This window comes from Manis pentadactyla, chromosome 7, assembly GCF_030020395.1.
Source record: "Manis pentadactyla isolate mManPen7 chromosome 7, mManPen7.hap1, whole genome shotgun sequence".
Classification (NCBI taxonomy): domain Eukaryota; kingdom Metazoa; phylum Chordata; class Mammalia; order Pholidota; family Manidae; genus Manis; species Manis pentadactyla.
Genome location: NC_080025.1, coordinates 100,120,346 through 100,408,703, shown reverse-complemented (window position 1 = coordinate 100,408,703; position 288,358 = coordinate 100,120,346). Strand labels below are relative to the sequence as shown.

Here is a 288,358-nt window from a genome sequence, read left to right as displayed (position 1 = left end):
CTAATTTTAGGGATAAATATACAGTAGTCTAATTTTACTTTTTTTTTTTCCAATGGTATTTGTGATGATCAAAGTAAGAGCTATTACTGAAAGTTTCTTTGGGGACTTGAGTGATTGAAAATAGTATACCTAAAATGCCAGCTTTCCCACTTAGTTTGCCTCAGTTGTGATCTTCCAGGCAGGTTCTACATCCATCTTTCAGAGAGAGAAGACAAATGGTGTTTTCAGATGTCCTTTTAGCTTTGACTAACAATTACACTTGTATTTTAAGTGAGCTGATAGAGAAAATATATTGCTCATGTTCACCATTGAGTTTTAAGAAAACTTAAAATTAATGTCATGTTTTCCCCCCTGTTAAAACAAACCTCTGAGATTTCACCCTCAGGATTTGACAGTTAACAATTAACAAGAGTTTAAAGAATGCTCTTACCACCATTTCCCTGGGAGAACTTTGTAAGCTTTACATGTAAATGCAAACAAAAATTTTAAGGCTTTTGATCTTGCAGATTTGATGAAATCTCCAAATCTCCAGAGCAAATTTAAGGATTATAGGCTACAACAAGTACACATATGAAAGCATGACAAATTAACAGTAAATATATAGTATTGATCCCAAACAGGAATATGATGGATTTATTTCTTATGACGACATTCTAGTCTGAAAATATAAATGTCACTGGGATGGGTGGGAGTGGAAGCTGGCAAAAGTCTTCCTGTTGACTTTATTCATATTCATTTGTATGCAAAAGAAACAGCTCACTGAAAGGCTTCATTTACTTTAATCCTTTTTCTTTCTTACTTCTTTCAAACTTGTTCTAAGCAGAGTGAAATTCAATTCTGATCAGACCTGGGTCACCAGGGAGTTGATACCCTTTGGGCCTTTTTGTTTCTCTTGTGTCAAGATCTGAGTGAGGGGGTATTTAGCTGTGGGAGCATAGGAAGCCTCTTGCTAAGCAGGACAATGACCAGGCTTGTGGAATTACCATAGCTTCACATAGTAATTGTCATTCTGAGAGGTGATCTATGCATTCCCTCTCCCATTTGGTATAAGTGGTAGCAAGTTGACCTGGTCATCCCAGGTTCAAGTGTCATTGACTGGCTGATGTTAGACAAGACATGAATCTACCTGACATTTCACTCAACAAGCATCTTAGATGTATTATATAAATCAGTCCTTCTTTTTCCTTTGCTTTGCTTACAATTTAGCAACAGTAGCATGCAGGGACACATCACCATGTTTGCATCTGGTAGTGACTCTAGGAAGAAAAAAAAGGTCTCCCACAGTCTTATGTAGACATTTCACATTCCACATTCCACAACTGTTAAGAGAAGTTGATTGAATCATAGCAGGTACTAAAATGATCAGAAATGGATGCCAGTTTTTCAAAAGGAGAGAAACAGAAAAATGAACCTGATTCTTTTTCGCTAGAGGATATTGTTGCTTTCTTTCCTTGCGTGTTTTAAATACTGAGAAAAATGAAACTTAGTGAAGAGGTAGTTCCTTTCTGGAGTTCCCCATAGAATTGACACAAATCTGCGTATGTGAAACTTGAGAAATTTCTTTAATTTCAATATGAAAACTTCATAAAAAGGAGCGTATTTTGTTTATATGCCTAATGCATACTTTTGTTGACTTCTATAAGCCTTGATGTCTAAACTGAAGCAAAGACTTGCCCAGCCTCAGTGTTAGGTATTAAAAATGACTAAAAATGTGGAAAATGAGATTTATAAGAATATTATGGTAAGGCAGCTGAGAATAATATCTGGGAAGAGGCCAGAAGTAGAGAAAAGGAAATTCTCAGTGAGATGGTGATCGTGCTCTTTGGCTTGGGCCTACATGAGATGGCTATAGAATTGGAGAGACTTGGATTCAAGCTCCATACTCTTCTAGTGACATGACTGACAACACTCACAGAGCAAAATAGAATTCACATATATATTTAAAAACTTTTTCCCAGCCACACATGTATCTTCTTTAATTTCCAAAATTGTACATATAAAGTCTCCAATGTTGATTTACACAGGAAACAGTTTCTGAAAGAAAATTTCTTGTACATTGTAAAAATTATCATCCACAGTATTCTACAGGGTCTAATTCCACATGATACCAGATTGGAGAAAGGTCACAAGATAAAAAGTTTCAACATAGAATTTCTCAGTTGAGAGTTGTTGGCTTGATTTTCTTTTTAACCTTGGCTAACTTCATAGTTCAAAATTCTCAGCAATTCACCAATTGAACTCTGGAAACTTTAGAGGAATCTATTATAAATATTGAAATTAGAGAATAGAGATAGAAAATACCTAAGTTAGCAGTCAAAATTGAACACATAATGATTTATAACTAAGTAATGAGCCTCATGTTAATGCATTGCATATAGGATGAGGCTTATTACTTTAACATCACCCTAAGGATTTAGGCCAGAAGTGGCCTCTCTTCATTCCAGTCTTTTAGTCTGATGGGGAAAAACTGTTTTCTGGGTAAAGAACTTCTCATGCCAGCTTCCTTTGATACTGGCAGAACTGAAGTCATGAGCTTGAGGTCCTTGGCTTTCTATTGCACAGATAAAGACATGTGAATACTTAGGAAATACTCAGGCCACGACCCAGGAATTATAAAGTCCTGTTCAGGGCAGGGGAACAGAATAAAACTATCACTTACCTACCAGGCTTAATTTTTAGCATATAGAGGATCTCTGTTAAGACTAATTCAAGAAACCCAGTGAATAAAGAGTGAATGAACAGCAATATAAACAAAGTTAGAATACAAATTATTAGTAACAGTTTCTGAGCACTATCTTATTGTGGTCAATTGTATTATTTTTCCAGTAATTTCTATTATAAGAGAACATTTTCCTATAAGCAGAAATGCTATATGCCAGAACCTCGTTTAAGACACACTGTATGTTTCCAATAGCTCTTGTTCTTTTCCCTCTGACATGAGAATGAGATGACCCAGGGCATGTACCAGATAGGACACTGCCTCAACCTTGAAGAGCACAGGGGCAAAGCCACAACCAATCCAGAGCTCACATAAAAAGTGAGCAATACAATCTTTTCTCTAAAAGTCTCAAGAATTTTTTTGAGTTGCTATTGCTGAATAACATAGTAAAAGTTGACTGATATACTTTTCAAAAATAAAATGATTTGAATGTTTATGTAAAGTACCTTTGTAATCTTGAGTACTCATTCATTCACAAATTATATTGAGTCTCTTCTGTGTTCCATGTACTTGCTAGGTTGAAGATTCCAGTGGGGAAGCTTTCAGTGGGAGAGAGATACAGGAGATTAAAAAAAAACCCACACACAATTAAAATAATAATGGCTGTAATAATTTCATGAAGGAGATAAACAGAGCTCTGTGATGGATAATAACTAGAGATGGAGATTGAAGGAATCTACTTCATAAAGAATGGCAATGATAGATATCTTTAAGAAGGTGACATTTAAACAAAAACCTGAAGAAAGGAGAAGCTGGCTATATGAAGAACATTCTAGGTCAGGGAACAAATGCAAAGGCTCTGTGTCTTTCTTCATCTTCCAGCTTGACCAGTGTTAAAAAAAATAATAGTAGAATTTTGAGATATAGTGCTGTAAGTCACTTCAAGAGTTAAGCTTGAGTTTAATCCATCAGAAATGCATGGGATTGCATTGCCTTCCTTAAAGAAAGCAGAATATAAAAAGCATCTTCTTATTGGGTTATGGTGTGCTAGGCATAGGAGTAGAAGCTATAATGTTGGCAAATGCACAAACCAGAGTAAAGGGTAGTTTTATTTTCTCTTTCTGAGCAGTACTCCAACCAGCTTTACTGTTAGCCATTTCCTAGTTAGAAATTTCTTGTCCTCTTATGAGTACTCTGAAGCAGGCCTCCCAGAGTTCAAAATTTTATAACTGAAGAAATAGTTATGGAATATCAACAGTGTTCAAAGCTGTCCTGCCAGCGTGGACCTACACTTTCAGGGATTGGCTCTGAAATGTTTTGAGAGGAATGGGCCATTACTGCAGTGGTGTTCTGTCAGATAGTAATAATTTACTCATGTCCCACAAATGTTCCATGCTTCCAATGGAATCATGTTCATTCTGCACCTGGACCAAAGCTGGAGAGCTGCCTGGATACCTAACCTAAGTTCCACATTCTAGGTTCCTCTTATGCTCATACTAACAGATCAGTGAGGACACAGAGGACTCTAACAGCTACCTGTCAAGGCGAAGAGATCCATAGAACAAGCAATTACGTTCACTTCAATTCAGATGACTTCTCCAAACCATCACTCCCCACCTTTTCCTCACCCCTGAGGCAAAAAGTGCAAGTAAACAATTCATGACTTGGTGATTTAAACTCTAAATTCTGCATTTCTGTAATTCCTAACTCGACAAGTACATTTAGAAATCAAAATTCAAAGCTGTGTTGGGAAGACAGCCAATTCTTTGCCCATTGCACCTGGTCCCTTAAAAGATAATTCATATGCAAGGCAAAGAAGGCATGGGAGTGTTCTCTCTAAAAGGAGAAAAATGCTTTTATCTTTTAAAGACATAATCTACAGGCAGCAGCTGACAATTTATATCTGTAATTCCCCAATTAGATGTAGTAGTTAAACTATTTTATCTGGTTTTTGCGGTGATAAAAACACACTTCTGTATAGCTCCCATATAACAACAACATAAAGCAGAAATAGAATAGACAGATAAAATTGCATAATGCTCTCATAATGGTGATTTGAGAAACAATTGCTACATTTCATTTAGAACAGGGAGAATGCCTGCAGTCTTCTGAGAAAAACTCACTTTAGTCTAATTAGGGATGCAGATAAATTCCCCTAGCCATTCTGATTTTTTTTTTAAGGACACCACAGAAATAAAAATTATTAGATTACACTATGAAAAGTTATATTCTTTTTTTTTTTTGAGAGGGCATCTCTCATATTTATTGATCAAATGGTTGTTAACAACAGTAAAATTCTGTATAGGGGACTCAATGCTCAATGCACAATCATTAATCCACCCCAAGCCTAATTCTCATCAGTCTCCGATATTCTGAAGCATAACAAACAAGTTCTTACATGGTGAACAAATTCTTACATAGTGAATAAGTTCTTACATGGTGAACAGTACAAGGGCAGTCATCACAAAAACTTTCGGTTTTGATCACGCATTATGAACTATAAACAATCAGGTCAAATATGAATATTAGTTTGATTTTATACTTGATTTATATGTGAATCCCACATTTCTCCCTTATTGTTATTATTATTATTATTATTATTTTAAATAAAATGCTGAAGTGGTAGGTAGATGCAAGATAAAGGTAGAAAACATAGTTTAGTGTTGTAAGAGAGCACATGTAGATGATCAGGTGTGTGCCTATAGACTAAGTATTAATCCAAGCTAGACAAGGGCAACAAAACATCCACGGATGCAGAAGATTTCTCTCAAAACAGGGGGGGTGAGGTTCTAAGCCTCACCTCTGTTGATCCCCAATTTGTCACCTGATGGCCCCCCTGCGACTGTGCCTGTCTTAGGGTGTTCCTCCCTTGAGGAATCTTACCCGTCTCTGGCTAACCAGCCGTTTTCCGAGGCCATACAGGGAAATGTAAAGTTGGTAAGTGAGAGAGAAGCAATATTGTTTGAAAAGGTTAGCTTTTTACTTCTTTGCAGATTTATGCCCTGTGGCTTTTATGCCCAGCATTTGTCTTGAGGTATCTTTACCACTTGGAAGAATTATGATACTCGGTAAATTCGATCTGAGGCATGCCATTCTGATTTTTTTAAAGTTATTTTATAAATGAATTCAGGGCACAATTAAAAAATATAGTTAGGATTAAACTAAATAACAATTTCTTCCTCTTTACAAAGTGGATGTAAAAAGGGAATAGTTGGTAAGCCATTTCTCTAGCTAAAATACTAGTTGCAACGAACTCATCAACATTCGGATGAAGGGTGTTCAAACTGAAAAACTGAGAATACCAAGGTAAGTGTGTTGGGAATAAAACTGCGAATTAAGCCAGCTTCAAATTGGTTGTCATATAACAGTATAAATCCTCAAATAAAAGTTCTGTGTGTAATTCATACAAAATCCAGGACATTTAAAAAATATGTGTGAGGCTTGAGTGACTTTGAAAGATAGTATTGAAAAACAAATTTGGGACGTTCTGAGTGTCTAATTACAAGCAATATTTTCATTGTTTTATTTACTTATAATTATAACATTAATGTGCTCACTTTATATTTGTTTATATTTTTTAGCTAGAACCCAGAAGAACTTAGCATATGCCCTTCTTTGGACCATCTATTTAATAAGATAACTTATTCTTAAATTAACTATCTTACTGTATTATCTTTCATAATATAAACACCCTTCCATTAGGTCTTTGAGGAAGTTTATATGATCAAGTGAAGTATTAATATTTAATTTCTTTTCAGTAGTAATGATACAGAGTAGAACATCATAAAGGAATTTTGAGTAAAAATAATCAATTTTTAAAAATCCCTTCACTTTTACTAACCAACCCTATGTTGAGTAAGTAAAGTAAGATCTTTATTTCTTAAACAGTTTAAAATTCACAAATCAGGTGTGTTCATGAACGTTATTTGAAAAACTTACTGGTGAAACATGTCAAACAACCTGAAATCTGTGAGAAATTTCCTTTTCTATGGGTTATGAATCAATTGTTTTTATTTGAGTCAAGGTTATGCATGGACATAGTTAAAAAAATTAAATAGTTCTGCAAGCCTTACTTTGATAAATAGCAGGTCTGTCTTTCACTTCCCACCACCTTAATTCCATTTCCTAATTACTAGAGGAAACTACTTTTGACTCTTTTGGCTGTTTCTTTTGGTATTTACCTCTAGGTTACTAAATATTCTTATACTAATACTTCTTGACTTTTTATTTTTTGGCACTATCTATTGATAGCCCCCTGTGAAAAGTAAGAATTTTTCTTTCTATCACTATATTCTCATTCCTGCCTGGTACATTTCTAGTTTTCCCATTTTCCTCACATAATTGTATTGTAATTCTGTTTAATATTCAGTGCTTACATTATTTAATACTACACAAATGCTATTCACAGTTGAACCATGTAGTATACTATACTATTTTTTCTTCCTGTACTGTTAAAAAAAATAATTTACTTAAATAATGCTTTTGTTTTTCATTTAATTTTCTGTGTACTTATAGTCAACTTATCCTTCGATCTTTCCCAGGTTGTACAGTTTAGTGCATTCAAACATTTCAGCAATTCTATTAAATTGTTTTGGAGACTGCTGCTCTTTTGGCCTTCCGATTTGTTCTAGTTTGGGTTGTATGCTGTCTATGCTTGCTGTATAGCTCATTATTCTAGGATCTTTCTTCACCATCCTGCAGGGCAAGGCAAACTTTTACTGTAAAGAACCAGGTAATAAATATTTTGGGTTTCTCAGGCCACTTGGTCTTGGACACATTTACTCAACTTTACCATTACAGCACAAAAGCAACCATAGACAATACAGGTATGAGAGTGATTGTGTTCCAATAAAATTTATTTATGGACACTGAAGTTTGAATTTCATATATTTTTCATGTGTCATGATACATTATTATTTTGATTTTTAAAAACCACTTAAAAATGTAAAATCCATTCTTAGCTCATGTGCCATATTAAAAAAGGTGTCAGAATGGATTTGGCCTATGGGCTATAGTTTGCTGATCCTTGTTTCAGGATTTCTCTTTGCTTCTCTTTTGTATTGGATACCCTGGTTTCCTGGGTTTCATTTCTTTCTTTTTCCTATTTCACATTCTAATTTTTATAGATCATATCTTCTAACAGCATCTTGAGAAGTTTTGAGATCTTGAATTACTGAAATCCATTATTCTACCTTCACATTTAATTGTCTAAAATATTAAAAATTTTGAAGGCATTTCTCCATTGTTTGCTAACTTCCATTATTGTTACTGAGAAGTCTGATACCACTGTAATTCTTAATCTTGTATGTGTTGCTTTGTTAAAATCTGGAATCTTTTCTTTGTGCTAGTGTTCTGACATTTCATAATGATATTTTTTATAAAGGTGTGGGTCCATTTTTACCCATTGTGATAGGTACTTCATGGATTTTTTCATTCTGGAAACCTATGCCCTCCAGTGCTGAGAAGTTTCTTGAATTATTTCTTCAATGATTTCTTCCAATCTCTTTTTGGAACTCATGTTAAGAGATTTTAGACTTCCTGGATTGATCCTTTTCCATTTTTCATCTTTTTCCACTTTGGAAAAATCTATTTGTCTTTTTGCTTTCCTTTCTTGGAGATAATCTCAACTGTTCCATAGATTTTTAATTTTTAGTTTCCAAGATCTCTTTCTTATTCTCCATTTTTTTTTAAAGCATCCTGTGCTTCTTTCATGGACACAGTAAATTCTCACATCTTTCTGAGGTGTGATAAGAGTAGATACCTTGCTTGTGTTTTGGAAGTTTCTTCTCTATACATAGTCTCTATTTCTTCCAACTTGCTTTTTCTTTATTTGCTTTGATAGTGAATTTCATATTAAAAAAATTTTTTCATATGTCTTGACTGTTGGTGATTAAGTATGGTGAGATTAAAAAGCTGATTGGAAGCTCTGAGCATTTGAGCTTGTTGACTTTAAGTTTTATTGTAGGTTGATCTCTGTGGGGTGTTTATAGGAGAACACCCCCATATCAGGTCCTTTACGCTGGTCATCTTAGCTGGTTATATTCCCTAAAAAAGAATCATATAATTTCTTCATAGAAGATATAAATCTGGTTGTCAAATTCTAGGAGTAAAATAAAGCAGGAGGGCTGGGGATTTTGAAGTTCAGTATACAATTTTTCATTTAATTTCTCTATTTTCAGTATGACACTTCTATCTTACTTATGCCTGGATTTCTATAGTCCAGAGTCCCTCTGTTTTACCATCTCCAGAGAATAAACCTCCTGCCTCTCAGTGAGACCGGGAAGGGGCAATTGTCCGGCTGCATGGAAGTGAGGCAGGAATAGCTCTACATTCACCTCCTCAATTTTATAGCAACTTGTGATGTCAATTCCTGGGCCTTTTGGGACTGCTTTGAAGAAAATTAGTTTGCTCTGAGCTATCCTCACTGCTAGTTTATGATTCAGCTTTTTTTGGAATCTTACTGATTGCTACCTGCTTTCTAGCTTCCAAAATTTTGTGACTTCATCCCCTCTCCCATTGTTTTCCTGTGGGTTTGACTTAAAAACTCATTAGTGGGTTTGTGGGAGGGAGTAGAAAGAATGAAAGTATTCAATTTATCATTTGAAACTGGACCAATTTTTTGTGTGAATGTCTCCCCTTATGAAAATATATTAACTTCCTTATGTATTTTAGCCAGATATCATTTGATTTATAAAACATATGTGAGGCATAGGGTGTGAAGAAACAGGTCAATTCTCAGGTGGTAATAATGAGTGGTTGTATATACTTCTGACAGTTGCTTGGAGTTCTGTGTTCTAAGTTTTTACTTATCTTAAATGTGCAGCAGTGGAAATCTACAGAAGCTGTTCTAAAGTATGCTATGTGTTATATTGTTATGAAGATAGTCTGTATTTTTTAGTACTACGTTTGGCTAGTATGGACAAAACCCTTAAATAACAGTGGCTTAAATAATATATGAATGTATTTCTTTCTTATGTAAATGAGTCCAGAAGGCAATAAAGATAAAATAGAGGAGAAACAAAGAGGAAGAAAGTAATGTTTGAGGAGGGGGTGAAGAGGACCTCCAGATAAGGGAGCAAAGGAAACTGTGATGTGATGAAGAAAGCCCTGGACAGACAGTCTGGAGACAAGGTGCTATTCTTTGTCTTATAATTAATTATGTTTACTTAGGTCAGTCCCTTTCCTCTTCATGGGTTGTTTCTTTATCAGTATGTTGAAGACCATCTAGTAGTGAATGCAAAGACAGGAATGCCCTGGGAAGTAGTTCCATAGCTGTATCTTTATAAACTGAGGATCTGTGGTATCTATTTAATTTAAGAACATGGGCTAAATTCTCAGTACTTCAAACACGACTGTGTTTTGACTTAGTTATAATTAGCTGAATAACCTTGGAGAAGTTCTTTTAAGTATTCTTGGGCTCATTTTGCTAATTCATAAAATGGGCTATTAGTCTAGACTCATAGTTCCCAAACTGTGAGCTCAGGTACCTTGGGGTGCTGCACTGAGCTCACAGGGGGGTTGCAGAATATCTTAAATTTTAAAGGGAAATACAGTGATACTTGACATCTTTCAGATACCAGGCAATATACTAGCTTGAGATAGTTCACACATTAGCTCATGCTACATTTCCTTTGATGTCATATCTTGTAGAGCTGGGGTTTTGTCCATTGTTGTGATAAAAAGCAAGTATTATGTGAAAACCAGTGTAGAACAGGAAAGGAGGGTAGTGTGTCCAATTTGATTTAAAGGTTTGAGATGTACAGTGCCAAACAGGCACACATGTCTCATTAGGAAGTAATTGTGGTTGTTTAATAATTAAAGAAAGATATGATTATCTTTTAATTGTATTTAACAAAAGAGCTACTGAGTTGTTAGGACATAAATATTTATTAAGTGTTTGGGTCTAATTACTTAATAAATGGGACTGTTATTTCTTGTTTTTGTCCTAGGGGTACCATGAAAAAGATTAAGACACTGATAGTGCTATATGAACTGGGAAAGTTTGAGTACCTCTGAATTAGATAATTTTTAAGGTGTTCCCAAATTGCCTGATTCTATGACATCTTCCAGGCCTAGAACCGTCCTTAACATATGGTTAATAGGTTAATGTTCTGGGACCTAAATACTTGTAGGGATGAGAAAGCTAAGAGTGTGACTCAGAGGGGCACAAGGCTGCCATGTACTCTTAAGAATAAAGACAACTTGGTTCTAAGCACTTTTACACAGGAGTGTGTGGACAATCTGTCCCCAGACCACTCTTGGGTCACAGTTTGTGTTACCTTAGAGGAGGGAGTATGTGCTATAAATATTTTCCTTCCCATTTTCAAATTTAAAGTAGCTTACTGGCTCTTCAGAATATGTACCTCTTGCTGAGGGAGCTACTTTGTTGGGTCATGACATAGATTCTCCCCTGGGGAGCTGAATCGAGATTTGTTCCTGGCAAACTAAACTGGAACTTGGAATACATTTTCATAAGGAACAATGTTATAAATATTTTGATACAGCTTAACCAGTCCAATTTTTAGCATTTATCAAATGTGCTAAATTTTTGTGATATTCAAATAATATTTGTGATATTCAGATTTTGACATCCTGCAGATAAAACACCCAAGTGACTGACGATTATCTTGGAGATACTTGTAAACAAACTCATTGCATCATCAGAAGCTTTCTTATGGGACCTTTCCAAACTCTATTAATAAAAGTGGCCAAATACTCCAGAGCAAACAACCAACCAAAACTCTAGGAAAATCGAACAAGCTTTAATGTTCAGATATGCTGACTTATTAGAAAAATGAGTGTCTATGTCAAGAAAGCTCTGAATGGTTTAATGAAAATATTAGCAATAATGAGTTGTTAAGTTGCTGCAAGTTTAAGGATTCCTCTGAATTGGTTTCTCAATCATGCAGGAAATCATCCTGAATGTGGAAGCTGCCCTCTTGTATCTATCAGTTTAATCAAAGGAGAAACAAGAAAATTAGGTGTCCTCCAGATTATCCAAATAATGTCCAGCAGATTTGGATGGTGCAACCCTAAAGAGACACAAATGCAGGCCAAATGCTTTCAACATGACCATCCTGCTGTTTTTGATTCTGGGTTGGAACTTTGGATGTTATAAATGAAACATCTTTTCTCAGCTGAATCTATGTGGCCAAGAGTAATTTTTGTTATACACAAATAGGGCTCAGTTGATGTTTTTCACTTCTAACTATTTTAGTTTTTTCCTGAGATGTCTGTGTTTTTCTGATACTTATAGTAAACCTGGTATTTTCTTACACTAAAGAGACTGATATGAAAGTTTTGATGTTTCTACAAATATCTTATTACACATGTAACAGGTTTATATACTCTTACTGAATGGACATTTTTTAGGAGAAATATGTTATAGTGAAAATAAAAAGCACTACATTTAAAAGATCTGTTCTTTATGGTCTACTCTACTACATACTAGCTATGATCTTTATCAAGTCATTTAACTTTCCTGTGCCTCAGTTTCTTTACCCAAAAATCATTAGAAATTGCTGCATGTAGAACATATCCCATCTTCCAGTTCTCAAAATTTCACATTCCTAATTCTCTGGGATTCAATATCAAGCCAGATATTCATATATTTTACTCCCTGGGTATGTGCTTTCTCAACCCTTTTCTTCTTAGTTTGTTCCAGAAATGACTTGCTTAGATTTAGAATGCCATCTGAAGTGCTACCAGTTAAATAAAGGCCATGTATAGGCATGATGGGATTGAAAAAGGTGAAATGTGTGACTAGGGTAGCAATCCTTCTGAATATATCCCTGACACTGTCTTTCCACATTCAGCTGCATGTAATTAATAACAAGACCAAGTTTTTCTGAACTGGAGAATAAATTACATACTCAGCAATTTGCATGGGTAAATGTTCCTGATGCTGCTATCCCTGTCTCCCCACCTTCTTTGACCTTTATGTTCCTAACTGCCTGTCACTGTTAACCTTAGTAACAACCTCATAGCCTTAATATTTTGACAACATGTAAGAATTAATGTTTTGGGAGAAAATCAGTGGATTCCAAAAGCCTGAAAATTTTCCAGGCATATTACAGGCTGGAACCAATTGCACAGAGTTACTGGCTTACTGGTTCTTAAAAGAGAGTGCTGCAGAATAAGGGGCAAGAAGTAGTCTTATCTTGGGGTACTGCATAATCCAGAAAAAATATGTCTTAGTTTCTAACAAAGCAATAAATATGTGTAAGGAATGAGTTCTAAGTAACACACAAACATGCTTTATGCTAAAAGAAAATACAGTGATGCCTGATGAAACTAAGAGTAATGTTTAAAAAGCGGCTCATTCTCTACAAATATTATGAATTGGGTTCTGCCAGTATCAGTAAAAACTTGGGTTACATATCCCAGGAGCCCCAAATATGAGAGTTTCAGTTATTTTGGGATTAATCAAGTTCATACCATCAAATGTGCAGTCTTTTCACTGTGTATGTTTTCTCAGCAAGTTGGCTTCTTGGCTTACCCAGTGGATTTTACCTGTTTTTCCTCATTCTCTACTGTGTCCGTAGAGAGTGCTTTCTGTGGCAGCAGGCTGGATAAATCATCAATTGCATGCTGATGAGCTGGTTTGCCTTCTTTTGCCAGATTACATCTGGACAGCCTTTGAGTTTGGAAAAGGAGAGGATGGTATATGCCATTATTTCTGACTTTCCTTCCTTTTCTTTTATCTGGGACTTTTTTCCACTCCCAAACTCTCATCTGTTATTTCCTTAACTTAGGATATTTCCTTTCCTTCATTTTTTCTGCCAGGAACATAACTGATGATCTTATTTTCTTGCTTGTTTTTACTGATTTTACTTTAATAAATAAGTACACAGGCTTATAAAAATTTTAAGAGAGTTCAAAAGTAAAATAGACAGTCCATTCATTGACATTCTGAGCCAAGAACCAATATTTACAATTTTCATATAAGATGGTAACAAGGAGAAAAAGATATATATGTGAGTATTATCCAAAGTTATCTTGAGAAACATAGTCCAGAACCTTTGCTATGCAAACATGCATTGTAAATCTCCAAGAACAGGATATTGTATGCTGCATTTCCCAAGTTTATTAGATGATGAACGCTTGTTTCCAAAGGATTTTCAATAGACTAATGTTCCTAGGAGCATACTCTTGGAAACGTTATATGTTCCATTTTCCTACAACTTATTTATAATTAAAGTTTATATATGATTTGGTAACTAATTGTAGTTTCAAAGAACCACAGAATTTGTATCTTTTTAATAGTGATCTTTGTGGGGAAGTTTGGCCTGAGAGTAGATGAGGATTTATTGTAATTTGAATGTGTTAAAATTTTTTTACATCTAGGAACCTTAAAATATCTACTTAGATAGGAGACCTTCTTGCTTCAATTTTATTTTCATGTTTACTTTAAGAAAAGTGTAGAAATTGATGTTGCTGGAATTCAAATTTTTTTCCTAATCTTATTTATTTACTATTTTATGTACAACAGGAAGAAGTAACTGAAGCCATGGGTACAAATAACTGAATTTTACCTGCCAATACGAACCTTCTGATTTGTCAATATTTCAGAATATTGCTGTTGGGGTTCAACATGTCACATTAAGCGTACAGTGAAGCCTCCTTTCTCTCCCCAGATATGTTCTGTTTCATGAGTATGCCCCAGTCAAGGTCCTAGTCATCAACTTAAACCCACAAGGTCAGTTGGTCATCTTGTGATTACAACAGCAGCTTTACTGCTTATAATTGTCCTACAACTGTGGCAGGTCAATGGAAAAACGTTCTTTAAACACCATAAGCATCTGATTGTGCAATACCTAAATGAGTGTCATTGATTATTCACACTGCTGGCTGGTCAAAGCTGAGGAAGTAATTAGGGCTTTTTGTGTGGATTATCCACTGAGAAAAGGTCAAATAACTACAAACAGTGCCAGCAGAGAGGAGCCACCAAGGACCACAGCATCCGTGATCAGTTAAGAAATGCTAAAGCAAGGCTTAATAATGATGTGCTTATGCCAGGTTCTACAGAGTGTGATCCTTCTGTCATAGAAATCCGATGAAGCATGAATGATGGCTACTTTTTCTCTGGAAGCTCTGCTTCAGGTCCCTGATGCCCATCAAACAGATTTGTCAGGGAAACTAGACTGAGAAGAATTTAAAAAGCAGCTTCCCCACTCCTTCCCTTCAATCAAGAATAAAGGACTTTCGCTAGCAACCATTCTTGGTATCTCCCCTTTTGAAACATCATAGTAATGTTGTTTTCATATTTTTAAATAAAATATCCCATCAAATGGTCTGTGCTATGGGGACTTGAAACCACTCATTTGATGGTTTAAATTAGGATGCTGTCAAATCCTCTTTGAGCCACGATTTACTATTCTATAATAATATAATTATGAAAACATGTTTCAGTTTGCTGAAGTGCTTTTCATATTTAACAAGCTTAGATATTTCTTCTACATTCACCTAGTCACACTTGGGACTAACCACCATCCTCAATAATAATTGAAATCTTAAGGTTAAATCTTCACTGTTTTAGTTTAAATTATTGTTTCCTATTAAACTTAAGATATTCTGGAAAAGCCAGCAATTTAGCCATTTTTCACCTTAGTATAAATAATGCATCTGAAAATCAGGTTTGATAAGGCAGTAGGGAAATGGTATTCAGGGAGTAAAGTAAGTGGTTGGAAGTGCCCAAAACAAAACATTCTTGTATTACTTCCTAACTGCTTGGAATTATATTAGTATAGTGTGAAAAATACCGGGTAGTTATTATGAACACTAAATTTGTAAGGGTTCAAATCCTGATTTTACACTGTGTACATTGTGAGCCTTGGTTGGGGGCAGGGGAACAAAATTGAAAAAAATAGTCTTTTATCAGAAACGAATGAAATAACAGGTATGAGATAAACTAGCCAAGAAAATAGTATCTCTGGAAATCACTGTATCCTTGTAGGATGCAGACCTGCCTGGGTCTCCGAGGAAATAGGAGTTGTGACCAATAATCCTCACATGGGGACAGTCTCTTGGACCAAAGTGCTGGACTTAGCATTGAATTCTAAAGGTTTCCCCTGCTCATCCTTAACCCACTTGTTTTAAGTCTGAGCTCCCAGAACCTATGAGATTGAGGTCACATTTGATTATGGCTTAAAGAGGATCCACTTTCTAAATCCAGACAGAAGAGACTTCAAACCTAATGGTGAAATTTCAGGCAGTTATAACAAACCAAAAGGAAGTATTTTGGAGCAGTTGCCCCTAATTGAATCCCCCAGTTGACCACCCTCTTTTTTTCCCATTCTTGGTCCTTGTCCCAGACTTGAAGTCTCCTAAGTTAGCAGAAGAATTGTAATGAGAGTGAAATGAGATAAAACATTATAAAGTACCTATATTGTGCCTAGCACACACGTATGCAGTGCCTAGCAAGGTTCACCAACAGTATAGAGACATAAGAAGCCTAGGAGAGAGAGGAAAATGTGCTGTTAAAATATTAACATATTTGCTTCTGAAGTAGTATTTTTAAAATTCTGCAAGTTCTAAATGATAGAGTTGTGAGAGTTGTCTGCTATTCTGCACTAATTCCCTTCTATTGATCATTTAAATAAGGGATTATCTTGTCTTCCGCTATTAGACTGAGGATTAGTTGTTGAAAAAGCAATGATGGAGTACACAGTGGATCTGAAAGTTAGAATGTCCAAGAAACATTGCAATGACATGTGTATTTTGTAAGAAAGGAATTTTCACTCTTAAACAATACAGAAAAAATGGAAGCAATGTGGCTTAAATGGTGAGAAAGGTAAAAATTCATAATTTAGATTGCCATTATCTTTAAGGATATATTAAAGGTCAAATGTAAAGATTCTTTTGTTTATAGACAAGATAAAAAAGTTTTACATTTCCTATTTGCATTACTGTATTTATGAGGAGAATACTATCTAGACAAAGCCAAGACACAAGCAAGCAGTTCTGGAGGCAGAGTTTGTTTCTAACTTTATGGGGCTCCAGCAGTGGGGACTTAGTAAAGTGATTTTCTCTACCTTCATACCTATTACTGTTTCTGTGGGCTGACAGAACAGGTGAGTGCCTGGGGGAGCAGTAACAGAATAAGTAAGTAGTGGCAAGACCGCTGGGGGAAGAAGGAAAAGGCTCAAGTTTTCATTTCAGCCTCATTTATATTAGGCTTCTAGACCTATAAACATTTAAGGGGAGAAAGATTTTTATTTTTTTATTAATGTATCATTGATATACAATCTTATTTTTTTTGGTATATTTAATCTACAATTACATGAGAAACATTATGTTTACTAGACTCCCCCAAACACCAAGTCCCCCCCACAAACCCCATAACAGTCACTGTCCATCAGCATAGTAAGATGCTGTAGAATCACTACTTATCTTCTCTGTGTTGCACAGCCCTCCCATGTCCCCTCCACACTATACATGCTAATCATAATGCTCCCGTTCTTTACCCCCACACCCCTTATCCCTCCCTTTCCACCCATCCTCCCCAGTCCCTTTCCCTTTGGTAACTGTTGTTCATTCTTGGGTTCTGTGTTTCTGCGGTTGTTTTGTTCCTTCAGTTTTTCCTTTGTTCTTATACTCCACAGAGGAGTGAAATCATTTGGTATTTGTCGTTCTCTACCTGGCTTATTTCACTGAGCATAACACCCTCTAGCTCCATCCATGTTGTTCCAAATGGTAGGATTTGTTGTCTTCTTATGGCTGAATAATATTCTATTGTGTATATGTACCGCATCTTCTTTATCCATTCATCTACTGATGGACACTTAGGTTGCTTCCATTTCTTGGCTATTGTAAATAGTGCTGCGATAAACATAGGGGTGCATCTGACTTTTTCAAACTGGGCTCCTGCATTCTTAGGGTAAATTCCTAGAAGTGGAATTCCTGGGTCAAATGGTATTTATATTTTGAGCTTTTTGAGGAACCTCCGTATTGCTTTCCACAATGGTTGAACTAATTTACATTCCCACCAGCAGTGTAGGAGGGCTCCCCTTTCTCCACAACCTCGCCAACATTTGTTGTTTGTCTTTTGGATGGTGGCCATCCTTACTGGTGTGAGGTGATATCTCATTGTGGTTTTAATTTGCATTTCTCTAATGACTAGTGATGTAGAGCATCTTTTGATGTGTCTGTTGGCCATCTGAATTTCTTCTTTGGAGAACTGTCTGTTCAGCTCCTCTGCCCATTTTTTAATTGGATTATTTGCTTCTTGTTTGTTGAGGTGCATGAGCTCTTTATATATTTTGGATGTCAATGCTTTATCAGATCTATCATTTATGAATATATTCTCCCATTTTAGGGTAGCTTTTTGTTCTATTGATGGTGTCCTTTGCTGTACAGAAGCTTTTCAGCTTAATATAGTCCCACTTGTTCATTTTTGCCTTTGTTTCCCTTTCCCAGGGAGATATGTTCATGAAGAAGTCGCTCATGTTTATGTCCAAGAGATTTTTGCCTATGTTTTTTTCTAAGACTTTTATGGTTTCATGACTTACATTCAGGTCTTTGATCCATTTCGAATTTACTTCTGTGTATGGGGTTAGACAGTGACCCAGTTTCATTCTCTTACATGTAGCTGTCCAGTTTTGCCAGCACCATCTGTTGAAGAGACTGTCATTTCCCCATTGTATGTCCATGGCCCCTTTGTCGAATATTAGTTGACCATATATGTTTGGGTTAATGTCTGGAGTCTCTATTCTGTTCCACTGGTCTGTGGCTCTGTTTTTGTGCAGGTACCAAATTGTCTTGATTACTGTGGCTTTGTAGTAGAGCTTGAAGTTGGGGAGCGAGTTCCCCCCTACTTAATTCTTCCTTCTCAGGACTGCTTTGGCTATTTGGGGTCTTTGGCAGCTCCATATGAATTTTTGAACTATTTGTTCCAGTTCATTGATGAATGCTGTTGGTAATTTGATAGGGATTGCATCAAATCTGTATATTGCTTTGGGCAGGATGGCCATTTTGACGATATTAATTCTTCCTAGCCGGGAGCATGGGATGAGTTTCCATTTGTTAGTGTCCTCTTTAATTTCTCTTAAGAGTGTCTTATAGTTTTCAGGGTATAGGTCTTTTACTTCCTTGGTTAGGTTTATTCCTAGGTATTTTATTCTATTTGACGCAATTGTGAATGGAATTGTTTTCCTGATTTCTCTTTCTATTAGTTCATTGTTAGTGTATAGGAAAGTCACAGATTTCTGTGTGTTAATTTTGTATCCTGCAACTTTGCTGAATTCCAATATTAGTTCTAGTAGTTTTGCAGTGAAGTCTTTAGGGTTTTTTATATACAATATCATGTCATCTGAAAATAGTGACAGTTTAAGTTCTTCTTTACCAATCTGGGGTCCTTGTATTTCTTTGTTTTGTGTAACTGCGTGGCTAGGACCTCCAGTACTATGTTGAATAACAGTGGGGAGAGTGGGCATCCCTGTCTTGTAACCGATCTCAGAGGAAAAGCTTTCAGCTTCTCGTTGTTCAGTATGATATTAGCTGTGGGTTTATCATATATGGCCTTTATTATGTTGTGGTACTTGCCCTCTATGCCCATTTTGTTGAGAGTTTTTATCATGAATGGATGTTGAATTTTGTCGAATGTTTTTCAGCATCTATGGAGATGATCATGTGCTTTTTGTCCTTTTTTAAAATTTATGTGGTGGATGATGTTGATGGATTTTCGAATGTTGTACCATCCTTGCATCCCTGGGATGAATCCCACTTGGTCATGGTGTCTGATTCTTTTGATGTATTTTTGAATTCAGTTTGTTAATATTTTGTTGAGTATTTCTGCATCTACGTTCATCAGGGATATTGGTCTGTAATTTTCTTTTTTGGTGGGGTCTTTGCCTGGTTTTGCTATTAGGGTGATGTTGGCTTCATATAATGAGTTTGGGAGTATTTCCTCCTCTTCTATTTTTTGGAAAGCTTTAAGGAGAATGGGTATTATATCTTCTCTGTATGTCTGATAAAATTCCGAGGTAAATCCATCTGTTCCAGGGTTTTGTTCTTGGGTATTTTTTTGATTACCGATTCAATTTCTTTGCTGGTAATTGGTTTGTTTAGATTTTCTGTTTCTTCCTTGGTCAGTCTTGGAATGTTGTATTTTTCTAGGAAGTTGTCCATTTCTTTTAGGTTTTCCAGCTTGGTAGCATATAGGTTTTCATAGTATTCTCTAATAATTCTTTGTATTTCTGTGGGGTCCGTTGTGATTTTTCCTTTCTTGTTTCTGATTCTGTTGATGTGTGTTGATTCTCTTTTTCTCTTAATAAGTCTGGCTAGAGGCTTATCTATTTTGTTTATTTTCTCTAAGAACTAGCTCTTGGTTTTATTGATTTTTTCTAATGTTTTATTCTTCTCAGTTTTATTTATTTCTTCTCTGATCTTTGGTATATCCCTCCTTCTGCTGACTTTAGGCCTCATTTGTTCTTCTTTTTCCAATTTAGATAATTGTGATGTTCGACTATTCATTTGTGATTGTTTTTCCTTCTTTAAATATGTCTGGATTGCTATATGCTTTTCTCTTAAGACTGCCTTTGCCTTGTCCCACAGAAGTTGGGGCTTTGTGTTGTTGTTGTCATTTGTTTCCATATATTGCTTGATCTCTATTTTAATTCTGTCATTGTTCCATTGATTATTTAGGAGCATATTGTTAAGCCTCCATGTGTTTGTGTGCCTTTTTGCTTTCTTTGTACAATTTATTTCTAGTTTTATACCTTTGTGGTCTGAAAAGTTGGTTTGTAGAATTTCAATCTTTTTGAATTTACTGAGGCTCTTTTTGTGGCCTAGTATGTGGTCTATTCTGGAGAATGTTCCATGTGCACTTGAGAAGAATGTGTATGCTGTTGCTTTTGGATGTAGAGTTCTATAGATGTCTATTAGGTCCATCTCTTCTAGTGTGTTGTTCAGTGCCTCTGTGTCCTTACTTATTTTCTGTCTGGTGGATCTGTCCTTTGGAGTGAGTGGTGTGTTGAAGTCTCCCAAAATGAATGCATTGCATTCTATTTCCTCCTTTAATTCTGTTAGTATTTGTTTCACATATGCTGGTGCTTCTGTGTTGGGTGCTTATATATAAGTATAATGGTTATATCCTCTTGTTGGACTGACCCCCTTATCATTATGTAATGTCCTTCTTTATCTCTTGTTACTTTCTTTGTTGTGAAGTCCATTTTGTCTGATACTAGTACTGCAACACCTGCTTTTTTCTCCTTGTTGTTTACAAGAAATATCTTTTTCCATCCCTTGACTTTTAGTCTGTGCATGTCTTTGGGTTTGAGGTGAGTCTCTTGTAAGCAGCATATGGATGGGTCTTGCTTTTTTATCCATTCTATTACTCTGTTTCTTTTGATTGGTGCATTCAATCCGTGTACATTTAGGGTGATTATTGAAAGATATATACTTATTGCCATTGCAGGCTTTAGATTCATGGCTGCCAAAGGTTCAAGGTTAGATTCTTTAATGTCTTCCTGTCTTACTTAACTCGCTTATTGAGCTATTATAAACACTGTCTGATGATTCTTTATTTCTCTCCTTTCTTATTCCTCCTCCTCCATTCTTTATATGTTGGTTGTTTTATTCTGTGCTCTTTTGTGTTTCCTTTGACTGCTTTTATGGGTAGTTGATTTTATTTTTTGCCTTTAGTTAGTATTTGGTTGGTCTGCTTTCTTTGCTGTGATTTTATTTTCTCTGGTGACATCTATTTAGCCTTAGGAGTGCTTCCATCTAGAGCATTCCCTTTAAAATATCCTGTAGAGATGGTTTGTGGGAGGCAAATTCCCTCAACTTTTGCTTGTCTAGGAATTGTTTAATCCATTCTTCATATTTAAATTATAATCGTGCTGGATATCATATTCTTTGTTCAACGCCCTTCTGTTTCATTGCATTAAATATATCATGCCATTCTCTTCTGGCCTGTAAGATTTTTGTTGAGAAGTCTGATGATATAGCCTGATGGGTTTTCCTTTGTAGGTGACCTTTTTCTTCTCTCCTCCTGCCTTTAAAATTCTGTCCTTGTCCTTGAGCTTTGCTATTTTAATTATTATGTGTCTTGGTGTTGTCCTCTTTGTGTCCCTTCTGTTCGGTTTTTGTGTATTTCTGTGGTCTGAGCGACTATTTCTTCCCCCAGTTTGGGGAAGTTTTCAGCAATTATTTCTTTAAATACACTTGCTGTCCCTTTTTCTCTCTCCTCTTCTTATGGTACCCCTATAATCAGGATATCATTTCTTGTGGATTGGTCACACAATTCTCTTAGTATTGTTTCATTCCTGGAGATCCTTTTATCTCTCTCTGCGTCAGCTTCTATGCATTCCTGTTCTCTGGTTTCTATTCTATGAATGGCCTCTTGCATCTCATCCATTCTGCTTTTAAATCCTTCCAGAGATTGCTTTATTTCTGTAGTCTCCCTCCCTACTTTTTCCATTAGCTCTTGCATATTTCTCTGCAGCTCCATCAGCATGGTTATCACCTTTATTTTGAATTCTTTTTCAGGGAGATTGGTTAGGTCTATCTCTCCAAGCTCCTCCTCAGGGTTTGTCCCTGTGATTTTGGTCTGGATCAAATTCTTTTGCCTTTTCATCACAATAGAGGTAGTTGTGGGAGCCAGCACGTGTGTCGGCTGGGAGAATGTCCCTTCTTGCTAGTTTGTGGCCTTCCTCTCCTGGAAGAACAGCGACCCCTAGCAGCTTGTTCTGGGCAGCTGCACGCCGATGGGGTCTCTGATTCTTGCCCAGCTGCTGTGGAGTAAGCTCCCTGGTTGCTGTGGGTGTGGCTGCTTTCAGGCTGCTGCTCCACTATGGTAGAGCTGCTTTGGAGGGGGGACGGGCGGGAGGCTGTTTATCACCATGAGGGGCCTCAGAGCTTCGCTGCCACCCAGGGGGTTAGGGCACCCGGAGTTCCCCAGGATTCCCAGCTGCTGGGCTATGTGTCCCAGGACACTTCTGTCCAGCTGTGGGGTCCCTGTCCTTTTAAGACTTTCAAAAAGCACTCACTTTTCTTTGTCCCAGGGGCACCGGCTACGGGGACCCCCTCGCAGGTTTTACTGTTCCGTTTCCCTGGTATCCAGCATACCACGCACTGTGTGTCTGCGCTCCCAGTACGGATGACTAGGGCTGGGTATTTAGCAGTCCTGGGCTCCCTCTCCCTCCCTGCTCCGACTCCTCTCCTCCTGCCAGGAGCTAGCCTGAGGGGCGCTTGGGTCCTGCCGGGCCGCAGCTTGTATCTTACCCCCTTCATGAGGCGCTGGGTTCTCGCAGGTGTAGATGTAGCCTGGCTGTTGTCCTGTATCTTCTGGTCTCTCTTTTAGGGATGGTTGTATTTGTTGTATTTTCAAAAATATGTATGGTTTTAGGAAGAGATTTATGTTGCTCTACTCACTTTGCCATCTTGGCTCCTTCCCTTTTCATTCTTTTTTATACCTGAACAACATTCTCTTTATGGGTACACCACATTTTTTTTTTACCCATTTATTATTGATGAACATTTGTGTTGTTTCCACTTTTGGACTATTATGAATAGTGCTGCTACAAAATATTTGTGTAAAGTTTTCATGGACCAGTATTTTCATTTCTCTTGAGTATATGCCTGAAGTAGAATTACTGGGTCATATGAAAAGTCAATCTGTAACATTTTGAAAAACTACCAAAACATTGCCCAAAGTGGTTGCACCATTGTATTATTGCCAGCCTAGTATGTGTGAAGTGATATCACTGCGGTCTTGATTTGCATTTCCTTGATAGCTAATGATGTTGTTTATCTGTTCATGTGGACTGCTTTTTGGCTTTTTGTAGAAATGAAAGGGACAGGTTTATTTTCAGTGTTTGTCTACACAGTTGCCTGTGTTGATCTAATGATTTCAGGGTCAACTTCTTTGTCCTTTTACTGTCCAGAAGATAGCTGCTGTGGCTCTAGCAACCACATCCATGTTCAGGACAGAAAGAAAGAGGACAGGTAAAGATTTTATCTTGTGAGGTCTTGTCTTTTTATTAAAGAAAAGATCCTTTCCTAGTAGATTCACCCTATGTCTCATTGGCAACACTTCAGCCAATCCCTGAGGAAGGGCAAGGAGGTTCCTATAAATGATTCAGACAATTTCAGCTCATTCCTTGGGGCTGAAGCATGGGCCTAACCTTCCTAAAATCAAGGGATCTCTGCCAACAACCTGAACACAAGTTATAGTTTTGTTGCCAGAAAAGAGAGAAATATCTATAGCTTGGATAAGGCTCAGTGTCTGGCCCATGTGCCAATGGACCTAAAAGTGGCTACACCAAAATTGGGGATGGAGAGACTTCTGGAAATTTAGTGCCACAAGATCCACAGAACTTTGCTGCATTAAGCTAGAAGGGTGTCCCTGGCTAATCTTGTGCTTTAGTGCCTCCATTTCAGAGTCCTATATGGTTCTTTCCCTTCTTACTGTGAACTAGAGACATAATATTTTTAGCCAGTACAGCCTCCACTGCCTTGGGTGATCTACTATCCCTTTGTATTCTCTCTACTGCCAGAACCTCATAAGGATCCAAGAAAAAAAAAAAGCTAATATCTGTCAGCTTCTTATTGTGTGCCAGGCTTGTGCTGAGCACTTTATATTCTTTATCTCATTTAATCCTCCTAAAAGCCCTTTGAAGTAGGTTATTTAGTATCATCCTTATGTTATAGGTGAGAAATTATAAGTTGACCCTCCTAGCCTGAAGCCACAAATACCCAGAAACTGTAGGCTGCTCCAATTCCCCAGGTAGTATCTGCCAGGGCACCATTTTGTGCTTCCATTTCCAATAAGCTCAATTTCTGTGTCTGTCACTTTTATAGTACCTCTCATATTGTCTTGGAAAAGGCTATGGGTCACACCACTACCACTAGTAAGTGAGAAAGCCAAATTTTGACTTTAGGGTCTGTGGTCTAAAGAAATTCATTTGGCTGTATAATTTCTCCAAATAGAAAGTGAGTAATATGGAGGTGGAGAGGGTTGATTGAAATATCTATCGCGTGGTGTTAATCCTTATAGACAGCATATGTATATTTAACAAGGGCTTTCTGAAGCCATAGTGCCCCAATTTAATGCTAATAGGAGAGTCTTCATATTCTGAGGAATGCTTGTGGGACAACTGTGGGGGGCTGTCTCTAATAACAGCCGCATGAGGTTTCAAAGAAATGTTGATGATCATTCATTTCCTAAATATCTTCTTTGTCTGAAGCTTTTGAACTTATCAGAACAGTGCCTCTAGAGAGGAATAAAGACCTGGAGTCTCATGTTAGATTGAAAACCCTGCCTCTTACAAGTGGCATAAAATGAAACACACCTTTTTGAATGTTATTTTTTGTCCTCGTTTTGTTTCTTGGCTATTTTTGTGGAAGCTGAAAAGCTTTTTCTGAATAGTAAGTGACCTTGACAAAAACTGGCTTTACCATGCAGGTGTTTTAAAGTTACAGCAGTTATATGGACATACGTGATTAATATTTTTTTCACACCCAATTCTCTGCTGTTTATTTTAACTTGTGTAACTTGCTTGCAATAGCTTGTACTGGCTCTGACTGCCAGTGGAACTTTCTGTAGTATTTTTTTTTCTAATGGCAGCCTTCATTCATACAAAATAATTCATGGTCTGAGCCAAGTAAGTACACTGAAAACTAAAAGAACTGTTGTTTATTTAAGGTTGAACTGAAGGAAGACTCCAGGGTACTGTTCTTCCAATGCCAAGCAATGAACCAATCTAAACACTGTCATCATCATATATAAACATCATTTAGTGAGTGCTCTTGTTATACATAAGGAATATGGAAGAATTCTTTTTTCCTTTTCTGTATTCACAGAATCTAAAAGCACAGGAGGTTTTCCCAGATCAAATCATGGACTTGTTTTTCCTGGTTTATTGATTTAGGAATAAACAAGTAAACTATTTTTTAGAGACAATGTTCTTAGCATTTAATCTTTTGTTGAAATAGCATTCTTATTCCATCAGGTTCAAGTACTGTGGCAACTTTTTGTTAATGAGTAGGTTGGGATGAGGTAAGGTGGGGGACAGTTCTTTCTATATAATCTCAAATTAGACCTTTGTTCACAGATTAATTTTCTTTATGGAGGAAATACATTTGAATTTCCCACATATATTTAAACAACTTTTGTTACAAATGCAAACTATAGCACACAATTTAGAATAAAAATTTCCATTTTGTATGCTTATACATCCAACTATGCAAAAACTGGTTCACTACCTAACAAAACAAACAAAACCTGCCTTTGTCAAAGGACCTATTGGAACTTGCCTATTAAAAGCATTGTGTTATTATTGCCAAGAATCTGAATTGGACTAGACATGCATGCTACACTAGCTGTGAGTCATCTCAGTGATAAAGATGTATAGCAGAAATTCATAATTATACATAAAGAGCTTTATACATAAAGAACTTTAATTTAAAGAAATTTTTCCTCCAAATATTCTCAAAACTAATAAATAGGCCTACAGCATAAGCAGTATTACTAAAGAGGTAGTAAATGAGGAGAGATGATGTATATATTCTTTCACAGGAAGCTAACCACTCAGAAAGTAAAATATACTCATGTATTTTAATCAGCCACTTGGTGATTGCTGGTTACAATGTGTACCTCTGGAGAGAGGCCTCTGGTAGGAGTCTCTAGGACAAGAAGCTGTTAAACTGACAGCATTTAAATCACAGGTTCAAATCCCTTTATTCTCTGAAATTGTTCTAAAATTGCAGTGATTATTGTCCAACTCTATGAATATGCTGAAAACCTGGAATTGTACATTTTAAATGGGTGAGTTGTATGATATGTTAATTGTATCTATCTGTTTAAAAACCTTCCTTCATTTTCACAAAATGGAAGTCACTACTTTTTGTTGGTGTCCCCTATTCTCTTCTCCTCAGATCTTTGCTTATTTTGCTGCTGTGCAATGTTGCAATTTTGTATCAACTGGTTTCACCTTGGAAGTTGATAATGTGCTAGTTGGCTATTTGGGACACACATATATATTTTTATTTTCATCATTTCTTAGCATCATCTTCATCATTTCTTGAAAATGTGTTTTAAACACATTTAAAACAATGTGTTTAATTCTCTCATTTCTTCAGCTTACACTCATTAATATGGAGCTATTTTAAAATAATGTTCTGATGCAGTGGTTCTCAAGTGAGGGAGACACTGGGTGATATCTGAAGATATTTTTGATTGTCACAATTTATGTGTATGGGTGCTACTGGCATTAAATGGGTATATGTCAGGGCTACTGCTCACCATGCCACAGTGCACAGGACAGCCTTCTGCAACAAAGAATTATCTGGCCCCAAATGTGCAGAGGTTAAGAAACCCTACTGTAGGGAAATAGGGAGATATGCAGTGAACTGGTACTATCTGTCCTGTTGATAAACTGAGGCCTCTTTCCTAATTCTGTCATGAAGTAGCTTTGTTGTCCAAAAAACTAAGCTCCGTGTCCTTGTTTAACAACAGTTTTTATGTTGGAATCATAGCTGATATTTCCATGCCCACAAGTGAGTAAAAAACGTTAACAAGTGAATGAATTGATTCTCGCCTATTAACCTAGCCATATGTCTTCTGCTTGTAGAGAGAAAAATGTCTTTCTACCCCACTGTTCTATTCTCCAATTTTAGGTATCTTCTTACATTTGTAAATTACTTTGAATATAACTCTATTATCTATTACCTCATGTTACCCACACAGATATCCTGTGGAAGAAACAGAATGGAAACGATCCTTCTTTCTAGTATTAGGAAATTGAGAACCAGAGAGGTGGTGACTTTCCCAGACCATGTTTCATGTTATTAATATAAGTTGGCACTACAGCGCAGGATCCTTTCCATTGAGTCACATAGGCAGTGTTAGTAATTAGGGATGGGCTTTGGTTTCATGCAGACTGAGGGTTTTTATCAACTTCTAGCTTCTTTAGCTCTGTGACCTACAGTGAGTCAAATAACTTGTCTAAGGCTTATATTCCCTTTTGGGCAAAATGGGGACTTTTCTTAACAATAAAACTTTCTTACAGTGTTGTTGCCGGGGAAGAAAGAAACAATGCATGTAAAATAACTAGTGTTTGGCACATTGTAAATGTTCAGTAAAAGTTTGCAGTTCTCTTGTTTCTGAAGACAGACATGCCCTTACTGTATCTGGCTGTTAAATAGCGTCAAGTCAGTAATTGTTTAAAGGTCTTAGTTTTGTCAACTCTAAAATAAGGGGATTGGATGAAATTATTTGAAATTCCCTTATAGCCTCAAAACTCTATGATTCTTTGTTGCTCAGTGACTGAGAGGAGACAAATTTAAAAAAACACCTAAAAATGTTTTTCGTTTTATCATAGGTGAAATTGCTGAGGAAACAGTGGAATTCTCTTATATATCACGATTGCTTTTTCTATTCATGTTTTTAGGTCATGTTCACTTTTAGGACTATACTTGGACTCTGTTTTCAGTGAGTTCTTATTCTGTTATATACAGAAAGAACTTTTAAAATACTCATTCAAAAAATGAATGAAAAGTAGCAAATATGAAAACCCTCTCAGTATCATGAAATGTATTATGGAGCAATATCTGCCTCTATTTCACTTCCAACAGTTTTCTTGTGGGAATCTAAATGAGAGAAAAGAGCACATACTTCCACCAAATATACTCAAAGGTCATTATCGGAGTGTGGATACTTGTACTTAGTTAAGCTCTATGACATTTTAGAAATTTAACCAAAAAAATGCTTTCACTTAGCAAAATATGGATCAGACAAATTGGGAAGATTATTTTTCACCTACTTTTAGAAAAAGTACAAGATATGTGGATGATACATTCCTCTTTTCTTCTCAAAGACATTTCCTTCTGTTTTGTCCACTTCAACTCCTGCCCAAGCTCCATTACACCACCCCACCAGTTCCATGTTCTCTCTCCTTTGAGCTCCCTCCTTTTGGGCCAGTTTCCCCCTAGTTCCCAAGATGCCAGATATCCTTTGATGCCTTTGCTTACCTTGACTCTTTGCAGGGGGCTCTCTTCCCCATAGTGAAACCTAAAGGCATGTCACTCTTCAGGGCCACAATATCTCTATTTTGTGAAAGCCAAGTAGAATTTTGGTGTAACTTAAAGTTTTCACACGCCAGCTTTTATCTTTAACATGGATCACATTTTTTGAGCAAATTAATCCTCACAACAGCATCCCTAGGCAATGGTGCAATTGGTATTTGCATCTTAGCCCTGGGGAAACCGAAATCTAGACTGAGCATATGACTCTCCTAAGGTTACACAATCAAGAAGTGTTAGAGCTAGAAGCCAAAAAGTTTGATAGAGTCCATACTCCTAACAATTACTCTATGCTGATGACTCTTCTGTAATAACTTTTATGGAGTCCTTTCTTTAGTCTGGCATTATATTGTATACTTGAATGCAGTTTCTCATTTAACTGTTAAAGCTACTCTATGTTATTTTTTTTTCATATCAAATATTGTATTTTTAACAAATTGGGATCATACCATTCATACAGGATTTTTTAAATCTTTCAGGTATAATTTATACACCACAATATTAGTCCTTTTAAAGTGCACAATTCAGTGGTCTTAGTGTATTCACAAAATTGTGTAACCATCACCATTACCTAATTCCAGGATATTTTCATTAATCTGAAGAAGTCCCATACCCATTAGCAAATAGACCCCATTCTCCCTCACTTTGAATCCCCAGAAAACACTAGTCTACATTTGCCTATTCTGAAAATTTCCTAAAAATGGAATCATACAATGTGTGGCCCTTTGTGTCTGGCTTCTTTCACTTAGCATGTTTTCCAGATTCACTCATGGTGAAGCATGCATCAGCTCCTCATTCCTTTTCATGAGTGGATAGTATACCATTGTAAGGATATACCACATTAATTTGTCCATTCATCTGTGCATTCATCAGTTAATGAATGCCTTATTTTCTTAGGGTTTGTTTTTTACATGGATATCTTTTTGTGGTTGTTGAAATCTAAACATTTGAATAATATAATGAGATTACTCTGGAAGTCTTTGTTGGTGTTGTTACTTCTGATTGTTCTTCTTTGTCTAGTGACTTTCTGAACTAATTCTGTAAAGTTTGTAGTCTTCGATGTGTGTGGCTACTGAAGTGTCTAAGCAGTTTAGTGGTCTATTTCTTTGTCTGGAACCAGTAAGTGTCTGGAACAGTAAGTCTCCCAATCTTTGTTGAGGGGCTTTGTGTGCATGAAGGAGTGTCTTTTTAACACTCAAACAGTTGAAAGGTAGTTTATAACTCTGCCTTAGCCTTCACATCCTGCATAGAGCCTCAAGGTTAGTTGGAGGCAAAAGCCTAGGCTTGCTCTTGTCTTACTGAGCATGCATACAGCCCTGGTCATATGCACAGCCATATGCTTGCACATGGCCTTCTAGATTCCTAGAAATGTATTGGAGCTTTTCAGAGCCCCCTATGGTCATCTCACTCCCTAGATTTTCCTTTTAAACTTTTTTGGTTAGTCTATTTTTTGCCTTATCTGCCCTATAAGGCAGCTACTGATGTTTAGCAATTGTCTCTTATTATTCTTGACAAATGCCCCTGGGAAAAGGCTATTTACAATGGGAAACCTTTGGCTTAAATCAAATAAAGATAGCCTTGTGAGTGGGATCTTTCAGGGAATCACCAGACGGGTCAAATAATGACATTTCTCTGGGAATGGGCTTTGATGGAGCATCAACCTTGTTCTGCTTGGGTCAACATTCCTTAGTTGATTCTGATGATTTTGCCAGTTTTCTCACTGCCTTTATGGGAGGGAGGATTTTTGGAGGTCTTTACTCTGCCATTTTCTCTGATCACCCACACAGTTTTATATATTAACTTTTTGTTATATATGAGCATTTGACTATGAGTATTTTTAAAGCTCTTTAAGTTAGAAAATAAGATAAAATCAGCTACATGTAGCAGAAAAGCTAACTAACAACTGGGATATTTATCTTACATAACTAAGAAGTCTGAAAAAAGGGAGGGAAAACTCAATGAAATAGTCAAGCAATCAGGTTCTTTTTTTCCCCTTGGAAAATACTTTTGAGAATTTCCTCAGAATGCTGACTTTATATCTTTGTGCTTGTTGCTCATGATGGCAAGATGACTCTGGCTACACATGGTCACACAAGCAAAATTCAGAAAGGCAGAGGGTAGGGGGTGGGTAGTGAGAGAGACTCCTCATATGCCACTATGTGCTATTACTATCAATACTAATGAACAATGTCCTTCTCTGTAAAATGAGGCTGTGATACCAGTAACCCTGTGTTGCCTCAGTATTGCATTGTGTCTGCATTATAACATGTTAGAGTGATCTAATGGCTTACATCTTCTTTACTCTTCAAGAAAGTAAGCTTGCTGAGAATGTGTCTTACTTACCTTAGTGTCCCTAGTACAGGGTGAGATGCCTAGCACCTACTAGGTATTCATGATATATTTGAGGAATGAGTGAATAGACAGCTTTCATCATTATGGCAAATGACATAGTGCATTTGACAGTGTCATGCAGCATAAGTGTTATACAAATGTAATACATGGTTAATAATGATCATCTGTTTGATTCTGTTTAATTGGCTTAATCTTTCCTTTTCCTGGTGACGTGCATTTTTACAGTGGTTTCTTGAATTACTGTCTTTGCTTGTGCTGCCCAACCAAAGGCAGATTCTTTTCTGAGTGTTTCTTGGGAGAGAGAAGACACTTTTGTCTTGAAAATCTACACCCAATTTAAAAGGCATCTCTAATCTAATTTTTAAAAATCTTAAGCCTCCTAGTTGTAAGTGCCAGTAATGTTACATCTTTATCTATAGAATAAGCATGATGAATAAAGTGCAAATGTATTTCTAGAGAGCTGGAAGAGCCTCAGATGACAGGCAAGTAGATCAGAAAAAAGTGTTGTTAATGATACCCCCAGATGCTTTAAGAAGGGTGCAAAAGATCAATAGATCTAAGGAACACTAATCCCTCTTGAAAGTGCAAGCATCCTAGATTTTATTTGTTTAAGATTGACACATTGAGTTATATTTTTGAGGATCTAATGGAAGAGAATCACATTATCTCTCAGGAAAGAAATCCTCTCAACCGTACTGGCCAAACATCATCTGTTAATCCTTTTTACCAATGGAATAGTTGATATATTCTTGTAAACTTTCCAGAGGCAATTTTTCCACTATTAGGCCTGAGCTTGAAATAGTTGGAGAATGAAAAGAAAATTCAACAGCTTTTTTTGCATCTAAGGAATACAAGTGAGTCTCATTTTAATAAAACCCTAGAGTACATTATCACCTGGCAGGTAAAACATACTCAATAAATGCTCTTTGGATAAATGGATGAAAATCTAAATTTGTGAAATAGATCAATAAAGATGTGATCATTTACACTCCCAGAAGATTTATCTGCTCATTTGCTTCAGAGTGCTGACTTTAAATATGGATGTTTTACACTAGTATTAAGGAATAAGAAGGTGAGATCTTTCTTTTGAAGTAACTTAGTCCTTTTTTCCATCTGTAGGGACATAGCTACCACCTCAGTGGCCTATCACTTTACCTATCATATGTATGATGAAAGAGAAAGCTTATAGTTCCTTCATTTTCATAAGTACCAATATCTAATTTTTTAAATGTAAAAACCTGCTGGACCACCATGATTTATAGATTTAAAATGTGCTGTAATGTATTATGACTTAGCATACATAGCTTTCCTCCAACATCTGTATCCTGATTTGTAGTCTAATAAACCTTCTTGCTGCAGATGGCATGTGCATAGTTGTTCTGAGGTGTAATACATCAACACAGCATTTCTAAACATAGAGCAATAATGTATTCAATTAAGGGAGGAAATAAAACATCCAGCCATTTCTTACAATAAATCTTTTACCAAGCTTCCCATATCACATGTTTGCTGAGGAAATAATACATGTCATTCAGACTAAGGGTTATTGTAGACTGCTGAGGGAAACATGAAATTTTGGAGGTTTCAGCAGTCCTGTGAAACCGTGAAACATGGAAAGTGTAAAATTAGAAAAGGATGTAATATGTGACTAATGATACCTCTTGGGATACCTTTGGAAACCATATTTACTGTTATGATCACTAGGTTCATTTAAGCAACAGGAGTTGAAAAGCAATACCCTAGTAAGTGAAAAACACCTCTGGGTTCATTAGATGTGGTCATAATTTAAGCTCTAAAGGCTTTTTCCTTCATGTCATTCTTCATATTTCGGGAAATGTGGTACTTGAGCTCCTAATAAAAGTGGTCTACAACATGACCATATAATCTACAGTTCCTGGAAAGCACATTTACACCTCTACACTTGTAGCTAAAGCTGGGACTGAACAGAAACTTAATTCACCCCAGATGTCACTCAAAAGAAAGTTCTGGAGAAAGGCTTCCATTCTTAGAATGTTCTAGCCACTGACTATGTCCCAGGCAATTGTATGAATATGCAGCCCAGGTCCTTCTTGCCTAAAGTTTCAGAAACTCTTTTCACATACTATGCTATACTGTACATATACAAAATTAACTGAGTCCCATAAAGTAAATCTCCAACAATGACTATTTTGACATTATGTAGACAGATAATTCCATGTCTTTCTGTCTTAAGCATCTTAGCAAGAAATTTTGATCTTCTAGTTTGGGTAAGACATCATTCCATAATGCTCTGAAGAAACTTAGAGTCAGTTTATTTGAAAAATGAAAAATGTATGGATATGTTTTGGGCTACTGATCTCCAGAATAGCATTTGATGGATCAGTGTAATCAGACAGTCCATTTCTATCTAGTGATATACTAATAATGCTTTTCCTTCCTCAGTTTTGGGTTTCCCTGACCATTTCTTCCTTTCCTTAATGATGGACTAGTTGATATGGAATCAGTTTCCTCCCATTCCTGGTGGTACGCCTGACTGGAACAGCTTTATAGCTGAAAAAAGATCAATACATAAAACAGGATTCTCTGCAGTGTGCAGAAATCAAGTCAGGCAAGAATTCAGTCCCACTCTAACCTATTTATAGTTTTTAGTTCTACCACTTAAACTCATGTATTTCTTGAGTTTCTTTTAGAGTCACCTTCTTTCCACGGGACCCACCAAGTGCACAATTTTTCAGGAGGCCCTTTTGCTACTGTGGTTTTTTAGTTATAGTTCAGGGAAGGCCACTGAAGGCACACTGTGCCTTATGAATGTTGGAACTTTCTCTAGAGGAAAATCATTTGCTGCTATGTCAAGTCACATACAGAAGCCAGACTACCTATGTTAAGTTGGTGTAACCGCTCATAAAAATTGTTCTTTAGTAAGGATATCCTCAGGATTTATTCAGGGAACAATGTAAAAATGGCCATGTGAAAACTAGTTTTGTACTTTTGCAAAACTGCCATTAAATACATTGTTCATGTAATAATTAATTAGAGATTTATTCACCTGACAAATCCCTCCTAAAATGTGTCTCCTGAAACCTACTGTGTGTTCCTTTATTAAAAATTGAGATGTATACAACCCATTGAATTTGTAGCTTTGGCAACAAAGATTAAAGACAAATTCCATGCTTAATCATATTGATAATTCTATTCTAGTTTTCTGATACACATTTTCTTTCCCCTTCCTCTTTCGTGGTCTGTGAAATTGTACTGGTGGTCTCTGAACACCTAAATCTGGATGCAAAAGTGTGTATTGTGTATTGTGTATTGTGTGTGTATGTATACTCACTACATTTTTCTGGAGAAAGAGCCCAAAGTTTTCATGAGATTCTCAAAGGGATGCGTTACCCAGAAAAAATTAAGGACCATAATACTATATGGTGTTTTATATCTTTTATCTCATCTTTAACTGTTCTGTGTGTATAACAAATATATTTCAATTATAAACAATCTACATCCTTTTTTTGTGTGGGGAGAGAGGGTAGGAAAAGCTAGATGGCAATAAAAATCATATAAACTTAAATACAACAGCATATTTGGTTATCAAGTACTCAGTTTGTTAGTAAGTATGACTTCAGAGGGCATTTTTTTTGTTCTGTCTGTGTTTTTAGAAACAATGGGCTGGAAAGAATAACCCAAAATGGTATACATCTGTTTGAAAATGTAATCTCATATCTTTTCTCTTTATTTTTCTCCTGTTTTAAAAACAAACAAACAACTATCCAGACAGATCTAGCGAGACAGCCCCCTATGTAAAGGGCTCCTACATACTACAGGGAGATAACAATATACATAGAAAATTCCTTCACCATGGGACATTGATACATATTGATCTTTGGACTGAAAAAGTCCACTGTGTTGTACATGTTAATCTGGGATTTTTAGAACAACCCCACAGGAATTAGTTTGCTAATTTGAAAACTACGTAAGTCCAATAAAATGAAAACTTGTTCAGAGAAAAAGTCTTGATGAGAAAAAAATCTCAGGAGGTCAAATAGTTACACCAGACCATTGGAGGAGCAGATATATTTCCCCCTAGAACAAAATAACTTCCATCTTGATTTTTCCAAAATAATTTTTTATGAACATATTGTGAATTATACAGGACACCAACCCTGCTGCTTTGGGAGCAAAGAGACAGAGCTGACAGATGTAGTTATTTGCCAGGAACAACCATGTGAATTTATAAATATTTTACAAGTGCAACTTTCAGAAGACTGACTTTTACTGCCATATTAATGCAACTTGCAAATTTATAGTCTGAGCATTTGTGGGATATGAATGTCCAGTATTCGAGGCTAATGCCAAGAACATGGTTTATGTTTCGAAATTCTTTTTTTTCTGAACACAGATGTCTTGGCTGTTAAGGTCTGCATTATAATTCAGTTGCATATGAGGTGCAAGGCTACATAATACATCAATTCTCACTCACAATGACTGGACTCATAAATGCACTCATTACAACATACTCCATGTGATAAAATAATACACAAAACATAAAAATATCTCTAAAGAATAGAGAATTAGCAATAGTAGAAGCAGTAATGGCATGATTCCATGCCTCTGGCCAAACCCATAATATGTGACCTAAAGTTATATTAATTATGTGCCATAATATAAAGAAAACTGGAATTATATGGCTTGGGAAATAATATTTTAGTATATACTAGATCAACATGTGTTGTCGTATGCGTTAAAGGTACATTCCTAAAAAGACTTCAGTTACTCTACTCATCTCAATGGGGGATCACGGAGAAAGGGGCATCACTGCAACTCTTTCTTTGTATAAATCTATAAGTTGTTTTTCCCACTGATCATGCCCAAGGTGAACCGATCTTGCAGATGTGGAGGAAGAGCAGATTTCTCTATACTTAAGCAAACAAGGCCTGGAATGAAGTTTTAAAGTGACCAGCCTTGGTCACATGTCAGAGGGTCCTCTTTCAGGATGTTATGATTAGGCAGAATCATTGGCCATTCATGAAAGGCAGCACAATTGCCCAACCTTTCTGTCTTCCACTAAGTAGCTCTGTTCTCTTAAACACATCACTTCATTTCTCAAGCTCTTATTTCTTCTGTAAAACATTCTTATTGTACCAAGTGATTGCAAAATCCTTTCCAGTGATGATGATTTTTTTCTAGTGCTTGTGTGCCAACATATGTAGATATTGACAAACAATATATTATAATTTGCAACAATGTTTATCAAAGTGCACACTTTCATTCCCTGAAAGCCTCAGATGGCAAAATGCTTCACTGTTTTGCATCCTGGTGTCCACCATTTCTTGCTCTGTATTGAAACCATGTATTATCCCTGAAAGAGTTACTTGGAAGTCTAACCTTAATGGAGAATCTTGTGTTTTTACAAAAATGTGTAGTTAGAACAATGAGTAAGGTTCTTCTGAATTAACAAAGCTAAATAAATATAAACAAACAATCCCTGTTTATTCCAAAGCTTAATCTAACTAGAGGCCCCCAACATGATTAATCAGCAGCAAGCAGTGAACTGCCCTTATTAGCTGATCTTCACAGCCTGTGAAAGACGACACATCCAAATCCTGTGCAGTAATTATTTTAGAAAATACTTTGTTAGCAGGTTTTAAAGACAACCTTAGCCTTAAGAATAAGATCCTGTCAAGAGCAAATCCTTCTTTTTTCATTTGCTTCTAACCTCAGGGATAGAAGTAGTCAAATGCTTGTTATGGTTATTTAGGAAAAATTCAGCTTTAAAATTACTGAATCAGTTTCCTTAATCTTACTATCTTAGACCATAGCAATAATAACAACAAAAAAAACCCAAGTAGGAGGATAGCACTCCATGATCTGGATAGTCTCATATGTATATAACCCTTGTTTGTTTGTTTGTTTTCCTTTTCTTACTTTTCTTTTTATCTCTATCCTTACATTTTGTTTCTATCTTCATATGAAGGATAAAACCTAAAAATAATTAGATATTCCTACTGTTCTAACATAGCCACATGGTCACAGGATAAATGGAACATGACCATACAAAGTGACTAAAATGACATCCTTATTGCAGGCTCAATTTACTTAATTTTTTGTCTTCCAGCTGTTAATACAAGGGTCACTCACTCTGAAAAATTAATGGATGATATAAATTTAGAATTAAAAAAGCATAAGATATATATATTTCTTCACCCAATGTGTGGCCAACTTGTGGAATTTACTACCCTGGGAGGTCATAGATTTAGTCAATGGGTGAATTAGAAAGGACTAGATAATTTTATGACCAGTCATAATACTGTAGTTATGAACACTAAGAAAAAGGTAATAGACTCTCATGCCTCAGGACACCAGCTGATCATCTTAGAAGCTTTGCAGGAGTTTTCTTACTTCCTTAGGATGCTTTGAGCAAGCGGCTCAATTCAAATTGACATTTACCTCTTTTTGGAAGTATTGATGACTGCTGTGAACAGGATATCGCATTTAGGTCACATTGTTTTTTGGTTTTGGCAATGAAAACCGCAACTGCTAAAACAATACCAAAGAACAATGGAAAAACAAAATAATTTATTCTTTCATTCAGAGAATATTTATTGAGGGCCTATCATGAAGCTTTCATGCTTCTGGGTGTTTGGGATACAACAATGAGAAAAATAGAGAAAAATCCCTGCTTTTCTGAAATTTATATTATAATGGGGGGAGATAATAAACCAAACAAGTAAGTGAGTTATATAGTACATTAGAGTGTTTTAAGTATGTAGAAAAATAGTAGGAAGGGAAAAAGAAAGGGTTTGAATTTAAAAAGGGTGGTCAGCAAGGGCATCACCAAGAGGTCACATCTGAGAGGCATGGAAACACATGAGGGAGGAGTGTTCCAGACAGACCAAAGAGCAAGTAGAAAGTCCTGAGGTCTGTTGAAAGTTATCTATTAATTAAAATATATTTGTGATTAATTGGAGGACTCAGGGAAATAAGATAATCTGATTAATTTGTTGTTGTTTAAAATGCTACAACCCTTTTTATTTGTACCCTCCTTGCTGAAAAAACATTTTCTAAAAATATGAGATAAATTTTCTGCCTTAGTATTGTAGAACAATACACACCGGTCAATACTCTACCTGCCTTGGATTGAGGATGAAAATTCTGATTGTCTATTACTGTAGCATGTAAAACTATTAATACATGAACTGAATCTGTATAGATTTCCAGCTGGATTCTCGTTTTTGCTTTAAAAATCAAATTCTATGTGTCAATTTTATTGTCATTTGATTTAGTCTCCTTAATTTGCCCTTTGCTTTAATCTTTCCACTTTCTTTTAAAAACTTTTCTATGAAATCTTACCCTGGTTTACAGGTTCCTTTATCTTTTCTGTTCTTGTTGCAGGAAGAATTCTTTTATCCATTGAATTTTTCTGGGAAAAAAAACATACCCAAACTAAGTGTAGTAAATAGCATCTATTATTTTGCATGGTTCTTTGGGGGCTGGGGAGTCTTTGGACTGGTTTGGTGTGGCTGGATGTAGTTTAGGATAGCCTCCCTCATGTGACTGGGGGTTGCTCTGTGTCAGCTGGGATGATAGCCATATAGCTCTCATCATCCAGCAGGCTAGCCCAGGCTCCTTCACACTGTGGCGGAATGATTCCAAACAGCAACAGCGGGAAAGTCCCAATTTATATCATGCTTGCCATTTATATCATTTATATCAAGCCTCTGTTTATGCCATTGTGCTTGCCATTGTGCTATTGGCTAAAGCAGGTCATACGGTCAAGCTCCGAGTTGAGGGACAGAAAAATAGATTCCACCTCTTGATGACTAAGCTGTAAAGTCATATGGCAAAATGGCTTGCATTCAGGGATGGGAGGAAAATGTGGCCAGTTTTTACAGTTTGCCAATTTGCCTTCTGGCCAAAAATCTCACATTTTTCCTACTTGTAAACTTTGTTCATTCATATCACAGGACTACCACACCCCCATAATTTTATCCTAAGGCATCAGGATTGAAGTCCAGGATCTTGTGATATGTCCATTATGGGTGAAGCTCCCTGAATGCAGCTTCTCAGGTGCAGTTCCTCTTGAAGTTGTCTGGTCTCACATCTTACATAAAATAGACAGGGATAGGGTGCTGCCACAAACACACCCATGTGAAGTCCCAACCTTCTTCACTCTTGTATCCTTCATCATATTGCCAAGGACAGTGGCTCTGTGCTTGTGCTCTGATACCTGGCTCAAGTACTGATCTGCCTCTTCTTCCTCAATGGCCCTTTGAAGTGTACAGTGAGAGCAACTTAAAAAAATTAGGAAGTACAATTTCAGGAAGAACTGTGATATTTCTGTTTACAATTAATAAATATTAATTTCAGACAGTGTATTATTTCCCCCCAGGAATTACCAACACAAATCCCTTTCTGTTCAATATAAAAGACAAGTTAAAACTTGGGGCCCAAAGATGAGGATTTGGGGCCCAAATACTAACACATACTGGTTAGATCAGGGAAGAAAAAATTACAATTCAAATGAATGAAACTGGCAAGATTTTTGTCAAAGTTTATCATTCTGATAATCTAGAATACAAAGGTTACTTATTAAAATCGGTAAGTTAACATAGTTTCTAATGTGGAAAGTTAACACCTTCTTAGGATCCCTGAAAGAATATAACTGCTATTTTGGGTGGACTATCCTGTTGTACTTTCAGCTTCAATCACTAGGGAACAAAGCTCTCACCCCTGGAGCACTTTCTACACTAAATTTCTTGAGGAAATAACAGTCAGAATAATAAAGTTCTGCGAACATCTAAAAAAAAAATTGTCTGCAGCAAATCTGAAGTTTAGCCTTTTGCTAGGTTCCTTCTACTCAAGGTGCAAGTAGCATTTCATGATTAGGGTCCAGTTCTTCTTCCTAGAATTGACCCCTGGCTTATTGTCTTTTGAGGTTCTTCTCAGAGGAAGGAGGTTTATTGCCCTTTGGGCTCTTTCCTTCTTCCTCTGAGACACTTTTTACAATAAAAAAATTGCTCATGTTTGTAGTTGGGTTGCTTTCTTAGATTGCTTATTGCATGTAGAAAATTGGGGGCCCAGAGAAATCCTTTCATTTTGAATTATTTCCATTTTAGTTTAAGCTGGCTGATATTTTATTAATGCAACTCTCTTAAAAACTTGTAGGCTTCCTGTGAATCTAATTCGAGCCTACCGTGTGCCTTTAAGGCCATGTCACCAACTCCTTTTGAGAAGGTCACTTTCAACGTTGGGCTGTATGTTAGGCTGCTGTGATACAACACCCTTAAGATTCTATGCATTGCCTTACTCAGTTTTTAATAAAGGGTCGTTAAGTCACACCCTTGATTTGGATCTTTCCCCTGACATCAGTTCTTACTTTGAGAATCCCTTAATGAGTAGAGAAAGCAGAGATATGGAACAATTTATTTTTCAGGCTCTCAAGTCATGGCTCCTTTATAACATCTGTGAATTCTGCAGGAGAACTGCATACTTATCTCTTTAGTCCATCTCTCTTTTACTGTACTTACCTTATGTAAATAAAAACAAACCCAGTATTCTTTCAGCATTTTGCCTGGGAATCTCCTTAGCCAAATCTACAAATTCATTAGGTAAGTTTTCTGTCTTCCAGATCATCATAGACAACAGTTTTGCCATTGTTTCATTTTTATATAACACAGATTGTCATCTCTCCAGGATGCTGTTGCAGGTTCTTCATCCATTTCTTAGTCTCTTATAATAATTTATTCATCATTTTCCCAGATGTGGCTAACATTTTTTTTTTTTTGCCACTTTTCTAGTCTCTGTCTACCACCTGGTCCCAGAGCTAATGTTACATATTTTAAGTTGTTACAGCAGCACTCCAGTTCTATTACCACTTTCTATATCAGTTAACTTTTGCTACATAGCAAATTGCCCAAAGCTTTGGATTAAAACAACAATATATTTGTCACATTTTTGTGGGTTGGCTGGGTGTTTTTTTCTCATCAAAACTGGCTCAACTGGAGCTAGCAGGTCTAGGATGGCTCTACGTATGCCTGGTGGTAGCTCTGTGTCTGCTGGAGTTACAGCCACACGTCTGTCATCATCAGTGGGTTAGCCCAGGCTCATCCACATGATACAAAGTTATAGTGCACAGGGGTGCATACAGAAATGGGAGGAATTGGGGGGCCACCATTTGCAATCTATCACATTCCTTCTCTTGTTACTTCAATTTCTCTCATTTTCTTTTTCATTCTAGTAATGAGAGGACTTGGTTTAGTTAATAGCTTGATCAGCTGTCTTATCAATCATTGACTTTTTTATGCTACCTAGATCAAGATTGTGAAAATTTACTAAAACCATGCATAATAGTTGTTCAATACTTAATTGAACAATGTTTCTTTGGATCTTCTTGGCAAGTTTAACTCTTCCCAGTTTCTATTGGAGAATTCTATACTCAAAAATGTTCAGTTATTCCTATTTGAGATGTAGTTGACAGAAGCTGTCATACTTGGGGGACATGATTTACCACTCATGAGCTTTTATATGCCTTTCTTTAGAGAACTGACATTTTCCATGAATCTTACTTTGCACTTAGGAAGATAAATATTGTATACAATTACAAATTTATTGAAGGATTGAATATTATAGTGTTAGGTGAGATGAAACTTAAAAAAAAATTCTGCTTTCTCTGCCTCTGGATTAGTGGTTCCAAAAGAGGAGGTAGTTTGAGAGAGATCAGATTTGGGAGTGGGAAATGGAATTACATTTTGAGAAAAGCATCTACTTAAGGCTTCTGCATTTGTAAATCTATCAAAGGAGTCACTTATTTCTCTCATAAATCTGTAATGATGGCAGAGTTGCACATAATGGTTTGTAATTTCCTTTGGTCAGCAAAGAGAAAAATGAAAGAAGTAAACAAGCACATGAACATAGTAATGTCCACCCAATATTTCTTAATAGCCCATGAGATGGCAAACCTAAATGATCTTGCTTGCTGAAAATCATGACAGTATTTGAGAGGATGAGTTTCAAGTCGTAAAAGGAACACAAATAATGAGATGATTTTTTCTGCCCTACATAATCTGAAATGTTAGCCACAATTCCCTGCAGCTGGTGAGCCTTCTGCCTTCCCACAGACTTATATAGAATAATCAGTCTTTTCCTATTCTTAGCCCACTTCCTATTCTAATTGCATAAAAAACTTATTAACATGTTTATAAGCTAAAAGCTTAAGCTAAAATTTTGACTTTGCTTCACCAAATTTCTCAAATTCATATCTTGTCCTTTCAAGATAATTTTTAATCCTCCTTTCTTAACATTGAAGAGTTTATGTTAGGCTAAGTAAACTTTATTTAAAAGTATCTTTTTAAAAAATAGCAGCAGACTCATCAACAGGGGGAAGGGACTAATGGTTACCAAGGGGAAGCGGTTGGAGGGAGGAGGAAGGGGTTTAAGGGTCACAATAATTCACAATCACAATATAGGTTGGTCATAGGGACAATAGTACAGCATGGAGAATACAGTTGATGATTCTGTAACATCTTACTACACTGATGGACCATGGCCTCACTGAGTACTTGATAATATGGGTAAATGTTAACCACTGTGTTGTGTCTTTGAAACCATCATGAGATTGTATATCAATGATAGTTTAATAAAAAAAAAGAAAAAAATGTCTGTTTTAAACCACGATGCACTTTTATATACAAGTTATTAAGAATGATCTGTAAAAATACCAACCACCTAAAGAAATTATTTTGTGAAGTGGTTACTGGAACTAATGTGTAATGAACACACTACCTTCATCTTAACACAGCAATCTTATAAAAGAGGTTAATTTTTTTTAACTCTAAGAGAAAGCATTTACATAACATAAAGAATTATCTCTTTATGTTTTTATAAAAAATTTTTTATAAATTTTTTATAAAAAATTTTTTATAAAAATTTTTTTATAAATTTTTTATTTAAAAAAATTATCTCTTATTTTAAGTAGTCAGACATCAGGTTTTTAATGAGTCTGAGGATTTTTGTATCATTTTAATCTGGGAGGGCTAGAACTGCTCCAGGCCTACTCTGCAGTTTGTATTCAACAAATATTTATTAAGAGTGCCAGACATTTGCACTCAACATTAACTTATGATCCATAAGACAATCTTGTTGCGTATTACCACAGCCAGTTTTCAGACAAGGAGGTAGAGCTAGGAAACATAAAAAAACTTATGCCCAAAGCATGAAGATAGTCAGAGTGGAACCAGAATTTGAATAGTACTCTCCTAAATCCATTAGCTGTATTCTTCACCCTTTATTGCAGCTCTAGCGGAAGTTTTTCAGAGTGCTTTTTGGTCCATCCTGGAAACTACCTATAGTTTTCTTAGGGGACCTTTACACCAGGTTGACTTTAGGAGATGACAGCACAATAAATGAACTTCTAAGAATTACAGTGTTCCAGAGACTTACTCTCTTACATACTAGGCTTTGGATGATTCATTCTCATTGCATTGGAACTACATGTTGCGTGATAGCAAACAAGTGTTTTCTTCTTGACACTGTTTTATTCTGGTTATTTAAAGTGTGATGTGATAATGAAGATTAACTTGTAGTAATACTGAACATAAGGCACTTTACAAGGTCAGTGGTATATTCAGTGCTGTTGCCAACGATGCCAAAAGCAGGACTGTATCACAGGCTATGTATTCAAAAGACATTTCCTGGTATTATGGTTTAGTGTAAGGGTTTCTAAGATATTGGAGAGATTTTTATTTTTGAGGAATAAGTTAAATAGCTCTTAATTGTGAGGGATCAAATTTTAGAGAATAAATATTTTATGAAGAGCTCTACAAAAATAAAGAATGCTTGATCACAGAAATATTGAATACTAAGAAGAAATAGATAGATACTTTAGGTGCACTGCAAAATTACTTAACGTGTTAAAGCCATTCAACTATATTTAATTTGCAGACTTTTAAACTATGGTTAAGGTTGAATTCTATATTCTCAAACCAAAAACTTTTGTTTTGATAGGAAACTCTCTTTAGTCCATATGTCCCCCAAAATGTTTCTTCTATGTATTTTTGGATATGTCTTTCTCAAGAACTGAAAAGGGTCTGAAATTATATCCACGCCACAAGTTACAAGCCACAAGTCAGCCTGCCATAGTTTCATGGGTGCTGGCAAGAGACATGATACTCAAGAGTCAGAAACCAAGAACAGTTTAGTATAGCACCAGCAGTAGCCAGAGTGTCAGCATTTTGTGCCAGTTCCCTGAGCCTCAACTCCTACTGTGAAAAAGATCAGGTGATATCTGCACATGCAATGAGGAGTATTTTAGGTGTAGAACTCTGAATTTAGGGAACCCAAGTTGTTTATAGTAGACAATAATTGTGTCTGCCTTTTCCTCCAGAAAGAGATGGTCTCTCTCCCAGGGCTGAAAGCAAACCTACTCTTTGTTCCAGAGCAAGATATTATCTGTAGCTCCTGCATGTTTGCTACACATACATTTTAGAAAAGATAGTTTGAAACAAAGGAAGCCATTGCTTCTGCCTGTAAGAATGCAGAAATGTGAGAAACCCATGGAGAATTATCTTCTAATAATCAGTTTCTGGAGTCTCAAGAAACTTCAGTCATGTAATCAATTTGATAAAAATGATAGAAATAGAAGTTATGACCTCTGATTTGAGGGGTTCTCTCTCAAATTAACTACACATTACTGATTATTTTACCATTATAATTTCACTTCTTTGACTCAAGCTTTAGATCTACAAAGGAGCCCTTTATATAATTACAAATACTGCTGGAAGTATTAAAATTAGAGAGATGTGATCTTGAGGCCTGGTTTTGCCACCGACTATTACAATGGCTCTCAGTTTCTCTGTTTACTAAATATTAAAACTAGAAAACAATGGATGAATACTATAAAAATTTTGAGGAAAAATGCCTAACAAACTAAAATTCTCTACCTATTTAAACTGGGGATAAGTGTGTTTCCTGAGAGGAGGCCTCAAGAGAGTTACTGTCCCTGCTTTTTAAAAAAATATGGAAGAATGTTCAATGAAAATTAATAAGGAAAATAAGAAAGAAGAAGGTGTGAAATAAAAAAGAAAGGGAACTAATACGGGAGGGAGACAAGGAATTCCCAGAATGATGACAAAGGGAAGCTCCACAACAATAGGTATCCAGGTATCCAGAAGCATAGAAAACAGTCTAGATTGTCATGGAAGAATAGAGATGTCCTTAGGGAAGACTCCAAGAAACAAATTAAACAGACAGATCACATGAGGTGTTTGACCACAATGAGCATTTTCAGCTCTCATGGAAAGTATGAGAATGAGTTGATGATAGGTATATAGAAAGTCAAGCAACCAAAAAAAGTATAAACTCCTAGGAAATAAAAAGTACAAGAGACACAATTATACTGCATGACTGATCTGTAAATCTTAGTCATAGTTTCATAATTATGTGAACTTTGATTATGGAGTTAACCTAAAAGTATGCTATAGTTATGTTGGGAAGATAGAGAAGGAAAAATATGTGCATTTTTGGGTGTGTGTTGTGTGTGGGATGTATTAAGAGAGATAATTCCTCATCTTCCATAGAAGGAAGTAAATAAACAATATTTAAAATTCAAAAACCAAGAAGTAAGCATATTATTTGTAAAATGGATGTGAACACCAAAAGAAGCAGCTAAAAGAATTGAAAAGTGGTTACCACAGGGAACGGAAATAGAGGTTGGGAAAGGGTGGGCTAGGACTGCTTTTTGTCATGTTTTACTTTTTTAAATGATGTGCATGTACTACTTTGATCAAATCAAAATTAAGTTTAAAATGTAATGCATTAATTGGCCCATTGCCAGTTAAATGTTTAGCAGAGATTAGTTGAAGTTAGAAATGGGATGGAGTCTAGTGGAATAAAGGTCGCACATACCAGAGAGCAGAAGGTGATGCTATTAAGAGAAGTGAGATTTATATTTTTGCCTCCTTTACATTTTTTTCCTAGGGTCAGCCTTTGTTACATCTTTGATCTCATATCACAAACTTTTTTAGTTAGAGAATTAATCACATTTAGAAGTTGTACTAACTTGTATGGGACACTGAATTCTATACAGCAAGTCACTTCTCCAGCACACTAAATAGTCTCCTCTCAGCCTGAGCAAGTTAATGCATCTTTGCTGAGTGTGTAATTCAGTATCCAGTGGTATTTTGACTTATTGGAGGAATATTGCTGCATGCTTATTGAATACATGCATGGGTGGGAGATGGAGGAGAGAAGGCTTCTATCTGTAGGTCTGTAGAATTTAAATTACCAGTCCCTGGGGTAGAGATGATGTCCAATTCAACATTCTGAATTGCATCTAGCAATTGTTATTGCTCAATAAATATTATGGTAATAATACTTGGAGGGCTGGGTTCCTTGCAGCTAGACAAAACTCTCTCCAGTAGTGTGGAAATTAGCTCAAACTGCTGTCATATTTCTAGCTGACTCTCAAGTGTTTAGCCTATGTTAGGCTGTTCATCATGAGGTGCTTCTATTGCTTCGCTTCTCAGGACAGTTCAGGTCATGTGGGTCTCACAGCTTTGTAATAGCTGTAGCTTCTGCTTTATGGATTATATGAAGTTTTTGTAATCTGTACTAAACAAGTTGGGCATGTGGATGGCAGGAAAGAAAGGAATGGTATAAGAAAAACATACTTTACTGATCTATCAAATTCCCACAACCTCTGTTCTGTTTATTCATTAAAGAATCTGATATACACAAAACGCAGGGCGAGGCACTGTGGGACTACAAAGCCACAAAGACACAACCCCACATCTCAAAGAGCTTACAGTTTCCATGGAGAGACAAGAGTTATGAATATTTTTTATAGTATCAGCAGAATGCTCTAAAAGAGCATTGTCTCTAGAGTTAGAGGACCTGGATTTTAATTCCCCACTTCCTAATTGCATGCCTTTAAATGAATTCATCTTGGTGAGTCCTCTGTAAGATGGAATAATAATGATGATGATTAAATGACTTAATGCTTGCTTAGTAAAGTGTCTGGCACATACCAAGGCCTTAATAATAATAATAATAATAATAATAATAATTTTAAGTTTTATTATAAACAAGTAAAATGCCATTGGAGTAAGGTGGAAGGAGTTCCTACTGATGGTATTGACATGAAGTTAACTAAGAAAGTGGCAATTGAGCTGAGCACTAGAAGACGAATAGGAAGAAGGAACAAAAGGAAGGGGATAGTATTTGAGCATTTCAGACTCAAGGAATGGTGTGAACAATGCAGAGACATAGACAATTTTAACTTATTTAGGGATCAGATGTGCTGGGTGGATTTGTAGTGAGAGGTAATGCTGGAAAGTGAAATGAATTCAAATTGGGATGTTCCTGGAATGCCATAGGAAAGGAATTCAAATTTTGTGCTGTTGGTAGAGGGACAAGTTACGAAGCTATTAGTTGTTACCTAGTTGAGAGTAGATGAGGAAGGCACTAGTGAATTTCTCTGTGAACACCAGGGATGTGGAGAAAACAGTAGATACGACAAGGTGCCTGAGAGGATAGTGTCACCATTAACTAATGTTCCTAAAAGGAAGGTCTGGTTTCCAAGAAAGTTTTACAAAAACTTCCGTTTTAGAAACTGGTGATTGTTTTTTAGTTCTCAAGCTTATTAAAATTATTTTCTCAAGAAAAACTTCTTCAATCAGTGATTATATTAAAGCTAGAGCTTTGTGTAGCTTCAGGGGCAATAGCATATGAATAATGTGACTTTCAAGTGACTTTCTATGTGCCATGACAGATGTCATATAATATGTAGTGAATTATATTATATGCTTTCAGCACAAACATCCATTAGCATTATTAACATGCCAGGCACTCTCCACAACCCCTCAATATCCCCTCACACCTTAGCAGCATCTTAGTATCTAGGGTATGATTACTGAAAATTTAGCAGGAAGAATATCTCTTTACATTTGTGTTTATTTAGCTTCATGTTTTCTAGAATTACCTCATGCATATTTAAAGAATGTGTTACTGGCTTATCTATAAGGCATGTAGCAAGAGCTGTTATTGAACATTCATACAAAGATAAATTTGGTTGAAAAGCCAGCAGACTGAATTTAAGACAAGATCTCCCTTTTGGATGGGAGTGCTCTTCTTTTTCTCATCCACAGATTCACCCTGGGATGTATCCTTGACTTCAGTGGGTATTGTATGTGCCGCAGACTGGGAGGGAAATAACAATTCACTTGCCATTCTTTTTGATAGTCATTATTAAGGTCCCAGTTAGGATGATGTCTGTTAACACCATCAGTGGTGACCTTGAACTCTGAAAGTTACAGGGAGTTGAGCTGGTCAGGAGTTTGGATGAAGGGGCTTAATAAAGCTGAGTGGTACCATTCCTATTGAGAAGCATATGCCTGCATCTTGAATCAGTTCTCCAAGATTAAATGAGCTTAAATAAAAATCAGATATTTTCCCACTAGCTTACAGATCATCATACTTTTTTACCCCCTGATATTTCTAAAGTCAGTGAGAAAACATCAGGCATATCTTGATAATTGTCAAGTATCTTTTTTATTATTTCCCTGCTGGGCCCTTCAAACACTAGAGTTACTGCAGTGTTGGTCATTCATTAATTCAACATTTTTGGTCTTCTTTCTCTGTGACAGGCACTGTGCTTGGTGGTGTGTACCAGGTGCTGAGGATACAGAGGTAAACAAGGTCTCTGTTCTCATGCAACTTACTACTGGGGAAGGCAAAACATAAATAAATTATTTCAAATAATAATAGACTATGAAAAAAATAAAACAAGGTAAAAGACAGTGTGTGGATGAGAGGCTGCTAGATAGGGGAGTTCAGAAATGGCATATCCGAGGAGGCAGCATATGAGCAGAGACCTGAATGAAAAGAAGGAGCCAGTCATATGAGGATCTGGGGAAATATAAAATTTAGCCTGGTAACAAGAGCAGTAGTATATTCTTGGTTAAGAGGTACAGCCTCACTGATTTAAGTAACTCGTTACTGGGTGAGGATGGATAGTGAGCTTTGCAGTTGATATGGGTTTAAAAGCATAAAAAATGACAAACTTGTTTCCATGCCCTTAGGAAAAGTAAGGTATAGTGAGCAAAAAAATTGCTAGTTGACTCCCCAAATCCCTCTTCCCATTCTTAGCATGGCTTATATTTGGGCTGTAATATGAGAGAGAAATAAACCACAATCTTGTTTAATTTGCCAATATGTTGGATGCTGTTATGCAGCTAAATCTATATGTTAATGTAAGTTAAAATAATTCGTGGGATAACAGTAAGACAAAGAAGTTCTGAGGAAAGGAAAAAAAACACATAATCCCACTTTTTAAATAAAACTATCTTAAAATCTGTATATTATCTTCTGAGCTTCATCCACATAGATTTTTTTTGCTATCATTAATGTACAATTACATGAACATTATGGTTACTAGACTCCTCCTATTATCAAGTTCCCACCACATACCCCATTAGAGGCACTGTCCATCAGCATAGTAAGATACTATAGAATCACTACTTGTCTTTTCTGTGCTATACTGCCTTCCCTGTTTCCCCCCGATACATTATATGTGCTAATCATAATGCCCTTTTTCCCCCCTTTTCCATCCCTTTGCACCCATCCTCCCCAGTCCCTTTCCCTTTGGTAACTGTTAGTCCATTCTTTGGGTTCTGTGAGTCTGCTGCTGTTTTGTTCCTTCAGTTTTTGCTCTGTTCTTATACTCCACAAAGGAGTGAAATCATTTGACACTTGTCTTTCTCCACCTGGCTTATTTCACTGAGCATAATACCTTCTAGCTCCATCCATGTTGTTGCAAATCGTAGGATTTGTTTTCTTCTTATGGCTGAATAATATTTCATTGTGTTTATGTACCACATCTTCTTTATCCATTCATCTACTGAAGGATACTTAGGTTGCTTCCATTTTTTTGGCTATTGTAAATAGTGCTGTGATACACATAGGGGTGCATATGTCTTTTTCAAACTGGGCTCCTGCATTCTTAGCATAAATTCCTAGGAGTGGAATTCCTGGGTCAAATGGTATTTCTATTTTGAATTTTTTGAGGAACCTCCATATTGCTTTCCACAGTGGTTGAACTAATTTACATTCCCACCAGCAGTGTAGGAGGGTTTCCCTTTCTCCACAACCTCGCCAACATTTGTTGTTTGTCTTTTGGATGGTAGCCATCCTTACTGGTGTGAGGTGATATCTCACTGTGATTTTAATTTGCATTTCTCTGATGATTAGTGATGTGGAGCATCTTTTCATGTGCCTGTTGGCCATCTGGATTTCTTCTTTGGAGAACTGACTGTTCAGATCCTCTGCCCATTTTTTAATTGGCTTATTTACTTTTTTGTTTCTTGTGGTGCATGAGCTCTTTGTGTATTTGGGGTGTCAACCCCTTATTGGATATGTCATTTATGAATATATTCCACCATATTGTAGGATGCCTTTTTGTTCTGCTGATGGTGTTCTTTGCTGTACAGAAGCTTTTTAGTTTTATATACTCCCACTTGTTCATTTTTGCTTTTGTTTCCCTTGCCCGTGGAGATATATTGATGAAGAAGTCACTCATGTTTATCTCCAAGAGGTTTTTGCCTATGTTTTTTTCTAAGAGTTTTATGGTTTCATGACTTACATTCAAGTCTTTGATCCATTTCAAATTTACTTTTGTGTATGGGGTTGGACAATGATCCAGTTTCATTGTCTTACGTGTAGCTGTCCAGTTTTGCCAACACCAGCTGTTGAAGAGGCTGTCATTTCCCCACTGTATATCCATGGCTCCTTTATCATATATTAACTGACCATATATGTTTGGGTTAATATCAGGACTCTCTATTCCATTCCACTGATCTATGGCTCTGTTCTTGTGCCAGTACCAAATTGTTTTGATTACTGTGGCTTTGTAGTAGAGCTTGAAGTTGGGAAGTGAGATCCTCCCCCCACTTTATTCTTCCTTCTCCGATTGCTTTGGCTATTCAGGATCTTTTGTGGTTCCATATGAATTATAAAATTATTTTTTCCAGTTCATTGAGGAATGCTGTTGGTATTTTGATAGGGATTGCATTGAATCTGTAGACTGCTTTAGGCCTAATGGCCATTTTGAGAATATTAATTATTCCTAGCCAGGATCATGGGATGAGTTTCCATTTGTTAGTGTCCTCTTTAATTTCTCTTAAGAGTGTCTTGTAGTTTTCAGGGTATAGGTCTTGCACTTACTTGGTTAGGTTTATTCCTAGGTATTTAATTCTTTTTGATGCAATTGTGAATGGAATTGTTTTCCTGATTTCTCTTTCTGCTAGTTCATCATTAGTGTATAGGAAAGCGACAGATTTATGTCTATTAATTTTGTAACCTGTAACTTTGTTGAATTCCGATATTAGTTCTATACTTTTGGAGTGGAGTCTTTAGGATTTTTATATACAATATCGTGTCATCTGCGAACAGTGACAGTTTGACTTCTTCTTTACCAATCTGGATGCCTTGTATTTCCTTTTTCTGTCTGATTGCCATGGCTAGGACCTCCAGTACCACGTTGAATAACAGTGGGGAGAGTGGGCATCCTGGTCTTGTTCCCGATCTTAGAGGAAAAGCTTTCAGCTTCTCACTGTCCAGTATGATGTTGGCTGTGGGTTTGTCATATATGGTCTTTATTATGTTGAGGTACTTGCCCTCTATAACCATTTTGGTGAGAGTTTTTATCATGAACGGATATTGAATTTTGTCGATGCTTTTTCAATGTCTATGGAGATGATCATGTGGTTTTTGTCTTCCTTTTTGTTGATGTGGTGGATGATGTTGATGGATTTTTGAATGTTGTACCATCCTTGCATCCCTGAGATGAATCCCACTTGATCATGGTGTATGATCCTCTTGATGTATTTTTGAATTCAGTTTGCTAATATTTTGTTGAGTATTTTTGCATCTATGTTCTTCAGGGATACTGGTCTGTAATTGTCTTTTTTTGTGGGGTCTTTGCCTGATTTTGGTAATAGAGTGATGCTGGCTTCATAGAATGAGTTTGGAAGTATTCTCTTCTCTTCTATTTTTTGGAAAACTTTAAGGGGCATGGTTATTATATCTTCTCTATATGTCTGATAAAATTCAATGATGAATCCATCTCTCCTCAGGGGTGTTGTTCTTGGGTAGTTTTTTGATTACCACTTCAATTTCATTGCTGGTAATTGGTCTGTTTAGATTTTCAATTTCTTCCTTGGTCAGTCTTGGAAGGTTGTATTTTTCTAGGAAGTTGTCCATTTCTTCTAGGTTTTCCAGCTTGTTAGCATATAGGTTTTCATAGTGTTCTCTAATAATTCTATTTCTGCTGTGTCTGTCTTGATTTTTCCTTTCTCATTTCTGATTCTGTTGATATGTGTTGATTCTCTTTTTCTCTTAATAAGTCTGGCTAGGGTTTTATCTATTTTGTTTATTTTTTCAAAGAACCAGCTCTTATTTTCATTGAATTTTTCTATTTTATTCTTCTCAATTTTATTTATTTCCTCTGTGATCTTTATTATGTCCCTCCTTCTGCTGACTTTGGGCCTCATTTGCTCTTCTTTTTCCAGTTTCAATAATTGTGACTTTAGACTGTTCATTTGGGGTTGTTCTTCATTCTTTAAATTGGCCTGGATTGCTATTTTATTTCCTCTTAGTACTGCCTTTGCTGTGTCCCTCAGAAGTTGGGTCTTTGTGCTGTTGCTGTCATTTGTCCCCATATATTGCTTGATCTCTCTTTTAATATGGTCATTGATCCACTGATTATTTAGGGGCATGTTGTTAAGCCTCCATATGTTTGTGAGCCTTTTTGTTTTCTTTGTACAATTTATTTCTAGTTTTATACCTTTGTGGTCTGAAAAGTTGGTTGGTAGAATTTCAATCTTTTTGAATTTACTGAGGCTCTTTTTGTGGCCTAATATGTTGTCTATTCTGGAAAATGTTCCATGTGCAGTTGAGAAGAATGTGTATCCTGTTGCTTTTGGGTGTAGAGTTCTGTAGATGTCTGTTAGGTCCATGTGTTCTAGTGTGTTGTTCAGTGCCTCTGTGTCCTTACTTATTTTTTGTCTGGTGGATCTGTCCTTTGGAGTGAGTGGTGTGTTGAAGTCTCCTAGAATGAATGCATTGCATTCTATTTCCCCCTTTAATTCTGTTAGTATTTGTTTCACATATGCTGGTGCTCCTGTATTGGGTGCATGTATATTTGTAATGGTTATATTCTCTTGTTGGACTGACCCCTTAATCATTCTGTAATGTCCTTCTTTATCTCTTGTTATTTTCTTTGTTTTGAAGTCTATTTTGTCTGATACAAGTATTGCAACACCTGCTTTTTTCTCCCTATTGTTTGCATGAAATATCTTTTTCCATTCCTTGTCTTTGTATGTCTTTGGGTTTGAGGTGAGTCTCTTGTAAGCAGCATATAGATGGGTCTTGCTTTTTTATCCATTCTATTACTCTGTGTTTTTTGATTGGTTCATTCAGTCCATTTACATTTAGGGTGATTATTGAAAGATATGTACTTTTGCCCTTGCAAGCTTTATATTCATGCTTACCAAAGGTTCAAGGGTAGTTTCTTTACTATCTAACCATCTAACTTAACTTGCTTATTAAGCTATTATAAACACAGTCTGATGATTCTTTATTTCTCTCCCTTCTTATTCTTCTTCCTCCATTCTTTATATATTAGGTGTGTTATTCTGTACCCTTTTGGTTTTCCTTTGACTGCTTTTGTGAACAGTCTTTGATTTTATTTTTTGCCTTTAGTTAGTATTTGGTTGGTCTGCTTTCTTTGCTGTGATTTTATTTTCTCTGGTGACATCTATTTAGCCTTAGGAGTGCTTCCATCTGGAGCATTCCCTTTAAAATATCCTGTAGAGATGGTTTGTGGGAGGCAAATTTCCTCAACTTTTGCTTGTCTGGGAATTGTTTAATCCCTCCTTCATATTTAAATGATAGTCATGCTGGATACAATATTCTTGGTTAGAAGCTCTTTTGTTTTATTGCATTAAATATATCATGCCATTCTCTTCTGGCCTGTAAGATTTCTGTTGAGAAGTCTGATGATAGCCTGGTGGGTTTTCCTTTGTAGGTGATCTTTTTTCTCTCTCTGGGTGCCTTTAATACTCTGTCCTTGTCTTTGATCTTTGGCATTTTAATTATTATATGTCATGGTGTTGTCCTTCTTGGGTCCCTTGTGTTGGGAGACCTTTGGGCTTCCATGGTCCGAGAGACTATTTCCTACCCCAGTTTGGGGAAGTTTTCAGCAATTATTTCTTCAAGGACACTTTCTATCCCTTTTTCTCTCTCTTCTTTTCTGGTAGCCCTATAATGCACATATTGTTCCAATTGGATTGGTCAAACAGTTTTCTTAATATTCTTTCATTCCTGGAAATCTTTTTTTTTCTCTCTCTGCCTCAGCTTGTCTGTATTCCTGTTCACTGATTTCTATTCCATTAACAGTCTCTTGCACCTCATCCAGTCTGCTCTTAAGTCCTTCCAGAGATTGTTTCATTTCTGTAATCTCCCTTAGTTCTTGTATATTGGCTTCATCCCTTAGTTCTTGTATATTTCTCTGCAGGTCCATCAGCGTGTTTATGACCTTTATTTTGAAATATTTTTCAGGAGGATTGGTTATATCTGTCTCCCCAGGCCCTCTCTCTCTAGGGTTGTCTGGGTGATTCTTGACTGGACCAGATTATTCTGCCTTTTCATGGTAATAGAGGTAGTTGTAGGCAGATAGCACACATGTCATCTGGGAGAACAAAGTTCCTTCCTGCTTGTTGGTCACCTTGCCCTTCTCTGCTGCCTGTGTCGGTTACCCATATACCAGGAGCAGCCTCTGGGTCAATCCCGAGCTGCCATGGGTGGGACAGCCCTCGGGGTAGTCCAGAGCCCTGCGGAGAGTGGCAGGTATGCCAGGTGTGATCTCCTGTGAGAACACCACCCCTTCCTGCCTTGCCCCAGCTTCCTCTGTCTGTGCCAGGCAGCTGTGAGCTGGTAGCAGCCTCTTGGTCTGGCCCAGGTAGCTGTGTGCTGGGAGGAGACTCAGGGAAGTTGCTGGGGGTGGGGCCACTCTCCGGATGCTCCACCACTGTGGTGGGGCTGTGCTGCCTCAGGGGAATGAATGGCAGGCTGCATGAGCGCTTGAAAGCTGCATTGCCACCCAGGAGGTTAGGGCACCTGAAGTTCCTTAGGATTTGCAGCCTGCTGGGCTGTGTGTGCTGGGATGATTCTGTCCAGCTGGTAAGCCCCTGTCCCTTTAAGACTTTCAAAAAGCACTCACTTTTCTTTTGTCCCAGAGGAGCTGGCTGTGGGGTCCCACTCGGAGATTTTACTTTTCTGTTTCTCTAATATCCAGTACACCATCCAATGTGTGTCTGTACTCCCAGTGCAGATTACTAGGGCTGGTTATTTAGCAGTCCTGTGCTTCCACTCCCTCCCCACTCTGATTCTTTTCCTCCTGCCGGTGAGCTGGGGTGGGGGGAGTGCTTGGTCCTTTCAGGTTGTGGCTTTGTATCTCTCTCTGCCTCAGCTTTGATCTGGTCCAGTCAAGAATCACCTTTTTGTGAGATACTGAGTTCTTGCAGATGTAGATGTAGCCTGGCTGTTGTACTGTATCTTCTGGTCTCTGTGTTAGGTATAGTTGTATTTGTTGTATTTTCAAAAATATATATGGTTTTGTGAGGAGATTTCTGCTGCCCTACTGATGCAGCCATCGTGGCTCCTCCTCTTTTTTTTTAAAATATATTTTTGAATTCAATTTGCTAATATTTTGTTGAGTATTTTTGCATCTATGTTCATCAGGGATATTGGTCTGTAGTTTTCTTTTTTTGTGGTGTCTTTGCCTTGTTTTGGTATTAGAGTGATGTTGGCCTCGTATAATGAGTTTGGGAGTATTCCCTCCTCTTCTACTTTTTGGAAAACTTTAAGGAGGATGGGTATTAGGTCTTCACTAAATGTTTGATAAAATTCAGCAGTGAAACCATCTGTTCCAGATATTTTGTTCTTAGGTATTTTTTTGATTATCAATTCAATTTTCTTGCTTGTAATATTGGTCTGTTTAGATTTTCTGTTTCTTCCTGGGTCAGCCTTGGAAGGTTGTATTTTTCTAGAATGTTGTCTATTTCTTCTAGGTTATCCAGTTGGTTACCATATAATTTTTCATAATATTCTCTCATGATTCCTTGTATTTCTGTGTTGTCCGTACTGATTTTTCCTTTCTCATTTCTGATTCTGTTTATGTATGTAGACTCTCTTTTTTTCTTGATAAGTCTAGCTAGGGGTTTATCTATTTTGTTTATTTTCTCAAAGAACCAGCTCCTGCTTTCATTGATTCTTTCTGTTGTTTAATTCTTCTCGATTTTATTTATTTCTGCTCTTATCTTTATTATGTCCCTCCTGCTACTGACTTTGAGCCTCATTTGTTCTTCCTTTTCTAGTTTTGTTAATTGTGAGTTTAGACTGTTCATATGGGATTGTTCTTCTTTCCTGAGGTAGGCATGTATTGCAATATACTTCCCTCTTAGCATGGCCTTTGCTGTGTCCCACAGATTTTGTGGTGTTGAATTATTGTTGTCATTTGTCCCCATATATTGCTTGATCTCTGTTTATATTTGGTCATTGATCCATTGATTATTTAGGACCATGTTATTAAGCCTCCATGTGTTTGTGGGCTTTTTCATTTTCTTTGTGTGATTTATTTCTAGTTTCATACCTTTGTGATCTGAGAAGGTGATTGGTGCAATTTCAATCTTTTTGAATTTTCTGAGGCTCTTTTTGTGGCCTAGTATATGATCTATTCTTGAAAATGTTCCATGTGCACTTGAGAAGAATGTGTATCCTGCTGCTTTTGGGTGTAGAGTTCTGTAGATGTCTGTTAGGTCCATGTGTTCTAGTGTGTTGTTCAGTGCCTCTGTGTCCTTACTTATTTTTTGTCTGGTGGATCTGTCCTTTGGAGTGAGTGGTGTGTTGAAGTCTCCTAAAATGAATGCATTGCATTCTATTTCCCCCTTTAATTCTGTTAGTATTTGTTTCACATATGTAGGTGATCCTGTGTTGGGTGCATATATATTTATAATAGTTATATCCTCTTGTTGGACTGACCCCTTTATCATTATGTAATGTCCTTGTCTTTTGTGATTTTCTTTGTTTTGAAGTCTATTTTGTCTGAAACATGTACTGCAACTCCTGCTTTTTTTCTCCCTATTAGTTGCATGAAATATCTTTTTCCATCCCTTTACTTTCAGTCTGTTTGTTTTGGGTTTGAAGTGAGTCTCTTGTAGGCAGGATATAGATGGGTCTTGTTTTTTTTTTATCCATTCAGTGACTCTATGTCTTTTGATTGGTGCATTCAGACCATTTACATTTAGGATGATTATCGATACATATGTACTTTTTGCCATTGCAGGCTTTATATTCGTGGTTACCAAAGGTTCAAGGGTAATTCCCTTACTATCTAACAGTCTAATTTAGCTCACTTCATATGCTATCACATACATAACCTAGAGGTTCTTTTTTTTTTTCCTCCTTTTTCTTCTTCCTCCATTCTTTATATGTTAGGTATCATATTCTGTACTCTTTGTCTATCCCTTGGTTGACATCTATTTAGCCTTAAGAATACTTACATCTATAGCAGTCCCTCCCAAACGCACTGCAGAGGTGGTTTGTGGGAGGTAAATTCTCTAAGCTTTTGCTTATCTGAAAATTGTTTAATCCCTCCTTCAAATTTAAATGATAACCTGGCTGGGTAGAGTATTCTTGGTTCTAGGCCCTTCTGTTTCATTGCATTAAGTATATTATGCCACTCCTTCTGGCCTGTAAGGTTTCTGTTGAGAAATCTGATGACAGCCTGATGGGTTTTCCTTTGTATGTGATCTTTTTTCTCTCTCTAGCTGCTTTTAAAAGTCTGTCTTTATGCCTGCCATGGGATGGAGTGCCTGAAGCTCCTCAAAGTTCCCAACCTGCTGGGCAGAGTGTGCCAAACAACCTTGTCCACCTATTCCTTCTCCCGTGCAGCGAGCTCCGTGCAAACCCCGCTCCTTCAGCAGCCCTCTCACTGCTAGGAAACCTCTCAGACTGCCTGCCTTTGTTTTGTCCCAGAGCGGCCAGATGTCTGTCCTCCACAAATGGTCGAAGTCTCAGTCTCTCAAGCACTCCATCTGTCCCAGCTCCCCAACCCCATCAACCTCCAGAGCACCACAGAATGTAGGTTTGTGCTCCAAAGCTTTCCTTCAGGGCTGGGTGTTCAGCAGTCTTAAGCTTCCACCCTCTCCCCTTCCATTTCTCTTCCTCCCGCCAGTCAGCTGAGGTGGGGAAAGGCTTGGGTCCTGCCATATCAAGTCTTTCGTATGTTACCCTGTTTCATGAGGTCTGCTCTGTTCTGTTCATGAGGTCTGTATGCAGTCTGGTACAGCCTCCTTTCCTGTTGCTGTTTTAGGGCTAGTTGTATTAACTGTATTTTCACACTATATGGTGTTTTGGTAGGAATTCTCTGTCTCACCTCTCATGCCATCATCTTGAAGAATTTTTCCAAATAGATATTGTTATGTAATTGTACCATTTGACATTTTTAGATTTAATCTTATATGTTACATATTCTTCTATGTTTTAACACAATTGTTAGTTATTTTTAGCAGCTTTATACCACTATAGTGTTGCAGTACTATAATTTACAAATCCATTCAAGGGATACATTTTTAAAAGTTAGGTTATTATTAATCTGATTGTTGATTTTTTGATGAATCTCTTTGGGTCTACAAGTGACTCTTAAATGCTTAGCTTGAACCTAAAATGTATACTTGGTAGGGGTTAAGTATAATAAACAATCAATAAATGTTAGCTGGTGTTATTATTGTTGTTATTAACTAATTGTTGTTGGTATAAACTCCACTGTCTATTCCTAGAGACGGGAAGGTAAAGAACAAGATCTTTTTTGAAATGGCAGCTGGGGCAAGTTGGAGGACAATGATACAAACAACCTTTAATGAGCTATAACTAATCAACACTCATAGGCCATTTGTAAGACATCCAGTTGTTGGTTGTAAGGTTGTGAGTTGTGGTTATTCTTTAGATATTTTGGGCTGGAATGCCAACTCATTCTTTTCCTCATCTTAGTCTCCTTTTCCTTTACTCTGATGGCTTTACTGCATCTTGGACATTCAGTGTTTTCACTGTGTGATTTCAGAGTCATTTGTGAGCTTGCTTAGTGTTTTGGATTTCCAATAGAATTCCTAATAGAATTCAATTACTAAGAGAGCAATCCATAGAACGGCTTTTTAATTTCTCAGAAATATTGTTTTAGTTAAAGTATAACATGACATTGAGTGAAGATAGTAGGGTTTCCATGTTGGTGGGTTCTTGATGGTAAAATAATCAATTAATTTGGGGGTACTTCTGATAAAAAGATTTTAGAATATTAAAATTAATTTTATTAAAGTTGTAAAGAAGTGCAAAGAGCATCAAAAGTCAGGAAAAAGAACTAATAAAACCTAGCCAAACCCTAGAGCAAGAGCCACCCAGTTTTCGTAGAAACTGCCCGAAGCTAACACGCCTGCCCTAAGTTAGATAACCAGAGGTGGGCAGTAGCCTCGGGACATAACCCGTGATAAATCACAAAGACATGCTTGTGAGAGCTAGAGATTACAGGAAGCGGTTAGGCAACCGGGGCGTTCTCGTTTCAACTCCATTGGTTAAAATATAGAATATATAGAATGTGTTTTAAAATTATTGGTTGTAGAAATGTGTGGGCTTCGGTGCAACGGCTGTAAAAAAAACCCTATATAATCCCTACCTAAAGTTGCTTGGGGGTCGGCAGCTTAGACTCGGCCTGCGTGTCAGGGGAGGTGCTGTCGGCCCCAGTTAGCTGGCTGAATAAAGACTTTGCTTGGACTTACATCTCCGTGTCCGTGTGGTTTGTTCTCTGGGGAAACCCCGGAGTCCTGGACCCTAACAAAGTGATATTTTAATTAAACTTGTGAATAAATAATCTAATCACATTATTTCAAAGACCAGAAAGTATACAAAAGAATAGCGATAACTCTCCCCTAACATCCTCATCTGCCCTGTCTCCCCACTCCCCTTGAAGCTAACTATGGTTCATAACTTCTGCCTTTCAGAGTTTTCTGCTGTGTGTGTATATATACATATATGAAAATATAAATGGAGATTCTTATTTTCCGTCTTTTTTTCATACTCTTCTGTATCTTAAGAAGCGTCTTTTGAAGAAATGGATTTCAGTATATTTTCAACACATAAAGTTTAATAAATGATAGTACTTTCTGGTAATATTACAGGTATGATTAAATTTCAGGGGCATATTCAGAGTCTAGGATTTGGAATTATTTTCTTCTTTGGAAATTTCACATAATGTAGCTTATGGTGCTAAATACAAAAAGAACATACTCAAATGGTCAGGATACAGTTGGAAAATGTGTCAGATTCCCAAGTTTAGGTTTTCCTAGTTGTGCAGCACTAATTGCCCAAGTTTATATGTCACTAAGACAAGAACATTGTTGCTGGTACCCTGTAAAGGATGTCACATTTCAGATTTGTACTTTGTCATTTATGAAGTCTAATATAAACAGATAAGATCTAAAACCGTTTATTTCAAGAGCATAAAGGACTGATAATATGACATTTCTTTTGGTTGTAACAGAAACCCCAACTCAAAGAGGCTTAATGATAAATAAAATTTCTTAGTTCATATAATCTTAAGTCCAGTGGTATACTAGGCTTGTGGATTGATGGATATAATAGTTCAAGTCACCAAGGACCCATGTTCTTTCTGTCTTTGCTCTCTTCTATAAATGATATCTACTTTATTTTTAGGTTGACTTTTCTTATATGTGTACTTACAGTAGGATTTGGAATCATTTACTTTTCAAAGATGGAGTGGTGTGGAGTTGGGAGAGACCAGCAAGGAATATTGAATATCAAGGAACTCTGGGGAACTACCCGTCAGTTGGGACTCAGGAAAGAACCCCCATGAATGTGCTGGTGGATTTTACAATTAAAGGACAAATAGCAATTTATATTGTGCTTATTTACAGACTATAGTATATCTTGTTCAAGGTCAGTAGTTCTCAAATGAAGCTGCATATTGGAATCACTGGGGAGATTAAAATAAAAAATACTGATGCCCGTGTCCAATTCCAAGAGATTCTGATTCATTTGTCCAGGGATGGAGCCCAGATATTAGAATTTTTGAAATGTTCTTCAGTGGATTCTAATGAGCAGCCAGGATTGAAAATGATTTTCTGGTAATGAGAGAATTCCTGTACTCTCAGGAAGAATAAAACAGAGAACTCAAACATAGGATTAAGTCTTATTTTAATTCCTAATGAAATAATATTGGCAGATGATAAAACTGGTTGTCAGACATCCCAAAAGCTAAAAATAGGCCACTGTTCTAATGAAAATTCAGTCAGAATCAGACAGAATACACATTTTTGGTGATAAAAATAAGTAGCTAGAAATACCTATACCACTCACCATCCTTTCTTTACTAATTAAGAGCATATTTGCTAATCTGTACATTCTAATTCTTCCAATTCTTGAATCCATTCCTTCCCCACTGATTCCATTGCTCTGATCTTAAATCAGAACATCACAATATTTCACCTGTGTCACAGTTCATCTAAACTGGACTTGGTATTTCTTCCCTCCACTTGTTCCTTCACAAAGCTTCCAGATGAACTATCTTTTAGTAAAGCTATTATCATATCAATCATATTACCTTTTTGCTGAAAAAAATCTCAAACTCTTTAGTTTGGCCTTCTAATGCCTCTATGATAAGGTCCAAATCAACCTTTTTTTTGGTCTTATCTCACATTTTACTCTTTCATTTACTTCATTGTTTAGTCCAGTTGGATTAGTCACTATATCATAAACACACTCTGCCTATTTACCCACCCTGCCTGTAACACCCGGCTTAAACTTACTTTTTCATATAATATTTTCTGGCAACTCATCTGAAAGAAATATTTTATTTTTCAGAGCTTTAATTCAGTTTATCTTGTGGCACATATCTTGTTCTACTGTGCAATATGGTGATGTGTGTGTACATAACTTACCTTAATAGACTGACATCTTTGCATCCTCCTCTTTGCTTATATTCGTTGAATGGAACTCTCCAGTTTTCTTCTCCTTATGGAATTTAGACTAGTCCTGCATGTTTCTTTGGTTCCAGGCCACTTGAAAGAGTTTAATAGGAAATGACTGATGATAAAAATGTCTTATGTCTCAGCTGGTGGCTTGGTAATGTTTCCTATTTTCTGACTAGTTCTGTAGGACTATTTATTGAGTACCTATTTTGTGCCAGGCATACAAATATAATCTATAATTACCACAACAGTCATCTCATCCTCATTTTTCAGATGAGTAAACTGGTATTCAGGGTAGTGACTTGTCCAAGTTCCTTCATAAATTGACAGAGCTGAAATTCCAGACTTGCTCTGTCTGTCCAAAGCCATACAGGACAGGGTTAAAGCTAAAAATAGAGATGGAGGCTAGATACCAAGCTACTGATTTTTTTTCAGTTCTTCTAGACAAGGTCAGGTTCCCATCTGCTCATTCATATATCATATATTCTGACTCTATTCCCAATCCTACTAGGAAAGTTTCTTCTCATCCAGATGCACACTTAAACAAAGAAAAGCCAAATCTGCATTAGATACCTTGAATCCAGCCCAATCCACTCCTGCAGAAACCATCAGAAACCATTAGGATTTAATACCAGGGACTGAGAAGCATCAAAACGAGAGAATACAGATCTGTTAATAAGAGGTAAAATTTCATGGGGTAAACAAGATTGGTATGAAAGCTCAGCCTCTATATTCAATCTCTTTTTGCTTCTTACATATTCATAAGACAGAGAGGTTGTACCTACATGACCTCAAACTTTCGATTTCAAAGTGAATTTGAATTTATTATCTGGATATTCCCAAAATAACCAGATTTGTATTTAGCCTTCAAGATATTTACCTAACGTTTTCAATTCTCATCCAGAGACAACCTTGTAGAAAACTATGAACATCGGCTGAGTAAATACAATTGCAGTCTTGTAGACTTAGACCTAGAGGATTAAATTTAATGGGAATTTGACAACCTACTTCTAAGGCTGTTACTAGAACAGGGTTATTATTTAGTTCAACAGAGAGAAGGACATCCATTTTTCTTACTCAAAGGTGTCCCTGTACTATAAATGCCTATCCTTAGTCACTCTTGTGAAGGCCAAGTGTGAAAATAAGAGGTAATAGCATCAGAGAAAGAGCCTCTTTTAAAACATTTGAGTGAGAACTACAGGTATGATTTGATTTGACAGCCTAAGGGACATTAGGAGAGACAGTTCTGGCCATCAGATTTTTTTGGTAGAGCAGAGATGTAACTGTAACCCTCCTATGGGTTTCATCTAATTTCTGGGTACTCTATAGTGGAACTGTCACAGTTGGGGTCAGGACTCAGCCTTCCAGCATTAGAACTGCTCTACTCCAGAGGTACTTTTTTGTTTCTCAAGTAATAATAGACAGCTAGACACAGTGGCTACCCAGGTACCACAGATATTTTTATGATGAGATGTGAAACTAAAGATAAAGCATTTCCCAGAATCTCTAAAAATACAGGAACCATATAGCTTCCAGTGTGCTATGACTTTTAGTAGTGTATACCTGTATTAGTCTCTGTAACTGTTTGCTAATGAGTCCCAATTGACACATATATAGAAAAGATAACAAATTGTTCATAAATGTGACTTTTATCCTAAGTCAGAGAAAATATTAGGTGATGGGAATAGTAGGCTGATATTTGATGCTTATCAGGTTCTTGTTATTCAAATCCTCATTTTCAAAGTGTAGGCTTTACTTTTTACTTTCCCAGTTAGCCTCAGAGTATAGATCAGTGGCTAGATAATGTTACCACACGTAGAAAGTTTAAGTTCCATTCCTAGAACATGATGGAATTACTGTTGAGCAACTTTCATTTAACCCACACACAGTAATACTTAAGTGGCATTTTTTTTAAGAAAATCAGCACAGCATAGATACTGCATTCAAAAGTTCTCATTAAAAACAAATAATTAAAAACAATTTTCAATGAAAAACACTCTGTAACTAAGCCTTTTCAAAGGCTGAAGCTTCGGTTGCTTTTATGCATTTTATAGAACTACTACATAATTAAATTCCCGAAACAAGCACTGTGCAATTCAATTTTTAAAATTATGTATTTTTATTTGAAATGTTTCTGAATACCACCTATAGAAATTATACTCTCAACATAAGTAAGGCAAAATTAAACCATTTTGGCAGTCAGGAATAACTTTAGAGACTTCTACATGATTAATAAGTGAAATAGTGCCCTCTGACTTGAGAGTCTCAATAAGGGGATGAATATGTGTACTACACTGGAAAAAGTTTAGTGAATGGATGGTGAGATCTAAAAAGCACATTGAGGCAGACTGGCATGAATTTGAATATTGGAAAAAACCTAGGGAAGTTCCTCAAGGCTGGACTACCATAGATACTGCCTTTGTAAATATGATGTTGTCAAAATGCATTCATTATTTAAGCTTGGATTAAATATAAAGATGATGGTCTCAGTAGTTTTTGTTGAGCGAGTATGTGATATACGAAGAAAACTATTTAACAATTATATACAAAAAGGAAATTAAAGTCATAGGCATTAAAATATTTTCTACAAATAGTGCTATTAACTGAAATATTTGGTAGTATGATTAAATATGCTGGTTCTATGGATTATTTAGAAATCTCTTGTTCAGTTTATCTATTTTATAGGCTCGTGTATTAATTTTCAATTGTTGCTGTAACAAGTTACCACAAACTACGGACTTGAAACAACACAAATGTATTATCTGGAAATCCTAAGTCAGAATAGCTTTCATTGGGTGAAAATTACGGTGTCAGTAAGGGCTGCATTCTTTCTGGAGGCTCCAGAGAGGAGAATCCTTTTCCTTGCCTTTTTTACCTTCTAGAGGCCAACTGTATTCTTTGGCTTGTGGCGCCTTCTTCTATCTTCAAAGTCAAGAGCAAAGCATCTTAAAATCTCTATGCTTCTGTTGCCATATTTCTCTCTACTACTCTTTCTGCCTCTGTTACATGGACTCTAGCGATTACATTAGGCCCACCTGGATAATTCAGGATCATCTCCCTATTTCAAGGTCCTGAATTTAATCACCTCTACAAAGTCCCTTTTGCCACATAAGGTAACATATCCATAGGTTCTGGGGATTAAGATATAGACATCTTTGGGGGCAGGTCATTATTCTGCCTACTACTGTGCAGTAGAGAAGATTATTGCTTCAAGTTTTCATTCCTTCCCCATAAATAGGATTATATATCCTCTGTAGTAATTTTAGTGTGTTGCACTGTGGTTAACAAGTATTTTCCTATACCTTGGCTCTGGGATCAACCATGAGATGTACTTTGGTCAATGAGATTTTAGCAGTTGTGATGCTATCAGAAACTTGAAAACTGGGCATGCTCACTATTTACAATAGCCAAGATATGGAAGCAACCTAAGTGTCCATCAGTAGATGAATGGATAAAGAAGATGTGGTACATATACATGATGGAATACTATTCAGCCATAAGAAAGAAACAAATCCTACCATTTGCAACAACATGGAAGGGAAGGAGCTAGAGGGTATTATGCTCAGTGAAATAAGTCAGGCAGAGAAAGACAAGTACCAAATGATTTCCCTCATTTGTGGAGTATAACAATGAAGCAAAACTGAAGAAACAAACAGCAGCAGACTCACAGACTCCAAGAAGGGACTAGTAGTTACCAAAGGGGAGGGGCGGGAAAGGGTGGGTGAAGAGGGAGGGAGAAGGGGATTGAGGGGTATTATGATTGGTACACATGGTGTGGGGGGATCATGGGGAAGACAGTGTAGCACAGAGAAGGCAAATAGTGACTCTGTGGCATCTTACTACACTGATGGGCAGTGACTGCAATGGGGTATGTGGGGGACACAATAATATGGGTGAATGTTATAACCACATTGCTTTTTCATGTGAAACCTTCATAAGAGTGTTTATCAATAATACCTTAATAAAAAAAAAAACCTGGGCATTCTCTATTTCACCTTTGTGACCGGGATCAGAACACACCCAAGACAAGAGTCATGCGGGGTAGAGATGAATTGCCCTTAGATAATTTTCATGCTTCATTTTTGTGGCAACAACTAAAAGATACAGTAGAGTTTTTGGATTTGCTCTTTTCTGATCTTATTCTTCACCTAAAGTTATTTTACTGCTAGATGACATTTATTCATCACATATTCAACAATTATTTAGCTACTAAGTGCCAGGTATTATGCAAAGTTCTGTGCAAACAGTTGGAAGCTAAACCTCTCCAGTCCATTCATATGGAGCTCATAGACATTCCCAAGGGATGAGAAGGTCATAGGAAAGAGAATTTGAGGTCATTCTCTGGTTGAGTTGGATTAATATTTGCCTTTTCTTAATCACATATTTAATTATTGTATGTCAAGTTTCCTGCTTTGGTCCTGTTGGAACTGAGTCACCCTATGAGCAATTATCAATAGACCATATTCACAATATTGAAAAAAATCTTATTGTTATATGGTTTTTAAAAATGTTTGCTTCATTTTCAAAAAGCAAATGCCATAGCTTCAGTCTTGTATCTGTATCTTCTAAAACATGTTATATAAGCAAGTTTATTTCAGGTGGGGAAATAAAATGAAATAATTTTAATATAAGAGCTAGAGTTCTTACTTAATTCTTAAGATTAAGGCATCAGCACAAAATCTAAGATATTATTTTGATCCATTGCTTTTTTGGTGTGCCTAGATCATTAAGAAACACATACTTTGATGTGTTTATTAAACTTATTGTGGCAATCATTTTACATTATGTATGTATATTAAATCATAGGTTGTACACCTTAAACCTACATAATGTTATATGTCAATTACATCTCAGTAAAGTTGGAAAAATAAATAAATTTTAAAAATAATAAAGAAGTACACGCCTCACCTTCTTGTAGGAAGATGAGGACAAATATACTTAATTTGTTTTTGTCACTACGGCTAAGGTTGTTTATACCTAAGTAGACCTACCCAGTGGTTTTCCAGATCAGTTTTTTTTCAATGAAAGCTGATAGATGATAAAAGGACAATTAATAGGGAGTGTGGTTGGGAAGAAATGGGAGAATTTATGAGTATAATAATAGACAGTGCAAATTATAGGCAAATATACAAGGTAGTGCTTAAAAGTCCTGTAAAAGTGTTTTTATTTTTCTTCCTGTTTTCTTAGTAGTGTAGTGGGACTCTAGAAAAAGAGGAAAATTTGGTTGAGTATTTTAAATTTTATTTCATTTTAGTCTTATTGGTCTTAGAGCTTAGTCATTTATAAAACATTACTGTTTAATATTGACAACTTTGAAAGTCACTGAAAAAAATTAAATGGCAATTTAATGTTAACAGCTGCTTATGGTTATCAAATCCATCAAAGCCCTTCATGAATATATTAGGCACAAACCCATTGAATTACTGCTGCTGAAGACAGCTTGGTATTTTTAAATTGCCTAGTGAGAATAGATGCACTATAATAGGAGGAAGGATTGTGATTACAATTTACTACTTTGTCTTTACATATAGAAAGCTAGACCTTTTTCTAATTATTTAATGTTCTAAAACCTTTGCATCTTAGCTATAAAATGGTCCTTAAAAGTGTACTAGAAAATTACATTTCCTCTAAATTCATAGCTTTTTAAATAGCTAGAATAACAACAAAAATTCCTCAACAAAAATATTTAATATGACTAAGTGTAGAGAAAATTGAGTAAATAGTTAAATTTTTATTCACAGCCCAAATGGTAGTCCTCCAAAGTTTAATTAATAAGGCAGCCATGTGCTTCAGTTTCATTCCTATATAAGACTATCTTCTCATTAAATGTTGGTAAGGATATTGTGAGAACCACAGCTATCCTAAAGAAAAGCAAGGCACACAGCATAAAATATGCCCGTGAACTTGCCCAGTCCTGAAACAATTCCTTGGAAGGTCCATGTGCCTTCTCTCAAGATGTTTTAAATTCCAAAATACTGTCTCAGTTATCTTTTATCCAACACACAATGTGCTTAGTCCAGGTGTTAGAAGACCTGATTTTTTTATTTATTTAGGTATCATTAATCTACAATTACATGAAGGACATTATGTTTATTAGGCTCCCTCCTTCACCAAGTACCCCCACATCCCCGTTCACAGTCACTGTCCGTCAACATAGTAAGATGCTGTAAAATCACTACTTGTCATCAAGTTCACAGTCACTGTCCTTCAACATAGTAAGATGCTGTAGAATCACTACTTGTCTTCTCTGTGTTGCACAGCCCTCCCCGTGCCCCCCCAACACTATGCATGCTAATCATAATGCCCCCTTTCTTTTCTTCCCACCCTTATCCCTCCCTTCCCACCCATCCTCCCCAGTCCCTTTCCCCTTGGTAACTATTAGGCCATTCTTGGATTCTGTGCTTCTGCTGCTGTTTTGTTCCTTCAGTTTTCTTTTGTTCTTATACTCCACATATGAGTGAGATCATTTGGTACTTGTCTTTCTCCGCCTGGCTTATTTCACTGAGCATAATACCCTCTAGCTCCATCCATGTTGTTGCTAATGGTAGGATTTGTTTTTTTCTTAGGGCTGTGTAATATTCCATTGTGTATATGTACCACATCTTCTTTATCCAATCATCTACTGATGGACATTTAGGTTGCTTCCATATCTTGGCTATTGTAAATAGTGCAGCGATAAACATAGGGGTGCATCTGTCTTTTTCAAACCGGTGTGCTGCATTCTTAGGGTAAATTCCTAGAAGTGGAATTCCTGGGTCAAATGGTATTTCTATTTTGAGCATTTTGAGGAACCTCCATACTGCTTTCCATAATGGTTGAACTAATTTACATTCCCACCAGCAGTGTAGGAGGGTTCCCCTTTCTCCACAACCTCGCCAACATTTGTTGTTGTTTGTCTTTTGGATGGTAGCCATCCTTACTGGTGTGAGATGATATCTCATTGTGGTTTTAATTTGCATTTCTCTGATGACAAGCGATGTGGAGCATCTTTTCATGTGTCTGTTGGCCATCTGAATTTCTTCTTTAGAGAACTGTAGAAGACCTCTGATTTTTAAACCAATCTAGACTGAGGTGCAAAGGGAGATAATTACCCATCCACTTCTAATTGGTACTATTTCATGGATTGCAAGTCAGGGTCATCCTTGGGAGTTGGATTGACTGTGGAGGATTAATTACATCAGTGACCTTGCACATCACCTTTTAGGTTAAGCTCAAGGATAATTTTCCTCCAGGTTGCCAAATTGGCCCTCTAAGGTAGAAAGCAAAGATTTTGATGAAAAGAATTGAGGGAGAGAATAAAAATTCTTGTCTCTTTATGCACCTGCTTACAGTTCTAGATAATTCCACAAAACTACATGGAAAGTAGGGGACTCTGCATTCAATTTTATATAGTATTAAAGAATGAGCATTTTCTTGGCATGCTCCTAGTGCACAAACTCTGGGAACCAAGGCTGATTAGTAGAAGGCAAGACAGAGACTTAGATCCATCTGTTCTCTGGAGATCCACCTAGAACATACCAGACTATAAATGAAGACTATAACAGTAAGGGAATCAGAGTCCAAGAGTTCTAGAAGTAATCAAAACAAATGTCTCTTTACTAAAAGTAGACATTACTTTCAAGACTAATTAGTCTTGCTTAATGTAAGACCACTAAAAGTAGTATTTTACTAATTGTAGAAGACTTGGTCTCAGAACCCGGAAGGAGATAGTCAGTTACTAGCACCAGGATATTATATCAGAGCCAGATTATCATCAGGACTGATTTGCAATGGTGAGGTCTCTCTGAGCATTAGGAGTCTGGATAGGGGATATCAATTTTCGCTGAAGCGAGATAAAGGGAGTCAGCTAGACAGAGAACCAGGTAGCCTCTGACAAGTCTAGTCTAGAATGGGATTGATAGTTCTCTTGCCTTATTCCCAATTTGTGGAACCCTAAAGACATACAGCATCTTGTTAAGAACTCAAATCCAGTCTATATTAAATTGCTTATTATTCTTATATTAAAATGATTGGCCAGAGCAGCAAAGTGCCTGAGCATATTTTTGTGTGTAAGCAAATGAGATGGAAAGCAAAAGAGAATGTGTTTCCTTATCTTGCTAAGTTTATAAATTATACTAATAGGAATAATAATGATTATGACCTAAAAACTCAAAAGGCAAGTTAATGAGCACCATCTATCAGAACCTCTTTGTTCTGGTGAGGTTCTGTGTGACATCTTTCAAGGGTTAATGAGTTCATATGAATTCCAGTGAGAATGTAATTCTTTTTCCTGCTGCCTGCCACACAATGATAAGTTAGTATCTACCAGCCCTAGAAAATTCAAATGAACAGAGGAATAGGAATTCAGAAGATAAAAACAAATCTTCATTTCTAAAAACTTAAAAAGAGTCCTTAACTTGATGACTTGAAGGACACAATAGGTTTAAAAAGTTTTACAAATGTGTTAGGCTGCAAAATAAATGCAAAATTTCAATTGCTTCTTTTACCTAATCTACTTCTATAATAGTAGAAGTTTATGCCTGGTGGCTCTGCAATCTGTCAACCTGTATTCCCTGAAGTTCCCTTTTCTGTCTGTTACTGATTGAGGTGGGCCACAAAAGAGATCCTTGTATGAAATTTTCATTAACTAAAGCAACAGTCATTTTGTACTCACATACGTAGTTTATCTACAGGCTTACCTCATTGGCACAAGGCAGCAGTCATACCTGAAATTGCTGTCTCTTCTGTTAAAAACTCCTTTCAACAGTCTGACTCCTGAGTCAGATGTGTGTTTAACTATGTAAGGAAGGACTCTGGCTTCTGCAGGACATCCGTACCATCAAGGTCAGAGGCAACGAGAGCTAACTTTGGTTTTAGATTGTCCTCATCAACTATAGCTTTGCTTCTGCATTACAGCTTGTCATGAATCTCCTTCACTTTTCCTTCCTGACTCCCTGCCTTACGAACTTTAAGCTCCCACAGCAGATGCAAATATAACAGCTTTACAGAGACAGTTTAACCATCGTCCACAATTGTGTAGAATCAAATCTCTTTTAACAAATTCCTTTATAATAGATCTCTATCTCCATTCTATGTCTCTGATTAGACCTTGATGGAGATCAGGACAGTGATAGTTACAAAATGAAGAGGTCTCTCGACACCCTCCCAACCCTGCCCCCAAAGACCACTGGCAGGAAGCAGGTTGAGAAAACTATAGAAATGAAAACAGGGATTATCTTTTGTGGAAAAGGAAGGATGACTCAGAGGGCAGAACTGCAACCCATTAAGTTATTCCAGGTGAATAAATAGAACTGTGTTCTAATCAAAGAATTTTCCACATTTTCCTCACTGGATTTCAGAACTGCTATGAACCAGTGATCTCTGTGTATTTCTTATTGTCTCCATGCGTTTTGAATAGGAATGTCTACAGTGTTTATCTTGTGAATGTCCCACCACTGTATGTTATGTGGAGAGCAGGTAACTTGTCTTTTTTACTTGGTATGTCTTTAGATTGAGAGAACTGTACTACAGGAGCTGTATTTAAGGAGTATTGTCCACATCTGGATTTGATTTAGATGATGGGATTTTGGACCTTGAGCTGATGCTTTGAGGTGATGAGCCTTTGTGGGTGGCTTTGGGAGAGGATGGGTGTACTCTGCATGTGGCTGGGATGTGAATCATTGGGGGCCAGACGCCTGACTATGCTAGCCAGCTTACGATATAGCCTGAGTGATTCTCATTTCCTGGTATTCACAGCCTTGTATAGTCCCTTCCCTCTATATACCAGGCTTGATCTGTGTGACCAAAAGAATATGGCAGCAGTAAAGTTATGCCGCTTCTGAAATTAAGCCATATAAAGACATTGCTCTACCTGTTGGATCATGTGTTCTGGGGAAGCCAGTTGCCACATCAAGAGGACACGCAAGCAGCCCTGTGGAGAAGTCCATGTAAATGAGGAACTGAGGCCTTTTGCCAACAGTCAAAGGGGAATGGAGAACTCTAGCCAACAGTACTGTGGGTAAGCCTTCTTCAAGGCTAATCCTCTAGTTATGGTCGTATTCAGATGATGCAACCTAATCTATAGCTTGACTCTAACCTCATGAATGCCTCTGAGCCAAAGCTATCCAGCTTAATTGCTCATGGATTCCTGACCAACAGAAATTGTGTGAGATACCAAGTGTTTGTTGTAAGCTAAGTTGTGTTATGCAGCAACAAATAACTAATACAATGCCTGAGTACAAATACAATTTTTCTTCCACTTGCCTATGAAAGCCAAACAAAAGGAAGACAAGAGAGGCAGAGAAAAGTAAACTTTTTTAGTTCAGTTTTTCTTCAATATTCATTTAGATTCTTTTAAACCTAGGCTTGTGAGCAAATATTTATTCAGATAAGCTAAATTTGAAAAAAGTAAGGAAGATGGGATAGCTTTAGTTATATATATGAATCTTTTTGAACTGGAGAATCTACTTTTGAAAAGACAAATCATGAGATTTTCCCAAAGACTAGTCTCTTCTTTGCAGAATGGTAGGGAAGCTGCTACCTCTTTCAGGTTGAGATTTACAGTTTCATTTATTATCCTTTCATATGTAATATGACTAGTTTAAAGAATGTAAAGTATGATTTGATTTCCTTCCTAGTTTTGTTATGGAAACATTTGGAAACAAGAGAAATAATATTTCTTCTAGCCTCTTTATTTCTCTGTCTTAAAATCAATTTTAACAATAAACCATAAAAATGATGAGTATACAAAGCATTGCCCAAGTGAATCCATCATGAACCTGTGTCTGAGAATGGTTTCCTAAATAGGGGAAATGTGTTTCATACAAAAAGTCCATTTTCTGTTATTGCCTTTTTTATTTGGACTACTAGATGCTATATACTTTAAGGCAATTTTAATAGTTTCCTGTCTCTTACTAACAAGAATGACTTGACATAATCAGCAGTGTAGACACTGTCCATTTGATCCACTCTAGAAAGCTGTCTATTTGATACAAGACTAAATCACCTCAATTCCTTTGTGGAATGACTAGAGTATAAATAAATAAATGAGACACAAGAATAAAAAAAATCTGGTCAGTTCTATCAGAAGGAAACAAAGGATAGGAACATTTGGAGGCCTGGTTTAATGAATAATGTGACAAGACAAAGAGTTATATGTAATAACTGTAAAGGGAGGAAGAATCATCACTAACATAAAATGTCCATGAAATAATTTCTTCTTTCTTTATGAAGGAAGATAATTTTATAGTTTAAGAATAATTCTCAATTCTTTGTAGTTGGAAGTCCTTTGTTGTAAAATGACTCTTTATTCACTTTTACTTCTACCAAAAAGAACTCTGATCTTCAGAACTCTTCCTATAACAACTCATCACATAGCCTCAGTGATACTCATTTCTGAGTAGGAATTTCAGATTCCATTTTAGGGAGTGGATTTGTTTGGGGGGTGTCTTTTTTATTGTTATTTTGCCTGTTTTACTTCAATTGTAAAGTTTTTGTTTTAGTTTTTGTTTTGAGAGGACTCCAAAATATTCTAATTTTTCCTTTTACAATTAGTGTTTGGTGTATCTTAGGGAATGATACAAAAATGTCATTGCTTTTGACTATATAATGTTTTACTGAGTTTTTTTTTGTATGAAATATTAATGGAGTCATTATTCTATGTCAGGTTTAGTGTTTCTGGTGGGGATGAAAAATAAGTTACGACAAATTTTTTGCCCTACAGGAGCTGGAAAGAAGTAAATTGATTTTCAAAGTCAATTCTCAGTTTGTCTAGCATCTGAACCACTTAGCGGGCTTGTTTAGAATGCCACCCTAAACAGATGAGTTAGAAATTCTGGGAGTGGGATTTGAGAATCTGCGTTGCAATAGGTTCTCTTTGTAATTCTAATGCAGACTAAAGTTTAAGGACCACTGATTTAGTAAGGGCTCTGGAGTAATAAACAATTTACCCTGCCAATGGAGCCATAATGCAATCTCTAAAATACAGTAGTAGCGCCTAGGAAGGAGCTTTGCCATGGAGTGCCTATCTGAAGGAAATTTTTTTTTTTCTACACACACACTTTAAAAGTACCAGAACGTGGTTCTTTGGATTTTAGAGAAAAATCTTTAAGATTTACAGATTAAACGATAAGGTTGGTGTGAACAGATTTTATAATTCAATTTTTTTCTAACGCTTATAGATGGGCAGTGGTATCTATGTCTAGATAGCTTTCTATTTTTTTTGTGTGTGTGACCCAAAAGGATACTGACTATAACTCCCCACTCCTCGTTCGTAGTGGGGGAAGTCACCCCAAGAAACCGTAGTGCTATAAGAGTAAGAGCCAATCAAAGCTCTGTGGAGCGGCTTCAGGCTGGGTTCTCAGAGATTGGCGGAAGATGGGGCTTTGTTACCTTCATTCAATCAAACAAAGAAGGCCGTAATAGTTTGGAGCGGTCGAAAATTCCTCGTGCGTTACCAGGAAAGGTGTTAAACCTCGGCGGGGGTTACCGCTGGCCATAAGATCCCTTGAGTGGAAAATCTGGGAGCACTACCGATACGTTACTTCCCGGGATCCTGGAGAAATGGCCCGCAGTTGTGGTGACACCAGTAATCAAAATGGCGTCAAAGCGCTTCAGGCGCCGGATCAGGTGGTGCAGTCCCAGTCCGCTCCCTTCCCACCAGACGCTCCTCCTCTCGCTCCTTGACGAAGAGATGGGCGTGGCCTGCCCGGAGGCTCCTTTCGGGGGCCCGGAAAACCGAAGGACACACATGCGCAGTTGGGCCCCTCAGGCCCTTCGCCGGCCGCCTCCCGGCTGGTCGGCCCGCCCCGATCTGCCGGGCGGGGCTGGGCCGAGAGTCCAGCAGCTGCTCGCTGGCGTTTCAGAGACTTCCTCGTTGTGAGCCCAGGCCCGGCAGTGTCCGGACTCGTACCCTCGCTATCCTTACCGGGACCTCTAGCCTGAGTCTAGGTCGCAGCTGCAACCCCAGCCCGTCGGTTCCACTCTCAGCACAGGTCCTTTCCCGCACGCCCCGCGCTCCCTAGCATGCCCAACCCCAGCAGCACCTCCTCTCCCTACCCCCTCCCTGAGGAAATTAGGAACCTGTTGGCAGGTAAAGAGCGGGAAGGGGGCTGGTAACGCGGCTGGGCGGGGGCGAGGGGACGGCGAGCCGGTGGGGACAGAAGCATTCAGTCTCTACCCTCCCTCCCTGCACTCTCCATGTCTTCTGGCCAGTAGGAGCGGAACTGGGAGTGGGGAAGAGTGAGAAAGGGAGTGGGCGTGTGTCTTGAAATTTGGTACGAGGTTGGTGGGGAGACCTTTCTTGGTGGGCCACACTAACGGGATAAGGATAGTTGTTTGCATTGCGTGCGAGAGAGAAAAGGAGGAAGGGAGAAGAGAGAGTAGGGCGGTGATGGGGGGAGGAGAGAGAATGATGCATGTGAAAGAGCTGGGAAAGGATCAGAAGTCAAAGATGCAGTTCTTTGGTAGCCTGGCCAATGGAGGAGGAGAAGGGTACAAAGATGTCTGAGCTACAGGTATTAAGGGTCAGGGGTTATAGAATGGAAGGGTGTGTCGTTTCTAAAACTCCCATTTTTCTTGGACATTTATTTCACTCATATTTAGGTTTTCAAAGAGGGCCTGATTCTCAAATGGCCACTTGTCTTAAGCCTGAGTAACTAACTAAAACAAAAAAGGAAGGATATGTTAAGTCCAACTTCCTGTGTCATATGATGAAAACACTTCCTTTGCACCCAGATCTTCCCCTTTTAAATTTTAAATTACCACATATAGGAACTTGTTTTCGGAGTTAAAGATGGGTTCCTCAAGGCTGTTATGAATCCACTACTAGTTCATTAATGTACTAAATATGAAGATGTTTATTTTCACTGTCAAGGTAGAAAGTATATCTTTTTAGGGTAGCACAGACCTCACCTATCCTGATGCTCTGGAATTCTTACCATTATTCACTCTGTCATGAGTACATCAGAATTCTGGAAACTGAATTTTGATAATTTTATTTTAGTTGTCTCTTAAGTATTTATCTTTCAAAATTGGTCATGAATAATGATAAAAAGTGCCTATTTTAAATGCCTGTTACAACTTGCTTATTTTAACTCTTAAAAAGCAGTATCTAAAATGTAACTTTAAAGAGTAAGTTACTGTTACAGCAGTGTGATACCAAATCTCTTAATACACTGTTACACTACTTTGATAGTGAGCAACATGAATATGATAGAGAAAATAAAACCAATAGGGTATGAATGCATACTTATGTTTATGTGAACATGATTACAGTGTGATGAATGCATTTGTAGTGGGATAGTTTTACTATTTTTACTCAAAGAAATGCATGTTTTCATTAATGGGTATCAATAAGGGGAATAAAGAACTGTAAAGATGACTTAAGGCAGCTTATATTCCATTTTAGAGTTTCACATTGAGTACTGACTTTGTTTCACTATAGTTAACATCTGTACATTGTTAATGGTCCAGTGCTAAAATCACTTTAGATTATTTAGTAACCAGATCAGTACTCCATTACTCCAGAAATAGGTGTCCATTTTCAGGATATTCTAGTTCTGAATTTTTGAATTTAAGAAATAGAGACCTCTGGGTATATGCTTTTAAAGCTTGACAGTTGCACAGTAGACAGTTTGCTGTTTGGATCCATATCATATATTTGCAGATGGTATGAGACCCCTTTTCTCTTATGCCCGTAGATTACATGTATGCCATGTGGCCCTTATTTCTGTAATTTAACTGAAAGCTCAGACTTAAATAATATTTAAATTATCTTCCAGTGCTAACTTCCTTTATACTTTAGAGATCTCTCTTTATGCTGATAATATAATTACATAATGTCTGAAATTATTTAAAAAGTCATTGACATTTTCAATATTTCATATTAAGGCAAATCACATATTAAAACACATGAAGTATTTAATAACAAATATTAAAACACGAAACATTTGGAGATTACAAATTTGGCTTACACTTTATTTTCAGAGGGTTTTCAAGAGGTATGGATATGAGGAAATATGTATATTTTAAATAAATGAAACAAGTGAATCAGTGTTTTTTAGTTTTTAACTTATTCAAAGAAAGTTAACATTTTGTTTGACTGTAATTAAAATCTTTTTTGAGGTAGGAAAGGTTTCAGGAATAAATGTTCTCAGCAGTTCTTTTTTCACATTTTTCATCCAAAAAATTATGTTAGGATTGTGTATGATGATTTTCATAATTCAAGATTGTTAGGTAATAGCACATAGTTAGATTTAAAGTCATTAAAACTACCAGCAAGTGTTGGTATTCGTTTGCATTTTAGAGATTGCTGGAGAACCTAGTATTTTCTTTGAAACTAAGAAGGAGATACTGGTAGTGGCAGTTGTAGCTCACAGTTGACCATTCTTAGAATGCATGGCCCATGCTAGAATTGCAAGGTTGAGACGATAAGGAACTAAACTTCTCAGGTGTTTAAAATCCCTTGCTTTCAGAAGAAAAGACTACAAAGTCAAAAGATAATGCTTATCAAAAATGTTGCTTGGACATGCTTAGACATTTCCCTTTGTGTTCCATATGCCTGTTATACAAATCATTATATGTTATACATGTTAAATGTTTGACCTTTCAACTACTTGATAGAAGTAGGTGCTCAAGTGTAGTCTTACCAATTTATATTATTTTCTTTATTTTTATTTCTGGTTGTAGCAGTTTTAGGCTTCCCTTTAAATATTTGTTACCCCTCTCCTCTTCATTTCTTCCCCTTAAAAAAATCATATAAAAATGTAAAAACCCATAGAGATTATCATTCTTAACTCACATTTAATGAAACTCTTGAAAAAGTGGCTATATAGTTTTGAATAGTAGTTTGTATTTCTGTGGAGTCAGTTTATTAAATCTGAAAACCTATACTTTTTATAAAAGTGCTGAATTACTCTGTTTCATGGAAAAAAAAGATTTACACAGTTTTTTGTTGCTGTTAAAAGCAAGTTTCTAACTGCTGTTTAGGCACTACAGGGCAATCTTTAATTTTTTTCGGAACAGTGGAAAGAATAGGTTTAGCCTGGATAATTAGAATCAAAGGATAATCCCAAATCTTGTCCATTTAATATTCTCCCACATCCAAATATTTTGACTAGGACTAACGGCAAGAATAACCTTGATTTATGTTTTTTTCCCAGGCAGGCAAGAAAGTGAGAGGAAGTAGAACCATTGGCCCTCCCACCCATTTCATTTGTTTAATCGTCCTTTGAATACTGGAGTGCTAGTGGTTTGCAATCAGATATTCTCATTCATTTGTTTTAAACATTCATTTGTTTTAAAAAGGAAAGCTGTTGAGAAGATTTTAGTTTCTTTTTATTAAATTAGAAAATGAACCAACGTTAAAAGAAGACAGTAGTGGTTGACAGTACTCTGAAAAATCCAAACCAAACCAAATTAAACAAAGTAGCTACATGGGTTCTGCAAAGCGACTTTGTGATTTTGTTCACAGCACAGTCTTGATTAGAAATATTACCTTTTCCCTTATTGAGGATTTCCAGACATATTTTTTTTCTTTACCTTAACACATTATAATCAATAATCCCTTCAGGGGCACTATGTAAAGAATGCAAGCCAGCTGAAGTAGAGGCAGAAGTCTTTCAACCCTGAAACTAGTGCAGTTTGATTTCCACCTTTCCAAAGTTCTGTTATAATTTGGTCAACATTTTGGTTTTATTTTTCCTGTAAGAATCATTTATGGTTTTTCTAGTGTCCCATAACTTCTTTCTGGGGCACTGGCTGAGTATGTAATGGGAAGAGTGCCACCTACTGAGTCACCAATAGTCACCTACTTCTTTGGTACCTGGATTTTCCTACACAGCAAGAGAAAACCTGCCCTGTTTTGTCAGTAATAACTAATGAACATCAAGTTGATATGAGAACATTTTATCTCAAAATGAAGTCAGTCTATGACACTTCTAAGGTTTTCTTTTCCAGAACAGGAATATGTGTTTTTAAGCCAAGAGACCAGAAATTTATAGTTTCTTATATGGGTCAAATAACATAGATATATTAAGATGTGATGTTAGGAAGATTATTTGCTTTATCTTAAGCATATAATATCCTTTTTCTTGGGAGGGGATCTTTTGCTGGCTTGTTTTTCACATGACTTTTCTTTAAAAGTATTTTAATCTCAGATTACTAAATAAGGCTCTTGATAGTAGGCACAGTTTTTATGGTTAATCTAAATTATCACTCTTTTAAAAATGAATCTAAATATACTAAAAAATGGGAAGTATATAAAAAATTTCCAAGTGGGTTTATCTCTATTATTATCAGCATGAATGTTTTACTAGAAGGAAGATAGAAAACAACAGAGTAGGAAAAGCCTCTGGTGATTTGAAACACAGTTCAGTTGTTCCTCATAAGATTAAGTGTCATATATGGGTGATAAAAGTGGCATAGGCTAGTTTTCATATACTCATTATTCACTTAGTTTGTCTTTTTCAATTAAAGCCAAATCTGTCTTTTTCATTCCACTGAGTTTACATTTCTTTTTCAATCACATATTGAACACGTTACAATAGATGTTGCCTAACAGTGAATATAGTGTAAATCTCTCTCAGGCTGTGTTACTCACTGTAACTTTTTGAAAATGTGTGGTAAAAAGATTTTGATTACTTTAAGTTATTATTTATCAAGAGTCATCTTTTAGAGATAAAAAATGTTCACCCCCATACTTGAACAGTCCAAGTTTCCAAAGCCAGTTTTGACAAATTTGTCCAGATGATTGGGTTGTAAGACTTGGGTATGGCTTACTCTTTGTACTCAGAGAACTCCTTGTGTTTGTTCATGTCTCTTATTCCATGTTTGAAAAGCCCACAGTTCAGCCATAACCTGTATAAATGCTAGGAAATCAAGAGAAAGACATTGATCAGAGCAATCAATAACTTTTCAATTAGCCATTTTTCAACTTTGGGCATTGGGCTCCATTGAGCTATTTGTGCCCAGTTTTAATTGATTTTTGTTTTCACCAGTGGGTGTTTGGTCAGAACATAACCCCTTTAGCAGAGAAGAAAAGCTTGTCTTTTTGTTCCAATGCCAGCTTAACGTTTGGCTGGGATCCTTACCACATTAAGTTGGGTCATAGCACCTCAGTGAATACAAAGTGAAACCTGGCCCAGTTCATAGAAAAAGATGTGGAATTAAGTAGTAAAGCCATTTGGGGTGTGGTGTGATTCGTTTTACACTTGTTTTATTGATCTGGGGCTGAGCAAATGGTAGTGGATTCAGGACAATTCCTATCCCCCCTCCTATACAATTCAGGCCATCACAGAGGCTGTGTGTGTGTGTGTGCATGCATGCCTCCTCAGGGAGGTGTAGAGTGGTTGGGGGACAAGGCAGAGGACAGCAGGTGTTACTTCATGGCTTGCTGACGACTTCCAGCTTGGAAGTTGGATTCCAGGGTGTTGGTGGAGGATGGTGCTTGGCAAGTGGTCAAACCTTGGCTCTCATCTAGTAAGAACCTGTGCTATGTCCTGAGTTTTGGAAAGCTGATAATTTTTATATCATTTGCAGGAATGTAAAACTGTTCTAACCTTACGATCACACCTTTTCGTTGATCGATATGAAAGTTGATAAAAGTTAGCCTGCATATGTGTGTGTGTGTGTGTGTGTGTGTAACATACCTGTCCTAGCCACTCAGGCTCTAGGGGAAGCTATCATTTGCAGGAATGTAAAACTGTTCTAATCTTACGATCACACCTTTTCGTTGATCGATATGGAAGTTGATAAAAGTTAGCCTGCATATGTGTGTGTGTGTGTGTGTGTGTGTGTGTGTGTGTGTGTGTGTGTGTGTGTGTGACATACCTGTCCTAGCCACTCAGGACTCTAGGGGAAGCTGGCAGGTTTTCTAGGGGGTCTGTATATATAGAAAAAGAAAAAGGAAAATTGGGATACCATTCAGTCATGTAGTATGTGCTGTTTGCTTCTTAGAGGTTTGCTGGATATTGAGAGGTTTATAACTTAAGCTGCTTGAGGATTGTTAAACCAAGAAATGATGTCATCTTTTAATTTTGTTTTCAGACCTTAACATTTATCTGCAGAGTAATTGTATATCTGATCTTTTCAGTGGCCCTCTCCCCCAGATCTTAACAGTTGTACGGGAGATAGGTTTACTCCAGACAGTGTTAAGGTGTAACAGGAGCAAAAACACCACATTTGCAGTCTTTGGGAACATTTTTTCTTCCGTGTTGACTTGGAGCAGAGGCTGTAAGTGATGGGGCTAATTCTGAGGTTATGTGCTGGTGGCACTGACCTGCGAGTCTCCATGGCTGCGGGCGGGGCGGCGCTAGAGTTAGTCCGGACGCAGCGTTGGGGGCACCCCGAAATGCGCTTTCTCCACGCGGCCGGTGCATCCCAGCGCTCCTGTCCTGTGTAGGGGAGATGGCGCGTGAGTGGAGACGCCTCCCTGAGGAAGAGGAATTCTAACTCACCAGGCCTGGAGGCGAGTGAGGAGGCAGGCTAACCTTTCCTTGTAATCGCATTAACGCTGTTCCCCGATATACAGGCAGTCTGGAGTCGGTGAAATCTACATATTAACCACGGGGCACGACCCCAAATGGAAGGTGGAAAGGGCTAATGCGCTCGCTAGTTTAGCGTTTGCAGGGCTATTTAGAGTACAACGAAAAGCTGCAGATAACTTTTCCATCCAGCCAGAGGAGCGCTTGATTCGCCCAGGACTCTTATGCTTGATTTTGAAATACTACCCTGGCTCTGAGCTACAAAGCCGCAGATCCAGTCCCATTTGTCTGGCGAGAGCGCTGCCCCGCACCCAGTGCGCCCTGCTAACAGCCCCGGTGAAGGCAGCCGTGGGGTTGAACACGCCAAGTATCCAGTGTTGCAGACTTCAGAGCTGTAGCATCTCCCAGTAGAGCCCGAATAACTTCAGCACTCCCTGTGTCTTTGCGCTGGAGGAACAGGGTCCATGCTGTACCCAGGGACCCAGCCGAAGGCCGCTGGCACGTCCCCAGGGTCTTCTGTGCCTGGGAGAGGCTGGCTTCGTTCCATTGGAAAATAAATGGGCACAGTGCGGATTTTAAGAAATACCCCAGATTTCAGAAACGTAATAAATTGAGTCCGTGGGCTCCAACCAAGGTTATTATAGCAGAAAGCCCCAACACTTTAAAGTTCTTATATTTGTTAAAAAAGAATCAGTAACTATTCTTTCCACTTCTCCTTTGAGAGAGAGTCTTTAAAAAATAAGTGTTTATTAAATCTTTTGAGTTGCCTTAAATCTGTTTTCTGGAAAGTTTAGGAATCAATACATTAAGACTACTCTAAAAATATAGATCTTTTCTCTTGCCCAATCTGTCTCTCTTCCCCATCAAAAAACAAACAGATTTTTTCTGCAGTCTCACATGCTTTCAATAAGTATTTCCTAATAAGATAGCATAGATCAGAATTAAAAAGAAATTGGGAGTATTAAGAAACAGCACTGTGGGTTTTATGTTTTCTGAGTTTTTATGGAACTGTTATGACCTTTTAAAGAAATAACTCCTAGGCTATAATCATTCTGTTATTGCTTGCCAAGATAGAAATAGATGCCGATTGTTTAAACTTGGATTGTATAATGAAAATGTAAACTAGGCAATTAAATACTCGTGGATGAGGGAATTAAAGACAAAACACTGAGTGAAAGTAGCATTAAACAGACTATTCACCAGTCGTTGTACTAGGGATTCTCCTAAGTATTGAGTTGGGTTGGAAGAAAGAATCAGCAGTAGAGATGCTACCCTTTCTCTATTCCACTTTCTAGTAGATTTATTATAACCATCCCCAAGAAGCCAGTGAGAGTTTCCATTTCAGCTGATATCTGTGCATCCAAAGGTTGTGTGCTCTTCTGGGTACAAAATTTAAAGAATTTAGGTGAGAGTGTTTTTTTTACAATTTTCATCGCTTTAGAAGTTTGGGTCTAATTTGTACTGGTGCTGGGTGGTCTCTATATCCCCTTCTTCAAAATATGGACAGCTCAAGGAAAGAGAAACTGTGACATTTTACTTTCATTTCGTTTTAATATTTATTTTTAACAGTCATTAATGGACTTCAAATAAAAAAGCTATTTAAAAAAATCATTCTGAGATTAAATTTTAATTCTTTCACTTGTCAAATAGTTTAGTGAAAAATTACCTTTATACAAATTTATTATGAATGTATAGAATAAGAGGTTAATCAACTTTGCTCATTGGATCAAGATACTTTTGTAATGAAGTCTGTAAAATTGATTACAACATTCTATTTCAAGTACTAGGTTATAAATTGTTAATTACAAGTACAGTTGAAAGCCTTTATTATACTGTTTTGAATTAACTATAAGCAATATTATTGTATGTTTTGATATCTTTTTATTAGTGTGAGTTAGGAGACAAAGTAGTTAAATAAAATAAACTAAAACATCTCTTAATAGGAATTATGGTTTACAGTAATACCTACCTTAACATTTTTTAATGGTATCCATTGTATTAAATATCTCAAAGTGAGATTTGAAATTCTGAATATAAAAGTAATTTAAAATTGTACAATATTTTATGAACAATATGAATGGTGCTGTTATAAAATCAAACCAGCAAGGATTTATGGGAATTTTATAGTAGAGAGAACTAGAAAGCAGAATAATTTCAAAGTTTACTAAATTTTTAAAAAGGAGGCTATGTGAGAATGTTATATGAGGCCATAGAAATCTCTTGGTTACTCTATTTTTAATTAGTGGATGAATCTACTTTTGCCATTTCTTCCTTTATTTAAAGAAATGTTTCCAGATGGTAATACCAAGCAGGAAACAAGAGCACACAAAACCACATAACTCATTGTCTTTCTTAAGGGTGGCTGGCCAGAGTGGGTGGAGCAGGTAGGAAGGAGGAGTGTTTGATTTGAGAATCTTGGCTAGAAAAAGGGATTTTTTTCCCCCTTTAAACCATTTGACATTTCATATACCCGAAAATGGTTTACACTGGGAAAAAACAGGCCTTTGCAAGAGACATTAGCTTATATTGGTTTAATACTGTGAATGCTCTGTTCATATAGGAACTTACAAAATACTATAAAATGATAGTAACACATGCATCAAAGCTCTGTGCTTGCTTTTTATATGAGAGAATTTGTTTTATGGGGCACCATAGTTTATTAAAACTTGTGTGCTTCTTCCTGGTCTAACGATGCCAAACATCCAAATAGCATTTGCTGTGCTAAGCATAAGTAGAGCATACAAATTTTATTAGCTAAGTGGTGAACAGATTTGTCCAACTTAAATTGAAACATACCTAAAATGTTCTGCTCTGGACTGATAAATAACTGTAACAGATTGTACAGATATTAACATTTATGGGTAGAAACAATCATTGTCCCATTTATCATCGCAAAAAAATGATTCTTCCCTATAATTTGTATCCTGTTTCTTGTATTTCATGGTTTAGATGTTGAAACATTTGTAGCAGACATACTGAGAGGAGAAAATTTATCGAAGAAAGCAAAGGAAAAGAGAGAATCCCTTATTAAGAAGATAAAAGATGTAAAGTCTATGTAAGTCACTTGTTTGCTTTTTATTATGAATTTTTTACTTAAAAGCAACTTCGTAATTAACATTTTAATAAAGAATTATTGTCATATTAAATATTTTGTTTAATTGGTGTTAAATATTTTTAAATGATAAAATGTATTTCCTCTATAATAGTTTTAGAAAACAAATATGCTTATCATAATACCCTTTTTTGTGAAGGTTCTTGATTGTATATATTTTTTTCTGAGCAGTCTAGCAAAATCCAACTGTTTACTTTGATAATTTGAGCATATATTTGGTTTAAATAATAAGACATAGCAGGGCAGAATTTTAATCTAAGTATGGAAAATATCTCCAGATACTGAAATGAATAAAGGTAACATAAATTGTAGGTATTAAACATGTATCCTGATTTTACTACTGTAATTTAGGTCTTTAAAAATATTTTTATTGTAAATCCATAAGCCTTTTGGAATTGTCATTTCAGGATAGGAAATAGTTTTTCCTCTTACTGAATATTTATAATATAGCTTTTAAAATATATTTGAATTATTGCCACTTATTAGAACTTGTTTGAATTTGTCAACCCTCATTTAAAAATATAATGCTTTTGCTTTATATTGCAGCTATCTTCAGGAATTTCAAGATAAAGGTAAATTTTCAAGTTAGTCAAACTTGAAATTTTTATTTTCTTGTGGAGATTTTCAATAGGATAATCTAACACATAATAAAATTTGATAGTTGGAATCAGAACTTAAATTCTACAGTTATATTTAGACTTTCAGGGTGAGAGTGCTAGCTCCCCCTACTGAGAAAAAAATTAAAAAGCATATCCAGAAACTACTTTGCACAATCTTCTGATGCAGAAACCTTTTTGCAGTTCACATTCTTTAGGTTTTATTTTCCTTAGAGTACATTATGGCATAAATTTGTTAAGAATTTTGCTGATACATGTGGAGTAATTCGCTGAAGCACATGTAAGATAACTCAACACCATTTAACACTGCAGAGATTATTTTCTAGTAGTGATGGGAACAGTAGGGCCTGTGGCTGGGTGCTTATAGGTAATTTCTAAAGAATAATTATCTCAAAAACAGTATCAATTTTTTGTTTGAGAACATTACTAAAATCTTTTTCAAACACTGGTTTTTATTATCCTTGTGATTATTTTGATATGAATAAATGGATGCCATATAAATTTTCCAAGAAGGAAATTCATCTTAGTTTTTTCTGAAAAACATAATTGCTGGTAACCTGGTCATCTTCCTTTAGATTTGAGAGACAGCTGCTTAGTGTACTGAAAACAAAAGCAGACAGGCTTAGGAAATTCCTACCGTTTCATGTCTTCGGTGATGTAAGGGATACTGCGTATGGCCCTTACTTCCATGATGCTAATTCACAGGTCATGACCTAAAGCCTCTGGATGCTGGTATGAGGGTCATTTAACTTATATGGAGCTGGGATCTTGGTTTGGGGAAAAACGGTATGGTATCTTCTAATTGGGGTTAGCAGATACCACACAGTAATTCATATCTCTTGGTGAACTGATAAGTGAGAGAGTAATGACATTTTCAATAAACCAAGTACTTAACCAGACAAACCTAAAATCAAACAGTTAAAATCATGCAGTTTCTTTTCCCATTAAGTAATCAAGATTGTTGTGATTGGAGGAAATGAGAAGGGATTTTTCTCCATATTAAGTTTTTCAACACTATTAAATAAAGAGCAGAACAGGACACTCCTTCTCCTTCAAACACCCACTTCTTTGTACTCTACAATTAATCCTAAACTATGGGGCTAATCATCTTGCATTTTGCTTAGTTGAATATAGAAATAACAAATTTATGCATTTTTATTATGATGGCTTTTATACATTGCATTGTTTATTGAGGAATATTAGATATTAGATTCAGCCCCTTTTAAAAGGCATGTTTTGTTTCAGTGATTATTGATTGAACTCTCTTTGTGACATAATTATTTGTACATTAAAAAATTTTAAGCTAAGATGGCATGATGATATGAAATCATTGTATAATTACATATGATTCAGTAATAGGGTAGGAACATTTCCTTTGGTATTCTGATTTAAGACGTGTTTAGATGTGTGGATATTAAAATTAAATTGCTGTGATATCAATTTGATAGAAATTGAAAAATGAGCCCAGAATAAGAGTTCAAATAACACAAAATTCAGAGATTCCCCATAATCATTTTCCTCTGAATAAGTCTTTTGTAGTTCAACACTGCTGTAGTGTTAACTAAACACCAAGAGTGCCTGCTCAAAAGTAGGCTTGTGGATAAATCAGATGTACACATTAGAGAAATGTGGGAAGCTAAATAATTTTATGCATTGTACCCTCAAAGTATATTAGCTTTGTTCTAAAAAGAGTATTCCTGTAGTTTGCTAGGAATTCCAAAGGCAAGTTAGTACAGACTTAATCCTTGCAGAGTAATTATTCAAGATAAAATCCTTTTTTAAAAATGGGAATTTGTTAATTATCAGATCTCTAGATTGAGCAAATTCATTCATTAAGTATGTTTTGATAGTGCTGCCTTTCTTTTTTTTCTTTAATTTTCCCCATGGAGTTTTGGATTGTCTTCATTCAAGGAGACCTGGGCAGAATTCCTTTTGGCTATTTTCCTGTTTTCTCTCTCTCTCTCTTAGGTCAATATGGGGTCACAGCTAAGCGAACAGAGGCTGTTTTCCTCCTTTTTACCTTTATACTCCTATTTGTTTCACCTACTTTATTTTATATGGCAGTTAAGTACCATTTTAATATCATTGTTGGGGGGGAAAGGACCAGGTAGAATGTTCTTAAAATGAATTAATTCAGATTTGTTCATTTCTAATAAGTGAGTTACTAGTTTCTCTAATGTACACAGATGTCTGTCATCCTTTCTTACCTCCCACATCTGTCTCCTCTTCTTACACTGTAGATTCAACCCTTCCATCCTGAGATTTAATATTATAGGATTTGCAGTTCAAAGTATTATGATTCTTAAAATTACTGAATTGATAAAATTGAAATACTAAGCTGCATAGATCTTAGAAGATTTAAGGTTTTTTTTCCTGTTTTTGGTGATAGTTTGTATTGGTAAAAATTTGTTTTATTATAGTGGCTCTTAGATACTACAGCTTGTCCATTAAGTTAATTTTCTACTTGCTATTTATATTCATTTCCATAGCAAGCTGTTGTCTTAAAACTTCTCTTATTATTTCTTTAATTTATTAAGATCCTCATTTTATCTCTTCATATACTGAAATCTAGATTCTCCATTAAGGAGGTCTGACAAATTGTGACTTTAGAATGCATTATCTGTTGGTTTTCTAAAGTCCTTAATTTTACTTGTACATAGGAACGATTGAATCTAAGCAACTAGACCTATCTTGCTTAGTCTAGTCCCTGTTCATTTGAAATAATCAAGTCTATCAGGAATAGAGTGTTCTTTCTTATATTTTTCAAATATTGTATATGACAGAATAACTAACCTAGCTTCCTTGTCTTAGTTGCAATATAGCCTACTGATACAAAGTATACTCCTGAATATAGGCTTCATAAACTAGAATTATGCTCATTTTAGAATTATTTTAGAATAAAATTATGATTATTTTAGAATTTGTTCTTTGTTACATAACAAGATCATAGGTCTCTTAAATGTGACTTGAAATAATTACTTTTTAATGAAATGTATTACTGATTGGACTGTTTCTTATTGAGTATAAGATAAATTTTTCTAACTGATTGGACTGTTTCTTATTGAGTATAAGATAACTTTTTCTAATATATATTAAGTACTGTTCATGATAAAGTTTTACTTGTAGTTGTACCTTGCTCTTAAACTAGTCTTCTTTTATTCCAGTGATGATTTAGGTATGATTGTTTTCTTTATAGAATGATTAAGATAATCTGAAGATACTTATGAGTGACACATAGTAGGTGTTCAGTACATGTTTTATTAACGTATGCTATCAATTCAGCTTCATTTATCAAGAGGATTTAAGTAAATCTTGATTTATAATTGTTTCCAAATATTTTTTGAGGAAATTATAAGTTGGTAATGAAAGGGCATACATATTAACATGAGACAAATATTTCTAGAGAGTGTTTTTCAAATTGTAAAATACTAGTGTCTACAACTTTAAAAAATGTGAATATATTGCTTTCAATTCCCTTTAGATGCCATAACTAAAAAGCTCCTACTTTCTCTTTAAAAATATTTTCCTCTAATTAAAAAAAAATTGTGTACTTGAAACCAATATAAGATTGTATATCAATGACACTTCAATAACAAAAAAGAATAAAGAAAAAATTTAAAAACTTAAAAAAATTATTTAATAGATTTTGTCCCTAAGACTCCATGGATATTATTAACTATACATGAATTTACTTAGAAAGCAATTTCCTTTGACCTGATTTCTATTATTGCTTATTAGTGGACTAAACTACTTTTTAAAATAAAAAAGACCGTTACAGGTAAGAAGGGACCCAAATTAGTTTGCTCTGATGGGATCTTTAAGGACAGCCCAAAAATGGTAAGTTTGGATGACATTTAATTTTTTTTCCTTTACCCATTGTAACATATTGTATGTTCTGTTGAAAGTTAGCTCCCCATTGACATCTGAGCAAATAACTTGCAGCTCATCCTCTATCCCTCATCTCTGGCCTTGTACACATGTGTTAAGCATGTCTGAGATTATGGGGCCTTATAGTAGTAATAGCCTATTTCAGAGGTAGTGCTTAAGAAATGGTATCCTTATTTTAAAGCTCTGCCTCATTTGCATGCTATAAATAAGCCTTCCTTTTGTAGAAGAGTATGAAGAGAATATTATTTGTGGTGACCTAAATCTTTCAAAGTTTTGAGAATTAACTTACAGGTTCCTTTAGGAAATGACAAGTTAAATGCTTAATTCTGTTAGTTTAGCTGTATATTATTAATAGAGAAATTGGTTTGGACAAGTGAACTGAGTAGAGAATTAGAAATTAATTTGTTTCACTCAGGTAATTCCCTCCACCCCCTCCAAGTTTGTCTTTCATGCTTTATAAGAGAGAATGGTTATCATCTAAGTTTTAGGTATATTATTCAGTTTAATGCTTACCTGATTGTGTTTAAAGTAGGACTGTATTTGACAAAACAAGCAGTAAATTGGTTAAATCACTTTCAATGGTGTAAGAGATCATGACTATTCAGTTGCTGTTGGGCTCCATCTCCAGGCATTTACGACAGTGTTAATTGGTGATTATAAAAGGAAGGGATAATAGTGATTTGAACCCAACTGCCATAAATTTAAAAATGTTTTTCAGAGAAATATGCTGCTGTGGTAAGATTAAGCTTTGATTTTGCTGTGATATTTAAGTTGCCACTGAAATGATAGGAAAGGAAATCTTGGCTCATTGTCTGTTAGACTATTAACTTTGTATCATTAATTAAACTTTGAAAGTTGTGGAATAAATCAAATGGTTTTCTAGGGAAACAAGAAACAGTATTAATGAGCAACAATCCCTTAATTATCCTTGTGAGTACATAACAGGGACACATTTATGTCTTTTCTTTGCGCAATAACTTTTGCAAAGAAGTATTTTTAAACTGATCATTAATTTTATGACTACAGAAATGAGATGCAAAATTTATGCTGTTGTCATTGGCACAGGCTCAAGGCACCACTGACATTATGTGATTGTAATAGAATGGCTGCCAGCTAATGATTCTGTAGACATTTCATTTGAGCATGCTTTTATTTTAGATGTCTGATTAGGCTGTAATGCTTTCAATTATGTCTGTAAATTGTATTGGATACGTTTACCTGATGCCCATTGTGGCTTTGGAGTTCAGTTTTCTATTACATAAGCACAAGTTGAACATTTACCTTTTAATTTATAGAAGTCTTTGCAGGTATAGCTGCAAAATAGCCTCTGTGGGGAAAAATCCTTTGTACTACTCAACAGCGACCCCTGTGGTCATTTAATGCTCCTTATAGCACAGCAGCTTTATTGCATTGGGAAAAGAAAGTAGGGAAGGGGAAAAGGGTTGGATCATCACTGCAACAGCAGTAAATAGAATAAGACCATTTTGAAAAATAATGTGTCCTTTAAACTTAATGCAGGTTAAAAAGGGAATAACCCTGTACAGATACCACAGATATTCTTATTTTTCACTTTCTGAGTTAATTTAAAGAAAGCTTAGAAAGGAGGGAAGAAATGAAGTCACTTAGCAGTATTGAATTTATTTTATCTTAGGTAAATATAAATATTGCACTAGTTAAAAAAGCATTTGAAATAAGCTGCTGTTCCTAGAATGGGAAATTGACTATTTTACTTTAATATATAATCCAAAATGGTTTAAAAAAAACCCACAGGATCTAACTCATCAGTGACCAATCTGTGTAGAATATTATTAATTCATATTTAAATAGTACTGAGTTTATAGCTTTACTACTGATTTCTTTGCTGTGTGCTCATAAATATATATATGTATAAATAATAATTGGTGTTTGCATGTATGTATGTATGTGTATATATATACATACAAATATAGAATGAATATTATCAAAGGATAGCAAACTAATAGTTACTTTCAAAATTTATTAAGTTTTAATTTTTTTCTGTTTATTCCCACAGAGTTTAATAGACTTAGGCCTGAATATCTGATGAATTTTTTTCAAAATTCTTTCCATATATTCATTGGTTTTATTGTTGTATTTTAATATTCAGAATAGTGTAAAATAGAAAGTGCTACATTATGGTAACATATTTGAAGTATCCTAATACTTTTTTTCACAGAGGATTTTTATTTATAGTTCGTGTTATGAAATATCCTTAGAAAATTCATACCACAAAAATTCTTACTTTAGTAAGAATTTAAGGATACTCTAAGTAACTAAAGCAATTGAGAATTTTGTAATCTTTACTACTATATATTCCATGAGCTGTCATTCCATGTTCAAACATATTTTTACTAGTGCTTTACATGGTTCTCTCTTACATATTTGAAAGCAGAGCACTCTTCTTTCCTAAAAGGAAACATTGTAAAGAATCACAGAGTGCTCTGAAAAGTACTTGAATATCTCAAAAGAAAAAAATGAGATCTGAAGAATGAGTGGTATTTCTATGCGTTCCTTGGGATTTTAATTGGGGAATAAACATCAGCATGTATGATGCACCTAGTGGTAGGATCACCAAGAACGATAAGATAGTCATCTCTATTTTGCTCTGATTGTCTTGATGGGAGATATCCCTACTTTTGCTTTCAGAATAAGGATGATGAATGCTTGTAAAAAATCAAAAATATAAGGAAATAGAGATGAATATTGATGTTTTTAAATTCGTTTGACAGTGATATCTTGAAGGAGGCTATTTCCTTTTGGAGAGACTAAGTATCTTTAATCTGGATCTGCCCCCCAACTATGATCTAAAAGTAACCTTATATAGGTATTCTAGGGTTCTTCTGGAGAATTTCACCATGCATTTTGTTCAATCCCTAATATGGCTGGTTTTCTCTTGAATTGTTAACAGATAATTGGTATAGTATTAAGCATACATTTTTCTTCGTTGTTGAATATATGTGAAAAAGTGAGTGCTTATATATAACTGGGCTAGCAAATATCTGATTCACTCTTTAGGAAACAAATTTCTACATGAGTATGTGGGAAAAACCCAAACTATAAGATTTTATTGTGTAGAGTAAATGACTTCAAAACCAACCAACCAATCTAGTATTTGGAAATCATGTAGAAAATTTGCTACATTAAAAAGATGGTAATATTACTGAATGAAAACTGAAAGTGTAAATCACTTTGTTTGAATTTAAAAGGTATATATGAGTTTTAAAACAGTTTCTCCTGTAAAGGATTCCTGCTCTTAAAAATCAGTTGAGTATTTTTAATCTGTTCCAGTGTAATTCTTAATGGAAATATAAAATGTTCATATGTTTTTTGAATTGTCAAAATTGTCAATTTCTCATTATAATTTTCCAAATTATTGAGTAGGTAAATGGAATTAACTTGAACTGTTTTCTCTGTTGGGCTTTCCATGTATTTTTCTTGTTATTATTTTGGTGTTGTTTTTCTGTTTTTGGATACACGCTCTGTTTATCCCTGTTTTTACTTCTTGTATTCACCTTTGTAGAGCCCATCATAATTTTGTAACTTGTAAACTTTTGTTCCAGAAAGAAGCACTTGAATACTGACCTTCAAAAACTCTTACTTTATCTAAATTACAGTGGATATACACTAAAATAGGACCTGTTTTATTACTTAGTTCAAAAAATTTTCATGTTTTTCCATGACAGTGGCTGAATTTAACAGTAAAATTTACCTCTTTTGACAAAGAGGCATTTTGAAAGATGGCTAAATTATATCTTTTCTCTGATTCTTTTATAGGTGATACAGAAGAGGGGGACGAATATGATGACCCTTTTGCTGGGCCTCCAGACACTATTTCATTAGCCTCAGAAAGATATGATAAAGATGATGAAGCCCTCTCTGATGGTATGTGACATTTTCCCATTAGAATATACCACTTGACAGTGGAACACGAAACGATGCAGTGTATAGAGATGGTGGTCTTGTCAGAAAGCAGATACATGTGGAGGCTTCAGTTAACTTACCTTTATCAGAACCTTTTAAGGAACAGAAGAGCTCTCCCTAGTGGTTTTTCTAAGTATGTAGTTCCTTCTTTCCCGAGGAAATTTTCTTTACTAGAATTTTTAGATGAGTGCTGGGATCATCCTATGAATACTATTAGTAAGTTTGTTAGTTAATTTAATATTATCAGAATCTTGCTTAATTTTATTGTACTGCTTAATGACTTGTATTATTTATTTTATAAATAATGAAAAAGACATATTCCTGAACATTTTATATAAAATGAGTTCATAAAATATTAAATTAATCATTCTTATATTGCCATCTCACATTGAGACAAGTTTTCATCAAATGCTTTTTTAATACACATTTTCATTTTTCTGATTGTCACCTAAAAGTACCCCACATTATGAAGTAATATTATAGTGTTTTGTATTAATTGAATTAGTAATGAAGTTAATTGTTTATTTCTTAGTAATTTTTAAAAACTTGCCAAAGTTCTTAAACTTGTTTTTAGTATAGCATGTGCTTTCTCTGTTATAGCCAGTTGAGCACATCTACATTACAGAGACCTTATAAAGGTGCTATAGAGTTATAAATTAAGAATGTGTATCAATAAATTAGCCATGGATATTAATTTTTGGTACTCAGAGTTTCACATAGACACAGAAATAAATAATGCCTTCTGCCACTATATGGTGATCAAACTGTGTAGTTCCATCTCTAAATACAATTGCTGAATGAAAATATGCTTCCTGCAACAGAGCACTCCACATTTTATGTTATCCAGATTATTCCCTTTGGAAACATAAATTGCTTTTATGAGGTATAAAATTATGTCTATTGCAGAACAGGGATAAGTCAAGTACATTTGTAAGTGATAAACATTCTAACCACTGATTCAGAACAACACAATTTTTTTTTATATTCAGAACTTTGTACAATGTGTAGCAATAATAATAATATCCATTTTCTGTCGAATTTTGGCAAATAGTTAATTTCTAAAGGAATGGGTTTCTTTCTCCCATATTCCCTATATATTTTTTAAACAGATGCACATTTCTCTTCAGTCACACTTATTGTCTGAGACAGCATTACCCTTTCTAACCTGATCTTCAAAAGCATTTCTACTAGAAAATGTTTTATAATTGATGAAATAATATTTTCAGGCAAAACAATGAATTATTATTTTAGTTGAACTATTTTTCAGACACATTACAGTCATTTGTTTTATTTATCTGTAAAATGTTGGTAGAAATGAGTATGTGTATGTGTGTATATATATATATATATATATATATACACAAAGAAAATACTCAAGAAAATATATATATACACATATAGAAATACACACATACAGAATATATTCATAGAATATATACACAGTTTCTCAAAATAGCACAAATATGTGATATACAATGGAGCATTATGTGTACTCTTAAAAGAATTGCAATCTAAGAAAGCTACCAATTAAATATTTGAGAACCAGTAATTTGTTAGAGAAAGTGAACTGTTATTAAATTATTGTGCATTTACATGATTATTGTGTTTTCTTTCTTTTGAGTAAATATTATGTTTGCTTTTATAACCAAATATAAAGGAAATGCATTAATAGCATGAAAAATTTTATTATTAAAAGGTTATTTTATCAATGTCTGAGTATTTAATAAATTACTTTTATGTATAACATTAAATTTTTTGTTAAATATTGGCACATTTTTATTAGGTTTATGTGAGCAATTCTTAAGCAGATTGAAAATTCAACTTTTAGTATTATTCTTTTTTTGTATATAAATAATGTCATTTTTGATAGTTTTACATTTTCTTCTAAGAATATTATAAATTCATTTTAAAACTTGGACTTTTAATTTCCATTCTAAAATATCACCTAGTCATATCAGTTTCTCTCCCTGAAACTTAGAACTTGTATATGTTCTCTTTCCCTTGCTGAATACATTTTCCTTTATTATGGAACCTCAGTCTAATAATATATTAATTATAAAGTGATAATGCATTTAACAATAAGTAAACTAAATTAGCACAGGTCACCAAAAGGCCTTTTGTCAAATCAGATTGTTGTTTTGTCCTTTTGACTTTTACCTTATGGTAGGCACTAAGTATCTGAACTTGGATTATAAACGATAAACATGATACGTATTTTTCCTGATGCTAATGTAATTTTCAAGGTACTGAAAAGGTCAAACCTGCACATCTTTGTGTGCATTCTAAGTCTGTCTTTTCCTTTAATATTTCTTTTTCTCTGTTCCTCTGGTTCAAAAGTTCACTCAGTTCCCGAATGGCTACCTAATTTTCCAGTTATTCCCTCAAGCCATATGTGTTTTGGTTTCTTTATGGTTTATTAGGTACTGTAGGAAAGTAGCATAAGTTATATCTTCTAATGAAATGCAAGCACACTTCAGTGATGCTTTGACTTGATTGCTGGTAGCAATTAAATCACAGCCAAGGAGAATGATGCATAATCTCACAAGGTCCAGACACCCTATAGAAATTAGAAAGGGCATGAAAACAGAAACAAAAACAAAGTCTCCAAGCCCTGCCAGACACACTGTTCTCAGCCTGCCTTTTTTTTTTATTGGCCAACTGCCTGACTGATAGCAAAATCATAACTTGCTGCACGCTAGCAGGCAGAGTTCACTTGTAGGTTATTGTGAGCTGATAAAGGGTTAGATGGAGTTTGATTTTTGCATTGGACCTTGGTACACGAGATTAATGGAATTTCAATGAGAGACTAGAGTAGCCACAGCTTTGTCAGAGAAACAGATGGAGATTCTATAGTCATGTCTACTCATTAATACTACTTGCCTGAAAGGTGTGCGGCTTCTTTATACAAAAGAGTTGATATAATTGATTTTTGAATGGTGCATTGAAGAAAAGTATCTTATTGATGACTAGAACTGTAACATAGATAGTGATAGATTTTTGTATAGATTGTAGCATAAAAATGTTGCACTTTGTAATTTTTTCTTCTCTCTCTTTGGAAACTCTTTTTATTTTTGTTTTTTGAGGGAAATACATTTTAAGACCAACAGCAGAAAAGGAGAAAATAACACACTAAGTTACCTTTTAATTGAAAGTCTGTATTTTATTTATATATGATTGTATTTTATTTATATATACTGATAGTTTCATTTTGATATGGTAATATTAATTTAAAAATCATACTTATTGGAAATTTCATTTTATTAGCTTTGTATTTTATTTTTTCTGGAAAATTTAAAACAAATCATAATGTTTTCTAGACTATAAGAGATATGTATTAGAAATTTTGTGCTATTGTGTGGCTGGATACTTTGAAGTACTAATATAAATGGTGCATGTCAGTAGTCAGATAAAATCACTGATAAGGAAACTTAAAACCTGAAAGAATATCCCTTATTGTACATATGTTACAAAGTTTGTTTTGGCACTAAGTGGTGGGTTCAGGGTAGTTTTTAGACACTAAATAATGACTTGGGTTTCCATCTTTCTATTCTGAAATAATTTTTCATTCATTTTCATTATTTGTGAAAGAAAGCTTCTAACCATATAGTACTGTGGAAAGTCCCTGAGGTAAGGTGAAAGGATTCAGTGAGCCAGAAGGCATATATCGGCTCTGCCCATTGATGATAGGCAGAAGGATCCCAGTAGACATTTGTTACAAATCTGATTCAGTCCTAGACCATAGTCACTTTGTGGATAAGAATCTGGAACCTCTAGGGTGTAAATATAGGAAGGCTAAAATGAAGCTAAAGATACAAAATGGTCATTTATTATCCTGGTATCTTCTTACTAAGAATTCCCAAGTAACATAGCTTCCTGAAAACTGTGGGCATTGCAGAGACATAGTTTTATATGAAAAAATACTGGTTTAGGAATGGAACTGTTTTTTAAAGCTTCGGGATTAAGAAAAAAACTAGGAGGTTTTGATCATAATTGATAATAGTAAGTAATGATTCTATTTGAGTATACTTTTCTTTAAGAAAATCCAGTGTATGAAAATTTGGGTTTATAAAACATATAAATCACTTATTCCAAAGGATTGCTTTAAAAAAGATTATCTCTAGGATGCTTATAAATAGTGGATTCTCACAATGTATCCAAAACAAACTTAGATATAAGCCTACCCATGTACACACACATACATTTAATGTGTAAACACATTATACATCAAACTTTTGAGGAAGTTTTTTTTGTGTAAAATTAGGTGTAGCACTAATCAGTTCTTGTAAAACAAAGCAATAGATGCTTTACTTTTCTCTGGTTCTGGTGGAATATGAAATAATGTTTAAACCAAGGGAAAAGAAAGTTCTTTCAGTAACTTACCACTTAGTGTAAATTCTTCTCTGTCATATTATCATGTGGTTTTTGATACTGAAAATAATATTTTTTGTATTTATTATAATTTAGATTAGTTTGCAACTTGTACTTATCTTTGTGTATGTGGCATATATTATTGTTGCACTTTTTTCTTTTTTTAACTTTCTTGGATTATTTCAGTATGTCAATTGCTAGCTGGTATGTGTTATAGCAATGTAAGAACAACGATTATATCAGCCCTTTTGTAAAGTGTGTAGCATAGCTTCAAAGCTTCACTTTGGTAAAAGTGAGGAGTTACAGTTTGGGCAAATGATAAAAAGGAGTAAACATACTTTTTATCCCTCAAGATATATATTGTGTGATTGGAGATATAGAAATCATGGATGTGAAGTATTTTTATGATACAAAGGTGTATATGAATAAATACATAAAAAGGAGCCATTCAGAGTCATCTTTCTGAGTTTTGTGCCATTGAATGGGAAAATACATCAGAATAAAACAAAGTGGGCTAGATAAGAAAGATTGCAAAGGTAATAAAACTAAACATTATGAAAAATAATTTATCTTTAATACAGTAAATTAGCAGTTATTTACACAGTATATGAAGGGAGCAAGAAACCTTGGCAGGACAAAAGGGAATTCAAAGATGAATTAAAAAAAGTTCTTATTTTTAAGAGATATGTAATCTAGCTGGAAAGAGAAGACAATCACCTAAAATAAGGCAATTAGCAATCTAAGTTCTAGGAAGGCAGATTCCAAAAATAGTTAACTAGTATGGGTTGCAATACTCAAATTGATTTGGTCTATACCAGGGCAGATAACTGATTTCATTGTTTTTCCTCCATAATTTGTTGAGTGAGTCAGTTATGTGATTTGGTATCATGTTGAATAAACCAAAGCATAAACTTCATGCCTACATTCTGAGAGGTTGTGGAGTAAATTGTGGAGGGAGAGCCTTTTATTAAGTGAGTTCTGTGTGGTTCCGAGATTTGCTGGAGAGAAAGTAGGAAAAGATGTTGAAAAGAACATTTGGAATGGGATTCCAAAGACCAGGTTTTCATACTGATTGTTAATTTTGGTGTCAGGGTCAGTTACTTAGCCTCTCTGTATTTCATTTTCTGTTTTGTGAGATTAAGAGATCGGACCAGGTCATTGCTTGGAAGTTCCCTAGAGGTCTAGATGCTTGGGTCCACATTTCAGAATTAGTAAATTTAATGGTGGCATTGAAGTGATTTGCCCAGATAAGGTAGTGAGGTGATGCTGATAGGAAAGAGTGGAAGGGGCCTTGGAGGTAAGTGCATGGTGGGTAGTAGAGGCTGAATACCAAGTTAAATTAAGGAGTTGACTTTTGCTTTGGTAGTCATTAAGAAGTTCCTGAAGCAATGTACCATGTGGTGAATGCATATTTGTGGGAGACTGTTCTGGCAGTTAATTGTAGTGTGAATTAAGGCAAAGAGACCATCTAGTGGAGGAAGCAAACTAAATGCTTTGTTATATTATTTTATTTTTAATCTTGACAGCCGCTCTGTGAGGTGAACATTATCACTGTTTCACAACTGGGGAAACTCAGGGATAGAGAAGTTAAATGATTTGCCCAAGATCACATTGTTACTAAGTGGTAGAACTGAAATTTGAATTCATGTCAGTCTGACTCCTAGGATCATGCTCTGCTCTCAGAACCACTGTATTTTGCCTCTTCCCCAGCTAGGATGCTGTTGCTTTTAGTTCAGGGGGTATTGATGATAGCCAGGATTAGAGTAGTGGACAATACATGGGAAAGGAAGGGATTTTTAGCTCCTTCTACCTGAAGTATGGTCTCCAGACCAGAGCATCAGTACCACTTAGCAACTTCTTAGAAATGCTGACTCTCTGGCCCCACCCAAGACCTGCTGAATCTGAATTATTATTTTAATAAGACCTCCAGGTACACATTACAGCTTGAGAATCTCTGTTCTAGGGGATTTATCATATTGGCCTGTGAGGCTGAAAAGAAGGATGAGCCAGACCCAGCAATTGGGCTTGGGCTGCAAGTGCAGGTGTGTGAGCAGGTATGGCACTAGGCAATACTTCGAAGTAGACAGAAAATATCCTTTGTGTGTCCATGTACCTTCACTTCCAGCACTCCTCTGTAGTTCCTCTGCACCCCAAAGCTGTGGCTTCCTTGGCTGCACAGGCCCCTTCCCGAGACTGCTGTCTGTGGTAACCGTCTTATTTTGAACCTGTTTCCAGAGCATATTCCCTCTCAGATCAGACTCTCAGTTAAGTACATTGGAAAGGCTCTGACTCTTAGGAATTATTTGCATGTTAATAGGGGTAATGCCTTAACCCAAGGGAGTTCAAGCTCCAATCTCAGACCTTTAGGTATCAGCACCAGGCCAGTGGTAAAGATGTTTTTGGCTGTTGCACAGCACCATGTATCATAAGATTTAGACACATAACAGCTTATCTTTCTTGCTGTGCATATGTGGATTTGGCCCACAGTCTCTGAGCTTGGAGAAGTCACAATGTATGTAGCTTCCTGTTTTCAGTTGTATCCTTTTTGAAGTTGAGCCAAACGGTGAATATTTAAAGTTCAAAAATTGGAAAGCAAAGGTTCTTTAAGACAGCAGACTGGCCAATTCAATTTTAGAGGAAAGCATACTAGCCTGGCACAGGATTCCAAAGAGTTTCCTTCCTTTAAGATAAATACCTTAGAAGTGGCTGTGCTTGTGGTTGGGGTAGCATCTTCAAGGAAGGAAAAGGGATTAAATAATCTTTAATTACTATTTATTGAGAAATCTGCTATTGGACCAGATTCTTTCGTGAACATTGTTTCCTTTAATTGACTTCAAATGACCCTATGAGGTAGGCATTTTCCCATTTTGCTGTTGTAAAAACTGAGACTCAGAAAGATTTAGTGTTTTGACTACAGCATCCAACTCATAAGTAGCAAACTTCAACTCCTTTGGTCCTTCTGTGCTACTTAAAAAATTAGATTAGTGTTTCCTTCTGATTATAAGAGGCACACATATGGTTAAAAATAAAAAAGAACAAAGGTTGTGTAATAAAAAGTAAAAGGCTTCTTTTCCTGTCTACCCTCACCCCTAAGTCTACTCCCCAGGGGGCAGCCAGTTGTTACAGTTCCTTCTGTAGTTACCACAACAACTTTAGATACTATACTTCTGTAGTACAGAAGTGTACTTGTTGAGTCAATTTTGAACAGTATCTGTTGACCCTCTTTATGATGGATAATTCTTCAAACCTCCTCTCGCACTTCTGCCTCTGAATTTGTTTTATTTTTCATTCTTTTTATGTTTGTTTTTGATTTAAATAACATTCATCTAATTTTGTGATGTCATGCCAACCTCAGACAGTGCCTATTGACTTTTTGTTATAAAATACGAGGAAATTAGTGCACCCAGCCTTTCTTTCATCTCTCTGTCCACTCTTCAATTCCAATTTTGATAATTAAATTATTTTTGCACGATTAATGTTGATGTTTATATTGGATTCTCCAACTCTAAGTTGACTGTGCTTTGTCTATAAGTTGGACTTTTCATTCATGTTATTTGTTTTCCTCAAATGTCTGGAGAGCCTTGGTTATTGATTCATGTTTATGAGTGAAGGACCCAGTTGAATCGTGTAAGTAGCTTGTGTGGGGGGGGATTCCTTTGCTTTTGCTTGTCTGTTATCCTGCCGGCCTTTTCCTTTGACAGGGGAGGGCCTGGGGTTGGGGGAGACGTGTTGAGATAAAGTGGACAGTTCTACAGGCAGCTTGCCTACAAGCTCTTAGTGAGGAGCAAATATTCCATTAAAAGGAGTTGTCCTGGACTGGGACTCCCACAGTTGTCAGAATAAGTAGGACATTCTCAGAGGAAAGTCAGATGCTTTTATTTCATTTTTAGTTACACGTTTTTAACTCTCCTGTCCTTTTTTGGTTTTGGGGTGGGGCCAGTCTGGAACTATGTGATGCTCTGCCCAGCTTCTCCCTCAGTTTCAGTATGCTCACTGGGAGCCCTCCACAGGGAGCTTGTGTACTTTGTTTAGAGAGTGGGAAAGTTCAGGATTTAATCTGAACACAGATGCCTTTACTTTCAGCTGTTTTAGCAGATGGACCCAGTGGCTCCAGCTGCTTTAGTGAGTGATCCCCTTCACCATCCTGCGACTCTGCATGCAGCATATCTGAGGCTCGTGGGAAAACTCACACGTCCTCTTCTTGGTGTCCTCTTGGGCTCTGTCCTCTACTGTGTCTTCATCACTCTGGCCTTATCTTCCTTGCAGTTGCTAGGAATTACTCAAAAATTTTGACCCACTGAAGATACTCTTTCTTTATTGCCAATGTTTTTTTTTTTTTTTAGGAGAGCAAGGTACAGTGAAAGGACAGAGCTCTCGGCTCACGCCAGGAGGGGACAAGAGAGTCCCTATTGCCAATGTTTTTAAGGTTTTATTCTTACAAAACAAAAAAGAATTTCAGGGGAACTTTTTTTTTTTATTAAGGTATGTTTGATATACACTCTTATGAAGGTTTCACAAGAATACATTCACCCTTATTATCAAGTCCCCACCCATACCCCATTGCAGTCACTGTCCATCAGTGTAGTAAGATGCCACAGAGTCCCTATTTGTCTTCTCTGAGCTATACTGTCTTCCCTGTGACCGCCCCCCCCACACACCATGCGCACCAATCATGATACCCCACAATCCCCTTCTCCTTCCCTACTAACCTGCCTTATCCCACCCCTCCCCTTTGGTAACCACTAGTCCCTTCTTGGAGTCTGTGAGGCTGCTGCTGTTTAGTTCCTTCAGTTTATGTCATTGTTATACTCCACAAATGAGGGAAATCATTTGGTATTCGTCTTTCTCTGTGTGACTTATTTCACTGAGCATAATACCCTCTAGCTCCATCCATGTTGTTGCAAATGATAGAATTTGTTTGTTTCTTATGGCTGAATACTATTCCATTGTGTATATGTATCACATCTTCTTTATCCATTCATCTACTGATGGACACTTAGGTTGCTTCCATATCTTGGCTATTGTAAATAGTACTGCGATAAACAAAGGGGTGCATATGTCTTTTTGAATCTGAGAAGTTGTTTTCTTTGGGTAAATTCCTAGGAGTGGAATTCCCGGGTCAAATGGTATTTCTATTTTTAGTTTTTTGAGGAACCTCCATACTGCTTTCCACATGGTTGAACTAATTTATATTCCCACCAGCAGTGTAGGAAGGTTCCCCTTTCTCCACATCATCGCCAACATTTGTTGTTGTTTGTCTTTTGGATGTTGGCCATCCTAACTGGTGCGAGGTAATATCTGCTGTGGTTTTAATTTGCATTTCTCTGATGATTAGGGATGTGGATCATCTTTTCATGTGCCTGTTGGCCATCTGAATTTCTTCTTTGGAGAAGTGTCTGTTCAGCTCCTCAGCCCATTTTTTACTTGGATTATTTGCTTTTTTGTTTGTTGAGGTGCATGAGCTCTTTGTATACTTTGGATGTCAACTCCTTATTGCATATGTCATTTATGAATATGTTCTACCATATTGTAGGATGCCTTTTTGTTCTACTGATGGTATTCTTTGCTGTATAGAAGCTTTTTAGTTTGATGTAGTCCCAGTTGTTCATTTTTGCTTTTGTTTCCCTTGCCTGTGGAGATAGGTTCATGAAGAAGTTGCTCATGTTTATATTCAAGAGAATTTTGCCTATATTTTCTTCTCAGAGTTTTATGGTTTCTTGACTAACATTCAGGTCTTTGATCCATTTTGAGTTTACTTTTGTGTATGGGGTTAGACAATAATCCAGTTCCATTGTCTTACATGTAGCTGTCCAGTTTTGCTAACACCAGCTGTTGAAGAGGTTGTCATTTCCCCATTGTATATCCATGGCTCCTTTATCGTATATTAATTGACCTTATATACTTGGGTTAGTATCTGGATTCTCTATTCCATTCCACTGGTCTGTGGGTCTCTTCTTGTGCCAGTACCAAATTGTCTTGATTACTGTGGCTTTGTAGTAGAGCTTGAAGTTGGGGAGTGTAATGCCACCCCCCCCCCCCACTTTATTTTTCCTTTTCAGGATTGCTTTGGCTATTCAGGGTCTTTTATGGTTCCATATGAATTTTATAACTATTTGCTCTAGTTTGTTGAAGAATGCTATTGGTATTTTGATAGGGATTGCATTGAATCTGTAGATTGCTTTGGGCAGGATGGCCATTTTGACAATATTAATTCTTCCTATCCATGAGCATGGGATGTGTTTCCATTTATTGGTTTCTTCTTTAATTTCTCTCATGAGTGTCTTGTAGTTCTCAGAGTATAGGTCTTTCACTTCCTTGGTTAGGTTTATTCCTAGGTATTTCATTCTTTTTGATGCAATTGTAAATGGAATTGTTTGCCTGATTTCTCTTTCTGCTAGTTCATCGTTAGTTTATAGGAATGCAACAGGTACCTGTGTATTAATTTTGTATCCCACAACTTTGCTGAATTCAGATATTTGATCTAGTAATTTTGGAGTGGATTCTTTAAGGTTTCTTTATGAACTAGCAGAAAGAGAAATCAGGAAAACAATTCCTGCAAGCAGGGACAGTTTAACTTCTTCTTTGCCATCTGGATGCCTTTTATTTCTTTGTGTTGTCTGAATTCCCATAGCTAGGACCTCCAGTACTAAGTTGAATAGAAGTGGGGAAATGGGCATTCTTGTCTTTTTCCCGATCTTAGAGGAAAAGCTTTCAGTTTCTCGCTGTTCAGTATGATGTTGGCTGTGGGTTTTTCATATATGCCCTTTATTATGTTGAGGTACTTGCCTTCTATACCCATTTTGTTGAGATTTTTTTATCATGAATGGATGTTGAATTTTTTCGAATGCTTTTTCAGCTTCTATGGATATGATCATGTGGTTTTTGCCCTTTTTGTTGATGTGGTGGATGATGTTGATTAAAAGAGGAACTTTTAGGAGGAAAGGTCAGTGCCCAGTCTATGTTCCTTTTTAAATGGCACCAAGAGGCTGCTTTGTCCTAAAACATTGTCTCAGCTGATCTGTTGGAATCGTTCCTGGGGGAAGAACTATGCTCCCTGGCTGCAGGTCAAAGGTAGTCCAAATAAGTGCCAATCAAGCCTTAGAGATAGTCACTTAGAGTTAGTGCCAGCTTTCTAGAAAAACTTAATGCTATAAGCAAGAGAAAAGAATTGCAGTCTTATTGTGGATATAAGATATGCATATCTAATAGTTGGAAATCTTATCAACTTTGTTCCAACACAGAAATGTGTGGGGAACTGACACTAAATATTCTAGGGGGTCAGGAAAAGAAGATACTATTGCAAACTGGTGTGGGTGAATGTTTTGTGGAAGAAATTGTAGTTTGAATGCGACCTTAACAAGGAAGGATAGAATTTTATTATTTATTTATTTATTTATTTATTTATTTATTTATTTATTTATTTATTGGTATCATTAATCTACAATTACAGAAAGAACATTATGTTCACTAGGTTCCCCCCTTCACCAAGTCCCCCCACATACCCCTTCACAGTCACTGTCCATCTGCGTAGTAAGATGCTGTAAAATCACTAGTTTTCTTCTCTGTGTTGCACAGCCCTCCCCGTGCCCCCCATGCACTATACATGCTAATCGTAATGCCCCCTTTCTTTTTCCCCACCCTTATCCCTCCCTTCCCACCCATCCTCCCCAGTCCCTTTCCCTTTGGTAACTGTTAGTCCATTCTTGGGTTCTGTGATTCTGCTGCTGTTCTGTTCCTTCAGTTTTCCTTTGTTCTTATACTCCACATATGAGTGAAATCATTTGGTACTTGTCCTTCTCCTCCTGGCTTATTTCACTGAGCATAATACCCTCTAGCTCCATCCATGTTCTTGCGAATGGTAGGATCTGTTTTTTTCTTATGGCTGCGTAATATTCCATTGTGTATATGTACCACATCTTCTTTATCCATTCATCTACTGATGGACATTTAGGTTGCTTCCATATCTTGGCTATTGTAAACAGTGCAGCGATAAACATAGGGGTGCATCTGTCTTTTTCAAACTGGAGTGCTGCATTCTTAGGGTAAATTCCTAGAAGTGGAATTCCTGGGTCAAATGGTATTTCTATTTTGAGCATTCTGAGGAACCTCCATACTGCTTTCCACAATGGTTGAACTAGTTTACATTCCCACCAGCAGTGTAAGAGGGTTCCCCTTTCTCCATAACCTCGCCAACATTTGTTGTTGTTTGTCTTTTCGATGATGGCGATCCTTACTGGTGTGAGGTGATATCTCATTGTGGTTTTAGTTTGCATTTCTCTGATGATTAGTGATGTGGAGCATCTTTTCATGTGCCTGTTGGCCATCTGGATTTCTTCTTTAGAGAACTGTCTATATTCAGCTCCTCTGCCCATTTTTTAATTGGATTATTTGCCTTTTGTTTGTTGAGGTGTGTGAGCTCTTTATATATTTTGGATGTCAATCCTTTATCGGATCTGTCATTTATGAATATATTCTCCCATACTGTAGGATACCTTTTTGTTCTATTGATGGTGTCCTTTGATGTACAGAAGCTTTTTAGCTTGATATAGTCCCACTTGTTCATTTTTGCCTGTTTCCCTTGCCCAGGGAGATATGTTCATGAAGAAGTCACTCATGTTTATGTCCAAGAGATTTTTGCCTATGTTTTTTTCTAAGAGTTTTATGGTTTCATGACTTACATTCAGGTCTTTGATCCATTTGGAGTTTACTTTTGTGTATGGGGTTAGACAGTGATCCAGTTTCATTCTCTTACATGTAGCTGTCCAGTTTTGCCAGCACCTTCTGTCATTTCCCCATTGTATGTCCATGGCTCCTTTATCGTATATTAATTGGCCATATATGTTTGGGTTAATGTCTGAAGTCTCTATTCTGTTCCACTGGTCTGTGGCTCTGTTTTTGTGCCAGTACCAAATGTCTTGATTACTGTGGCTTTGTAGTAGAGCTTGAAGTTGGGGAGTAAGATCTCCCCCCACTTTATTTTTCCTTCTCAGGATTGCTTTGGCTATTCGGGGTCTTTGACGGTTCTATATGAATTTTTGAACTATTTGTTCCAGTTCATTGAAGAATGCTGTTGGTAATTTGATAGGGATTTCGTCGAATCTGTATATTGCTTTGGGCAGGATGGCCATTTTGACGATATTAATTCTTCCTAGCCAGGAGCATGGGATGAGTTTCCATTTGTTAGTGACCTCTTTAATTTCTCTTAAGAATGTCTTGTAGTTTTCAGTGTATAGGTCTTTCACTTCCTTGGTTAGGTTTATTCCTAGGTATTTTATTCTTTTTGATGCTATTGTGAATGGAATTGTTTTCCTGATTTCTCTTTCTATTAGTTCATTGTTAGTGTATAGGAAAGCTACAGATTTCTGTGTGTTAATTTTGTATCCTGCAACTTTGCTGTATTCCGATATCAGTTCTAGTAGTTTTGGAGTGGAGTCTTCAGGGTTTTTTATGTACAATATCATGTCATCTGCAAATAGTGACAGTTTGACTTCTTCTTTACCAATCTGGATCTCTTGTACTTTGTTTTGTCTGATTGCCGTGGCTGGGACCTCCAGTACCACGTTGAATAACAGTGGGGAGAGTGGGGATGGATTTTCGAATGTTGTACCAGCCTTGCATCTCTGGGATGAATCCCACTTGGTCATGGTGTATGATCCTCTCGATGTATTTTTGAATTCGGTTTGCTGGTATTTTGTTGAGTATTTTTGCATCTATGTTCATCAGGGATATTGGTCTGTAGTTTTCTTTTTTTGGTGCTGTCTTTGCCTGGTTTTGGTATTAGGGTGATGTTGGCTTCATAGAATGAGTTTGGGAGTATTCCCTCCTCTTCTATTTTTTGGAAAACTTTAAGGAGAATGGGTATTATGTCTTCCCTGTATGTCTGATAAAATTCCGAGATAAATCCATCTGGCCCGGGGGTTTTGTTCTTTGGTAGTTTTTTGATTACTGCTTCAATTTCATTGCTGGTAATTGGTCTGTTTAGATTTTCTGTTTCTTTCTGGGTCAGTCTTGGAAGGTTGTATTTTTCTAGGAAGTTGTCCATTTCTCCTAGGTTTTCCAGCTTGTTAGCATATAGGTTTTCATAGTATTCTCTAATAATTCTTTGTATTTCTGTGGGGTCCATCATTATTTTTCCTTTCTCGTTTCTGATTCTGTTGATGTGTGTTGACTTTCTTTTTCTCTTAGTATGTCTGAGTAGAGGCTTATCTATTTTGTTTATTTTCTCGAAGAACCAGCTCTTGGTTTCACTGTTTTTTTCTATTGTTTTATTCTTCTCAATTTTATTTATTTCTTCTCTGATCTTTATTATGTCCCTCCATCTGCTGACCTTAGGCCTCATTTGTTCTTCTTTTTCCAATTTTGATAATTGTGACATTTGACTATTCATTTGGGATTGTTCTTCCTTCTTTAAATATGCCTGGATTGCTATATACTTTCCTCTTAAGACTGCTTTTGCTGCATCCCACAGAAGTTGGGGCTTTGTGTTGTTGTTGTCATTTATTTCCATATATTGCTGGATCTCCATTTTAATTTGGTCGTTGATCCATTGACTATTTAGAAACGTGTTGTTAAGCCTCCTTGTGTTTGTGAGCCTCTTTGCTTTCTTTGTACAGTTTATTTCTAGTTTTATACCTTTGTGGTCTGAAAAGTTGGCTGGTAGGATTTCAAACTTTTTGAATTTACTGAGGCTCTTTATGTGGCCTAGTATGTGGTCTATTCTGGAGAATGTTCCATGTGCATTTGAGAAGAATGTGTATCCTGTTGCTTTTGGATGTAGAGTTCTATAGATGTCTATTAGGTCCATCTGTTCTAGTGTGTTGTTCAGTGCCTCTGTGTCCTTACTTATTTTCTGTCTGGTGGATCTGTCCTTTGGGGTGAGTGGTGTGTTAAAGTCTCCCAAAATGAATGCATTGCATTCTGTTTCCTCCTTTAATTCTGTTAGTATTTTTTTCACATATATTGGTGCTCCTGTATTGGGTGCATATATGTTTATAATGCTTATATCCTCTTGTTGGACTGAGCCCTTTATCATTATGTAATGTCCTTCTTTATCTCTTGTTACTTTCTTTATTTTGAAGTCTATTTTGTCTGATACTAGTATTGCAACACCTGCTTTTTTCTCTCTGTTGTTTGCACGAAATATCTTTCTCCATCCCTTGACTTTTAATCCGTGCATGTCTTTGGGTTTGAGGTGAGTCTCTTATAAGCAGCATATAGATGGGTCTTGCTTTTTTATCCATTCTATTACTCTGTGTCTTTTGATTGGTGCATTCAGTCCATTTACATTTAGGGTGATTATTGAAAAATATATACTTATTGCCATTGCAGGCTTTAGATTCGTGGTTACCGAAGGTTCAGGACTAGCTTCTTTACTACCTTACTGTCTGACCTCTCTCACTTATTGAGCTGTTATAAGCATAGTCTGATGATTATTTCTTTCCCTTCTTTTTCCTCCTCCTCCATTCTTCATATGTTGGGTGTTTTGTTCTGTGCTCCTTTTAAGAGTGCTCCCATCTAGAGCAGTTCCTCTAAGATACCCTGTAGAGGTGGTTTGTGGGAGGCAAATTCCCTCAACTTTTGCTTGTCTGGGAATTGTTTAATCCCTCCTTCATATTTAAATGATAATCGTGCTGGATACAGTATCCTTGGTTCAAGGCCCTTCTGTTTCATTGCATTAAATATATCATGCCATTCTCTTCTGGCCTGTAAGGTTTCTGTTGAGAAGTCTGATGATAGCCTGACGGGTTTTCCTTTTTAGGTGATCTTTTTTCTGTCTCTGGCTGCCTTTAATAGTCTGTCCTTGTCCTTGATCTTTGCCATTTTAATTATTATGTGTCTTGGTGTTGTCCTCTTTGGATCCTGTCTCTCGGGAGTTCTGTGTGCCTCCATAGTCTGAGCAAGTATTTCTTCCCCAATTTGGGGAAGTTCTCAGCAATTATTTCTTCAAGGACACTTTCTATCCCTTTTTCTCTCTCTTCTTCCTCTGGTACCCCTATAATGCAGATATTGTTCCTTTTGGATTGGTCACACAGTTCTCTTAATATTGTTTCATTCCTGGAGATCCTTTTATCTGTCTCTGCATCCGCTTCTATTCGTTCTTGTTCTCTGGTTTCTATTCCATCAATGGCCTCTTGCATCTTATCCATTCTGCTTATAAATCCTTCCAGAGTTTTTTTCACTTCTGTAATCTCTCTCCAGACGTCTGTAATCTCCCTCTGCATGTCTGTAATCTCCCTCCAGACTTCATCCCTTAGCTCTTGCATATTTCTCTGCAGCTCTATCAGCATGCTTATGATTTTTATTTTGAATTCTTTTTCATGGAGACTGGTTAGGTCTGCCTCTGCAGATCCTTTCTCAGGTGTAACTATCTTGGACTGGACCAGATTTTTTTGCCTTTTCATGGTGATAGCAGTGGCTGTAGGCAGGTTATGGGTGTGTCAGCTGGGAGAAGAAAGTCCTTTCCTGCTTGCTGGATGCCTTGCCCTTCTCCACTGCCTGTTGGTTACCCACACTCCTGGAGCAGCCACTGGGTTAGTCCCCTAAGCTGCTGTGGGCGGGGTGTCCGTCAGAGCAGCGCAGAGCCCTGTGGGGAGTGGCAGGCACACCGGGTGCGCTCCTCCGTGCCAGCGGCGACCCTGCTGGGCAGCTGTGTGGCAGCAGCGGCCTTTGGGTCTGGCCCGGGCGACTGTGATTTGGGCTCGGATTCCGGTCAGTTGCTGGGAGCACGCCTGCTCCCTCTGGCTCTGCTGCAGGCGCACGTAGGGCTCTTCCGCGCAGGCTTCTACTGGGCTCCTCTGGCTTCACTGCCACTGGTGCACGTGAGCTGTGCCCGGGCTGTTCGGTTGCACCGCTGCGGGCTAGCACCACCCTCTCCTGCAGTGCACGGATCTGCTCTCAGTCCCTTCCAGCACTGCCGTCCCCGGTGCGCGCTACCACTCTCCCACTACTGGGCCAGTGTGTCGGGGTCCGCGCCAGTTGGAGGAATTACTGGCAGGCTGCTTAGTGCCGTGAGGGTCTTTAGAGCTGCACTGCCTCCCCGGGGTTTAGGGTGCCTAAGTTTCCCTGGTATTCCCAGCTGCCAGGACAACTTCGTCCAGCTATGGGGTCCCTGTCTCTTTAAGATTTGCAGAAAGCACTCACTTTTCTTTTGTCTCAGGGGCACCAGTTGCACGGACCTGCCCACAGGTTTTGCTTTTCTGTTTCTCTAATATCCAGCACCCCATGCACCTTGTGTCTGCATTCCGGGTACGGATTTCTAGAGCTGCTTGTTTAGCAGTCCTGGGCTTTCACTCCCTCCCTGTTCCTACTCCTTTCTTCCCGCTGGGTTTTGGGGTAGGGGAACGTTCGGGTCCCACCTGGCCATGGCTTGTATCTTACCCCCATCGTGTGATGTTGAGTTCTCGCAGATGTAGATGTATCCTGGCTGTTGTACTGCACCCACTGGTATCTCTTTTAGGAATAGTTGTATTTATTGTATTTTCATAAATATATATGTTTTGGGGAGGAGATTTCCTCTGAACTACTCACGCCACCATCTTCCTGTGATCCCCTAGAATTTTAATTAGTAGAGAGTGGAGGGAAGAATGCCTTTCAGGTAAGCTGAGACACTGGAGATACAAGGAAATGAATCTGAAAATGGATATAATTTGAGAAACTGAAAAGATCAATGTGACCTAGAGAGATTGAAGAAAACTGGGAGATGAGGATTGACAAGGGTGGGAGGTAAAAAAGTTGGCTTTGACTTCATACCCTAATTCAGCCACTAATGGAGTTAATTGCCTAACACACTACCTTTATGAATTGGCTTCAACTTCTTTACAAGGAATCCCATTATTTTAGGCAAGGTAGAATTTAATTATTGAGGACTTTAAAATGGTGTCATAGGAGTTGAGTCAGTAAACAAAATGAGCATCCATTTTGGATTTTTGAACGAGTGAATGTTATGATGATGAAAAGTATTTTAGAACTATTTTAGTATTTTTAAATAAAAAGTATTTTAGAACTAACAGTTTTGGGATATAGATTGATTGAAGGGAATGCAAATCTGTAGTCCTTGAGATAAGAGACCCATCCATTAAGCCAGATGTGAAGTGATCAGAGATTAGACCAAGGGATAGGATAGGGTCAGTGAAACTAGAAAGGATACATCTGAAGAAGAATGGACAGGACTTGGTAGTGGATATGTGTAGAGTTTTAAAAAGAGAAAAGCCAAAAGTGATCACAAAATTCTAAATTAAAACGACTTGGAAAATTGACTGAAATGTGTGTGGGAGAAGAGGTTTAGAGAGAGATGCAAATGATGGTGAGTTTGGGTTTGAACAGTTGAGTTTGAGGTAATGGTGGATATCCAAACTGCCTACTAATTATCTAGAAATATGGGATAATGAAATATGAGACCTATTTCAGTCACCCTACAAATTAAACACAGTGGTTGAGAACAAGTTCTGCAATCATACCGCCTGGGTTAAAATGCTGGCCTCTTTATTATTTATCTGTGTGACCTCCAACAACGTTGCTTAACCTATTTGAGTTTCTTCATCTATTACCTGAGGGTAACACCACCCATATCCTATAGCTATTATGAGGATTAAATAGAATAAGCATATACAGAGTTTACTATATAGTCCATAGTAAGGACATATTAAATGCAATGTATTATTGTTAGCCAGCCTATTTTGGTGATTGCCTTAGATAAATGTTCTTGTATTTGACACAACTGTATGCATGAGATGTTGTTTATCCTCTGTGCTACATAACTCACATGTTTCACTGGATAAGCTGGATTTTTGTAGGCTTTGCAATTGGAAGTTTTAGAAATTCAAAATACCTGGTTATTTTTTAAATTGAGTATTCTGTGTTGAAACTGTTCATGGTTAAATTTTCTGTAGTAAACTAATTATATATTTGCCCAGAACCACCCTACTTCTCTGTGCCTTAACTTTCCTCTATTGAGAAAATAATGAGAACATGAGCATAGGTAAGATTTTGTGGATAGACATCATGAGCCCTTGGAAAGGAGTCACTCATTTTATACATGAGTCAGTAGCCAGTGACTTTAAAAATTGCAAACTTTTGAGCATATTTGAATGAGTTTGAACTATATTAGAAGATTCATAAAGCTATACATGGAAAAAAAAGTGGCAAAAAAAGTGACCCAAATTATTAGGAAACAGGATACTAATCAATGTCTCTTTATTGCCATTCAAGATCCACATGGGATAATGTTAAAGACAATAACAGGTCTAACAAAGAGTAGTACACACGACTCAGATGAAGGGCTGAAAAGTCATTAGTAGTAAATAAATGCTCTGTTAATTCAAAAAAATAGCTCAGAGCAGATTAATTTGTGCAAACTAAAAATGTGTTTACAAGTTTTTGTCTGAATATGTTTTCATTTCTCCTGGATATATACCTAGGAGTGTTGATGCTGGGTCATGTGGTAACTCCAGGTTTAACTTTTTGAGGAATTGTCAGTTTTCCAAAGCACTGTACCATCTTTTTCCCACCAGCAATGTGTGAAGGTTTCCATTTCGCCATCTCCTGAACACTCGTTACTGTTTGTCTTTATTTTAGCCATCCTAGTGGATGTTAAGTTGTACCTCATTATTGTTTCGATTTGTATTTTTCTAATCACTAATGATGTTGATGATCTTTTCATGTGCTTGTATCTTCTTCAGAGAATGACTAATCTTTTCACCAATTCTCAATTGGGCTGTCTTTTTATTGTTAAGTTCTAAGAGTTCTTTATATATTTTAGCTTCCAGTCTCTTATCAGATAAATAATTTGTGAGTACTTTCTCCAGTTCTGTGGGTTGTCATTTCACTTTCTTGGTGGTGATGCCTTTTAAGCAGAAAAGTTCTACATTTTGATGAAGTCTAGTTTGCCTGTTTTTTCTTTTGTTGCCTGTGCTTATGTTGTTATGTCTAAGAAGTCTTTACCTAACTAAAGATTCTTAAAGTGTTCTTAATTCAAGACTGTTATTTCTCAAAATACTAAGTTTTTTTACTCGAAAGAATTGTAAAATTAACATTCGTTAAAATAGGGACATATTCTAGCCCAACTTTAATGTTACTGTTGCTGAGTGCATATTTTAAAAATTGTGCAAGTGACAAAAAGTAATTTTCTTGCTGTGCCTTCACAGCTCAGTGAGCTCTCAATTTCTGTAGCCTTTAACATCATTTAAAAAAAGAATTCTTGAGACCGGGATTAAAGATTTTGGCGTGAGAGGAGAGACAGAGGCTTCCTCCTAAAACTGGATACAATTAGAAAATTTAATTGGCGCAACTAATCCTGAGAGAGCAACAGGAAAGAGGATGGCATCAGACTGCACACACCTGGAGAAAAGAGCAGACCTCAGTTAATGGGGTAACGTACCAGAGCTGTGGCTCCATGGGCCCCGGGCCCCTCCCCAACCCCAGCTGACCGGTGGGAGGAAGACAAACGGAGCAGGGAGGGAGTGGAAGGCGTGGGACTGCTGAATACCTAGCTCCAGAGATCTGCTCTGGGAGCACATACCTACATCTCATGGTGCTTTCTTGAGACTCGCATGACTACTGGGTTGGAAAGTTAATACAGGCAGAGTTCCTGGGGAGACTGGGATTCCGGCTGCTTGTGGAAAGCAGGGATCCATATCTGGCTGCTCTGGGACAAAAACTTATACCTGTCTAACTGGCCCACTGGCTCAGGCAGTGGAGACAGGCACAGCAGCCGGGAGGCGGGGAACAGCTCTTTCCTACCCCAAGTACTGCTCCCCTGCGACCCCTGACATTGCTTCAGGGGCTCAGCAGCTCCAGAATAGAGCTTCTGGACTCTAGAGGGTGCCATATACAAACATGAAATGCCAAAGGAACCTTGTCCAGAGTAAAATTGTTAATACAACTCCCAAGAAAGATTTAAATGATATGGACATCGTGACTCTTCCTGAAAGGGAGTTCAAAATAAAAATCATCAACATCCTAATGGAGGTACGGAAAGACATCCAAGAACTCAGGAATGAATTCAGGTCAGAGATCCAATCGTTAAAGAACACGATGGAGGGTATTAAAAGCAGATTGGATACGGTGGAGGAGATAATAAATGAAATAGAAACTAGAGAAGAGGAATACAAAGAAGCTGAGGCACAGAGAGAAAAAAGGATCTCTAAAAATGAAAGAATATTGAGAGAACTGTGTGACCAATCCAAGCGGAACAATATTCGCATTATAGGGATACCAGAAGAAGAGAGAGAGAAAGGGATAGAAAGTATCTTTGAGGAGGTAGTTGCTGAAAACTTCCCCAGTCTGGGGAAGGAGATAGTCTGTCAGGCGATGGAGATCCACAGATCCGCCTACACAAGGGACCCAAGGAAGACAACACCAAGACACACAGTGATTAAAATGGGAAAGATCAAGGATAAGGACAGACTGTTAAAAGCAGCCAGAGGCAGAAATAAGATCACATACAAAGGAAAGCCCATCAGAATAACATCAGACTTCTCAGCAGAAACCTTACAGGCCAGAAGGGAGTGGCATGATGTACTTAATGCCATGAAGCAGAAGGGCCTGGAACCAAGATTACTTTATCCAGCAAGATTATCATTTAAATTTGAAGGAGGGATTAAACAATTTCCAGATAAGCAAAAGCTGAGAGAGTTTACCTCCCACAAACCATCTCTGCAGTCTATTTTGGAGGGACTGCTATAGATGGAAGTGTTCCTAGGGTTGGATAGCTGTCACCAGAAGTAGTAAAATCATGGTAGGGAGGGTGGAGCAGCTGATTTTGAGGCAAATGCAAAATTAAATTGACTATCCCCAAAGTCAATCAGGGGATAGAGAAAAAGTATAGAATTTGATACCTAATATATAAAGAATGAAGGAGGAAGAAAAAGGAGGAGAAATAGAAAAGAACCTTTAGATTGTGTTTGTAACAGCATACTAAGTTAGTTAAGTTAGACTCTTAGATAGTAAGGAAAGTAAACTGGAAACTTTGGTAACCACGAATCTAAAGCCTGAAATGGCACTAAGTACATACCTATCAATAATCACCCTAAATGTAAATGTACTGAATGCACCAATCAAAAGACATAGAGTCACTGAATGGATAAAAAATCAAGACCCATCTATATGCTGCTTACAAGAGACTCACCTCAATTCCAAAGACATGCACACACTAAAAGTCAAGGGATGGAAAAAGATATTTCATGCAAACAATAGGGAGAAAAAAAGCAGGTGTTGCAGTACTAGTATCAGACAAAATGGACTTCAAAACAAAGAAAGTAACAAGAGATAAAGGAGGACATTACATAATGATAAAGGGCTCAGTCCAACAAGATATATAAGCATTATAAATATATATGCACCGAACACAGGAGCACCAGCATATGTGAAACAAATACTAACAGAACTAAAGGTAGAAATAGACTGCAATGCATTCATTTTAGGAGACTTCAACACACCATTCACTCCAAAGGACAGATCCACCAGACAGAAAATAAGTAAGGACACAGAGGCACTGAACAACACACTAGAACAGATGGACCTGATAGACATCTATAGAACTCTACATCCAAAAGCAACAGGATACACATTCTTCTCAAGTGCATATGGAACATTCTCCAGAACAGACCACATACTAGGCCACAAAAAGAGCCTCAGTAAATTCAAAAAGATTGAAATCCAGCCAATCAACTTTTCAGACCACAAAGGTGTAAAACTAGAAATAAATTGTACAAAGAAAGCAAAAAGGCTAACAAACACATGGAGGCTTAACAACACGTTTCTAAATAGTCAATGGATCAACGACCAAATTAAAATGGAGATCCAGCAATATATGGAAATAAATGACAACAACAACACAAAGCCCCAACTTCTGTGGGACGCAGCGAAAGCAGTCTTTAGAGGAGAGTGTATAGCAATCCAGATATACTTAAAGAAGGAAGAGCAAACCCAAATGAATAGTCTAATGTCTCTATTATCAAAATTGGAAAAAGAAGAACAAATGGGGCCTAAAGTCAGCAGATGGAGGGACATAATAAAGATCAGAGAAGAAATAAACAAAATTGAGAAGAATAAAACAATAGAAAAAATCAGTGAAACCAAGAGCTGGTTCTTTGAGAAAATAAACAAAATAGATAAGCCTCTAGCCAGACTTATTAAGAGAAAAAGAGAATCAACACACATCAACAGAATCAGAAATGAGAAAGGAAACATCATGACAGACCCAAGAGAAATACAAAGAATTATTAGAGACTACTATGAAAACCTATATGCTAAGAAGCTGGAAAACCTAGAAGAAATGGACAACTTCCTAGAAAAATACAACCTTCCAAGGTTGACCAAGGAAGAAACACAAAATCTAAACAAACCAATTACCAGCAAGGAAATTGAAGCAGTAATCAAAAAGTACCCAAGAAAAAAAACCCTGGGCCAGATGGATTTACCTTGGAATTTTATTAGACATACAGAGAAGATATAATACCCATTCTCCTTAAAGTTTTCCAAAAAATAGAAGAGGAGGGAATACTCCCAAACTCAGTCTATGAAGCCAACATCACCCTAATACCAAAACCGGGCAAAGACACCACCATAAAAGAAAATTACAGACCAATATCCCTGATGAACGTAGATGCAAAAATACTCAATATAATATTAGTAAACCAAATTCAAAAATATATCAAAAGGATCATACACCACGACCAAGTGGGATTCATCTCAGGGATGCAAGGCTGGTTCAACATTCAAAAGTCCATCAACATCGTCCACCACATCATAAACAAAAAGAAAGACAAAAACCACCTGATCATCTCCATAGATGCTGAAAATGCATTTGACAAAATTCAACATCCATTCATGATAAAAACTCTCAGCAAAATGGGTATAGAGGGCAAGTACCTCAACATAATAAAGACCATATACAATAAACCCACAGCCAACATCATGCTGAACAGTGAGAAGCTGAAAGCTTTTCCTCTGAGATCGGGAACAAGACAGGGATGCCCACTCTCCCCACTGTTATTTAACATAGTACTGGATGTCCTAGCCTTAGCAATCAGACAAAACAAAGAAATAGAAGGAATCCAGATTGGCAAAGAAGAAGTTAAACTGTCCCTATTTGCAGATGACATGATATTGTACATAAAAAACCCTAAAGACTCCACTCTAAAACTATTAGAATTGATATCAGAATACAGCAAATTTGCAGGATAGGAAATTAACACACAGGAATCTGTGGCTTTCCTATACACTAACAATGAGCCAATAGAAAGAGAAATCAGGAAAACAATTCCATTCACAATTGCATCAAAAAGAATAAAATACCTAGGAATAAACCTAACCAAAGAAGTGAAAGACCTATACCCTGAAAACTATAAGACACTCTTAAGAGAAATTAAAGAGGACACTAACTAATGGAAACTCATCCCATGCTCTTAGCTAGGAAGAATTAATATAGTTAAAATGGCCATCCTGCCCAAAGCAATCTACAGATTTAATGCAATCCCTATCAAACTACCAACAACATTCTTCAACGAACTGGAACAAATAGTTCAAAAATTCATATGGAAACACCAAAGACCCCGAATAGCCAAAGCAATCCTGGGAAAGAATAAAATGGTGGGGATCTCACTCCCCAACTTTAAGTTCTACTACAAAGCCATAGTAATTAAGACAATTTGGCACTGGCACAAGAACAGAGCCACAGACCAGTGGAACAGATTAGAGACTCCAGACATTAACCCAAACATATATGGTCAATTAATATTCGATAAAGGAGCCATGGACATACAATGGGGAAATGACAGTCTCTTCAACAGATGGTGCTGGCAAAACTGGACAGCTACATGTAAGAGAATGAAACTGGACCACTTTCTAATCCCATACAGAAAAGTAAATTCAAAATTAATCAAAGACCTGAATGTAAGTCATGAAACCATAAAAGTCTTAGAAAAAAACATAGGCAAAAATCTCTTGGACATGAACATTAGCGACTTCTTCATGAATATATCTCCCCGGGCAAGGGAAACAAAAGCAAAAATGAACAGGTGGGAGTATATCAAGCTGAAAAGCTTCTGTACAGCAAAGGACACCATCAATAGAACAAAAAGGTACCCTACAGTATGGGAGAATATTTTCTTAAATGTCAAATCTGATAAAGGCTTGACATCCAAAATATATAAAGAGCTCATGCACCTCAACAAACAAGAAGCAAATAATCCAATTAAAAAATGGGCAGATGAGCTGAACAGACAGTTTTCCAAAGAAGAAACTCAGAAGGCCAACAGACACATGAAAAGATGCTCCACATCACTAGTTATCAGAGAAATGCAAATTAAAACCACAATGAGATATCATCTCACACCAGTAAGGATGGCTACCGTCCAAAAGACAAACAACAAATGTTGGCGAGGTTGCAGAGAAAGGGGAACCCTCCTACACTGCTGGTGGGAATGTAAATTAGTTCAACCATTGTGGAAAGCAATATGGAGGTTCCTCAAAATGGGCAAAATAGACTTACCATTTGACCCAGGAATTCCACTTCTATGAATTTACCCTAAGAATGCAGCACTCCAGTTTGAAAAAGACAGATGCACCCCTATGTTTATCGCAGCACTATTTACAATAGCCAAGAAATGGAAGCAACCTAAGTGTCCATCAGTAGATGAATGGATAAAGAAGATGTGGTACATATACACAATGGAATATTATTCAGCCATAAGAAGAAAACAAATCCTACAATTTGCAACAACATGGATGGAGGTAGAGGGTATTATGCTCAGTGAAATAAGCCAAGCAGAGAAAGAGAAATACCAAATGATTTCACTCATCTGTGGAGTATAAGAACAAAAGAATAACAGAAGGAACAAAACAGCAACAGAATCACAGAACCCAAGAATGGACTAAGAGTTACCAAAGGGAAAGCAACTGGGGAGAATGGGAGGGTAGAGAGGGATAAGGGCAGGGAAGAAGAAAGGGGGTATAATGATTAGCATGTATAATGTGGGGGGTGGGGGAAAGGGGAGGGCTTTGCAAAACAGAGAAGACAAGTAGTGATTCTACAACATCTTACTATGCTAATGGACAGTGACTGTAATGGGGTTTGTAGGGGGGGGTTGGGGTAGGGGATAGCCTAGTAAACATAATGTTCTTCATGTAATTGTAGATTAATGATAACAAAATAAAATAAAATAAAGTGAAAAAAAAGAATTCTTGCTTTGTGTTTTTGCATATGATATCACCCCTCTCATATCTAGCAATATCACCCATGCCTTTTGAAATATACAATACTGTTTGTTGCACTGCAAATATAAATGTATAGTCACATGGCTCTTCCCTGAAGTCAGTTTTACTTTTAAGATGCTTTTTCAGAGAATATATTATCTAAGTAGATTGTTTTGTTGATTTGGTGGCTTTTGGGGTCTAGGTGTTTAAATGTATAGGTATGGTGGAGGGATCTAAGGGTGCCAGAGTCATCATCTCAGAAAAAGGGTTACTGTTTTTACCTTTCAAAGAGAAAGTTGATGTGTTTCTTTGAATTTGTCTCTTTTCCTTTGTAAGAACTTTTCTCTTTCTTTTTTTCCCTGTGTGTCAGTCACCAAACCAAGCAGTCTTGCCAGATAAAGGAACTGAGATGCAAGGAAGCTATGTGAATTATCTAAGCAGTGCTGCTCAATGTGTGGTCTGCACACTGGCCCGGGTCTGTATCTATTTCTTACTGGTCTGCAGCAACATAAGTACTGAAATTGAGAGTGAGCACTTAGGAATGTTTGTAGCATTTTGATATTCCTGCATTTTCGAAATACAGGATATTTATATATTTATTTATATATATATTTAACCAAAGTATAATTTGTGATGTCTTGGGGGAAAAAAACTCCTTTACCACAGCTTGTATTGATCTAATATCAGGAGAAGAATTAATTACAGTAGTCTCAGAACTCTTAACTTTTGATTTTTTATTTTTTTGGGAGTCCTATATCATTCTCTGTATCTTCATTCATTGGTCATAGTCATGTTTTAATTTAAATATTAGATTCATTTTCACTATGTAGAAATTTTAGGGATTGTGACTCCATATTTCTTGTCAAATATACTTTCAATGATGTAAACAGGTACTTTATTATATTTTAATATGAAAGGCCTGAAAGTAGTCTCCAAGTCTGCATGTTATAAAGCAGTGTTGCAGCCTCAAAGCTTTTCATCTGGAATATCTTGAGAAAAGGTTAATACCATCTAGTTCTTTTCCATGCCTACAAAGTAGAAACAGATAGTGTCATACTTAAAAACTCTATCAGAAAAGTAATTCTCAGAGATGTGCTTTTGTGTCATTTTGTTTAAATGTCTCCACTCTTCCTCACCTTTTGTTAACCACCTGTAAGCTTTACTATTTTGAACATGCCTATCACTTTCTTTAGCACTAAAGGAGGTTAATAAATAATATTTATTCTAAAAAATAGTAAAATCCTTACTGTGGGGAAAAAGAAATACACTTATATTTTTTGTACTGAATAGGACTTGTTTCGGTATTGGCATCCTGGGATCTATGTCCTGGGATGTATGTATGCTATAAGCCTCTAATATGCTTAGAATAGAATTTCTTTGCTAAAAGAAAATGGCTTAAAGGTGGTAAAGAATTGATTTAAAAAATATATATATATATAAGTAATAAGAAAGGGGAACCATGTTGTATGTTTTAGGCAGTGTACTACATGGAGTGAAAGTTTAATTCAATGATTTTACTGTTTGTTTTGTTGGACTAGGGGGGAATAAAATGATTAATAACACAGGTCATTGCCTTTAAGGATCTTACAGATTAGTAGAGGAAAGAGAGATATACATATCAACTCCAGTTCAAGGCAGATTGATATAATCACTACTGCAAGATGATGATAATTATGATTAGAATGAAGACAGCCTTGATAGGGGAGGTGGCATTTTAGTCAGGATGGGGAGAATAAGAAGGCTTCTGATATGTGGAAACAAGGAGATAGTAGCATTTCAGATTTGTACAACATCCTGGCAAAGGGATATATTGGTTAGAACTCTTTCTGTGAATGGGACAGAAAAGAAACCTAACTCAAACTGGTTTAAGCAAAAAGCTGAAAGGGGAGTTTGTTTGTTCACTTATGAGAGAAGGTCAGAGCAGGAGTCTTGTTTCACACCCACCTGGATCCTGACAGGTGTTCAGACGGTAATGAGTGTTCTTACTCACATCCTTCTTCCCTGTGTGTAGCTTCCTTTAAGATGGCCACAAGCTACCAGCAGCTTCTTAGGTATTTTGGCTTGGGTCTTATGCTTATTCTGAATTGATCACTATGGTCTGGGTAGGGGGTTGAGGGCGGGGAGAAAAGGAGGGAGTTTTTGCAGGGATTGAGGGGGAGGGTGTGTTTGTGTCCTGCAATTGGCCAAAACTGGCTCATAAGTCCAAAAAGGAGTGTAGTGGTGGTGAGGTCAGCCCCACCCAAACCATGTGGAGATTAGGAGAGGTGTCATTCTCCAAAGGAAAACTGAGGTACTCCTACTGAAAAGAAAAAGCAGTTCTGGGCAGGCAAAGACAGGTATCTATTACTGTTTATACAGGTAGAATATTATAAAAGTATGATTAAATTTAGAATTAAAAAAGCATATATGGGGAGGTAGGAAAATAAAGGGGTGGTATAGACAGTATTTTTAGATATCTAGTCAGCAGTAGGTATTTCAGGCTTATTAGAGTAATGTCATTAAAGCAGTACATCAAAATCATTATTTAGCTTGCTAAATTTTGAATTGATTTATAGAGAGAAGAGCTAGAGGCAAAATACATATTAGGGAGACTAATTGTCTAGGCTAGTTAACTTTTTAAAAAAGTCTCCAAACCTTTGTTTAGGGCCAGTTTCCCAGTTTGTGAACTGTTTTTTTTTTTAAACCTGTTTGCTGTTTGGCTATCCTGTTATTTCTTTCTTAGCAGTGAATGTGTAGAAAGGATTAAACAGATGAAACAAAAATTAAAAATATAAATTACAAATAAAAATGATTAAATAGATGAAACAATCACTTTTTTAAAGTATCTATATAAAAAGGTAGAAATGGTGGGGCGGTGCCAAGATGGCGGCGTGAGTAGGACAGTGGGAATCTCCTCCCAAAAACATATATATTTTTGAAAATACAACAAATACAACTAATCCTAAAAGAGAGACCAGAAGACACAGGACAACAGCCAGACTACATCCACATGTGCGAGAGCCCAGCGCCTGGTGAAAGGGGTAAGATACAAGCCCCAGCCCGGCGGGACCCGAGTGCCCCTCACCCCAGCTCCCGGCGGGAGGAGAGGAGTCAGAGTGGGGAGGGAGAGGGAGCCCAGGACTGCTAAACACCCAGCCCCAGCCATCCGCACCAGAGCGCAGACACAGTGCATGCGTGGAGGGCTGAAAACTAGGGAAACAGGGCAGCAAGACCTCTGAGCGTGTCCCGAAACTGATGCCCCTGTGACAAAGAAAAGCGAGTGCTTTTTGAAAGTCTTAAAGGGACAGGGATGCAACAGCTGGACGGAAAAAACCCAGGTCAAAGTACAGAAGCTGGAAATTCCAGGGAAACCCGGGCGCACTAACCCCCTGGGTAACAGCTCTGAGACCTCTCACAGAGGTAAACAGCCGAACAGCCCCCCGTCCATTACCCCTCTGGGACGGGGCCATAGCAGAGAAGCAGCCTGTGGCTGGCCATGCCCTGAGCAAGGGAGCTTCCTCCATACCGGCTGGGCAAGACACAAAGACCCAGTCTACACGCAATTGCCCAACACAAGCCACTAGGGGTCACAGTTGTCCCAGTAAAGAAAGGCCAGTAGCAAGTGGAAAGTGGCTCTCCCAGCTGACAGTCAATAGCACCTATCAACATGAAAAGGCAAAAAAAATCTGATCCAGACAAGACTAACCCAGACAGCTTTGGCATCTGCTACATCTTCCCCTGAGAAGGAACCTGGGGAGATAGATTTAACCAGTCTTCCTGAAAAAGAATTCAAAACAAAAGTCATAACCATACTGATGGACTTGCAGAGAAATATGCAAGAACTAAGGAAGGAGAATACAGAAATAAAACAAGCTCTGTAAGGACTTCAAAACAGAATGGATGAGATACAAGAGACCATTAATGGACTAGAAAACAGAGAACAGGAACGCAGAGAAACTGATGCAGAGAGAGATAAAAGGATCTCCAGGAATGAAAGAATTCTAAGAGAGTTGAGTGAACAATCGAAATGGAACAAGCCGCATTATAGGGGAACCAGAAGAAGAAGAGAGAGAAAAAGGGATAGAAAGTGTCTTTGAAGAAATAATTGCTGAAAACGTCCCCAAACTAGGGGAGTACATGGCCTCTCAGACCACAGAGGTACACAGAACTCCCATGACAAGGGATCCAAGGAGAGCAACACCAAGACACATAATAATTAAAATGGCAAAGATCAAAGACAAGGACAAAGTATCAAAGGCAGCCAGAGAGAAAAAAAAGGTCACCTACAAAGGAAAACCCATCAGGCTATCATCAGACTTCTCAACAGAACCCTACAGGCCAGAAGAGAATGGCATGATATACTTAATGCAATGAAACAGAAGGGCCTCAAACCAAGACTACTGTATCCAGCACGATTATCATTTAAATATGAAAGAGGGATTAAACAATTCCCAGACAAGCAAAAGTTGAGAGAATTTGCCTCCCACAAACCACCTCTACAGGGCATCTTACAGGGACTGCTCTAGATGGGAGAACTCCTAAAAAGAGCACAGAACAAAACACCCAACATATGAAGAAGGGAGGAGGAAGAATAAGAAGGGAGAGAAAAAAAGAATCATCAGACCATGTTTATAATAGCTCAACAAGTGAGTTAAGTTAGACAGTAAGATAGTAAAGAAGCTAACCCTGAACCTTTGGTAACCACAAACTGAAAGCCTGCAATGGCAATAAGTACATACCTTTCAATAATCACCCTAAATGTAAATGGACTGAATGCACCAATCAAAAGACACAGAGTAGTAGAATGGATAAAAAAGCAAGATCCATCCATATGCTGCTTACAAGAGACTCACCTCAAACCCAAAGACATGCACAGACTTAAAGTCAAGGGATGGAAAAAGATATTTCATGCAAACAACAGAGAGAAAAAAGCAGGTGTTGCAATACTAGTATCAGACAAAACAGACTTCAAAATAAAGTAACAAAAGATAAAGAAGGACATTACATAATGATAAAAGGCTCAGTCCAACAAGAGGATATAAGCATTATAAACATATATGCACCCAATACAGAAGCACCAACATATCTGAAACAAATACTAACAGAACTAAAGGAGAAAACAGAATGCAATGCATTTATTCTGGGAGACTTCAACACACCACTCACTCCAAAGGACAGATCCACCAGACAGAAAATAAGTAAGGACACAGAGGCACTGAACAACACACTAGAACAGATGGACCTAATAGACATCTACAGAACTCTACATCCAAAAGAAAGAGGATACACATTCTTCTCAAGTGCACATGGAACATTCTCCAGAATAGACCACATACTAGGCCATAAAAGGAGCCTCAGTAAATTCCAAAAGATTGAAATCCTACCAATGAACTTTTCAGACCACAAAGGCATAAAACTAGAAATAAACTGTACAAAGAAAGCAAAAAGGCTTACAAACACGTGGAGGCTTAACAACACGCTCCTAAATAATCAATGGATCAAATCAAAATGGAGATCCAGCAATATATGGAAACAAACGACAACAACACAAAGCCCCAACTACTGTGGGATACAGCAAAAGCAGTCTTAAGAGGAAAGTATATAGCAATCCAGGCATATTTAAAGAAGGAAGAACAATCCCAAATGAATGGTCTAATATCACAATTATTGAAATTGGAAAAAGAAGAACAAATGAGGCCTAAGGCCAGCAGAAGGAGGGACATAATAAAGATCAGAGAAGAAATAAATAAAATTGAGAAGAATAAAACAATAGAAAAAAATCAATGAAACCAAGAGCTGGTTCTTCAAGAAAATAAACAAAATTGATAAGCCTCTAGCCAGACTTATTAAGAGGAAAAGAGAGTCTACACAAATCAACAGAATCAGAAACGAGAAAGGAAAAATCACGACGGACCCCACAGAAATACAAAGAATTATTAGAGAGTACTATGAAAACCTATATGCTAACAAGCTGGGAGACCTAGGAGAAATGGACAACTTCCTAGAAAATACAACCTTCCAAGACTGACCCAGAAAGAAACATAAAATCTAAACAGACCAATTACCAGCAATGAAATTGAAGCGGTAATCAAAAAACTACCAAAGAACAAAACCCCAGGCCAGATGGATTTACCTTGGAATTTTATTAGACATACAGGGAAGACATAATACCCATTCTCCTTAAAGTTTTCCAAAAAATAGAAGAGGAGGGAATACTCCCAAACTCATTCTATGAAGCCAACATCACCCTAATACCAAAACCAGGCAAAGACACCACCAAAAAAGAAAACTATAGACCGATAACCCTGATGAACACAGATACAAAAATACTCAACAAAATTAGAAAACCGAATTCAAAAATACATCGAGAGGATCATACACCATGACCAAGTGGGATTCATCCCAGAGATGCAAGGCTGGTACAACATTCGAAAATCCATCAACATCATCCACCAAATCAACAAAAAGAAAGACAAAAACCACATGATCATCTCCATAGATGCTGAAAAAGCATTTGACAAAATTCAGCATCCATTCATGATAAAAACTCTCAGCAAAATGGGAATAGAGGGCAAGTACCTCAACATAATAAAGGCCATCTATGATAAACCCACAGCCAACATTATACTGAACAGTGAGAAGCTGAAAGCATTTCCTCTGAGATTGGCAACTAGACAGGGATGCCCACTCTCCCCACTGTTATTTAACATACTACTGGAGGTCCTAGCCACGGCAATCAGACAAAACAAAGAAATAGAAGGAATCCAGATTGGTGAAGAAGAAGTTAAACTGTCACTATTTGCAGATGACATGATATTGTACATAAAAAACCCTAAAGACTCCACCCCAAAACTACTAGAACTGATATCGGAATACAGCAAAGTTGCAGGATACAAAATTAACACACAGAAATCTGTAGCTTTCCTATACACTAACTTTGAAACAATAGAAAGAGAAATCAGGAAAACAATTCCATTCACAATTGCATCAAAAAGAATAAAATACCTAGGAATAAACCTAACCAAAGATGTGAAAGACCTATACTCTGAAAACTACAAGTCACTCTTAAGAGAAATTAAAGGGGACACTAATAAATGGAAACTCATTCCATGCTCGTGGCTAGGAAGAATTAATATCGTCAAAATGGCCATCCTGCCCAAAGCAATATACAGATTTGATGTAATCCCTATCAAATTGCCAGCAACATTCTTCAATGAACTGGAACAAATAATTCAAAATTACATATGGAAACACCAATGACCCCAAATATACAAAGCAATCCTGAGAAAGAAGAATAAAGTAGGGGGGATCTCACTCCCCAACTTCAAACTCTACTATAAAGCCATTGTAATCAAGACAATTTGGTACTGGCACAAGAACAGAGCCACAGACCAGTGGAACAGACTAGAGGCTCCAGACATTAACCCAAACATATATGGTCAACTAATATTTGATAAAGGAGCCATGGACATACAATGGCAAAATGACAGTCTCTTCAACAGATGGTGCTGGAAAAACTGGACAGCTTCATGTAGGAGAATGAAACTGGACCATTGTCTAACCCAATATACAAAAGTAAATTCAAAATGGATCAAAGACCTGAATGTAAGTCATGAAACCATTAAACTCTTGGAAAAAAACATAGGCAAAAACCTCTTAGACATAAACATGAGTGACCTCTTCTTGAACATATCTCCCCGGGCAAGGAAAACAACAGCAAAAATGAACAAGTGGACTATATTAAGCTGAAAAGCTTCTGTACAGCAAAAGACACCATCAATAGAACAAAAAGGAACCCTACAGTATGGGAGATTATATTTGTAAATGACAGATCCGATAAAGGCTTGATGTCCAAAATACATAAAGAGCTCACACGCCTCAACAAACAAAAAACAAATAATCCAATTAAAAAATGGGGTGAGGAACTGAACAGACAGTTCTCCAAAACAGAAATACAGATGGCCAACAGACACATGAAAAGATGCTCCACATCGCTAGTTATCAGAAAAATGCAAATTAAAACTACAATGAGGTATCAGCTCACACCAGTAAGGATGGCTACCATCCAAAAGACAAACAACAACAAATGTTGGCGAGGCTGTGGAGAAAGGGGAACCCTCCTACACTGCTGGTGGGAATTTAAATTAGTTCAACCATTGTGGAAAGCAGTATGGAGGTATATCAAAATGCTCAAAACAGACTTACCATTTGACCCAGGAATTGCACTCCTAGGAATTTACCCTAAGAACGCAGCAATCAAGTTTGAAAAAGACAGATGCACCCCTATGTTTATTGCAGCACTATTTACAATAGCCAAGAATTGGAAGCAACCTAAATGTCCATCGGTAGATGAATGGATAAAGAAGATGTGGTACATATACACAATGGAATAGTATTCAGCCATAAGAAGAGGGCAAATCCTACCATTTGCAGCAACATGGATGGAGCTGGAAGGTATTATGCTCAGTGAAATAAGCCAAGCAGAGAAAGAGAAATACCAAATGATTTCACTCATCTGTGGAGTATAAGAACAAAGAAAAACTGAAGGAACGAAACAGCAGCAGAATTACAGAACCCAAGAATGGACTAACAGGTACCAAAGGGAAAGGGACTGGGGAGGATGGGTAGGTAGGGAGGGATAAGGGGGGGGAAGAAGAAGGGTGGTATTAAGATTAGCATGCATAATGCCGGGGGTGGGAGAAACGGGAGGGCTGTACAACACAGAGAAGACAAGTAGTGATTCTACAACATTTTGCTATGCTGATGAACAGTAAGTGTAAAGGGATTTATAGGGGGGACCTGGTATAGGGGAGAGCCTAGTAAACATAATATTCTTCATGTAAGTGTAGATTAATGATAAGAAAAAAAAAAAGAAAAAGAAAGAAAGAAAAGGGTGATTACTCCCTGATAGGATGATACTAACTGTAAATCAACGATTAATGCATGCTTTAAATATCCTTAATTTTGATCAATTAAAGGGTGTCAGATGATCGGCTATGGAGGTACATTTTTCTGATAATATTCCTTTCTCTTAAAAAAAACAAAAGTAGTTCCTGTGTGGTGACCTCCAATGGGTTCTACACAATGGTATAAAGGGAATATCAAAGTGTGGGCAAAGTGTCTGTTTGTGTTTATACAGAGGATCAAAGCCTAATTGGGCTACCCAGAAAATGAACTAAGATACGATATGAAGAAGAACTTCCAACATCAGCACTCTATGGAAGACTTGTACCAGAAGACGATCATCAAAAAACCTCAACAAAGATCCAGGCGCTGCTACAGTTGTAGCTGCATTCATCCCACTGGTTTCTGGACTTGCCATGGGAATGAAGAAGGAGATATCTAAGTTGTCCTGTGCATGCAGTAAAACAACAAATTTGACTGGATCTATGCTGTCGGAACTCAACCAAGAATTAGGAGAAGTGCAAGTTGTAGTGCTCCAAAATCTTACAACTACAGACTATCTACTGTTAAAAGAACATATGGGATGTGAACAGTTCCCAGGAATGGGTTGTTTTAACTTGTCTGATTTCTCTCAGACTGTTCAAGTTCAGTTGGACAATATCCATCATATCATAGATAAATTTTCACAAATGCCTAGGATGCCTAACTGGTTTTCTTGGTTTCCCTAGAGATGGCTGGTAAATATAGGTCTGCTTTGGTTATGTAATTGTATCCCTATTATGTTAATGTGTGTGCACAATTTAATTAGTAGTTTAAAACCTATGCATGCTTAAGTTACTCTACAAGAAGATATGTCAAAGAAATAATCTTCCCATGTTTTCTTCCATCTGCTACTTCTATAGCTTTTCTTCTTCCTTCCTAATTACAACCCTTAAATAGAATTCGTGCCTCGTATCGAATTTACCGAGTATCATAATTTTCCCAAGTGGTAAAGATACCTCAAGACAAATGCTGGGCATAGAAGCCACAGGGCATAAATCTGCAAAGAAGTAAAAAGCTAACCTTTTCAAACAATATTGCTTCTCTCTCACTTACCAACTTTCCATTTCCCTGTATGGCCCCGGAAGATGATTGGTTAGCCAGACGGGTAAGATTCCTCAAGGGAGGAACAACCTAAGACAGGCACAGTCGCAGGGGTGCCACCAGGTGAGAAATTGGGGATCAACAGAGGTTAGTCTTAGAACCTCACCCCCCCCTGTTTTGAGAGAAATCTTCTGCATCCGTGGATGTTTTGTTGCCCTTGTCTAGCTTGGATTAATACTTAGTCTATAGGCACTCACCTGATCATCTACATGTGCTCTCTTATAACACTAAAGTATGTTTTCTAACTTTATCTTGCATCTACCTACCACTTCAGCATTTTATTTAAAAAAAAATAATAATAATAATAAACAATAAGGGAGAAATGTGGGTGTCACATATAAGTCAAGTATAAAAATCAAACGAATATTCATATTTGACCTGATTGTTTATAGTTCATAATGCGTGATCAAAATTGAAAGTTTTTGTGATGACTGCCCTTGTACTGTTCACCATGTAAGAACTTATTCACTATGTAAGAATTTGTTCACCATGTAAGAACTTGTTCATTATGCTTCAGAAGATTGGAGACTGACGAGAATTAGGCTTGGGGTGGATTAATGATTGTGCATTGAGCATTGAGTCCCCTGTACAGAATTTTATTGTTGTTAACAACCATTTGATCAATAAATATGAGAGATGCCCTCTCAAGAAAAAAAAAAGGTAGAAATATATAAATAAGAGCTAAACAAAAATTAGATTTTCAGATTATTTGAATTTAGATTATCCTTTACAAACTTGCCTTTTATTTTTATTATTGTTTTCTAATTTTCTGTGTTTTATATTAAAAAATTGAGCTAGTTAACAAAGATAAATATGGTACATCAAGGTTTAAATGGTCACGGTGGAGAGAGGGAACGAGGGAGAGTGAGTGCCCAGAGGGCATGTGCAGAAGAGCCCATGGTAGACTTAATGATTGGACCTCAGGTGAGCCCTGGCACTGAGATCCTTTTCCTGAACAAGTGATACTGTCTATAAAGAAAATGGGAAAATGGATAAAAAAGATGAAGTTTGTTGAACTTGAAGGAGTATTGAGAAATTCAATGGTAATTAAAAAGGGAGCCTGAGATATGGAATAGAGATATAAAGAATAATTGATTTGTTTGCCTAAACATGTTGAATGTCGTGGGAAAGATAAGACTTGCCAGAGATCATAGAAGGAGATAGATTAGGAGGTTCAAAATAACAAATACTATAACTTTTTTCACAAGTAAACCAAGATAATTGCCGCCTTTGATTCTAAGCAGATGATCCTGATTTATAGAATTTTAGGAGCCATTAATTATTTTCATTCTTTAATATGACAGTATAGATATGGGGATGCATTTTATTGTAACAATTTTCTTTGACATTCATTTAGATTCTTCTGTGTTCTTAGTCTTTTTCTTTTTTGGCTAATTATTTTCCTCTTTGTAATTCAGGTGTCATGTTTATTAACTATGTTTTGACCTGGCAGCTTAAACAATATTAAGTAATATTCAAGGCAGACCAGATGTACTTCTCGTATCTAAACACTAAATTTTGAAGGGCTTTAAAGAGGATAAATTTGTACTTCATCATAATCAAGGATCAAATTTTATTGCAGTTAAGTTCACAGATTATGGTATCATGTATACCTGGGTTCAATCCTAGTTTGACATTATGACTTTGGAAATACTATTTTCTCTCTAAATTTTTGTTTCTTAATTTATAAAAATAGGGATAACTGTAATATTTCATAGGATTATTGGAAGGTTAAGTGACTGGCATATAGATTGGCTCTTGGCTGTTGTGTCACAAGATGACCAAGAGATTAGATAGTTAGCTTGGTTTTAGTTTATTTTTCTCTGGAATTTTAAAATACAGAGGTTCAATTGATGTACAACATTACTTTCAGGTGTACAATATGACATTCGATATTTGTATATATTGCCCACCTCTCTGGAATTTTAACCCATGTTTGAGCCTAGCTGTGTTTAAGTTGTGTTAGATGATATTTAATCTTGTTATATTGTTTAATGTCTTAAAGATGAGCTGATAACTCTAGGATTGCTTTTATGATTTCATATTTGACTTTTTACTATAAATATGGCAGGCACTTTAATGGTGGTCCACATATGTCACAACTTATGTTAAATTCTGGTGATCTGTTTCTTCTTTATTTGTGTGGATTGTATTTAGCTTCCTGTCTCTGTCAGATACTGGGGAACTAATGAAACAATAGCTTATAAATTTGACCAAAATAAGCCTTAACCTTGAAAGCCATTAACTGGATTGTGAAGATGCCAATGCAATCAGAATGTGGATAGTTTTAAAATTCCAAAGAGCTCTGTTCTTTGGCTGGATATTTGCATACTTGACCAAAAAACCAAGATATATAGTAACTGCAATCAACTTACATTAAAAAAATTTTGGTTTCATTAATGTACAGTTACTTGAACAACATTATGGTTACTAGACTCCCCCTATTATCAGGTCTTTTGGATGTTGGCCATCCTAACTGGTATGAGGTGATATCTCATTGTGGTTTTAATTTGCATTTCTCTGATGATTAGCAATGTGGAGCATCTTTCCATGTGCCTGTTAGCCATCTGAATTTCTTCTTTGGAGAAGTGTCTGTTCAACTCCTCTGCCCATTTCTTTATTTAATTTAATTTAATTTTCTTTTACTTTATTTTATTTTATATTGGTATCACTAATGTACAATTACTTGAACAACATTATGGTTACTAGACTCCCCTATTATCAAGTTTCCATCACATACCCCATTACAGTCACTGTCTGTCAGCATAGTAAGTTGTTATAGAATCACTACTTGTCTTCTCTGAGCTGTACTGCCTTCCCTGTGTCCCCGCCCCAACACATTATGTGTGCTAATCATAATGCCCCTTTTTCCCCCTTATCTCTCCCTTCCCACCCATCCTCCCCAGTCCCTTTCCCTTTGGTAACTGTTAGTCCATTCTTGGGTTCTGTGAGTCTGCTGCTGTTTTGTTCCTTCAGTTTTTGCTTCTTATACTCCACAGATGAGTGAAGTCATTTGATACTTTTCTTTCTCTGCCTGGCTTATTTCACTGGGCATAATACCCTCTAGCTCCATCCATGTTGTTGCAAATGGTAGGATTTGTTGTCTTCTGATGAGTGAGTAATATTCCATTGTGTATATGTACTACATCTTCTTTCCATTCATCTACTGATGAACACTTAGGTAGTTTCCATTTCTTGGCTATTGTAAATAGTGCTGCAGTAAACATAGGAGTGCATATGTCTTTTTCAAACTGGGCTCCTGCATTCTTAGGGTAAATTCCTAGTAGTGGAATTCCTGGGTTAAAAGGTATTTCTATTTTGAGTTTTTTGAGGAACGTCCATACTGCTTTCCACAATGGTTGAACTAAATTACATTCCCATCAGCAGTGTAGGAGGGTTCCCCTTTCTCCACCACCTGGCTAACATTTGTTGTTTGTCTTTTGGATGTTGGCCATCCTAATTGGTGTAAGGTGATATCTCATTGTGGTTTTAATTTGCATTTCTCTGATGACTAGCGATGTGGAGCATCTTTTCATGTGCCTGTTGGCCATCTGAATTTCTTCTTTGGAGAAGTGTCTGTTCAGATCCTCTGCCCATTTTTTAATTGGATTATTTGCTTTTCGTTTGTTTAGGTGCGTGAGCTCTTTATATAATTTGGATGTCAAACCCTCATTGGATATGTCATTTATGAATATATTCTCCCATACTGTAGGATGTCATTTTGTTCTACTGATGGTGTCCTTTGCTGTACAGAAGCTTTTTAGTTTGATATAGTCCTACTTGTTCACTTTTGCTTTTGTTTCCTTGGCCCAGGGAGATATGTTCATGAAGAAGTTGCTCATGTTTATGTCCAATAGATTATTGCCTATGTTATTTTCTAATACTTTTATGGTTTCATGACTAACATTCAGGTTTTTGATCCATTTGGGTTTACTTTTGTGTATGGGGTTGGACAATAAACCAGTTTCATTATCTTACATGTAGCTGTCCAGTTTTGCCAACACTAGCTGTTGAAGAGGCTGTCATTTCCCCATTGTATGTCCATGGCTCCTTTATCATATATTAATTGATGATATATGCTTGGGTTTATATCTGGGCTTTCTAGTCTGTTCCATTAGTCTATTGGTCTGTTCTTGTGCCAGTACCAAATTGTCTAGATTACTGTGGCTTTGCAGTAGAGCTTGAAGTCAGGAAGTTTAATTAACCCCACTTTATTCTTCCTTCTCAAGATTGCTTTGGCTATATGGGGTCTTTTGTGGTTCCATATGAATTTTAGAACTATTTGCTCTAGTTCATTGAAGAATGCTGTTGTTATTTTGTTAGGGATTGCATTGAATCTGTAGATTGCTTTAGGCAGGATGGCCATTCTGACAATATTAATTCTTCCTATCCATGAGTACGGGATGTGTTTCCATTTATTGGTTTCTTCTTTAATTTTTCTCTTGAGTGTCTTGTAGTTTTCAGAGTATAAGTCTTTCACTTCCTTGATTAAGTTTATTCCTAGGTATTTTATTCTTTTTGATGCAGTTGTGAATGGAATTGTTTTCCTGATTTCTCTTTCTGCTATTCCACATTAGTGTATAGGAATGCAGCAAATTTCTATGTATTAATTTTGTATCTTGCAACTTTGCTGAATTCAGATATTAGATCTAGTAGTTTTGGAGTGGAGTATTTAGGGTTTTTATGTACAATATCATGTCATCTGCAAACAGGGACAGTTTGACTTCTTCCTTGCCAATCTGGATGCCTTTTATTTCTTTGTGTTGTCTGATTGCCATGGCTAGGACCTCTAGAACTTTGTTGAATAAAAGTGGGGAGAGTGGGCATCCCTGTCTTGTTCCCGATCTTAAAGGAAAAGCTTTCAACTTCTCGCTATTAAGTATGATGTTGGCTGTGGGTTTGCCATATATGGCCTTTATTATGTTGAGGTACTTGCCCTCTATACCCATTTTGTTGAGATTTTTTATCATGAATGGATGTTGAATTTAGTCGAATGCTTTTTCAGCATCTATGGAGTTAATCATATGGTTTTTGTCCTTATTTTTGTTAATGTGGTGGATGATGTTGATGGATTTTCGAATGTTGTACCATCCTAGCCTTCCTGGGATGAATCCTGCTTGATCATGATGGATGATCTTTTTGATGTATTTTTGAATTTGGTTTGCTAATATTTTGTTGCGTATTTTTGCAACTATGTTCATCAGGGATATTGGTCTGTAATTTTCTTTTTCGTGGGGTCTTTGCCTGGTTTTGGTATTGGGTGATGCTTGCCTAATAGAATGAGTCCTCTTCTGCTTTTTGGAAAACTTTAGGGAGGATGGGCATTAGGTCTTCACTAAATGTTTGATAAAATTCAGCAGTGAAACTATCTGGGCCAGGAATTTTGTTCTTTGGTAGTTTTTTGATTACCACTTCAATTTGTTTGCTGGTAAGTGGTCTATTCAAATTTTCTGTTTCTTCCTGGGTCAGCCTTAGAAGGTTGTATTTGTCTAGAAAGTTGTCCATTTCTTCAAGGTTATCCGGTGTGTTACCATGTAAGTTTTCATAGTGTTCTCTCATATTCTTTGTATTTCTGTGTTGTCTGTAGTGACTTTTCCTTTCTCATTTCTGATTCTGTTTATGTGTGTAGACTCTCTTTTTGTCTTGATAAGTCTGGCTAATGGTTTATCTATTTGGTTTATTTTCTTGAAGAACCACCTCCTGCTTTCATTGGTTCTTTCTATTGTTTTATTATTCTAAATTTTATTTATTTCTTCTTTAATCTTTATTATGTCTCTCCTTCTACTGACTTTGGGCCTCATTTGTTCTTCCTTTTCTAGTTTCATTAATTATGAGTTTACACTATTCATTTAGGGTTGTTCTTCTTTCCTGAGGTTGGCCTGTACTGCAGTGTATTTACCTGTTAGCACAGCCTTTGCTGCATTCCACAGATTTTGTAGTGTTGAATTACTGTTGTCATTTTTCTCCATATATTGCTTGATCCCTGTTTTTATTTGGTCATTGATTATTTAGGAGCATGTTATTAAGCCTCCATGTGTTTGTGGGCTTTTTTGTTTTCTTTGTGTGATTTATTTCTAGTTCCATACCTTTGTGATCTGAGAAGCTGGTTGGTACAATTTCTATCTTTTGAATTTATTGAGGTTCTTTTTGTGGCCTAGTATATTCTTGAAAATGTTCTATGTGCACTTGAGAAGAATGCATTGCTTTTGGATGGAGTGTTCTGTAGATGTCCATTAGGTCCATCTGTTCTAATACATTGTTCAGTGCCTCTGCATCCTTACTTATTTTCTGTCTTGTTGATCTGTCCTTTGGAGTGAGTGGTGTGTTGAAGTCTCCTAATATGAATGCATTGCATTGTATTTCCTCTTTTAATTCTGTTAGTATTTGTTTCACATATGTAGGTGATCCTGTGTTGGGTGCATAGATATTTATAATAGTTATATCCTCTTGTTGGACTGACCCCTTTATCATTATGTAATGTTGTTCTTTGTCTCTTGTGACTTTCTTTGTTTTGAAGTCTATTTTGTCTGGTTCAAGTACTGCAACTCCTGCCTTTTTCTCCCTATTAGTTGCATGAAATATCTTTTTCCATACCTTTACTTTCAGTCTGTGTATGTCTTTGGGTTTGAGGTGAGTCTCTTGTAGGCAGCATGTAAATGGGTCTTGTTTTTTTTAAATCCATTTAGTGACTCTGTGTCTTTTAATTGGTGCATTCAAACCATTTACATTTAGGGTGATTATCGATAGGTATGTATTTATTGCCATTGCAGGCTTTAGATTTGTCCTCACCAAAGGTTCAAGGGTAATTCCCTTACTATCTAACCATCTGATTTAACTCACTTCGTATGCTATTACAAACACAACCTAAAGGTTCTTTTTTTCCCCCTCCTTTTTCTTCCTCCTCCATTTTTTATATGTTATGAATCATATTCTGTACTCTTTGTCTATCCCTTGGGTGACATCTGTTTAACCTTAGGAATACTTCCATCTATAGGAGTCCCTCCAAAATGCACTGCAGACATGGTTTGTGGGAGGTAAATTCTCTCAGCTTTTGCATATCTGAAAATTGTTTAATTCCTCCTTCAAATTTAAATGATAACCTTGCCAGGTAGAGTATTCTTGGTTTGAGGCTCTTCTGCTTCATTGCATTAAACACACCATGCCATTCCCTTCTGGCCTGTAAGGTTTCTGTTGAGAAATCTGACGATAACCTGATGGGTTTTCCTTTGTATGGGATCTTTTTTCTCTCTCCAGCTGTTTTTAAAAGTCTATCTTTATCCTTGATCTTTGCCATTTTAATTATTATATGTCTTGATGTTGTCTTCCTTGAGTCCCTGTATTGGGAGATCTGTGCACCTCCATGGCTTGAGAGACTATCTCCTTCCCCAGATTTGGGAAGTTTTCAGCAATTACCTCCTCAATGACACTTTCTATCCCTTTTTCTCTCTCTTTTACTTCTGGTACCCCTATAATATGAATATTGCTCCGTTTGGATTGGTCACACAGTTCTCTCAATATTCTTTCATTCTTACATATTCTTTTTTCTCTCTGTGCCTCAGCTTCTTTGTATTCCTCTTCTCTAAGTTCTATTCCATTTACTGTCTCTTCTACTACATCTAATCTGCTTTTAAATCCCTCCATTCCATTGTGTTTTTCATTTCAGATATGGAATTTCATAATGATTTAATCCCTGTCTTAAATTCATTCCTGAGTTCTTGAATATTTTTCTGTACCTCCAAAAGCATGTTTATGATTTTTATTTTGAACTCTCTTTCAAGAAGATTGGTGAGTTCAGTTTCATATGGCTTTTTCTGGGGTTTGTGAGATTTTGGTCTGAACCAGGTTCTTTTGACATTTCATATTTCTATGTGGTGCCCTCTAGTGCCCAGAAGCTCCAGTCTCTGGAGCTGCTCAGCCCCTAGAGTGAGGTTGGGGGTCATAGGGGAGTGGCGCTGGTGCCTGTGGGGAGTAAAGATCTCTGTTTCCTGCTTTCTGGCTGCAGTTCCTATCTGTAGTGTTAGAGGCAGTGGGCCGTGCACACAGGTGTAAGCCTCTGTGCTTGGCATCTCCTGCTGTTGTAGGTGGGGCCTCCCTCTGGCTAGCCTGATGCCAGCACAGTGATGGCTGGTTTGCAACCCGGTGCCAGCAGGCCAGGAGGGAGGCCCAGCAGGCTGTGTGTCACAGTTGGGGCCTCAGAGCTGAGCAGCCAGCCAAAGCTCTGAAGCTCCTGGAGCGCCTGAAGCTCCTCGAAGTTCCCAACCTGCTGGGGAGAGCATGCCCAGATAACCTTGTCCAGCTCGCCCTTCTCCCATGCAGTAAGCTCCATGCAAACCCTGCCCCTTCAGTAGCCCTCTCGCTGCTAGGAAGCCTCTAAGACCGCCTGCCTTTCCTTTATCCCAGAGCTGCCAGATGTGGATCCTGTCCTCCACAAATGGCTGGACTCTGACTCTCAAGCCTTCCACCTGTCGCAGCTCCCCAACCTCCAGAGCACCACACAGTGTAGGTTTCTGCTCACAAAGCCGACCTCCAGGGCTGGGTGTTCAGCAGTTCTAGGCTTCCACCCCATCCCTATTCCATTTTTCTTCCTCCTGCCAGTGAGCTGAGGTGGGGGAAGGGCTTGGGTCCCGCCGATCAAGGGTTTTGTACGTTACTCTGTTTCATGATGTCTGCTCTGTCTGTTTGTGAGGTCTGTATGCAGTCTGGTACAGACTTCTTTCCTGTTGCTGTTTTAGGGCTAGTTGTATTAACTGTATTTTCTTACTTTATCTGGTTTTGGGAGGAGTTCTCTGTCTCACCTCTCATGCCGCCATATTGAATCTCCAAATCAAGTTATGTTTTAAATGTACTAGGAGTAACTTTTAAGAGAACCTGTCGTGGATCCTGTTTTATAAAAGGAACATTTACTTTTTATGGTAGTCATTCCTAATTTTTAAAATCAGGTTCTTAAATATTTTTTTCTAAAGAAATAAAACTATATAATGTGAGTATATGTTTCATAATTAAGTAAAATTAGTCTTAATATTGTTGCCTTGAATTTTACCAACTGGAATTCTGTTATCTGCAGTTTCTCTTTGGATTCTAAAAATATATGAACTATAAGTTAGTGTTATTTTTATATGCATAATATTTGGATTTTATTTAATAGTAGCAACTTCAGGTTAAAAAAATAGTAGCTTCATTAGATTGAAATAAAATGTTCCCCAGTATGTTTTCTCTTGCTCTGTTCTACTGCCAATTGAGATTTGATAAGGTATCTGTTATCATGGCCTGTTTCTTCTCTGTTGACATCATTTTAAGTCCTCTATTCTTTCTGTTCTGATTTTCATTTCACATTAAAATACTTTTTAATGTATTTTTATGGATCTTTATGGATATAGAAATCTGTTGACCTGTGTGAATGCAGACACTTCTGTGAACTAGCTGTATTCCTTTGAGACTGTAAAAACATCACCAGTCTGTTATTTAATTTAGAACTATGAAGATTGGCCAGCTGTTTCACCCAAAATTATGGTGAGGTAATGTGTCCTAAGAAGTTGAAATGCTGATGTCCATTTTAAGTTTTATAACAGTGATTCAAACAAGCTATTTGTAATATACACACATATTTTAGTTAGATAAGGAAAAGTGAGTTAGGTATAATTTGGATAAAGCACCTCCTCTATGATTCATTTTTCCATCACTGTGGCTATCAGTGCCCACAACAAGGGATCCACATAGTGAGTGCATCAAGCAACTTGTGTTAGCAATTCATTTCCTATCTTTCTGTAACATGCTAGAAAATGTATTAGAAAAGTTTTCAGTGAACTTTAATCAAATTAGTATGTACCTGTGATTTGATTAGTCCTTTTCTGGAAGCCTTATAAATTCATTCTTTGCTTTTATACTTATAAACTAATTAACCAAAAACTTTTTTGCCTTATCAAATTTATTTATAATGAAGTCTAATTAATCTGTCACTGATTGGTTTTTGAGACTAAATATAATGGCCATCTGTCAGTGTAATTGCTAATATATTAAATGAATCAACACACATTTGTATTGTAAAATTATGTATTTTGGGGGCTTAAAAAATCAGTACTCTGAATTTTTTATCTTTACCACTTATTTATCTTGTTTTCTGACCTACTTAAACTAGAGTAATACAAAAGCAGCTGTATTTATTCCTAGGCTATGGTAGGCCAAGGAAAGGTGTAGTAATAAAAGAAACAAAAAAATCTCCATCAGCATAAGCTTTGCCAATCTGTGCTGAGTATGTAACTATCTTACATTTCAAAAGTACGACTAAAACTGATACTAAATTTATCACAATTGCATAAAATAACAATACATATTGTCTTTTCCCTACTATGATTTGACTTTGAACATGTCTTGATATGTTACTGTTTCTTTTGCATTCTTTAGATATCAGAAAATGGGAAGTGCTTTTTTTGTGTATATAAAAAAATTGATTAAAAATTTTTAATATAAATCTTGTAAGTCCTTTATTTAGCCATGAGACCATCATATATAACCATTATCTATCCATAATTGTCTTTTGGAAAATATGCAGAATTTCAACAAATGCCATCATTGAATGTAAAGCAAAAGCAAAAAAAAAAGGTAGCCTTATTTTTCACCATAAAGCTGTAACTAAAATAGTATTTATTGCATATGGATCTTATACAGTTTGGGTCAGGTTATCAGTGTACTTTGCTGGAGTCTATGATGAAAAGCCAAAATTATCTTTTACTTTTACTACATATTAGTTTATGATTCTCAACAGATATTGGCACTATTTAAACCTTGAACAATTCACTGGTATGGTATTTATAATCCGTTATTGTGGGTATGATAGGAAGGATGTAGTGAGTTGGTGTTAATTGATTTACCCCCATCATACTGAACCTCCCGCTCTTCTTCCACTTTGTCCTCCCTTGGGCAATAATCACAGGGTCGAGCTGCCAATCTGTAGACTTAATTTTTTCCAGCAGTACCATCTGGCTCCTTGGCACCAGAAGTTATATTGGTTCTTTGTGATTGCTGGTGAATTTATCATATTGTTAGACAGCTGATGGGATGTTTCTTGCTATTTGATCCTAATTTTCTTTTAACTAATTATTGATTTTTATTTAGAGTACCTTCTTTAGCCATTTCTGAGAGCATGGCAGAATTTTATTGTGAAAAGGCTAGAATGTACTTCAATAAATATTATGCGACAGCCTTGAGATTCTCCTCTGTGTATTGTACTCCATCTAGTTTTTTATAAGCCCTCCATTTCAAGAGAGAGTAAAGTTAATTGTGTTTCATTCAAAGCCTTATTCTCTGTTTAAAAATTATTTGAATATGTTTTTAAAATCCTGTTAGGGCTGCCATCATTTACCAATAATGAATATTTAGAAATCCCATCAGTGGCACAGATAACCTTCTAATATCCAGCAAAGCTTTATCCCTTTTTAAAAAAATGGCCATTTGTGTATAGCTTGTATTTTATTTTGTAGATGAGGTAGTTTTACTGTCATGTCTAATAACTATAAACAATTTAAAAGTATAGTTGTGAAAAGCACATCTTCATTTCAGTAATTTAAAACATTGCATAAGCATGTATTTCTACTCACTTTAGAGTTTTTCACATTACACAGTCAACTAGACACTTTTTGGATGAAGACAGAATTATTTGACCTACTTGTTTCTAAAGTAAAGGTCATAAACAAAAACAAACTACTACTTAGCTCTTAAAGAATCTACTATAAAGCAGTTCATTTTGACAAGTATTTATTATATTAGCATTCTTTTTTTTTTAAGGTATCATTGATATACAATCTTATGTTCAGGTTTCACATGAACAACATTGTGGTTACTACGTTCCCCCCTATTATCATGTCCCCACCACCTACCCCATAATAGTTACTGTCCATCGGCATAGTAAGATGCTGTAGAGTCACTACTTGTCTTCTCTGTGCTACAGTGCCTTCCCCTGCCCCCCATCTTATGTGTGCTAATCATAATACCCCTTAATCCCCTTATCCTTCCCTTCCCACTCACCCTCCTCAACCGCTTGGGTTCTGTGAGTCTGCTGCTGTTTTGTTCCTTCAGTTTTTGCTTTGTTGTTATATTCTACAGATGAGTGAAATCCTTTGGTACTAGATAGCATTCATTTTTAGTGAAAAAAGATAAATCTTTTACAAAGTTTTTGGATGTCTTCATTCAAATCAGTGTTTCTCCTGAGTTTAAACTTTTAATTAAATATTATATAGTCTAATTAAACTTTTAATTAGACGTTGGTTATAATATGAATATATGTTGGGTATCAGGATACTGATATATTAGAAATATTCATTTCAAATTCTTATTGTTGCCCTTATGTGGGTATTTGAAGTTCTTAAACAGTGATTTAGATGAGATTATTTTATAACACTATACCAGAAGCCTTCTAACTGAAAACTGAACTTTACAGAACATTTTCATTCTATGTTAGATAAAATATACAGCTAAATTGCTGTAATTTGCTCATGTTGTGATGTTAAATCCAGTTTTATGGTTGTTTTGGCTTAAAGTATATAGAGAAAAGTAACAATAAGTATTACTGTGTAAGAAGAACTAAATCAGATGTCAGTGAAATGATTTATGTGCTAACTGAAATAGTTAACATGTATTTTGTTCTACTGTATAGCAGGAGGAGGTGGGCTATAGAAAAATGAATTCTTCAATAAATAATTTACAACAATTATATCATATTTTAATAACTTCAGCTAAGACAGCATATGTATGATTCATGTTCTCACAGTCACCTACATTAGAGATTAATTGTGCTTTCTTCAAATAAAAATGTACTCCTATAAATGTTTTTAATTGGTAAATCATGATTAGTTTTATCTTTATAGAGTAGCATCATTTGATCAATTTTTAGCTGTAACTTCATGTGAAGCAAAAATATTACAGCTAATCTATTGTCTCAAATGCCACCTCAGTAGAATTTACCCCTAATGTCAAAAAATGCCTTGAATTGTTTGTTGACTTTGTCTTAACTCAAATATGCAAAGGGGACAGTAGAGCATTTTTCTTTGGAATCATAGAGAGTTCAGTGACCTTTCTGTGGCAAATTATGTAGAAAGAAAATATTTATATTCATTTAAAATAACCTCTGTGAAGAAATAGTCTCATTACCCTGTTTGATCAATTTCTTGTAGCCTGAGCTGTAGCATGCTGCTATTGCCATTGGTTGATGGAATACACTGAGTAGTGGCTAATGGTGATGGTGCTCATCAGGAAGGGTTCAGCCAGCGGTCAGCAACAAATAATTCAAGACTGTTTCTAAGTTTGTGGCTGGTGGAATTTGCTTCTTGCCCCAAGCCAGCGGCATTGCTGAGCTGGGCTATTTGATTAGAAGAAGAGAGGCATATTTGCTTCTTAGCAACTGCACATTTGTACAACCCATGGTCCTCTACTGCCTCCAAAGGTTTTCCTTTTGTGATGGTAGAATAATACTTTATTGTTGATTGACGGACAAAAGAGGTTCTAATACAAGGCAAGCTTATAGTCATTTTTGTTGTTGTTGGCTTTAAAAATTTTCACCTACACATGACATTTTTTGAAAAGCATAGAATAAATATATGTATAGTGTAAGTAGGCACAGAAAAACTCCAATGTGTTAGAATTTTACTGTGCATGTCAGCAAGTAGGTTTGTACAGCATGAATACAATTGCATACTGTTCCTTTTTTTTGCCCAGTAGGTTCAGTGATAGGAAACCAGTTCTGGCTCTAGTATAGGTATGCACATAAAGCAATACTCTGGGTGTTTGTATCTTCCAACTAGAATTAATGCTAGAGAAAATTTAACAGTATTGAAAGAAAAATTAATGTTAGTTGAGTTTTTATATGCCTTTGTCAAATTTAGAACTAGTCTTTATGTAAGATTAGAAACCAAATGTTAAATTCTAATACAATGTGGGTATAGAATTTGGAACACAGTTCTACAGAAACGTTTCAGAAGAAAACGTGTGTCTTTAATAAAAGACAAAGGTATTTATAACCCAGCAGTTAAGAAGCAAGTGAGAAAAGATAAATTTGGGAAGGACAGTCTGAGTTTTATGATCCTGGGAAGCCAGGACCAGAAAAAACAGGTTTTTTTTTTTTTCCACTTGGTTTTATGGCTTTTCTCCTTCAGGATATATGGTTAGGAACTGAGTTTCGAGACTTTAAGAAGATGTTTTAGAAAGTGACATGACCATAAGTGATGTTAATTTTTCTCTTGCATTATTTTTTGATAATTAGAAAATGCCTAAAGTACCTTAAAAGACTAATGAAAGTTATTTGAACCTACTATTTTGATATACATAATTTAAGTATATTTTTTTGTATAAATTGTTGACATAATTCATGGTAAAATGGAATTGCATATGCAAGATTAATAGAAGGTTAAAATTTTTATATTCTCCTATGATGTTATATTTAGAACATATGACTTTTTTTTTTCCAACTTAAGGGATTTTTTTTTTTCTATTTATGACTCCTAAGGTTCATGACAGATATGAGAGTTTCCATATTTAAAATGAACAACAAAAAAGTGCACTGGTGTGAAATTTTCCAGTTAACAAATCTTGAAATGTGTTTTGGGATTTAGGGAAAGTTAAAGCAAGTGCAGACATTAACATAGACATAAAGTGTATATGGGCAAATACTCTCATTTCCTGACAAAAGGACCTTAGGGCATATCACTGTGCATAATATGACCATCACTGTATTTAATTTCTAATAAACAGCTACTTTAGTGGCAACCTAGAACCCAAAAAAGGGAAAGGGAGTGAGGTTGAGTGATTTTATATTGCAAGGCAGTAATATGCCCCATCATTTCAAGCAGCTGTCCCTTTGTAATTTCAGTTAACATCTTTGAAACAGTTCCTTTAAAACAAATTGGAGCTCTAGGAGGAAATGGAAAATACTTTAAGGAATGGTTTTAAATTGTTTAAAAATTAACATGCCTGCAAGTAAATTGCCAAAGTTAGGATATAAGTTTGATGTAATATAAATTAAGATTATAGTTTTTACGAACATTTTATTTCTAAGGTAAATTATGGGAGTTTAATGTAATAAGGCAAGTGTTACTTGAAATGTTACTAAACCCTCTTGCAAATATTGCAAAAATGACATTTAAAAAACTATTTCATTAAAATTACTTGTATTTGTTAGTCTGTATCATTAGGTGGCATTTATTGCTAAGTGTCCTTTCCCCCACTAATGATTTCTTACTATGGGATACATAGTAAATGACAGTTTTCTAGTTTTCTTAGTAAATGAGACTTTATAACAGTGTCACCTGCAGATAGGGGAATCTATTTTATTATTAACTAGGTTCTTCCCTCCATCTCCCATTGTTGTTATGAGAAGTACAAAGTAATGTACAAAATGATTTTTGCTGGGCTTTTTTTAGCTTCAGTTTTTACACTAATGTCCATTTTGTAGGGGGAGAAGATAAACAGGGACAAACAGAGCTTCTAGTGCTCTTCTGTGTAGGGAGGCTGAAGGAGTAGGGAGGGAGCAAGGTGGTAGGGTTGAGGAATGTGATGGGATTATACCGTTTATCAGAAATTTCATTGCACAGATAGCCTTAGGTCTTTAAGGTAGAATCTCTAGAGAAATATGTCAGAATAAATTTCAATGGCATGCATGGTGAATTGTTGTTTTATTGTTGAAGAAGCTATGGCCCAGAAAGATTAGGTGATTTCTTCAAAGCCACACAGCAAGTAATGGTGGAGTGGTGGTGGAAATTTAGGTCTTCTTGTCCTTCAAAGCCTGTGATCTTTCTCCTGTAGGGCACTAATACCTGTTCTGCGGGCTTGAAGTGTTTAGAAACATGTTCTTTGGATGCTGACAAACAGAAGATTAAATCTCTGATACTAATCAAAATATGGGCTTTTTAAACATTCATTTTCTAGTTAGATTAACATAAGGATAATAATATCTGTTGCATGGGATTATTTGAAGCCCAAATGAGATAATCTGTGCAAATTTTATTTGTGAATCTGAAAATACTTTACAGTAAGGGATTATTGTTTTCTTAATTTAATGGTGCATCTAAGGACCAGATGGTTTGAACAAGTTGAATTCATGTTTCTTGATTTCTAACCATGGGAATGCTATGGTCATTTTAGGTCAAGAAGGGAATTAGAAGCCATTTAGTATACTCCTTCCTCATCTTACAGGTGGAACATAAGACATAGAATGGTTAGTTGGTTTCTCAAGGTACACATCTGATTAGTGGCATCACTACCCCTACTAGCACCATTTATTGGACTTTTATGTACCAGACACTCTGCTGGATATTTCTCATGCATTATTTTGAATCCTTATAGGATTCTTATATAGGAAGTATTACAACTATTTTGCTGATAAAGAATCTGAAATTTAGGATGATCACAAACTTAATTATGGGTTGATTTAGTTTTCCAAAATGGCATTATAATTTCTCCTTCAAAAATAGTAAAGTAGTATTTTGTTATAATGCACCTTTAGGGGCCTGTGCAATGGGACTGCCTTAAAGTTACATCTCTTTATAAGAATGTTCTTTTGGTACTTCAGTAACTAAATCTCTTTTTCTGACATCTAACATTATCTGCCTTCTCATGAATGAATTTTATTTTATAGCTAATAATATTCTAATAAGGATAGTTATTATGTAATTAGTATATAAACTGTGCATTTGTAGTAGACATTTTACTTAATTATTTTATAATAAAATTTTTTAAGTAACAAAATTTTGAGATAAATTAATGATATAAGGAAACCTAGAATATGTGACTATTTTGAGGAAAATGCTCCTAGAATATATAAAGATACTAATAAGAATCAATGGTTATCCTGTTAGGGAAACACTAAGTAAGACAATGTGGTCTTAGACATTGAAAACTATAGAATAAAAGCTAGTGGGCATAGACAATGAAAACTGTAGAATAAAAGCTAATGGTGATATAATATAAAGTATGACATATTTGGTGAGACTTTGTTTAACCAGAAGTCAATTACCCAGGTTCTCTTCTTGATATCATTTTCAGGTGAAAAGATAAATTAATATAAAAACATTTTTAAAAAAGCTCTTTGTTGCGTCCTTCCTGGAATTTGTGTATACTCAGCTCAATAGCTAAGACCTCTTATCTAGAAAGTATAATTTAATATAATATTTGTATTCCTAATTAGATTCAGAAGCACCATAGATCTAGAAATATAAAAATTCGGTGTGGGAGGAGGAGGAGCCAAGATGGTGGCGTGAGTAGGGCAGTGGAAATCTCCTCCCAAAACTTTATATATTTTTGAAAATACAACAAATACAACTATTCTTAAAAGAGAGACCAGAAGATTCAGGACAATGACTAGGCTACATCTACACCTTCGAGAACCCAGCACCTCACGAAGGGGGTAAGATACAAGCCATGGCCCAGCGGGACCCGAGCACCACCCCTACCCCCCTCCCCAGCTGGAAGAGAGGAGTCGGAGCGGGGAGGGAGAGGGAGGCCAGGACTGCTAAATACCCAGCCCTAGCCATGCGCACCGGGAGTGTAGACACAATGTGTGGTGTGCTGGATACTAGGGAAACGGAACAGTAAAACCTGTGAGCGGGTTCCCACAGCTGGCACCCCTGGGACAAAAGAAAAGTGAGTGCTTTTTGAAAGTCTTAAAGGGACAGGAGCCTCACGGCTGGACAGAAGCGTCCCGGCACAGTCAGCCCAGCATCTGGGAATCCCGGGGAACTCGGGGTACCCTAACCCCCTGGGTGGCAGCGCAGCTCTGAGATTCCTCACAGTGATAAACAGCCTTCTGCCTGTTCCCCCTCCAGCGCGGCCCCGCAATCGCATAGCAGCAGCCTAAAGAACGGCCACGCCCATAGCAGCTGTGCAGAGGCTTCCTCCACAATGGCCTGGGCAAGAATCAGAGACCCAGTCTGCGTTCAGCTGCCCAACAAAAGCTGCTAGGGGTCGCTGTTCTCCCAGGAGAGGAAGGCGAGGAGCAAGCGGGGAGGGACTTTGTTCTCCCAGCTGACACACGTGCCAACTGCCCATGACTATCCCTATCATCATGAAAAGGCAGAAGAATTTGATCCAGACCAGAATCACACAGACATCCTTCCCTGAGAGGGAACCTGGGGAGATAGACTTAACCAATCTTCCTGAAAAAGAATTCAAAATAAAGGTCATAACCATGCTGATGGACTTGCAGAGAAATATGCAAGAACTAAGGAGGGGGAATACAGAAATAAAACAATCTCTGGAAGTACTTAAAAGCAGAATGGATGAGGTGCAAGAGGTCATTAATGGAATAAAAATCAGAGAACAGGAACGCAGAGAAGCTGAGGCAAAAAGAGATAAAAGGATCTCCAGGAATGAAAGAATATTAAGAGAACTGTGTGACCAATCTAAATGGAACAATATTTGCATTATAGGGGTACCAGAAGAAGAAGAGAGAGAAAAAGGGATAGAAAGTGTATTTGAAGAAATAATTGCTGAAAACTTTCCCAAACTGGGGGAGGAAATATCTCTCAGACCATGGAAGCCCAAAGGTCTCTCAACACAAGGGACCCAAGGAGGACAGCACTAAGACACATAATAATTGAAGTGGCAAAGATCAAGGACAAGGACAGAATATTAAACACAGCCCAAGAGAGAAAAGGTCACCTACAAAGGAAAACCCATCAGGCTGTCCTCAGACTTCTCAACAGAAACCTTATAGCCAGAAGAGAATGGCATGATACATTTAATGCAATGAAACAGAAGGGCCTTGAACCAAAAATACTGTATCCAGCATGATTATCATTTAAATATAAAAGAGGGATTGAACATTCCCCGACAAGCAAAAGTTGAGGGAATTTGCCTCCCACAAACCACCTCTACAGGGTATCTTAGAGGGACTGCCCTAGATGGGAGCACTCCTAAGGCCAAATAGATGTCACCAGAAAAAATAAAATCACAGCAAAGAAAGCAGAACAATCAAATACTAACTAAAGGCAAAAAATAAAATCAACTACCCACAAAAGCAGTCAAAGGAAACCCAAAAGAGCACAAAATAAAACACCTAACATATAAAGAATGGAGGAGGAGGAATAAGAAGGGAGAGAAATAAAGAATCATCAGACTGTGTTTATAAAAGCTCAATAAGCAAGTTAAGTTAGACATTAAGATAGTAAAGAAGCTAACCTTGAACCTTTGGTAACCACGAATCTAAAGCCTGCAATGGCAATAAGTACATATCTTTCAATAATCACCCTAAATGTAAATGGACTGAGTGCACCAATCAAAAGGCACAGAGTATTAGAATGGATAAAAAAGGAAGACCTATCTATATGCTGCTTACAAGAGACTCACCTCAAACCCAAAGACATGCACAGACTAAAAGTCAAGGGATGGAAAAAGATATTTCTTGTAAACAACAGGGAGAAAAAAGCAGGTGTTGCAGTACTTATATCAGACAAAAAAGACTTCAACACAAAGAAAGTCATAAGAGATAAAGAAGGACATTACATAATGATAAAGGGCTCAGTCCAATAAGAGGATATAACCATTATAAATATATATGCACCCAATACAGGAGCACCAACATATGTGAAACAAATACTGACAGAATTAAAGGAGGAAATAGAATGCAATGCATTTATTTTAGGAGACTTCTACGTACCACTCACTTCAAAGGACTGATCCACCAGACAGAAAATAAGTAAGGATGCAGAGGTACTGAACAACACACTAGAACAGATGGACCTGATAGACATCTATAGAACTCTACATCCAAAAGCAACAGGATACACATTCTTCTCAAGTGCATATGGAACATTCTCCAGGATAGACCACATACTAGGCCATAAAAAGAGCCTCAGTAAATTCCAAAAGATTGAAATTCTACCAACCAACTTCTCGGACCACAAAGGTATAAAACTAGAAATAAATTGTACAAAGGAAGCAAAAAGGCTCACAAACACAGGGAGGCTTAACAACATGCTCCTAAATAATCAATGGATCAACAACCTAATCAAAACAGAGATCAAGCAATATATAGAAACAAATGATAACAACAACACAAAGCCCCAACTTCTGTGGGATGCAGCAAAAGCAGTTTTAAGAGGAAAGTATATAGCAATCCAGGCATATTTAAAGAAGGAAGAACAATCCCAAATGAATAGTCTAAAGACACAGTTACTGAAATTGGAAAAAGAAGAACAAATGAGGCCTAAAGTCAGCAGAAGGAGGGACATAATAACGATCAGAGAAGAAATAAATAAAATTCAGAAGAAAAAAACAACAGAAAAAATAAATGAAACCAAGAGCTGGTTCTTTGAAAAACTAAACAAAATAGATAAGCCCATAGCCAGACTTATTAAGAGAAAAAGAGAATCTACACACACCAACAGAATCAGAAATGAGAAAGGAAAAATCAAGACGGACCCCACGGAAATACAAAGAATTATTAGAGGATACTACAAAAAACTATATGCTAATGAGCTAGAAAACCTAGGAGGAATGGACAGCTTCCTAGAAAAATACAACCTTCCAAGACTGACCAAGGAAGAAACAGAAAATCTAAACAGACCAATTACCAGCAACAAAATTGAATCGGTAATCAAAAAACTACCCAAGAGCAAAACTCCTGGGCCAGATGGATTTACCTTGGAGTTTTATCAGACATACAGAGAAGACATAATACCCATTCTCCTTAAAGTTTTCCAAAAAATAGAAGAGGAGGGAATACTCCCAAACTCATTCTATGAAGCCAACATCACCCTAATACCAAAACCAGGCAAAGACCCCACCAAAAAATAAAACTACAGACCAATATCCCTGATGAACGTAGATGCAAAAATACTCAACAAAATATTAGCAAACCGAATTCAAAAATACATCAAAACGATCATACACCATGACCAAGTGGGATTCATTCCAGAGATGCAAGGCTGGTACAACATTCGAAAATCCATCAACATCATCCACCACATCAACAAAAAGAAGGATGAAAAGCACATGATCATCTCCAAAGATGCTGAAAAAGCATTCGACAAAATTCAACATCCATTCATGATAAAAACTCTCAACAAAATGTGTATAGAAGGCAAGTACCTCAACATAATAAAGGACATATATGAAAAACCCACAGCCAACATCATACTGAACAGTAAGAAGCTGAAAGCTTTTCCTCTAAGATCGGGAGCAAGACAGGGATGCCCACTCTCCCCACTGTTACTCAACATAGTACTGGAGGTCCTAGCCATGGCAATTAGACAGAACAAAGAAATACAAGGAATCCAGATTGGTAAAGAAGTTAAACTGTCACTATTTGCAGATGACATGATATTGTACATAAAAAACCCTAAAGACTCCACTCCAAAACTACTAGAACTAATATCAGAATTCAGCAAAGTTGCAGGATACAAAATTAATGTACAGAAATCTGAGGCTTTCCTATATACTAACAATGAACTAATAGAAAGAGAAATCAGAAAACAATTCCATTCACAACTGCATCAAAAATAATAAAATACCTAGGAATAAACCTAACCAAGGAAGTGAAAGACCTATATCCCGAAAACGACAAGTCGCTCTTAAGAGAAATTAAAGAGGTCACTAACAAATGGAAACTCATCCTATGCTCTTGGCTAGGGAGAATTAATATTGTCAAAATGGCCATCCTGCCCAAAGCAATATACAGATTCAGTGCAATCCCTATCAAATTACCAACAGCATTCTTCAACGAGCTTGAACAAATAGTTGTAAAATTCATATGGATCCACCAAAGACCCCGAATAGCCAAAGCAATCCTGAGAAGGAAGAATAAAGTTGGGGAGATCTCACTCCCCAACTTCAAGCTCTACTACAAAGCCACAGTAATCAAGACAATTTGGTACTGGCATAAGAACAGACCCACAGACCAGTGAACACAATAGAGTCTCCAGACATTAACCCAAACATATATGGTCAATTAATATATGATAAAGGAGGCATGGACATACAATGGGGAAATGACAGCCTCTTCAACAGTTGGTGTTGACAAAACTGTGCAGCTACATGTAAGAGAATGAAAGTGGATCATTACCTAACCCCATACACATAAGTAAATTCTAAATGGATCAAAGACCTGAATGTAAGCCATGAAACTATAAAACTCGTAGAATAAAACATAGGCAAAAATCTCTTGGACATAAACATGAGTGACATCTTCATGAACATATCTCCCCTGGCAAGGGAAACAAAAGCAAAAGTGAACAAGTGGGATTATATCAAGATGAAAAGCTTCTGTACAGCAAAGGACACCACCAGTAGAACAAAAAGGTACCCTACAGTATGGGAGAATATATTCATAAATGACAGATCTGATAAAGGGTTGACATCCAAAATATATAAAGAGCTCATGGACCTCAACAACCAAAAAGTGAATAATCCAATTAAAAAATGTGCAGAGGAGCTGAACAGACTCTTCTCCAAAGAAGAAATTGAGATGGTCAACAGACACATGAAAAGATGCTCCACATCGCTAGTCATCAGAGAAATGCAAATTAAAATCACAATGAGATATCACCTCACACCAGTAAGGATGCCACCATCCAATAGACAAACAACAACAAATGTTGGCGAGGTTGTGGAGAAAGGGGAACCCTCCTACACTGCTGGTGGGAATGTAAATTATTTCAAGCATTGTGGAAAGCAGTATGGAGGTTCCTCAAAATGCTCAAAATAGACTTACCATTTGACCCAGGAATCCCACTCCTAGGAATTTACCCTAAGAATGCAGCACTCCAGTTTGAAAAAGACAGATGCACCCCTATGTTTATCGCTGCACTGTTTACAATAGCCAAGATATGGAAGCAGCCTAAGTGTCCATCAGTAGATGAATGGATAAAGAAGATGTACATATACACAATGGAATATTATTCAGCCATAAGAAGAAAACAAATCATACCATTTGCAACAACATGGATGGAGCTAGAGGGTATTATGTTCAGTAAAGTAAACCAGGTGGAGGAAGACAAGTACCAAATGATTTCACTCATATGTGGAATATAAGAACAAAGCAAAAACTGAAGGGACAAAAACAGTAGAATCACAGAACCCAAGAATGGACTAACAGTTACCAAAGGGAAAGGGACTGGCGATGATGGGTGGGAAGGGAGGGGGAAGGTGGGGGAAGAAGAAAGGGGGCCTTAGGATTAACATGTATAATGTGGGGGGGTTACGGGGAGGGCTGTGCAACACAGAGAAGACAAGTAGTGATTTTACAGCATCTTACTACACTGATGGACAGTGACTAATGTTGTATGTGCGGGGACTTGGTGAAGGGGGGAGTCTAGTCAACATAATGTTCCTCATGTAACTGTGGATTAATGATGCCAAAAAAAAAGTTCACTGTGCTGCTAGACCTTTTATAAAAATATAACAGGATGAGCAAAAACATGGTTATCCATGAATGTGATGGGGCTGCATTAAAGGGGCTCAATAGAGTCTGAGACCTAAAGTGCTACCCACATGAACTAGCAAGTCATCAATGATGACTTCAAATTCTAGACCGTGTTTAGATTACATGCAGAGGAGAGGATAAAAATCATGAAAAGTAAACTGTTCACAAGAAGTAAAATAAAAAATAAACTAGTGGCAATACATCAAGCTAAAAAAAGTTTCTGCATAACAAAGGAGAACCATCAACAAAACAAAAGGCAATCTACTGAATGGAGAAAACATTTGCAAATCATGTATCTGAAAAGGGGTTAATATCCAAAATATAGAAAGAACTCATACTACTCAATAGCAGAAAAATAATCCAATTTATAAATGGTCAAATGACCTGAGTAGACATTTCTCCAAAGATATTCAAGTAGCCAGTAGGTATGTGAAAAGGGCTCAGCCTTACTAATCATTAGGGAAATGTAGATTAAAACCACAGTTAAATATCACCTCATGCCTTATGGATTGGCTGTCTTCAAAAAGACGAGGTAAATGCTGGTAAGAAAGTAGAGCAAAGGGAACTGTTGTGCATTGTTCATGGAAATGTAGATTGGTACAGCCCCTATGGAAACACTATGCAGGTTTGTCAAAAAATGAAAAATAGAACTACCATTTGTTCCAATAATCTTACTTTTGAGTATATATCTAAAGGAAATGAGGTCACTGTGTGAAATATCTCCACCTCCATTTTCACTGCAGCATTATCTACAATAGCCAAGACATGGGAACAATCTAAGTGTCCACTGACAGATGAATGCATAAGGACAATGTGGTGTGTATATATATATAATGGAGTACTATTTAAACATGGAAAAGAAGGAAATTCTGCCATTTGCAACTACATGGGTAGACCTAGAGAGCATTATGCTAAATGAAATAAGCCAGACAGATAAAGACAAATACTGTATGATTTCATTTACACGTAGAATCTTAGCAACAAAAACAAAGCCAAACTCATTGAAAAAGAGATGAGATTTGTGGTTACCAGAGGTAGGCATAGCGAGCAGAGGAATTAGATGAAGATAATCAAGAGGTACAAACTTCCAGTTATAAGATAAATAGGCATTGGGGATCTGATACATATGATGATGATGACTATAGTTAACACTGCTGTATGGTATATTTGGTTAATTGACTTCTGGTTAAACAAAGTCCATACTAGTTCAGATTTCCTTAGTTTTTCAGTAATGTCCTTTTTCTATTCCGGGATCCCATCCAGGATACCACAATACCTTTAGTCAATATGTCTCCTTAGGCTCCTCTTAGTTGGAACAGTTTTTCATAGTTACTTTTCTTTTTAATGGTCTTGAGAGTTTTAAGGAGTATCAGTTAGCTATTTTGTAGAATGTCCCTCAATTGGGATTTGTGATATTTTTCTCATGATTAGACCATGGTTGTAGGTTTTGGTGTGGAAGACCACAGAAATAAAGTGCCTTTTGCATCATTCATATCAAGGTACATACTATCATTATGACTTATCCTTGTTGATGATAACCTTGACTGCCTAAGGACGTGCGTGTCAGCACTGTAAAGTTGCTCTTTTCTCTCCTATTTTAATTGTAACTTTAAAATTTTGATAGAATTTACATTTACAGAGAAGCTAAAGTTGCAATAATAGTACAAGGGGTTCCTATATACCATATACATAGATTCACCAAGTGTTTCTCTCTTTCTCTTTTTCTTTTGTTCTGAACTATTTGAAAGCAAGCTGGAGATATTGTGCCCCCTTACTCCTAAATAGTTAAGTACTCATTTCCTAAGAACTGGAACATTCTCTTACATAATCAATATACAAGTAACATTAGGAAATTTCACATTGAGTATCATATATTGTCTATCCACGGTCCTTAATTCAAATTTTATATGTGCTAATAATGTCCTTTCTAGCTATATATTTTTACTTTTTATTATTTTATTGAGTAGTTAACATACAATATTATACTAGCTTCAGGTGTACAACATAGTGATTCAACATTATATTCATTAGGAAATTTTCACCATAATACATTTAGTTACCACTTGTCACTATATAAAGTTGTTACATATTATTAACTATATTCTCTATGCTGTACATTGTATCCATGTGTCTTATTTATTTTATACAGTTTGTACTTTTAATCTCCTTTCCTTATTTCATCTATCCCCCCACTCCAAACTTGCCTCTGGAAACCACCAGATTATTCTCTATTTATGAGTCTGTTTCTATTTTGTTTTGTTTGTTTGTCTTGTGTTTTAGATTCCACCTATAAGTAAAATCATTAGGCATTTGGCTTTCTCCTTTTGACTTATTTAACTAAGCATAGTACCTTCTAGGTCCATCCCTGTTGTTGCAAATGGCAAGATCTCATTCTTTTTTATGGCTGAATAATACTCCATTGTATAAATGTACCACATCTTTATCCATTCATCTACTGATGGACACTTGGGTTGCTTCCATACCTTGGCTATCATAAATAATTTTGTAATGAATGTGGGGGTGTACATGTCCTTTCAAATTAGTGTTTTTGTGTTTTTTTTAATAAATACCCAGAGGTAGAATTGCTGTACTGTGTGGTAATTCTGTTTTATTTTTGAGGAATCTCCATGATGTTTTCCTTACAGGCTGCACCAATTTACATTCCCATCAACAGTGCACAAGGTTCCCTTTTCTCTACATCCTTGCAACACTTATTATTTCTTATCTTTTTGATACTAGCCATTCTTACTAGTGTGAGGTCTTTATAGCTATTTTTAATTCTGAGTCCAGGATCCAGTCCACGATCACAAGTTGCATTTAGTCATCATGTCTTGTTGGGCTTTTTTACTTTGAGAAGTTCCTCAGCTTTTCTTTGTCTTTCTTGACTTTAACAGAGTGCTGGCCAATTATTTTATTGAATGTCCCTATTGGGTTTGTCTGATGTTCTGTTATGATAACATTTGGGAGGTGCATTTTTGGTAGGACTTCCACAAATGTGATGTTCCATTCTTTTCCCCACATTATATCAGGAGGCAGATGATGTCTGTTTATTCCAATATTGGTGATGTTAACGTCGGCCACTTGGTTAAGCTGGTTTCTTCACTCTAAACTTACATTATTTTTCCTTTGTACTAATTAAGTAATTAAGAGGATACATTAAGAATACCTAAATAGCCTGTTCCTCACTGAGTTTTCTTAATTTTCACATGCTGTTTTCTACATTACTGCTTATCTATGTGTTTATTAGTTAGCATTCCACTACAAAAAAAGTTTCCTTTTCCATTTATTTATATCAGTATAGACTTACAGATTCTTATTTTATTCACTGTATTTATAGTTTGTTACTAGCCTTTACTATCATTATTTTGTTGCTGAAACTGTTCCAGATCTGGCCTGCGAGAACACTTTCAAGTTCATTCTTGTTATTATAATATGTTTCCATTATTTTTTTAGCACTTCCTGTAACCTTCTTAAATGTTCTAGTGTCATTTGTATCCAAGTCCTGAAATCAGACTCTTCTCTAAGCAGCTTAGGTTTTGTTTAGTGGAGAATGGTGTTTAGAAATCAGTATCTGGATACTTGATTTGTTCATGCTACTGGTGTATCATTGGTTCTAGGTTATTGTAATAGACAAAGCTGGAAAATATGTGCATATCTAATGTGGTAAACTCCAAGAGTGCCCTCCAATGAGCCACACCTGTTAGTGTTCAAACCCTTGTGTAGTCCCCTCTGCCTGAATCTGGGCTGGCCCTGTGACTTGCTTCTGACAACCTGAAGAGGCCATTTGCATGTGTTCTGGTTGGAAGCCCCAGATAAGCTTCCAACCTATAGTCAGCATCAATTGTGAATAAACCATCTTGGATGTTCTAGCACAAGAAGACTGCAACTTGGCCAATATCACATGGCAGAGAAGTGATCAGCCTAACCAGTCAACCCACTAGACTTTAAAAAAATGCAGATCTTATTATTATTCAGATGTGGTGAAGCCAACAGATCAGGAGATGACTGCCATGGGAATGATAACTTGTTACTGACAGTTCCCAAGAGGAGGAGGCATGTCACACTGTGCAGAGCCACATGGGGAAGCACCGGGGTTAGTTAGGAGGCAGAGGGAGTGAGGGCAAGATGTGGGCAAGAGTCTTTATGTGGTTCCTGTGAGAAAGGCAAGGCAGGGCAAGCAGGTTTAGTACCCCTGGAATGATTAAGACAGGTGGCTAGTGGGCTGGAGTGTAAGATAAAGAAGATGTTTGGTCTGGTTGGCTTGCATATACCTACAGGAGAGCCCTTTACTATCTCTAGGAACTGGCTAGCCCTGGCAGTGGGGCAGGGGCAGGATCAATAAGGTCTCAGATGTTAAAATATCAGAAAATACAGAAAATAAAAAGGCATGATTAACACAATTATGAGAGAGAATGAAACGGTTGTTTTAATCCAGTGTGTTTAGAGATAGTTTTGTGCACCGTAGGTATCTAAAACATACTTTTATCTGCCCATCCACATGTCCATCTATTTACTTAACTACCTCCCAATAACTCTGGCAACCCCAGTTCCAATCCAACACCAGAGGCCACATCTGATCATCTCCTCTCCATGTTTGGAATTCCCTTCTCCAATAATGAGAAGCTAGGCTTCCATCATTCTCAATGTATTTACTCACTTGGTCAAGCCTATAATTCAAAGGAAGTAGTTTGAGAAATGCTAACCATACCACTATGAAAAATATATTTATAACTAGAGTTCAGAATTTGTTTACAGTTTCTTTAGATAAGTATTACATACAATGAAATTCATAAATATCCTAAGTGTGCAATTCAGTGAGTTTGGAAAAATGCATACACCCATGAAACTTATACCCCTATCAATAGAAGACTATTTCTATTGCTTCAGGAAATTTCTTCATACTTTTTCCCAGTCAGGGCCCAGCCCATGCCCCATCCCACCCCAAGCTAAGCCTAATGCTTTTCCTAATACTTTTTCTTCACCATAGGTTAGTTTTGTTTTAGAATATTCTTAATAATTTTTACCTCCTCTAGTGGTGCTACCCTGTTCTTAAGATACCAGTATTTTTCATCTAAAACATTGCAATAGTCTTCTAAGGATCTGATCTCTCTGCTTACAATTTAATTCATTAGTTCCCAAACTTCTTTGCACATTGTTATCACCCACTCCCAGATGTTCTGATTTAGTTGGTATGTGTGTAACCTTGGCACCAAAACTTTTAAAAGCTCCCTGGACAATTCTAATATGCAGCCAAGTTTGGGAACCACTTATCATATTGATTTCAGAACTGGAAAAGAATATAATTCTAGGGGTTTCTGTTATAGTGGTCTTCTCCATTATACTGCCTCTTTAGTTCAGCAGACAATGTGCTTTGGATTGGATTTAATCAAACATGAAAAAATCTAAATGATATTGGGGATATCTGGTCTATTATCAAAATTGTCATTTCTTTTTCTAGAATAATATCTTTGATCTACCCTTACTATTCTGTCCCTGTAGTTTTGGCCTAGGCTTAGTTATCTTATCCTTGACTTTTACAAGTCTCTAACCTGCCTGCCTCTTCTTCTGCTTCTTCTAATTTGTCCCCTATTTTGTAGTAACAATTACATTCTTCAAGTGTACCATTTGAATCTCTGTTAAGAAACTTATAACAACCTACCTGTTTGAAATATGAGGCATTTCAAAGACTTCTGTAATTGTCACACTAATACTAATCATTATTTCACAGGACTCTAATTCATGTTTATTTTTCTTTAAACATGCTGACTCATAATTTCCCCAATTTTGCCTTCAAGAGTTAAATATTTTTTGCCTACCTTTTTCTTCAAAGTCAAGTTCCTTTCCTCTTTGAAGATTTCATTTAGAACTTAGCTCTTTCATACCTCTTGTAGACCCAAGTCCTAGTCATAAACACTGTAATCATTCTTCATTCCTTTTTTGCTGTTGCTTATATTGCTGTAGATGACATGATGCTCGTTTGCCATTATTTGTAATAAAAAAAACACTTTTTCAGACATCAGAAGCAAAACGTGCTTATTTTACTAGGATGATAATTGATATTTTTTGAGTACTTGCTTTTTGCTGAGCATAGGGCTAGGTGCTTTATATGGATTGTGTTTTTTAATCCTAATAACAACCTTATGCAGTGGGCATTGTTGTTACGCCCATTTTACACATGAAAAAAGTTAAAATACAGAGAGGCTAGGTTGCATGGTTAGTAAGTGTTGGATCCAAGATTCAGTCCTGGGGCAGTTGCATGACCTGCCTTGCCTTTTTTATTATGATAAAATACACATAAAAATTGACCATTTTAGCCACTTTTAAGTGTACACTTAATTTGTTTTGAGTACATTCACAATGTTGAGTAACTGTCATCACTGTCTATTTCCAGAAGTTTTTCCTCATCCCAAATAGAAACTCTGTTTAACAAGAACTCCCCAACACCCCCTCCCCTGCTCCTGGTAACCACTATTCTACTTTTTATCTCTATAAATATGCCTATTCTAGGGACCTCATGAAAGTGGAATCATACAAATTTGTCTTTTTGTGTCTGGGTTATTTCACTTAGCATAATGTCTTCAAGGCTATCCATGTTACAGCATTATCAGAATTTTATTCCTTTTTAAGGCTGAATATATCCCTTTTATATCTATGCCACATTTTGTTTATTCATTTGTTGATGGACACCTGGGTTGTTTCCACCTTTTGGCTATTTATGAATATCACATAGCCTGCACTTTTAATAACCACAACCATAGAAACACATAGAAATACACATAGAAAAAATGTGTATTTATTGCTCCTAGCAAGCTACTTAAAACCTATATATTATTTTATTGTTATTTAATATTAGATAACAAACATTTTATTATTCTCATTTTCTGTGGGTGAGAAATTTGGGATCAGTTTGGCAGTGTGATTATGGCTTGGGGTCTCTCACGAGTTTGTGGTCAAAATGTTATCTGAGGCCACAGTCAACTGAAAGTTTGATTGGACGTGGAGAATCCACTTTCAAGGGGACTCACCTACATGGCTACAAGTTGATGCCAACTAATGTTAGACGGCCTCAGTTCCTTCTCACATGGGCCTTTCCACTGGCTGCTTGAATGTCCTTATGAATGGTGGCCCGTTTCCTCTAGAGCCCACAATCCAGAATAGAGCCAAGTAGAAACTATATTCTTTTTATGACCTATCTTAAAGAGTCACATAACACAACTTCAGCTATATTCTGTTCATTAGAAGCAAATCATTGAAGTTGACTCTCACTCAAGGGGAAAGGTATTAGTCTACCTTTTGAAAAGAGAAATGTTAAGGAATTTGTGAACAAATTTTAAAATCACCACAACTGGTAAACATAAAGAAGAAAATCATCACTGTTAACAGAAATAGTGCCTGCTAAAATTGTGACATATAACAGTCTAAGTTAAGACATTTTCTGTGAACATCTGATCTCATATTCTATATACTGTTTTATAATCTGATTTTTCTATATTGTATACTAGAAACATCTTTACATGATACTGTGTTTTTCTATACATTGGTTGTTAATTTTCAAGTATTTGCCAAAAATGGTATTTCCTTGTTAAAATTTGCATTTCTTTTTTCCCCAGTCTTATTGAAACATAATTGACATATAACATTATATTATTTTTATTACTACTAATGGTGAATTTTTTCATATTTTTCATTTTTGTATTTTTTGTGAATTGCCTTTTCATGTAGTTGCTCATTTTTATTGCATATTCTTAATTAAAAATCCATTATATGTTTAGGGTTCCAAAACATTACCATATTAGATAACAAACTTAAATAATCATGTAGATAGAAGATAAAAACATCATGTAGATTGTACATATTTATTCCTTGTATCATTTGTATTATTGACTTAAGAAAAATAAATTGTAGATTTTTAGGATTAGAAAGGATAACAAAAGGAAATTTAGTCCAATACTTCCACATTATAGATAAAGATGCCTTATTTTCTCTCCCTACCTCCAAATCTCTTTCTGCCCTCCCACCAAATCTTAACCTATTATATTTACTTGCCCAGATATTTTGTGCTTGCTCATGGTATGATTGATTAGTTCCTATTTGCATTTAACAAAGAAGCATTCCTTAGTAATGCCCAACAATTAGCTACTGAGGATATGTTAAATAAGAGCTACCAAGTAGTGAGAGACGTTTTGGTTTTTAAGAGTTAAGCAACTCCCTAGGTTTCTACAATGCTACTTCTAGGTGACTTCCTTCCTTGATCTTTTTTATAAGATCATATCTTGATCATGTGGTTATTGCCCAGTAAATCTAAATAGAATATGGAAGCTTAAATAACACTCCACTGTTTATACTTTATCTCTTTCCAAAATGGATTTGAGATGACTAAAGTCTTGTTGTTTCACTTACAGTGCTGAAAATTATACTTTGCAGATAAGTGTTGATTGAATTAAATTCACACAACTTCTAAAGTTATCAAAATGAGGTGCTTATTAGTAAGAAGAAAAATTCAAAATTAGTTATGAATTTATCCATTCTATGACTAAGATAAAGCTAGAATATTTAATACTTAGATAATTTCATCTTATTAAAAAGCTTAGAGCTTTCTGGTGGGAAAAAGTGGTATGACTTAATATTAGGATATTCATCAAAAGAATAAATTAATTACTGGAAAGTACCAACATCTGAATCTTTTACATTCTTCATCATCGGTTGTACATAATTATTGAAGTGTATCTATCACCACTGATAAGGAATTTGGCCAAATTTCAAAGACAGGGGAATTTGATTGTATAAACTGGATACAGTACAGCAAGAGCAATTTTGAGTTTCTCTGGCTTTTATCTTAAATGCCTTTAGGACTTTTTCTTTTATATGGTAAAATACCTATAATTTGGATAGAAACATTTATCTATTTATAATCCACCAACATTGTTTTGTCTACTCCTTTACCCCCTAGGATTATGAAAGGGAAATTATTATAAATGATATATACTGCCTTTGTAATTTCTATAAATAAAAATTCAAATTTTACTTATCCCTGTATTAAAAACTATAAAAGAACATGAATTATACCATTTGAAAAAGAAGGGTCAACTTTAAAAATTGGGCTACTGCTAGGGATACAAGCTCATTTGGTTGTAGAATCAGATGACTTTAGGGAACTTTCTTTGCTTATAACCTCTTATGACCACTTCCAAACAAAAGAATTGGATGAAGCAGTTCAGCTAATATATCAATTTATTCTTAGATACTTAGCCAATCTCTTACTCTGGTCTTGGTTTCTTTTGAGCTCTAATTTCCTAGGGCAGGCTCATTTCCTGACAGTCAGGCAAATCATTGTTTTTAAAGACTGGATTTTGCTGCTTTAAAAAGTCTGTCAATATTAACAAGTGTAAAACTTGACTCATTTAACAGTAGCTATATATTTCATTCATCTGTTAAAAGTGAATGATTTTTATTCTAATATGTGGGAGAATCACCAACTGTGAGAGTTGAAAGTGGTTTCAGAGATTATTGTACAGATAAGGAAACTGCAGTACTGTGTTAATAAACTCATCAAGGGCACACAGCCTGTCAGTGAGAGAAATGCTTCTATAACTTAGTTTATATGCCTTTCATTTAGGATTAAGGCTTCTTATCTCTTGCTTTTATTGGCCTAACTTCCTCGCCAAGTCATACACAATAGTAGTCACTGTTTATACTGCTAAACAAAAAAATAACTTAAAAACAGTATTAGGCAAGAGAAACCTTTCCTAAAGAATTTGGTGTGATTTCATTTGCTGTATGATTTAAGAGTCAATTCTTCTCCACAGGCTATGGTAGTAAAGTGGCTTCTCTGGTCTGGATACTGAGCTGCGAAAAATTTCTGTGTTAAGATAGTTCACTTAAGACTTTTAATTTCTGATTCTAGGGCATCAGGTTAAGGAAAGATCCCTCTGGAGGATTCCTGAAACTTCTCATCTTGAAGAATTAACAGTTTAATTTCTGGCCAACCTAGTTTAATTAAGGATAGTTGGCAATTGTGCTTTTTCCTATTTCATATGTGGAAGCTTAAAGCCAGGTAAAAGTAAGCCTGTAGGACCTGCAGAGGGTTATCCTAGAAATAGCAGGTAGGTAAAGAAGTTTAACATTTCAGAAATAAGGTCCTAATTTCTAACAAACTTCATGTTGCTGCTTGTCAGGAGTAGCCTAATTGCCATTAGGAAAGAATTAGTTTCTTGAAAGAAAAAAATAATGGGGAAAACTTCTTAAGAGCTTTATTACATTCTTTTTCCTGAAATTATTTTAGCAACATACTGATTAATATCAACTTGAAGAATTTCGTGTAGGCATTTCACCATTATGATTTTGAAATACGGAAAATCCTTGCAAATATTCTTCGATTGCCTTCTGTCTGTCTGCCTGGTAAAAGATCCTTTTAGTTAAATGGACTATCCTCCTTAAATGATATCATTAGCTCAGATTGAAAAGACAATGCCTGCAGGGAAATAATTTAATTGAAGTAAAGTGCCTTATTTCTGTAGATCTTGGAGCAGCTCACTCACTCTTATCTTCAGATTAGATAATTTATGTCAGATAATTTTTTCAACTCTATGAATGACAAAATGTTAAGAAAAGTAATCTCCCTTTTAAGATATTTTGGTGTTTCATAGTTTTCCATTTATATTAGAGTTAGAATTGATGGTTCTTAAAATGTAGACTAAAGTCTTATTTTCAGATAAAAAGTGTTTTAGTTCATTAGACTAAATTATTAATGCATTTGAGTTACTCAGGTCAGCCCTTCCAAAATAAATGTTTGTGACTTCTATAGAAAAGAGTCAACTAATTTTGCTCTTGAGATCTTTCTCCACTTTTACTCTCTTGTTTGTTTTGTATTTAAGTCAGGTTTATTGAGGTATAATTTACATATGATAAAAGCCATCCTTTTAAGTGTATAGTTTGATGAGTTTTGACAGATACATGCAGCTGGGTAATCACTAGCACAGTCACAATCCAGATAAGATATAGAACATTTTCATCATTGCAAAGCGTTCTCTCAGGCCCCTTTGCAGTCAATCCCCTGCCGCCATTCCTAGCTCCTGGCAATCATTGATCTAATTTCTGCTCCTATAGTTTTGCCTTTTCCAGAAGGTCATATCAATGAACTGATACAATAGGTAGACAGGGAAATTTGGCTTCTTAAACTTAGCGTAACAAAAACTTTTATGATTTATCCATGTTGTTGCATGTACCTGTAGTTAATTCCTTTTTATTACTGAATAATATTCCATTGTATGGATGTACCACAACTTTTTAAAATCCATTCACTAATAGTGGATATTTTCATTCTTTTCCATTTTGACTAACACAAATAAAACTACAACAGATTCTTGCAACAAGTTTTTATAAGGGCTTATGTTTTCATTTCTCTTAGGAATGGGATTGCTGGATAAGCATATGTTTAACTTTATAAGAACCCCCCAAAGCTGTTTTCCAAAGTTGCCATACCATTTTGCATTCTCACTAGCAATGAGAGTAGCAATTGTTTCGCATCCTCTCCAGCACTTGGTATTTTCTGTCTTTTCATTTTTAGTCTTTCAAGTGGGTGTGTAAATGATGGTACTATCTTTTAATTCTCCAACCTACTTATTTTTATTTTAATCCTTGAAGTTTAGGAATTTAAAATTGGAAACAACCAAAACATAGCATCTACCTGCTTATTAGTTGAATCTGTTTTAAAGGTACTAGATTGTTTTGGTTCATGATTCTAAAACTGATTATAATTATCCCAGTTTTAAAAAGTTTTGTAGTGAAGTCAGTAATTGTAAGTACTTATGTTATTATAGGAAAAAAGCCATTCTTATTAAGTATATTGGTCATGTTCCTAAACATGTGACATGATAATGCTGGTTGAAGCAATACGTGACTCTTCATCTCTTGGAGTTTGCCCTGTTCAGAAAGATTTTACCAAATTTCCTTGAAATTAAAATTTGAATATTGAAATTTTGATACTAAATTTCCTGAAATTAAAAAAGATTAAAACAATAATTTTTAAAGTCCCAAGGTGATGTTTAGGAGTCATACCATTCTACCTGTTTAAATGTATATTTTTAAGGAAAACACGTCACCATATTTGACTGAAAATCTTGATAGTTCTCTTTGAAGTCCTCTGGTGTCTTAACATAATAGAAAGTGTTGCTAAGCTCAAGGATTTTATATATTATGACTATTTAGCAATAATTTTAAGGTCCTGCTGATATGTGGTTCCTGCCTTTCTGCTTGGATTAGCACTGTTTTGAAATGAGGATGATTACTTACCTAAAAATTAAAGGTGAGTAAATGCTGTCCTAAGATTTCTTTACAATCTCCAAAGCATTAATTATATTATCCTGGATATTTTTAAAAACTTGGTAATTCTAGGATTTTAGTATCAAAAGCAAATAGGATATAGGAAATGTTTTATTAAAGTAACTAATATATGGAGGTAGAAGATAGAATTAAATTGAGCAGTATGCAAAATCACATCAGTAAATGAATTATAACTGGTAAACTCCTTCTCAGTATTTCTTCTGGAAACTGGCATGCTCTTAAATGATTGTACCTCCTAGTTTCCTGTATCAAAATGTTTATAACTCAAGCTGTAAAATTCACATATAAGATTTCTAAAAGTTCACCTTATTAAATTTACTTGATTTTATACTATGTAGCTCTTCTAGCAGTCATTTCATGTGAACCTCACCAAAATCAGCTGCAACAACATCCAATTTTCTCCTAGTCTCTAGTTCACTGCTAGGTCAGCAAACTTTTAAGAAGAGAATGAAAGGGCAAATTGGTCTGAAACAGGTAATAGGCAGCTTTTTGAATCCAGGTGAGAAGGTTCTTCCTTCCAGACCCAAGTAATTAGGGTGGTAAGAATCCTCCGATAATTCAGCCAATAAAGGTGTTTAATGATAGCATGGACAGTTAGAGGTGATGATTAATTAGCCTGGGCACTTTGGGCTGGCCAGTGTGCATGCAGTAGTACATACTGGCCATCAGCTGGTAAGCACGCAGTCTTGTAAAGGGCTTTCTGCTCTGACACTGGTCATATATCATTGCAGCTGTGCCCTTTGATTACTGGGAGGGCTTGCAGAGTGATTAATAGCCAGGATCAATGTTTCTGCCCAGCACATGACATTTGGTCACAGAGCAACCATATACTTATTCCCCGTTGGCACAACGCTTAGGAGGAATGAAGGATGAGACCTGCCAATTTATAGCTGAGGAGCTTCCAGTTTATGAAATGAGTCAACTTTGACTGTACAAAATTATTCCCCATTGAAATAATTAGTGCAGCATTAAACACAATTAGAACTAAAACTATAGGAGCATGCTTACTGAATTCAAGCCAGTTGACAGATGGTTAAGGCCTAATATTTGGCTGCCTGTGATGACCAAGAGTTATTATTTTGCTGAGAAAATGAAAAAGCTTAAAAGTGAACAGTGGTTACTGTAAAAAAAAAGATTAGGTAATATTTTTGTAATAGGATGCAAAATGCACTTAAAATTCACTGGAATATTAGAATATTCTAGTGTGACAACTCTAAATATCTGTAATACAAGCAATTGAATATTTTTGCATGAATGATGCTTATTACTAATGGCAGTGTACATCCACTAAAGCAGATCCTGTTTATAACAAAATTGGCTACATGAGGGCTACTTCAATATGATACGGTCTTATTTTATGATGTAATGTTGGCCCCAGATTACTTTTAGTGCCACTTATAAAACCCTGCTCAAATAGGAGGTTTGTTGGACATCAAATATTAGTAAAAACTTAACTATACAGTAAAAATGTTAGAGTTAAAAATTTTTAATCTAAAACTTTTATCTTGAAATCTTTAGATATGTAAATTAAGCTTCCTTATGTTAATTATTTCATCATAATGGAAAACTTTCCAGCTCTTTCATAAATTAAAGGCTATGTACTCTAATAGAGTAGAACATATATATTGTGATCTTTAGTTTTGATAATAATACTTAACTAATATGGTTCATATTGCATTTGAAGTGCTGGCATTTAGTTCACAGCACATTTTTCTATTTCTACACCACTGCTAAATATGCTGAGTCATTTCACATTCTGTTCATAATACTGCAAAGGGGCTACATTGAGGTAGTTGACAAGGTTTTTGAGTATACCCAATAACTTTATAATTATTTCCAGAATCTCTGCATATGTATGTGTATATGTGGTATTAAGAATATGCTTTGAGGGGTGCAAATATTTAGGATTTGGAAGAAACTCCAAGAAATATATATGTATAGAATTTTAGTTTTCCAACTTACACACTTCATTAGAGCTAGAGTTGCATTTTCTACTCACGGTAGCAAAAAGTCAGTTTTCTTACTTCACTTTTCTTCTAAATCATTAAAAAGGGATCTAAGACTACTATGCTATTTGTACTTACATACCCCTTTATTTGCAGTTAGAAGCATGTGAGGGCAATTTAAATTCTGGCAGTTTTGGGTTAATCACTTAATTTATGACATGTTTACATTTCTTAATTTGTAGTGTAAGGAAGATTTGCTAATTATTACCTGGATTTATATACTAGCTTTTTTTCTTGAGAGTTCTAAGTGCTTTCTGATTTCTCCTGTAACATCTTTTCCTTTTTTCTCTTAGCTGCTGGGTAAACTGAGGAGTATAAATGTTCTGTGGCTTATTCAAGATCATAGCCAGTAACACAGCTTTGTGAGAAAACAGGATTTGTTTCTAATTATCCACCTACTCTTCTGTGACTGTAACTTTATAACAATATAAAATGGTCACAGTTTCCATAAAATATTATAAAATATCTTTAATATTATTTTATAAATATTGAGAAACATTTTCTTTTTTTGTTTCTTGAAGCTATGATGATTCTGTTCTTATCTATCCACACATTATATTCTCTCTTGACCAATATAAATTTCTGAGTTGGTGGGACTTTGAAAAGAGGTGGTTAAAAGTCATTAATGGCTGTGAATTAGAGCAATATTCTGAGCTCAAATCAAAGACTGTTGCTTTATTCTTACCTATGTGCTAATCTGCAAAAGCTGGGCATTGAGTACCTGAAAACTAAGAATGAGCTTAATTGGTTACTTGTAGGCCTTCATTTTCTACTTTTACTTCATTTTCTGTCTCATATGGATATATCAGAAGTATTCATATGATTAAACATTAATTATTATAGGGAAAAGAGATGCAGAGTGTTGAGTTAATTAATTACATATTAGGTAATGGCTCTCTAAAATAAGAATGATCTATAGGAGGAAGAGAGATAAGTTTTTCTTAACCTTAAAAGAAACTGGAGAATTCCATACGTAAAGTCAAAGAATTATATACTCAGAGAAGCAGGGTATTCTAGGACTGTCATTTTGGGGAGAAAGTATTTAGATAGAGACAAATAATTTACACACTAAAGAGGCCATAGCCTGCTCTAGCTAGGGCACTTGTTTATTATAATTAAGGACTTTTTCCTTTTCTTGGTCCATGCATGTACACACACGCACACAGCCTTTGAAGGTATCACACTCACTTCTGCTTCGATCCGATGCCCTATCTAGTACTCTGCCTGGGGTGCTTTCCCCCACTCCCTCACACATACATCCCTCTGTCTTGGCAAGATTGGCTCTTTTATATCCTTCATTTCAGTGGTCACTCCTTTAGAGAGGTCTTCTTGGACCACCCTTACTAAAGTAGCCCCCCCCAAACTCTGTCTTCGTTCTCTTTTGCATTCTCCATAGCACCCTCCATTATCTGAAATTATCTTATTTTTGTGTTTCTTTACTTATTTGTTTCTTTTCACTAGAATGTAATTTCTGTGAGGGTGGAAACTTTGTCTTGTTCAACACTGTATCTCCAGTTCTACAATGGTGAATCTTTAATAAAAATAGGTCAAATGTATGAATTTAACTTTTTTACATTTTACATGTTGTTTACTTCTTTGCTTTTAGATGAGCATGACATGGAATTAAAGTAGTAGTTCTGTATTATGTTTCTCTCTTGGAGGGGTTGAATTCTAATCTTAGTTAAAAACAAAAATTTTTTTCCTGGATCTTAATTTCTCCCGTGATAATCACTAATAGTTGTATGGCATTGCCAGTACAGCCTTGAGACCCAGATAAGAGGGGACCTTAATTAGGCCTTTCTCTAGTTGTACCCATCCTACAGGCCCAGTTGTTGGGGTCAAGGGGAGATACACCTCACTTCACCTCACCTTACCTTCTAAACCACGCTCTGGGTACCTGGGTGCCTTGAAAACCCTGCCCAGATGACCGCAACCTTGCTCCCAGGGCCTGTGTGGGCCTCTTCCTGGGTCTGTCCTCTGGTAGATGGACCATAGTACTGGCATATATACCCATAGGCATAGGGGGTAGCTATAGGCTTTGTGCAGAGGAGTGTGGACAGAGCATGGAAAAGTGGGTATGTGTACAAGGCTCCTTGGGCCTATGGGAGGGATGCAGGAGTGGGAAGAATAGAGATACAGAACTCTTAAGAATCAGGATTCTAAATTCAACCCCGGTCTTCCATATTATCATAATGGTGTCAAGTTTGTCAAATTCAAAGGATAGGCCATGTTTTAGTTAATAGTTTTGTTAGTTTGATATTTAACTTCTTAATATTTAGACATTTGTTATGTGGGCCTCCATTTGTACTCTTGATCCAGGCCCAGAGATGTCAAGGGAAACTTAAGTGTTGTTATCTAAAACTTTTCCTCAGGATCCTAAAGGCATAGTCCTTTCCCCAGGACGTGGGAAAAAAAGTGACAAGTCAGTTTTGCTCCAACATTCTATTATGAGAATTTTCAAATATATTGTAGAGAATTAAAAGAATTTACAGTGAGTACCTATGTATCACCACTTAGATTTTATCATTAACATTTTCTTTTGTTTTATCACATATCAGCTTCCCACCCCTCTATTTATTCATTCAACTCATCTTATTTATCACTACATTTCAAAATAAATTGCAGACACTAATAAACTTCCCCATAAATATTTACTCATGGGATTTAATTTTTAATAGGAAACTAAAAAGACTTAATCTAGATACTTAATGTTTTTAAAATAAATTTTCTCTACAGTTTGAAAAACTTTATTATTGTCATTCTTCAACAGTGAGTTTGGGCTCCAACCATGTGCCAGTTCATCTTCAGAAGATGCCTATGTTGGTAACTATTTATTATAACTTGATGTAGCACATGGTGATTTATATCTGATTTTGTTCAGGTAAATCAGACCTTGAGGGTACAAAGATGAATATGAAAAGCTCATGTCCTTCAGAAACAAATTCTAGAAGGGGACCACAGGCAGTAACATGGAGAATTATAATGCAAGGTGATAAGTAGTGATATTCTGGTAAATGTTTAATCACTTTCTCTTGGGGGGAAGAAACTCTGATTTCCAGCATTTGCTGATTTCCTTTGTATAAATACTCCCACTCTGTCCATATTGGGAGGAAAATCTTTTCCTCTATCAACCTGGGTCTGAATGGTGGTGGTGGAGGAGGGGATTGTGCATTAACTGACAGTAGACAGATAACAGGAGAAAAGACAAAGTTTATTCACACTTATATGGGAGCACTCAGTAAAAAGTATCTCCCTTAATGGCTAGAGGTAAAGGTTTGTATACCAGCTTAACAACAGGAGGGGTTTAGGGCTTCAAAGAATAGAGGGTTCCAGTGAGGCTTATCTACATGATTAAAAAAAAATATCCTGTGCCCAAGGTTAGTTGCCTCCCAGACTGGAGACCTGCAGAGTAGAGTGGGGTTGGGGGTATTGTGGCAGTGGGCTCTTGTAGACCTCTGTTTTAGTCAGATAAAGGGAGTTCACATAAGATTTCTTTCTGCATCTGCTCTTGGGTTTTCAGCCCCTTCAGCCAGTTTCCAGCAACCACTGTGATTGTCACTGCAGGTTGGGAGAGATGGTAATAATTGGCTTGTGATTCAGCTCCTATTGCTCCAGCGCACTACAGAAGTGGTATAATAGAGGGCAGTCCATAGAAGGGATTTCCAGTCTGGAGGGAGACATCCGAAAAGATGGTGCTTAACCTGACTCTTGAAGGATGAGTATGGGTTAAATGATGATCAGTGGGAGAATGGGCTAGATAGAGATGGATTACTAGTATGTTTTCCATATCCTCGAGGATCTTGTATATATTGCTAAGGAGTTCAGAGGTAATGAGGGATATATTGGAAGATATCAGGTTAGGAGGGTGGCCTTTTTTTTTCCCCCCAAAACATTCACCTAGTGACAGTATGGGTTAGAAGAAGACCGGAATGAAGGCAGGAAGGATGGAGAAGAGGGGACAGAAGAGATATTTAGGAACATGAGTAGATAGGACTTAATGATGGACTTGGAGAGTACAATGATAACCCCTAGATGTCTGCCTTTGACAGCTGAGTTGGGGAGGGGTACATTTCATCACCGTAATTGGAGGAGGAGGAGGAGGAATAATGTGGACATATTTTAAAAATATTAAGTTGGAACTTCTTTGGGGACATACAAATAGCAATGTTGACAGTTAGATATGGGCCTGGAGCTCAGTAGAGCAATCTGGAATAACCATAATACCTGTATTTTAGGAAAAGCAGAAAGAATTTGGTAATTCTGTGTTCATTCTGTGTTCTTTTTGTGCATGTTTCTAAAATGCATTATTTAATGCAATCTTTTTTTTAGTTAACAATTTTTTTGTAAACACAAAGATAAACCTTTACCAATCTCTTGGGAAGATGCCCCGGATAATATTTATTTATTATAGTTTATGTAGCATATGGTAACTTTTATCTGGCTTTGTTTTGGTAAATCAGACTTTATGGCTGACTGAGACTTATCACTACCTTACATAAACTATCAATTACATAACTACCACATTTAAGGTGATTCTTCCAGTGCCAACAGAAAATTCCTCAAAATGCATACAAATGATATATATGTAATGTCTTATAGCATATATAGTTGTCAATAAAATCATTAAACTCCTGTTACGTACCGTGTACTAGGAATTCATCAACATCAACCTTGCTGCCATGAAGCTTAACATCCAAGTGGAGAAAATAGACATTAATCACACAAGCATGGAAACATATAAAAACAGTATTATCTATAAGTTCACATGCCATAAAGGAGAGGTACATGATGATAACAGGGGAATCGGACCTAGTGAGGTTGGTCAGGAAGGCTTCCCTGAGAAGGAAACACTTGGGCTAAGGTTGCAGTATGAACAAAAATGTGGAAGAGAATGGTCAGAGCGGATGCTGCTGAAAGGCTGTTCCACAAGTCTGGGGAAGAGATGACAGTAGCTTGATCTAGAGAAGTGATGGAGGTGATGACCAAGAGAGAAGTGATGGAGGTCCTTAGGTAGTCAAATTGCGGGACTTGGTGATAGGTGAGCAGAGAGGGAGGCGTCAAAAGTTGGGCCTCATCCAACTTTTATTTAGGAGTTGACACTGATTCAGTATTTAAATGAAATAAAAATGGTAACTACACAAAGCCTAGAGATAATACCTAGCTTCCTTTATAAGGTTCCCATTAACAAGTCTCCTTTGAACTAAGTATTTATTGACTATTTTATTAGCAGGTAAATACGCAGAAATCTCAGGCGGGAGCAGTAGCATGTTTGGCATGTGTAGTTCCATCTTCTTTTGATAGACTTATGCAATTGTGACTGACACGGACTATAATTATATGTAAAGTATGCAAATATGCCATTATTTTTTCTTTTCAGAAAGACTTCATCTTTATACTAGGGAACTCCCCTCCCCCCAAACATTATTTTCCCATGGGTTTTAGATGCACCCTGCTCTTTTTAGAGTTAATGTTATGAAAGACACTGTTTTACACACTGTGAGAGAGCATCACATTTGTATTGATTATATATTGTTGATGGATAAGCTTCCATCTTCCTCTTTTATTAAAAGTGTGTCTGTTGGCAGGGATGTAGTGAGACTGGGTAAGTATCTTTTGTTGTGTTAATCAAAACTGGCAAAAGCTCTAGTTATCTTGGGAAATAAGCACTGGTAAATAAAGTCAACATCATAATAGAAATTTTTATGTTATGGTGATCTCTAAATTTTCCGTTGTGTAACTATATCCTTAATTCAGTGGTGTAGCTTCATACTCAAAGGAAACTTAGTATAATAGCTTTGTGTACTATTTTAGCCATGATTTTTTATGTGGTATGTTACATTGGAGCAAATAGGAGAAAAAATTGAGCCCATGACCTAGATTTTATTCCTTATGTGAAAATAAATTTTTCTATTTGAACATTTAGGAGTTAAGAAAGCTGATTACATTCATTTTGGTTTTATATACGGAGAAATTTTGACAGAAAGGGTCATATATTTGTAATTGTCTAGATTGGCAAACTATGGTGTGCCACCTGTTTTTATATAGCCTAAGCTCAGATCTTTATATTTTTAAATGATAGAAAAAAATCCCCAAAGAATATTTTGTGACACATGAAAAGAAATTCAAATTTCAGTGACCCATATGGAACACAACCGTGTTCACTAATTTATATACTATCTATGACTACTTTTGAGTTACTGTGGTAGATTGAATAGTTGTGACAGTCTTTCCAACCCAAAAAGTAAAAAATATTTACTATCTACCTGTGGTCTAGATAGCCCCTCTGCAAGAATGTAAATTATTTAGGTCATTCAAAACCAACTGCATGGTTTTGAAAGAGGGATGACAGAGGCATGGATTTAACTAGGCCGAGTAAAACTCTTACCACAATCATAACAGCAGCACTAACATTTATTTAGCATTGGCTATATGCCACATACTCTTTGTACACATACTTTTTACATATTGTCCATTTAATCCACACAATGAGCTACTAGTTTGTCTCATTTTACAGAAAACAGTAGAGAAGCTAAGCAACTTGTCCAAAGCCAGTGCCAAAAACAGGCTGTTTGACCTGACTTTTCAATTTATCTCAGTGGTTTTCTCACAGTACTTATCTTTTAAATACTTTCTACTAGTATTACATTTCTGGTGTGAGAAGTAAGGGTATTTCCTTGGTTGATGCCAATTGCTTATTCTATCATAGGGCACTCCTGGGTTTTAATGTTTGTACTAGTAAGAGCTTAATCAGTGCAATTCATCTAACTTCAGATTGAATTTATTTCAACCTGTTTTTAGTGATGACATTAGTAGAATGAGTTATTGTACAACGGGTTCTCTACTCTTAAAACACAAATTACTTGTTTTTTAAAAAAATGGACTTCAAGTGTTTTTCCCATTGTTTATATCTAATTTATGACCAATCCAATTGTTTTTCCCTGTATTCTTTTTTAACATTTTATGTCATTTTTCTGATCAAAATCTTCCAGTGGTTTTCCATTGCACTCAAAAGCATGTTCCAATTTCTTAACAAGGCTAACCCCTTGTTCAGTCTCTTACTCTCCAGTCTCATGTGAGGCTTCCCTTCCCTCACTGTGCTCTAGCTACACTCATCTTATTAAAGGCCTTGAACAAACCAAAATTTCCTGCTCTTACACATGCTGTTTATTTGTGCCAAACCACATTCTTACTCTTACCCTTGTGTAGGTCTCAGCTTTAAAGTCATCTTCTCAGAGAGGCCTCCTTGAGCACACCCTAAAAAAAATGAGTTTCTCTCTCTGCCCCCTCCATTATTCTCCATCCCTGTTATTCCCTAATTGCACTTAATCACAATTTGTAATGTGTGTTTGTTACTTTTTTTTCTGCCCATCTCTTGCATTATACTGTAAGCTGCATAAAAGAAGGGACCATGAGTCTTGTTTACCATTGTAATCTGCGTGCTTAACACAGTACCTAACATACACCAGGCTTTCTCTATGAAAGGAATGAATGAGAGAAACCTGCTTTCAGGAAGTTTGCTACTATTTACTACTATAATGCTACTATTTAGTCTGAGACCTCATCACAATGAATTCCTGTGGCTGTTTGCTAAACTAACAGATTTCTTAAATAACTTTTATGCTCCCAGTTCCTTCCTGGAAGATTGATTTTATAAAATACCTCATTGATAGAATGATTCCCTTCCTCAAGATCCTACAGCAGTTGCAGATTGTCTAGTGAATCAAGTCCAAATTCTTTTGCTTGTGCTCTAAGGCTCTCCGTAATTATAATCTTCTATTTCTTTTCCATATAACCCTTTGCTTTTGTTAGGCTGGCCCCTTTCACAAGCCATCAGTATTTGTCCTTCATGCTTACTATCTCCCAACACTTCTAAGAAGCCCTACAGATTCATGCCTTCTCCAAAAAATCCAACCCTTCATCCCTAAATTGCTGTTGTAACCACTGCCTGATCCACACTTAGAACTTAGATTTTGATCATGTACTTGGATACATTCTCCAATATAAATCTTGTTTGTGTAATGATATTGAATATCCATTGTGAAAGTTTTGCCTCAGAACCTGATAAGAAACTAATCCTACCTTTAGCAGAGTATATTTTATAGAATGATATGAATGGAGGTGCTTTGTCCAACTATTGTCAATTTGGGGATTAGAGAAAGATTAAAGTGATACCATTTTTGTCTTGGATATTAATTGGGATATTTGCTGTCAATGAACAAAGTTGTATCTTATCTTTATTAAATTTTCCTGAGTATAGCTAGGCTTCAGACATTTCTGATCTATGGCATATAGAGAACTGCTTAGAAAATTAATGCAACTCCATTCCATTAATTCAGAATTTGTGGTTGTAAGTGCAGAAGGTTGTGTTCTGCCTCTAAGAAAAAGTGTGTTTATTCACTGTGCAAAAAAAATTGTAGAGAAAATATCTTATTAGAACCATTCTTGTATCTTATAAACAGGTATTTAATGACAGCAATTATAAATGATCCTTTATTCATTTTCAAGAGTGGGATGCTCCCCACCAGAAGTTTATTTGGAATTACTGATAGAGTCAAATTTCAATTCACAATAAAATTAAGGACACCTAACATCATGTACTTTGCAAAAAAATTTTTTTAAATTCAATTTTGTCATCCATTAAAATTTATTGCCTCCTAGTTTGTTTCAATTAGTGGATTTCACTTCCTGAGTCCTTTGAAATTCTAGATTTAAGTTTATAGTGTCTTGACTGTTAAGGCAGATATTACAGATTCTGAAAAAATTATCTTTTTAGCTGCTTTTGGTGTTCACAAGGCAGGTCATTATAATTTATTTTCTTTTTAATTGTACCAAATACTTGAGGTAGAGGAAATAAATCTGTTTTTGCTTCAAATTTATTTTATATGTACTATAGTGTGTATATATATATTATATATATAATACTTGAATTATTAATCACAAAATAACATCCTTTTAGACCCATTAGGAAATATATATGTTTGATATAAGTTATTACTTGTTTTCCCAGAAAAGTAACTTGCCCGAGGTCATCCAGCTATTGAGTTGGAAGAACTTGAACTGGGAAACCCAGCCCTATCTTACTCCTGAGCCCATGACTTTGAACAATGTGTTGTGCTCTTCACAGACATTCAGATGATTGCAGTGCAAAATAATGAATCCAATGATAGAAATATGCACATTTATTCAGAGTTCTTTGCTGATCTAAATGTCCTTTTTATGAGCTTTAAAAGTATGAGTATGTGTGTAGCACTGATTCTTATCAGAATCACAGAACATGAAACAGAAGGGCCTGGAAAATCATCGAGTACTTTCTAAGTGCTGTACATAAATTATTTCATTTAATTTCCAAAACAATCTGATGAGATTTGTGCTTTTATTATTTATTTCTGCAGCTGGGGAAACTGAGGCTAAAAAGAGGTTAAGTAACTTATGTTCACAAAGGAGCCTATGCTAAACCCAGCCCTGTATTTTTAAGCACTATGGATTTGCCTTTCTGAAATGTTTTTTCCCAGCCCTTAATAGTAAGGGCTTGCTTATTCACTGTAATGATTTTCCTGTAACATACACCTTTTAGACTTGTCACTATAATTCTGACAGCACAGACATGTTCTGACTTAGGTGTCAGTGATCAGAAATCAATTCAGGGTCATCAAAAGGACTCTGGACTGCCTTTTGTTGTAATAGAATTTATGTAAAATGTAATTAATGGTATTGCCATGTTAAAATATACAGCTCATAAAGTTATATATTTCTAGGATTTTATTAGTTTAAATACATACATATCAGTTCATTTATAGATATTGAGTTATGAGACAGTGAGCATACAACATATTACCAGGAACCTAGTCTATTTCCCTGTTTTTACCTCAATACCACTCATGCTTCTTTGATGTGTTTTCTTACTACTCCTCCCTACAAGTATTTTGTTATTCTTTGCTGGTCTTTAGTCTACACTTTGGACTTCTGTGACAGCCTGCTACCCTCATTATTTAATACTCATATGTTTGTGTGTTGTGTGTACAAAAAGGAGCAGCTGCTTTCTGCAGACATTTTAGGTATTCATTTATATTGCCACATTGGTGGTCTTGTTTTGAAACACACTGCTACCCTGTGGATAAGCAGAAGAATACATTGCCTGGGGGTGTGGATCGATCAGTCTATTATCAGTGCTTAAAGGCATAGCAAGAATAATGAAGGAAGATTAAAACTAATTTATTTGGAGCCCTGCACATCTGAGGAAACATTAAATATTCAAGGAACTGTGAATGTGTACTATTTAACATTTAGCAAATTTCATCAGGACCAAATTTTATTTCGTTTTTTTTCTGTTAACATTTAGTTTCTTTGGAAAACAAAAGATCTCACAATATCTCTGAAAAATCCATAATTTAGAGTTTATTCTCTGTTATATTCAAATGTCTAGAAAGATTTTATCTACCACTTCACTTCGTTTTCTGGCCTATTTAGGAGGGTATTTTTGAATTTCATCTTTTGGAGTTGAAGGAACCAAGTGGCTACCATCTCCGGGCAAGATATATCTTATGTTAAATGTTTGAAATATTTTATTTCTTTGAATTTAGAATATTTTAAAAGATTTAAAATTTCATTTCCCCTGAATATCAAATCACTTAGTAATTTCAACTCTTTGGACCTCCTAGAAGCTCAACTACCATTTTGACATCCTCCTAGAGGACCCCAGATTCCACATTTGGAGACCTGAATCACTGTTTTGTGAGACAAAACATTTGGGAATTGCAAGTGGTTTGGAATGGTAAGAGCATAGGGTGCAGATGTATGAAAGGTGAAAGAAGATGAAGAGGTAGACAAGGAATATATTTTAAAGGGCCTGTGTGTTGTGCTAAGAAGTCAGGCTTTATCATACAAACAACAGGGACCCATTGTAAGATCATAATGCAGGAATGACTTACCGGATTTGTATCTAGGTCAGAGCACTTACCAGAAGTTTGGAGTACAGCTTGGAAACCAGAAGGAGGAAGAAACTGCTATGATGATGCAAGTGAGAAATGATAAGAAGTTAAGTTGAAAAAGTGACAGTGGAGAGGAAGAGGAGGGAAATACTCCCGGGATAGAGCTGATGGCATTAGTGATATGCAAGTGAAAGAAAAGAAGTTAAGATGAGTCTGAAGTTTTGGGACGACCAGATAGATGTGGTAGCATTTACTGAGGTAAGGGTTACCAGAAGGAGAGGAAATGGTTGGAATTAGGTCATAGTGAGGAGAAAGGGGGTAATATGTTAGTTCAGTTTTGGACATACTAAATTTAGAAGGTGAAGCATTTAGTCATTTGAAAGTATGGATTTGGAGTTTAGGAGAAAGATCTTAGCTGGAACTCTTTAGCATATAGGGAACAGTGGAAGTTATATGTGTAGGTGAAATTACCCTGGGAGGTGGATAGAATTTGAGAAGTGAAATACTGAAGATGGCATGCTGGGGGGATACTGAAAATGAACCAAGTAGATGAGGACCAAGAGAGAATGGTCTACATAGGTGCCAAGGGAGAAAGATTTTGAGGGGAGGCATGAGTTGTCAGTAGTGTACATTTCTTCAGAAAGACCAAGAAAGATAAATTCCAAACATTGCCTATTGAATATGAAATTAGGAGGTTGTAGTGATTTTATGAAGTATCTGAAGCAGAAGGCAAATTGTAGTTAATTGAGGACTGACAAAAGTAGAGAAGCAACACTTTTTTAAAAAGCTAGATTATTTGCTTTTTGGTTTCGAGTTGTATGAGTTTTTTATACATTTTGGGTATTAGCTCCTAATCAGATATGTCATTTGCAAAGATATTCTCCTGGACTTACACATGTTAAATTTCATCAAGCTACACACTGAGATGTATGCATTTTATTGTGTGTACCTTGGTATAAATATTAAAAAAAAAAAAACTAAGTAGTAACAAACTGTTGTACACATATACTTTGGAATACTACTCAGCAATAAAAAGGAATGAACTGATACACATGACAACTTAGATGGATCTCCAGGCAATTACAATGAGTTAAAAAAGCCAACCCTAAAGGTTACACACTGTATAATTCTCTGTAGAACATTTTGAAATGACAAAATTATAGAAATGGAAGACAGAGTCATGGCCATCAGGACTTAGGGAAGGGGCAGGTGTAATTATAAAAGAGTGACATGAGGGATCCTTGTGGTGTTGAAACTGTTCTGTGTCTTGACAGTAGTACATACATTAACCTGCACAGGTGATAAAATTATACTAAACTTAATACACTCATACTCAAATGAACACAAGTAAACCAGGACAATCTTAATACGATCTGTGAGTTGTTATCAGTGTCAGTATTCCACTTGTGATACTGTTCTACAGTTTTGTAAAATGTTACTATTAGGGGGAAACTGGGCAAAGTGTACAAGGGATATATTACTTCTTACAATTACATCTGAATCTCTCATTATCTCGGTAAAAATTTCAAAACAAAGTTGTTGTGAAGAGAAAGAAAGAGGGCACAATAGAGAGAGATACAAAGCTAAAGGAGGAATTTGATTATGTTTCTATGTTGCAGAAGAGGCAGCAGTGGAGAGAGAGAGGTCCAGATGCAACAGAGAGAGAACATTCTCTGAATCAGGAGGAAGAGTATAAGGATGGCTGAATATAAGTGTGGGGTGTGTGTGTGTATGTTTATGGCGAAAGCTGAGAGAGTTCTCTTTGGAAAATCTCTCTCTCTCTCTCTGATTCATTTAAAAAATGACCGTAATCATTGCAAATTAATTTTTAAATCAATGGCTGTGACAGACTTGGGTGTCCTGACTTTTAAAAGGTCCCTTTAAAGTTAAGATTTAGCAACTCTGATTCCAAGTCAACGTGTGTGATGTGATGTCTTTTATCCACCAGAGGCAATAACAAATAAGGCTTTTTTTTATTGCAGGTGCAATCTAATCTAACTCAGAATATACAGATTTTTGGTATTATCCTTATTCTTTCTGAGTGATAATTTCTGTGAGTCCCATACATATTTTACTATTTATAGCATATCTTGAAACCTGAAATTTTAGAATGGTATGCTTGCATCTTAGACTTTAGCAAAAGACTGGTGGCATGATTCACATTCAATTGGGGAAAGAGTGAATCAGAATGGTCACCTGAACCAAGGGGCTTTGGGCTGCTAAGGGATTGGCTACTCAGTAGGAGAGATCATTTTGATTGCAGCACATATAGGAATCTATATACATATATATATACAATTTGATCTTGTCACTCATTTCGTAAGGGACAGAAGCTGGAATTATTTCTCCCATCCTTTTTGCCTTTCAAGATGCATATTGCTCTTTTTGAAGTCTTTTTCTTTTCAAGTGGTCCTTGATATGTTTTTCAAATCTGATTTTACCTGTAAAATGATTGGGGCATGGGAGAAAGAGAAGTATACTGAATGATAATTTTCCAGTGCTGCCTTTTCCTGCAGCTCTGGGTCTCACATGTCATACCTCACAGTAGCCTTACCCCAGCTAGTTCTCTTTCAGTTGTATTTGGTTAGGTTTAAGTATGAAGCTTGGGTAACACTTATAGGTATTGGTTCATCACATTTTACTGCTTTTCAGATGCAAGATATGAGCCCCTTAAAGGCAGAACCTGTTGTCTTTGTATGTCTTCCTGGGGGCTAGCATGGTTTTTGGCATATTTCAAATTCATAATAAATGCTTATTGCTCAGTGAATAATGACTGTCATGCCTTGTTGACCTGGGGTAGAGACTGTGTGAAAAATACTGTATTTTATTCTGAAATAAAGTTCATACTTGAAGTTCTGAGATTTAGGTAGAGAAGGAAAAAGGAGAAATTGTTGGGAGGTGCCCAGCGCTTTATCCAGTTGCAGGATCAGTGTATTAACTGGTGTTTGTTTATGCTCCTTTGGAAATGTATTAGCTAGAAGATGCAGAATAAATGTAACTGGGAAGAGCCTGTAGTATACCAAGAAATACCTAAGGAGAATGCTAACTTAATACAAGTTATCTTGCCTTCATCCTAAGGAGGGCAATAAATCTCAATTCATATAACCTGAAATGGAAAAAATGAGGGCTTTCACCTTTCTTACTTCAGTGGGGAGACAGGAAGAGGAAAACATAAAATGGCATCTCATTCCATTCTTCTGATGTCCCAGCAAATCTGAAAGTACCAGCCAGAGTAAGGGGGCGTGAGGCGGTATTGGTGCCTGCCACTTGTGGGCCTAATCACATGCCTGAATTAGCCACTTTGTTTTGGGGAAGTTCAAAGTGAGTCTTAACTTCGAGACATACAAAGTGTATTTCTGGAGAATATCATCCTCACCCCAAATGAGGGTGTATTTTGTAGATGACAGACTGAGTTGTCCAGGCCATCAGTGGGTTTATCTAATAAAATGGCATAAAGGCCAAGTAGAACAGGCTGAGCACTGTCACTGGACACAGCATTATCGTAAGAATGCAAAATTTCCCATTAGTGTTAAAAGTTTACAAATTAAATATCCTAGGCTCCCTGCACAGCTTAAAGAATATGTAGTGTAACTATAAAGTGGTATTTTATATCTGTCACCAGTTGTAGTTATGTGCCATAAAAATAATTGGCTCCCACAAAACAAACACACACATGGATTGAGTTTCACTTGGAATTTCCACCTGCTGGCTGAATGATTGCCAAGTGCTTTGTAAATTGCTGCATACAAAAAAATTCAATGGCCTTGGTTTTTCTGGTATTTACGTAGTGCTTACTGACTTAAATGATTAAGTTTTATTTCCTTTGGAGAGCATAATTTGACTTCATGGCTCACCATCATCACTATAATTTAACATAAAAAGTATAGCTCATCTTTTGGTGTAAAGTATCATCTCTGTGTCTGTCTGTCTGTCTGTCTCTATAATTATTTAATAACCCTTATTTATTCAACATGCATTTATTAAATGATTATGCTGCAGGCACTGTGTAATGGGAATAGGAAGATGAACAAGACTTGAGTGGTCCAGCCCCCAAGTAGCTTTGGTCAAAACTGCTTCTCCCCAAATCTTTTTGTTATGAAATATAACTTTCTTTGCTGATTTCCTGATGTCCCCTTTTAGCCACATATTGAAAGAATGGCCTGCATAAAAATGCTTCAGCTTTTACTTTGATCATTTAAATTATTTTTATAAAAATAACAATTTTTGCTTTACACACAGTACTTATTCATTGTTTTCAAAGTCTACTAAATCTGTGGTATATCTGTCAAGTTTGTAGACTTATTGATAACCAGCTTGTTAACTCGCATTCTATAGGTTGTTAACTATAGGTTGTCTCCCAGCTTGTTAACTCCCATTCAGATAGAAAGAAAGCCATCTATAAAAGTACTTCCTCTATTTTAATAAATATGTAAATAATAAATATTTATACATTTTCTACTAATTACACATGCAAGTATGCATATTCCTATATATTCCATGTAAATGTACATATGCACAACTGATTCTAATCTAGATTTTATACTTGTCCCCTGGTATGACAAGTTCACTATAGCTTTGTGAGTATCAGTTACTTTACCTATGTATCATTAGATTAACAGATTTGTTTTACACTCAAACTCTACTTCTCTTGAAACCATCAAGGCAAGTTTAGACAAGAATTCAGATTTGTTTTCTTTGTTGAGTCTGGGAGAAGAGCTTTAGAAACCAGGCTTTTTGATTAGAATGGGCTGGTATACCTCTTAGTTTAAGTCCTCAGGTCCCAGACTGACTACCATTAAAAAAACCTTATTATCACTAGCTGTACTAAAAAGGACCGTTATCAACAAGTTATAACACTTATGTTGTGGAAGCAATGCCTTCTTTTGCTTTGTTGAGGGAAATTTGTACCATCCAACATGAATAATAGAATAATGACTGCTGTGTTATAAATCACAACCAGAAAGTTCCTGAGAGGAATTATGGTTTTATTTCCTTTGGGATATTACTAGGTAAGCCTTACTCAGACAGTTGTTATACTTTACTCCAGTTTTTCTGATGGGTGTAAAAGGTATGTGATAAAGAGAAGATTTTAAAAAATGTCTTTGCGTAAATCAACATATTTTAGTATTATTAGAATGTAGAATATTAAGTTGGAAGGAGGCTCACAAATCATCTAGTCTATGTCTCTTATTTTACAAGTGAGGTCTAGAAAGACTGAATCATCTAGGAACCCACAAGGAAGTTTAGGGGCTCATGGGAATAGTCTTCTGACTCCTACCCTAGTTTTTTCTCTTTCTTTTATCAGAGATGTCTATGCTATTGCTATTTTTTATTGTATAATTGTTCTTGATATACATATTATAAGGTACTGTACCTGATTGCTATATGGTTACAAAAATGTTAATACATACATACACACAAACACATATAAAGTCATGTTTTCAATCTACCAGGGCAAGAGTCAGCTATTTCTCCTTCCTAAATATTTAATTCCCAAATTTAATCATTTTTCTAGATTTCAGCTTTTTCATGTAAAGAGTATTTGACATCTTTATTTCTTAAAAAAAAAAAACAGGTTGGAAACATCACCATTTGCAATCATAATAGAAGTAATTCAGGCAAAAGTCATCACTTGAATGCTACAACTTAGTGGACAAAAGCTTGATTGAGGAAGAACATGATATATACATTATCTTTAAAAATTTCACCGTAAGATACCTATTAACTATAAGGTAAAAATAGTAATGTGACAGTGGAGAAAATGGTAGATGCCACCTTAAGTAGGTGATGAAAATTAACAGCATTTATACTGAGACAGATTGAAATCATGTGCCTCCTGATATGGTGCACTAAGCCATAATAATGGGATGAATTTTGAAAAAAATTCTTTTTGCCTTTTTATTTTTAGAATTCCTTAGAATAAAAAATTCAGCATTTATAGCTTTATGTCTGAATCTACAAAGAAATTTATGGTATTACTAAGTTATTTTCAGTGTGACCACAAGTTTTCCTTTTTTGAGATTTTTTTTTCATATATGGAAAATCTTGATAAGTTTGGTTTTATTAATGTGACTAAAAAATAAGAGAAAAAGGGCTTTTTGATACTCCCTTAAGTAAATATTATTAAATATAAAGGAAAATATTTATAGAAATCTGAAATCTCAGACTTGAAGATAACATTTTCTTCCAAACATGTAATTTCAACTGGCCAATGATACCTAATGCTACATCCTTCTTATACCCTGAAGAAAAAACTAATGCTTGACTAGCCAGTTAATTCAGTTAAAATGTGTTAGGAGGGTGGCCAGTGTTACATGTTTGATACATGGGTATTATTTTGTTCTCTGCCTGTGCATATAACACTGGCAAATTGACTTGCAAGTTATGATTTTGGTTTCTTAGGGGTCTTAAGAATATGGTTTTTGAAAGAAGTTATAAATTGCCTTTCTTTGAAACATTCAGTTACCTTCACTTTAAACAGTAAGTATTTTTATTGTTTCTTAGAATACTATTTTAGTTGTATTTAAAAATATAAGCTGTTTGTGAACATCACTATGATTTGAAAATAAGTCAAACGTTAGCTTCTCTAGGACTTATTGTGTAGCTTTTCATGTTTGTGCATTTTATACATACATAAGTACGCACATTTTACAAATGTGATTGTATGAGAAAGAACATTAAAATATAATCATATGTCCAAGGTCTTAAGGAATTTCATTAGAATATTCAGACACAACTAACAATTGGCCTAAAAGATTTCAATATGAATAAATATATAGTTTAAAAACATGATATATAAATTGAACTGTGTAGTAGCATAATTTGAAGTGTCACTATTTCAAGATGGTATGAAATAGCATCGGTAACTGTGGCCCTCCCCCCCTTTTTTCTTTTTTGGTTCAAAAGTAATTTTCATGGTTCAAAAGAATTTTGAAATTTATTTTTCTTCACTGTTGGCAAACTTCTCTACTTAGCTAATGTGCCATATTCTTGACATATGGACAGATCACTTATGATATTAAACTAATACTGTTACTCACTCTATGTATAGTTTCTTTCAGTAAGGCTGATTAGAACCAGTTGTCTTGTAAGATTTGATGATGTGTTTAATTCTTATAGCAAATTTGCCTGCTTAGCAAATTATTTAGCTTCATATTGGAAAAGCTATTAGATTTTTAAATTGCATTCTTAAAATATGCAACATACCATATAAGGCATTTTTGTGTTACATTACAGATGTCACCCTAAGTTTTCAAATGCTAGTTATCATTTTTAACCTATTATTCATTTTTTAACATTACATATGAACATATTATTACTAAATAAGGTTAAAAACTATCAGATTTTAAAAACTGCAGTTTGGGTTTTAGTTATTTTGAAAACTAGGTGTTGCATTAAAGTGGTATTTGGCACGGAAAGGGGAATATTACTACAAATATTGAATTACAAAGTAAACCAGAAATGCTTTTCTTTCTGGCTGTGTTCCCTCCCTTTTACTCCTTCACTACTGAATTTTTTTAAAAGACCAATTGCCTTTTCCTGGCTCCACCACTGTCTCCCATTTTATTCTTTTTTTTTTTTAGTCTTCCCACCCCTACCAGTGGTGAGGTTGCTGTTTTGCGCTTCAGTGCTTGGCACATTTGTTCCTCATGACCTTCAGCTCCTCTGGGCCTCCCCACAGTTCCAACTGCCTCAGGCCCCTCATCTCTCCCAGTTTTAGGGCCATACAGGCCTGGCAGGCCCATGCCTGGTGCGTGGCTGCAGCCACGGGAACAGATGTTTTCCAAAGCATCTTAAGAAGTTGGCAAACTATCCCATTTTATTCTTTAATTACTATTGGCTCTGCCTACACTACCTCTTATCTGATATCCCAGCAAGGTCACTGTAGCTTCCTAATTTCCATATTCAGTGAATAATTTCTAGTACTTCTCTTTCTTGGCCTTTCTAAAACAGCTGATATTACTGACCATTGATTTATTCTTCTCCTAACGTTCTATATTCTTTTAGCTTCTGGTCAGACCATTCTCTTCTGGTCTCACACTTTCTTCTCAGGCTCTCTGTGGCCTCCTCTTCCTCTCAGAAGTAATAAAAAGTAAAAGACTTAATAGCTTGTTTAATATTACTTATTAGACACAACTGACCAGAAAGTGTTCATATAAAGGAGTTGTTAATATTGTCTTTAAAAAAATTAATTTCATTCAATTATTGGGTTAGGAAATAATTTTTTTCTCTATACCTATTCTTTACTCTTTAATTTTTCCTTCAAGTAATCTCAATTTAAGGATGCATAGACTATCTGAATTGCAATAACTTTGTTGAAGAAATTTATGGTGGGTCTTTAAATAAAATTTAATATATTCCTAAAGAGGACTCTGTTATATCATCTAATTGTTAAGGATGATTGATTTTTTTAATTTATAATTTTATAGTATCTATTTCTATTAGCACAGAGCACTTTATTTATAATATTGCCAATCAGTTTTCAGTACGAAAATGTGTTTTTTTCCATCCAAAGGTTTAAGTATTAAAATGACTTTTGAGATTTTCTTCAAATGAAGAACTTTGAAGTACCATTAGCTGAGAACAGGGACTTTTACTTCATACATAAGAATTCTCCAAAAGGCTCTGTATATATGAACCTCTTTTCTTGGCCATAAAACTTCTATTTATTTTGACCTAAAAAATTAATAACAAAAATGTTATGAATAAGCATTCTAGAATTATCCAGAAGACTTCCCAACTTCTTGGCCATAAAACTTCTATTTATTTTGACCTAAAAAATTAATAACAAAAATGTTATGAATAAGCATTCTAGAATTATCCAGAAGACTTCCCAAACCAAAAATAGAAGTATATTTCCTAAGGAGTCTGAGTTCAATAAAGAGGTGACTGGAGTTGGGAAGGGATAGTGGTGAGCCTATTTGTAAACTTTGGGTTTTTTGAATGTTAATTTTAAGCTTCCTTTTTAAAAGTGTTTGTAGAGCTTATCCTGTCAGCAATATCCTGTGTCAATTGTCAGGTCATGTGTAACGTGTGGAGATGTATTAATCTGCCATAGCTGGCACTCTAAGAGGCTGGGATAAATAGAGGGCTCAAGCAGATGAAGAGGGATTAACTGTGTGGATTGAGCAAACTCTTCAATCACTGAACCAGTGATTTTACAAAGGATTAGCTGCTGCTTTTACAAATATTGATTACTGATGTGCTGCTCAGAATGGAGATGACATAACTGGTGCAGTTGCTGTGGAGTGCGCTCTGTGAAGTGTATATCATTCATATTAATGGATTTGTCATAGTCATTATAGAAACTGACAGATGTATTATAGCAGCAGTTGCTAGAACTGTTATGGTTAAGGTTGTGTCACCATATCTATTAAAACTTCAGAATTTTAGAAGTTTATAGTATGGCCATAAAATTAATTTCCCAGGTGGAATTTGGAATACGAGTTATAGCCTGGCACAATTATTTTATACATATTTTTCACATGGATTCAGTTTCAAGGCATGTGAGCTGAAATAGAACAAAAAATACAATATTGTGTTATTTTTGTAATATCAAAAAATGTAGATTTATTTCACCGTGAAATAACTTTAATTCCATCATAAATGCTTGTTTTGCAACCAAGAACATGGGTAGTCCATGTGTACTTCCAAAAGTCCATCTTTTTCTCAGAATAGGACTTTTCTTGAAGCCTTTGGTTGTTTCTATATCAGGTAGAGATTTTTAGAAAATATAGAAATACCTGTATTATTAAAAATCAGTGACTTTTGTTTCATTTAAGTTACACTTTTAGAATACTAAAAATCAGTCATAAGAATTAGAATTAGCTGTATCAGAGAAAATGCCTTCCTTTCTTATAAATGTTTTCATTATGTCACGATGTGAAGGCTTATCAGAGTTGAGTTATATCTTGAAAGGTGAGCTGGAAGCCTTCTAGTTGGTGAGGGTGGCAAGGGGTGGTGAGGTGAGGAAAGGTGGGGATAGCACCTTCCAGGCAGAGGGAAAGCTTGTGTGGATGCATGAGACATGTCCTATTTGAATAGGCAGGTATGTGAACATTCTCAAAGTAATACCTTAAGATGAGTTGAGAGGATTGTTTTCAACTTATTTTACCATAGAACTATGCTCACATTGATTAAATTCAGTCTTCTAGATTAGTAGTTAAAGCTTTTCTGGCTATGATTTAATTTAAATTACTTAAAAACTGGTAGACATTGCTTTTTCTTTTTCACTCAAAAAATTCTGTGATGTAAAATTGTAAAAGTAATTCATGCTTGTAACAAAGAAAAACTTGTTTCCCTCACCAAAAAAAAAAATATATATATATATATCCCTAGAAATAACTGTTAACAGTTCTGAATGTGTCCTCCAGACATTTTTTCCTGAATTGTACAAATGTATTTGTGCTAGAATAAATATGAAATCAGATTTTTTAAAATGAAAAATGAGATATCACTATACCTACTATGCTACATTTTCTACTTAAGTATCGTGAACATCCTTCTATGTTAGTACATATCTTTCCACATTAATGCATCTAGATCTACATATGCATATTTAAATAATATGCATTATCTGAAATGGTTTCCTAATGTCCCTTTTGCTGGACATTTTCCATTTTCCTGCTGTCACAAATAGTGTTTCAGTGACTCTCCTGGCATATGCACCATTATGGACCTGTCTTTATTTTTGTAGAATAGATTCTTAGGAGTTGAATTTGTAAAGTATTGTCAAATTCTCTTGCACAGAACTGCAGGAAGGTACACTCCCAAAAGCAGCATATGAGGGCACCATCCCTTCTTTTCCTTTCGACTGTTTGATGTTACTAATCTTTTTAGCAAAATTTAACGAGTAGTTACTGTGTCCCAGGCACTAAGTAGGCACTGGGGGTACACAGTGGACAAGAAAATGTAGTCTCTGAGTCATGGAACTTAACACTATAGCAAAGGTGAGGGCAGCTGGAGTGTTGTTATTAACTGCAAAAGCAGGTATTAAGGTGGGGAAGAAATAGAAGTGACCTCTTGCTCTTCAGCTAGGACTGGCTTTTCACTGCTAGCTTGCTCTCCTCTTGTGTTTCCTCCTTAGTTTTTCCTTCCCTTACTTGGTATCATGGGGGACCACACTGGCTATGGTGAAAGATGAATTACATTAAAAAAATTATTTTAATAAATCAAAAGTTAGATACTCTGTGATTAAAAATCATTATTCTCATGGTCATTTATACATCTGGCATTTCTTTTCTGTTTTGTGTTGTGCTGATTGCAGAACTTTATCTACTTATATATGTTTTTTTGATTTTGTACTAAATGTTATCTTCCAGTCTATTTTATAAATCTGATAAACAAGTATTAAATGAGGCTTTAAAAATACACCACTAAGAGCAGTGTAGGTACTTCAGAATTGCTCTTGTACATTTCAAATATGTACCCTTAGTGATTTGGATGCCCATAAAAGTTTGAGCATTACTCTGATGATCCCTTGTTCAGAGTCAGTGAAAAAGAGGCACAAAATCTCAGTCATTATATAAGTTGGTCACTGGAATGGAAATGCAGCATGGAAAATGTAGCCAGTCGTTCTGTAACATCTTTCTATGTTGACAGATAGTACCAGCACTAGTAGTGGTGAGGATTTAATAATATGGGTAACTGTTGAACCACTGTGTTGTATTCTTGAAACCAATATAACACTATATCAACTATACTTCAATTTTAAAAAATACACTTAAAAAAAGAAAAACTTGTGAACGTAGTATTTTAGCCTAATATTGTAGGTATAATATTGTATTACTGTATTGTTCTGGTCAGTCTCACATGTGGCTGTTAACAGTAATTCCCCTCTGAAGCTAGGAATCAGAAAGAGGGTTAAGCATTAAAATACACAGTCACATAAATAACAATGCTTTCTAATTCTTTCCTTTACCCAGGCCTACGTTTTATTATCAGTTCATAGTGAAGGGTAGACTTGGGCATTTTATCACTTTCAGTAACATTTTCCTGTACATGTTTTGTTTTTGTGAAGTAGACATAGGCTTAAACTTTTTGTAAGCTAGAATTATTCTGGCCCTGAGTTAGACTTTATGGGCAATTGTTGATTTGTTTTTGTGTTATGGTGGTCTTCATCCAAGCATACATCCCTGAATAGCTATTAAACTTTATAAATGCATATGTAAATTTACAAATACAAGTGTGTCAGCGTTATCCCCTGCCTGGCTGCTTGTTAAGAGCTATAGCTCTTAAGCAGTAACATGAAAGAGCTGTGCTGGCTTTTTGCAGGGATCTTATCTTCTTCTTGGGATTTAATATTTACCAAAACTTTGATCAAGACAAATAGTATTTTGGAAGGAATGTCTGAAAATGTGCAGGATGTCTCCTATAGATAGTCTGTGATCATATCCTTGAGTTTAACAATTTAACAAAGCTCTTTGGGAGCTATATACTTGGGCTACCTGGCTTTGTACTCTGTAGAATGACTTTTCCTGAGTGTTGCTTTGGCATTTGCTATTGGCTCGATATGAGGGATGTTTTACAGAGCAGCACTATGAAACGTTTCTTCTACTTACTGTAAAAATGTTATTGAGGACATTAAGAACACATAGAAAAAATTTCTTTCTCATTTCAGTACCAGGAACCAGGAATAGTTGTATGTTCCTCCCTGAGCAATGATCTGTACTTATCTTATGGGCAGTGAGTCACACAATTACTATTTCTTGCTTCTTGTTTGTTGTTATAAAGCCTAAAACTGAATTTTTGGCCTGCTCTTACTAAGTGTAAATAACTTTGTAGTTCCAACTTGTTCTGTGTTCTACCCTGACTTTTAGTTTTCCCTTGATTTTTTACTTTTTTTAAAATTTGGAATAATGTAATTTATAGAAAAGTTGGCAAGAATAGTACAAAGAATTCTCATTATACCCTTCACTCAGATTCTCTTAACTTTAACATTTTTCTGTACAAGTATTTGCTTTTTCTCTCTCTGTATACACACACTTCTCTCCTATTTGCCTGTAATTTCCATACCAACTGTATCTATGCAAATGCCTATGAAATGCTTTAGGTGGGAGATGAAGTTGTTTATTACTAGATTAACAATAATAATAGTAGGATAGTAGGTAAGAATGTGTTTCTTTCATACATACATTGAACAAAGAGACCTATAGAAAAACCTGTTTCAAATGGAAGGAAGATAAATTTTGTGTGTGTGTGTGTGTGTGTGTGTGATAGAGATAGAGAGAGAGAGAGAAAGAGGGAGAGAGGGAGGGAGGGATAAAGAGAGGGAGGGAGGGAGAAAGAGAAGGAGGAAGGGAGACAGCGTGAGTGTGTTTTGAGAGGATAACATTTTGGCAGAAGGGGGAGATGCCAAAGGCTTTTGATTTAAATAAAAATTTGGGAGTTGTCTTCTTAAAAAGAAATAGATAATAAATACTAAAGCATAAAGAATGTTTAGGAATATATTTACTTTAGTAAGCAAGCCCAATTTAGTAATCAAGTAATCAGAGTGGGACCATAAATAGAGTCTTAATTCAGAAATGTTTACTTTTTATTAACTTAGTCACAAAATAATTTCATATTTGATAGTTTCCATACTAAATATTTTTCACTCATTTTAACTACCCCTCAATAATAAGATTCTTTTGGGAGATAGGAACAGAATGGGAATAGTTGTGTATATACTTGTTCTCTTTCTTTAATGTAAAAACAAAAATATGCTTTATTATATCATACAATATAGAAGACATTCTAACTGCATATTCATATTTCAGATACTTCAGATATGATCTTATGTAAGTTACTAGTGTCTCTAAACTTTTTGTACACAGAATAGGAAAAATAAGTTAATAAAAAAGAGCTTAAAGAAAAATGTTATTCATCTTCTGAAAATAATTGTAAAAATTTTATAGCTTAAAACTCACAACATCAAACAGTTGCAAAAGATAAAAAAATAAAAGATTGTCTTATGGCCTTGTGAAAATGAAACATAGTTGAATGGAAAGGGGCTAAAGTATTCAGTCTAAATTATATTCGTTTTCTATTTTTATGCAGCTTGCTAGAGGAAACTGCATGCAAAAAGAGCCTCCTTTCCCTTCCATAAATACCAGTTTTCCCATTACCAATTTGTCCCATGTTTGTGTGTATATGTTTTTGAATCAAAATGGAAGTCTTTTTAAATGTCATTTTTAGAAAGTAAAATTGACTTCTCTAAAATCTTGTAGAAAATGAAACAATTCTAGAATTCTGAATGTATAGTATTTAAAAACATATAATTCTGCTACCAAGGCATTAATTTTAAATAATCATGATTACTTTAATGCCATGGAACAGTAATTCAGCTTTCTTCTCTCATGCAGTTTCTATAGATAGCATTCACTTATTGCATCAATAGTAGAACGTAGCATTTCAGAAAATGGGCTTTGTTGGACAGACCCAGCATCCCAGTTCTGCCACTTACTATGTCTGACCTTGATTTCCCATTGGTAACATGGGGTTAATACCTACAGCTTGGGGCTGTGAGAGAATGAAATGAGTTGATAACTGTATTATACTTAACTTGTGGTAAAAGCTTACTAAATGTTAGCTGTTGCAGTTATTACCTCACTGAACCATTCTGATATTCGTTCACATATATTATTTATGTTTGATGACGCTTTTTTAAGCAGATGCTTAAAACTCACAGTTTGGCAATGTGGAAAGGTTGTGTTTGACATACAGGTAGCATAGGTAAGGAAGGAGTAAAACCAATTATTAATTATTTTTAAATTTTATACATAAATTATTTGACTTTCTCAAGTCATCATTTTCTCAAAGTGTGTATCATAAACTTAAAAAAGGCTATTGTTTTTCTGAATTTGATTTTTTCTTACTAAAAGATGATTTATATATATATATACACACAAAAATAAATAGCCAATCAATATGTATAATGAGGTGTACAGTAGGCATAGTAATAGTCTCTCAGAGAAATTCACATCCTATTCCTTGGATCCTGTGCATAGTGTTAGTTATATGGCAAGAAGAATTAAGGTTGCTAATCAACTGACCTTAAAGTAAGGAGATTATCCAGGTGGGCTGAGTGTAAATACAAGAATCCCTAAATGGGCAAGGAGGAGGCAGAAGAATCAGAACCACAGAAAAGGCACTGAGAGAAAGACTCAAGGGGCTATTGCCGGCTTTGAAGATGGAAGGGAGCCATTAGCCAATGAAATAGGTCAGCCTCTGGATGCTGGAAAGGCAAGGAAAAAAAATTTCCCCCTAGAGCCTCCAGAAGGAGCACAGCTTTGCTCACATCTTGACTTTAGCTTAGTGAGACTTTTTTGGACTTCTGACCTCCAGAACTGTAAGATAATAGATTTAAAAAGTAACTGAGAAGCTAACAAAGTAACTAACAAAGTAACTGAGAAGCTACTCCATGTAGGAGATAAAATTTGAATTAAATTCTTTCCATGAACTCTAATGATCTATTATTAAAAAGTAGCCTGTACCAAAATATAAACATATAAATGGTGTCCTGTATTATAAATTCATGAAACAGTAGTCTTATTTGTAGAGTGAAATTTCTCATATAGAACCTTATTTTCTTTTTAACTGAAGTGTAGGTGATATACAATATTATATTGGTTTCAAGTATACACACAGTGGTTCAACAGTTGCACACATTATTAAATCCTCACCCCAACTAGTACAATTACTCTCTGTCAGCAGAAAGATGTTACAGAACTCTCCATGCTGCCCTACCATCCCCATGATCAGCTTATATTATGATTGAGATTTTTGTACCTCTTTATCTCCCCTCCCCTCCCCATCCATCTTCCCCATGGTAACCACCAGTCACTTCTTAATGTCTCTGAATCTACTGCTGTTCTGTTCATTTTGTTTTGTTTTGAGATTCCACAAATAATTGAAATTTCATTTTCTTCACCTGATATACTGCCCTCTAATCTGTCCATGCCTCAAATGACAGGATTTCTTTCTATTTTTATGACTGAATAATATTCCATTGTGTGTATGTACCATGTCTTCTTTATCCATTCATCTATGGATGGACACTTTGGTTGCTTCTATAACTTGGCTATTGTACTTGTGTCAGTAAACATAGGGGTGCATATATCTTTTCGAATCAGAATTTTGTTCTCTTGAGATAAATTCCTAGAAGCAGAGTTACTCGGTTGTATGGTATTTCTTTTTTTTTCCACTTACACTTTTTTTTTATTAAGGTATCATTGATATACAGTCTTATGAAGGTTTCACATGAGCAATATTGTGGTTACTACATTCACCCATATTATCAGTTCCCCCCCAACACACCCCATTGGAATCACTGTCCATCAGTGTAGTAAGATGCTGTAGAGTCACTACTTGTCTTCTTTGTGCTATACTGCCTTCCCCATGCACCCCCCTACATTATGTGTGCTAATCATAGTACCCTTAATCCCCTTATTCCTCCCTCCCCTCCTACCCTTCCCACCCCCTTTCCCTTTGGTAACTGCTAGTCCCTTCTTGGAGTCTGTGAGTCTGCTGCTGTTTTGTTCCTTCAATTTTGGTTTGTTTGTATACTCCACAGATGAGTGAAATGATTTGGTACTTGTCTTTCTCTGTCTGGCTTATTTCACTGAGCATAATACCCTCCAGGTCCATCCATGTTGTTGCAAATGATAGGATTTGTTTTCTTCTTATGGCTGAAAAATATTCCATTGTATATATGTACCACATCTTCTTTATCCATTCATCTACTGATGGGCACTTAGGTTGCTTCCATTTCTTGGCTATTGTAAATAGTGCTGTGATAAACATAGAGGTGCATGTGTCTTTTTGAATCTATGACCTTGTTTTCTCCAGGTAAAATTCCTAGGAGTGGAATTCCTGGGTCATATGGTATTTCTATTTTTAGTTTTTTGAGGACCCACCATACTGCTTTCCATAGTGACTGCACCAACTTACATTCTCACCAACAGTGTAGGAGCATTCCCTTTTTACCACATTCTCACCAACAGTTGTTATTTCTTGTCTTTTGGACAGTAGCCTTTCTAACTGGTATGCAGTGATATCACCCTGTGGTTTTGTTATACATTTCCCTGATGATTAGTGATGTTGAACATCTTTTCATGTGCCTGTTGGCCATCTGTATTAGGACCTTATTTTTAGATGACTGATTCAGTATGTTGATATGCTTTCATCCTTGTAAATTATTGAGGGAGTCTTCCAGGGTTTCCCACAAATCAGTAACTCAGGGATTTTAGATAAAAGCATTTTTTTAATTCTATAAGGAATAATGTTAATGTATTATAAAAATGTGATACTTCATGGCCTATCCTTAGACCAAAGAACCAGTATTCTTGAAGAGATTTTTATTTTACATCTAATTTTAGAGCTAGGGACAGCAGTCCCATATTAAAAATTTATCTTCAAATTCTCTAAAGAAGAAATTCAGATGGCCAACAGACACAGGAAAAGATGCTCCACATCACTAATCATCAGGGAAATGCAAATTAAAACCACAATGAGATATCACCTCACACCAGTAAGGATGGCCAGCATCGAAAAGACTAAGAACAACAAATGCTGGCGAGGATGTGGAGAAAGGGGAACCCTCCTACAGTGCTGGTGGGAATGTAAGCTAGTTTAACCATTGTGGAAAGCAATATGGAGGTTCCTCAAAAAACTCAAAATAGAAATACCATTTGACCCAGAAATCCCACCCCTTGTAATTTAGCCAAAGAATACAAGTTCTCAGATTCAAAAAGACATATGCACCCCTTTGTTTATCGCAGCACTATTTACAATAGCCAAGATATAGAAGCAACCTAAGTGTCCGTCAGTAGATAAATGAATAAAGAAGATGTGGTACATATACACAATGGAATACTATTCAGTCGTAAGAAAGAAACAAATCCTACCATTTGCAACAACGTGGTTGGAGCTGGAGGATATTATGCTCAGTGAATTAAGCCAGGTGGAGAAAGACAAGTGCCAAATGATTTCCCTCATTTGTGGAGTATAACAATGAAGCAAAACTGAAGGGACAAAACAGCAGCAGACTCACAGACTCCAAGAAGGGACTAGCGGTTACCAAAGGGGAGGAGTATGGGAGGGCCGGTCGGGAGGGAGGGAGATGGTGATTGAGGGGTACTATGTTTAGTACACATGGTGTGAGAGGTCACGGGGAAAACAGTGTAGCACACAGGAGGCAAATAGTGAATCTATGGCATCTTACTACACTGATGGACAGTGACTGCAATGGGGTATGGGTGGGGACTTGCTAATATGGGTAAATGTAGTAACCACATTGTTTTTTCATGTGAAACCTTCATAACAGTGTATATCAATAATATCTAAATAAAAAATTTTTTAAAGTAAAAATAAAATAAAAATTTATCTTCAGTCATGTAATTAGGTAGTTCAAATTCTGGTCATATACTTAAGTGTAGTCTAAAGCAGAAGAAGCATTTTTAAGTGAATGAGAAGGACAGTATAACTATGGATGATAAAATCCATGCATACTTCTGATCTATGGCTTTTGACTATGATATTAGTGATATTGCTGAACACACTCAGTTTCAGGTTTCTCTTAATTCTGATTCTTATTTATTCTGTTACTGCCATTTGAATTTTACATATTTTGGTAGATTTTCATAAAAGCAGCAGCCATAATTATATATGTATATGTTTTTTGATATAAAATAGAAGCTTTTGGTTGGACTCTGAATAGACCTTTAATATATCTTGTGGATCGTATTTGTTAATCATTTCCTGCATGCATATAGTGATATTAATAGCTATTGTCTTCTTTGACTTCAGATAGATCTATTAGAGACATACAGGAACTTTCATGAGGCTGTTGGAATTTCCATTTCAAGTAGAGTTAGTAAAGGCAAACTTGAACTGCCCTAATAGGTATTTTGACTTTTTCCTTGCTAGCTTTCAAAGTGACTTACCACTTTACAGAGTGGTGGAGAGAGACTAACAGATGGCAAACCTGAGAGCTGCAGCCTCTGCTTTCGCCCCTAGTTTTGTCACATGGGCCATGAATCAGACTTTAAAGCCTTGTCCCCAAGATTTAACATTCTCTGGGAAGTCTATGGTCCCACTAATTGGAAGTTGGTTATCTTTGTGTCTAAGCATGAAAAAAGCCTTTTTTTTAAAAAAAAAAAAAGGAATATCATGTTAGCCTTAGAAGTTACCACTATTCGTGTGTTCATTGGTTAATCCTCTCTGAAGAGAGTAATAGTGGTGAGAAAATAAATTCTCTGAATGGACTATGCTGAAGTGACATAATTAGTAATTTTTTAGTGACTGCAGTGATTATTTTCTTAAAGGTTATTGGTGTTTGATATTTCCACTGAATACATAATTTTCTTTTAGCCTCTAAAAACACTGATGAAAAGATGGAATTCCACATTTTCTCTGTGGAGGGAAGAATTACTAGATTATGAAAAATTTTAATTTATATTTTTATTTTCTTTCACAATACTCCAGACCAATATTCTAGCTAGAAATCAAACCATTCAAATGACATAAGGCAAGTCTTTGCTAGATCTAAAGGAATTTATCAGTTACTTTACAAAAAAATATGTTTTGAACAGTTTCCACATTTGATATCTTTGAAAATTGAATCCATCTTGGAACTTGGCCATTTGTTACTGAAAGTACAAGGAAAATATTAGTGTGGATATATTTCATGAAATCCTAGATATATTTCATGGAATCCTTAGAAATGATCGAATCTATTTTTGTGTGTGTTTTAGGTGAGGAAACTTGATCTCAGAGAGGCTTAGCGACTTGACGAAGGTCACAAATTTGCAGAACTGGGATTTCATTACAGACCTCTTTATACCATGCACCTTGAAGCCAGTATTAATGTAAAATTCAGCTTCTAGGTATATGCTATGCCGTAAAACCATTTTACTTAATGTTTATATCCAAGTTAAGTTTAGGTTTCTCTACCTTGTTAGGTCGTAGTCTTTCTTTGTTGTTGTGCAGGTATACTAATGAATTTTTGCATTTAAAACCTTTTAAGCTAATGAGAAAAAAGTGTCAGCAGTCTGCCTCTTTGTATCTGTTATGTATTTTCTAGAAACAAGGAAAATGGCATCTTGGTTTGTGAGTGCAAAGGTGAAGTAAAGTGTAATTAAATTGTATTTGTAGAATAATGAGTTCTGAGTCAGTAATAGCTCTGGGAACTGAAGCTTATTTATAGACATTCCTAAAGCCAAGTATCCAATGTACCCTTCAGCCAAAAACATCTACAAAATACTGGACATTATTTGGAAAGATGTAGGAAACAAAACAGAACGTTTTTCTACCTTTATGTAAAATTATAATGCACAAAAATATTGGCACCTGAAAGTATACTTCAATTCTGATGACTGCTTCTTAAGAAAAATGAACTCAAATTGGGGAAGTTAACCTAAACTAAAAAATAACCACTAAGATCATCAAGGTAAGAGAAGGTATTGCCAACATGAAATGAGAAACTAAAATTATTAATATTCTTGGAAAATTGAAACCTAATATGTGCTTTAAATATAAAGCAATTATTAGTGGGTTGATACTGTAAATAAATGGGTGTATTTATCAAATCCAGGAATGCTTAAATAACCAGGCTCTTTAAAAGTTTATCACACATAACTTTAGAAGAGATAAAAAGGAAGCACTGTCTACCCTCAGAGGAGGCCAATTTATGGAACTTGATATACCAACTATCAGGTGAAAATGAAGAGTTTTTAAAAGATTCAGAAAAACATGGATGTTTTAGTCATATGACCTGAGAGAAAAAAAGATATTTTGAGGGACTTACCCTTAACTTTCTGCAGTTGGAGGAAAACAATCACATCATGTGGTGATAGACAGACTATTGACTAATCAGACCAAGATCCTGACTCAGGGTGAAAATTCTTATGAGCAAAAACAATCTTTTTTATATATCTCCTTTCTTTTCCAATATTAGGGAAAAGGAATCTCCAGTTGTATAAAGGTGGAGGGAAAATTGTACAAATTAAAAATTTAGTGTTCATGTTGAAATCTACATAAATGCCAAGGAATAAAGGGAAAAGCCAGTAAAAGGTGAAACTCTGAAACCTAGCAGAATATTGTTCAAAGTCTAGATTGAATGACCATAAAACTGAACATATTGATGGATTGAAGCTCATAATATTATAATAGTTTATTAATGATGAAATAGTAAAAGTGAGGCTTTCGTTTCCTTAGAAGTCTAGCATTTAAATTGATTGCTAAAGTAGTATATCAAAAAATAAAAAGGATAATGAAAAAAGATGTCTATTTTGAAAATGTCTCTGAATCACTCACATCACTTGATACCTATTCATAGTCCCACATAAAGAGCCAAATAAGTAGAAAGGAAATCAAATAAAATGTTAATTTCAGAACTCAGTAGTTAGAACTGATATAGACTAAAAAAAAAAAAAAGAAAGAATCTTTAAGTTGCATTTTGGAAGTGGTGCCTTACTGTAAGATTTAGAAAAATAAATGCATTTAAGGAGGCGACAGACTAGGATATAGTTAATACAAGTACGGGTATTGGTGGAGGGAGTGGATTAAGAGATATATCAATGTTGGAGAAGGCTCAGGAGTACTGCATTGAGACACCCAGTGCTGGACAAAATTGTAAACTAAAGTTTATTTATTTAGGTTACATTGAGAAAAGAATTTAATTACAAGAAAGAAAGGATGATTGGACCCTTCTCCCTTCAATTCTTTGTTTCCTCCCAACTCTAAACTCTGTCCTTCTCTTCCCTACCTGACTCCCTTTCCTACTAAAGAGACTTCCATGTTGTTTTAGGTTTTTTTTCCTGAGTAAAGCAGTATGTGATCTGGACCTATTTTTCTACCTCTCCCTAGCCTATGTACAGTAATGTAACTGTCTACCCTGCTAATTCCAAGACTGGTTTTATACCCAGTCAACCTAATATCTGAAATATGTTTAAATGATACTTCCTGCCAAAGACAGTTCATATTTGTCTCTGAAATTAACATAATTGTTTTTTATTTTGACATTTTTAGTAATAAAACTCTTTTAAAGGTAAATCTTATTTCTTAGATTCATTACAGGTATTTAAATATTGCAATATTTTTCATCCTAGATTCAAGGAAAAAAGTTAAAATGATAATTAAATAAAATCACCAACATTGGATAATACCTTAGTCTTTTACATAATTTTTTTATTTTCATACTCTGAAATTCTCCATTTTTCAGATTCTACAATCCATTCTTGTAGTTTTCTGGTGGACTATGTCCACCATATATCAGTTTGTGGCAAAAGTTTCAAGTTGCACATTCTTGAACTCCTGAGTTATCTTTTTAACAGTGGCCTTGTAAATAAAATACCAATCTAACTATAAGAAAATTTGCATTCCACTACTGCCTTTTTCTCACTGAGTTGTTAGGAATATGGTAGGCACTTGATACTTGTTTATTTGAATTCACTGTGATTTTGTTACTGTTTTGCAAGTTTCAGAGTCCCAAATTAGAAGTTGGAAGAACATCCATTCCTTAACTGCTCTTATAGGTTGTTAGTTTTTTTGTTTTTGTTTTTTGGTATCATTAATATAAAATCACATGAGCAGCATTGTGGTTACTAGATTCCGCCCATTATCAAGTCCCCACTACATACCCCATTGCAGTCACTGTCCATCAACGTAATAAGAAGCTATACACTACTTGTCTTCTCTGTGCTATACTGCCTTCCCTGTCGTCCCCCATAGGGTGTTAATTTTAATGTCAGTATTTCGAGGTGCTTTAGAAAAGTAGGACTATTATATAATAAATACATGTTAATTTTATAAAAAGAAAACTAGTCTTTGTTATTATATGCTTATTTTTTCAGGGTACTGAAAACTTGTGGCCTCTTACACAAGCCCATGTAATAATCATCTACAGTATAAATAGGCTGTCCTAGAGTGTAGGTAAATTTTTTTCTCCCCTTAGCATATAATTGCTTCATCAACTACTTTTACCTAACCAAAAGGAAATCTTTGAATTGCTTTTAAAATAGGCACAGTGCTTATATACAGAGAAGACAAGTAGTGATTCTATAGCATCTTACTATGCTGATGGACTGTCACTGTAATGGGGTATGTGGGGGGGACTTGATAATAAGGGGAGTCTAGTAACCATAATGTTGTTCAAGTAATTGTACATTAATGATACAAAAAAAAAAATAAGTACAGTGCTTAACTTGGGCAGAACCTAACCATGCTTTTTTCCATCTTCCTGATTAAGGTTCTCTAAGCAACATTAAACAATCTTACATTTACACTGGCATACATTCATTTGAATTAATATTTATTCTAACATATAATAAATAATATTTATAACAAAATAACATTTGCTGAATGTCTACTGTGTGGCAAGGAATTAAGATCAGCACAAAACTTATTTTGGGGACAGTTGTGTGAATTTTGATAGTGAAACATAGCTGATAACTTAATTGTGAACTTGTTGGACTATTGTGTAACTGACTGTGTTGTGTTATTTGCTATGGTGCAATAATGGCATTGTGTTGTTTGGCAAATGTTTGGCAGCTCTTTGTTGTTACCTGCCAGATAGGTTTATGTTATGTTATCTTCCTTTTCCTCCCTTCATGATCATTACATCTGCATTTGTATAATATTAATTTTTTGGGTCAATATGAATCTTTTAAAATGGTGACATGTTATTGATCACTGTAGGTAGTGGAATGAGGTCTAAATAATGTGAGAATTCATGGTTTCTAAAGAGAAATGGGCTACTTTTTATATATATATTTTTACAAATTTTCAGTTTCTATCACCAAAAACATTTTGAGCAGTAATGTTTATGGTGCTATACACATCAAATGGTTCCTCTAAGAACTTAAGAGCTAAAGTAACTAAAGGGATTACCATTGATAAACTTTTGTTTTTTAAAAAATTCACATATGTTTTAAACAAATCATAGATATTAGACAAAGAGAAAAAAAGGTTTAGAAAAATGAAACTGTAGCCAGAACACTTGCTTTTTTCCCCCTTTAAAAATGAATTAGAAAATTTTATATTAGAAGCATGAATTTAGAAGTCCGAATAAGTATTGTTTGTGACATCCCATTTTATTGTGATTTATCAGATGGAAGTTTAATCAACATTTTTCTTAAAACAAAAGCCTCAGGTTACATATATATTCACTTAGTAAATTCTAATTCTCCTCTGCTCCTCCTCCTCTCCCTCACTTTTTTTGTTCAAGTATAGTTGACACACAGTATAATAGTTTTAGGTGTACAGCATAGTGATTCAACATTTATATATGTAATGAAATGATCACCTTGTAAGTGTAGTTACCATCTGTCACCATACAAAATTATTACAGTATTATTGGCTATATTCCCTATGCTGTATTTTTCATCCTTGTGACTTACTTTTTTTGTAATTGGAAGTTTGCATCTCTTAATTCCCTTCACCTATGCACCCAATACCCCCCTTCCCTCTGGCAACGACCAGTTTGTTCTCTGTATTTATGAGTCTGTTTTTGTCTTGTTTTATTTGTTTTGTTTTTCAGGTTCCATATAAAATTGAAATCATATGGTATTTGTCTTTCTCCCTTCTCCTTTTTTTTGACCAGTAACTTTTTATAGGTTGAAAGCTATGCTAAAGGCACTCTTTTCTCTTCAGAATAACTTAAAGTTTTGTTAAGATTCAGAGCATTCATTTTATATGTAAAGAATATTTATTATGCCCCACTGGAAGTGAGAGGGTCATGGGATTACTCAGTGAGCCTTATCCAGCCAAGTACAGATAATTAATGCCTCCCCATGTCCAGTTAAAGTAGCACCATTAGATGTTAAAATTGAAAAGTTGCCTTCTGTAGTTTAATTTCATCCAAAATGGACAGTGCTTGAAAGTTTGTTTCCATCATCTTAAAGATACAAAATTATTTATAGGATCTTTGCAGTGACTATTCTAGTTTTTACCACTGTGGAAAAACCACTTGTAATTTTTTTGTGACATACAATATTAAAATATATAATGAACATGTTTGCTTTGTCATCCTGAAATGCCATCCATATATATGTTTCTGGCAGAGATTTTGTGTTGTTGAGTTAGGAACTCTACATGCCAGTTATATGAAAAGCCTAAGCACAAGCAGACTTCTGTGGAAATTAAACTATGGTCTTGCTCAGATGGGAAGTAAATAGTATTTTCAGGGATCTTATTTAGAAAGAAAATTTTCCTAAATGGTTTTATGTTAGCTAGAATATCATATTTCTATGTTATACAATATTTCTGTGTTTACTTTTTGTCAGTGTAAACTAGGTTAATAAAAAAGTGCTATTGGTCATTATTGTTTTTTTTCTTGTTTTAAAAAATGAATCAAACCACAGTCACCCTCTTTAACTTAGTGGTTGACTAGGACCTGTTCACACAGATAAGACTTTTGTGATTTTTATTTTATGTACAAAAATATTATAGTAGATTAACTTCTACCTTTGATGGATCAAGTTTATTCTGAAAAAATAAACATGGATACATTTACTGAACAACTATTCAAATATTTATATTGACTTTCTTTGAAATTTTGTATATATATTAAAATTAAATATATTTTCATCATATTTGTCTTTACTGAGTAAAACTGATCTACTAAAGAACTAAAATTAGTGGTTTAATTTTAATTTTTATTTCTTATGGAAAAATATTTATTATTTTATAACTTTTGGACCCCATGATATTTTTTAAAAGCCCAGCTGATATTTGTGATGAATTTTTATATAATAAACTTACTTTCAAAATGCTTTTTTACAATATAAGCTATATTAAAACTGTTTTCATTGAATCTATTCCATAGAAACTTTCATTAGATTTGGTCGGTTTCACTTGTTAGAGTTCTACTAAAATGCTGAGATAACTGTGTTGTATTTCTAATGAAGTTTATAAAATTATTGAACACTTGTGAAATTATGAGAAACCATCAATCATGACCATGAATATATGGTTTCTAATTGACTTAACTTTTGGCTTAATCTTTAAATTTTTTGAAGCTATCTGTTATTTCTTTATGATAGTTCTATCAGATTTATCTACCTAGTTTTAAACTCTTAAACACAGTAGAAAAACCTAAAGCATTCCATTAAATGTCTACAAGATTTCTCTTCAAGTACAACCAGCAAGAGAGAATATTTTCTGTGGACTCTGAGAAACAAATTTAAGCATTTGATTTGGGGGAAAAGTTATTTTATGTTTTACTTGGTAGGAGCAGAGATATGCAAGTAAGAGTCAACATGCATTAAAATTCTTATTCAAATGGAACCACAAAAGACCCCAAATAGCGAAATCAATCCTGAGAAGGAAGAATAAAGTAGGGGGGATCTCACTCCCCAACTTCAAGCTCTACTACAAAGCCACAGTAATCAAGACAATTTGGTACTGGCACAAGAACAACCCACAGACCATTAGAACAGAATACAGAGTCCAGATATTAATCCAAACATATATAGTCAATTAATATATGATAAAGGAGGCATGGACATACAATGGGGAAATGGCAGCCTTTTCAACAGATGGTGCTGGCAAAACTGGACAGCTACATGTAAGAGAATGAAACTGGATCATTATCTAACCCCATACACAAAAGTAAATTTGAAATGGATCAAAGACCTGAATGTAAGTCATGAAACCATAAAACTCTTAGAAAATAACATAAGCAAAAATCTCTTGGACATAAACATGAGCAACTTCTTCATGAACATATCTCCCTGGGCAAGGGAAACAAAAGCAAAAATGAACAATTGGGACTATATCAAGCTGAAAAGCATCTGTACAGCAAAGGACAGCATCAATAGAACAAAAAGGCATCCTACAGTATGGGAGAATATATTCATAAATGACAGATCCAATAAAGGGTTGACATCCAAAATATATATAGAGCTCATGCTCCTCAACAAACAAAAAGCAAATAATCCAACTAAACAATGGGCAGAGTTGCTGAACACTTCTCCAAAGAAGAAATTCAGATGGCCAACAGACACAGGAAAAGATGCTCCTCATCGCTAATCATCAGAGAAATGCAAATTAAAACCACAATGAGATATCACCTCATACCTGTAAGGATCACCACCATCTAAAAGACAAACAACAACAAATGTTGGCGAGATTGTGGAGAAAGGGGAACCCTCCTGCACTGCTGGTGGGAATGTAAATTAGTTCAACCATTGTGGAAAGCAGTATGGAGGTTCCTCAAAAAATTCAAAATAGAAATACCATTTGACCCAGGAATTCTACTCCTAGGAATTTACCCTAAGAATGCAGGAGCCCAGTTTGAAAAAGACATATGCACCCCTATGTTTATCGCAGCACTATTTACAATAGCCAAGAAATGGAAGCAACCTAAGTGTCCATCAGTAGATGAATGGATAAAGAAGATGTGGTACATATACACAATGGAATATTATTCAGCCATAAGAAGAAAACAAATCCTACCATTTGCAAAAACATGGATGGAGCTAGAGGGTATTATGCTCAGTGAAATAAGCCAAGCAGAAAAGACAAGTATCAAATGATTTCACTCACCTGTGGAGTTTAAGAACAAACAAAAAAACTGAAGGAACAAAACAGCAGCAGACTCACAGAACCCAAGAATGGACTAACAGTTAACAAAGGGAAAGGGACTGGGAAGGATGGGTGGGAAGGGAGGGATAGGAGGAAAAAAAGGGGCATTACTATTAGCAGACATAATGTAGGGGCAGGGCACGGGAGGGCTGTGCAACACGGAGAAGACGAGTAGTGATTCTATAGCATCTTGCTATGCTGATGGACAGTGACTGTAATGGAGTATGTGGGGGGTACTTGGTGATCAGGGGAGTTTAGTAAACATAATGTTCCTCATGTAATTGTAGATTAATGGTACCAAAAAAAAAAATTCTTGAACAGTCAATCCACTATAAATGTAAAGAAGCCTATATGATGTATTTGAAGTTCCTAACTGCTCTTTAAGGGATTATTGCATTTATTTATAGTAGTTTCCTAGTCCTTTCCTTATAGAATGTAGATTAAATAGAATTGGCCTTTAGAGATCATTCAGTTACATTATATTACTGTATTTTGGGGAGGTTAATATAATAAAATATAGGAGTACAGAAAATTTTTTTGTTCTTCAGAGTTACAGGAGGAGGAGAGGGAGAAGTCTATAGAATGGATCTGAAACAAAGCTAATAGACTTGGATTTAATTAATTTGGGTAATTAAAAGCACATGAATCTAATGAGATCTGGTACTTGGTTTTTCTAAAATGAATTACTCACTACTTTTTTTTCCTCCTCTACTTCCCACAGGGAACCAGTTTCCTCCAATTGCAGCACAGGACCTTCCTTTTGTTTTAAAGGCTGGCTATCTTGAAAAACGTAGAAAAGGTAAACTGTAAGATTCAAATGAAAAATCTAAAAATGGTTTTATCCCTCGATTAAAACATGCTTGCAGTATATGTGTGGAGCCAGTATTATCTTCAGGTAATTGAAGAATTTTAAGACTGAAGAAATCTGGATGACATTATCCAAGCCACAAAGTACAGATTTCAGCTCTAAATAATTTTTAGTAACAAAACATTTGGTCACCTTTTTAGTTGTCAACCTCAGTTATTTGTAAATGATTCAGAGGCTGTTTCCATCCTCGAAGAGGAAGGCTGCAGCCATGACTGTATTCTCAAGGATGGGATTTCTCACCGTTACCCCATCGGGCTGAGCAGCAGGTTATACCCTGCACCTAACCTGGCATACACCATGTCTGCTATGGTTCCGATCAAGCCTGGCATATTGTCTACCATTTTCTGTTATTTACTTGGTGTTCCTCTCCATTTGCTATGATAATTGGGAGCTGGCCATGTGGTCTCACTCTTTCAACACCGCTATATAATAGAAATGAAATACGGAGGTGGTGTTATGATACGGGGAATGAAAAGCAGAAAGTCTCTTCATTACTATTCTGCTTATCTCTCAGGTAGTCCCTTTGGGCCTTTCTATTTATATTGCATTTGCTTTTCTTAGCTTTCTTAGCTGAATTTTAAAGCTGAAAGAGATAATAGAAATAATCTAGGTCAACTCTTTCCCCTCTTTTTATAACAGATTAGAAAATCAAACCCAGATGAATATATTATCTCCAGGCTATATAGTCAAATGCCTTTTTGACTGTCTCTGTCAGAAAGTTTGTTAGCCATGCATTTGATCCCATAAATGTAGCAGCCACATCTCTGCTTCACTTTATTCCTTTTAGCTTTGTTTTTTGGCTGTCTCTTGGAAAACAAATTATAGAATTTTAGAGGTAAAAGGAACCTTAGAAATCATATTAACTAACTTTTACTTTTATAATAAGGAGATGGTTTTATATTTATTATATAATGTGTATTATCTAAACTGTTCTTTTTCCCCCTTTATTGGAGATCACAGCTTTCTGGGATTTGAATGGCAGAAACGGTGGTGTGCTCTCAGTAAAGCAGTCTTCTATTATTATGGAAGTGATAAAGGTAGTATTGGTGTTCAATTATATCAACTTCTATTGCATGAGGGTTTGGGGGTCTATTTTACACCCCCCCATTTGGCATAGTGTAAACAGAAGAAGGTAGATGGAGAAAGAATAACTGAGAATTTTAATAATCATAGTCTAAGACTAATTTATAATTCTATTTCATTATTTGAAAAATGTTCCAAATTCCAGAATACCCTGAAAGTTAATACAGTTATGTATTATTGAGTTAGGAAAGTGAGTAAAATAACTTTGATCTGTGTGGCCTTTCACTTTGGGAAATATTTATCATTCAAGCTATAGTTGTAGCATTTCTGGAAAAGTTAAGACCATTAGGGTTGTGAGTTTTGAAGGGAAGAAATATATTTTTTTCTTCAAATATATATTTTTTTCTTGCATGTTTTTCTGGATATATTTTATGCACATTTAAGTAAAAACATATTTATCCTTCCTTTTTTTTGTTATCGTTAATCTACAATTACATGAAGAACATTATGTTTACTAGGGTCCCCCCTTCACCAAGTCCCCCCCACAAACCCCATTACAGTCACTGTCCATCAGCGTAGAAAAATTAGGTAAAATGAAATATGTGCAACACCTTTCTCAGCTTCTTTTACAGATTTCAATAAACAGTGAACACCTATGTAAAGGTTATGTTTTCTGTGCCTTGCTGTCTAAGCACTTCAGGTGTGTTAACTTGTCTAACTCTAACTGTCAAATAGGTATTATTATTAGCCTCATTTCCTTTGCTGTTTGGAAAACTGAGAACAGAGAAGTTAAATAACTTGCTCAAGGTCACAGAGCTGATAAATGGCAGATCTGGGATTTAAACCTAGGTGCAATGATTAGAGCCCATGCTTCTAACCACTATTGTCCCTATATTAATTTAGAAATTATAGGATACATTTTGTAATTTCATTTGCTAATTAATGTATCTCTGAGTCATAGTTCACATAATTTTAAGTTGATTATTTGAGCAAGTAAAGCTGTAAAACATTGAAATTTAATGAATATAAGTTTTCTTAGTTTTGCTTTTTTTCTAGGAAAAGCAGGTCTGAAGCAGAATATTATAAAGTAAGGGTCATGTATAAATAGCTAACATTCATCTCCAGGAAGGACACTTGAGGAAAGAAAAGGCATAGAAGTCCAGTATCACTGAATATAAGCTTTCCAATGGAATTGTTACTTAGTGTTATTTGGAAATATATGTTTCATTTGATATTATTTGCAGTTTTTAGGTTTTTTCCTTATAAAACCAGGCATGTGTAATTATAGTATTCAGGTAAATTTGAAATACATTCATGATGCTAGAAGTTCATCTCACCTTTTGGCTAATGGGATTAACAAATTAAGAATTAATTTAGTAGCTAGTTTATATTCTGTCACTAATTTCCAATATTCCAAATGTAATAATGGCATCAGTGAACTGTAAACTATGAACAACTATCAACAGGCAACATTATTTCTTCTGCTAAGAGAAGTAGGTGATTTTTTCCAAGTTCAGTGATAATTGTTATGGGTCATAAATATGCATTACTATTATATAATTTTATACAGCATTGTGGGTCAAAATCAAGATCTTATTTTCCACAAAGAAATATAATCTATTTCATAAGACCAAGGGAGGGAGGTTTCAAATCCTTGAGACTCTGGCTTAGTTAGGCTTATCATTTCTAATTCCTTTAAGAGTCAATGAATTGTAATTTCTGTTTCCTCCACTCCTGGTCCTAACTGATATATGCTAACTGTAAGGTTAGCTAGAGTTTCCAAAAAACCTATGGAATATTGACATTTATTTCAAAGGCTAATATTCAGTCAATAAATTCCAGTTGTCACAGGTATTAGTTAAATTCACATTTCTATTCTTATTTGATGAGATCTTATGGTGATAACATTCTTTGTATTTGTATTTTAACTATTTTGTGATCCATTACCTACCTCTAACACCACTGTTTTTTAAAAATTGCTATTCTAGCATTCCTTTTTTTATATGTGTGTGTGTCTATTTAAAGATCTGGTTTCTATATTCTTAAACTCTTCCCTGTCTGTTACTATGAAGCCTGTTTGCATTGAGATTTCAGATCTGTTTTTAGTGGTTCATTTCTCTTTGGGCTGCTTGGAATTCTTAGCCAGTTTTCCTTTAAGGGACTTGGAAAAAAAAATCTATCTTTAGACAGCTTTTAATTGCTTGTTTGACATGATCTTAATTTCCTTCCTTTGTATCTCTTTCTTTCCAGAAAAATGTATGGTTTGCAAAAATTATTTTCTTTTGTGAAATCAGCTGATTTGTACAGCCTTGTTTATTGTATGTGTGAACCATTTACCTAACTTTGGAAAGAGCTATTTAGATACATGAGAACTATACTCCTCCAACTAAGTAGGATTTAGATAAATGGATTGTAGAGGCACAGAAAGAGTTGATGCCACTTACTAGGTTAAACTGTACTTTGTTATACTGTTTGGCACATATATAGTTCATCATTTGGTAACTTACTGTGTGTGCCAAAAAGAATTTTGACCCATCAAGATAATAATGGCTTAGAAAGAGAACTTCCAGCCTCTAGGGTAAATAAAGCACTTATCTTTGTATCCATAAATATTATTTGTATTTATTATTCATGGCCACTTGAGGCCCTTAATATATACATAACATATATATATATATGGGACATATTTTATCAATTTATGAAGTCACATCCATCCTTTCATCTCCTTCCTCTTCCTGTGATTGCCATGAATTTCTTTCATCAAACTTTTTATGTCCTAGATGTTCTGCCATCAAGGTAGACATTTATTCACTCACTCATTTATTCATTTTTTAATTTGATAAACATTTATTGGATACTTGGTGGATACTAGGCACTGGGGATCCAAGGATATTCCTGCCTTTGAGGTACTCACAGTTTGAGTGTGTAGTTATCAGTGACAAGAAGAGAGAAAGTCATGTATTTGGAGGTATGGGGCTGGGCAGGTAAATTGATCATTTCAATACAGTACAAAAAGTGGTTTAATTAAGTATATCTTTGGATCACAAAAGAGGTTTGGCTTATGACCCAGGACAGTTAGGGAATACTTCCTAGTGGAGAGGACCTTAAAGGACCTGAATTTTACTGGGCCTTAAATAATGAGTACACATTTGGCAGGTGAAGAAAGGTAAAATGGGCATTCTAAGCAGAACAACAGCAGAGATTCTGAGTTGTGAAAGGCCCTGAGTAAGATCAAAGTTGGAATCCAGGCAGAACATGGAGTGGGTAAGGGGAGGGGGCATGTATAGCTAAAGAAGTGAGTTTGGATCAGATTGATCAGAGCCTTATAAGAAAAAGGGCCTTGTTAAGTATTTTATCTTGAATATGACCTTTAAGCATAGGGATTTATGACCAGATTTGGTTTTTAGGAAGTAACTGTAATTGTATTACAGAGGTTGGATTGGAATGGATGGAGACTGGGCCAGCAGGATAATTTAGGATGAGATTAGGCAAGAAAGGTTAACACAGGGCTGCTCAGAGTCATACACAGTTTTAGTGCAGACTGCTCTGGCACCAAAGCCATGCTTTTTCCACCCTTGGATGTTAACAACCTCTCCATCCTGCCCATTAGGAACCTATTTCAAACTTGTGGTGGTTTTCTTTTTTCTCTCATTTTTCTATTTATCCTCTGTATGATCTTGAATCAGCATTATGAAACTTACCTTTTCCCACTTTTGAGGGGGAAGTGGTTAGTTTGTGTATCTCTTTTCATTCCACTTAAGGGGTTTTTTTGCCCCTCCCTGGTACTCCCAATTAAAGAAAATTCTAGTGCCATCCAGTATGTGGCAGCTGCAAGTACCCTAGGTCCTACCAAGTCATTCTAAATGTATATCAAAAGTTATTTATCATGTGGTTAGTTAAAAGTTAACATCCTGTGGTTGTAATTTTTCATTGTAATAGCTTTTCAATATATAACAGGTCATTAGAATATTGGGCTTAATCTGTTGCAATTCTGTACACTAATAGTGAACTATCAGAAAGCAAAATACAGAGAACAATCCCATTTACAATTGTATCAAAAAGAATAAAATACCTAGGAATAAATTTAACCAAGGAGCTTAAAGACCTGTGTATTGAAAATTATACAACATTAATGAAAGAAATTGAAGAAGACACAAATAAATGGAAAGATATTCTGTGCTCATGGATTAGAAGAATCAGTATTGTTAAAATGTCCATACAATGCAAAGCAATCTACCGATTCAGTGCATCCCTATCAAAATTCCCCTGGCATTTTTCAAGGAAATAGAACAATCATAAAATTTGTATGGAATCACAAAAAGCCCTGAATAGCTAAAGCAATCTTCAGAAAGAAGAACAAAGGTGGAGGCATCATACTTCCTGATTTTAAATTATATTAGAAAGTGATAGTAGTTATACAGTTGGTATTGGCATGAAAACAGACACACAGATCAATTAAACAGAGTAGAAATCCCAGAAATAAGCCCACACATGTATGGTCAGTTAATTTGACAAGGTGTGTATGTGTATACACACAAACACACACACAAACACACATATATAATATATTTATGTAGTCATAAAAAAGAATGAAATCTTGACATTTGCAAAACCACAGAAGAACCTCTAGGGCATTATGCTAAGTGAAATAAGTCAGACAGATAAAGACAAATGCTGTATGATCTCTCTTATATGTGGAATGCTAAAAAAAAAAAGCTCATAGATAAAGAGAACAGATTGGTGGTTGCTAGAAGCAGGGGCTGGGGGTGAGAGAAATGAGTGAAGGGGGTATAAATTTATTAGTAAGAAATTTGTTGAATAAATGAAGAGCTATATCATGCTCCTGGATGTAAAAGCATAATATTAATTTTTTTTTTAAGTTTTAACTAGATATCTGACAGGGGTGGACAGTATTGCTTACAATCAGAGATAATTAAGCTCATTGTGAACAAAGCACATAACAATTTGGAAACAGAAATAGGACAGTAAACAAAACAAAAAAGTCATTAGAAAATTTAGTAGAGATCATTTAAAGTAAGAAAATTTTCAGTTTGACAGAGAAATAAAGTTTTTCATTGAAACTAACCTTTCTGCCCTCTCACTTCCCCCACAACTTCATCATTAGTAGGAAAAAGTAGGACACATCTGTTCAGTTGGGATAAAAAGTATGAGGGTGTTTTGGTGTTGAAATAGCATCACAGTTATCTTTTAGTATTTTAAAAATATTGTTAAAGTGACAGAGTGTTTGTATAATTGGAAGGTCTGTTGTTTTGTAACATCAACTTTGGTAAGAGCCATAAAAGTTTACCTTTTTTCCTGATTCCTATGATAAAGGCAAATTCCTGGGTCAAGGTATTAGCATTTTATAATTATATCATGAATATATGCCAGATGTTTAAATGAATACTGATATTTTTAAATTTTATGTTATAATTTTGTTTGTGTAAAGAAGGATAATATCTTTGTTGCCTAAGAAATAGGAATAACTAATTCTACTTTTATCAGAAGTTATTGCAATTTTATGGATTTTGGGGCCTTTGATATGCAAGCATTAACTTTAAGGTTTATCACAATAAATATTAAATAAAAGGTGTTTGTTCTCTGCCTTTATAGTTACGAGACCCTAAAGTAATAGTTCAGAGAAATTAAAATGTACATTTGATATTTATTAGTATTTCTTTAACATGCAGATATATTCAGGTACAAACTAAGTTTTATTAAGGGTCTGATGATGGGGAATCATGTTGGTTTGCAATAAAATAAGACAGTTTAGTTTAAAATAGATCTATACATCTGTATACATATTAAAGATTGAAGGTAAATGTATTTTAAGTCAAACTGTGCACTGCTATGTATAGAGAGATGTGTAGATGCTGCTATCTCTCTATCTATAATAGACAAATCTATACCAGTAGTTTTTCTTTGAACATCGATGTGTCAGGTATTATTAACACATAGCAGTATAATATGCTGGCTCAGAGGAGTGGGCCCAGAGGACCCGTAAAGCAGTGTGGTGTGCAGGAGCTGGCTCCCTGGGGCAGCAGGTGAGCAGGTTCTGGAGAGCCAGGAAGGGGTGGGGTCAAGTTGTACAAGCCCTCATCAGGAGTTTGGCCTTTCTTGTCTAAAGGGCAGTTAATGTTTCTAAGCATTGAAAGTAAGTAGATAGCCTGACACACTCTGGTTGAATGTCAGTAAGATCACGTCGCCAGCTGTCAGGAGGAGGTGAGAGGAGGCAAGATGTGCTCCAAAGCTGAGTGGCTGAGAGTCCAGAGAGTATGTTTACCACTGTAGGAGCATGAAGGAGCTGCAGGTTTTCTTACATGTTTTTAGCTACTGTCATGTTGCATGAGTAGCGGTGGTGTCATTTATTCTCTAATTATCACAGGAGGTGCTAAGAGAACAATATGTACAGGGTATTAAGATATTTTCTGTGTAATGTTCATCTTAACAATAGCTATATGTTATGGTAGCCTCATAGACTATATCATATTATCTGATTATCAGTTGTAGAGGAAAACAATAGGTGTAGCCAAAAAAAAAAATAGAAACAGAGCTTTAACTTCCCATTCTACAAAAATGCCTGTAATTTATTCATTCTCCATTCACAGCTACCTTGTACTACATTGTTTTTAAATCAAGTTCACAGCTATAGTTGAAAATGAGTGGCTGTTTAAAAAGAAAATATTTCATTTTTATGTTTGTCGTGTATTTTTATTTTAAAGAAAAAAAATGGTTTTGGAAATATCTAAAATTTCCTGCTACTAGACCTTATCGTCCAGACTTTTAATTCTAACTAAAGTGCTTCCCTTTGGACCCATTATAATTGCCTGCGTTTATTATTCAGAACCATTTGGGGCTCATAAGTAACAAATATATATACCTATTATAATATATAGTATTTTTCACTTAAAATAGTAATAATTATATATTTCCTCACAGTACAACTCAAGAAGTATATTTCAAGTGGTTGAATTAGTGTTGACAGCTATATTTCTCTGAGCTGTATAAACAAGGAAAATACTTATATATCTTTAACTGAGGGTTTAGAACAACTTGCTAATCAGTGTGATAAAGTTTAATGGGAGGATTTAGTATTAAGGGGTATATTTTCCTCTTTCTTACTAATGAGCATTAATATGGAAATAAACATGAGTTAGTCACTCAGGGGGAAAAGCCTTCTTATATATAAGCAGCAGCTGTTATCAAAAATTTCTGAATATATTACATGTGTTTGCTAGCCGCTTGTACCAAGTTAGCATTCTTGGTATAAACAACAGAAACCAACTTTGTTTAACTATGCAGAAAGGAAATTCTTGGGAAAATATTGGCTCTCAGGCAGGATTGATGGGAAGGCTAAACAACCAGGCTCAGAAAACAGGTGAGGACTAAGGGAGGTAAAGTGGCTAGAACTTCTGCCCAGTCCCCTGCCCCCAGGAAGAGTCTAATTGGGACACACTGCCAGCCCTGCCAAGCCAGGATTTGTGGAGTTGCCACCCTGAACAGCTACCAGTTGGTGAGGGCTACTGCCACAGGAATGAATTCTGAGCTCTCCCTGATTCTTTTTTTATTACTTAATTTGAATTTGGGTTTCAGGCTGGAGCATTGACTCATCTGGAACAGGGAACATGTACTTCCCTCTAGCTTCTGTGGTGGAAGCTGGTTCTGCCTCCCCTCTACCCCTCCTGGTTTCCTGGACCTACCCCAGTGATTCCTATAGAGCAAGGGCAGAGTAGTAGCCATTTCTGCATTTTTAACAGGCATCCAAGATGATTGTAAAATAGGTGAATCTTGAAATATACATTGAGAAACTCCTTTCTAGGAGACACTGTGAAATGGTTGAAAAGCAAGCTTTGGAATCAGACTTATATTAGAGTCCTGGCTTTGACCACTTGACTGGTTGTGTGGCTGTAAGCACAATTGGTTATTTTAAATTTGTTTTCTCAAGTGCTGGGGATATACCTTGTCTCTAAGAATTATTATAACTTGTGCATGAAATAAGCTATATTAAATTCCTGGCATATAGTAGGAGCTCAGTAAATGTGAGTTTTCTTTTGGCATTTAAAAAACCCAGAACACAGCTGTAAACCCAAAAGCCACTGTAAATATAGACAGAAATAGCTATCGTTAACTTCATGCATTTTGTTTTATGTGATCAAAGCCAAACTGCTTTTTACCTTGAACCTACTGAATTAGAATTGTGAAAATTAAGTTACTGATTTAATAGATTTCATTATCTAGTTTCTCCTGGCAGCCTTCAGTTCTATAGACGTTAAATTATAACAGCATGTTATAGGCAAGGTTAAAGTGTGAAATAGAAGCTGAAGGAAATTTAGTAAGAGGGACAAACACCTCAAAAATCCAGAGGGCTTCAATGTGTTATAATATAAAAACTAATACTCAAATTAATATGACTATATCACCAAAAAAATGTTAAATTGAGTTTAAAAGAGTTCTTGAGAAGTCAGGGAAGTGTATTATTTCAGATTGCCATTATAATGATTAATATTTTAAAGGTTTTTTTCACACTTACAATAATAAGCTTCTGCTTCAGAAGTTCACTTAGATGAAATAGTATTAATCTTTTTATAGTTTTGGGTAAATGAACTTATATGACCTTATTTCCTATTTGATTGGCATGTTGCCCATGTCAAGTCAACAAGCGTCCTTGAAATTATCCTAGAAAGCACTGTGGAACTAACTTATGTAGAAATTATGGATTAATATATAATGCTAAGGTCTCGTTTTTCTCTGTCTAGAGAAGATGCTAATGTGAAAGGAAAAGAGCAGAGTCTTATCACAACCATGTCTGTCCATTTCATTTCTTGAACTTCCTATCCCAGATTGACTAATCGGAAATACAGCTATGGATTTGCAAAGTGGACAAAGTAAAAATTGTACATATGGTTATGGATTTGCAAAAGCTATTGAGAAAGAGTTATGGATTTCCTTCTATTCTCTTCAGCCTTTCTGGTTCCATACCTCTACCTTGACTCAAATGTTTATGCATTACTTATCCTTAAGTACTCAACAATCAGCTGAGTTATATCTAGGTTTTAGTTTTTTTTTATTATTTTTACTTGCTTAAACTCAAATACTGTTTTGTTTTTTGAAAGACTTAGGTCTTTCTTTGGTGGAATGAGAGTTTCTTCTTCTGCCTTTGATTATTGACACTATTTTGTTACTCTTCTTCTGGAATACCCATTTTCTTATGTTGTATTTCTGTCAGTCTTCTATATCCATTATATTTCCTTTTGTTCCTCTTCCTCATTGTTCTTTTTTTCTACCTGTGGGGGTAGAAACTTTTAAGGTATATCTGATCTGATTTTCCAACAATGTTTAAAATTTTCAGCTTTTTATCACTTTATTACATCATTTTTTTGCTGCTGCATTTTTCTGTTTCCTTTTATTTACCCCTTATTTTTCCAGCTCTATTCCAATATCTGCCTTTCTCAGCCATTTTTCATTTTTCATCTCTTTCCGAGGCTGGTTTTTGTTTTTTTTTACTTTATGAAAGATGCAAAACAACTGTCCAAAGTTTATTTCCATTTCTCCTAGTTTGCTCTTGCTTTCTACATCTTGAGTGCTTTACTTTTGTATTCCATAATTTTTTTTTGAGTTTTAAAATCAGTTTATTAAAGAATGTTCTCAGGAAGGCAACTTTTGATTTTCATTAAAAAAAGTTCTGTTTCTTCATGCAGTTCAGTGAAGATAAGGTAAGAGGCTACAAAGTTATAAGCTGCTTTCTACTGGAATTCTCTGACAGCACAATGTAGTCATTTCTGCAATGCTAAAACAAATTTTAAAAGTCTCTTCTATGCTTCTCTTCAAAAAATGATGAATAATAACAAGATGGCATAAAAAAGCCATTTTTTTCTATTCATTCTGTAGTACTGGAGCCAGTATTTTTACCATCACAGGCTACAATTTTTACTTTGTCCACTTTAATAAGTTCTGTCATCTCTCTGAATTCAACATCATTCAATACAAAAGTCCACACATTATCGCAGAATCTGTATGTATTCAGAGAGTCCTTGAAATTTACTCTGTTCCCGACCCTCTGAGCCAATGCTGAGTTTATAGCCTTATCAACCTGAAGTAGAACTTGAAGAAGAAGTTGGGGAGTGATCTATTGAGACTGTATGAGCTCATCAAGGCTCTCCTGAAGACTGTTTCCCAAAGTGGTATTTCTATGTAACTGATATGCCATGGCTTAGGAGGAAGAAATTGTTTTTCTTATTCAGGCTTGTATTGATGTCCTTTGGGGAAAACACTTCCCACTGCCGAGCAGACAGAAGTGGCGCGGCCAGTAGCCCTGCAGGAGCTGTCTACTTCCCCTGTATTACATAATATTTTTATGGCACCTGTTTTCATTTGTTTGCTTTTCCTCTTTTACATATCCTTGGACTTTTCCCTTCTTACTTATCCTTATCTCTATACTCTGGGATACTTACTTCTAGATTGGGTTATTGGCATCTCTCTGGTGCATCTGATTAGAGGCTGCTCATGTCTTCCTCTTAGACTCTAACAGAAGATCTGATACATGGCCCCATAGCATATTTCTGGGGGTTTTGTCTAAAGTGGATCTACTAGTCTAAGGAGGGGTCACCCAATTTGGCTGCCAAGCTGTCTTATTCCTAGATAATCTAGCACGAGAAAGTATCCTGCTCCCTGCAGCTCTCCCACACTTAGTTTATGTAGTGCTGACTTTACATCTCTAGATGTAAACTCCTGCTCCTTATGCATTTCTATACCCACTCATGTCACATTGCCAAGAATTTTAGACCCAGACTGGAGGTAGAAAGCCTGGGCTTAGGTCAGATGAACCACATGACTGGAGCAATTAAGCCCTTATGCAGTGAGGGAGCCACTTTCCTCCATTTGGTCCTTGAAAAAAAAATCCTGTTTTTCCCTGGGTAGTTTAAGGAAATCTCTCAAAATTGTCCTGTATGGCTTTGATATTTTGCCTCTGATGATGTCGTGTTTTATAGTAAATTAAATCCTTTTGCAGTCTAGTGGATCACTGACCAATATTCCTGGAACATTTAAATTTGTATTATGTGTGTATGTGTGTGTGTGTATTTTAGGGGAAGGTGAGAAAAATCTAGTAAGGTGATTAGTAGCTTTTGCCTCACCATACCTATAATGTTCCCTCACTTGTTTTAAGGGCTCAATATAAATCTGTTGAATGAGTGAGTGAATAACTCAGTCTTCTTTGAGAATTTTAGAAGAACTAACTTGCTTAGCCATTTATTATTTTAGTACTTTTCCTCCAATATCGTTTTTCTAGTTAGGTATTTTGCAAACTATGTCCTGGGAGTGCCAGTTCCATAAAATGTTCTGTAAAAAAAGGATTCTGGGAAATACTGCATACTAAATCTTTCTCATAGAAATTTAATCAATATGTAAATATTATAAGGGCCCTAGGAAGGCCTGGGCTAACAAAACCTCTTTAAAACTTTATTTAATTCAGCATTTCTGAAACTTACGTGAGTGCAGAAACTTATTAATGCTCCATAAAATATACTTTGGGAAACACTGCTATAATTTTTGTAGTTTTTCTGAACCTTATAGGGTTCATTGTAGACTTTTTCCACAAAGCAAACTTCAAACTTTTTAATCTTGAGTTGTTTTTTCAGTCATCCAAAGAGATGTAAATTAGGATGTCCAGATTTAAGTCAGGAATTTCTAACTCAGATTTTTTTCTCATTTGTTGTTTTGAACAAGATACAATCTTGATGACCTTTTAAACATGTATGTCACTTCACACATTGAATTAGTATATTTAAGAAAAGGAGTTAAATATTTTACCTTGCTTAGTACACTGCACTGAGCAAGCCCTTCACCCTACAATGTGGAAGCATTTCTGTATTTCCCCTGAGCTTAGTAAAAGAGACAGTTGTCCTTGCTCATGATTTTAATATTGTGTTTAATCTAGGGAATAAACCTATAGCTGTACAGCTCTTCTATCAAAATGGTGTAAAGTGGGTAAAGTAGGAAAGCTGACTGATTTTATTTTCAGTTGTGGAGTGTTTAGTCCATTGTCATATTCCTACTTTGTGTTTAAAATATCTGACTAGAACTTGACTCTTCTATTGAGTCTTCATTATATGGGATTCAAATGTGCTTTACCAGTTTAACTGTTCACTGACTGGTTAACAAACCTACTTTTTTTGTTTTGTTTGATAAGTAATGCTTGTGTACTCGCTTTTCTTTGTTTTCCGCAACAACTTTTTATAATTAGTAGGGGGATTTTTTTTTTGTTTTTCTTTTTAAATGTGGATTTCGGTTCGTATCAACTCGTAGATATTTTTTAAAAGAAAATGTGTGTTATAGAGGCTTTTTGGGGGCTGGAGGTCGTAGGGTAGTGATGAGATAAGATAGTGGTAAATAAAATCCAGCAAGTTTTCAACTAGCCAAGTTTTACCCCTAAAATCTGGAAGAGCCAAGAATTTGTAGTGACCTTGTCTAGCAAGTTCTAAGTTCCATTTCTTGGATTTCCCCTACATGAAGTTGTATTTCCATACTTCATTCTGAATAAGACTACTATCTGCAGACCTCTAACTCTGGTTCCCTAAGATGTTCTTTTTAAATCCAACCATCCCAAATACTTCTAGCTTTTAAGTGATATCTAGAAACATTATTTGAGCATTGTACTTTCAAAGCAATGTGACCAAAAAATACTCTTTCCAAGAATTGACAAAGAATATCTAAATAAAAGATAATTAATTGGGCTAAATGGAATTCTAACTTTCTTTTTATCTTCAACAGACAAACAACAGAAAGGCGAATTTGCACTAGAGGGCTACAATGTCAGAATGAATAACACTCTCAGGAAGGATGGAAAGAAAGATTGCTGTTTTGAAATCTGTGCTCCTGATAAACGTATTTATCAGGTTGGAGTTTGTATGTTGTTTTGAAATTAAGTTGATGAAATGTTCTGATTTCATTTATAAAGACATTAATATTTTGTTAAAGCAACTCCATGACATGTTAGTAATAATAAAAAATATTTTTTTTTGTACACTGAACATTCATATAGGAGGAAATACATTAAAAAAACACTTCAGATTAGTTGAAGTGTTATCTGCTTCGAAGAGAACAAGTGAAAATGACTTATCAATTACCTCATGTGCTACATCTTTTATCCATTTTAATAGAACTGTGCAATTTTTTAGAAGAATTACTTAGCAGAAAGAGTAAAATTATCAAAAGGAAAATATCAAAGTGTTAATGCATATTTTATTGCTTAGAGTTGTAGGAGAAAATGAAGGTATGAGCACATATCAGCTCTGCAGTTCAAGAGCTATCAACTAGCATCAACATGGAATGTATGTTTAATAAGTTTTAAATATCTGAGATTGCAGTTGAAAGGCAGTTAATTAAGTTGTCAGGTAGTGTGTTGGAATCTGACAAGAACATTTTTAAGAAATCTGTACCCAGCAGTCTAAAGAAATTCATGGGTGTCTTCTAATTGTCAAGGGCAAATTTTGTTCATCAGTTCTGTCTTTGACATTGATGAAGAGAAGCAGCTTTTTTTCCTGCACAGCTGCCAGCTGCTGATCAGAGTTTCAAATCCATCATCCTCTGCTTCAATTACGTAAATTTGTCAAAATTAACTGTACATTATAAGAAGCATCCTTGCAAGAAAAGTAGTACTAGACATGGAAAGAATTACTAATGGTCTTAAAGAAATGATAAGAATGTGACATACCTTTCATTTCTGCTGTGGTGATTTTTCTTGTTATTGTTTGTTTTCTATTAGTTCACAGCAGCTTCTCCCAAAGATGCTGAAGAATGGGTACAGCAACTGAGATTTGTATTACAAGGTAAGAGCAACCCATTGAACAAATTATTACAGTCTTTAAATACTGAGTGTAACTGCATGATTTAGATTTTCATTTACAAAAGCTTCTTGACTTCTGTGAGAATGACCAAGGGAACATGACTGGTATTAATACAGACCATTCCCTTCAGATTGTAAAAGTGTCTCTTCTGTAAGTGCCAGCTGGCAACTTTGAAATTAAAATATTTATGTAACAATCAGTTTTTTTAAATGTTTTAAGGATATAGCCTTTAACAATGTTGTGACTCTGTAGGACTCCTTTAATATAGGAAATAGGGTTTTGAAAATCTCTTTCGCATTTTTTAAAAATTCACTTTATGAAACATGTCTTATAGATATGGGATCTGATGTTATTCCTGAGGATGATGACGAAAGAGGAGAATTATATGATGATGTTGATCATCCTCTACCAATCAGCAGTCCATCAGCAAGCAGTCAACCAATTGATGATGAAATTTATGAAGAACTGCCAGGTATTTATTATCTGGTGATTCATTTAAGGATTTTAGGGCTTTGTAAAAATGTCATATATCACTAAGTTGGCAACTTGAGTAGAAAATAGTGAGCTGTTAAGAACAAGGACAAAGAAATCTTCAAAACTTTCTTTTATGAAAAGGGTTCTGCTTGAGGTGTTTCAAGTGAGTGGATATACACTTATGAAAAGTGAGTGGAATGTTAAAATGAAACAGATACAGTCCTAACCCCATGGGACTTTTGGCTCATTAGCATTGTTTATGCTACATAATTTTTTAATTAAAAAATTGACTTGCCTTACAGTTTTTTCCACCAATTCACACATCATTTTTTATTTATACATCTTGGAACTTCCATTAACCAGAAGTTCTGTGCACACCCCATATGTCAACAACTTCTGCCTCATATATTTCTTCTTGCTGTAGTATATTGCATTGTTTTGAAGGAATATTGTTGAACTGTAAACAAAGGCCTTTTGAGGCTTGATGTTTTCTTACTTGATATTGTATCATCAATATGAATAAGTCTTCTTATTCTACATTTTCAGACATGGTTTGGTGTTTGTATGCTTCAGTGTCTGTTCTGTAACCTAAAATTAATTATCTAAAGCTTTGACTTGTAGTTTTGAGGGTCAACCTAAAATAGAAAAATACGCATCTGAAACTTAAGATACTTAGAATATGAAAACATTCATGGAATTATTGCATTAGTAATACCCTAGCCTGAAATGAGTCTTTTCTGGCTATTAAAAAAATCAGTAGAGAAGAAAAAAGGATTATAAGCAATGTAAGTGAGATATAACTAACATCTCATATAAAAAGACTATTTTTCTCTGAGTAGAACAATCTGATGACGTAGTATAAACCTTAAAAATTGATTTAAAAAATACTTAAAGTGTTCCAAATTAATGTATAAATGTCATTTCTAATGAAGTAAATAGAGCATAATAACTAGCACATGAAATTTGGAGTCAAAAAGTTTAAATTCTGGCTATTCCCATTTATTAGCTCAGTGACCTTAAAAGTCAATTTCTTCACCAATAAAATGGGGATAATATATGGGGAGGGTGTAAATGAGGCAATGTAACTAAAGCTCTCAGCATAGTGCTTGAATCATAGCAAGCCCACAATAAATTGTAGTATCAGTATTATTGTTTTCATTATTGTATCTGGTAAATTCTTGCAAATGCTTATATGAAGGTGTAATAATGGTTTTCTGACCATGTAACAATTAACGATTGTAATGGTATTGTAAAATCAAGATATTACAGAAACTACTAAATAAATGCAACCATATATTGTCTTTTACTACCCTAGAAGATGACTAGTATAAAAGCATAATTTTGTGGGGAATAATGATTGTATATTTCTTTTACTTTAATGGAACTATATGTTTGTAACGCCTTCCTTTCTGATTTATCCTAAAGAAATGGCATCTGCCGTAGCATCAGTTATTTTCAGGTAGGGAAGAATATTCTCTGGCTGCTTGCTTTTAGTCACTATCTTTAAAATGTTCAAAAGAGCTTGTGAGAACGTATACTGAGGTAAAATGGAAGAGTGCAGTACCTTTAAACATATTACTGTCATATGTATTTCATTCCTTTAAAACCCTGCAGTGAATGAGTTAGATTACAATTGTTGACTGACTCTTAATTAAGTTCTGTGTTTCTTTAACTTGACCATCCTCTTGTGACGCCCCCGCCCCCTCCCCCCCCCCCCCCCCCGCCCCACTCCCTAGTAAAAAAAATTGGCCAGGTATAAAGATCAAATACTCTTGTTTTCTTAACAAAGATTCAAAGAGGATCTCCAACTAGCTTGAAGTATTAAAAACATGATACATCTTTTAGTTTCTCTCACCACAGATGTTCTTTTTTGTTCCTATTTCTTTGGCCTGGGGCCACATAATTGTTGAAAATACCTGGTTATTCTTTAAGTAGTCTTACTTCTTGCTGTGGTACCGGAAAAAATCTAAGCTCCTCTGGGACTCCTAGCCCCTGCCTGGAATCCCAGTTGTTGTACAAAGTGGTTGAGCTTGATAGAGCCTGCAGCTGCGCCCCTGGGAAGGAAGCTGGTGTAGGCAGCTGGGGGATGTCTCGTTCTCCTTTCTTCCGTAGTGTAACCAAGAGCTGCTTCAACATCTGCACAGTTCAAGTTTGCCAAGTTGGAGCCAGCCACTACAGAGGGAATTTTTCTTAGTGAAAACCCTAACATTATCTCTTATAGTTAGAGGTTTTGTTTGATTGCATATCTAAAACTAGGAAGGTAACCTTTTTTTTACTTTAAATAAAGATCTCTCTTTTAGGATAAGAATTAAGATAAAGGCTTTCCTTCTGGAAAATAAGAATATAATTTTGAAAGGAGGTGAAGCATTGGAACAGCAGTGAACACATTTACAAACTGTTGGTATTTGTCCAGTTCTGTACAGAGAACTGTGTATCTCTAAAATCTGACTGGTGGAATTCCCAGAAGGAATTCATACTACCATTTCAACACAACTTTCTGGCAATTACATATAGCTGACAAGTAATCCTCTTAGTTGAAAGATGAAGTTTACAAATATATTTGAAGAAAAAGCTCTCCTAAGCATTCAACATGTTACTTTAAATTACAAAGTTCTTTTTCTGAGAAAGTAAAGCTCTTAATGCTAATAAGTGTATTTTTAAATGTGAAATAAACCTACAGTGTTTAAGTCACAAGAATAATAATAAGAAAACGTTGTTTAAAAAATTGTATTCTAGAGTATCCCTTGAAAAATGTTTATAATTTGATGGGAGTGTAAATAGTTTCATTGTAATTGTTTTTCAGGTAGAATATTCTAACTTTATTACAGTAGCTTCTTTTTAATTTCTTATTCATTAATTTTTAACTAACTTCACAAAAGAATAAGAATAAATTGGTAAGATTTATTTACATTTAGGGGATTTATACATATGTACAGAAGAGTTGAGAGAGTGCCCTTCTGGCAGTGTTGGAGGCATTTGGCTTTTCTTCAAGTACTCTAATGCTCTGACATCTTTTATGTCTTAGTACTTATTAGCATAGGCTAGTCAGATTTGCTTACATTGTGATATTACTGTAGCATGTTTGTTTTTCCACAGCTAATGTATTCATCAAAGTGTGCTAAGCTGTTTCAGAACACAGTAATGAGTTCATTTGGCTTAGCACAAATTTTAGAAGTTAGTGTTCATTTTTTCATTAAAAATATAGGAGGGTATATTTGTTTGATTTTGAATCTTGAAAGGGGAAAATAATACTCTGGAAATTGCTGCTTTCTCAGAAATCAACCCAGCTTGCTCTTCTCTACCAGCTACCATGTCACTTGATTTTTTTTTTCTTTAATATCAGAAAATAGTGCAGAAACAACAATACGATTTTTTAAGATACAGACTGAAATAGAGTCAGTCCAGTAATAAGAATGGTAACTGCTTGTTAGCCTATTAAATCTGTAGCTTCCCGGGGAATTGGAAATTCTTCTGGCAAGTAGACTGGAGAGAGAGAGCAACATAAAACAGGAAGACAGATTTCTAATGCTGTTACCTATTTTTTTTTAAGTGTAACTCACTTTTTTTTTTTTTACTGCAATGACAGATTAAACTATTCCAAGCCAGAAAAGGAGGTTTTTATCCTTTGGTCATTCAATTACATTTTAAATTCATTCAGTCCAACTACCTGCATCTAAAATGGAATATAAGGTAAAATGCAGCTGTAAATTTTTTCAATGAAACGGTTATGTATACATAAAAAAGAACAGTCTTTAGGTAGTTAAATTTGAAGCAATCTCCAGGAAGTGGACAGGAATGCTGTAACTTAATCAGTTAGTGGTTACAACCCTCCAAAATACATAGCTTTATTTTCTTGCTGAATAATTCTCATTCATATTACCAAGTTCATGTCAAGATTGTAGAAAACCCTGGAGTCTCTGGTTTAACATCATTCTGAGTAATGGTGGGTCCTGATTTCACCAAAGAATCTTTCACATTCTTTAGAGTGCAATGAAAGGATGCCAGTTAACTTTCATAGAACCGTGTATATTAAACATTTTTAATATTAGTCCAGGCAGCCTGCTGGCATTCTTTTTTCTTAAACTATGGTGCTGAATTATAAAGTTATTAGGTGTGGTGGTATGGTGTCCTAATATATGCTATGATAAATATTTTCCCCAAGTAGTTAATTACATTAGAGTCAATTTTTTGGATGACATCAGCTTTGAACTCTACTGAGAGGGTTATATGAAAGTTATAGAATAGGAGGAGAATATCATGCCACTGCACACATGTAATTGTTTATATTCTTGTCTTTTCTGAATATAAATGTGACGTTAGTGTCTTATTTTGCCTATTTCATGACATGGCATGAAGCTTTGAAATATAATTGTGCTTGTCATGTAGCTTTTTCTCTACTTCGCCACTGGCACTACAAATGAATTCTTTTCATTACAAGAGATGGTTTAACACATACTAAAACCCAAAATATCTGTGTGCATGGAAAACATATATTTGCATTTGTAGAGAGATAAACTAACTCATTTTTGCAACTTGAATCTACATCAGTAGTTCTCAACTGAGGAAGATTTTGGCCCACAGGATTTAATGCCTGGAGACAGTTTTGATAACCACAGCTCTGTGTGTGTGTGTGTGTGTGTGTGTGTGTGTGTGTGTGTGTGTTCCAGGCATCTAGTGGGTAGTGCTGAGGATGCTGCTGAAGTCCCACAATGCCCAGGACAGCCCCCATAACAAAGACTTATCTGGCCCAAAATGTCAGTAGTGCTGAGGTTGAGAAAACTTGGTGTAGGGATGTAGCAAATAGCTTTTGGTTTATCACCTTTTTACTGGTATCTTTTGACTTATAAAAACCCATAATCTATGCTCCATATAAGAGTTTATTTTTATGGACACAACATAGATTTTCTTATATACATAAAACTAGGATTATATAAAATGGTTCTAAGTCATAAGATAACAGCTGGACTTTGTCACTATTTCCTTCAAGTAATTGAAGTTCTCTCAGTCTTTGAGAAATGAGAAAACCATGAAAGACAAAGGGAGGGAAGCATTTTCTCTATTTTCATGAGCTGAACTCTGTGAAGGAAAAAATCTTTTTTGATATTGTAAACATGTGTCTTTCTTGTATAGCTACTAGGCTTTTAATATTCTGATTGGTTGTTCTTTTGAGGCTGAAGTGAAAGATTTACATGTGAGGGATTGGATCTTAAAGGGAGCCAGGCATTCTGGGAGAATGCAGGGCCAAGCAATTCCAGGGCCACCTGCAGTTTGACAGGTGGCTGTAAGAGGAGAAGAAGCCCGTTTGTGGGACTTCTCTCCTTCTTCAGCCTGGACTTTGAAGAGATTAGTGGGCTTGAGATGGCAGGAAAAGTGGTCTGTGCCTCTGGAGGTCAACCAAAGGAGTTAAGAGGCAGTGACGAAGGGCTCACCTGAGTGTACTTCGCAACAAGCCACATCAGGTGGCTTTATAATTCTCTATTCCTTTCCCTTGCTATTGCTAAGTCTTACTTTTAAATCTTTATTTACAAATGATACATGCTCAAAGGAAAAACCTTACTGCTGATTTGCATAAAACTAAGTGGTAGTCAGTCACCCTCTACCCTAAGTAAACACAGTTAACAGTTTGATATGAGTCTTTTTTTTCTTTGCCCATTTACAAATATACAAATACATATAAATTTTTAAAAATGAGATCCTTCTTTTCATTTACTTTCTTTTACCCCTTCTCATATTTCTTTTCCTTTCATTTTCTTCCTACTTCTTGTTACCTTCTTCCTGTCCTCATTCTTTTATTCTCCACTCTCCCCTTTCCCACTTCCATCCTTCCTTTCTTCCTTACTTTCATTTGTCTCATTCCATAAATATTCTTGAGCACCTGTTATGTGGCAGGTGCTGTACATAGGTACTAGGAAACCTGCTGTCATTCTTGCACAGGCCTTCCAGGGTGCAGCTGTTCCTTTCCTTTCTGGCCCAAGTTCCCTTTCTTGACTTCTACTATACCCTTAATTCCCTCATGTTTATTTGTGTCTTATCTGTATATACTGTATTCCTGTTTCATGAGCTTATTGTTTTTGCTTTCTGATACAGGAATAATTCTTTCAGCAAATAGCGTCAAAACTATCATGGCGCCTTCTCCCAAGCCATCCTCCACTTCCCCACTTCCTTTCCATCTACCTCTTACCTACTGCCTCCACCCCCTACCCCATATACACAGAATACATTGCTGTGACCATCATATGGTGTAGTTGAGAGCAAGGACTTTGGAGGCAAGCACACATTACTTTGAATTCCAGCTCTGCCCCTTACTGGGTACTTTACCCTGAAGAAAAGTGAACACAGAGAAAAAGTAGAGAATATGAGAAACAATAGTAAACATAGAAGTAGGTAAACTATGTCAGTAGCTTTCACAAACTCTTATTTTTAAATGAGGTGTTTTTAAAAATCTTACAATAGGCAATAACTAAATTTAGCTAACAATAAAATATTTAGCTAGGACAAGATGGAGAGGCAGGGTAGAGAAAGCATGTTAAGTGTTGTCTTGTTCAGAAGCAGGGAGGAGAGAAATAGTCTTTGAGTAGCTATAGTCTCTGAAGACCTTGAAGTGTATGTTAAAATTTCAGAATAAGTATTAAATAAAAGGGATTCAATCTTGGGGTTCTCAAAGCATCAGAAGGGAAATAAAAGATGATCATAGAAAAAATTTTAAATCCAAAAGAAGGCAGGAAAAAATAAAAGGAGTGGAGGGAAAATATGATAAAAATAAGCCCAAATATAAAAGTAATTACAATAAGTAATTGGTTAATCTTAAAAGACAGAAATTATCACATTGGATTTTTTTTTAATGTAGCAACATACTTCTTTGAGAAGACATTCCTGAAGCAAAACCACATAGAAATGTTTGTAAGGGAATGGAAAGAAATATATCACAAACTCCTGTTGCAAGAAAGCTCCATAGCAATGTTAACATCAGACAAAAACAGAATTTAAGGCATAAAACAATAATAGACCTACAGAATGACACTAGATAAGAATAGTAGAAGAAGATAAAGCTGAAATGCATCTAACTACATAACCTTGAAATCTATAAAGCAAAAACTTGTAAGACAAATTTGACAAATCCTCAGTCATAGTGGGAATTCTGATAATCGCTTTTAGAAACTGATAGACCAAGGAGACAAAAAAATTAGTAACTGTATGGAATATTTGGACAAAAAATTAGTAGAGCTGACCTAATCCATCTATAAATATATATGTTCTTTTCAGTACACATAGAATATTCATGGAAGCTGACTATATATAAGTTCACAATTAAAATCTCAAGAAATTTCCATCTATATCATATAGATTATACTCAATGAAATTTAATTGGAAACCAACAATAAAAAGATTAAAAATACCCAAGTCCTATATTTGGAGAGTAAAATAAAACTTCTGAATAGCTCATGAGTTACAAGAGTAAATTACAAATAATAATATTACAAAATAATTTTTGTTAGAATTTTGTTCAGACAATAACATTGTCTGAAGACAATGAAAATAGTACAAATAAAATCTTATGGCATGGTGCTTTAAACCATATTTAGAGGAATATAGTGATGAATAAGACAAATGAGAGAATTAACCCCTAGTGAACTGGGAGAACATTCTGAAAAATGACTACAAAATCAGTATGTTTAAAATGATTAAGAGACAAAAGAAGGAATAGAAACTTTAACAAGAGAAAAGGACCCTATGAAAAAGATCATATTTGTTTTTTAAAGAACCAAATAGAATCACTAGAAATTATTGATGGCTTGGATTATTTAGCCACCAAATTCTAGTTTTCAGACTTAGATATTTGTTTACATTGCCTAGGGAAACATTAGAATACATATTAAAAATTCTGAAACAGAAGGTAAGCAAATGTCAACCACTGTAATCAGACTAAAATGCTAACATTTATAAAGCAAGAAGAAAAATCACACTAACAGAGCTAGGCTATTAAAATTTTGCTGTGAAACTTAGATGAAGAATCTTAAAATTGTGCCAGAGGTTAAATATTCACACTGTCGGTTTTCTATCTATATGTAACTGAGTACTTACCTTTTAGCACCAAAAAATTTCAACAATTTACTTCAAGGCTTATTAGGTTCTAAACACCTTTGTATCAGACTAAGTGTAGTCTTCATTCTGCAGCTATGATTAGCCTCCCATGTAGAATGTAAAGGATCAGAGCCTCCTTTTGTTTATAATTCCTACATGCTTTCAGAGGATAGAATCTGATAAAGTTTGTAGTGGTTTTACAAAAAAATTATTTGCTTCTTTAGTTCCCAGGAGAAAAATACACACCCACATCCACGTACCTACATGAACACACACATCTATAGAGACAGACTGCAGCAGGAGAGCATCAAGCTCCACTGTTTCTGAAGCTAGGTCATCTGGGAATACCAGCTTCCTAAGAATACTCACCTGCTTACTTTAAAGCAATGATTAATAAGAATGGACAAGTTCAGCAAACTGTCAGTGGTAAATATGAGCGCTCTTCATATCTGTCCTCAGTAAATTCTGTAGTTGAGTAAGTGCAAAGCCTTCCATAGAATGGGGGAAAAACCCAGTCTGATTTAATTAAACTCAGGTAAAATTTTACCTCCATTTTGTTTCAAATAAAACATCCTTCCATAGATTTCTCTTGATTAGAACTTCATTAGAATGCTTACAAAGAGACAACAAGTCCTTATACCTACATATCCGCTAGCCCCTTTGATCCTTGTTAACAGGAGTTGAGATGGGGCAGAAAGTTTTTCTTATGGACAAATAAGGGAATTGAGATGCAGAGTGGCATTTTGGAGTTCTCTGTGGAACCAGATCCCAAATCTCCTGCCTCCTTGTCTGGGTCTCTTTCCAATTACTAATCCCCTTTCAAGGAACTGCAACCTAATTGCTTCTCTTTAGCATAAAAGTTCTTGGGAGAATTCTCTTTAGTCCCGGTCTCCACTGTTTCTTTACCTGCTCACTCCCTAACCCTTGGCAATTTGATTTCACATTCTTATCCCTTAACTAAAACAACTTACTCAAAGTTACTAGTAATCTCCCAATCATTAGTCTCACCCTCAGATTCATCTTTGGAAATTTTATTTCACTGGCCAGCCCTTTCCTCTTGAAACTGTCTCCTCCTTTGAATTTTGCCATTTTCTTTCTTGTTACATGATATATTTATAAATAAGCATCTCAGCACTGTTTTAGATTTCTTGATGCTTGCTGATTATTTTCTTTTCTTTTGTTACATGTAATATTTATAAATAATCATCTCAACACTGTTTTAGATTTCTTGATGCTTACTGATGATTTTAAATTATTTTCCTACTGATCCTTTATTTCTTTAATAGTAGAGCTTTTGTTTCTACTTCATCTTTCCTTATCTTCTCATTATATATTCTTACTACTATGCATTTAATTAATGGATTCAACAAATATTTACTGAAAGCCTATTACATGCCAAAATCCACTCATACCTGCCTGTCCAGTCTCATTGCTGCTGCTTGGACCCCTTATGCTTTAAACAGACTGAACCCACAAGCACTCCTTATCCTGCCCTGTGCTTCCTCTTAGTGCCTGAATGGCCTACATATCACTAGGTGCTTTGTACTAAATCAATATGTTGAATTAATGAAGTAATAAAGGCCAAAAATTCACTCAAATAGCCTATAGATAAAACTTGTGGTTGTTTTTCATTCTTCCATCCACACAGTCCACAATCAACTCTACCATATTTTATAATGTATCTCACAATCTGTAAGATACAGAGTGGATGCTAAGATAATGAAATAGCCCCTGTCCTCAAATCTGCTATAATTTAATCAGAGAAATAATTATATGAACATCTAACCATAGAAAAAAACAATAAAACTAAATATACAGAGGTATATCTTTCAACATATCTAATAATCTATCTAAATCACACTCTTAATTCCAAAGTCCAATAGTGTTACTGTACACTGTGGCCCAATTTTCCCTATCCATACCTATGGAGAACCTTTATAGTCACCCATTGGAAACAATGAAAACATCCTTGTTGATTTTGTATATTTGTTATACCATTGTGTATAATATTGGCATAACTATAGTATTTTCTCTAAAATATAGTATTTTCTCTTAGGTCAAACCTTTGTGGTCATTCCATTAGAAATAACTAAAATGCCCTTGAGGTTTCTGTATATTTATTGAGCACAGTACAATATTTTTATAAGTATAGAATGATATAAACATAATATAGTAGTGTGATAAGATACTAAATACAGTATCATAATATATCCTCTGCTATTCTGGTTATTAACACTTATCAAAAATGTCTCATCTGATAGTAGAAGACAACATACGTGAAAGAATTCAAAACCTCCTTTACAAACTGCTTAATAATTGTTCACTTAATGGGGAAAATATTTTCAAGAAAAACAGAATTCAGAAGTTTCTTAAATCATATCTTTCTACTGCTTGAAAGTGTTGAGTGGCTCTGCACTGCCAAAGGATAAAGCCCATACTCTTCACTTTGGCATTCACAAGTCTTGTGTAGGCTGGCTGACACCTCACATTCTAGCCTAGTCCCTATTATTCTGCACCAACTCTCCACTTTCAACAAACTGACTGACTCTTCATTCTCCATCAGACATCCCTTACTTTTCCAGCCTCACATTTTTGTTCATACACTCCCATCTGTATAGAATAGAATGTTCTCCTCTTAGTTCAGTGTCTGACCAGGCCCTTCCTACTTTCCAGATCTAGACCAAATCTCATCTCTCCAGAACACTTCTCCTGCCCATCCCAGCATGAAGAGACCTCTGTTCTCTGAACTTCTGTAGCACCATTCATTTGGAAATTAATCACACACAACTTTGTGACACTTTATTTTGTTATTCACTGTTCTATAAATTGTTATTAATATTTTACTTTTCATATAATTATTTGGAAAACAAGTAAATTGGGTAGATTTTTATAACTCATTTTTAATATATTTAAAAACTCAAGGGCAGGGATCAAACCTTATATTTCTTGGTCTCTCACAGAGCACTTAGACAAGTGCCTTCCTCGTAAGAAGTAAATAAGTAATGCCTGAATAATGTGTTCTTCAGAGGGGCCCATTTGTTAAATTAAGAGAAACTCTCTCTTTTGATGATTCTTTTCCTAATAATGCCAATTACTGCAGGTTCCTGAATGAATGATTATACTAAATAGTATACTATCAGTTGTATATTGAAGTATGGCTGATCTCCTAAAATCTCATTAAAATCTAACATTACTATTCCAATGAGTATAGTCTCAAATAAATAAAATTTTGAAATGTAATACATTGAGTGATTAAAGACTCTAATACCATCAATCTTTTTTACCATTAAAGATAGATCATCTACTGATAGCAGCAGGACCAGCTTGAGTTACCATTTCCCTATGGTAGGTTAGTCATTTCAAGTAAGATATTTCCCAGGAAATGACATTCTCCCTTGCTTCCACTCATTCATTAAACACCGCAGGTAAAGTAGGTCTAAAGAGCACAGGATCATAATTGATTTTTAAAAGTTGACATCTGCAAGGACAAAAATCAGAGGACTTAACGTAACTTGTAAGAAAATGACATGCTTCATATTTTAAAATAAACTCATTAAAGGAAAGTTGCATAAGTAGATTAAAGGCTGGTGAAACAAAGGTTAAGAATCAGTGATTGCATAGATGTTTAGGGAAAATGTTTAACAATCATCTTTCAAGCCAGTACTTTGATTCAATGGGCATGGAGGAGTCACTGGAATCTAGAAAAGAGGAAGTCTGTGGTCAAGATTTAATTTGCTCACTCCTAGTACCGGCCAGGGCTTACATTAAGCCCTTTGTTTCCCTTCTCCACTCCACACCCTTTCCTTCAATTAAGCAGGCTCCTTTTCTCGGCCAACTGTTTACATGTCCTCCTGATTTCATATTGCCTAGTACACTCTCTCATACACCAGATAACCTCACTTCACTTCCCTGGTCAGCCTGTGTTTTTTCTCCAAAATTACTTGACATCTCAGTTCTTCCTGGAAATCTATCTTGATTAGGTGGGTCAAGGTGAAGGTCACCTCTACTCATAATAAAATATAATCTTTCCCTATACTGCTTAAGACATAAGACACAGTAACCCTAAAACGTTTAAATATACATGTCTGGACACTTTGAAATATGGGAGTTTTTAGTCTAGTTTATTTCATATTCCTGAGAGCCCAACATTAATTATAGATATTCTGAAGTTATCATTTAAAGTTCTAATAAATGAACTGAAAAGGAAGGGTGAAGAAAATGAAACATAAAATGAAATGAGAAGAGAAAAAGAAATCCCAACTTTTATGTAAGCAATTCAGTTCTTTATTCTTGAGCAAATTACTATTATCAATTCATGCAACAAATATTTATTAGGCAGCTAATTTATGTCAGGCACTGTCCTTGGCCCTGGGGATGCAGTGTTGACCAATATAACTCAGTTTGTTAAACAGAAATATAAAATATAAAAAATAATAAGAAATAGTTTTGACAAGTAATCAGAGGCTGAAGAGAGCCTGATAAGAAAAAAGATCAAAGGCAAGTCTTGTCAGTAGGTAAGATATTTGAAAGGACCGGTTCATTCAGTGAACACAGTATGGTTCTGAACACCACCTAAAGAGCATTCTGAAGATGAAAGTAAAATGATTAAGGTCAAGGAGTTTACTAAACAAAGACCCATTCTAAAAAACGTTTAGAAGGGGTAGCTATTTGGAAGAGGCCAGATTATAGCATATGCGTGTCATATGAAAGAGGGGAATATATATTCATGAACAGATTTAAGAGTTAACAGAAAGAAAACGACTTTTACAATCAACTGCCAAGTGCCCTCAACATTTAAATGTATTTTTTCCCCCAACAATAGCAACAAAAAGACTTTCCAAAGGAAGTGGTGGAAGAAACCCCATTGCTTGAGACATTAAAAACCAGATGGTCCAAAGCCTCAGAAAATATTCACGTGGGATCAATCCTTCACTGGGTGAAAGCAAAGGGACCTAACTAGTACAGTTTGTGTTTTGAATCTCTAGTGTAGCAGTGCTGTAAACATTACGATTTCCATTTCCTTGGACTTTTCCTTAATTTCTTAGCTCTCTGTACTCTCACAGCATTCTGTGCTGACTTCTAGTAGAGGTGGCCACACAGGAATTGCCTGTTTACTTGGGTATCTCTTCTGCTAACTCCAAGTATTGCAAGCTTATCAAGTTTTCTCCCTGCTTCTGTGGGAGTGCTGTGTGCCCTGGGTTCTAGAAATGCTCCTGCACAAGGATTTTGCATTTATTTCTGCCAGAGCCCAGGAGTTTCATAATTTTTATGTTAAATTTCTTGACTTGGGAATACCATACTTAAGGATAATAGAAATTTGGATCTCACATTGTACAGGCTTGAGGTTTTGATTTCTCACAGGAAACCCTTTCCCTCCCCCTCTGACCACCATGGACCAGAACCCTGGAAAGACAAAAAGCTTCAGTGTGGCTTCTCCTGGCTGGTTGGGGATCTTACTTCCTGCTCTTTACCTCTCTTGGGCCCAAAGGAATGTCTTCCATATCTGCAAAGATATTAAACCTCCAGCTAAACTCCACCCTGCAAGTGTTCAGAATTCCCTTTTGAGCGAGTGGGGACAGACAGGTCTGTTTCAGTTTGGTTAACCATACTGCTAGAGGTTGAATTCCCAGTCATAAGTAATCAGTTATTGCAAAACACTACAATGGAGAGTTAGCTTAATTATAAGTGTTTGATATATAAACTTTAATTCAAGTCTAATAAACAAAAATTTGAGTACATATTATAAGCAAGGATCTATACTAGGTGTCTAATGTCCTGTCCTCTTAGTAATGGGCATTATACTTTTAAATAGTAGTTGCTTCTTGACATAAAGAAGTTTATGTTGAATGGATGATAGAGATCTTAAATGGCTGCTTATTACTATTTCGGGAGAAATGACATAAGTATATACAAAGAATTACTCAAAAGTGATTATCAAGGTAGAGATCCATCCAGGCCCAAAGATGTATTTGCTAAGAATAATACATATTAGCATTTGAGGTCGTGTCAAATGAGGTTAATGTGGTTACATGAGAATATATCTTAAAACTGGGGTAGGCATTCCAATTAAGTGGAGTCCTTCAAAGTTAAATAACAGATATTATTTCCCATGCTGCTCAGTCATTTTCTCTTCCAGAAAGTCAAATCAGGTTCTGCACTATTGGTTTGCAAAACTTACATGACATAAACATTATGTGACAGAAGTTGTTTGTTATTAAGAGAGAGAATATCATCTTAAAGAAATTTATCATCTAGAAATAGGAAAAAATCACTCAAAGTAATTTTATTTGTATCATGGCTTTTTCACTGTTGGCTACATTTGTGACAGCTAACTTCATATTAAATATTAACTATTTTCTTTATGCTTGAATTTGCCACAGTAGAATGTAGATTTTGAAGTTTTAGTTTACCCTTGAATCTTACACAGTTATCATTTTTGGAGGTCAAAAGTAGTAAAATATTGGGAATTTCATTTGGCTCAAATTACTAGCAATAGTTAGCAACATATATGGTTTTTAGGAAATCATAGGTATTAATATAAATTGTATGATTATAATGAATGAACTATAGAAACAGTTAATATATAGCTGAAAAGAGTTATTACTGGACTTTTGATATATGAAGCAAGTTAGAGTTTTTATTTCACATTTTCAAGAAGACTAATAACAAAAACATGGATGTGTTTTACCTTTCTTGCAGTGCTATAACAAGACTTATTTGTAAATTTTTATGTAATTTTGGTGACATCTTAAAAAAGCCTAACTGAATTGTGTTGAATATTTTGGGTTTGTGAAGTGTGTCTCTGGTTTGTTTTGTTTTGATATTCCTTTTCAATATATGAAAATACCCATGAAACAGGCTCCTGCTGAATTTTTGGTCACTATGTCATCAGTGATATGAGTACACATTGTCAGTTGTTTAAACATTGTATAATCCACTGTGGGCTGGCAAGAAGCATCTGGGAGCCAGACTTTTCCTGTGGACACATGCCAAGTAGTGTATTGTATTTCCTCACTAAAGTGAATTACATTGAGATCATTTCTCTTCATGAGTTTTTTAAATCCAGAAATTTTCCAAAGCTAAGTGAGGACCATATGAAATATTGTTTATAAGTACTTGAATTCTATAATAGCTGGTGGATAAGTACTTTTTTAAGCTAGAAGTAGGTATAAATAAGTCACACAGTTAAATTAAACTCCTTCAGGTAGTTGGCAGTATTCTCCTAATTAGACTGTTCAGGAAAGTTCATATGTCATTTCATGTATTCTCTTTAAATCAACAGTTTATTTGAAGGAAGGGCAATAAACACTGAATGACCCTTTAATTAAATACTATAGTTTGGCATGCCATTTAATTTATATGTTTGACTGCATTATTTGATTGGTTGGAAATAAACCCTAGATTGCATTGGAACATACATAATCATAGCATAACATTTCTTTTAACTACAAATGCCAGGAAAAGTTTCTAAAATGTCATCTTTAACTATAGTTTTAAAAATCGGAGCAGTTGTGGTTCAGAATGAGGAAACAAGAAGGCTTTGTCATTCTGGAAGATAGACTGGGGTTAGTTTTGGAGTACCAGCACTGCCTAGACTCAAGGTCCCTAATGTGTCAGGGATTTGCTTTCCAGAATGGATACGTTTATTCCATCTGCTACCCTGGGACATTGTTGTATGAGACTTTAAAAAGGTCAGATTTGGTTTGCCTTCTATGTGCATTAAAAACACTCTGGCCCTTTTACATGAGAGCAGACATTTTGTTTATGGTGGCCTTATTTCTGGAATCCATGTAAGAGACTCTTTGCAAATGAGAGTTCAGCCTATCCCTTTAGGGGGCCCAAACTGAGTATATGTGGCCTCTCTCTCCTATTATATAACTTTCAGATGTACAGCTTTCTAATTCAATGGAGTGATCACCACCACAAATCTAGTTACCATCCAGCACTATCCAGTTGACCCCCTTCACCCATTTCACCCACCTCCCCACCTTTTTCCCTTTTGATAACCACTAGTCTGTTCTCTGTATCTATGAGTTTGTTTTTATTTTGTTGTTTATATTTGTTTTTTAGATTCCACAAATAGTGAAATCCTATGGCATATATCCTTCTCCATCTGACTTATTTCAATAACATAATATCCTCAAGGTCCTTCCATGGTGTTGCAAATACCAAGATTCCATTCTTGTTTTCATGGCAGAGTTATATTCTATTATGTATACATAGCACATCTTCTTTATCCATTTATATCTTGATAGACACTTAGGTTGCTTCCGTATCTTGGCTGTTGTAAATAATGTGGCAGTGAACACAGGGGAGCATATGTCTTTTTGAATTAGTGTTTTCATATTCTTTGGATAAATACCCAGAACTGGAATAGCTGGATCATATAATAGCTCTCTAAGTGTGTTGTTTTTTAAGCTTACATTTTTATTCTTCTGTATTTTGAAGAATATCAGTATCAACTATTTTTTGCGGGAATGAACAGAGACCTCTATCAGTGAGCTTTGTACCTAACCTCCCCTTCTTCCCCCTGCCAGGTATACCTTCTTTTGGCAACTCCTCTCTATAGAAATATTCTAGTTATAGAAGATTTTTCATTTTTTAGGCACTATAACATATTTTATCATAAACTTCTCTGTGTCAAAAAAATGCCTCTGACCTTACAATTGAAAATGCCTTAAAAACATAATTCTGGAAGTCTGTGCACAGTCTGTCATTAGTACATAGAAATTTGTATTTTGAGAGTGCAATTCTTTTGTATGATGTAAAGCGCTTTAATTTGCTGTATTTTTCATGTCTTAGTGCAGTCAAATCTGGTGAGGAACCGTAGCTGTCTTATTCAGGATTAATCAGTCTCCTCGGGCTCCTGACTAGGACGGAAGCTGCTCATGGCTCTGCTTGCTTCTGGGCTTGGCCTTACTGTTTTCTCATCATATTCAGTCTCTGAGAGGGAGGTGATGGGAGATGATTTTTCCATTTGCAAGCTGCCTTCCAGCTGAAAGAAAGATGGGGAGGGCAAATGCCAAGCGTTTCACTCTCTGTGGCCATTACAAACATGACTCCTCCTGTTTTTCAGCAGTGTACACAATTTTTCAACAGAGCTATTTTTTTTAAGACTGTCAGAGTTAGCCAAGTTATTTTGTCACCGAAGAATGTTAAAATAAGAATATATGTCAATATGATGTCATGAATATTTACTTTCTCATAAATTGCATGTTAGGCAATAGGTTAAACTGCTGTTTAATTCATTAACAAGTACAGGTACAAGTGATCTGTGCAAGATCTTGCATTGAAAGAAGAGGAAAGTGCAATGCTTCAGTACTTGGGTTCTGGAGGCTGACTCTCTAGGTTCAAATTCTGACATGACTAGTTACAGCCGTGTTATGCTGAGCAAGCTCCTTAAATTTTTCTATGCCTCCATTTCTTCAACTGTAAAATGGGAATATCAGCAATACCTGCCTCTTAAGGTTCAAGGATTAAATGAGATTTATGTGTGTAGTGGCTAGCATGGTGCTTGGCATACAGTAAATCCTCAGCTTATTATAATCACTGCTATTATAAATCTATGCGCTGGGCATTGGATGGCCACTTCACCTCATTTTATACCTTAATAATTCTCTAGATTTTGTCTTTCTGTTTTCCAGATTGAAAATTGAGGTTCAGAGAGTTGAACTAGCTTGTCTAAGTTTGTACAGCTAGTAAAAGAGGATAATATGAATTTCTGGAATGCAAATTCTTTTTGTATTTCCATAGTTCCATTGAATCTTTGGAGGTTAACATAGGCCTAATTCCTGCTTTACTAATTCTATTTTAATTAATATTGTGTTATATTTTGTGAGGTATACCTATATTTTGAAGCTTAAAAGGCAGTGACTTTTGAATAACATTGTTCTAATTACATTCAGATGATAGAACACAAACCATTTACAACCTATGTAAAAGAAAACCTCAGAAAATATGATTCTCTAGGTCAGTGGTTCTCCAAGCGTGGTTATGGGACCAGCAGCTTGGGCTGGAAACCTGTTAGAAATGTACATGTCAAATGTACTGAATCAGAAAACATTATGTGTAAGGCCTAGCAATCTGGAGTTTAACAAGCCCTCTAGGTGATTCTGATACCTGCTTGAAAACCATTACCTAAAGGAAACAGCATATCATAGTGATATGCCAAGGATATTGATGACACTCGTAATAGCTGGTCCCAAACTGGAAGTCACATATCAAAAGGGAGCATGTGGTGGTAATAGAAAAACACAAGTGGGCCTGTTATTTGATAATTGCCCTATAAATACTAAATATTCAATACTGTGTGCTTGTTCCCTTCCGTTCCTTGGGTTTAAGGCTCTTTAGTAGGGGTTACCTGTTACTTGCAGGCACAGCCATTGAGCACAAAGGACTGAGGGGCCAAGAGTGATTTTTCTCCCCACCCTCAGCTTCTTATGGCTTAGACACACAGAGCCAGGCATCAGGGTGGTTTTTTAGTATTTAGCAACTAGGAATCTTCAACTAAGAAGAACTAACACTAAGAATATGGAGAGGGAAGAAAAGCAATAAATAGTCATTACCATTGCATCCTTTTCTTTCTTTGGATATAGTTTAAACACGGAAGTAGCATATTAAAAATATGAGTGAGGCCAAAGGATATAAGAAATAAATAGGGAAACTGCTGCTATATCCAGATTTAATTGTGGAAAAAAATTAGACAAAAGTTGTTGTCATCTTAGAATCCATCATAGCCAGTGAGGGAAAAACTGGCCATCAGCCAGACATATTTGCCTAGACTTTAGGAAGGCAGATTTAAGAAAATTTGGAGAAGGAATAGGCACAAAGGTATGCTATTAAGGACAAACAAATATTTTAAAGCACCATTTAATCTCACATAATCCCAGTGAGGGAAAAAGAGAGAGAAACTGAAATAAATCAGTGTCCTTGTGCTAGAATCTATCCAATGAATACAACTTTTAAAGGGACATTTATCAACCACTGAAATACCCCTATAACCAAAGAAAATGAAAATAGCTGAAATTTGTAAACTATGCTAAGTACAAAAGGTATGTAATTGCTATGTATTTTTGAAATTTATTAGGGGCAGTAATTCAAAGAAAACAATTCAGTCTCTGTTTTATTTGCTCCCTTTCTGTCAAGAATTATTCTTTAACTGAGAAGATTGGTAAGAGGTAACAGAAACCGAGGATGGTCGAAGAGATTCTGATAGAATACCTAGCTAACCAAAATCCATTTAGCTTTCATTCATCAAACATTCATGGAAAGCATTTTTTTGTTCAGCCCCTGTGTGAGGACATGGTGATATAAATGTGCCCTTGGGAAGTTCACACCTGGAGGAAGTGTAGAGTAGTAGACAAATGTTTATAGAACTTATGAGAGGAATGGTGGTGGAGGCCTGTGCCACGACTGTGCGAGCACCAAGGGGAGAGGCCAGCTGCCTGGAGGGGTTTGGGGAAAGAATCCTAAACTGGAGGACACTTGAGCCATGTCTTAAAAATGAGTTGTCTTCTGGCTCAGATAAGACATATGGAGTCTAGCAATTAAATGGTGAACTCTTCAAAAGGAGTAGAAAGTTATAGTGTCTGCAGTTGAGTTCCCTGAAACAGGTTCAGAGACAGTTGTATATAGATGATTTATAGGTGAGTGATATTGGGGATTACCTGGCCTTGTACTAAAGTGAGGAAGGCAGAATTGGGCAGGAGAAGCTGACCCACAGTGCAGCTGTGACTGGGGCTTCCACTGAACTTTCAGGGAGCTCTGGCGCTGGGATGCCTCTCCAAGTTTCCAAGTTGTGGCAAATTGAGGCAAAGGGGCCTGCCCTTATGTCCCCGCATCAACTAATCATTGGCTCCAGGCTTCCTCTGGGAGGGGCGTAAACTTGTGTGAGGCAATTCCCTGCTGCTGAGAGCAATTCCTCATGAGGTACGTAATTACAAGCCAGCAGCAATCTGGGTGTTAGCAATTGGGGATGGCTTCATGGGCACTGAAAAGGGCATCTGGGAGGAGCAACACTTTATCCACTAAAAGATGGATTCTGCAAACTGTAGACAGTTTAGGGACTTTGAAGTGGACTCCAGAGAAGCTACTAAGATAAGGCATCAAAGAAAGTCTTTTATGCTACGTAGAAGATAAAATAATAATTACTAGAACCCAACATGGGTTCCAGGAAATGGCAGACATATAACTAGACTTTCAGCAATGCATTTGGCCAGAATGTTCATGTGATCTTTCTAGATATTTCATTTTTGCAGGTATTTCTTAATAGAAGACCTTTAGGCTCTCAAATCTGCTTCTCCATTCCCTCTGTTGTATATGTGATTTTAGTTTAAGTACACTCAGCATGTGAAGAAAGCCCAGCTGCATACAGATATATAGTAAGAAAGGGAAATATCTTAATAGTCCTAGCAGGAAATAGAGATATTCTTCTTTGATACTCTACCGAGATTTGACAAGTGGTAGCTAGCTGAAGGTTAGTTGCAGTGTGGAATCCAAATCCATTTCAGTGAGCTTTTCATATTCTGTGACATCACAACTTGGGGGTCTCTGGTATTTCAAGTAGATGTTTTACCCATGCATGCTTTTATAACATCATGCATTGGGCAGTTGCAAAATATTGGTTCATTACATTATGCAGAACTTCCAAATATTGACACAATTATGATACAAATAAAAAACTACATTCATTAATGTCACCACCAATTTCATTAGAAAAGTCTTTAAATACTGGGAGCTAGGAAGCTCACAGTGGCAGATATGTTTCTAAAATTCTAATTTTTTCTTCAAAGCTCAAATTTTATCATTGGCAATAACTGTCCATTTTCTTTGAAATAACAAGCTCACTTAGTTCATTTTTGAGGAAATGTCTACCAAATTCCCAAGTCTGAGAAACTATAGCTTGTCAGTCATTCTTTCACATAAAAACGACATTCCTCATGAAAAAGCAGCTCGCACAGCTTGCCATTCAGTCTCTGGTACATCTGGAGGTACAGCAGCCGTGCTGAATGCATCCGTCTGATTTTGTCATACAGAATATTAAAAGGACATATACTCAAGGTTGATATTAAATGAAAATAATAACTTTTACTGTTTCATCAGGATGTTCTTAGGTGAAACTGGCCTGTTTGTTTGTAATGCTAGCACAAGGCAGTGACGAAGGCAGTGATGACGGCAGTGACAGTTTGGTGCCACTACTTTGATTTATGCTGAGGTGTCAGCAGTTTACCCATCATTGCCCTGCAGCCCCAAAGCAAATGTTAACACAGTGAAAAAGGCAAATGTCTTAATTTTATTATGAAAATGATTTTGACCTCATAGGCCCTCCAACCTCCAAAAGGGTCTTGGAAACCACTGCTCGGAGGGTTATGGAACCAATAAGTCTAATGGGTGATGGTTCCTCTTGAGGGCCTGTGCCTTTTCTTTCTTGAATTCTCGAAAATGAGGTTAAGGTGCACTGCACATGAAGAAGACGAATGTTTTTGCATAAGCCAAACAGAGGAAACAGAGCCAAAGCCTGTAACAAATGAGCTTTGCATCTGTGTGTCTGCTTTGTCCCTAAGGTTATGGTAGACAGTTGTAGATCCTTCTAAGACAGCTATGCTGCAATGAAATGATCTTAGCATCAACCTATTTATCACTAGGTAGTATTTTTTCACAGAATAAAATTTAAACCAAAATCTAAAGTGAGAGAAATACTTTACTAAACCAAAATCTAAAGTGGGATGAAATATTTTACTTTCTAAAAAGGAATTCAAAAGTGTTTATGATTTACACATATACTTGGGTAAGAAATTTGTGGGGATAATAAAATATGTATACATTTGGGATATTCTTATAAAAAAGGAGAATAAATAAAAACCAGAAACTGAGTAAAGGTGATCTAGAAGGAGATATTAATGGTGGTTATGGATAGGTAAAGATGATTAAAAGAATTTTTTTTCCTTCTTTTGCTTACCTCTGTTTTCTGATTTTTAGTGATGAATAGATACTGCTCTGTAGCAAGAATAATAATAGAAAGGTTAATTTAAATTAAAATAACCTTATATTTAGCAAGCTATAATTGTACCAGAAATCCAGAGCCAGATAGAGTTTACTATAACTAAGCAGGAATTTAATTTGGACATTCTTAGGTTGAAAGAAAAAAGCTAAGAATTTGAGCTTTATGGGACAGTTAAATGAGAGTATAATAGGCTGGGGCAACAAGGAACCATATTTCACAATTTTCTCATGGCTAAGTATCCTTTAGAAGTAGGATCATTTCCAGACTCCTAGTCACTTCTGACTGACAGGATGTGGCCTATTAGAACTTTTTTTTTTTTTCGGTATCATTAATATACAGTTACATGAGCAACATTGTGGTTACTAGACTCCCCCCATCATCAAGTCCCCACCACATACCCAATTATAGTCACTGTCCCATCAGTGTAGTAAGATGCTATAGAGTCACTCTTTGTCTTCCGTATGCTATACTGCCTTCCCTGTGCCACCCCTACATTATGTGTGCTAATTGTAATGCCCCTTATTCCCCTTCCCTCTCTTCCCACCCATCCTCCCCAGTCCCTTTCCCTTTGGCAATTGTTAGTCCATTCTTGGGTTCTATGAGTCCCCTGCTGTTTTGTTCCTTCAGATTTGCTTTGTAGAACCTTATTTTTAACCAAGGTGTTTTCTTTGCCTGCTATAGTTGTCTAATGATCAAGTCTATATAAGACTGCCCTGCAATAGGGAAGTACATCTAGGGCAGAAGAAGACTTTCTCAGACATGTCTGTAGTGCATATTTGCATGGAAGGCAGTGCAGGGAAAGAAGAGCTGGGTGCAGTGCATGACCTTGGCCCACTCATTTAACACCCCCAGTCCAGTTCCCCTTTAATGAAGGAAGGAAGTTGAACTGGATTATATCTAAGGTTTCTTTCCCTCCTGAGATTTTCCCAGTTCTGTCAAATGAGATCCTTGTTTGAAACTGAATTTTTTCCCAGTATCCCAACCATGATGTTAACAATTCAGTGTCTGTGAAAAGTCATTATTTTTGCATTTTCAGATTTTTGTATAAATTACTTTAATATCACAGTACAGATTTTAATCTAATGGTATTTTTTTTTGCTTTTGAAGTACAATGATAACCTTTTCATATTAAACCCTGTAAGAATAGAATGTCAAGGTTGAAAAGCAGATCATATGATTGAAAAACTACTGTTTACTTTGTTGCCTTTTATATCATATTAACCTTCTGGTTACTAAATTAATAAATAGTTGCAAAGCATCTAGCTCCTACACTTGATTTTACATGCTAATTGTTCATTATTTTCCCTTAGAAATTTGATTATCTCATTGTCCTCTCCAAATCCTGTTCAAAATGCTATGGGATAGGCATTATTCTTTCTGTGTTATAGCGATGACACTGAAAATTAGAAACAATGTCAAGGTTACTTGAGTAACTAGAGCTTTAACTGTAGGTCAAGCTTGCCTAATTTCCAGGAGAGTAAACATGACAATAAATATGCCATTTCAGTCATCTTTATCCTCTGTTCATTTTGAAGTTCATATAATACAAAAAGGTACATGCTTCTGTCTTTATAAAAATATGGATTTTATTGCTGTAAAATATATGTCAGTTTATTAAATAGATAGAAAAATCCTTTAGAAGTGTCATGTTTTAAACTACCAATAGCCCAGGCATAATAGGCCCTAAAGGAAGACACTTTTCCTTATTGTCATCATTCTGAATTCTCCTTACCCATACCTGTTTGGCTCTACTCTTCCACTTTTCTAACCCCTCCACCAGCTTTGTAGCTTGCCCCAGGTCTTGGGCTGGGTGAGGTGGTAGTGGAATTGTGTCAGTCCTTCTTGCATTTCTCCCTCTTTTACATTGTACGGCACGGCAGCTTTGGTGCCTTTCTGTTCCATCTTCTCCCACCCAGGGGCATCCTACAGCAAATACCCTGAGCCTGAAACCAGGGGTGAACATGCATGATAGCCTGTTGCTCTGAAATATAGGTGAACTTCTTTCTGATTTTTGTAGAAAGACTCACCTTTACCATCTACATTTTAAACATATTTTCCCTACTGAAATTAAGTGAGAAGAGCTGGCTTGCCTGGAAATAAATCCATTTTCAATTTTGAATTGCATTAGAAGCTTTTACAAAGTAATAAATACTATGTGCTGGCTTTAGGGGCACTTGAGTGTGGGGACTTCAGAGGTGGGGAAGGAGAGCTGGAAGAATAGAAGGGAGAAGATACATGTTTCAGAAACTCCAACTTAAAATTCTGTTTTTAAATCATCACTAAAAGGATGGCTTAACCTCAGATGTACTTCAGATGCAATGCTGAGGTAGGATAGAACCCACCCACCGATGTGAAAATGCTTTCCAAGTCTACAGACAGCCACTATTCAAATGAAATTTTAGAAAACAACCCATCCATAAACTGTGTATTTCAATGAAAATCAAGGAAGTAGCACTGGGGCTTAGAACTGGGGCTTTAATTGTGCATGCTAAAGTTTAAATCTCAGCGCTTGTTCTAATCGGACGTGTGAACCTAAACATTTTATTCAAGATCTGTAAATTTCATTTTTGCACCCATAGAATGATGACAAAAGTGCCATTATTACTTCATAAAATTGTTATGAGGATTTAGTTACATAGTGGATATGAATGCAAATAGCATGAGTAACTAAGCAATAAATATTAACTTTCCTTGAGACAAATGTATAGTCTCATAATCAGATGAAGCCTGGACAGGTAGAAATCTAAACCCAAGCTTTATTTCAGAGCATAACTTTTGATTCTGTGTTTTATGTCTTTTAAAATACATTGTAACTCATGAACTGTTCTCTGAAGGATTTTTGGGAGAAAGGTAGTCATCTTTTGAGTCAAAGATCTTCCTATGCTGTCCTCTTCACCCTGGAAGATGTGATAAAATCAGTCTTCAGCCCGATGTGAACATCACACAGCCTGTTTTGGTTAGCAGCAAATTCTAGGCAATAATCACTTTCACAGTATATCAGAGACATACACACATGGTGTTTTAGTTATGTTTATTAAACAGCCTTTTTCAAGCAATGTCAGTTCACTTGTTAATTGCTTATCACTTTTCTTTTTTGGTAATTTACCCCTTAAGAAAGGAACGTTAGTAAGCCAGAAATACCCATTTTGTAAAATGCATAGCTACACAGATTTGTGATCCTTATTAGGGTAATAATCCATCTGTTATGGAACTGGATCAATTTGTAAATTAAATTGATTAACCTAACAAAAAAAAGGGGGTCTTGACTTTTCTCACAGGAAAGCATTTCCTCAAATGGTAGTCATCCCGAAAAAAGATTTAGGAAGACTCAGTTCTTGGCTATTCTTCCTCTCTTTGTTCAACTCAGAAAGTAGGCTAAATATCTGTTGAAAAGAAGAGTGAGAATAGAGTTCAAGATTTTTATTCTGTAGGGTCTGATTGCTTCTGAAAGCTTCATATGTTTGATGGGCTTAACATTAAAACCTTTCAGTGACTACCAGAACATTTCTAATACTCACTGATTGGCTTAGTAAATGTATAGCTATGTTTGGATTATCTTCTGCAATTAGTTTACTTTACTGCTATTTTCATCTTGTCTGATAAAAAAAATCTCCTGATGATTCTTCTAACAATGTGTGATTGGAATAATAACTTCACATGTTGAAGAGTTTTGTGCTGCAGCTGAGAGGCATGTAAATACAAGCTGCTTATTTGCAAGAAGCTTCCAGATTTGCAATATGATTGCTATGGAAACCACATAATGAAAATCTTATAACCATCTGTGTGGTTTGATGGATTTTACTGCATAGCTGAGCTGTTTTTGTTTACTGTTATTAAAATGTTGAGTGGAATATATTAACCCACAAACATTGACTATTTGAGGTATTAATTAGTACTGTATAATGACATTGTGACTCAACACTGCAATAAAGTATGTTTAATAATAAACATAAATAAAACAACATGTGTGTATATTTCTAATAAATTGTGAAAGTGATTATTGCCTAAAATTTTCATCACTTGTCCTTACATATTTTTTGAGTAGTGTGGTTTTCTGTTAATAAATGAATACAGTAGGGTTTATTTTCATGATTTTTTAATCCATTTGTCCACTCAGTATTTATTGAACATCTCCCTTGTACCAGATTCTATTCAAGATTCAGTCTTTTTTCCTAAGATTAAAACATGTGCATACACACATACACACCAAACTTGATTTTATTGTCTTTTATATGGGAACTGTTTGTACTGTTAGCCCAAGATAAAATGAACCATTTGAATATTGTGAAGAAAAATTGATGTATGAAATGAAGAAGGCTTTGACCTAAAAATATCAGTACTAAGTTGAAATGAAGAAAGGAAGTGTTTTTAGTGAGTGTCTCATACTCTGAAATACTATTAAGCATCTCACATGGATTTCAGTTTGGGTACTTCACAATAAGTACTGATACTTAAGTAAATATTTTGGTAATTCAATAATACATTATACACATTATAGGCAATTAAATTTTAATGAAAGAATTCATAGTAACATGCTTCTAAATTCTTTGTTAACTGTGTTCCACTTAATTATTATAATTGCTTTTTATGATATCTTGATATTGACTTTGGATGGTGAGTCCAAATCCCAGAGTCTCTTCTTAAGAGCCAAGAATAGTGCTTCCTTTATTGATGTTGTTATGGCTTTTGACTTGAGGACAAGTGCCCTTAACTACTTTGGAATTTACTTCTTACTGTTGAATTTGTGACCAAATGGGAAGAGAGGGAGTGCTTGGGAAAGAGAAAGTTAAAAAGTAAGAAAAGTGTTCTCCTTCACTTTTTAGAAAATTAAGCACCTGTAAAAAATGAGTAGGTTGGACTAACTCACTGTAAATGTCCCTAATACTTTTAAAATTTGTATGAAAAACATTAGCCTGTTTAGGGTAACTAGTCCTTGAGGTTTGCCATAAGTGAGATGACTGCTGTTGAAGAGAAGAGAGACAGGATTTAGTGTCAGACTCTTCACTAGGTCTTCCATGCATTAATTACTATTTGAACCATATTAAATTGCCAGTATTAGGTTCAACTTAATATGTATGAAGTACCATATATTTCCAGCTGTTCCTTATTGGAGCTCTCATTATCTTGTTTGAATTCAGTTACAAAAATTCAAAAGAGTTATATTTGTTTTATAAGTACAGCAACTCTTAAGCTTGGTTTAAGTGCTAGTTTTTATTAATCACCACTATAAAATTTGCATGAGACTTACAAATTTACATCTGCTGTCCTGACTCCTCTACGACACTTCCCAGTTGCCCCTGACATTGCCTCTGGGTTGCCTCACCAGTATATTAAATCTCTCATGTCAGAAAGACAACTCCTTGTGTTCCCCTCAAAGTATCTTGTCTCAGCTGTTCTCTTTTTCATAATGATGTTCCCATTTCTCAACTAAGCTCAAAACCTGAGTCATCTTTGATTGCTCTTTTTTCCCCTTAGCCCTCCACATCCAGTCAGCACAAAGTTTATCGATTCTAGTTCCTTTACCTCTCATAGCTACGTCCTCTCTATTTCCTCTGCCCCTTCAGTTCAGGACTTCCTTCCTCTTTAGCTGGACCCCCAGTGGTCTCCCCCACGCCCCTCCTCCAGGCTGTCTGGGACAATGGGATCAGATGACCATTCCCTAAGTATAGTTTTAGCCCTGCCGTTTCTCTGCTCAAACCTTCTGGGGCTCTAGATTGCCCACCAAATGAAAGCCTAGTCCTTAGGATGTTTGTCACCCTTCCACAACTGGCCCAAACTATAGTGGCATCATCTCCCATCCCGTTTTTGCCCTATGAGTGCCATGCTTTAGCCAAAATGATATGACTGTGCCTTTTTCTTTTGGTCATACTTCTTCCACTGTCTGGAAATTTCCTCCTTCTCATCTCTCCTTATTCAAGTTCTCTCCTCCCCTCAGAGCCCTCATGGGATCCCCCAGTTGAGCAGTTTCTCCTCTGCATCCCTCAGTGCCGTGTGTCTCACATGGCAGCTTTTATGACCCTTGTCCCATTTTCCTTTAGCTCCCGTCTCTGTCCTCTAGGCTGTCAGCTTCCTGAAGGCAGAAGCTCCCTACTCTCCTTGCCTCCTTGGGAGAACCTCTCTCTCTTACAGTGGTTAATACTCAGTGAAGATTTGTTGGTTGGATCATTTAATAGTCAGACTGACTATGTTTATTTATTTTGTGTATTTTTCTCGAACATTTTAGATTTTTCTTGATTCTTTTTGAACCCAATTTTTCTTTGGCATGCCAATTCGTTCATGTTCCCACCTTAAATACTTCCAAATATACAGATCCTTAGGTGATTAAAGTGGTAATGTAATAAATGTTTCTTTAATGTAAAAGAATTAAATAGTCTACTAACTGTTAAAACTCTTCTCATTTAATCTTACCATATTTCTTCCTATAACATGGAGAAGAAATGTGATGGGAGAGTGGAAATAATTTAGGTAAAGCACTGAATATATATAAGATAAAGAACATGGACTTTATAATAACAAACATTGGACATTTCCTTACCTTTTTTGAGCCTCAATTTACTCATCTATAAAATGAAGATTTAAAAATTATTCATTTATGAACTCTTAACATCTGCCATAGTGTATAATACATAGTAGGTCCTCAGTATAATTTGGGGGGAATTACCCTGAAGGGTGAGGATCCTTCTGTTATCTTCATGGGAAGATCGAGTGAGAAAACATACGAAATATCTGATAATCAATAAATAACTCATAAGTTAACTGTATTTTGTATCCACATTTATATCCAATTATTTTTCTCTTTGCTGTATTGATGTTTTAGGGGCCATGATTTTATCTGTGATACTCCTGCCACTGTATAATGTGCTCTATCTGTATAGTGCTGGGTGTCATTTTACTGGATTTAAGATTGTTCCAGATGAGATCCCATAGTATTTAAAATGAAATATGTGAAGCATTAGTACATATCTTAAATTTTGTCAAGCCAACTGGTAAGGTTGCTATTTGGAAATAGCTAGAGGTTTATTTGTTCAGCCTTTAGATTATTGAAAAAGGAATGCAAATGTTGAGTGGTTTCATTCTTTCTGCAATATTCACGTTACAAACTTTTAGTTTTGCTCTTAAAATGGGGTGCATACTGTATTGTTATCCCTTCAGTGTGCCATGTATGTTCTTTCTTCACAGAAGAGGAAGAGGAGAGTGCTCCAGAGAAAGTAGAGGGACAGAGGAAGATGAGTCAGGACAGTGTTCATCACATTACAGGTAATGGTTTGGGTAGCTTCCTGGAAAGCTTATTTTGGTTTTGTTCACTTTCCCTTTAATCACTTTCTTACTGCTCTAAAGACATTTACACAGCTCCTGAAGTTGGCTCATTTGATCTGGTATCTTATGGCTGATAAGCTGCTTAGTCCCATTTAGGATGCATGAAAACCACTTGAGAAGGATTTATAAAGTAAGCCAATTTATACAAGGTATTCCTTCCTGAATTACTTTGTAATGACTCAATTAGCTTTCATTTCTGCACAAAGGAGATTTAGTTGCATAAATTAGCTTATCATCATTGAGGAAGTGTCACTGCTAAAGGACAGTTTATAGATACAACATGCAGTTGCTGTCAAACCTATAAGAATGTAATATAGACATCTGCGTATACTTTGTGCTTGAGCAGAACAGACTTCTGCCATTCAGAGACTAACAGGGGACAAGTTGCCCAGGGGACTGGCAATGTAGACATCTCTGAAAAGGTCAACTTGACACAGGCTCTGACAATCGACCCACAGCTCTGTCTTCTTTGATAAAAATCAGATAAACTTAAGACCGCTAATTGATCTGCAGCCTGTTTAAATGTTGGCCATGCATATCTTCATTGCATATGATTAACACAGAAAGCAAATGAATTGGGTAAGAAATGCCCGTCCAGTGACAGCAGCTCATAAATTGGAGAAGGACACTTGTGGCCTAGAAGGCTAGGAAGGATATTCTCCTTATCCATTTCCACTTGGCACATGGCCCCAAGTACTAATTATGACGAAGACTGGAAAAATAACTATACATGCTACGTACAAAATCACATGATATGAGCAAGTTTTCTTGCTATTTGTTATTTCCAAATAGCAGGAGATAAACCATATCTGTAGTGCAAGCATGAGGTTAGTTTTGATAAACCAGCAATTATTTTACATGGAAAGAAGAGAAGGACTGCCTTCTTATCAGGACTTTACACCTCTTCATAGCCACATGTCAGCTGGGTCAAGGTCTGCCATATCATCTCATGTCCTGCAAAGAGCTATAAATGGGGTCACGTCCCCCTCTGATATGTGCATACATCACTCTTTCAAGCTGTCAGAGCCAGGGTGAACAAGAAGTGTGTGTTCAGGAAGGAGCTTTCCAGAGTCCTTCCTACTGTGACATGTGGAAAGGAAACAGGCCTGATTTCCGGACCTGGACAGGAAGGCAGGAGCAGGTTGCTAAAAAGGTTTTGGTTTGCTTTTTTTCAGAAAGGAAGTGAGGACAAAATCATTAGGTGTTAGCACTCCAGTCCCCGTATGGATGGAGTAAATACAGCTGTAAAACACTAAGGCTGAGGGAAACCTTGAGGACCACATTCATTAGTAATTTAAATATACATATTTTATTATGTATCATAAAGCTCTGCCAAACGCATATAGTTTTTCTTTTTAAAATTTCAGTGTAAGTATAGAGGGTAGACATGCAGATATTCCTGCTGCCAATATAAGTATATTAGCTTAAAGCAACTGTATTTTTCAAAAACCCTTTTAAAGTAACTATCTGCCAAATTTTTGCCTTAAGGGAAGGAAAAAAAATCAGTTTTTTCCTCCAAGGAATGCAACAAGTAGATTGAGCTTTTCATGCAATAGCTATAAAGCACTGCAATAATTCTTATCTTCAGTGACATGAAATTCTTTTCAAGCAACAGTTTTAATGCTTTTGCATAGTAGTGACCTTTGCTCTCCCTAGGCTGTCAAAGATGTAACCCTAGAAGTTTGTTTGCTATGCAGGGCAGTGAGTTGACAGGGGTATTACTATCTTGCTGAGCATCACATGATGTGAACTTCTAACCTTACTCAAGAATGTTACATATTTTTCACATTGACTGATTTTACTAAGAAAAAAAATTGAGACTACTCTGATGTAAAATATGTAAGCAAAAACAAAATTCATCTTGTGTTTCTTACAGGTTCATTCATGTTCAAGCTTATGTATCTTTCATATATTTATTATATATAGAATAAAGATTCCATTTTATTTTTTTAACATTGTAAAATATGCTTACCTTTCCAAAATAGTTTTTTAACCTCTAACACTATTCAAGGAGAGATTCTCCATTATCTTATTATTGTATGTTTCATACATTGTCATCGTATTCTTAAAATCTTTTCATTTTTGGAAAAGTTTAGCCAATATTTGGTTCATACTTTTATAGCAAATCTTTATTATTGCCCAATGATCAGTTTTTTGTATGTTTTCAAAAGCAGGAACAAGTACATTGTCTAAATCCTTCACAGCCTGGCTAATTTAGATACTATTTCTTTTTACCTTCTTTTTTAACCATTCAAGCCTCTCAGGGCAAGAAACATAAGGTGATTTTTTGAGGGGGGAGTATTTTTGAAAACATAGATCATGATGTGAATATAATAGAAGAATTAATCCATGCAGTAAAGACAACCAAACAGACTTCATTGCATTCAGAATGTACGCTTATCCAGGGTCTGTGACATTGTGCCTCATCCCATTTTTTTGTTGTTGTGTTGTTGTTTCTTAAAAATATATCTTACATGGATTATTTTTCACTGTATAGATAAACAATGCTAATCATTAGGAACCCACTGTGCTTCTGAGGCTATATCTATGAGAAATTTTTCTTAGTATGTTTTGCCACACCTAAAATTTTACAAAGTAAACCAGAAGACCTTGCTACTTTCTGAGGAACAAGTTAGTTCCCAATTTTTATGTCTAGCATTCATACACAGAATTTCAACATGAATTTCCTGAGGAGACTAAGGCGAATAAACATGTAGTGCCGGGCTTTCTCCCTATGTGATTCTTCTGCTTTATAGCTAGTATTGCACACTGAAATAGAATAGTAAATTGTATGTACATGTAGCCATGTGACATGAACAACTTAGTATTCTTGAGCAGAGCTCACTTATGGGACACAGAAATGAGGTTAGTCTTTGGTAACATCATCATCAAGATCATAGAAAGCACAGTAGAAAATGCATCTTTTTCCTAGTATTGCCAGATCGCTAGCTCTGTTGCCTCTTTACAGCAGTGAGATTTAATGAAATGCTCACGATGCACATCTAGGGAGAGATGCATCTTGCGCCCAGCGGGGGTCTCTCTTCCCCTCCTGTGCTCCTGTAACTCCCATTAGTGTTAATGGGAGTTTCACCAAGCGCATCGAGGGGAAGAGAGACCCCAAAGTGAAAAGGATTTTGTGTTAGAAATCACTATATACTTTCCTTTTCCTTCCTTCTTTCCCCTACCTCTTGAAAGTCTATTGAATGAAAACTATTGTGAGGTGATCAGAAAAAAGAAAGGGCAGGCAGCAAGCTGGACAGCTGGGAGCCCACTGGGATGCTGTAGCTAAGCTTAACTTCTACCCTAGATTTTAGCCCAAGTTTTGTTCCTTTAAACTTTTTTGGATCAAGTGTAAGGCCGAGCAGCATGGGGACCACACGGGAGCCTCGACTGGGGAAACCAGCTGTCGAGCTCCTTTCACCTCCTGGCCAGCGATGGTGGGGGAGGGTTTTGCCTGTGAAATGACGTCACCCTCTCTTTGCTCTAATTCCTTGACTTTTAAACTGACACTGACGGACTGCATGGGGCACAACATTTGACCCAGTTAACAGTTGATTTAATCTGACTAGAATGTTTCAACTTCTAAATCTCTATTTGTCTAAATAAGTGGTTTTTAAAGGAAATCAGTCACTTTATTATTAAGTAATTTTTTCTAAAAAAAAGAATTGACGTTTGAAGTGATCTGTCCAGCCAGAGTGCCCTCTAGTGTCCTTTTATAGAATTTACCTCATACGTGCCTTGTGGGGAAGTGGAATGAAGGGCGGCCACAAGCATTGTTAGTTCTTGTTTGGATTTCCAGGCTTGTACACATCCCTGCTGGCATTGGTGACAAGTACTCAAATGCTGGAGTGGAGACGTCAGTAGGTGTCTGTCTCTCTCTGTCCCCCTCCCTCCTTCCTTTCTTTCCTTTTCCCATTTTCTCTCCATCCTTCTCTCTCTTTTTCTATTTTTAGAAAATAGGAGAAAAAAATTAATGGGAGGATTTTGCTGGCTTGTGTATCCTCGTCCTTTATTTTCTTCAAGTATAATTGAAAAATATCATCTTCTGAAATATTCAGACTCCGTATTATTCAGATTTTGTTTTTGGCTTTAAAAAATGTTTCAGGTATTAAAGAGCATTTTTAAATTTTCTAATTAACTTAACACTGTGTGTAAATCACAAACTATGTGTAGTAAGATGCACACCCTAATGACACGCTAATGTGACTAGTTATGTTGGAATTGCCAAGGAGTCTGCTGTTTGAGAGCCATACAACAAAACTAAGATGACAGCCCTGGTCCAGTGTGTGGCTCCACAGTTATCCCCTCAGAATTTAAAGATGGCATTCTAGTGATGGAAGATGTCAGCACGTCCATGCTCTGCCTGGTTAGGGAACACACGGACATCATACTGATACTCCTTGCGTACTTTTTGCGTTAACTCATCAAAACTCAATTATCATGAAATTAAAAACAGGTAACAGTTCTCAGCATAACAAAAGGATCCAGTGTATTTAACTCTGTGCTGTGTTTCAAGAGACCCACATTGTATAAGTGACAAAGCATTTATTACCCGGTTTATTGTGGTATTACAGAGTGGAGAGCGCTAAATAATCAATCAGTTAATGGTCTGTATGGCAGTTTGAGCACATCACATCCATTGTGCTTATGCTGTTAGAAGGATGAGCTGATAACTCCACTGTATGTTGCATGTTTATTCAGAGCCTCATATCCGAAACTAGGGCTGACAGAAATCTTGAGAAGTGCAGCTTCAGCATAGGCAATTTCAAAGTTGCTAAAATATTTTAGAAATAACTTTGAGAGGCTTAGGGTACCAAAGTCCTCAAAGATAACAGCTGGAATTACCCTTTATATTATTTCTACTTTGTCTTCTTCCTTTAACCAGCTTTAGGTTTTAAATAAAAAAATAAAATGTGTTTCCTAGTTCAGGTTATATTTGTACCTTAGCTCTTTTATTATTATTATTGTTATTTTTATGAAGTGTCCCAATTCTGTAAGGTGGTTATTTCACAGTATGTTTATCACATCTCACGGATATTGCTCATTATGCAATGTGGCTGAATTTTCTCCAAAAAGTGTTGCAAGTGGGCTTTGGTTCATTATAAAAAAATAAGTGGGAAAGAACTTTCATGTGCTACTTGATAAGAACACATTGCAATTACAGGTTTTTGATGAAAACATGAAAGGAAGGGAAAGAAAACAAACATTCAAAATCAGATCTTTTAGAAAATGGTCCTTAATTATATATGTAAGAAGTAGGATTCTTGTGTGGGTGTAATAAAGTGTTCTTCGAATCAGAACAGAATTTTTTTTTCAGATTATTTTTGGAACTTGAGGAGGTCCTTTCATGTCTATTGGTTTATTTTTAAATGAGGGCCCATTGCATTAAAGGTCTGACTCACGTTTTCTCTTTCTTCTTCCTAGGAGATAAAAGCACTGATTATGCTAATTTTTACCAGGGTTTGTGGGACTGCACAGGAGCTCTTTCTGATGAGCTGTCATTTAAACGTGGTGATGTGATTTACATTCTTAGCAAGGTAAGAAGACATCCTCAAATGACAACTGTAAAGGATGGATGCAATGCTAGATTTTTGTGCATTTGGACTTACAACACTGGGGAAAAGTGCCAGTTGGAATTCTTTAAGGTCCTTGTTAACAATTGCGAGTTCACAATAATTAATTATTTTGTCAAGTGAAATATAATCAAATTTTAAACACAATCAGATAACAGGATTCAACTTAACAGTGTGTTTACCTTTGGCTAACATCCACACACTGCCTTCTCTTGAAACAATATACTTCTGTGAAAGTTAACATTGTAAGGTATTAGGTTATTTATTATGTTTTTCTTTCCTTTTCCTTTTTATTCTTCTGTGTGCTTATTCTGATTTTGTCTGCTATTCACTACTGGAAACACTGTGTTTATAGAACAAGTTTTTCATCTTTATGTAAATACATTCATGTTCCAACAATTTAAAAGCAATGCTTTTTCTATTCAGACAGGTTTAGGTAATTTCTTTTAAGCTTAACGTAACTGTATTTGTAAACACAATAGCAGCATATGTTGCTATGAATTCATCTTTATATATTAAAAAAATCATTGTCACTGCCTCTTAAGATACTGGATTATTCCAGATCTTTCTGTCCTTAGATCTAAAGGTCAAGTTTCTTACTGTGATTACACTTCTCATGACATATGTGAGCTCCCTTAATTTTCATATTTCCACGTTCCCTACTGTAAAATAGAGATTTAAAAACCTCCTTCAGTCTACTTATGAGGTTTTTAAGAAACAAATGATGTATGGAAGCTATCCATAAGTGAGGAAATGTTATATAAAGCATAAGTGTAGGAGTTTAATATGGTTTCTTGATTAGAGAAATATTTTGGACTTTTCCGAAAGATAGTATGGCTTGTGAGATACAGAAGAGAATTTGGAAATAAGGCCTCTTACTGAATTTTAACACTAGATGGCTGGTGTATAAAGTCATAACACAGAGAATCCTAGGACATCTGAGTGAGGAATCTTAGTGATGATCATCTGTTTATTCTTGGTTTTCCAGATAAGGGGCTTGGGTCAAGAAGGGGCCAGAGCCAGTACTTAACCGGGCATCTGGACTCCCCAGACAAGGACTCCCACTCTCTTTTTCTCTCGTGCTTGTATTCTCCTTCCTTCCTTCCTTGTGTTTAATTTGAAACTGTCATAAAGTACCTACAATGTGGTAGGCACCTTCGAGGCATCAAGAATCCAAAAGGAATACTATATAAACACTTGTAGATTATTGGGGAAAATATTTAGTAAGTAAATACAGCCAGCTGTAATAAGTGTTAGTTGAGGTGCTCAAAGCTGACAGTTGTCAATTATTTCCCCCAGTCCTCTGCTCATTAGCATGTTTTTGTTTTTATTTTTTAAGAAAGATGCTTTCAGATCTTGGAAGCTATATTACAGCTCCTTCATTAAGCCTATTACTGAGCATTTAATTGTCCTCAAGACAACAGCTTTTTGAGTTAAGTACTTAATATAGAATCCAACTCGGACAAGTTTAGTTCATGTCCAAGAAACTTTCTTGGAATTATCCCTCAAGTTACCTTATAGTTTCTTTCACCAATTTAGCTGAAATTATGTACAAGTGGCATATAGCTATTGAACTCCTTTGTAAAATGTGAACATGTAGGTCTGTTCTTAAAACCTGTTTTATGAATCAAGGGGTCTGTTGCTGCGAACCTGAGTACCACCTCCAGGACAGACTGCGAAACAAGCAGTGTTCTCACAGGCACATCTCCTTTCTACCATTGCCTCAGAAAATAATTTTCTGTTTATATAAAATTAAAAATACAATCATAGGTATGTACCATACTTCCAGGATTCTGGGGGAGGTAATTCCTGTTCTCACAACCATTTTGTAGAGCCTGTAATTTTACATATATGAAGCCTGATCATAGAGTTATGGTTAGTGGTAGGCAGCTTAGAGAATATGCTGCCATCTAAAATTTCTAAATGCTATAAGTGGAGTACAGGCTGATCAAAAATTCTTTTTCTGTCAGCCTTTCACAAGGCTTGAAGTTCTGTCATCAGCATCATTTGTGAGCAGCCTTCTAAATATGGGTATGTTGTCTGGAGCTTATCCTGGCTTTTGAAAGAAGGGATGAGACATGGTTAGCCAGCATATTAGCCCAATCAGCTGGAAGATTAAATACCCATAGTCCTAGTATAATCAACCAGATGAATCTTGGTGAGTACAAAAGGAAAGGACACTTAGAGCTCTGAAAAGTATCTGGATGAATTCTGGGCCATTGATGGCTGTCTTGGCTGTTTGTTGTCAGGTTGCTTTAGGGCTCACTGTATGTTTGTGAAGACTCTTACTTCCCCACTTTGCTCTGGGCAAGTTCAGATAGGAATCTCTGGAGGCTCCTTAATAATTTTTTATTGGCTTGGTCTTCACCAATAGACCATAAGTTAATATCATAAATTTATTTAATATGTGAATGCTTAGAGCAATTTGAATGCTTGGTATTATTATAAATTCAGAACTCAAATCCTTAGAAGAGAACAAAAAATTGCTCAATAATTGCTTATTTCTAGGGCAATTATTCTAGAGCAAGGTAGAGCTGATGTTATGTATTGATAGACTTTTTTTAAGGGCAGTTAGTATAGAAATCAATAGCATTGTTATATGCCTAGAACTTTGTTTAATTTTTCTCAGAGTTACATTTAGATTTCATAGTGATGAAATGAAATTTTGCCATTTTATTTTTTACACCATCTAGTGGCTCAGAATGAGTGGTGCAGGTATTTGCCACTAATGTGCACAATCAAAATGATGTCATAAATTCAACTTTAAAGCTATCTATGGGTTATTACTTTCCTATATCATGTCAATAAAGTATTAACATTAATCATAAAAAATGTTTTTCATCATTTTGAATTAAATATAAAACTTGTATACATAAGGAAGAATACATTTAAGGAGTCTAACACAATATTTGTAGAGATGTAGAAATGTCTTTGTAAAGAAATTAATGCCACAACTTTTCTAATAAATAACATTAAAAGATTTTAAAGAAAAACAGCCTACTTTTCATAATTAACTCATCTATGATTTGCAATATTTAACCATCACTGTTTGATTTAACTTACCTTCTAGAAGGTTTTCAGTTCCGAAAATTCTCTAAAAAAAAGGCAACACTGATAGTTTAAGGAAAGATGCTTTCTTTCAGTGTAACATTCTCTGAACAGTAACATTAGACAGATCAAGAAATAAAATGGCATACATTACAATAAATAGTGTTTAATTTTGTAAATGTAATAACAGGAAAAGATTTAACTAGTTGGACTGTCTTCATTAAAATTCACTGTAGAAGTATGGTTTGATTTTAAAATTCCGTCTTTTTCTGTTTTTGCAAGGAAGCTTCGATGGGGTGTCAGCTGTGCTCAGTCAGTGGGGGTGATTTGTTTATTTCAGGCCTCTTTTGAGAGCTATACAAATGTTAGCCTTTTAAAAAATTTTACTGAAAATCAAATGTATCAATAAAGAAGGAATAGTAGGCAGATACTCTGCCCTTCCCCCCTTTTCTTTTTAATATCTTTCCAGTTAGCAGCTGTCATGTGACCTGTGGCTGAGCTAGCCCCTCCTTCAAAATGTCCGGCATTTTCTTAGTTTTCACCTTTGAATCTTACTAATAATAAATCTAAATACTGCGTGCCTGAAAAGGAGAGCCAGTAATTTTCTGCTTACAGTTCTTTTCATATAGGGTTGCTGCTGTGTTTATGTGTTAAAATAAAACACGTTATATACTTCAATAGGTCAGTGGAGATTTATAGAAATCTTTTTCACTCTTCTAAAAAAAATAAAGCATATTTACAGGGATGGGTGAAAGTGAAATTTGTAATTTTAACGACAACTGCATTGTTAGTGAATTATTTCACTGAAACACAAGACCTGTTCAGGCTTATTTGATGGGGGGAAAAAATCATATTTGAGGTAGAAGAAAAATTTTTTTAAGGAATCAGGTTGTTTGAAGTCATGCTAGATTCTTGTACTAGTCTGCATTTCAGTTTTATTACCACCTTAAACATGCACATAATATCGTAGTTAGTATTTTCCTAGAACTATGTTTGTGAAATTTCATAATTTTAATAGCAGGATCCAGGTCATATAGCTATAGGCATGTTCCATAGCTCTGCATACCTCTTTGCTTATGTTACTCTACTTGCAGTTCTGGATTTACATCTTCTATTAGTTTATCTTTCAATCTGTACTCATCAGAAAATTGCTAACCGCATTCCTACCCTTACTTTTGAAGCAATAAATTATTTTAGAGACTTAATGACAGAAGAGATATGCTTCAACAGGGAAGAGGCACGCTTCTGTGTCTGGTATTAACAGAAAAATAGGAGAGTAAAGAAACCTGGAATATTTTGCCTAGGACACATGTGACTTGAGCTTTGCAGTTATTTGATAAATTTTTTATTAAGTCAAAAACAGGAAATGTAGGTTGCCAGTGTTCACTAATCTACAATAAAGGGCATAAATAAATAAAAGGGTATTTCATTGTTTTGTGTGTATTGGTTGGAGTTTCAAGCATTGCCTCCCATCATATCTGTTTGTGACTTTTTCCAGTGATTGGTGAGTTATGACTGTCACTGAGCATTTGCTTCTCATGAAAATGCCAAGATTCAGTTACTCAGGGCCTTTTTGGCTTCAAACCTACTAGAAAAATAGAATAAAGTGGAAGTCTTGCTGAGCTCTTCTGACAGAGTTACTTTTTAGCTCTCTTAGTTTTTCCATCTGGGACAATCTGACCCAGCACACCACAAATAGCATAACCAATTGCTGGAGAGTAACTAGGGCATTTCAATATAGTACACAGTCTGTTGACACTAAGCTACTTTCTAAAATATTATCATATCTTACAACCTTTGGGGAAGGAGGATGAGTATTTAGACTTAGACTTGAGACTCTGTTCATTTGGGTCGGATGCCATTTTGTTTCTATGCTGTCAACATAGGGATGTTGTGGACTGGGACACAGTGAAGCAGGAACAGGCAGTCCTGCTAGTTAGCACCCAGCACCCCCTAATAGTGATAAGCTGTCTGTGGACACAGCACCACAGCAGAAGATCTGTTTCCACTCATGGGACTCCTCTTGTTATCTGTGTGCAAACAACACGCCTGAGTACTTCCCTATTTTCTCTTACATAAAATGGAGGGAGCATTCCAGGAAAATGTTGACAGATAAAAGGGGGGTTGATATAGGAGACAGGCTGGCAGACTCAACCCCCTGCATTGTCTTGAGAGGTAGCAGGTAAGCCAGAGGCAGCGTCAGGATGCAAGGTGAGTGGGGGTGGCCATGCAGGGGCTGCTATAGGCTGCAGGGCCTAAATTGTTTAATTCTGCATGGAATAAGCAAGGGGTTACCAGGAGCAAAACCAAATAACTTTAAAGAAAAGCACCATTTTGGTCATTTTTTTAGAATTCCTAAAGTGAAAAATCCATGGTTTCTTATGCCCTTGTGCCCCCCCCACCGAAATCAGAACCCCCCTCAATGTATAGATAGCACACCTCCAGTCCTCTGAGATGCCTTCCTCCTCATCCCTTTAAAGTTCAGATCTCCTTTGGAAGAGCAGGGTAGAGAGCTCTCACAGTACTCAGATTGCCTTGCAGTGCACTTGTGAACACTGGTTTTTGTTGCCCTGGTATTCCACTGCACCGAGTAGTGGGAATGGAAAGGGAGGGGATGAAAAGTTGTTGCATACCTATGATATCCTGTTCTTGGCACCCAGCATGCTTCCACTTATGTGCTCCTTAAGATAACCCATGAAGTGGTGGTGTTAGGATTTTGCAGATGAGGAAGCTGATGCTCAGGAAGGTTCTTTTGTAAATTGCTTGAGGATACCAGCTAAGTAAGTACCTCTCCTGGAGTCAGTGCAGATCTGCCCTAGTGCCTTTTCTCTGTCTACTTTGCTACATCTAAGTGGGCCACTACTAGGATCATCTGTTGCTCTCTCTCAGCCCTGACCTCCTTGAGGTAGACACTGCCTGAAGTATTTTTGCCTCCCTAATACCTAACATTTTGGCAAATAGAGTTATGGGCACCTTAGTGCCAGCCTGTCACTTCCTAGGTGGGGAAATCTCAAGGCTCAACATAACTGGGAAAAGTAAATAAAAGGCTAAGGAAGAGAGAAAGACCACCATGGAGACCTTCAAAGGCAAGTGGGTGTTTGCACTTGAGCTTCCAGCTCTGCCCTGAGCTTCTTGGCAACCAAACCGAAAAAGAGAGAGAAAAGGAGCGAATCAGTCCTTCTAATCATAAAAAAGGGATCTTGGTTTTTCTCAGCACAGGTGACTTAAAAAAATTCCCACGTGAATTTCTGGAATTACTGATTACCTGACCTCAACTTTATATAAGTATACAGTGGCAGATAATAAACTCAAAAAAATTTTTATAGTAAATATAACAACACATTTCATAAAGGCAATTTTGTAAGGGTCCAGATGTATAGTAATTCCACTATTGATTCATTTTAAGTATGTAACTGTATTATTGTACAGTCTTAAAGAGTAATATAAATATAAACCTCCCAAAATCATCCCTAAAAAACTTGGGGATTGTCCAAGGTCACATGCCTAGTTAGTAACAGAGCTGGGATGGGACTGGATCTTCTGGGAAAATAATCACAAAAATAATAAATAGGAGCTGAAATCCCAGTAAAATTTCCCTTATACCTGCTACACTGTTTCTACCTTTGTAGGGTTCTGTCCTAACCTGTTCAACACTTAGTAAATTCAACTGAACTCATTTCTTTGAAGAACTGAATTATTTGGTCCTCGTTCTGCAGGAGATAGATAGCTTCCTTTACATAGGTGGAATTTAAGTCTGTGGACAAGGTAACCTTATATCATGCATTGAAAAACATGCTTGGCAACAGCCAGCCACAACCAGGAGCAACACACTTCAGATCACAAAGCCAAACATACTCAAGAACAACTACTTGTTTAGTTATTATTAAAATTCTTCCACTGTGTCTGATATATACAAAGGAAAAGATGTTCTTATTAGAAATTATACTTCTTAAGAAAATATTTAATATGGGCAATTGGTGCATAATCCAAAATAAAGACAGAATATATTTTATCATCTGATATATATTTAACACCTTTTATACATCCTACAGTATGGGACATACAGATTGAGTGTAAGACATTGCTTAGTGAGTTTGTGGAAGTTTAGTTGAAGGGACAAAGGTGAAGTACATTAAATATACTGAGGAATAAATGCTTAGTTTGAAATGGGAGATGTAAGTATGGAATAGATAATTTGGGGGAAAATTCATGACAGCTGGGTAACTTGAGTCAGGCATTGGTGTCGCTGGTTAGGATTTGGGTGAGGAAAGGGTGATGTTCTCTGGGGAGGGAGCCCCATGTGCAAAGGTAGGAATGAGTGTGGTGTGAAAGGCTGACTGAACCAGAGCCCTGAGAGGAGAATGTTGCTAGCAGGGTGGGGAAGAGCCAAGCAGAGGAGCTCACAACTAAGGCATTGAGGAGCTAGTGTAAGTTCTTGAGCAGCAAAGTAAATTGACAACAGCAGTTTCCAGGAAGAGAGGCCAAGCTGATGATGCAGTAATCCAGGGTGAGTGGATGAATGCGTGACCTAGAGTGATAACAGTTGCCAAGAGAGAGAGGAGGGTGAACCCGAGAACAGTTGCAGAGTCGTGTATCTGGTTGGTAAAACACGAAGGCCACCTTTTGCTGAACACGATTTGATCTTTCTTTGCCTAACAGTATCTGTGAATCATCACTCTGAATATCTGTTTTTACTGTAGGTATTCTAAATAACTGTGTAGAAATTAGAATTAAATGTACCTTGACTCTGGAATATTAACTAAAATTTGTGACAAGAATTAAATTCTTACTGTTTCCTTACTTGTCCTTTGTCCGTCTTTAAAAATGGAGTGCACGGTGCAAGGAGAAAAAAACAGTCATTCTTTGAATGAGAGTAACTCCAAGTCACACCTGCATCTTAAATTATAAAGTAATGAGGTTGATTTTCATAAGCCTAGGAGACTTAGTGTCTTAAAGCAAGTTCATGAATGGTGTGGTCAAGCATCTTGGAGGACCTTAGACATTACTGGTGTCAATTTCCTCATTTAGCAGGTTAGGAGACTAGGATTCCAAGCAGTTAATATGTCGGTAATAGTAGTAAGACACTGAGGTTGTTAAGTTCCTGTTGTGCATTTTAAGAGAACCTTTTAAAATGATGAGTGTATGAGAAATGAGAAGATTCTTATGAAGTTTCTAAGTTGATAGTAAAAAGGAAGAGATTGAAAAGGTAACCTTCAAGAAAGTATTTCTGTATATTAAAGTTATCTAGTTTTTCTACTACTACTATGTTTATGAATGATCTGAAAAATTGACAAGATCAGTGAATAGTTGGAAAATCAGTCGACTAGTTCTGAAACTCAGTGTATTTTATATTTTGTGAATATTCATTTCCTCAAAAGGCTAGTATGTTTTAAAGCACAGATACATGTTTAGAGAACGGACACATAGTCTTTAACCTTTCTAACACCTGTTGCATTCGAACAGATTGGTAACTGATTTCTGGAAGGGGTAATACATCACAAAATCTTATTAGTGTTTCAAGTGTCTATTAAGGCAGACTTCCACCATATGGTTTTGCAGAAAGTAGATTAACATACTTGAGAAATGAAAGTCATGGTGCAGAAAAGGATTTAAGTAAATGTTGGGGCCTTCTTTAAGTGTAAAATAATATACCAGCAGAGAGAGAAAATTTAATTAATGAGTAAACATTAGTTAAAAACATGGACATGTGTTTACTGTTGTGTTGAATAAAGTCTGCTTCATATTATCAAAACGAATCCTTTTTTCCCACTCTGTTACACAACTGATTTAATTTATTGCATAATAACTATTAATTGAGGCCTAAAATTTCAACTGCAAAGTAAGACAAGTAAAAACTATTTTAATGGTGTGAAAATTGAAGATAGAGGAGGTAAAGCATGACTGTGCTGTCTGCTTGCTGATGGCTTTCTCGGGTTATTGGGTAAGTTGGGCTTCTTTGCCTCTGTGGGGCCACATGACATTTGCCTTGCAGCCATCCATTCTGCAGATGTTGAATTTCTTTTGAGTACTATTTTATACAATAAGCATCACTACACCTCTGGATCTTGATAGCATTACTACAGGAGGAGAAAGAGGCTTTGTGTTAGTAATTACCTAACATTGTCAGAAGCTGACTGCAGGCCTCTTTCTAGTGATAACAGAATAACCGCATAATGTAGCTTTATAGCACATGATTAATAGAAAATAATTACACATCCTACAAAGGGATGCAATATTTCTTAGAAATTGACTAGAATGGTTTCCTGTAGATTAAAGGACTCTTCATTATTTTATCAGTCCTCCTGAAGTACAGCCACTTGCCTATGTTAGCATTTCAGCTGATGTTAAGAGCCAAACAGGGTGAAGAATACCAGACAGCAGGCCTTCCAGGACCTGAGGTCCCGTGTGCCATAAAGATGACGTTATGCTTCCTAGCCTTTGGAAGATTTAGATGGCAGCCTGCTATGGTTTTGTCTGTTTATTTTTTGTTTACTAACAAGATAAGGTTTGAGGTGTTTTTTTCTTTAATGACCCACCTGTGACTTTTAGAACAGTACTATAATTAGAATGTGGACCGCAAGACAACATTGTATGGACTGCATTCTTTTTCACTGTAAGTAATATATCATTCATAATCACACTTGTTTGGGGGCGGCAAACAGCGAAGGCAAAGAGAGGCAGATTTTCTTCTTCAAAGGAACCTTGCATGTGTTGCACCTCCAGGCTGAAGTTTAGAATACTGTACTCCAGGAAGCATCTTCATTCCAATTTACAGCTCCGAATGGTTTAATTGGGGTTCATGTTGCTCAGGAGGCTCATCCCAAGGATGGTAACGATAAAAGTAAAAGCTTGTGTGTTTGCAGTCTTGTCGACACACTCTAATGACCACAGTGTCAATCCATAAATTTGCCTGCTATATTTTTACCTCACTGTATTTTATCTTATCTCTTAATTTCACACAGGAGTATTATATGGAATTCTGTACAAATGTAAAGTAATAAACATTCTGGTTTTTATCTTTATCCTTTTCTGATTGAATACTGTGATATTTTAGAGAAGTTTTATGAGGTATTTCATATGCTTTTCAATTGTTTTAAATTAATTAAGTGAAACGTTTAAGATTATTTCAGCCTAAAACTTAATTTTTTCCTGAAATGTCACATTTAAGGGATTTGTTTGCAGCTGAATAAGCTCCTCCCTGCTGTTTAACCACAGCCCTTTGTAGTTAATGGGCCTCCCTGGTTACCTGCAGAATTCTTTGAAGTGTTAAGTTTGTCCTTAGTCCTTTGGTGAAAAGATTTGTTGGAAATCAATTTCTCAAATTTGGATGTGAGTGAGCTTTTTGAGAACAAAAATGTGCCTATAATTGGGAATACAGATTATAACTGAAACAGAATATTGTAAAGTGATAGAAACTTTCTGATTTGTAATTTGAATCTATAAACATTGAAACCCAGGTTGAGGGCTATTTCTGAAAGCAGATTTGAGTCATAATACACCCCCTCACTGAATGTGTTCTGTGTCTGCTCTTTGGGGCTCTAGTTCCCTTACTCCTTGCAAATAATCAGGCTTTAAAATCTTAGGTTGGCAGTGGGTAAGAGCTTTCACACTCAGTTCTTAACTCAGACCTGTTAACTATCCTTTTTGAAATCTTGCAGTGTAGGCCTTTGGCCTCTGGAAGGTTAAATACATTTGTTTTGTTAAGCATTAGATTCTAATCATATTCATTGCCTTAAAAATTGAAAAGGGCAGTTTTATTAGGTACCTAGTAGGATATAATAGTTGCTAATCATAGCTTTCAGGGAGTTAGCATTTTCTACTGATAAATATATCCTGGGCAGTTTTTCCACTAAATTCACACTGTCAGTGAACTATTACATCTAAAATCTTGTATCCTCTGCCTCAGAGGCCAGAGCTGTGCCCTCATTAGAATAAGAAAGTGCAGGATTAACCTTTCCTGCCACCATATTCTTCCAATAACCCTAATTCTGATTCATCACACTGTTAAAAAAGTATAGATTTTAATCCCATAATCTCTCTATTGATGGACTACTTATCAATACCCACATGCTAATGTTGCTACATTTGTATTAAAGAATTGTTTGATTTTCTTTTCCTATGGTCAGTAGCATACTAATCAATACAAATGTTAAGTTTGTGCCAGTGTTAAACATTCCCTTCCTGCATGTAACTCAATATGCATATGCACATTTATCTGTGACTCCGATGCTGGAAAATTATAGCCTATTGAATTACTTTTGGGAGGGATTTAAAAAATTTATCTTACATGAAGAATTGAATTTGGGCCCTACAATTTGCTTTTGCAGAGTATTGCTTTTGGATGATGTTATTTTTGAAACTTGTAATTCATTTTACTTTGTTTGTATCTCACTAAACATAAATAAATTTGAGATACAAATATATTAGTTAGTCTGGCAGACGTATGAGCCTGGTTTGTGATGCCTGAAGCTGTGGTGTATCTGTCAGAGGAGGTGGGGGTTGGGGGGCGGGAATAGAGGTGCAGGTGTACCTCACATTGCGAAGAAAATGCAAAAGTGATGTACCGATTGCCGTTTTTCACAGCTAGTTTTGCCGTTCAGCTTTATAACTGGAGATACTTTTAGTTACTATTGATCTTCCACTGGAAGGGTGAATCTAACACCACCTTTGAATTCCTTCCAACCATCCTTTAGCTAATATAGTTTATGATCAGTAAAAGGAACAATAAATGCCTTAGGGAAGGTTTTTAAAAGGAGCATTTAAAAAATTTTGGGGTGTTATTAGTGTTTTTGTATTCTCTCTTTTATCTGTTTAAAATGTCTATACTCATATGTTAGATTTTCTTAGAAAGGGCAGGCAGATCTCTTGCATTCTAAGTCATTTTTGGTCATCTGAGTTTAACTAGGAATTAGTTCATTGTGAAAAATAACCTATCTATCTGCTAGATGATAAGCTTCTTGAAGGCAAAGATAGTATCCTTGAGATCCGGGCCGTAACCTGGTAGCCTCTGTGCCTGGTGTTTGCCTGTAAAATTGTCTCCCAGGTGTGTCACTGTGTGTGTGTGTGTGTGTGTGTGTGTGTGTGTGTGTGTGTGTGTGTGTGTGTGTGTCAGAGAGAGAGAGAGAAAGGGACAGGACAGAGGAACAGAGGGTGTGGGAGGGAGGGAGAGAAAGAAAGAGAGAATAATAGGGCAAGAGGCCCACAGAGCCTACTTCCTCATGCAATTTCCTTTGCTAGGTTCTTAGCCTTAGTGACTGCTTCTGTGTTCTACACCAAATAATAAACAGGTTTTGTCTTACATGGTAATTTAGATCTTTGCCTAGCAGCATTTTTAAAGTGTCCAGAAACAAACAAAAAAAGATTAAAATGTTTCAATTTGCAGTTCAAGCTCTTGTAACTTTTACAAAAAGAAATAACATTTCTAAGAAGTTGCATATAAACAATACTGTACTTACACCAGTCTAAAGGTTAATATTGCATATTGTTTTCAATTAGGAATACAATAGATATGGCTGGTGGGTAGGAGAAATGAAAGGAGCCGTTGGCTTGGTGCCGAAAGCCTACATAATGGAGATGTATGATATTTGAGAGTCCTGGGTAAGTACATTTTAATCCAATATTCTGTAATAGCTCATATGTTCTCTTGGTCTGTGTGTTATGAGTCTTTGCCTTTTTAAAAGCCTTTGTAGTTTTCTGATAGCACAAAGATTATGATCTCAAATCATCTTTTTCTCTTTTTTTAAAACCTGGTTTAATTTTTTAAATAACTTCATAGAATTTATTTTGGAAATTAGCAGACTATTTAAGGAAAGTCCCTTTGAAAATAACCAGCTGTTTTCCCAAACCTTCTCCTCGTTAGTAAAATACCACTTTTATGGCCTTTCAGAAGAGCTGAAATAACAAAATGTTGAATAAAAATTCATTTTTATTGGGCTAAAAATGTAATTTTTTTCTAAGCAGGAAAAATAATCAACATTTCAACGGAAGAAAAATTAAGATGCAACTTTCCCTTTCTGCCTGCAGAAAAGGAAGATTCTTCTGCTAGTCTGCAAATGCTTTGAATTTATAATCATTTTGAATGCATGAGTGACAGCTCACAGCTTTTGTTGAACATCGTTTGTCTTTGTTATTTTATGTATTCGTTATAATATTTCTCTGATGTTAATTAAATAAAGGATAGTAATGTTAACAGATACAAGCAGTGAAATTACACCTGTTGCTATTTTTCAAAGAAATAATTGTTTTTATTTAGTCATTTGATTTGTGTGAAGGAATCAGCACTGTGGGCACTGCTACAACAGGATGAGTTGTATTTCTCTTAATATTAGACATCAGTCATTTTTTAGACCGTATATATAATTTCATGGAAATTTTAATTGAATATATCATGAAAGTTTTTGGTAGATGCTATCAGAAGAATATTGCTTTGTTAAAATTCTATGAGTGATTTGGTATTTATATTTCACAAAATGTTTTCATGAAAGAATTTTTACCAACTGGCAAATTTGGCTTATGTTAAATATAGCCACAAGAAAACACAGTGATAGAATTACAAATAGTAGTGTACTGTCACCATCATAACACATGTGCAGACCAGAACCCTGGTTTGTGCAAAGCCCTTATCAATACCAAATATCCTGGTTAGATGATGGGCTTACCAATGTCTTCTGCCATAGTTTTGTGTAAATTTAATAAATAAAAAATTCATAAGAAATCCCATTCTGCATAATATAATGGCATAAAGAATCTCAGTGTACTCTCAAAGTAAGAAGGAAAAATAACATTCTCTCATCCTGTCCGATCATTGCTGTGCCTTTGAAGGCCAGCCACACAGCAGTACAACTCCAGATCTGAGTGTCCTTTACCCTCCTCAGAGCAATGAAAAGAAAAGGAAGGCTCAGAGAGGAGCGTGTAGAAATCAAGGTGGGAACATGAGCCAGCAGGAGAGTGGAAGGGTAGCCAGAGGCTGACCTCGGAGGGATACATTGTACTGCCTGAGCGGGCTGTGTGCGATTATGTCATAACATTTTCATGTGTATTTGAGGTCAAAGGTATTTGGATGCCTACAAGGTATTAGTATGGCCTTAATATATATATACCAAAATGTACTGCTGGTTGGATAACTATTTGGAGTAAATATTATTTCCTAGTGTTGAATCATTCTTTAGTAGGTACCTTTGCTGAACTTTATCAGATTTTTGCTTTATAGAGATTCTAACCAGGCAAATAAGCTGATAGTATTTTAAAACCTCCATTATTTATATAAAACTATTTACAAGCAACATTTCACAGTTTACATTTTACCGTTATTCCTTCAGTATTGCGATCATCAGATACCAAATGTAAGAAGGTACACATATTAATTTTAGAGATTAGGTTAACTCTGTACTAATTAGACATTGTCAAGGTAAAACTTTGGGGAATTAATTTGTGTACTTGTTAATTTTTTCCTAGTATAGAGCTGTTGGAATAGATTGAAATCATCTTGGCAAAAGTGAGACAACTGGAGATGAATTTAGTGGCCTGGTTTTCAAAGCCTGAGATACTGGAAAGCAAAAGCAGTTGTGGGTTTCCAATGAAAACGTACACTTGCCTGTGGATACTTCTTGTGCTTCCAGGATAAGTGAAACTTTTAGTCCTGGGCCAGGAGATGGCAGCAGCCTCTCATTGCAGATGAGACCACTTGGAAACCCCTCCCCCACGCCGGTGCAAAGTCACCCAGAATGTAAAGCATTTGACGATTTTTGCCTCCTTTTACAGTTAATCCAGGAGAGGGAGTCCTTCGCCAACTGATGACCAGCAATTCCAAGCCAGATAGTCTCTCTACCAACAGTGACAGTACAGAAATAAAGTGTTAGTTCTGTCCAGAGCTCCACTGGCCTTTGTTCTTTAACTTGAGTAAGTGGGAGATAAGAAAGGAAACAAAAGGTTTAAAATTGGTATGGCAGCAAAAATAATCATTACTTTCAATTCATGTCTACTCTATACTCATTTGGTGAAAGCATTTGTATACTACCAGGGAGAAAGTTTTCTTTACACCCTTGACAATAAATACATCACACACTCTTCAAAATCATAACATCATTAATGTGAATTTAAACAACATGGCTTGTTAGAAAATATGCTAATTGCGATATTCTCATTATGTTTGCTTAGCTTTTATTTGTTTTTCTATGAACAGAGAGCTAATTTTTTTCAAAGGTGATTGTAAGTCATATTTTATATAGCATTTTGCTTGATTATTTGCTCTGTACTGAATTTGTACTCTATTGCCATTAGATCTTACAATAATGTTCCACTCTGCAAATTTTTAAGGTTCAAATAAAGTTTAATTGTTTGCAAACTGTTATGATACTAATAATTCAACAGCCTGCTGTGTTACTAATGAAATTACTTTGTTATGATTAATTTGGAAAATAGTGTGTTGATTGTAGTAATTAAGCACAACAAGGTGAAGTAAATGATTCTAATGCCATCTGGCCTCCAAACTGAATGAAGAAATGAAACAAGGCTGTCATCTGAATTTATTCAAAGAAGTAAGGATAATACAAATGATTTTCATTGCAAAGGATTTACACTTAACCACAGCTCACACCATTCTGTTTTTGCCACTTTGTTGCATATGACACTTCTTTTATGAAAAAGAATGTTTAGCCTAGCAATTGTTTCAAATACTTTATTATATTATTTTAAGTGGATTATTTTTACCTTGTGCTAATTTAATTACAGATAATTACATAAAGTATCATAGGATCATAGAAAATCACTTTTCAACCATCTGTAGGTAAAATCAATGTATGTGGATTTTAAAAATTTTACTATTCATTTACAAACATGTTGAATATAGCCTTTCGTAAAGATTAGAGATTTCATTTAATTGTTTCTAAAATGTTTCCAGTCAAGACCATCCCATCATTCTTATGATTTCTACTTTTCCTATAATTTCTCCAGTCTAATCTATTGCTACTCACTTCATAGAGTCTGGTACCTTCTTGGGTCATGATACCCAGAACCCAGAACTGAGTTATATGTTAGAGATCCATACTTACAGTTCATCCACTGTAAGAAAACTGATCTATTAACATAGGTGTAATTTATAAGCTTGAACTTCATCAATGAGACTGAGTGAAGTATTGTGAGAATTTTTAAATCAAGCACTTCTGAATTTCAGATAAATCAATAATTTGTATTTCAATTGTTGAATAGTATTATAGACACAAAATACAGAGATCACTTTTACTTCTCTTAAGTTAAAAAATAGATTCGCAAATATTGAAAAGCAATCCACATGGTAAAGAAGGTGGTGGAGATTAAAACAAGATCAATTTATCTAAGACAAAACTTCACTCAGAGATGAAAGGAATATAATTAATGTACATAGCATAAAAACATGGGTTAAAATGGCTTAGTTTATCAGTAGAGTCCTGAGTATTCCAAAATACGGAGAAACAAATAAGTAGTTTATTATTAAAGTATCTTTCTACAAAATTAAGCTACACTCAAATGCATAACTTAAACAGTTAATCCTTTAGACTAGAAACAAGGAATTTCTGGGCATCCTCAGCTTCTGCCAGCATAGCCGTCAGCTGCCCCTGTAGTTGAGTTCTTTGTGAATACACATTAGAACCCCTGATACTGTACTATTTTCTGTGATCAGATAAATACTTATAAAATTATATGCTCACAGTAACATGGAATGGCATTTTATTAACAGGATATTTGAGGGGCTTTTTTTTTTTTTTTGCTGTTTTCCATAGTAGAATCTACTCTGTCATTACTTGGACACAAACATAGCCAGCGTGGTACTTCAGAGTATATGGTGTGTATCCAGTAAATATTTGTTAATTGACTGATTTGTCACCCCACAGTATCTCAAGACCTGAGATTTAATAAGAAAAGAACTTGACCTCTTCAACTGGTAGAGAAAATGTCATTATCAATTAGTATGTGAGCTTTCTGACTAACAGCATTCTCTAAGTCAAAAAATCAGTACCTTTCACTAAGTCTTTAAAAGCAGTCTCACTGTCCCCATAGTACCATCAACAAGTGGAGTGGATTTGGTCGTTGGTAACAGTGTGATTCTGTGTGAGTGTGATTCCATGAATAAGAAAGCTGAGTGTGGTGGCTAGTCTCCCAGTGTCCTCCCCTTCCTTACCTGTGCTCAGTGTTATCACTCTAAGACATCACAGTGACCCAGGCAGCTTGGGGCAAGTGATCTAGTTTCACTTTCCAGTACATTCCAAATAGCTGCTGCCTTGGATTCCACCTGGGCAGTGTCAGAGATGCCTTCTGATCTTGGAAACATTCCAGCTGTTGCCTAGAATGGATCAAAAAGGAACTTTTGGAAGTTTCACAGTTATTGCCAAATCCAACCATATTTAAATTCTTTTTAGAAAGCCTTTACTCCCTATGTTTTTTAAGTTGTATGATTATTCAAGTTGAATGCTTTGAGTCCCTAAGACAAAAGGAACCATAAATACAGAAGGCAGCCTTAGTCATAGCAGTGCTCAGCTTAGGCCTGTAATGTTGAGAAAGGGGTCAGAAGCTAGACAAAAGAAACCCTTGCGAATGTGTACAAAGGTGTGAAAAATAGAAATTGCCTCCAAAGCCTATTTCTTAAGTGCTTTTCTTAACATTGGAACCTGGGTGAGTGTTTCCCTGTCCTCTGTTTTCACTGTTTTCTTTTTTATTATTCACTTCTCAGGTAATATAGAATAGCATTTGTCTGTTTTCTGTTTATTGGCCTCAACTTTGTAATATAAAAGTATCGCTTCTCCTAGAGGAAAAGCAGGTGCCATTTTTTAGCTTGAGCAGCAGTTCACCTCTTGTTTGAGCAAAGTGTCACACAGGTACTCTCAAAGGAGAAAATTAATGACACCAATGTGTGCCAATTAAAAATGACTGCTTTAGAGCAGGAGAAAATTCCAGCAAATGAGCGGATTCCCATACATTGTCTCCCCATTTAGCAAACCGTGGGTTCTTTAACTATCATGTCAAAGTGATGATAACAGTTTACCTAAGACTAGGAATAGCAATAGCTAGCATTACTGGAGTGTTTACTGTTCTTCATGCTGTGCACTTTCCATTCAGTCCTTCTAACAACCTTTGAAGTAAGTTCTGTTGTATAATCCCATTTCCCTGATGAGGAAACTGATGATAATTTGTCCCAAGTATGTTTTCCAGCCTCCCTCCCTTGAATTCTGCAACATTCTGCTTCCCAGTATTGTGACAAATTCAGAAGAAATACCTAATTCTATTCTTTGCACATAGGAGGCACTCAATAAAAGCTTTGTTGACCACTGATGATGACAGCATTCTTATAAAATAAGCTGGAGCATGTGAAAAAGAATAGTTCAAGAGTTGACAACTGAACAGCTCAATTGACCTCATTTAGTAGTTAAAGACCCTGGTGACCATATCAAATCTGAAGCAGTTAATCCACAACGAATAAGAAACTTTAATACAGGAGCATTTCTACCCATGAACTCCCAGTCTGGCTGAAAATGGGAAGCTAGTCGAGGCAGCAGGGAGTCCAGAGAGGACACCACGCCAAAGGGACCCTTTTCGAATCAACTTTTCCCATCTTCTCATCTCTTCAAAAGTCAAACCAAAAAAAAACTGAGCAGCTGAAAAGCCTTGGTAAGGACCTTAAAGCTGGCTGCTTCTGTCTCATGTAGTTTTCAATTAGTTTTGCAGGGGGCAAGGAGGTACAGGGTTTAAACTGAAGGTTGCAGGTTTTTTTTACCAGTTGAAAGGATTTTTATTAAACTGTTCAGCCCTTCTTAATCGATGAGCAAACTTCATTAGAAAACTTGTATAATTTTTTAACTAAGTGATGGCATAAAACTTCCATTTGTTGAGATATGAATTCATTTAAGGAGAACTGTTACTGGAATACCTGGCACTTAAGGACAAGGTCTTATTTCTTGGGCACCTATGTGGTGCCTTGTACAGGGCTCCATAAAGAAAGCCTTCTGTTGTAGTTTTAAGCAAATCCTTTTTTAAAATCCTTTTGTACCTTAGTGATTGGAGGCTAGGCTGGTGGGGGTGGGGGTATAGGAGATAAATAAGGTCTAACGTTCATTATAGGGCTCTGGAACTGAGTCAGAGGAGGGGTGAGATCGAGCCCTTTCATGGTCCAACATACGCACCGAAGTTTTAAAGCCTAGGAGAAGAGGTGTGCTGAAGTTCAATTTCCAAGGGGTATTTCATTCTTTACAGTTTCCATGCCTGGCACTCAGAATAACATACTTCTAAAGAACAGGGAGTGAATGACTTTGCATTGTCTTGATCTCCAGTTGCCCACCAAGTAGATCTCAGTGGTGAAAAAGTAACCTGTGCCAACCATACGGATACATGACTCATTCCTAATTCCCAGTTCAAGCACTTGTGGTCTGTAGAGTCTCTACCACTCCCTGCCTGCACCTCCTTCCTGCACTTACCTCCCCAACCTCAGGCTCTCCCATGGAGCTAAGTCATGTGAGGCTGAGAGGTATAATTCTTATCACTCTGTGGAGTTATCATTATCAGTCTTGCTCTCTGCTTTCTGCGAACCCGGCAAAAGCAAGGTATATAACTGTGTGTTTATCCTGTTACATGCATCCTGAGCTGAGAACCTGAAATGTAGCTATTTTGTGAGTGTGCATTGTTATCTAGCTGTTGCTTTGCTTCAGTCAGTCGGTCAGCATATTTACTTTACTCTTTATTATCGTCTCAGGGCTTGCTTTTTCTCTTCCTATCTAATTAAATGATTGCCTTTTGAATATTTACATTGAGGGGCCAATGGTGTGCTAGCCTTATTTCAAAATAGAAGTTGGCACCATCTGTTCCAAGAAGACTCACAGTCTGAGTAAAATAGGACATCAACTCAGGGCAGGAAAACAGCCACAGGTGGTTTTACCTTTGTGCAGTTCTTGGCAGGTCAGATCATGAGCAGTGGTTCTCTGATTTGGTTGTATTTGAACCTAGGAGACTATCTTGGAAACAAACTGGGGATTTCTCTCTTTCTCTCTCTTTACACACACACACACACACACACACACAAACACACACACACACACACACACAGGTGCAAGGGTTTCAGTGTTAAGATGAAAAGATTGATTTTTGGAAAATTTCAGAGATGCTCTAGCTACTGAATTAAGTGTGAGGGGAGTCAAAGGGCTGTGTGTGTGAATAATGTGAACATATTTTACAGAGTTGCTGTCAATTATGGTAAAACATAATTCTGGAAGCCAAGAGTGACCCCTACCCTTTTAGGAAAAAAGACTCTCTTCCTTCAGTAGGGGACAGAGTTGTATGAGCAATATCAGCTGAGAGTGGGTAGCAGGAAGACCACTGTATTTGAAGTCAATCAAAATTCTCATTTCAGTTCTCGAATGCTCTCAAACGCATGGTGCCTTGGAATCTGTTTCTTGCCTGCAAAATACCAGCAGCACTTGCTCTCTTTATCTCCCCGGGGGTAGTTAGGCACAGGGGATATTATTTGGAGATAACTTGAAAAACCAATGACGGTGTTAAATATGACTTTCCTGCATTTGAAGATACGAGAACTGAAAATAAATAAAAACTTCTCCTTCACACTGATAGCAAGCAAGGGAAAAAGATGTTAACCCTCAGCACTGGCTCTACTATTGCTTGGAATAGTGCTAGTGAACTGTTGGGTTTATTTTATAATGAAGAATTGATGTAAATCATCCTAGAGGAGTTTGGGATTAAATTTTCCTATAATCGTAAATACATTTTTGAATCAAGCCATTATTTTCCAAGTTATGGTTACTTCCTGTTAATGGAGGTTACTTCTGTCTGAGAAATTTCAAGATAAACTTTTCTTTTGATATTTAAAACCATCAGTCTGGATAATGGGCTTTGGGGATATGTTGTTAGTAGTTGGTTGGACTTAAGAGAATTTTTTTTTGATAAGAGATACCCTGAGGGAAATGTCTGTGCAGGTTCCCATTGGCCGATATTTATTCCCTTTATGAACAGTTTCTTCCAGATGAGTATCTGTGACTGTTTGCATGTGAATACACTCTATTTTCTTCTGATGCATATCTAAGAGTAAAACGATTGTATTCCATTGAATTAGCCTCTAATATAGCACTAATCTCAGTTTGCAGTTTGTGAAAATATGGGACTAGAATAAGGGCAAACCAGACCCTCATTACATGTAACCTTAATGCTTTAATGTTATAACTTTAGGCAAAGCTAATAAAAAATGCAAAGGACTCTTAAATAATTTAAATTATCTAAAAAATTGAGCATATTCCTTCAAATAATAATGGCTTTCATGATCTGATTTTTTAAAAATTCATTTCTCTTGTCTTGAATTACTTAGAAGTGTAGATCTCAGAATAAGTTTGAGTTTATTTAAGATTATTAAATATATTTGTTATCATACAGTGTCATTGAATATTCCATTTTTTAGCCTAGCAATTTAATCTATGATGTTATGCAGTATATAATTCCAGTAACATATTTGATAGTGGTGCTATAGTAGAGTTAATTTTTAGCACTTCTCTGTAAAATAGTGCTTCGATGCTGTGATTCCTTGATTATTTTAAACAGTTAACCAATTCCATTAATTTTAAAAATAGTCATATTGTGTACCTGTTATTATTTACTTTCTAAAATAAAAGCTCTTACCATCTTAAACTTTACTGGGAAATTACTACTTTCATAACATATTTTTCATTACTACATGTACTCTTTTGGTAAAGGAAACCAGTTGGGAATGCAATGAATTGTAGTAACTGTCACTGAAATAAAGACCAGTCCACTCCTAAAACTTTTCCTCCTTTTCCTAAATGATTATAGTAGAGAATTTTGAGTTCCTAGTGTACAATCCTTTCCTTTCTCTGGTACTGTGTTTTATAGCAATAAATACTGTATATTGATTACTACTTAATTCTAATGGAAGCATAGTAAGGCTGGAAACACATTATAGCTTAGCATTTAGTGCCTTAGTTCTTAAACAGTTTCTAAATTTAAAAAATTGATACAATTGCCCTGAATATGCTTCTGTTATTGAATCCATATCACGCTATAAAATAATTTTATGTCTTTTCTGAAGATTATTTTGTTCACAATGTATTTTTCCTGGCACTTCATTACTATTTTTGTATAACTAAAAATCTGTCATTTTCATTTTAGCTCAGTTTGGAAATATGCAAATCATGTTAGAGCAACACATTAAAGATTACTGTAGAAGCACAAGAAATTAATGGAAGAGAGCCATGTAGAGATTTTAAATTTAGTGAAATTATTCAAGTGTGCCATTTTAATCCATTAATCTGATTCGAGACGGTTTAAGAGACATGTTTCTCTCTAAATGAGGTTTTTCTCTTTCAAAACATATTGAGAAGAATAACCTTTCATCTAAAACAAATACTGGCTGTTTGGGGTTGTTTTGTTTTGAAGAAAAGGGTGAAGCAAGCGCTTCCTTAATACTCTGCTATAATTTATTCTTATGTAAAAACAGATTGCCATTTACATACTAGGTATTAAATGCTAGTTATAGTCATTAAAGGTGGTCTCGATAATGCTGTGTATTAAGATCTTCAACACAAGACTTATCTTCAAGCTATTTTGAGGCCATGAGGGAAGTTGTTTTCCTTATGAGGGGAATTCTGTATTTGACTTCATTATTTGTAGTTTTTTTTTTTTTTTTTTGTACATTTAAAACAGAGAAGTGGAGCAGGGGAGCAGGTTGTTCCTTTAAATCCTCATACAGTATGTCTTCTTAATGAACCTGCTGCAGCGCCCAGAAAACAGCTCCCTGCAAATAAACATGCTGGAAGTGATTTAGCCACAATGTCCAGACTGTGTAAACATCTAATTATTACAATAAAATTGTCAATAAATTTACATTACTGCTCCCTTTTCAAACGTTAACCAACTTTTCCTTCTCTTGATAAAAGAGCATAAATTGTATTTTTATGTGTTGGTGTTTTTGTTTTCATTACACTTCGTGCTGCACTCTAGACAAAAGACCTCAAGCCTTAATGCCCTGAGTTATTCCTGGATGAAGACAACTCCTACAGTTGTGTATTAATGTAATGCGCTGCGTTGCCTTTCACAGGGAGATGGCCTCGGCGCCTTCCCCATCTGATCTTTAGTCACGGCGTTTTAAAAGAAGCCATAAAGCCAGTATTGTAGTCACTGCAGCTTTAAGAGAGACACAAAGAATTAAGGCCTCTTATAAACCACTGTTAGAATGGGGATTTAAGTTACATTAGAAGCAAAAGATAAAATGGTAAAATGCAGTAATTTCCTTTAACAAAGATTACGTCCAGTTTTCAGAATTATGATATCATGTTGAACATAATGGTGGAATAACCCCCTACCCCGTATTTCTTACATAACTGGTACATTAACATTAGAAAAGCGGATTGATATTGCATTCTAATGAGGGCGGCCTATATGGTCGGCTAGGAGAAGAATGAGGATAATTCATTTGTATTCTACAAAGCGCGCGCTCGGAAATCCACACACATCCCTGTGGCTTCAGCGCATGGTGCTGCTCATCTGTTCCTCCTGGGGAGGCGGGGTGGGGGCCGCGGGATTCATTGCTTCGAGCAGCATCTGAGCTGGGGAAAACGTTAACCACGGTCCTGCTAGCTGTGGTTGTCTGATGACTATTTAATATGGTTGCTCTGCATTTGCTTTGCTGTACCTGTCTATTCACTTCAAGGATCTTAAACTCCCGGCGCTTATGTTGGTGACAATGCATTTCTGTAAAAGCCAAACAAAGAAAATGGAGTGAAATTCGATGGGGTAAATGTGATTTCACTATCCTCAGTAAACATGTCGGTTTTAAGTAAACAATGAGATGACAGTGAGGTATTTGTTCATTAAAAAAAAATCTGAAAAATGCTCCCTTTGATCTGATATTGGTTGTTCAGGAAAAAACTGCACTCATTTGTGAGTCTTGCTGACATTCTGAGAAAACGGCCCATTTTGGAAAGTTATATTTAGCAAAACCAAGGAATGAAAGATTTTAGCAAATTGCCACGTAAAATGATCTGCACAAAAAGGCATTGGGGAAGTGAGCGAAGGCCTGTGCCAAACAGATGGCACCCCCTGCTGTGTTTTTGATTGAAAAAGAAAGGTAACATTTGCAGCCACGTCAAAGAGACAGTGATCAGCTAAACAAATTGGTCTCTCAAGTACCCCATCGCTGGAGCAAACCCCGCTGCAGGGTACAAGGGAGGCTGTATTTCAAAATAATGCTATGTTTGCGTCTTTCCTAAGTGAGGGGCCATGTCCCCTTTTCATGCAGCGAAGGGAAGATGAGGTCTTTGTTGAAGTCGACCGCGGTATCATCTGCCGAATAAGCAGCAGAACCCAGTAGCCCAAGCGCCCGTTCGCTCTGATTGCCACCACATGCCCGCGGACGCGGTCTGGAAAGACACAGCAAGCTTTCCTGTGTCGCCCTCTCTCCTGTGTAAGTTCTCTGGAGCTTACAGAAAAGCAATTGGTATGCAGCTTACAAAAAACCGAAAACCAAAAAACCCAATTGGAAACAACACCAAAGCATCACAAAGGCACAATTGGAGGTGAAGGAAGAAGAGGGGATGACCGGGAAAACTCCTTGCACTTGAATTCAATTCCAAAATACAAACAGCACAAATGGCAAAGAGCGGGTCAGTGCGCCAGTGTGAGTGCATGTGAGGGAGGGGGAGATAGTTCTTTTTTGGCTCTTCTCAGCTGGCAGCCTTATTCCGCTTCAGTAAAGACAAGGTACAGAAATGTCCTTTGGGTGACATTCAAAACTCGATATAAATCCTCTGCTTTATGAGACTGCAGTGCAATAAATTACTTAGCCTAATTGTAGATGTAATGAATTACCATAATTAGTCATGGGCTACATTAAATTAATCAGCATGGTACATTATTTTGCTAAATTACATCTTTGCCTTCCGAAGCCACCAGTGCAGCCATCAGTGTTTTTTGCAGGAAGGGAATGATGCTATAATGAGAAGCCTTTCTGCTCCTAGAACAGTGACAGGATATGAATTTTGATGGCAGGCAGGAGGGTTTGGAAACACTGGAGTTCCAGCTTGTGCCTGAAGTGTCTTTGGTTGTTAATGATGCCCGCGTCCTCCTGCGGGGAGCAGTGGGCTGCATCTTGCGAAGGCTGTGGAAGATTCCCCTCACAGGGGAAGAAAAACACTTAGATGGTGCTTTAAGGCAAATAATATAGCTGATATGACAAGTCACAAAGCAGTGGGGTGGCAGAAAGATAATGTCTTTGAAAATATTAATAGATTTAGAATGTTCTTTTACATTGGTTGATGAGATTTATAGTTACCAGGTATTTTTTATGATTATTATTATTATTCATACCGTTTGGATCCAAGATAAAGCCCGTAGCTCTTCTTGTTTTTTACTTAAACCTCCAGCTGTTCAAAACCTTGCTGCTGCTTCTCAGTGGGTGATCTGGAGGCAACCCACATATGATCTAAATATTATTCACTATTCAGGAAAATGCAGGGTAGTCCCAGGACTCATATACCCATGTTTCTGGGGATGGAGGGGCTGCTTTAGTTGAAGGTCCTTTTTTTTTTTTTTTACAGTGGAGATGGGGGCACATTCTGCCAGGGAAACCGTAGAAAGTAAGAGCTACTTCACCCGTGTTAACCCTCTGTAGGAAGGAGAGGAAAGACCTTTGTAAGCTCCCCTCTTTGCAAAGTGGTGCTTGTTCTCAAACCTCGTGGCCTGATCCTTTACTCTCATGTGTTGTTATGAAAGAGAGTTTCTTCAATAAGATTGTCTTGATTCTAGACCAAGTTCTTTTGGGTTTTTATCATATTTTCAAGAGTCTCTTGATTTGTTTAAAAGGGAAAACTGTTACTGACCTGCTCATCTGTGTAATGGAAATTCAAGTAGGACTCTCAGGACATCTTCTGGGTTTTTGTTTATACACTTGTCTGCTTATACCAAAGGAAAACGAGTTACCAGCCAATTTGGAAGCAGTATTACAGTGGAATGATACAGAGAATGACTACAGTATGAGCACAATCTTTAAATAGCAGAAGTGAATTAAAACCTAATATCCAAAGAAGTATACAAATAAAGCTTGGTTACAGCTGTAGAAAAATGCATAGGGGTGCAAAAAAGCCCTGTATTGTAATTTGTGTTTTTGTCCTGGTGGGAACCCATTTAATTAGTGCAAGAAGGTATTGAATTTTAGCTTATCATGCATATTGTTTTCCAGCTGTACTGAAGATTGCCAAGTTTCTAATGGCCTGACCCTGTTCTGTAAATCAGCAGTAAATTGCGGCATTTACACTGAGCAAAGGCAAAGGGCTCATTCTGTTGGGTTTGTGCTGTCACAGGAACCTGGGCTAAGGGATTAATGGGCTGATGTTAAACATCTGTCCCCTGTCTTTGGGGGACATAAACACACAAAGAGGGAATCTAATGCCATCTACTAAAAGATCTTCAATGAGAGGAAGCCCTTGCTAACATTTCCATCCAGTGGCACCTTAGACACATTGCCTCTTTATGCTAAAACCCCACAGCACTAAGGGCCCTATAAATAGTCTCCATGTGACAGCTCGGAGAAGAAGAGAGGTTTCCTCCAGACATTAGTTGTGCTAAAAGATTCATCATTACCTGCAGTCATGAAATAAATCTTTGATACTTACAACTATAATATCCATGCTCTACGTTTTATTGCAGATATAGGTAGACAGTCATTATTTCTGACACTTTCTCAGCATTACAAGGAGTACTCTAGGGGAAAAACTAGTGTACAGTGTTACAGAAATAGATTGATATAACCACATGGAAACCAGTTACTTTACTGAGCCATTGGAACCAATACAATATTCCCTTAATGATATTAAACAGTCACATAGATTCCAAACTCAACATAAGACTCCTTTCTAAAAACAACCTCAGTTATCTACAAATTAAGTTGCCAAGAGGGAGATTTATTATTTTTTTTACATTGTATGGTAGTTTATAAGAAATACATTCCTGAATGAGAATGGATTTTTTTTTAGTATTAAAGTTTATTATTATTTAGGGGACATTAAAACAAGACAATGGTCAACAACAATCACTTTATGGCACTTGTGGGATATTAGGAATCAGCATGTTGAGAAGCCTCCTGTTAGGAGGACGTGGAATGGTTTCTGTACAGTAGATACTGGTGTCACATAAATCTCAATAACGTGATATATCATACAGAAGAGGTGTTCAAGTTGTCTTTGGCTAAGAGCTATTTAAGGGAGGGCCCTGCCAGCTGTTTTGGAGCCCAACAAGTGAGTTACAGGATCCTATAAGAGTCTCTCTTTCCCCTTAAGTCACTGCTTTTAGCAACGTTGGTCTACTCATCACAATCCCCGAAGTAACAGCAATGACAGGATTTCTCTTTCCCTTTTAGTTTCACCATATGTCCCTTGGTTCTCTCATTTTCGATGATTATGTTAGGAACCAGAGACTAAAAAGGTAGCGTGTCACTGCTTTGTGGGGAGAGGATGTGCCTGATTCAAGAATTCTGCGGGTGAGGTGGTATGATCAAGTCAAGCACTGACTTAGTGCAAGGGCAGGAATCTCATGGAAGCCTCCAGTCACCACACTGGCAGGTGTTCCATCCTGGCAGGTTTGGAAGGCCATCCAGTACACCTGGGCACCACCTGCTTTCAAAGGCCAATCCCTGGATCTCTGACTTCAATGGTAGCCGCTTCTGAAAAGAGTCATCAATTCAAAAGGAATTAGTGTTTGCATATTTAAAGCCAAGATAATTATTGGTAGTCTCTGCATAACAAATGTAATTTCAATTAGACTCTTTTTCTAAATTAAAAACTATTGCTTGTGTGTAATGAGTATTCCTGGCTTTTTTTTAAGTGCATTTTTTACTGTTTTTATTCTAGGAACATTAAGAGCATTGAACAAAAGATTGTCCAATTACTATATAATGTTAACAAATATGCCAAATCCTTCATTTCAGTGGGAACAAGAGAAGCTAGTGGAGCAGGACTGTGCAAGCAGATTATCAAGAGATTTACAAAATCAAGCTAGCTGAGACAATATTTGAAATTGGATGGCTACAGAACACATTTTTTGGTTTTAAAGAAGAGTTGTTAAACACTTCTTTACAGAGTAATATCCATAACATTTGATAATGTTGTGTTTCTTGCGTTGAAATAATGTTGAAACTTTTACCCACATTTAGGCTATTGAATAAAATTACAACATAACACAGTCTTCTGATGGCCTGTGAAAAGACTGATTGCACCAAAAAAATTTGTCATGGTACTTAGGATCTTTTTAGTGTTCTCCAGTGGATTCCAAAGGGGTGGAACTGAATGGAAAAATCAAACCTGAGATCCTTATTTCCTTGCTTTGCTAACTGGTTTCTGTGGCTTTCACAGCCTGCTAACGTAACCACCAGCACAGAGTCTAGCAACTGGGGCTGTCATGTTGATGAAGAGAAGTGTGTCATTGTTTTTGTTTGCTGTCATCGTGGATAAAACAGCTTAGGAAAAGTGAACATCCATATGTATTCTCTCCATCTGACGTATCCCCGGCCTCAGGCCTCTCCATGGGGTTGCATCTTTAGCTCTGGGGAGAAGCAATTAAAAAAAAAAAAACCTGCTAAAATGGATCTTGGATGTTTGTTTCCTGTTTTCTACAAGCAGGTTGGCTATTTTGCCCTTGAGCCTTAAGAAATGTTGCTGATTGGCTGTTTGTTATTTTTAATAATATATGGCATGTATCCAAGTAAGCACTGTGATGACCTCGACAATAAAATGTGATTCTTGGCTGCAAGGTCTGCTGGGGGATGGCAGGCTGCCAGCCACGCATACATCATTTACAGGTGGCTGTTTCTGACAGGCCAGTGTTAGTTATTGTACATGAGTGACAGTCCCTATAACTCACTGGTGAGCCTTACCCCATTGGTCCAGGACTTCTGAGATCGCCTGGCCCCTTTAGCACATGTGCTCCTCCCTCTCGAAGACCCCCATGCACAGACCCTCCCGTGCCCTCCACTGCCCGTGCAGGCTCATCAGTACGGGGAGCTACCTTGTATGTGATTGACGATAATTAGGTTTCAACTGCCTTCTGATGCAGAAATACACACCATTACAGCACGGCCAGTTCTGCTCCTGCAATCTTGCCTCTGAAAGGGTATTGATTCACTCTTCCACATTTTTAAAAGGTCATGGCAATAATTCCATCTGAACTGTGCTAAGTGAAAATAGTTTGTAGAAATAATATGGTTGCTTCTTAGCACCACCGTAATTGAAAGCCACAATGGCTTGTTTTTTTAGTATATTTTAATTACATGTGTCTCTTTGCCCCATCTTACCCTGATGAAGTGTCTGCGAAGTCATAAAGCTGGCAGCACTCTGTGTGAATGTCTTCTGACTTTTTGGCAAAGAGGAATTTTTTGTTTTCCTCCTGTGTCCGGTGAGGCCTAACCAAACACTCAGATGATGCTGCCTTATTAATTTAAGAATTAAAAAGAGAAGATTTAATCCTCTTCCCTGGCAGTGTCATCTGCCTGCCTGTTTTAATAAAATTAGAACATATTGGCTTTGGTGAACAGGATGCTAAATTTGCTTATTTTCTGCAAATTTTTATTTTCATTAAACATCTCTTTCTAGGTTGACTGGAAAATGTTCTTCTCAGTAGTCATCAGACCAGCATAATAGGAGTTTGCTGTGAGTGTGCCTAACTAACTCCTACAGTGAAACCACCCTAGCAGGAGACAGGAAACTCAAGAGTGACACAGCACAAACTACTGGAATATTCAGACTGCATCTGGAGACTCTTTCCTAAATCTTCAGCTTTTCTGAAAGAGAAGAGTTTTAAAGTGCCTGAATTGCATGTTTCATGAAAGTGGGTGATGGGATCTTATGCTCTGAGCCCCTCCATCTCTCTCAGTTAGAGGGAACACCAAAAATCTCAGCTGTTTCTAGTCTCAAAAGTGAGCCCGTCATTGTACTTGCAAACTGAGGGGCATATTCTCATCCTGAGCATGGGGATTTACACACATAATTACCATTAATGCTAATGGCATTTATGTCTGTACAGCCCCACACATCAAGACGAGAATATATCTCCATGTCTTCATGCTGTGAAAATCCATTTAATATCATTCCTTTTATAACTTATTTTTTAAGATGATGTCCATGTTCTGTCATGGCATACATGTGCCCTGTTACAAGTATATGTGGGCAATATTGGTGAGAGATGTGATAGCTAAACTTGTTCGTGTAGATGAAATATTGCTGGGCTCAAATCCATTCATACTCTTTAAACACAACGCTCTGTTCAGCTTTGAAACTGCTGGCACACTTTTCATAGTGTTATAAATTTGTCAGCCTAATGGGATACTTTGTAGATGTTTTCCTTTTTAAGTGCTTCAACAGGAGCAGGCATTCCATTGATCCAAAAATTCAGCTCAGCATTTCATAGAGATGAGAATCATACATTTACGGTCTTATCAGTGATTAAGTGGTGGATGGTGCCCTTCATCTCTTCAAGGAAAGAAAAGTCACTCCCTGCTGAACTCTGCTCTCTTCTGGCCTCTGGGAACATCTCAAGAGCAGGGCATGGTTTGCAGTTGGAAACATCAGTGGTCATCAGAATCTGAGGTTGTTCTATCTCTTCATTGATTATATGATTGTCTTTATGCATCAGGCCCAATAGCCTATTGAAAAGCGTCTTCACGTCTATGCTGGCCAAGCAAATTCAGATGCAGGTCTTAATTTATCTCTCCTGGGACTTTGACCATTACGGGTAAATAATGGATCTCTTTCACCTGTCCAGTCTCTGAAACCCTTATCTTTGAGCCAACCCAAAGCAAAAGGGTTCCACAGTTACAGTTAAAGCAGAGAACTAAGAAGGCAGCAGGTGTGCCCAAGTCCTTCCTGCGCGGGCTCAGCGGGCCTCCTCCACAGGTACACAGCCTGCCCCGGGGAAGAGAGAAGAGCTTCACAACAGAGCTACACAGCCTGCCCCGGGGAAGAGAGAAGAGCTCAGAGGCTGCACAAGGTCACCTCTGAAGGAGCTGGAGGTGGCCAGCTGTGCCCAGCTGGGTGACCCAAGGCAAGGCACCAGACCTCTCTGAGCCTGATTTCTCATTGGGAAGATTGAGCAAGGTTAACACTGAGTGTTTTCATATCCGGTGCCATGTTGCATTTGGATTTTATAAATAATGGGATT

General features: G+C 36.1%; 1 protein-coding gene and 1 pseudogene across 3 annotated transcripts; one reads left to right on the top strand and one right to left on the bottom strand.

Annotated features, from left to right (window-relative positions):
• Positions 1-74,905: 74,905 nt before the first annotated feature.
• SKAP2 (src kinase associated phosphoprotein 2) lies at positions 74,906-272,527 on the top strand. Of its 3 annotated transcripts, none has more exons than XM_036897356.2 (13): positions 74,906-75,163; positions 84,504-84,609; positions 85,213-85,238; positions 92,964-93,071; positions 206,664-206,741; positions 207,764-207,847; positions 220,602-220,726; positions 221,596-221,659; positions 222,012-222,149; positions 251,415-251,492; positions 256,977-257,089; positions 269,669-269,770; positions 270,134-272,527. In XM_036897356.2, exons 1-12 carry the CDS (start codon positions 75,097-75,099, stop codon positions 269,759-269,761), a joined length of 1,080 nt encoding a protein of 359 aa, XP_036753251.1. In that variant the 5' UTR covers positions 74,906-75,096; the 3' UTR covers positions 269,762-269,770; positions 270,134-272,527. The 3 variants fall into 3 exon arrangements, with proteins under 3 accessions (XP_036753251.1, XP_036753250.1, XP_057360585.1); XM_036897355.2 differs by having other exon boundaries at positions 270,131-272,527; XM_057504602.1 differs by lacking the exons at positions 84,504-84,609; positions 85,213-85,238 and having other exon boundaries at positions 270,131-272,527.
• Positions 217,240-220,594, bottom strand: LOC130684294 (transcription initiation factor IIA subunit 2-like; annotated as a pseudogene).
• Positions 272,528-288,358: the final 15,831 nt, after the last annotated feature.

What these genes read in the sequence shown, in the direction of transcription:
- SKAP2 (XM_036897356.2), top strand. Translation starts at nt 75,097, where the DNA reads ATGCCCAACCCCAGCAGCACCTCCTCTCCCTACCCCCTCCCTGAGGAA. An exon ending in ACTGAGATTTGTATTACAAG is followed by an intron (nt 221,660 to 222,011) that starts GTAAGAGCAACC and finishes CATGTCTTATAG; the next exon opens with ATATGGGATCTGATGTTATT. An exon ending in AATTTATGAAGAACTGCCAG is followed by an intron (nt 222,150 to 251,414) that starts GTATTTATTATC and finishes CTTTCTTCACAG; the next exon opens with AAGAGGAAGAGGAGAGTGCT.